This window comes from Equus quagga, chromosome 20, assembly GCF_021613505.1.
Source record: "Equus quagga isolate Etosha38 chromosome 20, UCLA_HA_Equagga_1.0, whole genome shotgun sequence".
NCBI classification, from domain to species: domain Eukaryota; kingdom Metazoa; phylum Chordata; class Mammalia; order Perissodactyla; family Equidae; genus Equus; species Equus quagga.
In genome coordinates, this window is record NC_060286.1 from 14343805 (window position 1) to 14559588 (window position 215784).

At 45.5% G+C, this 215784-nt stretch overlaps 2 protein-coding genes across 4 annotated transcripts; both read left to right on the plus strand.

Moving 5' to 3' along the window:
• Nucleotides 1-40040: 40040 nt before the first annotated feature.
• On the plus strand, nt 40041-87491 carry LOC124231052 (exonuclease 3'-5' domain-containing protein 2-like). Of its 2 annotated transcripts, XM_046647694.1 has the most exons (9): nt 40042-41342; nt 58752-59137; nt 69479-69735; nt 73373-73499; nt 80059-80390; nt 81609-81715; nt 82231-82366; nt 83480-83836; nt 86002-87491. In XM_046647694.1, exons 2-9 carry the CDS (start codon nt 58799-58801, stop codon nt 86216-86218), a joined length of 1872 nt encoding a protein of 623 aa, XP_046503650.1. In that variant the 5' UTR covers nt 40042-41342; nt 58752-58798; the 3' UTR covers nt 86219-87491. The 2 variants fall into 2 exon arrangements, with proteins under 2 accessions (XP_046503649.1, XP_046503650.1); XM_046647693.1 differs by lacking the exon at nt 73373-73499 and having other exon boundaries at nt 40041-41342; nt 80133-80390.
• A 17248-nt stretch (nt 87492-104739) lies between these two features.
• Nucleotides 104740-190764, plus strand: LOC124231065 (polypeptide N-acetylgalactosaminyltransferase 16). Of its 2 annotated transcripts, none has more exons than XM_046647705.1 (16): nt 104740-105029; nt 159554-159711; nt 163565-163663; nt 164613-164680; nt 165220-165285; nt 167340-167461; nt 169734-169821; nt 171283-171367; nt 171651-171754; nt 175942-176068; nt 177388-177480; nt 178931-179014; nt 183838-183979; nt 184947-185069; nt 188517-188656; nt 190169-190764. In XM_046647705.1, the coding sequence occupies exons 1-15, from the start codon at nt 104853-104855 to the stop codon at nt 188652-188654; spliced, it is 1674 nt and encodes a 557-aa protein (XP_046503661.1). In that variant the 5' UTR covers nt 104740-104852; the 3' UTR covers nt 188655-188656; nt 190169-190764. The 2 variants fall into 2 exon arrangements, with proteins under 2 accessions (XP_046503661.1, XP_046503662.1); XM_046647706.1 differs by having other exon boundaries at nt 190684-190764.
• The last annotated feature ends 25020 nt before the right edge of the window (nt 190765-215784 follow it).

A 215784-nucleotide genomic window follows, 5' to 3' on the forward strand; every position in this document is an offset into this window, starting at 1 on the left:
GGAATGGTAGCTTAGACAAGGCTAGTGAAAGTGGAGTTGGAGAGAAGTAGCTGGATTTGATATAAAAAGATAGAATTTGATGATGGATTAGAGAAAATAGGGGACAAGGAACAAGACATCAGGGAAATGCCTACATTTTTGACTTGCATAACTATTCACTGAAATAGAACCCCTGGAAAAGGCTAAATTTTGAGGGGGAAGACCCTATTCAGAAGGAAAAATTGGGAAAGATATATAGATGAAACCAGACTGTATATTCTACAGGGAGGAGTTTGGAGAAGGCAGAGCAGAGGGGATCCAAAGCACAGAAAAAGAATTTATTTGGCCCCAGTTAGGAGGAAGGACAGCTCCTCCGTTAAAACAGGAGGGAAGGAAGACCGGATGGGTGCAGGTGAAAGTAGAATTGTATGTTTGGTAGTAAGAAGATGGGAGTGCTCCTATAATAGTTTCTATTTTTTCTGTGGAAGAGGAGGACAGGGTCATCTACTGGGAGACTGGGGCAAGGAGAGGGGAACAAAGTTTGATGAGAGAGGGAAGGTTTGAGTAAACAGTGAAAAGTAGGAGAGTAAGATGACCCAGCTTGGATGATGTTGAGGGCCCATTTGGAGATTCTCTGGAACCAATTTGCCCTATTGTATGGCTTTATTGTATGGCCCTGTTTCTAGAACAGTACGCGAACTGCCCACAACCAGGGCCACAGAGAAAGCAGATAATTAAGTTCATTCAGGTTTGGGGATTTTCCAGGTGGATGAAGTAGGAAAAAAAAAAAAAGTACGGAGGAGGAACAACAAAGTTTAGGATCTCGGCAAAATAGAGAAATTATAGACCACGGACTCTAAGCCAGATCAGAAGGGAAAATAAGAAAGGAATTTAAAGAAAGCTGATTAGTTTGTGATCAAAGAAGATGCTTGAATTAAAGATTCTGAAACTGGTACAGTTACAGGTGATGACAGGGCCCAAGGGGTAATGGAAGGATGGGTCTCTTAGGTGGATTCAAGGAGAAGGGTGTTGAGGAGATCAAGGAATGAGCAGCCAGGACACTAGTGGCTGGATCACCTTTTTTTTTTTTTTCTGTAATTCTTTTTTGTTAATTAAAAAAATTTTTATTAAGGTTGTATTGGTTTATAATATTGTGGAATTTCTTGTGTACATTTTTATATATCAGTTTCTGTACAGACTCCATGGTGCCCACCACAAATAGTCTAGTTTTTATCTGTCACTATACATATGTGCCCCTTTACCCCTTTCGCCCACTGTCCCTTCCCCTCTGGTAACCACCAATCTGTTTTCTTTATCCACGTGTTTGCTTATCTTGCACATATGAGTGAAATCGTATGGTGTTTGTCTGTCTCTGTCTGGGTTATTTCACTTAACATAATACCCTCAAGGTCCATCCATGTTGTTGCGAATGAGACAATCTTGTCTTTTTTATGGCTGAGTAGTATTCCATTGTATATACATACCATATCTTCTTTATCCAATCATCAGTCAATGGGCACTTGGGTTGCTCCCATGTCTTGGCTATTGTGAATAATGCTGCAATGAACATAAGGGTGCATAAGTCTCTGGAATTTTTTATTTCAAGTTCTTTGGATAGATATCCAGTAGTAAAATAGCTGGGTCATATGGTATTTCTATTTTTAATTTTTGGGGAAATCTCCATACTGTTTTACATAGTGGCTACACCAGTTTGCATTCCCACCAGCAGTGTGTGAGGGTTCCTTTTTCTCCACATCCTCTCCAACACTTATTATTTCTTGTCTTATTAATTACAGCCATTCTGACAGGTGTGAGGTGATATCTGATTGTCATTTTGATTTGCATTTTCCTAATTATTGATGTTGAACATCTTTTCATGTGTCTGTTGGCAATTTGTATATCTTCTTTGAAAAAATGTCTGTTCATATCCTCTACCAATTTTTTTTGTGAGGAAGATTCGCCCTGAGCTAAGATTTGTTGCTAATCTTCCTCTTTTTGCTTGAGGAAGATTTTCGCTGAGCTAACATCTGTGCCAATCCTCCTCTACTTTATGTGGAATGCTGCCACAGCATGGCTTGACAAGCGGTGCTAGGTCTGTGCCCAGGATCGGAACCCGTGAACCCCTTGCCCCCAAAGCAGAGCATGTGAACTTAACTACTACACCACCTGGTGCCCTCCCCAGCCTATTTTTTGATGGAGTTGCTTGTCTTTTTGTTGTTGAGTTGTATAAGTTTTTTGTATATTTTGGAAATTAACCCCTTGTCAGAAATAGGATTTGTAATTATTTTCTCCCTGTTGGTGAGTTGTCTTTTCGTTTTGTTCCTGGTTTCCTTTGCCTTGCAGAAGCTCTTTAGTCTGATGAAATCCCATTTGTTTATTTTTTCTTTTGTTTCCCTTGCCTGAGTAGACATAGTATTTGAAAAGACACTGCTAAGATCAATGTCAAACAGGATACTGCCTATGTTTTCTTCTGGGAGTGTTATGGTTTCAGGTCTTACATTCAAGTCTTTAATCCATTTTGAGTTAATTTTTGTGTATGTTGTAAGATAATGGTCTCCTTTCATTCTTTTGCGCGTGGCTGTCCAGTTTTCCCAACGCCATTTATTGAAGAGACTTTCCTTTTTCCATTGTATGTTCTTGGCTTTGTTGAATGTTCTCCTTTGTTGAAGATTAGCTGTCCATAGATGTGTGGTTTTATTCCTGGGCTTTCAATTCTGTTCCATTGATCTATGTGTCTGTTTTTGTACTGGTACCATGCTGTTTTGATTACTATGGCTTTGTAGTATATTTTGAAGTCAGGGATTGTGACGCCTCCAGCTCTGTTCTTTTTCTCAGGATTGCTTTAGCTATTTGGGGTATTTTTTTGCCCCATATGAATTTTACGATTCTTTGTTCTATTTCTGTGAAGAATGTCATTGGAGTTCTGATTGGGATTGCATTGAATCTGTAGGTTGCTTTAGGTAGTATGGACGTTTTAACTATGTTTATTCTTCCAATCCATGTCCATGGACTATCTTTCCATTTCTTTATGTCCTCTTTGATTTCTTTCAATGTCTTATAGTTTTCATTGTATAGGCCTTTCACCTCCTTGGTTAAATTTATTCCTAGATACTTTATTCTTTTTATTGCGATTATAGATGGGATTGTATTCTTGAATTCTCTTTCGGCTAGTTCATTTTTAGTGTGTACAAATGCAATTGATTTTTGTAAGTTGATTTTGTACCCTGCAACTTTGCTGTAGTTGTTGATTGTTTCTAATAGTTTTCTGGTGCATTCTTTAGGGTTTTCTATATATAGAATCATGTCCTCCACAAACAGCAAGAGTTTCACTTCTTGCTTTTCAATTTGGATACATTTTATTTCATTTTCTTGCCTAGTTGCTCTGGCCAAAACCTCCAGTACTATGTTGAATAAGAGTGGTGAGAGTGGGCATCCTTGTCTTATTCCTGTTCTCAGAGGGATGATTTTCAGTTTTTGTCCATTGAGTATGATGTTGGCTGTGGGTCTGTCATATATGGCCTTTATTATGTTGAGGTACTTTCCTTCTATACCCATTTCATTGGGAGTTTTTATCATAAATGGATGTTTCTTTCCCTGCATCTATTGAGATGATCGTGTGATTTTTATTCCTCATTTTGTTAATGTGGTGTATTACTCTAATTGATTTGTGGATGTTGAGCCATCCCTGCATCCCTGGTATAAATCCCACTTTGATCATGGTGTATGATCCTTTTAATGTATTGCTGTATTCGGTTTGCCAATATTTTGTTGAGGATTTTTGTATCTATGTTCATCAGTGATATTGGCCTGTCATTTTCCTTCTTCATGTTGTCCTTGTCTGGTTTTGTTATCAGGATGATGTTGGCCTCATAGAATGAGTTAGGAAATGTTCCCTCTTCTTCAATTTTTTGGAATACTTTGAGAAGGATAGCTATTAAAAGCTTTGAATGTTTGGTGGAATTCTCCAGAGAAGCCATCTTGTCCTGGACTTTTGAGTTTTGGGGGGGAGGTTTTTTATTACTGCTTCAATCTCTTTACTTGTGATTGATCTATTCAGATTCTCTATTACTTCTTGATTCAGTTTTTGGAGGTTGTATGAGTGTATGAATTTATCCATTTCTTCTAGGTTGTCCAATCTGTTGGCATATAGTTTTTCACAGTATTCTTTTATGTTCTTTTGTATTTCTGTGGTATCCCTTGTAATACCTCCACTTTCATTTTAAATTTTATTTATTTGAGCCTTGTGTCTTTTTTTCTTAGTGAGTCTGGCTAAGGATTTCTCAATTTTGTTTATCTCCTCAAAGAATCAACTCTTAGTTTCATTGGTCCTTTCTATTGTTTTTTTAGTCTCTATTTCATTTATTTTTGCTCAATTTATATTATTTCCCTCCTTCTGGTGACTTTGGACATTGTTTGTTCTTCTTTTTCTAATTCTGTTAGGTGTAGTTTAAGATTTACTTATTGAAGATTTTTCTTCTTTACTGATGTAGGCCTATATTGCTATAAATTTCCCTCTTCACACCACTTTTGCTTCATCCCATAAGAGGGGCTCTTTTGTGTTTTCATTTTCATTTGTCTCCAGGTATTTTTTTTGATTTCTCCTTTGATTTATTCACAGATCTTATGATTGTTCAGTAGCATGTTTAGTCTCCACATTATTTGTGACTTTCCCAGGCTTTTTCTTGTAGTTAATTTAGTTTCATAGTATTGTGGTCAGAAAAGATGCTTGATATCATTTCAATCTTCTTAAATTTATTGAAGCTTGCCTTGTTCCCCAACATGTGGTCTATCTTTGAGAATGTTCCATGTGCACTTGAGAAGAATGTGTATTCTGCTGGTTTTGAATGGAATGTTATGTATATCTATTAAGTCCATCTGGTCTAGTATTTCATTTGAGGCCACTGTTTCCTTGTTGACATTCTGTCTGGATGATCTGTCCCTTGATGTAAGTTGGGAGTTGCTGTCCCCTACTATTATTGTGTTGCTGTCAATTTCTCCCTTTAGGTCTGTTAATAGTTGTTTTATATACTTTAGTGCTCCTGTGTTAAGTGCAGAGATATTCATAAGTGTTATGTTCTCTTGCTGGAATGTCCCTTTTATTATTATATCCTGCACCTCTTTGTCTCTCATTGTCTTTTTGTCCTTGAAGCCTGCTTTGTCTGATATACATATGGCAACACCTGCTTTCTTTTGCCTGCCATTTTCTTGGAGTATCGTCTTCCATCCCTTTACTCTGAGCCTATGTCTCTCTTTAGAGCTGAGATGTGTTTCCTGGAGGCAGCATATCACTGGGTCTTGTTTTTTAATCCATCCAGCCACTCTGGTTCTTCTTTGAATTTTGGAGAATTCAATCCATTTACATTTAGAGTGATTATTGATATATGAGGGCTTAGTACTGCCATTTTATCTCCTGTTTTCCAGTTATTCTATATTTACATTGTTTCTTTTCCCTTTTATTTCTGACTGCTGTTTCAGTTTGGTGGTTTTCTGTGATGTTTTTCTGTTTTCTATTTATTTATGATTTGTGGTTCTGCTCTGATTTTTTGTTTACTGCTTACCATGAGGTTTGTATGAAAAATCTCATAGATGAGATAGTCCATTTTCTGATAGCCTCTCATCTCCATTAGCCTAAGTAGGTTCCAGCTCTCTCTTCTTCCCCTTCTAAGTTATTGTTGTCACAAATTGTTCTTTTCTATATTGTGTTTGTGACTAAATTGAAGTGTTTACAGTTATTTTTTATCTTTTCCTTCCCTTTATCTTTTATGTTACAATTAAGTGTTTACTGACCTACTCTGATATAGAGCCACAATTTTCTGTTTCTACCTATTTATCTCCTTCCTCAAGGTTTTGTCATCCTTCCCTTTTTCTTACAGGTAGGAGGGCTTCCTTCATCTTTTCTTGGAAGGGAGGTCTAGTGGTCTTGAAGGGAACTCCCTCAGCTTTTGTTTATATGGGAAGGCTTTTATTTTTCCATTGCCTGTGAAGGATAGTTTTGCTGCATAGAGTATTCTTGGCTGAAAGTTTTTGTCTTTCAGTATTTTGAATATATCATTCCACTTTCTCCTAGCCTGTAAAGTTTCTGCCAAGAAATCTGCTGAAAGCCTGATAGGGGTTGCTTTGTAGGTTATTTTCTTCTGCCTTGCTGCCTTTAATATTTTTTCTTTGTCATTGACTTTTGCCAGTTTAATAGTATATGCCTTAGAGAAGGTCTTTTTGCACTGATGTAATTAGGAATTCTTTTGGTTTCATGAACTTGTAAGTCCAGTTCTTTCCCCAGATTTGCAAAGTTCTCAGCTATTATTTCTTTGAACAGGCTCTCTGCTCCTTTTCCCTCCCTTCCCCCTCTGGAATACCAATAATCCTTATATTGCTTTTCCTAATTGAGTCGGATATCTCTCGAAGAATTTCTTCATTTTTTCTACATCTTAGTTCTCTCTCCTTAACCCAAAGCATTTCTATATTTCTATCCTCTAAATCACTAATTTTGTCCTCCATAATGTGAGCTCTATTTTTAATGGATTCTAGATTATTTTTTATGTCATTGTGTTCTTCATATCCAGAATTTCTGTTTCTTTTTCTTTTTAGAGTTTCAATTTCTTTGGTGAAGTATTACTTCTGCTTGTTAATTTTATTCCTGAGCTCATTGAAGTGTTTTTCTGAGTTTTCTTGTAATTCGTTGAGTTTCTTTATAACTATTTTGATTTCTCTGTCATTTAGATTGTAAATTTCTGTGACTTTGGGATTGGTTTCTGGAAACTTGTCATTTTCCTTCTACTCTGCAAAGGTACTGTAGTTCTTCATGGTGTTTGATGAAGTGATCGTTTCCCAGTGTATTTGTGGTAGTATCAGGTCACAGATTCTACCTGCCACTGGGGGGATGGGCAGTAGCTGTGTTTTCTGATCCTGCCCCATCTGCTGCAAGTTGTGCAGGTAGGGCTATTCTGCCTTCACCACGGCTGGCTGCAGCTGCTCTGCAGTTGCACTCATGTGGGCAGGGCCTCTATGCTGGGAGGACAGGTAGGGCACTGTAGGCAAGGCCTCTGCACATGGCAGGGAACCACTTGAACTGCTGTGCACTAGGTGGGAGGAGAACCTACACAGGGGCTGAACCGCCACTTCATGGGTCCCATGGGCTGCTGTGCTCCGCAGATGGATGCCTTCTGAGCAAACAGGGCACCTTCTCACCCGTGCTGTGCTAAAGGTGAGAAACACCCTTGTGGGGGCTGAGCCATCACTCAGCAGAGCTGTCAGGCTGTTGTGCTCCACCTTTGGGGGTGCTTTCTGAGCAGGCAGGTCTCCTTCTTGCCTGAGCAGCACTAGGAGGGAGGGCGCCCATGTGGTGGCTTAGCTCCTGCCACTGGGTGTAGAGCATTCCTGTGGTCCAGGCTGCAAGTCTGAAAGCACTAGGCGGGACTGTCCCTGCCTCTTCTTTCAGTCATTCAGGGCTGCTGTTTGAGGACCCGTGAACTGGCTTGCTGCCACCAGGGAGGGGGAGGGGTGCACTTATTTAGTTCCACTGCCTCCTGGGGATCCAGTCCACCCACCTTCAGATGTGTCGCTGTGTGGATCTCTCGGAAGTCCTCTTATGCTGTGCAGGGTGTTCTCTGCTGGTTAATAAATGTCCATTTAGTTGTAACTTAAAAGCGAGAGGCTGAGGGAACAAGTCACCCCACATGATGCTGATATCACTCTGGATCATGTTTTCTTTTTTTTTTTTGAGGAAGATTAGCTCTGAGCTAACATCTGCTGCCAATCCTCCTCTTTTTGCTGAGGAAGACTGGCCCTGAGCTAACATCTGTGCCCAGCTTCCTCCACTTTATATGTGGGACGCCTACCATAGCATGGCTTGCCAAGTGGTGTCATGTCTGCACTCGGGATCTGAACTAGTGAGCCCTGGGCTGCCAAAGTGGAATGTGCTAACTTAACCGCTACACCACCAGGCCGGCCCCTGCATCATCTTTTTAATTGTTGAAGTCACCCAGGATAATAGCAGTGCTTATAGTGGACAGGAATAATGGGCCAAATTGTTTGCTTAACTGAAGGGTGAGTTACAGTGAGAGCAGTAAAAAAAAGCAGCAATGAACCAGCCCTGATGGCCTAGTGGTTAAAATTCGGCACTCTCACTGCTTTTGCAGCCTGGGTTTGGTTCCCAGTCACGCAAGCACACCACTCGTCTGTCAGTAGCCATGCTGTGGCAGTGGCTCTTATAGAAGAACTGGAAGGACCTACAACTAGAATATGAAACTACGCATTGGGGATTTGGAGAGGAACCAAAAAAACGCAGTGAGAAGAGGAAAAGAGTTGGGTTGTAAGTAGCATGGGCCTCAGAAGGTGGCTCTTCTTTTTCTTCTTAAGTACCAGTAAAAGAATAATAGCCAGGAAAGAGCAATGAGAAGCAAAAGAGTAACAACCCCGCCTCTGTTAAAAGAAAATTTAAAAAGCAAAAAAAGGTAAAATCGTAACTCTCATGGAGATATAAAATGAAATGTGTTAGAGAAATTAGTTAACCATTGTTAATGAGAGAACCAGTAAGATGTCCAAAGGTGAATCAACATTTATAGGTCAGGAAAATTGAAATGAACTTGCAAATTTAGGCAAAACTGGCTTCTTCCCACAGTGGGGAGGCAAGTCAATTGAACTTCCACTGGGCAGATTTGATTTGCGTGTCTATAGACAAGAATTATTTTGCATTGCTATCAGTTATCTACAGTTTACAAAGTTGTAAAATACCTCAAAAGCAATAAAAGGCTAGAATCAGATAACCTGGAGGGGTCTGCTCTAAAGAATGCATAGTTTTCCATCGGAAATACCAGTTATGTTTTTTGCTTATTGTAGATTTCCTTATACCTCTCATCCCTGACATATGTGGAACCTGAGAGTATAGACAGCACCATTTGGGTGGGCAACAGGAAAGTAGTGTCTTTAAGGGAGAGTCAGATTTAACAAAGGTAAGAAATTGGAGAGAAAGTTTGACAACACAGGGGCTTTTGCAAGTTATGGATAATTACTTCCAGAGGGCACAGTGAAAGAGTTTGGAAAGTTGAGTGAGGCTGGGAGAGAGGCAGGGAGGTAGAGAGTAATATATGCATAATAATACATTAGAACTGCGGGTCTCAGTGGTGGAAGGGGGTTGCCATCCTCCCTTATGGTTGTCAGATAAAACAGAGGAACCCAGTTACGTTTGAATTTCAGATAAATAAAGAATAGGCTTTTTAAAAATAAGTATGTCTTATTGTTTCATTTTGCCAAATCTAGCAACTCACCCCTAAGGTGACATTTGTCATGTCTGGAGACATTTTTTGATTGTCACAAGTAGAGGGGGACCCCTATTGGCATCCAGTGAGTTGAAGCCAGGGTGCTGCTAAATGTCTTACAATGCACAGGACAGCCCCCACAGAAACAATTTTCCATCCCAAAATGTCAGTAGTGCTCAGGTTGAGAAAGCATATTTGAACAATGATCTGCAATTTTTTTATCACAAACTCTCCTTTAAACATTTTCTAACATGCACCCGTGTTATTTATATGTCATATACATGTAATACTATCCTAACATGTATACTTTTAAATCACAAAAATGTTTAAAAATTTACAAATTAAAGACTGAGATGAAGCTGAGATAAACACAATATTTTAAAATATAAAATTTTGTTCATTATCTATACAAAAAGCCCTTTTTGTTCCCATGAACTTTTTCTTTTAAGTAAGAGCAATCTGATTGACTTTATTTTTGAAATAGTGGTTTAACACACTATGATGATTTCAAAAGTTTGTATGATCTGTTTACTTTATTACTTGGTTTTAATGGAAATTCACAAAAATTTAAAGGATCCAAATGGAAAAATACTTGGCTGGGCTTACTCAAACATGAAACTAATTTTTTAGTCCCATTCAATTTTATTGAAATTCAGCTAGTTAATTTTTATCTTCCATCATATTAATTAGTTGCATTTGCAAGTTAATCAGAAGATGTTATATTTTTAACAACTATATTTAAAATTCACAGAATCTCTTATATGGAAGATTCTTTTTTTTTTTTTTGAGGAAGATTAGCCCTGAGCTAACTACTGCCAGTCATCCTCTTTTTTTGCTGAGGAAGCCTGTCCCTGAGCTAACATCTGTGCCCATCTTCCTCTACTTTATATGTGGGACGCCTACCACAGCATGGCTTGCCAAGTGGTGCCATGTCTGTACCCAGGATCCGAACCAGCGAACCCCAGGCCGCCAAGAAGCAAAACGTGCGAACTTAACTGCTGTGCCACTGGGCCGGCCCCTGGAAGATTCTTAAACACAGTAGGAAACTATTTCCAAGGATTTATATGTACAAATATGAGCATTTTTATAAGTGACATACTTCTATATTTTTTGGCAAAAACAAAACCCAAAACACCAAAATGGAAACACTTCTAAATATCATTTTTCAAAATATTCATTTGCAATAGCTTTGAAAAAACAATTTTCTCTCTCATTACACTATCTACTTTATCTTGAAGGAACAGTTTTTTTGGTTTTTGATTCTGTTTTTTGCTGAGTGAGATTCGCCCTGAGCTAACATTTGTTGCCAATCTTCCTCTTTTTGTATGTGAACTGCCACAACAGCTTGGCCACCGATGGACGAGTGGTGTAGGTCTGCACCCAGGAACTAAAGCCAGGCCACTGAAGCAGAGTGTGCCGAAATTAACCACTAGGCCACTGAGTCTGGCCCCCAGGAACAATTTTAAAACATTGTTTTTTAGGGGCTGGCCCCGTGGCCGAGTGGTTAAGTTCGCGCGCTCCGCTGCAGGCGGCCCAGTGTTTCGTCGGTTCGAATCCTGGGCGCGGACATGGCACTGCTCGTCAGACCACGCTGAGGCAGCGTCCCACATGCCACAACTAGAGGAACCCACAACGAAGAATACACAACTATGTACCGGGGGGCTTTGGGGAGAAAAAGGAAAAAATAAAATCTTTAAAAAAAAAAAAAAAAAACATTGTTTTTTAGTATCTGTAAAGCAGCATACTACTGACAGCCACCTTATCATTGAAAAAGTCAGCAAAGTTAGAACACTTGCCTTTTTGTAGAAGAAAAGTGCAAGTTATTTATAGATTCTGACAACTATTTTAATACTCTGATAAAAGACACCTACCAAATCTCTGGGTGAAGTCAGATGTCTTTGTCATCAATCCCCATTTCATCATAGACCGCTGTATTATAAAGATTCTGCTATGTAAAATTCTTATTTCTACAAAAATGAACACATTGATGTCATCCCTTAAGCACAAAAAGTATAATATAGGCAAGCACCACTATCAATCCATCTGCACTGTGGAACTCCTGTGTCTCCCTCCGCATACCAGAATGACTCATAACCAGCTGGCGTCCAGACCAAATAAGGATGCCAGTGTCCATCTGTATATCAAATAGTAGCAAACCTGACTTTCAAAAATTTTTTTAGATTTAAAAATTATAAATGGAAATCTGACATTTTCTTTTAACATCCCAATGGACTATCCTGTACACTCTGGATGTACCCATGCTACTCCACTGTGGGGACCTTTACTTTAGAGGATGGAGTAGCTCGGAACCATTTCCATTTCATTGCTGAGGAATGTGAGGCCTAGACAGGTGCAGTCAACTGAAGTCAGAGAGGCCTGGATTAGAGCTTCCTAAAATGGCTCCACCATTCATCAGCTGTGCACTCTTGTGAAAATTATATAATCTCTGTGCTTCTGTTTCTACATTTGTAAAATGGAATAATATTGTAAAATAGAGGTAATAATACTTCGTGGGACTGATGTAAGGATTAAATAATTTTGCTAATATAACCATAATACCTTTGTTAAATCATAGCAAATGGAGCACACTCCCTAAGTCCTTGTCCTCAGCCTTGACTTCCCCATCTGCTTCACCAGGATCATGGAGACCATCAGTTGAGGACTCCCTCAATTCCAGGTCTCCCCATGGCGAAACTTCTCTTATCCAAGTGCAGTGCTTTCACCATGCTCTGGAACCATCTCATGTTATCGCCTCATGGACCTTGTTCCATCAGTCATCTCTTTCTCCTGTATATTAATCCACTCGAGTGCTACTGGAAGCCTTCTCCTCTAAGTTAGCTAGTATGTTCAAGTGTCTCCCAATACTGAAAAAAAAATTTTAACTTAGGTAATAAGTTAAAATCCATATTTATGATCTCCCCCAACTTCTGAGAGGAAACCATGAATAACTGTTTAGTATTTATAGATCTACCTAATTATTTTTTATTCCTGAATAACATTGTGTTCCATAGTCAACAAACATTTCTTGAGTGTCTACATTGTTCTCTGCACTGAGCATATAGCAGTGAACAAGCTGGATAATATTCCCTGCCCTCAAAGAGCTTACCTTCTAAAGGGAGCAGGGTACAGAAAGTCAATAGGTGAACAGTAAAATAAATAATGTTGGATGGTGATAAGTACTTTGAGCTTTAAATAGTGTGATTAGAGAAAGCATCACCAAGAAAAGTGACATTTTTCTTTTTTTTTTGGTGAGGAGGATTGACCCTGAACTAACATCTGTTGCCCATTTGCCTCTTTTTGCTTGAGGAAGATTGTCCCTAAGTTAACATCTATGCCATCTTCCTCTATCTTGTATGTGTGATGCCACCACATCATGGCTTGATGAGCAGTGTGTAAGTCCACGCCTGGGATCCAAACCTGCGACCCTGGGGCCACTAAAGTGGAGTGTGCAAACTTAACCACTATGCCACAGGACTGGCCCCTGAAACGGCACATTTTTTTTACAAACTTTTTTTTTTAAGATTTTATTTTTCCTTTTTCTCCCCAAAGCCCCCTGGTACATAGTTGTGTATATTTTTAGTTGTGGGTCCTTCTAAGTTGTGACATGTGGGACGCCACCTCAGCATGGCCCACTGAGTGGTGCCATGTCCGCACCCAGGATTCGAACTGGCGACACCTTGGGCCACCGAAGCAGAGTGCACGAACTTAACCACTTGGCCACGGGGCCGGCCCTGTGAAACAACACTTTTTATTGAAGAATATATTGAGTGTTTTAAGAAAATCCCAATCTTCAAGATGCTATCTCCCCACTGGCATCAGTGCTGAAACCAAGCCTTCAGTAGGCTATTCCAGCATTCCTTCAGGCCAGCTGCTTTAGAATAATGAGATATGTGGAAAGATTAATGAATTCCACAGACATGAGCCCACTGACACACTTCTGTTACAGTGAAATGTGTTTCTGAATTAGAAGCAACATGGGGAAGTGATGTCAGCATCATGTCAGAGTAAGTTGTTCCCTTTGTCTCTCCCCTGTAAGTTACAACTAACTGGAAACTCATTAACCAACAGAGGATTCCCTAGACAGCACAATAGGACATCTGAGAGATCCATGCAGCCACACATCTGAAGGTGGGGGGACTGGACCCCTGGGAAGCAGTGGAACTGGGTGATCAGACCCCTCATCCTCCCAGGTGGCAGCGATCTAGGTCATGGGTGCTCACACAGCAGCCCAACATGAATGTAAGAGGAGGTGGGGGCAGCCTGCCCCAAACAAAGGCTTTTGGAGTTGTAGCCTGGCCCATGGGAGTGCCCCCCATGCCACAACTAAGCCAAACCACAGCTCCCCACCAAGTGGTGCAGCTCAGCCCCTGCAAAGGAGCCCTCACAAAGCACAGCAGCTCAACCAAACCACCTGCAAGCACCAAGCTGGCCCATACATGAAAGAAAGTGCTGCTCCCCTCTCATCTAGTGCACCAGCTCAGCCAGTCCCCTGTGGAGCACAGTGGTCCTGCACCAGAGCAACGAGCCAGTGGAGATAAAGGCTCCACCTGTGCATGCATGCATGACCTCCCAAGTAGCTACAACTAGCACACAAATGCAGATCAGCCCTACTAGCACAACTTCCAGCAGATGGGGTGAGATCAGAAAACACAGCTACTTCCCCCCACACCAGCAGTGGCAGGTGGAATCTGTGGCCTGATACTGTCACAAATGTGCCAGTAAATGATCACTTCATCAAACACCATGAATAACTACAGTAACACTGCAGAGGGAAAATGACAAGTCTCCAGAAACCAGTCCCAACTCACAGAAATTTACAATCTCAATGACAGAATTCAAAATAGTTAACATAAAGACACTCAATGAGATAAAAGAAAACTCAGAAAGACGTTGTAATGAGCTCAGGAATAAAATTAATGAGCAGAAGGAATATTTCACTAAAGAGATTAAAACTCTAAATAACAAGAAACAGAAATTCTGGATGTGAAGAGCACAATTAATGAGACAAAAAAAATCTAAAATCCATAAAAAATAGAGCTCACATTATGGAGGACAGAATTAGTGATTCAGAGGATAGAAATATAGAAATGCTTCTGATGGAGGAGGAGAGAGAACAAAGATATTTTTAAAAATGAAGAAATTCTTCAAGAAATGTATGACTCAATTAGGAGAAGTAACATAAGTATTATAGTTACACCAGAGGGAGAAAGGAGCAGAGAGCTTGTTCAAAGAAATAATAGCTGAGAACTTCCCAAACCTGGGGAAGGAACTAGACTTGAAAGTTCATGAAACCAATCTAACTCCTAATTATATCAGTGCAAAAAAGACCTCCACGGCATGTACTATTAAAACTGGCAAAAGTCAATGACAAAGAAAAAATATTAAAGGCAGAAAGGCAGAAGAAAATAACCTACAAAGGAACCCCTATCAGGCTTTCAGTGACTTTCTCAGCAGAAACCTTACCAGCTAGGAGAGAATTAAATGGTATATTCAAAATACTGAAAGACAAAAACTTTCAGCCAAGAATACTCTATGCAGCCAAACTATCCTTCAGATACAATGGAGAAATAAAATCATTCCCAGATAAACAAAAGCTGAAGGAGTTCATCGCCACTAGGCCTGCCTTACAAGAAATGTTGAAAGGAGCCCTCCTACCTGTAATAAAAAAGCAAAGGTTTACAAAACCTTGAGCAAGGAGATAAGTAGATAGATAGAATCAGAAAATTGAAGCTCTATATCAGAATAGGTTAGTAAACAATTATAAAAGATGAAGGGACAGAAAGCATCAAAAATAGCTATAAACACTTCAATTTAGTCACAAACTCACAACACAAAAAAAGAATAATTTGTGAGAACAGTAACTCAAAGGGGGAAGAGGAAAGGGATGGAAACTGCTTAGGCTACTGGAGACAAGAGGCTATCAGAAAGTGGGCTATCTCATCTATGAGACCTTTTACACAAGCCTCATGATAATCACTAAACAAAAAATCAGAGCAGAACCACAAATCATAAACAAAGAGAAAACCATCACAGAAAATCAGCAAACTGAAATGGGATTAAGGTATGAGGGTGGGCACCAGCCCAGTGGCCAAGTCTTTAAAAAGAAAGAAAGAAAGAAATACAAGGGAAAAGAAACAGTGTAAATATAAAACAACTGGAAAACAAGTGAGAAAATGGCAGTACTAAGCCCTCATATATCAATAATCACTCTAAATGTAAATGGATTGAATTCTCCAATCAAAAGAAACAGAGTGGCTGAATGGATTAAAAAACAAGACCCAACAATATGCTGCCTCCAGGAATCACATCTCAGCTCTGAAGATAAACAGAGGCTCAGGGTGAAGGGATGGAAGACAATACTCCAAGCAAATGGCAAGCAAAAGAAAGCAGGTACTGCCATACTTATATCAGACAAAGCAGACTTCAAGGTAAAAAAAGACAATGAGAGACAAAGAGGTGCAGAATATAATGATAAAAGGGACACTCCACCAAGAGGACATAACACTTATGAATATATAAGCACTTAACACAGGAGCACCAAAGTATATAAAGCAAGTATTAACAGACCTAAAGGGAGAAATTGACAGCAGGAGACCTCAACACCCCACTTATATCAGTGGATAGATCATCCAGACAGAAAGTCAACAAGGAAACAGTGGCCTTAAGTGAAATGCCAGACCAGATGGACATTACAGATATAAGATTCCATTCAAAACCAGCAGAATACACATTCTTCTCAAGTGCACATGGAACATTCTCAAAGATAGACCATACGTTGGGGAACAAGGTAAGCCTCAATAAATTTAAGAAGATTTAAATCATATCAAGCATCTTTTCTGACCACAATACTATGAAACTAGAAATCAACTACAAGAAAAAGGCTGGGAAAGTCACAAATAATGTGGGGACTAAACATCATGCTACTGAACAACCAATGGATCAATTAAGAAATCAAAGGAGGGGTTGGCCCAGTGATGCAATGGTTAAGTTTGCATGTTCAGCTTTGGCGGCCCGGGGTTTGCCAGTTCAGATCCCAGGTGCGGACATGGCACCACTTATCAAGCCATGCTGTGGCAGGCATCCCACATATAAAGGAGAGGAAGATGGGCACGGATGTTCGCTCAGGGCCAGTCTTCCTCAACAAAAAGAGGAGGATTGGCAGCAGATGTTTGCTCAGGGCTAATCTTCCAAACAAAAAAAAAATCAGAGGAGAAATTTAAAAATACCTAGAGACAAATGAAAGTGAAAACACAACATACCAACTCTTATGGGATTCAGCAAAAGTGGTGCTAAGAAGGAAATTTATAGCAATACAGCTCCACCTCAACAAAGAAGGAAAATCTCAAATAGGTAATCTTAAACTACACCTAACAGAACTAGAAAAAGAACAAACATAGCCCAAAGTCAACAGAAGGAGGGAAATAATAAAAATTAGATCAGAAATGAATGACGTAGAGATTACAAAAACAATAGAAAGGATCAATGAAACTAAGAGCTGGTACTTTGAGAAGATAAGCAAAATTGACAAACTCTTAGCCAGACTCAATTAGCAGCAACACTATATGAAACATGATTACAGTAAATAAGGCATTTTGTTTAAGTTTGTGGATGGTGATGCTGGCAGAAGCAAAATGATCAGGGAACACAAATCCATACCCAGAACATATGTCCATTCTAGTAAAGACAAATTGCTGTTACCTCTGTAATACAAGGGGTCCAGTGTAATCAACTTGCTATCAATTGGCTGACTGTTTACCCCAGGGAATGTCATATTGAGGGACCAGTCTAAGTCTTTATTGTAGGTATGTTAGGCTGACTGAGAGGCATACTTAGCCAGGTCAGACTTACTGAGGGGAAGTTGATGTTATTCAGTCCGTGCATACTCTTCATCCCTGCAACATGGTCACATTGTACTTCAGCTCATTGAGCAAAACACTGTTGTATTTGGAGAAAGAGCTGGGGTGACATTTGTACTACATGTGATCTTGTCCACCTGGTTAATTGAGAGCCTCCTTTGCGGTGGATGCCCTTTTGTGAGCATTTTTATGGGACTCAAATATCATCACATTCTGCCCATTTGAGAAGTCCATCCCCACACCTTCTTTCTACTTATCTTCTAATGCTGCTTTTCTTTCCAAATCCCTAAGCATACAGTGAAACAGTGAGCAACTGCCCATTGTCAGTGTAAATCTGTTCTTCATGCCATTTCTCAGTCCAGATAAAGTGGACAACTAAATGTATTTCTTGAAGATGTGCCCACTGGCAGTATTTTGCTTAACTACATCTTTCAAGGGTACTCCTTTTGGGGACTGTAATGTTACAGCGGTGTCTTCTATTTGGTGCAGAATTATCTGTAAATCAGGCATGATGCCAGTGAATTATGTTGGTTGATTTTGAAATGTTAAACCAACTGTCAATTCCTGAGATAATTTTTGTCTTCGCTCTTTTTTTCCTCATCAATCTGGCTAGTGGCTTGTAGATTTTATTGATCAATTCAAAGAAACAGCTTTTGTTTTCATTCACTATTGCTATTTTTGCTCAGTTTCTGTTTTGTCGATTTCTGTTCTTATCTTGATCATTTCCTTCTATTTACCTTGGGGTTTAATTTGCTTTTGTTTTGCTAATTCCTCAAGGTGGAAACATAGATTGTTGATTTTAGATCTTTCTTCTTTTCTAATATAAATGTTTAAAGGTATAAATTTCCCTCTAATCACTGCTTTATTTGGATTCCACAAATATTGAAGTGTTTTATTTTCATTATCATTCATTTAAAAATATCTTCCAATTTCTCTTTATTTTTTGACTTGTAAATTGTTTACAAGTGTATAGATTGATTTCCAAATTTTTTAGATTTTTAGAATCTTATTGTTATTTATTTATCATTTACTCCCATTGTCAGAGAACTACTCTTTAAAATTTCAATGTTTAAAAATTTATCAGGGGGCTGGCCCCGTGGCCGAGTGGTTAAGTTCGCGCGCTCCGCTGCAGGCGGCCCAGTGTTTCCTTAGTTCGAATCCTGGGCACAGACACAGCACTGCTCATCAGACCACGCTGAGGCAGCGTCCCACATGCCACAACTAGAAGAACCCACAACGAAGAATACACAACTATGTACCGGGGGGCTTTGGGAGAAAAAGGAAAAAATGAAATCTTAAAAAAAAAAAAAAAATTTATCAGTACTTCTTTTATGGCTTAATATATGGTCTGTCCTGGTGATAATACCATTTGCACCTGAAAAGAAGGTGTATTTTGCAGCTGTTGAGTGTGGAGTTTTATAAATATCAATTAAGTAATTGATATCAAAGTAGTTGATAGTGTTGTTCAGTTCTTATATGTGTTTGATGATTTTCTACCTGGTTCGATTATCAATTGGCTAGAGAGGGATTTTAAAATCTCCATCTATGATTGTGGAATTGTCCATTTTCCTTTTAATTCTGTCAACTCTTGCTTCATATATTTGGAAGCTCTGTTATTAGGTATACACACATTTATGATTGTTATGTCTCCTGATATATTGACCATTTTATTATAAAATGCCCCCTTTCAGGGGGATTTCTGTGGCTGAGTGGATAAGTTCACGTGCTCTGCTTCGGTGGCCCAGGGTTTGACACTTTGGATCCTGGGAACAGACCTAAGCACTGCTCATCAAGCCATGCTGTGGCAGCATCCAACATAGAAGAACTAGAATGACTAACAACGAGGATATACAACTGTGTACTGGGGCTTTGGAGAGAAAAGAAAAGAGGAAGGTTGGCAACAGATGTTAGCTCAGGGACAATCTTCCTAACCAAAAGTATACCTTAAAAAAGATGCCCCATTTTTTAAACTGAAGTCATAATAGTGTATAGCATTGTGAAATTTCAGTGGTACATTATTATTTGTCCGTCACCATATAAATGTGCACCTACACCCCTTTTGCCCACCTCCCAACCCCTTTCCCTCTGGTAACCACTAATCTGTTCTCTTTGTCCATGTGTTAGTTTATCTTCCACATGTGAGTGAAATTATATGGTGTTTGTCTTTCTCTGTCTGGCTTACTTTGCTTAACGTAATACCCTCAAGGTCCATCCATGTTGTTGTGAATGGGACAATGTTGTGTTTTTTTATGGCTAAGTAGTATTCCATTATATATATATACCACATCTTCTTTATCCATTCATCAGTCAATGGGCACTTGGGTTACTTCCAAATCTTGGCTATTGTGAATAATGCTGCTATGAACATAGGGGTGCATAAGTCTCTTTGAATTGTTAATTTCAACTTCTTTGGATAAATACCCGGTAGTTGGATAGCTGCATCGTATGTTATTTCTACTTTTAATTTTTTGAGAAATCTCCATACTGTTTTTCATAGTGGCTGCACCAGTTTGCTTTCCCACCAGCAGTGGATGAGGGTTCCCTTTTCTCCACAACCTCTCCAACATTTGTTATTTTTGTCTTGATGATTATAGCCATTCTAATGGGTGTAAGGTGATATCTCAGTGTAGTTTTGATTTCCATTTCCCTGAGGATTAGTGATGTTGAACCTCTTTTAATGTGCCTGTTGGCTTTCTGTGTATCTTCTTTGGAACAATGTCTGTTCATATCCCCTGTCCATTTTTTGATTGGGTTGTTTGTTTGTTGTTGAGTTCTTTATATATTTTGGAGATTTATCCCTGTTGGATATATGATTTGTAAATATTTTCTCCCAGATAGTGGGTTGTCTTTTCATTTTGTTCCTGATTTCCTTTGCTTTACAGAAGCTCTTTAGTCTGATGAAATCCCATTTGTTTATTTTTTCTTTTGTTTCCCTTGCCAAAGTATACATGGTATTTGAAAAGATCCTCCTACGACTGATGTCAAAGAGTGCACTGCCTATATTTTCTTCTAGGAGTTTTAGGGTTTCACATCTTACCTTCAAGTCTTTGAACCATGTTGAGTTCATTTTTGTGTAGGGTGAAAGATAATGGTCCCCTTTCATTCTTTTGCATGTAGCTGTCCAGTTTTCCCAACATCACTTATTGAAGAGACTTTCCTTTCTCCATTGTATGTTCTTAGCTTCTTTGTTGAAGATTAGCTGTCCATAGATGTGTGGTTTTATTCCTGGGCTTTCAATTCTGTTCCATTGATCTGTGTGTGTTTTTTTGTGCTAGTACCATGCTGTTTTGATTACTATAGCTTTGTAGTATATTTTGAAGTCAGGGATTGTGATGCCTCCAGCTTTACTCTTTTTTCTCAGGATTCCTTTAGCTATTTGGGTCTTTTGTTGCCCCATATGAATTTTAGGATTCTTTGTTCTATTTCCATGAAGATTGTCATTGGGATTCTGTTGAACCTGTAGATTGCTTTAGGTAGTATGGACATTTTTATTATGTTTATTCTTCCAATCCATGTGCATGGAATATCTTTCCATTTCTTTATGTCATTATTGATTTCTTTCAATAATGTCTTATAATTTTCATAGTTTAGTTGTTTCACCTCCTTGGTTAAATTTATTTCTAGATATTTTATTCTTTTTGTTGCGATTGTAAATGAGATTGTATTCTTGAGTTCTCTTTCTGTTAGTTCATTATTAGAGTATAGAAATGCAACTGATTTTTGTAAGTTAATTTTCTATGCTGCAACTTTGCTGTAGTTGTTGATTATTTCTAATAGTTTTCCCATGGATTCTCTAGGATTTTCTGAATATAAAATCATGTCATCTGCAAACAGTGAGAGTTTCAGTTTATTGCCAATTTGCATCCCCTATATTTCTTTTTCTTGCCTAATTGCTCTGGCCAAAACCTCCAGTACTATGTTGAATAGGAGTAGCAAGAGTGGGAACACTTGTCTTTTTCCTGTTCTCTGAAGGATGGCTTTCAGTTTTCCTCCATTGACTATGATATTGGCTGTGGGTTTGTCATATGGGGACTTTATTATGTTGAGGTACTTTCCTTCTATACCCATTTTATTGAGAGTTTTTATCATAAACAGATGTTGGATCTTGTCAAATGCTTTCTCTGCATCTATTGTAATGATCATGTGATTTTTATTCCTCATTTTGTTAATGTGGTGTATCACACTGATTGATTTGCAGATGTTGAACCATGCCTGCATCCTTGATATAAATCCCACTTGATCATGGTGCATGATCCTTTTAATGTATTGCTGTATTCGGTTTGCCAATATTTCGTTGAGGATTTTTGCATCTATGTTCATCAGTGATACTGGCCTGTAATTTTTCTTCTTTGAGTTGTCCTTCTCTGGCTTTGGGATCACGTTGATGTTGGCCTCATAAAAACATGTTAGGAAGTGTTCCATCTTCTTCAAGTTTTTGGAAAAGTTTGATAAGGATTGGTATTAAATATTCTTTCAATATTTGGTGGACTTCTCCAGAGAAGCTGTCTGGCCCTGGGCTTTTATTTTGGGGGAGGTTTTTGATTACTGTTTCAATCACTTTACTTGTGATTGGTCTATTCAGATTCTCTGTTTCTTATTGATTTAGTTTTGGGAGGTTATATGAGTCTAAGAATTTATCCATTTCTTCTAGATTGTCCAGTTTGTTGGCATATAGTTTTTCATAGTATTCTCTTATAATGCTTTGTATTTCTGTGGTATCCATTGTAATTTCTCCTCTTTCATTTCTGATTTTATTTGAGCCTTCTCTTTCTTTTTCTTTCTTTTTCTTTCTTTTTTTTTTTTAAGATTTTATTTTTTCCTTTTTCTCCCCAAAGCCGCCCAGTACATAGTTGTATATTCTTTGTTGTGGGTCCTTCTACTTGTGGCATGTGGGACCCTGCCTCAGCGTGGTTTGATGAGCAGTGCCATGTCCGCGCCCAGGATTCAAACCAACGAAACACTGTGACGCCTGCAGCGGAGTGTGTGAACTTAACCACTCGGCTGCCAGAGTCCCACTCCGGCTGAGTCCAGGTTCCTGAGGGAGAGACCGAGTCGGCGAAGTGAAAGGAGGGGACATGAGACTTGAGTTGGTGCAATCAAGTCCGCTTTACTGAGTTTTCAGCATCGCTTATATATTTTTCAAAGAGAGTGAAAAGGCAGTTCTTACAGGTGTTCTCATGAGATAAAGAGGCACAGAACAGATGCACAACAATTTTTGCAAGTGTTATCTTTTTGAAGTACACAAGTTAATGACTAGTTTCTCTTAGAAAAATAACCTCAGCAATTATTTATTATTTATTGCTTTTTGGAGAAAACTTCTATAACATTTTAACAGAAAGCAGAAGGTCAAGAATAATATATAGATACTTCTTGATCATCCAATTAAGCAGCAAACATGAAAGGACGATGCATATATATTTAGACAAAGAACTGGAGGAAGAAGGAAACATTAACCAGATGGAGGCTACGAACCTAATTCGACATCTTATCTGGGCAGGATTCCTTTCTGCTTGTCTCAAAAGGGACTGTGTGCTCCTCCATCAATTAACTGCATCAAACGAAATTAGCTCTCAGAAAAATATCCTGAAAGTTACCTGCAGGTGGTCACATTCTCTTACTATATTTAATTCTCACGGGAAGTAGTGCCTCCAAAGCAGCCACCCAACGGAGTGAAAACTGAAGGTTAAGAAAGGAAAAGGAATGAAGGGCAATTAGAAGCAGCACAGGTTTCAGAAGTATGTGAGGGGCCAGCCGGTTATTCTTCACCAAGGAGCGCCCCTGCACCCCTCGGCGTTAATCGGCTGGACCCTGTCAAGCAGCCGATCAAATGATGTAGCCACGGCTCCCGGCACTCGGCCACAGGGCCAGCCCCTCTCTTTTTCTTAGTGCATCTGGCTAAGGGTTTGTTGAGTTGGTTTATCTTCTCAAAGAACCACTCTTAGTTTCATTGATCCTTTCTACTGTTGTTTTTGTTTCAATTTCATTTATTTGTACTCTAATATTTATTATTTCCCTCCTTTTGCTGACTTTGGGCTTTGTACGTTTTTCTTTTTCTAATTCTGTTAGGTGTAGTTTAAGATTGCTTATTTGAGATTTTTCTTGTTTGTTAATGTGGGCCTGTATTGCTGAGAATTTCCCTCTTAGGATCACTTTTGCTGCGTCCTATATGACTTGGTATTGTGTGTTTTCATTTTCATTCGTCTCCAGACATTTTTTTTCTCCTTTAATTTCTTCAGTGATCCATTGGCTGTTCAGTAGCATCTTGTTTAGTCTCCACATATTTGTCACTTTCCCAGGTTTTTCTTGTAGTCGATTTCTAGTTTCATAGCATTATGGTGAGGAAAGATGCTTGATATTTCAATCTTCTTAAATTTATTCATTTATTTTTAAAGATTGGCACCTGAGCTAACATCTGTTGTCAATCTTCTTTTTTTTTCTTTCTTTCTTTTTTTCCCAAAAGCCCCCTAGTACATCATTGTATATTCTGGTTGTGAGTGCTTCTGGTTGTGCTATGTGGGATGCTGCCTCAGCATGGCCTCTTGAGTGGTGCCACGTCCATGCCCAGGATCCAAAACAGTGAAACTCTGGGCCGCTGAAGTGGAGCATGTGAATTTAACCACTCAGCCACAAGGCTGGCCCAGAATCTTCTCAAATTTATTCAGGCTTGTCTTGTTTCCCCATATATGGTCTATCTTTGAGAGTGTTCCATGTGCACTTAAGAAGAATGTGTAACCTGCTGTTTTTGGATGGAGTGTTCTATATTTATCTATTAAGTCCATCTGGTCTGGTTTTTAATTTAATTCCACTATTTCCATGTTGACTTTCTGTCTAGGTGACCTATCAGTTGATGTAAATGGGGTGTTAGGGCCCCCTACTGTTATTGTGTTGTTGTTAATATCTCCTTTTAGGTTTGTTAATAGTTGCTTTATGTACTTTGGTGCTCCTGTTTTGGGTGCATATATGTTTATAAGTGTTGTGTCTTCTTGGTTGAGTGTACCTTTTATCATTATATATTGCCCCTGTTTGTCTCTCATTGCCTTTACCTCAAAGTCTACTTTGTTTGGTATAAGTATGGCAACACTTGCTTTCTTTTTTTTGTTTTTTCAGATTGGCACCTGAGCTAACAACTATTCTTCTTCCCAAAGCCCCCCAGTACATAGTTGTATATTGTAGGCATGAGTTCCTCTGGTTGTACTATGTGAGATGCCACCTCCACATGGCCTGAGGAGTGGTGCCATGTCCGTGCCCAGGATCCCAACTGGCAAAACCCTGGGCCACCGAAGCAGAGCACACGAACTTAACCACTCAGCCCCAGGGCTGGCCCAACACCTGCTTTCTTTCGTCTGCCATTAGCTTGGAGCATCATCTTCTATCACTTCACTCTGAGCCTGTATTTTCTTTAGAGCTGAGATCTATTTCCTGGAGGCAGCTTACTGTTGGATCTTATTTTTTAATCCATCCTGCCACTGTATGTCTTTTGATTGGATGATTCAATTCATTTACATTTAGAGTGATTATTGATATCTGATGGCTTATTGCTGACATTTTACCACTTATTTTCTAGTTTTTCTGTATTTCCCTTGTTTCTCATCCCATGCAATAAAATTCCCCCTCTTATCTCCTGTAGTACTTTTTATCTTAAAATCTCTTTTATCTGATATTAATACAGCCACTCCATTTTTTTATGCTTACTGTTTGCATGTCTTTTTCTATCTATTTACTTTCAAACTCTCTGTGTCTTTATATTTTATTTATTTAAATTCTGTATTTTATAGGTAGTAAAAAATTGGAGTTGTTTTTTAATGAAGCGATTCTGCCAATCTCTATCCATCAGTTGAAGTGTTTAATCCATCAACATTTAATGTAATTATCAGCATGGTTGGATTTAGGTCTTCTATTGTATTATTTGTTTTCTATTTGTCCCCTCTGATTATTGTTCCTCTATTTTTCCTTTCTTGGCTTCTTTTCAATTACTTAAACATTTTTTAAAATTTAATTTTAGGGGCCAGCCTGGTGGCACAGTAGTTAAGTGCGCACGTTCCACTTCAGCGGCCTGGGGTTAGCCAGTTCGAATCCCAGGTGTGAACATGGCACCACTTGGCAAGCCATGCTGTGGAAGGTGTCCCACATATAAAAAGTAGAGGAAGATGGGCACAGATATTAGCTCAGGGCCAGTCTTCCTCAGCAAAACGAGGAGGATTGGCAGCAGATGTTAGCTCAGGGCTAATCTTCCTGGAAAAAAAAATTTAATTTTAATTTACCTATTGACTTTTTAGCTATACCTATTTTCATTGCATTGTTAGTATTTGTTCTAGGTATTTCAATGTACCTCCTTAAGTTTTCACAGTGTACTTAGAGTTAATATTTTACTGCTTTACGTAGAATGTAGAGAACTTGCAAGTCTACAGATCAATATTTCACCCCCCATCCTTTATGCCAAAATTGTCTTATGTATTACAGCTACAAATGTTATAAACCCCACATGGCAATTTTTCCTTTAAACAGTCATATGTTTGTTTGTTTGAATTATGAGAGGAAAAATAACTCTTGTGTATGTACCCAGATATTTACTATTTCTGATGCTCCTCATTCCTTCCTGAAGATCTGATTTTCTGATAGGTATCAGTTCTTTTTTAGCCCAAGGAACTTCTTTTAGTATTTCTTATAGTACAGGCTGGTGATGAATTCTTATAGCTTTTTTTTTTTTTTTTTTAATCTCAGAGTTTCTATTTTGCCTGCATTCTTAATAAATGTTCTCACTGGGTATTTAATTATGGATTGTCAGTGTCTTCTTTTAGCTCTTTAAAAATGTTGGTCTTCTGTCTTCTGTCCTCCATTGTTTCTGATGAAAGTTGGTAGTTTTTTTATTCATTATTCACCTGCATGTAATGAGTCGTTTTTCTCTTGCTGCTTTCAAGATTTTCTCTTTGTCTGGTTTTCAGCAGTGTGAATATGCTATGCCTAGGCATGCTTTTCTTTGAATTTATACAGCTTGGAATTTGCTGAGACCTTTGAGTCTGTAAATGTGTATGTATCAACAAATTTGGAAAATTCTTGATCATTTGACCATTGCTCTCAGATATTTTTTGTCTCTTTTTTCCTCTCTCCTCTCCTTCTGGGACTCCAGTTTGATATACATTAGATATTTTGATATTTTCTGTGATCTCTGAGACTGTTCATTTTCTTTCCAATAATTTTTCATTTCTGTTTTTTCATATCAGATCATTTCTATCAACCTATCTTCAAGTTAAACTGACTCTTTCCTTTGTCATCTCTATTCTATTATTAATCTTATCCAGTAAATTTTTTTATTTCAGACATATATTTTTTAGTTCTAGAATTTCCATTTGGATCTTTTCTATCATTTCAACTTGTGTGCTGAGATTTCCTATCTTTTTGCACATTTATGAGAATTTTCCCTTTACCTCATTGAACATAATTATACTATCTGCCTTACAATCTTTGCTCATTGCAGCAACTGTGTCATATTGGTGTCCACCTCTGGTGATTGTCTTTTCTCTTGAGAAGATGTGATACATAGTCTCATTTCTTCATATGTCAAGTAATTTTGAATTCTTTGCTGTAGAGACTAGATTCTGTTATTTTCCTTAAAGAGTGTTGATTTTGTTGTTGTTGTTCTTGTTTTTAGCATGGCAGTAATTTAGATGGATTCAAACTGCAAACTTTGGCTCTGGGCTGCGACACAAATCTCAGTTCAGTTCTTTTATCTTTGATTGATTTGCTTGCAGTCTTTACTGAGCAAGTGGGTTTCAGGGTTTCATCAGAAGTTGAACAGTGTTTGAACGTATATTATGGGACTCCCTCTCTCTGGTTCTCTCCTTTCTTGGATTTCCTCTCCCTGTTCAGCAGCTATGGTTCCCCCAATCCCCCTCTCACTGTCCAGCAGCTATGGTTCCCCTCAACTCTCTCCTCAGGGTTTTCAGGTCAGAAAGAATGGATTTTCTATCAGTGTTTTAGTACTCCAGGCAGCACTGATTGAAGCCTGCCCTCAGGATAAAGACTATAAAAGATAGAAAATTCACCCTATGCTATTGCTGTCTTGTAGGTGGTGACTCCCTGTCAGAATCTGTCTGCTTTTGTTCACTCTCCAATGCCTTCGGAGAGTTGTTCTTCGGTGTATTTTCATCCAGAGTTTATATCCAGTCCAGCATAGTGGCTTACTAGGACACACCATGTAAGTGGGACTCCAGAAACTTTTTATTAAGTGGTCCATTTAACCCGGGACACCAGGATCAGTTAGCCACTACCAAAGATTCTTGCGTATCAAAACTTTCTAAATACTGCTTCATTCCTGCTGCTCATTATGGTAATTATGCCCACATTATCATTTTTATTTTTTACTTTTTAAATAAACGTTTAATTTTAGAATAGATTTATTTTTACAGAAAACTTGTGAAGACAGGATAAAGAGTTCCCATATACCCTTCCCCTAATTTTCCATATTATTAACATCTTACTTATGCTTTGGTGCATTTGTCATAATTAATGAACCAATGTCATTACATTATTATTAAGTAAATTCCATACTTTATTCAGATTACCTTAGCTTTTACCTAATGTCCTTTTTGTGTTCCAGGATCTCATCAGGGATATCACTTTACATTTAGTTGATATGTCTCTTTAGGTTCCTCTTGGCTATAACAGTTTCTCAGACTTTCCCTTGTTGTTGATGATCGTGACAGTTTTGAAGAGTTCTAGTCAAGTATTTTGTAGAATGTCATTTAATTTGGATTTTTCTGATGTTTATCTCATGATTAGATTGGGGTTATGTGTTTGGGGGAGGAAGACTACAGAGGTAAAGTGCCATTTTCATTGAATTATATCAAGGGTATTGCTATGGACTGAATTATGTCCCCATCCCATCCCCACAAATTCATATGTCCAAGCCCTAAGCCCTGATTTGGAGACAGGGCCTTTAGGAGGTAATTAAGGCTAAATGAAGTAATAAGGGTGGGGCCATGATCCAATAGGATTGGTGTCCTTACAAGAAGAGACACCAGAGAGCTTTCTCTCTTTCTCTCTCTCCATAATATGAGGATACAGTGAGTAGGTGGCTGTCTACAAGCCAGGAAAAGAGCTCTCAGTGGAAACAGAATTGGCTGGCATCTTGATCTTGGACTTCTTAGCCTCTAGAAATGTGAGAAAATAAATTTCTGTTCTTTAAGCCATCCAATCTATGGCATTTTCTTATGGCAGTCCTAGTTTACTTAGGCAGGTATATACTATCAATATGATGTGTAATCTTATAATCCTTGATAATCTGGCTGAAGTAGTGTTTGTCAGGTTTCTACATTGTAACGTCACTCTTTTTTCTCCCTCTTTCCATAGTATATTCTTTGGAAAGAAGTCCACACATTGTCTCTTGACTCATATTGTTGCTGACATCTCGCTACTCCAGGATCCCATCGTGTGCATTGAGATCAGGGAACCTATCTTAACAGTAACTTCTCTCTTCATCGAATCTGTCTACAACAGCCACCGCATAGTTTATGAGGATACTGGTGCCCATCCACTAATGTATTTCTCAATGCCTTAGTGAAAGGAGTGTCTTCTGGGATTTCTTAGGTGCCATAGTGAGGGGGTGGCAGTTCATACATGATAGATTCCCTCCAACATTTCTATCTCCTTAAGCCTTTAGATTCCTTCTTCTAAGTTATGCCAGAAAGTTCTTGCATCTAAACTTTATTGAATGTAGGCCATTACTGAAATTCAGTCAACCAAGTGTAGAGCCATTTCCAGCTGTGCAAGCTAACACGTTAAATCTAGAATTGTGGTGAGAGTGCCCATATCAACAATTCAACCAAATCTAGGGTTACATTCTGACTTCTCTATTTACTTCTTGAAAAGGAAGAATCCATTATTTCACATATTCTCCAAGTTTCTGAAAATATAAATTAGCAAAATGTTGCAATAATAAGCACAAGTCATTTCTTTCCAGTCAGACTGTGGAACATGTTGAGATCTGACCCTGCTTATGGATCTAGAGCAGTGGTCCTCAGTTGGGGATGATTTCCACCCCCAGGGTACATTTGGAAATGTCTGGAAACAATTTTGGTTGTCACAACTTGGACTAGGGGAGGTGCTACTAGCTCTAGTGGGCAGAGGTCAGAAATGCTGCTAAATATCTTACAATGCACAGGACATCTCCTCACAACAAAGAATTATCCACAGCCCAACATGTTGAAAACCCCTGATCTACAGGCAACAATGAGTGTTTGGAGTTAAGCTTGAGGAAAATAGACATCCCTCAGATGATTTTATTATAGAGCTTTTAAGCAAAGGATGGAGGGCTATTTCCACTGATATTGGAGGTTTAGAGAGATTTGGGCATTCTAGAATCTTAGCTTTGTTTGAGTCAACCCAAATGTCCCCATTCTACGTTTCAGTGTCATACCCTTCCCAGTCATGCCCTGTCTTTTACTAAAGAGTTCTAGCAAGGCTATGAACTCAACTAATGTTGTAATTCTGAAAACTGCACAATTAAATTTGATATTCAATTTTCAACAAGATTAGTCTGTAGGTACAAAAAATAAGAGATTCTTTTCATTCTCTGACTGTGACTTGAACTGAATGTTTAATGACTTGAACTTTTCATTTCTTTCTTTCTTTTTTTTGGGGGGGGGAAGATTAGCCCTGAGCTAACTACTGCCAATCCTCCTCTTTTTGCTGAGGAAGACTGGCCCTGAGCTAACATCCATGCCCATCTTCCTCTACTTCATACGTAGGATGCCTACCACAGCATGGCTTTTGCCAAGAGGTGCCATGTCTGCACCCGGGATCCGAACCAGCGAACCCCAGGCGGCCAAGAAGCGAAATGTGCAAACTTAACTGCTGCACCACCGGGCTGGCCCCCTCATTTCTTTATGTAAGTTCTTCAGTGCATACAAATGAAGCCACTCCTGACCTACAGTTGTTATAGTCACTATTACCGTCAAATAGTCAAACACGATACCAAAGCTCTTGCTTTCCTGGACACTGCAACACAAATGACTAAAGGTGGTAAGTTGATTATTTATGATGCCACTACATCCCATTTCCCATTGACAAGTTGCTCAACATTGAATTTGAGTTTAAGGGCATGACCAGATCACCCCAAAATCATATATCTGAAAGCCTGTTTCTCAGAACCCCTCTTGGGACCATTTTCTGTATTAGTCAGGATTCAATAAACAAACAGAAACCATAGCAGTTATCTTAGCTGAGAAAATTAATATAAAGAGTCATTGGAGATATCATAGGGATTGGAGAATTGAAAAGGGAAACTGGAACAAAAAAGTAGTAACTGCAAGAAGTAGATGGGGAAATAAAGGGTCAAGGTTGGGGTTATTAGGACCAAACACTTAAAGGACGGGCCCTAGAGAGTGGAACCCAGACCTTGAGGAGAACATGCTGCCCAACTTGTACCGGTAGCTCAGTAGCTCAGAGGAGGGCCCCTTCAGTGCTGGGACTCTGAACTCTGAGCAGGGTTGCTGGTACTGGTATATCTGAGGAATGTTCTGGGAATGTGGAAAGAAGTCCAAAGCTGGAACCAATTGCTGCTGCTGGCATGAAGAACTGTTGCCTGGGGGACACTGATAGAAACAGGAAGCGAACAGGAAGGAGCAAGTCACTTTTCCCTTCTTCTTGTCTCTGATCCCTCACTATTGGCAGACCCTAAGACAGCCAGGCTGGCAGAGGGAAAATATAAATTGCAGAGACCCAGCCTCAGCGCCACAAGACACACCATAGATGGGTAGGTTTGAAGCTGACGAATGACTTCTTTATAACCAGCACAGTTGGACAATCCTTGTTCAGATTACATATAAAAGGATGTGGGAGAGGCAGGAGTCTAGGGCATTTCACAGGTTTCTAGTATTAGTAACCAAATGAATGGTGGAGAAAGATGTAGAATATATGTGGAGTGGGGAGTAGAGAGGAGCCAGTTTGTAGCGAGTGAAGAGATCTGTTGGGGTTTATAAATTTACTTTGAGAAGCCTGGAGTCTAATATAGTACAATTCAAAGTCTAGTCTCTGGACTAGTCAGTCTGAATTTTAAAAAACTGTGGTAAAATATACATATATAACAAAATTTCCCATTTTAACCATTTTTAATTGTACAGTTCTTTGGCATTAAGTACAGTCACTATCTACCTCCAGAACTTTTCCATTATCCCAAACTGAAACTCTGTACCCATTAAACACCAACTCCCTACTCCTCCGTTCCCCAGCCTCTGGCCACCACTACCCTACTCCAGTCTCTATGAATTTGACTATTCTAGCTACCTCATATAAGTGGAATCATATATTATTTGTCCTTTTGTGTCTGGCTTATTCCACTTAGCATCATATCTTCAAGGCTCATCCATGTCATACCCTGCATTATAATTTCATTCCTTTTAAGGCTGAATAATATTTCATTTTAGGTACATAACCACATTTAGTGCAATTTGTTTTTATCAGTCCTCAGCAAGATAAAAGCTCGTGCCAGAATGTAAATGCCTATGTCAGCAAGCATCATGTTTAGTTCCCTCGACATCTTTTAGGAAGATTTTTTCAGTGAAGGAAGCAGAATGCTGATTTCCATTCTGGAGCAAGGTCCTTTCCTCATCTCAGCCCAGCACTGTGAGTAGCACTGGTATAATAGGTATTTAGAGACACAGCTTTGGACTGCAGATTTGGGAATCATCATCCTGTAAAAGAAAAAACAATCCAAACTAGGACTAGGATGCAATCTTTTTGCACGATGTCATTTACAGCCTCCTTCCAGGAAAAAATCAGAATTTCTGATAAAATGCCTACATAAAATTCTAATAAACTAATGGGATTAAAACTTCTGAGAAACCAGTTACCTACCCACTCACTTTTCAGTTGAGTGTAGTGACTTTTACCAAATATTCTTTTCTTTTTTGTATCTAATCTAAAATGATTTTCTAACCAATCCGTTTTCGTTCCAAATATCCCTACCAAAAGCAAAGCTTTGAATTGAACTTTTTAAAGGTAATAGTTTAAAAACAAAAAGGAAAATCATGACTCAGATGCAGATATGAAATGCATATGTGTCAAAGATTTAATTTACATCTGAAAGCTATAATCCAATGTTACTGCAACTAAAAAAATTAAAAAAATGTTTTTAAAGATTTAATTTAGCTCATTAATTAATGAGAGAACCAGAAAAGATGTTACAATCAGTTCAAATGAAAACCCAAAGACCAGAAAAATAGCTAAGCCCATCAGAAATGTTGAAATCAATTTTCTTTTTTTTTTTTAAAGATTTTATTTTTTCCTTTTTCTCCCCAAAGCCCCCCCGGCACATAGTTGTATATTCTTCGATGTGGGTTCTTCTAGTTGTGGCATGTGGGACGCTGCCTCAGCGCGGCCTGATGAGCAGTGCCATGTCTGCGCCCAGGATTCGAACCAACGAAACACTGGGCCGCCTCCAGCGGAGCGTGCAAACCCAACCACTCGGCCACGGGGCCAGCCCCGGAAATCAATTTTCTTAATAGATGCAAAGCTGGCTTCTTGGGCGATGTGGGGGCACAGGAATGTCAGCAGAAGCTTCACCTAACAGAATTTATTTGCATGTCTAAAGACAATAATTGTTGGCATTACTATCAGTTTTCCACAAATTAGCTTATCTCTCTTCAGAATTGTAAAACAGTTCAAAGACAGTAAGAGGCATAAACCCCATAGAATCTGATGAGTGGGAAGGTTCTGCTTAAAACGATGCATAGTTTTCCATTGCCCAATAATCTTTTGGTCCATTTAAAAGTATTTCACACTTTTTCCTGTGCTACTATAGGCCTTCTCTCTTGTTACAAGATAGTGTCATGCAAAATAACCAACAGCCATTCTATAGATAAGAGAGAGAAGGTGAGTTTTACTTGAGCTAAGCTGAGGATTATAACCTGGGAAAGCAGGTTCCACAAAGGAAGAAAGCGTTCTGGAGAAGCATGGTTTTCAGTATAGTCTTAGACCTTGTAGAACAAAGAACATAGATTAAACACGCCCAGGATACATATTCATCAATGTTACTGATACTGGTGGGCGAAGGAGGGGAAGGATGCATTCTTATCTTAAAAGAGGGCATTCTTTTTTTTAAAGATTTTATTGTTCTTTTTTCTCCCCAAAGCCCCCTGGTACATAGTTGTGTATTTTTAGTTGTGGGTCCTTCTAGTTGTAGCATGTGGGATGCTGCCTCAGCATGGCCTGATGAGTGGTGCCATGTCCAAACCCAGGATTCGAATTGGCAAAAACCTGGGCTGTGGAAGCAGAGTGCGCAAACTTTACCACTCTGCCACGGGGCCGGCCCCAAAGAGGGCATTCTTCTACTTTGAGATAATGTTTCATGCATTCTTTACTTTCATGGTTAAAGAGATGTACAATGTATGTTTGATAGGCCATAAGTCAGGCTTCTGTACTTCAAGCCGAAACAGTTTTGAACCAGAACAGCTACCCCATATACCTCAATATGTGAAAATCTCTTGTCAATAGTAACGAAATTTTTATCTATGCTCACAACAAAATTATCAGAAAAATTTTCTTTAACACTTACTTCTCACATTGGTTGCTAATATGCGAGAGTGAGGCAGGAGTCTCAAAAGTAAATAATTTTCACTGAATCCTCTTATTTTTAGAATGGCACCCCTATCCTTAATTAGACAAGCTACCCTCCACCTGCTCCGGGGAATCAATCCTAAGCCTTCTGCAGGGGACAGGACGGGCAGTCGCTGGGAGCGAGGGAGGAAATCTGGCGGTCTAAGTGCTTCTGATTCTGCTGTTAGTCCCGACTTTACCGCAGCTTTTTGAGGTTCCTGGTGCCGCCAATTCTTGAGCCTTTTGGTGGTTCTCTGGGGCAAATCAAGCTGCCTCTCAGCCTTCTTCTTTGACAGATGATGAGTCAGCTAAGTCACTTCCCACTCTCCTGCTTTCCAGCTTCCAAAATGTTAGTGATTTTATCTCCTCCTCTGTCCTCTGAGAGACTGACTATTACAAATGGACACTAGCCAGACCGTATATGACAAGAGAAATCTGACCCAGAGCTTCTACAGCAACCAGCCTGGGAAGCCAAACCACAACCTCTGGGACAGTCAGCCCAGAATGGTCAGAACTTGTTAATGAGTCAGCTTCCTTACATTTTGGCCCCACTTCCGGCACAGGACCAATCAGAGAAAGCCAAACCCATCACATAAGAAGCCTGGCTTCTGGTGAGCCCATCTCCAGCTTCCCCATGACACTGACCTCCAATCAGAGCATATCTGAAGCCTTCCCCTCTTTTCACTATAAAGCTTCCCCCTCCTCTGCCTGCCCTTGAGTCTTTGCCAGTCACAAGTGATGGTGGCTGACTCTCTGCTATAGCAAGTTCTGAATAAACAGTTTCATTTGGGTGATCTGCATCTTTTTCTATCTTTTTTACCGTAGAGTTTTGTGTTTTTCCCATTGTTTTAGAGAGATTCCAGCAGGAAGTGGAGTTACACGTGGCTCGATCCATCATCTTTAACTGGAGGTCTCTTCCTATGCTGTCTTCTCTGTGACTTAGATGTCAGCAGTCCATCCTTTACCCTCCAGCTCCAGAAAGCCCAGACATAACCTTCATTTTTACCTCTTGCAAACCTGGGTGCAAAATTCAACACCTATTCAAATTCCTCCAAAGAATCTACTGAAACCAAAGCACTAGAGAATGATATAGACTTTACTGAATCTTACCCTTGAGAGCTAGAAGATGAGGTTATACAACACACACACACCCCACTGCAAAGAACTTAAATTCAACTCCCCAAACACTTTAACCATTTCTTTCTCGCAGCAAGTTTGGAGTCTTGCTGACTCCTCCCTCTATCTCTGATTGATCCCCTGAATCTTCTAATTACTCACCCCTTTATCCTACAAAGCAGTTCCACTCAGCCCCAAGCACACCACTCACTGCAGAACAAAAGGAATGCTGGCTGATTCACCAGCCTTTCAACCTCTATGGTCAGGTGAACATGTCCCATTGTGAGTTTGGGGGGAGGTATCTCACCCTCATTCTAAGGGGCCTTCATTACTTTCTTCTAAATGAATACAGGCATCTTTCCCAAGAGGTAGTCTCATTCCAACTCCTTAGGGGGAGAAGAAAGTTCCCTATCTGTCTAAACCGCCAGGAAAGGATACCTTTTCCCACTTGCTAATGAATAGTGTTTCCAACTAGCCTGTAAGCTTCCTGAGTGCATAGCTACATATTCTCATAATCTGTATAGTACCTAATAATATTACAAAAGTTTATAGAAGGGATCAGTGGGCAGAAAGGATGGACAGAATTTTGACAGACGAAAGCAGGATTTCAAAAGAGCCTATTTATTGGTTCCTCCAAGTTTTTGGCCTTTATCTTCAATACACTAAACAAATCCAGTGGAAGTTTTCCCCCTTTCTCGTGTATCTTCAGTGCTGGGCACTGTCTCAATAGGTTTTAGTTGACCTGTATGGCATGCACTCATTATTAATATCAGCATCAGTTAGGGACTGGGTTCCACTGCTGGTAACAAAAGACTTGCAACTGACAGCAGTGGCTTAAAAAATTATGTAAAAGAAGGGCAGAGCTACGTAGCTCAGGGTAAGTACGAAAACTACAGAAAGCATCAAGGAGCCAGGCTTCTACCTCTCCACTCTACCTTCCTAAGCACATGGCTTCTGTCTTCAAGGTGCCACTGCAGTGGCGGAGAGCTGTCAGAGCTCCAGCCATCAGGTCCTAGTCTTAGCAAGAAAGAAGTGGAAGGGCAATGACAAAAAGGCAACAAAGGCTGGTGCCAGTTGTCTGACTCCTTTTTAGGAACTTTACCAAAAGTCCAATGTAAAAGCTTTTGTTTATACCTCATTGGCCAGAACTTAGTCATATGACCATACCTATTCCCAATGGACACAGAAAAATGTATTTTTTTAAATGCAATTTTTAAATGCCCCTGACTTCTGTTACTAAGCAGATGGGGAGAATGGATATTGGGTAGACCACTAGTACTTCCTGCCACAGGTCCTCTTGAATTTTCAGTACATGCCATCCCAGTGCTTGGCATTAAATTGTCCTTGGAATCAATGAATAAATGAATAAAGCATTTTTAGATAATCAAGTAGTGGACAGCATGATCTTTTTCTTAATTAATTGAGGTTATTTCTAGAACAGTTTTAAATTTACAGAAAATTTGAACAGAAAGTACAGAAGGTCCCTATAATACCTCCCACCAACTTCCCCACAGTTCCCCTATTATTAACATCTTGCACTGGTGTGGTACATTTGTTACAACTGATGGACCAATATTGATACATTATTACTAACTAAAGCCCATAGTTTGCTTTAGGGTTTTCTCTTTGTGTTGCACAGTTCTCTGGATTTTGACACATGCATAATATCAAGCACCCACCATTACAGTATTACACAGAATAGTTTCACTGCCCTGAAAATCCTCTGTGCCCCACCCACGCACCCCTCCCTTCCTCTCCAGGAACTCTTGGCAACCACCAATCTTTTCACTGTCCCCATGGTTTTGCCTTTCCCAGAATGTCATATAGTTGGAATATGTATCCTTCTCAGACTGGCTTCTTTCACTTAGCAATATGCATTTAACATTCCTCTGTCTTTTTGTGGCTTGATAGCTTATTTCTTTTTATTGCTGAATAATATTCCAATGTATGTATATACCACAGTTTGGTTATCCATTCAGCTATTGAAGAACATCTCGGTGGCTTTCAGTTTATGACTAAAGCTGCTATAAACGTTTGAGTGCAGGTTTTTGTGTGGACTTATAAAGTTTTCAACTTATTTGGATAAATATGTAGGAGCATGATTGCTGGGTCCTATGGTAAAACTATGTTTAGCTTAGTAAGAAACTAACAAAATATCTTCAGAAGTGGCTGTACCATTTTTCATTCCCACCAGCAATGAATGAGAGTGCATGTTGCTTCATATCCTTGTCAGCATTTGGCATTGTCAGTATTTGGATTTTAGCCATTCTAATAGGATTTAGCCATTCCACGAGATACTGGTATCTCATTGTTGGGTTTGGTGGGGTTTTGTGTTGTTTTTTTTTGAGGAAGATTAGCCCTGAGCTAACATCTGCTGCCAATCCACCTCTCCTTGCTGAGGAAGACTGGCCCTGAGCCAACATCTGTGCCCATCTTCCTCCATTCATACGTGGGATGCCTACCACAGCATGGCTTGTCTAGCGGTGCCATGTCCGCACCTGGGATCCGAACCAGTGAACCTCAGGCTGCCGAAGTGGAACGTATGCACTTAACTGCTGTGCCACCGGGCCAGCCCCTCACTGTTGTTTTAAATTGCAATTCCCTAATAACATATAATGTTGAACATCTTTTCACATGCTTATTTGGATATCATATATCTTCTTTGGTGAGGTGTCTATTCGATTTTTGCTCAGTTTTTAATTGGGTTGTTGAGTTTCAAAAGTTCTTTGTATATTTTGGATAGCAGGCCTTTATTAGATATGCGTTTTGCAGATATTTCCTCCCAGTTTGTGGCTTGTCCTTTCATTCTATTTTCTAATCAATTATTTTGGCATAAAATTATTCACCATATTTCCTAATTTCTTAAATCTCTGCTGTATTTTATGCCCCCCTTTTTAATCCTAATATTATTTGTTGCTATTTCTCTTTTATCTGGATCAGTCTCACAGAACTTTGTTTTCTTTATGAGTCTTTTTAAAGATCTAACCTTAATTTTGTTGGCCATCTGTGTTGCATTTTTCTATTTCATTAATTTATTCTTTGATCTTTGTTATCTTTTCTCTACTATTTTGTATTTATTCTTTTGTCTTTTTCCTAATGTATTAAGATTATTATTTATATAATTAATTTTTAGTCTTATTTTCTAATGTGAAAGCATATAAGGTTATTAATTTACCTGTATCCTATAAATTTTCATATATAATATTTTTGTTACCTCTTAAATCTAACATTATAAATTTCCATTGGGATTTCTTCTTTAATCTTTCAGTTATTAAGATTTTTTAAAATCTCCAAATATATGGAGTTTTAAAAATAATCATTTTAGCGGCCCGCCCAGTGGTGCAGCAGTTAAGTTCACATGTTCTGCTTTGGTGGCCTGGGGTTCACCAGTTCAGATCCCGGGTGCAGACACGGCACTGCTTGGCAAGCCATGCTGTGGCAGGCATCCCACATATAAAGTAGAGGAAGATGGGCACGGATGTTAGCTCAGGGACAATCTTTCTCAGCAAAAAGAGGAAGGAGGGCAGCAGATGTTAGCTCAGGGCTAATCTTCCTCAAAATAAAAATAATAATCATTTTATTATTGATTTCCAACTTTATTTTAATATGGTCAGAGAATGAGATCTGTATGATAGCAATTTCTTGTAATTTGTAGAAAGCTGCTCAATGGCCTAAATCAAAATTAATTTTCTTACATCCTCTTTATATGTTTTAAAAGTATATGTGGGGGCTGGCCCTGTGGCTGAGTGGTTAAGTCTGCACACTCCACTTTGGCGGTACAGGGTTTTGCCGATTCAGGTCCTGGGGGCAGACGTGGCACTGGTCATCAGGCCATGCTGAGGCGGCGTCCTACATAGCACAACCAGATGACCTACAACTAGAATATACAACTACATACCGGGGGGCTTTGGGGAGAAGACAAAGAAGAAAAAGAAAAAAAGTACATGTGTTCTCAAAATGCTGGGGTGCATTTTCTATACATGTTCATTAGAAAATGTTAATTATTGGTATTGGAGAGGTTCCTGCAATAACTGGTGATTCTTGGATGTCTTTTCACATTCAAGAGTGCCATAGACTGAATGTTTTGTGTCCCCTCAAAATTCATATGTTGAAAACTAACCCCAATATAATAGTATCAGGAGGTCGGGCCTTTGGGAGGTGATTAGATCATAAGAGTAGAGCCCTTACAAATGGGATTAGTGCCTTATAAAAGACGCCCAAGAGAGCTCCCTACCCATTCAGCCAAGGGAGGACAGAGTGAAAAGACTGCCGTCTATAAACCAGGAAGCAGCCACTCACCACACAAAAAACCTGTTGGTGCCTTGATGATGGACTTCCCAGTCTCCAGAACGGTGAGCAATAAATTTCTGTTGTTTATAAGCCTCCCAGTCAATGGTATTTTGTTATAATAGCCCAAACAGACTAAGACAAAGTGAGGAACTAAAAAGCTGATTGGAAATTCTTTATACACAGAGGGGGCTTGTTGACTGGGCCTTCAATGTAGGGTGATTGCCTATGGACCCAGACAGTTCGTTACGGGATCCCTCAAATGTCAATATTCTGCCATCCTAATCCAATTTCTATCTTCCGAAGTTATACTGATATTTATTTGTCTGCTATTATCTCCTCTCCTGTTCTTCTTCTTCTTTGGGTTTATTAACTTTTCACTCCTTTACATTCATTTAAAAAAAACAACTTTTTATACATGCATTCAGAAAAGTGCCCACCAATATGCAACCTGAACGCACATGGAAACCAACACTTGGATTAAGACATAAAACATTCTCAGCACTTCATGAGCCTCCCCATGTTCTCTTCCAGAGCCATTACTCCACCAAGAGTTATCACTGCACTGACTTCTAACAGCGTGGATATTTGGGTAGTTTCCAGTTTAGGGCTATTACAAGGTATGGGTATGAGCTTTTTTTGTACTTGTCCTTTCTTTTTTTCTAAGATTAGCCCTGAGCTAACATCCATGGCCAATCCTCCTCTTTTTGCTAAGGAAGACTGGCCCTGACATCTGTGCCCATCCTCCTCTATATGTGGGACACCTGCCACAGTGTGGCTTGACAAGCGGTGCATAGGTCTGCACCCAGGATCCGGGCTGGCAAACCCCAGGCCACTGAAGCGGAGCATGTGAACTTAACTGCTGCACCACCAGGCCACCCCCATGTACTTGTCCTTTTAGTGAACATATGTACACATTTCTATTGCGTATATACCCTAGGAGTGAAACTGTTGGGAGAAAGGCTATGCATAAATTCAGGTTTAGTTGACAATGGCCAAACTAGTTTAACAAAGCGATTGTACCAATTTATGGTCCCTTCAGCAGCATATGAGAGTTCTGGTTGCTCCACGATGTTGCCAGTGCTTAGTATTTTCTGTCCTTTTCATTTTGCCTTTCTGGTGGGTATGTAATGGTATCTCATTGTGGCTTTAATCTGCATTTCCTCTTTACATTTTTGTTTGTTTTTTAGATGTTTCAGGATAGAGCAGATTAAAATTCAAGAGGTTAATCCTCTACATCTGCCAGAAATTTCCCCCTTGGTACTTATCTCATGGAACTCAGAACTTTTTTTCTGTACTGGAGGCAATATATAGAGAGGATGAGGGAAACAAGCCGTGCAGTCAGACACTTTGAGGTTTAATTCCCAGATACAATGTTAACTTGCTGGGTTACCTTAAGAAATTTATTTAACCTTTCTCCATTTTATGCAAAATGGCACAAATAACAGTACTGCCTCACGAGGTTGTTATGAGGATTAAATGAGATAAAATATGTAAAACACTTTGCAAAGTTCCTAGCACACTGTGAGCAAGCACATAGTTAACAAGTGGCAGCTATTATTACACCTTATATTGCTTACGCACATCTCATTTCTCTTTCTGTTTTACACATTCTATGACAAAACAACAGCACAGAGCAGACATTAGCTGCCTCGCATATAATAGTTGCTGATAAAGACTGGTTGAACGATTTTAAATATAACTGGAAAATATTGTGGTGGTTGTTATAAAAGATGGCATAAATTATTATAATGGCTATAGTATGAAATGCACTGCTGATGAGGAATATATTATTTAAACAAATGTCTCTCCTCTTTACCTTCACCACTTAACAGTTAAGAAAATTAATAGAGAAACACTACTCGCGCTAATTAGTAATAGATGTCCCATATTGCACATGTGAGGGTTCCAAAGGCTTCTCCCTTTAAACCCCAAACCAAAAGAAACAAAAATACCACCCCAGAAACAAAACCAAAAACATCACTTTTCTGAAGAGAGGTTAAGCCTTTCCAATTTTAGCAGATCCTTTGTTCAGCAGCGGAGAAACTGGGGGGCCACAGCTGCAACAGCAGCTTCCGTACAAGATGGCGTCGCTCATTGTACACGCCGCAGCTGGAGGTAGGTCCTCTTCGCCCGTAGCTGGACCGGAAGTGGTTTCGGCCCTAGTAGATCCGGGTGGGTGCGCGCAGGTGGCCGCGGAGGTTCCAGTTCTTCACGGGAGGTGCCGCAGGTGTTCGGGTCGGGTCCTGGGCCGTAGGTAAGCGAGCATCAGAGGCTGGCGAGGCCTCTCGCTGGGCATGTGCGAGGAACGGAGGGGGTTTCCAGTGCCGATTGAGGAGCCGGGTCGTGGGGCCGGAGCCATGTGCGGGGGCGACTGATTGCGGGGACCCCGCGGTCCCCAGGCGACTTGGCCCTGCCCCTCTCCCCGCCCCCCGGTGCGGCCTCTTCTCCCCCCTGGGCCGCGGCGGGGCGGTTCTACACCCGGCTGCTCGACGAGGGCTCTCACGCGGGTCCGCGGCCCTCACTGCTCCCCGGGCCGCCCCTCGGACCCCCTTCTCTCCTTGGGAGCATCCAGCAAACCTGCGTGGCTTCCCGACCCGGTCAGCCGAGAGGGAGGCGCAGCCCGCGGCGCCCAGCAGCTCCTCGGGCGGTGCACGTCCCTGGGTACAGCCCTTCCCTCGGTTCCTGGGGACCTCCCCGCCCCCCGTTACCACCCCTTTCCTCGCAGACCGCGCCCGCGCCTCGGGGCCTCGCTGACGGCCGCCTCTGTCTCTTTTCGCATCCCTGGATAGATCAGAGCGAGAACCTTAATGACGACTTATTACAAAATTGACACCTCTTCGTTAGAGTGTAATCAAACTCAAACCTTTATAGGCTTTGGATACCGTGTTGGACGCAGACACACTCCCTTAGACGCCCACTCCTTGGAAACACTAAGTTATTTATATCGTGCTTTTTTAGTTGTGTGGCAAGCCCAGAAGGAACTGCACTGAAAGGTTTTTAGTTTTCAGAATTAGGAAGTGAGGAGAAGGGAGATTTAATAGGGAGAGGGAATGGTTCATCTTGGGCAAGTTGAGCTTGTTTTAAAAATGTATTTATTTTTTGTAATTTGTAGGGTTTTTTCACAATTATTTTATCGAGGTCATAATGGTTTATAACTGTAATTTGGGGTGTACATTATTATCAGTTTCTGTATAGACTGCATCATGCTCGCCAGCAATAAAATGTATTTATTTTTAAATATTTGTTTTAGTTGGAGTCCATGCCTACAATCTTGTAAAAAATTCATGTCAAAAATTTAACCTAAATAGATTCTCTTTGACCTGTCTCTTTGCTTCTCCATCTTTTGTTCTTTAATCTTTTGCCCCAACGTAAGAACTATTATCAGTTTGAGGTGTGTTTTTCTGTTTCTTTTTCTTTACATTTATTGACAAATGTTTGTGTGTATAAGATATATGTATGTAAGATTTCGTGTTAAATTTTTACAAATTTTTTTTTTACATATACAGCATGTTGTACCTATTCAGCAACTTGAGTTTTTATGCTGAAAAAGGGGTCTTGGAACTTTTTCTTTGTCAATATGTAGAGATCCACCTTATTCTTTATTCTTGCTCTGTAAATTCCATAGTATGTGAGATTCCATAGATTGCTTACAGTTTTTCACTGTTAGACATGGTGTGGCAGAGAACATCCTTCACATGCATCTTGTGCCCATGGGAGCATTTCTCGAGGACAGAAATCAGCAAGTGGAATTGCTGGGCTGGAGTGTGTGGACATTTAATGCCAAACTGCCCACCAACAGTGTGTAATAATGTCTATTTCCCCAGTTTTTTTTTTTTTAAGATTTTATTTTTCCTTTTTCTCCCCAAAGCCCTCTGGTACACAGTTGTACATTTTTAGTTGTGGGTCCTTCTAGTTGTGGCATGTAGGACGCCGCCTCAACATGGTCTGATGAGCGGTGCCATGTCTGCACCCAGGATCTGAACGGGCGAAACCCTGGGACACTGAAGTGGAGTGCGTGAACTTAACCACTCTGTCACGGGGCCAGCCCCTCCCCAACTCTTTTAAACATTTAATGGTATCAATCTTTCTTATATTTGCCAATCTGATGAGTGGGAAATGATTCTAATTGGTGTTTTAATTGGTATTTCCTGGTTACTCATGAGATTGAGCATCTTTTCATGATTGTTGGCTATTTGTATTTCCTCTTTTGAGAAATGTCTATTTCTATTGAGTTGTCTTTTTATATATAGTAGTGTTTTATGTATTTTGGATATTAATCCTTTGTCATGTATATATGTTTTAAATGTTTATTCCAAACTTGGTACTTTGTAAAGTTGTTGCTTGTCTTTTTTAACCATGTGGCCTCCTTGTTGAACCAAAGTTTTAAGTTTTATCTTTAAATGTGTCAATCTTTTACTGTGTATATCTTGTATTTTGTGGCTACCCCACTGATTCTCAAATGGGGGAGATATTTTGCCTTCTAGGATGGGCCATTTGGCAATGTCAGGAGACAGTTTTTGGTTGTCCAAAACACCAGTTTTTAGTGGTGGTGCTGCTGGCGTCCAACAGGTAGAAGCCAGGATGCCGCTAATGATCCTACAGTACACAAGAGAGCCCCCACTACAAAGAATTGTTCTGGCCTAAAATATCAGTGGTGCTGAAGCAGAGCAGGGTTTTGTCTTAGGACTATATTTTCTCCTGTAAGTTCTTATATGTTTGAGTTTTTAAAAAAATTTCTGTGTGTGTGTGAATGGTTTGTGCATAATTACTGTTTTCCAATGTCACTCTGAATATTTAGTCCATTCTTGACCCATTAATCTGAAACGCCACATTTATCGTGTTCTAATTTCTTACACACACACAGTCTGTTTTTGGACTTTCTTCTGTTCTGTGGCCTAATTTTCTATTTTGCTGAACCAATACCACAATATATATTAAATATGTAATATGTATATTAAATATGTATTATACTTTGATATCTGATAGGGAAAATACTCCCTCATGATAATTATAATTGTTATTTTGTTGGAAATCATATACTTTATCAGCTCCCATGCTCGTTATTTAAATAATAATATTTGGGGTCTAGTCTTACAGTTTTTGTCCAGATAATTTTAGAATCAGCTTGTCAAATAGTTTTTTCTTAAGGTGGCTTTATTGAGATGTAATTCACACAATTCATTATTTAAAGTGTACATTACTTTTAGTGTATTCACAGTTGTGCAGCCATCACCGCAGTCTAATTTTAGAACATTTTTATCACCCTCAAAAGAAACCCATACCTATTAGCAGTCACTCCCTATCCCATTCCCCGGTACCCTGGCCTTAGGCAACCACTATCTTACTGCCTTTATAGATCTGAATATTTTGTGTAAATGGAGTCATACAATTTGTGGTCTTTCGTGACTACCTTCTTTCACTTAGCATAATGTTTTCAAAGTTCATCTGTGTTGTGTCGTGTATCAGTACTCATTCGTTTTTATTGCTGAATAAAATTCCATCCTGTGGTGTATTTGTCTCCTAGGGCTACAGTAACAAAGTGACACACACACCTTGCAGTAGCTTTCAGTGACAGAAACGTGTTCTCTCACAGTTCTGGAGGCTGTGAAGTCCAAAGTCAAGGAGTCAGCAGGGCTGTGCTCTCTCTGAGGGCTGTGGGAGGATCTTTTCTTGCCTCTTCCCAGCTTCTACTGGTGGCTGGCAGTCCTCGTCTGCAGCTGGTTGACTCCAACCTCTGCCTCTGTCTTCACACGGCTTTCTTCCCCAAGTGTCTGTCTTCACATCCTAATTCTCTCTGTGCGAGTCTGTCTCTGCGTCTCTTCTCCCCTCATGTGAGAACACCAGGTATGTTGGATTAAAGGCCCACCCGACTCCAGTATGACCTGATTTTAACTTGATTATGTGTACGAAGACCTTATTTTGAAATAAGGTCACATTCACAGGTACCGGGGGCTAGGACTTCAACATATCTTTTTGGGGGACACAATTCCATCCATAATATTATGAATATGCTACATTTTATTTATCCATTTATCAGCTGATGGATATTTGGATTGTTTCCACTTTTTGGCTATTATGAATAGTGCTGCTGTGAACCTTTGTGTGGACATATATTTTCATTCCTCTTGGATATATACCTAGGAGTGGACTTTCTGGGTGATTAGCAACTCTCTGTTTAATTATTTGAGGAACTGCCAGACTGTTTTCCAAAACAGATGCACCATTTTACATTCCCACTAGGCGTGTATGCAAGCTCTAATATCTCCATATTATTGCCAGCTCTTATCTTTTTGATTAGAGCCATCCTAGTGGGTGTGAAGTGGTATCTCACTGTGACTTTGATTTGCATTTCCCTAATAGCTAATGATGTTGAGCATCTTTTCATGTGCTTATTGGCCATTTGTGTATCTTCTTTGAAGAAATGTCTATTCAACTCCTCGGTCATTTTTAATTAGTTTTTCTTTTTATTATTGAGTCGTAAGTTCTTTATATACTCTTGATACATGCCCTTACCAGATATATGACTTGCAAATATTTCCTCCCATTCTGTGCGTTGTCTTTTCACTTTCTTGATGGTCAATTCATTTTTAAAAAATTTTTTTGTTTTCCTTTCCCAAAGCCCCAGGACATGGTTGTATATTTAGGTGTAAATTGTTCTAGTTCTTCTATGTGAGCCACCAACACAGCATGGCAACTAGACCACTGGTGTGGTTCCGCGACTGGGAAGTGAACCCAGGCTGCCAAACTGGTGAGCACTGAACTTTAACCACTAGGCCATCAGGGCTGGCTCTAAAAAGTTTAAAAAAATTAAGTTTGTATTGAATTCATATATTGTTTTGAGTATTTCTGTAAAACAGTTATTCTTCCCTTCTTTTTTTTAAAAAAATAGGATGATTATAGTACCTTCTGCAGAGAGTTGTTGAAAGAATTAAATGAGTCATGTATACATGAGTACATATATGTGTAAAGTGCCTGGCACATGATATATGCTCTGTGTTAGCTGCTTTAATATGTCTCTGCTCTTCCAGTTGTCTTCTCTGTCATTAGTAAAGCTTTCTGTTTTTCTTCATATTGATCTTACACATTTCTTGTTGCGTTTATACCTAGGTTTGTGTGTGTGTATATGTGATTGTTTTGTGTAGTTTTAAAATAGTATATATTGCTGTTATGAATGGGATTTTCTTCATATTTTTATAATGAGCTTAGAAAGCTATTGATTTTATATTGATCAGACTTTCACAATTATCTTGTAAGTTGTGACAGTTATGACTTGTTTACGTATCCAGGTGATTGTGATGCAGCCATTCTGTTACGAGCTGTGGTTCTTTTCCATCCAGTCCTCTTCTGCCCTGATTTGAATCTTCCTCCCCTCTCAGCTCTACTGCTGTGACTCTTCTAACCTGTCTCCTGCTTCTAGCCTTGTCCTCCTCCGGTCTAGCACCCACACTGCCAACATGGCATTCTTTGAAATATGTCCCTCCCCTTAGAAGTTTGTTATTGGCTCTCCACTACTTGTAAGATTTTATCTTATAAGGTAATATAAGGCCCTTTATGACTTGACCTGCATCTACTCGTTCCAGCATCATCTCTATTTCCTTACTTACATATGCTCTAGCATAGCACTGTCCAGTAGAAATATAATGTGAGCCCTGTAAATAAAATTTTCAAGTAGTCACATTAAAATATAAAAGGAAACAAGGTTAACTTAATTTTAATAACATGTTTTATTTAACCCAGTGTATCCAAAATATTACTTCAACAGAGATCTAAAAAATGAATATGGAATTCATAGAAAGTATAGTAGAGGTTACCAGGGGTTGGGGGAGGGGAGAATGGGAGGTTATTGTTTAGTGGGTACAGAGTTTCTGTTTGGGATAATGAAGAAGTTCTGGAAATGGATGGTGGTGTTGATCGCACAACATTGTGAATGTGGTTAATACCACTGAATTGTATACTTAAAAATGGTGAAAATGATAAATTTTGTGTTATGTATATTTCACTACAATAAAAAAAGATCACCTTAAAAATCAATGTGGGGGCCCAGCCTGGTGGTGTAGTGGTTAAGTTCACTCCACTTCAGCAGCCTGGAGTTCTCAGGTTCAGATCCCAGGTGCAGACCTATACACCACTCATCAAGCCATGCTGTGGCAGCCACGCACATAGAAAATAGAGGAAGACTGGCACAGATGTTAGCTCAGGGCAAATCTTCCTCACACAGAAACATCAATATGGAAATTATCAGTGATATTTTCATTTTTTTTTGAAGTGAGTCTTCAAAATTCGGTAAGTATTTTACACTTACAGTGCATGTAAAGTTTGCTTGAACATTTCCCCCTGCACCGTGTTGCGTCTGTACCCATGCTGTGTCCTTGCACCTGCTGCTCCCTCTGCCTCAAGTGCCCTTCTCTCTGCCTTGTGCCCCTGGAGAACTTTTGCTCATTTTTTAATGCCAGTACCGATCTCAGATATCATCTCTCTCAGCAAGTGTTTCTCTTAATGATACCCCGCTCTTTCTCTTTCCCATCCGTGTACTGTGTGCTTCTGTTGTTGGTGTTGTCTCACTGTGCTGCAAATTGTTCGTTACATGTGTTTCTCCTTTCCTGAATCCTGAATTTATGAAAGCAGATCGTGCCTTTTAACCCTTTTTACTGAGAGTCCAGCACAATGTCTGACTTACTGAAGGTGCTGTATATGTGTTTGCTGAGTGAATCCTTTGGCTGGAAAAAACCCTGCACAAAACCTCTCTCAATAAAAATAAATTAATATGTTTCTTGAATGTTGCCAGGGTTCCCTCCTATGGAGGTACCCTATTTGCTCCTTCAGTTTCCCTCTGAGGCCTTTCTTTTACACAGGCCACACATGATGAAGAATAGGTCGGGAATCGATCTTTTTTTTTTTATTATTTTTTATCTTATGTTTTTTTTCCTTTTTCTCCCCAAAGCCCCCCGGTACATAGTTGTATATTCTTAGTTGTGGGTCCTTCTAGTTGTGGCATGTGGGACGCCGCCTCAGCGTGGTCTGATGAGCAGTGCCATGTCAGCGCCCAGGATTCGAACCAATGAAACACTGGGCCGCCTGCAGCGGAGCGCGCGAACTTAACCACTCGGCCACGGGGCCAGCCCCTAGGTTGGGAATCAGACTGTGCACCTGGGAGCTCCAAATCTGAGGGGATCCCTTCTCAGTGGAAGCAAGTCAATAATAATTTTTTTTTAAGCTTTTCTCCTTTAATGTAACCTCATTTTAATGTTATTAAATATAGACAGTATGATATGCAAAAATGACTTTTAGAAATGAATTAATAAAAACATGTTAGAAGATGTTATTTTCTTTGAAAACAAATTCACTTTTCTTTACAAAATCATGTTTTAATTGAGAGGGAAGGCACAATCAAAATGCAAATTGGTCTCAAAGGATGAAACATTTGGCTGAAACAAACAAGATATAATTGAGAAGAAAAATGTAAAGCTTTGGATTTAAGTGCAAAGTATAAATTATGAATATATAAAATGGGGAACTTGATTTGGTATCAATGAATTTTAATTTACCACAAGCTTTATATGACCCCTTAGTGTGATTCTGCTACTCACAAACATGTCATTTCATACAGCATTAATAAAATACAGGGTCCAGACTTTGGGAAGTAATAGTGTCAGTGTGGTCCACACCAATTAGACCATGATGAATACAGACCTGGGGGCCACATTTTAAGAGGTACATTGACAAACTTCGAGCTCTTCAGAAGAATCTGGCCACAACGGTCAGTGGCCTGTCAACTAGGTCACAGGAAGACTGGTTGGGTTAAGTAAGATGTTCTAAGGGAGGTCGTAAGAGCTGTCTTAACATATTTCGCAGCTCTCAGGAGGGAGTGAACACTTTTGTCATTTTGAAGCCAGACTGAGCATCAAAGAGAGCAATCTCTATGTAGGGAACTTTTAGAGAATACAAGGACTTTTCAATAAAAGCTGCCTCTTGAGGTAATGAACTCCGTTCTTAGAATATTCAGGTAGAAACCAGGTCGTGATCTGTCAGGATTAGCACGGAAAGGATTCTTGAATTGTATGGGAGCTGAATTTGGCTCCTAAATTTTAACTCTGTGATTCTTTTTTTCCTTTTGATGGGAGTTCTGTGGTTTGTAGAACCCCAGTGGTAGTAATTGGCAACATTTGTTGAACCCTAATGTGCTAGCCAATGTGCTGGGTGAAGTATATTGACATCTTACTGAAGCCTCGCAATGATCCTACATGGTAGATACTGTCTTTCCCATTTACCGATAAGGAAACTGGGGCTTAGAGAATTTCACTAAATTGTCCAAGTTTGTATAATAGCTAGCAAGTGGCAGAGGTGGGATTTGAACCCAGGGTATTAGACTCTAGGGTCCCTGTTGCTATCCTCTACCTTATGCTACTCTCTGACACATTGACATATTTGTTTAATTCATTAAAACAGGATTTATTTCAGGAATATAATCGTCTGTCTTAAGTGTTAAGTGGAATATTTACATTGTCTATCGCTAAAAAGCCCCATTAAAAAAAACTTGTTTTTCTCTAATTATGAATATATACGTACTCATACAGAATTTGAAAAATCAGAATTATTTATAATCCTACTACCTTATGTAACCACTGTTATCAGTTTGCTGTTTAATTATTTTATGCAATTAAAAAAAACAAGAATGGCAGATTAAGTCACAGGAGATGGCGAGGCATTGAAAGGTTTGGATTCCGGAGCGAGCCTTTAGCAAGGTGTCTTAGTCTGTTCGGGCTGCTATAATAGAATACCACAGACTGGGTGGCTTGTAAACAGAAATTTATTTCTCACAGTTCTGGAGGCTGCAAGTCGGAGATCAGGGTGCCAGCATGGCTTGGTCCTGATGAGAGCTCTTTTCCGGGTTGCGACTCCTGACCTCTCCTTGTGTCCTCACATGGCAGAGATCACAGAAAGGAAGCATGCTCTCTTCTGACTTTTATGTGGCCTCTGATCCCATTCTCAAGGGCTCCACCCTCACGACCTCGTCTAATCCTAATTGCCTTCCAAAGGCCCCACCTCCTAATACCATCACATTAGGGGATAGGGTTTCAACATATGTGTTTTGGAGGGACACATATTCAGTCTATAATACAAGATTTGATTTTTCTCACTCCTAGCCCGGTATTGAACCATACTGCTGTTTTATAGCATCAAGGCTCAACAAGGGAAAAAAAATTTTTCATTTGAATAGATTTTTGTAATTCGATGATTGAATTAGAGAAATCATAAAATGTTAACATATAATACCTTGAATTGAGTTTTGTTCATTCTATAAATACTTCTTGTTGTCAGCTCTGTGCTAGTTGCTAGGGATGTATGTGGTGGTAAAGAAGCCAGTTAGGATCCCTGTGTCATGGGGTTTACATTCTAGTGGGAAAGAGAGACAGTGAATAAACCAATAGTTATTCATTCATCAGTCAGGCCAACAGGAGAAAAATCAGAAAGATCTCTGAATTTTGGCAAATGCGTACACCTGCATAAGCCAAACCCCCATCAAGACAGGGAACTTTACCACAGTCCCGGAAAGTTCTCTCATGCCTGAAATGCCCTTCCGTAGAATTTGGCATGACTGGCTCCTTTTCACTTATTCAGTGCTCAGCTTAAATGTCTGTTCCCTGTACTCTCCTCCCCCAGAGGCAACTAGTGTTCAGATTTTTTTCTACCATAGATTAGTTTTAGCTGTTCTAGAACTTTATATAAAGAGAACCATACAGTACCTCTTTTGTGTCTGGCTTCTTTCACTCAGTCTAATGTTTTTTGAGATTCATCCATGTTGCGTGTATCAGTAATTCATTCCTTTTTATTGCTGAGTAGTATTCCATTGTATGGATGTACCCACCACTTGGGCTGTTTCCAGGTTTTGGCTGTTAGGAATAAAGCTGTTAAGAACATTCTTATACATCTTTTTGTGTGTGTGTGTGTACAGGAACAGCAACTTTGTTCATGCTAGTTACAAACTGGAATCAACCCAAATGTCCATCAACAGGAAAATGAATAAACACATTGTGGTAGATCCACACAATGGAATAGCCTCAACAAAGAAAGAAATAAGCTTCTATTCATCCAGTAACGTGGATGATGAGCAAAAGAAGTCAGACACCAAAGCATACATGATATGTTATTCCATATAGGAAATCCACTAACAAGCCAAGTTAATATATGGTGATAGAAAGGACAGCAATTGTTGCCTTTGGGAAGCTCCCTGCCTCCAGGTAGTCACTTGTGGATTAAGGGGTAGAAGATGCACTGTTCTGTTCTACATTTTTCAAATAACACATTAGTTTTCAGCATCATGGCTCCCTTATAATCTTCACTGCCTCTTCAGGATTCCATAGGGCATATTGGTTGACCACTTTTTTTTTTTTGGTGAGGAAAATTGGCACTGAGCTAACATCTGTTGCTAATCTTCCTCTTTTTGCTTGAGGAAGACTGTCACTGAGCTAACATCTGTGCCAATCTTCCTCTATTTTGTATGTGGGACCCTGCCACAGCATGGCTTGATGAGTGGTGTGTAGGTCTGCACCTGTGATCCGAACCCATGAACTCTGGGCTGCCGAAGTGGATCATGCAAACTTAACTACTACACCACCAGGCCACTCCCTAGCGCCTCTCTGACCACTTTTTGTCTTATAGATTTGGGTTAAAATCTCGCATCTGCTCATTGCCCAGTGCCATTCTCTTTGTCATTGTGAATCCACTTCCTTTATGAGCATTTTAGTGTCTTTTTTGTTTTTTTTTTCCTTAGATCTGGTCTTCTGCCTGTTTTGCACAGCCCATGAACTGAGAATGATTTTTATATATTTTTTATTAAGACCATAATAGTTTATAACATTGTGAAATTTCAGTTGTACATTATCATTTGTCAGTCTCAATATATATGTGCCCATTTACCCCTTATGCCCACCACCCAACACCCCTTTCCCTCTGGTAACCACTAATCTGTTCTCTTTGTCCACATGTTTATCTTCCTCATGTGAGTGAAATCATGGGGTGTTTGCCTTTCTCTATCTGGCTTATTTCACTTAACATAATACCCTCAAGGTCCATTCACGTTGTAAATGGGAAAATTTTGTCTTTTTTGAAGGCTGAGCACTATTCCATTGTATATATACCACATCTTTATCCAATCATCAGTTGATGGGCACTTGGGTTGCTTCCCGTCTTGGCTATTGTGACTAATGCTACAATGGACATAGGGTGCATAAGTCTCTTTGCATTGTTGATTTCAAGTTCTTTGGATAAATACCCAGTAGTGGGATAGCTGGGTCGTATGGTAATTCTATTTTTAGTTTTTCAAGGAATCTCCATACTGTTTTCCATAGGGGCTGCACCAGTTTGCATTCCCACCAGCAGTGTATGAGGGTTCCCTTTTCTCCACAACCTCTCCAACATTTGTTATTTTTTGTCTTGGTGATTATAGCCATTCTAATGAGTGTAGGGTGATATCTTAGTGTAGTTTTGATTTGCATTTCCCTTATGATTCGTGATTTTGAGCATCTTTTCATGTGCTTATTGGCTTTCTGTGTATCTTCTTTGGAAAATTGTCTGTTCATATCCTCTGTGCATTTTTTGATTGCATTGTCTGTTTTTTGTTGTTCATTTGTGTGCATTCTTTATATATTTTGGATGTTAACCCACTTTATATATTTTGGAGATAATATGTGACTTACGAAAGTTTTCTCTCAGTCAGTGGGTTGTCTTTTTGTTTTGTTCCTGGTGTCCTTTGCCTTGCAGAAGCTCTTTAGTCTGATGAAATCCCACTTGTTTATTTTTTCTTTTGTTTCCCTTGTCCATGTAGACATGGTATTCGAAAAGATCCGTCTAAGACTGATGTCAGAGAGTGTACTGCCTATATTTTCTTCTAGGAGTTGTATGGTTTCATGTCTTACCTTCAAGTCTTTGATCCATTTTGAGTTAATTTTTGTGTATGGTGAAAGATAATGGCATCTTCATTCTTTTGCATGTGGCTGTCCAGTTTTCCCAACACCATTTATTGAAGAGACTTTCCTTTCTCCATTGTATGTTCTTAGCTTCTTTGTCGAAGATTAGCTATCTGTAGATGTGTGGTTTTATTCCTGGGCTTTCAATTCTGTTCCACTGATCTGTGTGCCTGTTTTTGTACCAGCACCATGCTGTTTTGATTACTATAGCTTTGCAGTGTATTTTGAAATCAGGGATTGTGGTGCCTCCAGCTTTGTTCTTTTTTCTCATGATTTCTTTAGCTATTCAGGGTCTTTTCTTGCCCCATATGAATTTTAGGATTCTTTGTTCTATTTCTATGAAGAACGTCATTGGGATTTTGATTGGGATTGCATTGAATCTGTAGATTGCTTTTGTTAGTATGGACATTTTAACTATATTTACTCTTCCAATCCATGTGCATGGAATCTCTTTCCATTTCTTTATGTCATGTTGATTTCTTTCAATAGTGTCTTACAGTTTTCATTGTATAGGTCTTTCACCTCCTTGGTTAAATTTATTCCCAAATACTTTATTCTTTTTGTTGCAATTATAAATGGGATTGTATTCTTGAGTTCTCTTTCGGCTAGTTCATTTTTAGTGTATAGAAATGCAGCTGTTTTTTGTAAGTTGATTTTGTACCCTGTAACTTTGCTGTTGTTGAGTATTTCTAATACTTTTCCTATGGATTCTTTAGGGTTTTCTATGTATAAAATCATGTCATCTGCAAATAGCAAGAGTTTCACTTCTTCATTGCCTATTTTGATTCCTTTTATTTCTTTTTCTTGCCTAATTGCTCTGGCCAACACCTCCAGGACTATGTTGAATAAGAGTGGCAAGAATGGTCACCCTTGTCTTGTTTCTGTTCTCAGAGGGATGGCTTGTACTTTTTCCCTGTTGAGTGTGATATTGGCTGTGGGTTTGTCATATATGGCCTTTATTATGTTGAGGTACTTTCCTTCTATACTCATTTTGTTGAGAGTTTTTATCATAAGTGGATGTTGGATCCTGTCGAATGCTTTCTGTACATCTATTGAGATGATCTTGTGGTTTTTATTCATCCTTTTGTTAATGAGGTATATCACATTGATTTGCAGATGTTGAACCATCCCTACATCCCTGGTATAAATCACACTTGATCATGGTATATGATCTTTTTAATGTATTGCTGTATTCAGTTTGCCAGTATTTTGTTGTGGATTTTTACATCTGTGTTCATCAGCGATATTGGCCTGTAATTTTCCTTCTTTGTGTTGTCCATCTCTGGCTTTGGGATCAGGGTGATGTTGGCCTCATAGAATGTGTTAGGAAGTATTTTGTCGTCCTCAATTTTTTGGAATAGTTTGAGAAGGATAGGTATTAAATCTTCTTTGAATGTTTGGTAGAATTTTCCCAGGGAAGCCATCTGTTCCTGGACTTTTATTTTTGGGCAGGTTTTTGATTACTGTTTCAATCTCTTTATTGTGATTAGTCTATTCAGATTCTCTATTTCTTCTTGGTTCTGTTTTGGGAGGTTGTATGAGTCTAAGAATTTATCCATTTCTTCTAGATTGTCCAATTTGTTGGCATATAGTTTTTTCACAGTATTCTCTTATAATCCTCTGTATTTCTGTGGTATCTGTTATAAGTTCTCCTCTTTCATTTCTAATTTTATTTATTTGAGCCTTCTCTCTCTTTTTCTTAGTGAGTCTGGCTAAGAGTTTGTCAATTGTGTTTATCTTCTCAAAGAACCAGCTCTTTGTTTCATTGATCCTTTCTACTGTTTTTCTGGTTTCAATTTCATTTATTTCTGCTCTAATTTTTATTATTTCCCTCTTTCTGCTGACTTTGGGCTTTGTTTGTTGTTCTTTTTCTAATTCTGTTAAGTGTAGTTTAAGATTGTGTGTTTGAGATTTTTCTTGTTTTTTAAGATGGGCCTGTATTGCCAAGAATTTCCCTCTTAGGACCGCTCTAGCTGCATCCCATGTGAGTTGGTATGGTGTATTTTCATTCTCATTTGTCTCCAGATATTTTTTTTTCTCCTTTAATTTCTTCAGTGATCCATTGGTTGTTCAGTAGCATGTTGTTTGCTCTCCACGTTTGTCACTTTCCCAGCTTTTTTCTTGTAGTTGATTTCTAGTTTCATAGCATTATGATCAGAAAAGGTACTCGATAGGATTTCTTTTTTTTTTTTGTATGTGAGGAAGATTGGCCCTGAGCTAACATCTGTTGCCAATCTTTCTGTTTTTGCTTGAGAAAGATTGCCACTGAGCTAACATCTGTATCAGTCTTCCCCTATTTTTTTTGGATGCCGTCATGGCATGGCTTGATGAGCAATGCTGCTAAGTCTGCTCCCAGGATCCAAACCTGTGAACCCCGGGCCACTGAAGCAGAGCACATGAACTTAACCATTATGCCACCGGGCTGGCCCCATTGATATGATTTCAGTCTTGTTAAATTTATTGAGGCTTGCCTTGTTTCCCAACATATGGTCTGTCTTTGAAAATGTTCCATGTGTACTTGAAAAGAATGTGTATCTGTTATTTTTGGATGAAGTGTTCTGTATATATCTGTTAAGTCCATCTAGTCTAGTTTTTTGTTTAAATCTACTGTTTCCTTGTTGGCTGTCTGTCTGGATGATCTGTCCATTGATGTAAGTGGGGTGTTAAGGTCCCCTGCTATTATTGTGTTGTCATTAATATCTCCTTTTTGGTTTGTTAATAGTTGCTTTGTGTACTTTTGTGCTCCTGTGTTGGGTGTATATATGTGCTTATAAGTGTTATGTCTTCTTGGTGAACTTATACAAATCTTTTTGTGGGTGAATTTAACTTATCCAGCTTGGGACTCAGAGAACTCTACCAAATCTGACCTCCTTCGTCTTCCAAATCTTCATTATGTGGATATTGAGTTTCCCAATCCATCCTCCATGCTCCGCTGTTATGTTTTCTACCTCCTTGTCTCTGGGCTACGTTCTAAGTAACTTCCTCACGTTTCTCTTCAATTCCGTAACTCTCTCTCTCTCTATGTCTGATCTGCTGTTTCGCCTGTGTATTGAGTATTAAAAAATTTTAACTGATATTTTTCATATGTAGAATTTCTACTTTCTGTTGCCTCCTCTGCATGTTTTAGATTTTATTTTCCTTTATTTCCCTGAATGTTCTTACTTTCAAGGCCCTTTCGGATCTCAGATGTGGGTATTTTTGTTTGATGGCTCTGATCTGTCCTGCTTGGCTGGGGTTTCTCGCTTTTGTTTTGATCTGTTGGTGAGTGCTCATCTAGGGACTGGTCTCCTAGGGAGGTCTGGCATGTTTCCTGCATGGTAGAAACATGTGTATATGAAACAGTTTTATGATCGACTCTGCCTGGTCCCAACAGAATTCACCAATTCTGACCATTTTAGTTTTAGTTCCTTCCTTAGGGTTTCCTTTTAGGAGGATAATAATAACTTGGGCCCTGTACTGGTCCAGAGTGCAGGCTTGAGGGTGTGCTCTCTCCTGAGGGACTCTGGTCGTGCTCTCAGCCTTGAGCAGGTGGCTGGCCTGGGCCACGGTGGGTGCACACTTTCAGGTTCCTGTTCATGGACAAGGTGGCACTCTCTTGGGTCCCAGCTACGCCCTGGTTCTGTGGCCTAGACGTCTGTCCCTGGGCTGCTGATGGACCAGCTTTATCTCTGCCCAGCGTTACCTCCCACCCCTGGGGCTTCCACTCTTCCATTTCTGATGATTTCCCTTTCTTCTTTTTGAGTTCGATTGTGTATTAAACTTTTATCTTCTCAGTGTTGTCTCCAGCATTTGTATTGTTTAGCATGGGAAAGGGAAGAGTTTTTATATCTTCTCAGATTATTTTATTTTTTTAAAAAATTTATTATTTTTTTATATTTCTCCCTCCTTTCTCAGATTATTTTAATTAGGAAATCTCTCTGTGCAAGTTCTTTAATCTCATTAAGCCTCAGTTTCCTTTTCAGTAAAAGTTTAGGAGAAAGTATATATGAGTACTTAGCACAGTTTCCGCAGTAAAGCCAATAGTTTTTTTTGTTGTTTTTTTTCAAAGATTTTTTTTTAAATTTTTACCTTTTCTCCCAAAGCCCCCTGGTACATAGTCATGTATTTTTAATTGTGGGTCCTTCTAGTTGTGACATGTGGGACGCCACCTCAGCATGGCTTGATGAGCAGTGCCGTGTCTGCTCCCAGGATCCAAACCGGCGAAACCCTGGGCTGCCGAAGCAGAGCATGTGAACTTAACCACTTGGCCATGGGGCTGGCCCCCAATAGTTTTTAAAAAGGGTAGCCATTTTACTATTTTCGTTAGTAGTGTAATAATTGTTGTGATTCCATTTTTCCTCTCCAATGCCGAATATTTCTGTAGGCATGATTATAGCCCAGGGTTGTTGTAGATATTAAATTATTTTTAAAACTTTGCTGTTGAATCTTTTTAAAAGTGATAAAAACAGTACACATTCTATGAGAAACCCTCAGCCATAGAGAAGTGTAGGTGGAGTCTGGCAGATCGCTGAGTCTGTGGGCAATACAGATTTTAGAACAGAGCCCACAGATGGGTAGCCCAGAGCCCAGAGTGTTTTTGTTTGGTTGGCACAGTGTTTTAAAAACTGTGAATTTGCTGCTGACACTTGAAAATGGTGACATTTCACGTAAAATCCCAATATCTGACTTCCCTTGAATACTCAAGTTATCTGAAGGCACTGGGCCTTCTTCCCGAACAGGATCAGTCAGCTCGTGCTCGGTGGTTGCTGTTCCATGTTTCGTCTCCATCACTGAGGCCAAGGGCCGCTTCCCATTTATTGTTATGCTTTTACTGTGGTTTTTTAAATAGTACAGAATAGTACTATATACCTATTTCTCTGTCAAAAATAGGAAAAAAAAAGATGGAGAAAACCATGTTATAAGACAAATGATAAGGAGACTATTTCATGGTAGAAATGAAGATGGTTCCTACATATTTACTGGGGCGTCTGTGTCACTTTTCTTGTGCTTGGCTTGCTTTACTTGCTTATGTTACCCTGTCTTGACCCTATGGACATTTCAATTTGCAGGCTCCTCCTGAGCGTCTTGGATCTCTCTCTAAGCTCTGTCCTTTTCTTTTCTAGTCCCGCCTTCCTTTTTGTTCTGCCCTAGCTCACCCTCAATAACTGAGTCTGTTTCTATGGAGAACTGCGGAGACTTCTGGAGCAACAGAAAATCCACGCTTACTCAAGCCTGTGTGCTTTGTCCCCCACTGGCCACACCTTCCAGAAAAGCAAAGAAATCTTCCCCCCAACTTACAGATGATTCAGTTTTTTCATTGAAAAGCAGAAGTTTCCATTCAGCTGTTAGAGATTGAAGGTTTAAAGTGCAAACACGTTGAAGAAGACCCGTGAACTGAAATTTGCTCACTAATAGATCAGCAAGTGGAAGTGAGAGTCCAGCTTATTGTTTTGACTGACATGATCTTATGTGGTTAGGAGAGCTCCGGGCAACTGGTAGAGAGCAAGGGGGTTTCCCCAGGTGAGAATGGAGATGGAGATGGAGTACAGAAGGTAGGAAAGTGAGAAAATTAACATATCACTGTTTCATGTGGAAAGGTGTAGCAGTTTTTTAGTTTGCTGGCACATGGATTGGAATGGAATACTTTTTAGGGGAAAACTAGTTTCCATATTGGTTTAAATTCTGTGTGTAAACATATTGTTGCATTTGTTTTGCAGGTTGTGGGATTAGTGATATGCTTTCCTAGACAGCAGAAAAGTCAAAGATGTCGAGACACTTAGTGGCTTTGACAGTGACCACCCTTCTTGGTGTGGCTGTGGGGGGGTTTGTCCTCTGGAAAGGCATCCAGCGCCGGAGAAGTAAAATGAGTTGTGTGACCCTGCGGCGGCAGCAGCAGCAGCAGCAGCAAGCACGAGACAGGAGAGAGCCGCCCCCTCCGGAAGAAGAGCAGCTGCGCCCCAGTGCCCCCAGAGCCTCGTGGGAGGAGAAGATCCTCGAGGCAAAGGTGGTGACTGTGTCTCACGGGGCAGAGTGGGATCAGATCGAGCCCTTGCTGAGGAGTGAGCTAGAAGATTTCCCGGTACTTGGAATTGACTGTGAGTGGGTAAGTTAAAAAGCAAAATGAGGGGCCGGCCCCGTGGCCGAGTGGTTACATTCACGCTCCGCTGAGGTGGCCCAGGGTTTCGCCACTTCAAATCCTGGGCACAGACATGGCACCGCTCATCAAGCCTTGCTGAGGCGGCGTCCCATATGCCACAACTAGAAGGACCCACAACTAAAAATACACAACTATGTACCGGGGGGCTTTGGGAGAAAAAGGAAAAATAAAATCTTTAAAAAAAAGAAAGTGAAATGAAACAAATAAATCTTTTCTGCTTTTCCAACTAGGGACCTTGAATAGTCAAGTAGAGTATAAGATTAAAGGAGAATTGGCTTGTTCACAACTTGTTTGTAAGTAGATTTTAGCAGAAGGAGAAGCTGCTTCTCTTCTCTGGACAGGGGAGTGCTTATAATCATGGATCCTGGAGTCAGAGCTGTATGAGTTCCATTTTACCACTTACTGTCTGTAGACTTGGACAAGCTCCTTGCCCTCCCTGAGGTCAGTGTACTTGTTTGTAATAGGGCTGTAATGGCATCTGCCTCCCAGGGCTTTCCTAAGGCTTCAGATAGATCACCCCTATAAAGACTTCAGCACAATTTTAACACATAGTAAATGTTCAGTAATAGCTACTATTAATATTTTTGTTAGTATTTTCCTAAGGATGCTGTGGAGAATGTAGTTAAGGAAGTCTGTTTAAATGGGAATTATTACACAAATTAGGATTTAAAAAGATAACAGTTAAAATTTGAAACATTGTTTACTCCAAGCCAGACACTGTGCTGTTTTGTTTGCATCATCTCATTTAATTTTCACAATAATCGTATGTAGGAAGAAACTGTTATTATCTTCACTTTACAGATAGGAAACAGAGGCATAAAAAAGTTTAGTTACTTGTCCAAGGCCACAAAGCCAGTAACCAGCATTTGAGCCCAGGGCTTTCTAGCCATCTGGTTGATTTTTCTAATAGCTTTACTTTGGGGAGTTGTTTCATCATTGTGGTGAGGATAATGTGTTACCCCTGCTCTTCCATCCTTCTGATTCACAGAGTGAACTTTAATCTCCTTGACACAGAAGATATTACAAAAATGTAAATAAATCATAGTTATCATCTTTTGTTAATTCAGCATAATACCTTGCCAACATCCCTGACATATGTCTTCTGGATATCCAGAGTACAGCCAAGAGCCAGGAAATGTAATCAAAAGAGGCCCTAAGCAGAATAGCTGCCACAAGGTCAGAGGCGGTAGGAAGGGCTGCCAGATGCAATTCAGTGACGACCAAGAAGAGAGCAGTGTTTAGTAGTCACCCAGGCCCTTCACCTTAGCTACTGGGTATTTCTGTACATCAGCAATAGTAGTAGTCGTTTATACCATTGACCTTGGGCCATCAAGAAAGATTAGGTACTTTTAGTTGATTCTGTATAAGAAATTATATCGTTTTAGAAATATTTACTTATTTCTATATCATTTTAGAAATATTTACACCAACAACAATAGAAGAAAACATTAGTAGACAGTGAGCTTTAGTAGCTTAGGAAAATTCACATTTGTGAATATCGGGATTATTCCAACTAAATGAAGTGTAACTGTAGCAGCTACGGGGTAGTGTGAGGTGAATAGTTAGTAACAGCGCTTGACTTAATGGTAATACATTGAATCACTGTGCAGACTCGAGGATAAATTAAAGTGGCAAATAATCCAAAACTCACTTCATTTTGACTTTCAATAGATGTTGAACTCTTGCTGGATGCCACATCTCCTTCGGGTGTGACTGCATTTCCCTGATAGCTGCTACCCTGAAAAACTTCGTGAAAGTCATCCATGTTTGTTCTCTCCTTTCTTCCATTTCTGTTTCCCTTTCTCTTTCATTTGCTTTGTGTGTTTGTTTAGTTATTGTTTTTGTTCTTGTTTTAGACAGTCAGTATTTGTTTTGATTTGCCAAAGTGTTTACCCTTCTTTTTTTGCGTGTGTGAGGAAGATTCACCTTGAGCTAACATCTGTTTCAATCCTTTTTTGTTTTGTTTTGTTTTTACTTGAGGAAGATTAGCCCTGAGCTAACGTCTGTGCCAGTCCTCCTCTCTTTTGTATGTGGGACACCTCCACAGCATGGCTGATGAGTGGAGTGGTCCAAACCCAGGATCTGAAACCACAAACCCAGGCTGCCAAAGCAGAGCGCATGGAATTTTAACCATTTGGCCACGGGGCCAGCCACTACTTACCCTTTTCTTTGCTCGTCTCTCCTTTTCTCTCAGATCTTTTTAGAATCATTTTCTTTCTTTTTTTTTCTTTTCTTTCTTTCTCTCTCTTTTTTTTTTTTTTGGTGAGGAAGATTGGCCCTGAGCTAACATCTGTTGCCAATCTTCCTCTTTTTGCTTGAGGAAGATTGACCCTGAGCTAACACCTGTGCCAATCTTTCCTCTATTTTGTATGTGGGTCACCGCCACATCATGGCTTGATGAGTAGTGTAGGTCCTCACCTGGGATCCGAACCTGTGAACCTGGGCCACCAAAGCAGAGTGTGCTGAACTTAACCACTATGCCACCAGACTGGCCCCTGGAATCATTTTCTTTAAGGTCATCCTTCAGAAGTTCATTTCTTGAGGGCTCATTGATAATAAACTTATTATCATTGTTATTATTTTGAAAGTGTCTGTTTTATGCTCTTGATCTTGAAAGATATTTTCACTGGATATAAAATTCTAGCTTGGAAACTTATTATCATTTTCAAGCTAGTATTCCATTGTCTTCTGGCTTCCATTGTTGCTGTTGAAAATAACTGTCAGTCTGAATGTTGATTCCTTATAAGTAATCTAATTTTTTGTTATCTCCTTTTAAGATCTTCTCTTTGAGTTTGTGGTTCTGAAGATTTACTGGGATGAGACTAGGCACCGTCTTCTTTCTGTACTTCCATATTGAGATTCAGAGAGAGATCTGGATATAAGGATAGGTGTCTTTTATTAAAGTTAAAATTCTCTTTGAAGATTGTCTTTACCTTGTTTTTTCTTCTTTTTTTCCCTCCTCCTCCTTATTCTTTCTTGCTGGAATTTGATCAGTTGTATTCTCAACTTTTCATGCAATCCTACATGTCTGTAATCTCTTGTATAGTTCACGTATCTTAGTCTCTGGATTCATTCTGCACAATTTCTTCAGGTCTCTTTGACAGTTCCCTTTTTCTTTCTTTAGCTTTGTCTAATCTGGTGTTTAACTTGCCCGTTGAGTCTTTTTTTTTTTTTTTACCTTTTTATTGTGAAATAAAACACATCAAGAAAAGTGCCTGAAACAAAAATAAACAGCTAAATGATTTATCTAAAGAGAACAGCTGTGGAACTAGAAACTAGGTCAAGAAACAGAAGGTTGCCAGTACCCCAGAAGCTGCCCTTGCACCCCTTGTGATCGTTGTCTCTCCCCTCCCCTCTAAGGGTTACTGTTATCCTGATTTCATGATAGTTACTTTCTTATTTTTCTTTATACTTTTATTACTCAAGCATGCATCCCTAACTATTGTAATTTAGTTTTGTCTGCTTTTTAAATTTAATATAAATGAAACCATCAAATATATATTCTTTTGTATCTGGGTTCTGTTGCTTGACCTTATGTTTGTGAGATTTACCTCTGTTGTGTGTGACTGTGATTGATTGCCATGTAGTGATCCGTTGTATAAATACATGACAATTTATTCATCTATTGTAGTACTGATGGACATTTGAGTTGTTCATGGTTTGGGGCTCTTACAAAGAAATGCTGCAACGAACGTGTGCATTCATTATTATTGGCATAGGCGTCTATGAGTGGAGTCCTGGGTTGTAGAGTTTATATATGTATCTTTAACTTTTACAGATAGTCAAAACTGTTTTCCAAGGTAGTTTTAACTAATTTGCCCTCCTTACCTTACTTTATCGGTAGTGTAAGAGTGTACCCGTGGTTTCCAACTGTTTTCGGAAGTGGTTCTATTCAACGTTTTGCCTTCAGCATTGTCATATTGACATGATATCTGCAGTAGGTTTGTTTGTAGATCCTTTTACCAGATTAAATACATTCAGTTCTATTTTTGGTTTGATAAAATAATAATTTGTTTTGTTTTGTTTTTTACTAAAGGGTGTTCTTTTTAGATCTGTTTCTTGCAGGCCTGGACCTACCCAGATTTTTATTATAATTTTTTTAGGCCATATTGGTTTATAGCATTGGGTAATTTCAGGTGTACATTAAATATATCAGTTTCTGTATAGACTGCATCATGCTAACCACCAATAGTCTAGTTTTTATCCGTCACCCTGCCTATGTGCCCCTTTACCCATTTCGCCCTGCCCCCACCCCCTTCCCCTCTGGTAACCACTAATCTGTTCTCTTTGTGCATGAGTTTGTTTATCTTCCACATATGAGTGAAATCATACGGTGTTTGTCTTTCTCTGATTGGCTTATTTCGCTTAACATAATACCCTCAGGGTTCATCCATGTTGTTGCAAAGGGGACGATTTTAGGTAAGAGTTTTTTTAAAATCATGAATAGTTGTTGAATTTTATCAAGTGCTTTTTCTGTGTGTCTTGAGATGACTATGTAGTTTTTCTTATTTATTCTGTTGTGGTGAAATATGTTGATTTTCGAATTCCTAAGATAAATCCAAGTTGGTCACCATGTTGTATTCTTTGTATACATTGTCAAATTCATTTTGCTAATGTTTTTTAGAGGATTAAAAAAAATCTGTGTTCATGAGTGATATGGGCTTATAATTTTGCTTTCTGAAAATGACCTTGTCAGATTTTGATGCAGTTATGCTGGCCTCAGACAACAGGTTAGGGCTGTTCCTTATTTAAATGTTCCCTGGAAGAGTCTGTGTAAGACTCACTCATTAAATGTTTGATTAGGATCTGGTGAGGCCATCTGAAGTGTTCTTTTAAGGAAGTTTTTGAAATATGGCTTCAGTTTCTGTAATAGTTCTGGGGTGGTTCATATTTTCTGTTTCTTGAAGTCTGTTTTGATTAGTTTTTTCATCTGAATCTGTCCTGTTTCAAATCTTAAAATTATAAGTATAAACTTGTTTATAATATCCTCTGGCAATATTTTTTCCTGTCTGGTAGATTTGTAGGGATGGCTCCTTTTTCATTCTTGACATTGCTTATTTGTGCTTTTCCCTTTTTTTGTTGATTACTCATTCTATGGGTTTATCAATTTTATTAGTCTTTTCAAAGTACCAACTTCTGGCTTTGTTGATCTTTATTGTATGTTTGTGTTCTAGTTCATTGATTTTTGCTCTGTCTCTATTATTTCTTTTCTTCTACTCACTTGGGTATAATTTGCTGTTCTCCATTTATTCTTCAGCCTACTTTAATCTGACATCCTACCGTACTACTCCACTGACGCTGTTGAAGTTGATGGCTTTGTTGTTTTCTAATCCAATGGACACTTGTTTGGACTCATATTATTCTAGCTCTCAAGAGCATCTGCACAATTCCTACGCTAGACACTCTCTTCTTGGCTTTTATGCCCTCACATTCTCCTATCTCCTGTCTTACTGTTCTTTCCTCTTTTTCCTTTTCTGGTCCCCCTTCTACCTGACTTCTAAATACTGAGATGGCTCAGGCTTGGTCCTTCTCTGTCCACCCCAGAGACTGCAAACTCAGATTCCTATGAGGTCCAGACAGAAAATGTAAATGAAGGATGTAGAGTGATTGTTTGCATTTTGGGATACATAAGAATATTCTTAAATTTCATAAAGAAGTATGCTCCTTCACTTTTTCTTTAAACACAAGGCCTGTATGATCTATCTTCCATTTTCCTAGTTTTGATAGAGACAGAGATATTGAGAATTATTCCTTTGTATTGGGAAAACAGTGGTGTACAAATAAATGAGAAATGAAAAATGATAGTTGGCTTCAGTGTTTAGAAGACATTCTGGTGAATGAGAGAATTCATGCCTTATATAAAAGAGGAAGCTGCTGTACGTGTTGCCAGATTGTCCACTTCTTTTAAGAAAAACTTGGAATATAGATTTTAAGAAAATGTAAACTCTACTAATTTTTAAATTCTGGCACAAGTTTTTAAATATATGGAGACCAAAAAATAATATTTAACACATCTGTGGGTTAGCATATGGGTCCATGGACCACTAATTTATGTCCTCTAATCTACATTCTTTGCCTAAGTGATCTCATCTACTTTTATAGCTTTAAATATCATCCATATGCTCATGACTCGAAATTAGAACTCTAGCCTTTTTTATCCACCTGCCTCCTTGACGTCTCCCCTTGAAGGTCTAATAGTCATCTCAAACTGAACGTGTTCCTAACAGAACTCTTGATTTTTCTTCCCAAACCTGTATTATCCCTAGTCTTCTCTGCCTTTAAGATTAAAATCAGGGAGACATCCTCCCCACTAAGGGTTTTCTAACAGAAGTGATATCATTGAAAGTCAAACACACAGATAGGCAGGTATAGTATGTTGTTTCTTTAATGCCAAAATATATGGAAATTCAAAGAAGTGGTTATGGAATGCAGGAACTAACACTTGTTGCAAAATAGAGGCATGGTTTCCAGATCCCCTAGAGTTACCGTGGTGATGTACAACTATGGATAACTCACCTGCACAAAATGAGGATGCTGCCATGTTTTAGAAGCTGTTATTGCCTTTCTCCTGGGGAGGTGGGGGTGGGTATGTTAAATATCTTTTCTTTTTTTTTAAAGATTGGCACCTGAGCGAACATCTGTTGCCAATCTTTTTTTTTTCTTCTCCCCAAAGCCCCCCAGTATGTAGCTGTATATTCTAGTTGTAGGTCCTTCTGGTTGTGCTATGTGGCACGCCACCTCAGCGTGGCCTGATGAGCGGTGCCATGTCCGTGCCCAGGATCCAAACTAGTGAAACCCTGGGCTGCCAAAGTGGAGCGCACGAACCTAACTGCTCAGCCACGGGGCTGGCCCCAGATATGTTAAATATCTTCCTGGCCCCTGTCTCTTGCCTGATTTTTTCTGGAGTTTCTGACTACAGACGTCCTTGCTTAACAGGTACAAATAATTGATGCAGTAAAGAATGTATGAAGTGAAGATTACTTTCCCAAGAGCATCCTTCTGCAGGCCCAGGCTTCAGTCCTGCCTGAGGTCCACTCCCTTTTCCTTACTACTAACCCCTCTCTTCCCTTCCCATTTAGAGAGTATTACCAGAGCTATCTTCAGAATAGATTTTGCACCCGTCTGCTTCTCCACATCTCTACTTTCTCCCTAGTCCAGCCTCAAGTGTCTCTCGTCTGGACGTTTGCAGTAGCCTCCTGACTGGCCTCCTCTTGGACTCTTGTGCACCTAGAATCTCTTCTCCGTACAGTAACCAAAGTGGTCTTCTAAAATGCACATCAGATCATGTCAGTCTTCTGCTTAAAACCCTCCCATTGCTTTGATAAAACCAAGATGTTTTACTTACATGTTATTAAGGACTTACATGCTCTGGTCTCTCTCAACACCTCTGATTTTGTTTCCTGTTTTCTTCCCATCCTCTTATTACTTTCTAACCTCATTGGGTCTTCATTCTGTCACTTGAACAAGGCAAGCTCATTCCTGTCTCAAAGTCGTGGTATTAATTTAACTAATAGATAAACTCCACAGACTAGGGGTGCTCATTAGTTAACCTGTTCCAGCCTGGAATATGGCCCCAGATCATTCTTTACTCTCTGCTGCCATCCTGGGGTCATTTAAAGAATCACGGGCTTTTCCAGAAAGTTTTATCAGCTCTGGACTTTTAAGAATCCTGAAGCTAAAATGGATTATCCACTGGCCCTTAGGAAGGAGGATCTCTAAACCAGTGCTCTCTAAGTGAATCACTGAAATACAGAAAAAGTGTTAGAAATTTTGTCTATAAATGATTGATCGCATCATTCATTTAAAATTCTTACTTTTGTATATATTTAATAGTGTCTCTAACACATCAGTATATAATTTATAAGTCCATATGCATATATAGTGTATGTCCCAAATACTTTTTATATGAATTGACTAATCAAAAAAAAAATCAGAAACCACTGGATTAAATAATGCTAATGAAATTAAAATGTCATTTTTTTCCTATTAGATATAACATTGGTAAGCCAAGGGTTCCATTGTTTTCCATGAGTAGTAAGTGATGTCAAGGCTAAAAGACATTAGAAAGCAAAAGGGGATGGGGCTGGCCCCGTGGCTGAGTGGTTAAGTTCGCGCGCTCCGCTGCAGGCGGCCCAGTGTTTTGTTGGTTCGCATCCTGGGTGCCGACATGGCACTGCTCATCGAGCCACGCTGAAGCGGTGTCCCACATGCCACAACTAGAAGGACCCACAGAAGAATATACAACTATGCACTGGGGGGCTTTGGGGAGAAAAAGGAAAAAATAAAATCTTAAAAAAAAAAAAAGAAAGCAAAAGGGGGAAATATGAGAAATAAATATAGATTTTTTTTAAGCCAAACTGACTGTTAGAAGCATTATTCTTCCAATTACACGTTCAGTGTAAATTTGGTATCTAGTGGAATCATAAACATTTGGATTCCTAGTGGGAGAAATTTATGATACATTGGATCTTAAGCACAATCCAGAAACAGTGTTAAAAAGACAACTTACCTATCTCTGTGTCTCTATTTATTTAATGTATTTTAGAAAATGGAACCTGACTGAAAAGATGTACAAAGATCCGGCCTTAGGAATTCACAGTGAGGATTATGTCAAATGAGCAGTGCTAAATATTGGAAGTAGAGATTTACAGCTTTTTCTTGGAGAGAGCTGGTATCACAGAGGGAGGGAATTACTCATTTAAAATGGCAGTTTGGCCACATCTCGATGAATTGGTATATAATAGAAGCCAGTAGTCAAGTTTTTTGTAGGTCTTTTTCACCTTGGCCGAACCCCAAGAAACAGACACATTAGAGATCAAACTGGCACGCTTTCACGGGAGGATGCGGAAATGCCCTCACTGATAGAGCAGAGCCTGAGCGGGGGAATCTTGGGGAATTGCGGTTTTACTTGGCACTAAAGTAGAAGTTGAGGGTGAAGGCCCTCCTGAATTTTGTTTTTAGCAGCAACTCTTTGTGATCTTGACTGTTTCCCCTCTGTGATTTTGATCACCTCAACTGTGAAATACCTCTCTTCTGAGTACTTGTAAACTATGTGTGAACCACTCCTTCGGTATTTACCATGTCATCTCTACAGGTGTGAGCTTATGTGTATCATACTCCACCTATGAGGTTATAATCCTTTAGGCAGGTCCCACCTCTTCTGTAACTTTATATCCAAGTGGCGCCTGGTGCAGTGCCCGGCGCACTGATACATGGTGGTGAGAGAACTGGTTCTTTGAGGGGCTGTCCTGGACATTGTAGGATGTTTAGCAGCGTTCTAGCCTCTAACTACTAGATGCCATTGTACCCTCCTCCAAGTTGTGACAATCAAAAATTTCTCCAGACCTTGCTGGATGTCCCCGGGGGTGGGGGTAGGGGGAGCAAAATCACTCTTGGTTGAGAACTATTGTTCTAGAGACTGGGAAATTCAGTTTCTAGTGCTGAATTTGCCATTCTCTCTCTCTGTGTTTGGGCAAACTGCTACGGTTTTAGGCTTTAAATTTCCTCTCCTGAAAAATGAGGATTGGAATTTATTGGATGCTTAACCTGGGTTCGGTGGATCACTTTAGGGAACCTTTAATTAATGTGAATTTTGTATGTAAATTTTTCTGGAAATAACTTCCTTGGCTTTCACCATTTTCTCCAGTTTATTACCTCACAAAAATTAAATCTAGATCAGTTAATATATAAAGTTTTTTCATTTCTTAAGATAGAAGGATCCTAGCTTATACACAATGTACATTTTTTCTTTTATGAGCAACATTTGTGACCATAAAATGCTGAGAAAGCACTTTGTGCTCCTAGGATTTTATTATATTGGCAATACCACTTATTTATAGTACTGTATTTCCTACCTCTTTTTAAAAATTGGATCTTGAGGCAGTGATGATGAGGTAAATGAGATACTAGCGCCTATGTTAGGGAGTTTCGATAATGAAAAGAGTATGTTTCATTTGGCATTCTACTCCGTGGCCTTTTAAAACCAGTATGTTTCACATGACTCTGCCAGTGCGTACCCCAGCGCTCTTCCGTGCCAGCTGGTCCCTATTTATGCACTGCTCATATTTCAGGCTCCTGTTTGGGCCTTCAGTAACCTTTGCTTAGGCTGCTGCTTGACTGAGTCTGTTGCGTTTGTTAACATACGCTCATCCTTAGGTTTGAACCACAATCCGGTTAGCTGCTCACTTTGGGAAGTTAAGGAAGTACCTCGTAGACTTTTTTGCCAGTTTCGTGTTGTGCTTGGTGCTGTGTTACAGTGTGAACTCTGGCCGTTTTCCTCTGTTGCAGGTGAATTTGGAAGGCAAAGCCAGTCCTCTGTCACTCCTTCAAATGGCCTCCCCAAGTGGCTTCTGTGTCTTGGTTCGCTTGCCCAAGCTGGTCTGTGGAGGAAAAACACTACCAAAAACGTTACTGGACATTTTGGCCGATGACACTATTTTAAAAGTTGGAGTAGGATGTTCAGAAGATGCCAGCAAGCTTCTGCAGGACTATGGCCTCGTTGTTAAGGGGTGCCTGGACCTCCGATACCTAGCTATGAGGCAGAGGTATGGTTTGTCTGAATGCTGGAATTCCTGTCCTGTGGGGAAGATATTTTAGCAAGATTTGTAGATTACTGAGACTCAGTAATACAGCATCTAAAATTCTTTAGAAGCCTCGAACCTTCTGAGATGCATATTTGTGAGGAAATACTCTAACTTCTGAAAAAACTTTAGTTACCTAGAATTGGTCTTTTTAGATGAAACGTTAATAAGGTGTCTCTGTAAGCTACAGGTTATAAACTGATGGCCCCACTGGCTAAATTAGAGCTGCAGATGTTTTGTTGTTTTTGTTTTTTTCCCATATGATATTTTTTGGAAACTTTAGTTTAAATACAGAAGATTTAATGTAAAAATCTTTATTTCTAGCTTCCCTTGAAAAATTAGATGATTTGACTACATGAGGTCAACGGTTTTAGATGGCAACAACTGGCTGGGGAGCAGCTGTTCTCTTTAGATGAGCATGCTCCATTCAACTTGCCAGAGTCCCCACCTCTCCCATTGCAACCCTGGCTCACCCTGCTTTAGGCCAAAAATGATAGTAGACCTAACCCTTTACTGCCAGGAAGAGAGATTTCCCTTCCCCTTGGAATTCTGTTCCTGTGGAAATTCTGTTCTACCTTTTCTGTTAGGGAGTCACAATTACCTTCTCGTGTATGCATACAGGTCCTTGTTTTAAGAATGTGGACTGAAACAGCCTCTTTCCCTGCCTTAAATGACACGTTAAAAGGCTAGAGGATTTGATAAACTAAGAAGGCCTGATTAAAATCTGGGTTTACCATAATCTTTTAGTATGAAATGAAATTTTAGCTTAGTAGTTTGGCTAATGTAAAAATAACTCATAAATAAAGTATCAATTTTTTTCAGGTAACATTAAAATATTTACTGTATTTAAAATTATTAACCTTTCCAGTTTGGATACCTTTTCTTTCTTTTTCTTGCCTAAATTTGAAGTATTTGGAGTCTAACAGCAAAGGCCACCTGTCATCAGACCCTCCTCCCTCTGGCACCGCCTCCCCGGAGGCACGCACTATTACTCTCTGCTGTTTAGGCGGTGTGCGGAGTGGCTAGATTGACTCTGGAGCAGACTGTGTGGGAGGGAGTCCCATCTGCCACTTACAGGCTGGGTGACCTTTGGCAAGTTGCCAAACCTCACTCTTCTTCAGTTCCCTCATCTGTAAAGCAGACGTACTGATGTTCCCACTTCACAGGATTGGTGTGAGAATTGAATGAGATCAGCTATGTAAAGGACTTAGCAACAGTGTTTGACATACAGAGAGTACTGTGTAAATTTCAACTATTACGTCATCGTCCTCATCAGCATCACTACCACCTTCAGCACCATCATCCAATGGGTTTGTCCGTCCAGATCTTCCTATGTAATTACAATCCTCTCTATGAATATCTAGAAATTAGAGGTGCACTGAATTCTCTGTTTGGCTAAATGCAGAATGGCCAAGTGTCAAAATAAGAATTGGGCCAAAGCTAATATTACCATGAACTTCTTTAAAAATAAGAATGAAGCATTTATCAGCCCTTTCAATTTTTAATGAAATTTTATTAAAATTTAAAATATTCTTATTTTATTATTGAATACTTTAGTAGTAAAATTAAAGTTTTGTGACATCATAGTGTAAGAAATGTGATATTTTAGTGCAAAAGTTATACTTAGCCCTCTTAGCTATAGGTTGCTCCTGAGGTTTGCCGTAGGTGTTACCTTCAGCTGACTTTGGGAGGGGGCACAGTTGTTCTTTGGTAACACTGTTTTCTTTTCTTCATCCTATTTATATATTTTATTATATGTTAACTGAAGATGATTTATTATAGAGGTTATGGTATATGATTTTGGAATCTTTCCTAGTGAAACTTTGAAGTGGCAAAAGTGGTGTCTTGTTTTTAATTCACCCTCAAGAAATGTGAACCTTCCCAAATATGACATTTAAAAAAAGATGACCTAAATGGAATTAAATACACAAAAACTAAGTACTGTTCTTCAATGAGGGTATGATTTCAAAAGTTATGGAATATCCATGCCTGAAAAATTTCACAGCTATTTAAAAGAATGAAATAAGGACCTTTGTATTTACTGTCGTGGAAGGAGGTCTCTGATACATTAAGTGATAGAGAAAGTTGTAGGACAAAAAACAAAACAAATATCAAAAAACTCTATCTACTTCTCCATCTAACCATCTGTTTGTGCCTAGAAAAAGCCTGGAGGGGCCCCAGCATGCTGTTAGGAGTCATTATTCCTGAGGAGTGGGGAGTGGGACGCAGGGCTTTCACTTGTCACCCAGTATGCTGCTTTATTGTCTGAATTTTTAATAATAAGCATTCATTACTTTTGTAACTTCTAATAAAACAAAAGAAAGTTTTATGTCTTCCCCAAATCCGTAATTGCCATGAATTGAACCAAGACCTTGTGTATTTTACCTAAGTGTGTCTGGATCTTTTTTTTTACTTTTTGGTCAGTCAGTGCTTTTTAGGGGTGATGAAATCCATCAGTTTACTAGTTGTTTTTGTAAGGGAAGACTTCCTGTTCTTCACTGTTATAATGATTTCATTTCCTGCTGTACCTGAGGGAATCCTGCCTGTCGTAACGCTGACAGGGACCTCCACCCCCAACCTTCCTGCTCTGAAACTTCTTGTCTCTTGCTGGGTACCAGGAAGTCAGCTCCACTTTTGTAGACCTGCTTGTTCTTAACATGTTTATCTCTTGTTTGGAATCTCCAATCCTTGACAAATTGATTTTTTTCACCATCCTGCAGCTATTTTAATCAAAGTATTTGAAGAGCAGAAAGGTTATTATTTGTTTTTATTGTACCTTCACCCCCTCAGTGAAAATAGCCTTATTTTTCAAATTTGAAAAGTAATACATGATCACTAGCCAATTCAAATATATGAAAACATAATGGAGATATATAATCACCTCAAATCCCAAATGTTAGTGATGTTAGAGGTAATATCACTATTAGATATTAGAGATAATATCACTAACATTTGATGAATATCTTTCTAGTATGTCTTTGTGCTTCCTCTCTCTCACATACCTGGAATCGCAGACCCACATTTCTTATGTAGTATTGTAGTGTATGTATTAACAGAAAGCAAACACGTTTTCTTTCACAGTCTGTTTTTACCTGGTATGTCATGGACATCTTTTCACATCAATATAGATCCACTTCCTTAGTTTTAGTAGCTGTATGGAGTTTAATCAGTCTTCTGTTGATGGGCATTTAGGTTGTTTCCAGTTCTTTGCTGCTATAAATAGTGCTGCAGATAAGATTGTTTTATATACCTTTGTCCTTAGGATAAATTCCTAGAAGTGGAATTGTTGAATCAGAGAATTGTCATGTTCAAAATTTTGATAGCTATTTATTGTTAAACTGTTTTCATAAGGGTTGTATAAATGTAAAGTTCACAAATTTTAGATTAGACTGATTCTTCATGCTCCACCAATAGTGTAGATATTTTAAAAAATCTTTACAATCTGATAGATCAAAAAATTATATATAATTTTTATTTTATGAAGTGTCTAGTAAGATTGAATATCTATCATCTGTTTATTGGCCTTTTCTGTGTCTTTTTTGATTTGCCTGTAGTCATCCTTTGCCTATTTTTCACACTTGATTTTATGTATTTCTTGTAGAAACAATTTGCTCTGTAATGGGCTTAGCCTGAAATCACTCGCTGAGACTGTTTTGAACTTTCCCCTTGACAAGTCCCTTCTACTTCGTTGCAGCAACTGGGATGCTGAGAATCTTACTGAGGACCAGGTACTTCTTATCAGAGTAGTGGAAGAATGGAAGAGCCATTGCTTGTGAAGTATAATTGTTTTTAAAATTCTAATTCTAAAATATGATATAAGTATTGGGCATAGATGCCTCAAAGTAGACTCATTGTCTGATGATTTCCAAGATAACTGGTCTATAATAATGTAGGTTCCACTTAAATAAAAGGGTAAGAGTCTCTATTCTATTTTATTTTTTTGAGCATTTACTATATGCCAGGCATTTGAGAACATGTTATTTTTTTATCATGAATGCAAGTGCATAATTTAATAAGTCAAAGTGTTATAAGACTTATAAGAAACAGTAATTCTCGGCCTTCCTCCCACTGCTCCTGATTGCTCTTCCTTCTTTAGAGGCAACCAATTTCATTTGTTCCTGGTAATTACCATTATATTTTTAAATTACATGCATATATTACTCTTTGTGTTTTTTTTGAGGAAGATTAGCCCTGAGCTAACATGTGCTGGCAATCCTCCTCTTTTTGCTGAGGGAGACTGGCCCTGAGCTAACATCCGTGCCCATCTTCCTCTACTTTATATGTGGGACACCTACCACAGCATGGCATGCCAAGCAGTGCCATGTCCACACCTAGGATCTGAACTGGCGAACCCTGGGCCGCTGAAGTGGAATGTGCGCACTTAACTGCTGCACCACTGGGCTGGCCCCAACTCTTTCTTATTTTGTATATTATCTTCTGGCTTCTTACTGTGGAAGACAGGATTTAGTACTCTTGCAATTCCTCTGTCCCCAGACAGATACTTATTCCCTTCCTCATGCTCCCGATATGGGTAAATCATCATTTTTATCAGATTAATATCTACTACTTAAATTGGTGTTATTTATAGCTGAGCCACATAGTAAACTGCAGTTAAGTTTTTTTCTTATACAACTTCTTGTTTTCCTGGGAGTGATCACTGGTGTTTCTGGTTGCGTAGTTTTCTGTGTGCCTGTGAGCTCTTTCAGCCCCAGACTCTTGAACAGAACTGTGATCTCCTCTGGGCTGGTTCAGGCACGTCAGGTAACTTACTCATTTCCCTTCCCTTGGAGCCAGCCCTCCTTGAGCCCTCTGTCATCCTGCTCCTCTCAAGGCTGATGGCACTCCAGCCCTGCTGCCAGCTCTCATCTTGGAACTTGTGTTTACCGTCAGCCTGGGAATCCCCTTCCCTTCTACAGTAGATCGTCTGCTTTCTGAAGGCCACATCTTTTTACTTTTTTGTAAAAAGCTTCCTGAGAAAGGGAGCATGGGAAGTTAATCTGACACCCTGCATGTCTGAAAAGATATTGATTTCCCTCTCTATTAACTGAGAGTTTGGCTGAGTGTAGCATTTTAGGGTGGAAATTATTTTCCTTCAGAACTTTGAAGGCAATGCTCCTTGTCTTGTAGCTTCCAGTGTTAGTACTGAGTGTGTGACTTGTTTTTCTTTCTGGAAAATCTTCTCTTTATTCTTAGTTTTTAAAATTCATAATGATATACTTTAGTGTGGGCCATTTTTCCTTATTAGAATTCAGTGGACCCTTTCAATCTGGAAAGCTCACGTCTTTCATTTCAGGAAATTATTCTCGTAATAGTTCTTTGACGGTTTCCCTCCCTTTTGTTTCTAGAACTCATTTTATTTGGATAGTGGGCCCTCTGAAGTGATCTTCTGATTTTCTTAGAAAAATATTTTCTCTCTTATTTTCCATCTCTGTATTTTTTGTTTTACCTTCTGGGAAATTTTCTCAAGTTTATCTTCCAATATTTCTATTATTTTTAATTATTCCTATCATATTTTTAAGTTATGAGAGATCCTTCGTCTTCTCTGAGTATTCACTTTAAAAATAACTTCCCATTTTTGTTTAATGGGTATAATATTGTCTGTTATCTTCGAGTATTGAAGATTTCTGAAGTTTTCTTCTGCTTCCTGCATTGCCCTTTTTTCCTCTGAGTTTCTTATTTTAAATGTTTGGTTTGGTCTTTGTCTTTTGTGTTAAAGATTTTTCTCAAATGTTTAAATCCTCAGCTGTCCAATCATATTTAAGGAGAAGATGTTAAACAGCTGATTGGATCCATCAACTGATGAATGAATAAATAAAATATGGTGTAGCCATACAATGGAATATTATTCAGCAATAAAAAGTATGCGTGCTACAACATGGATGAGTCTTGAAAACATTATGCTAAGGGAAAGAAGCCGGTCACAAGACCTGACATGTTGAATGGTTCCATTGACATGAAATGTACAGAACAGGCAAATCTGTAAAAACAGAAAATAAATTAGTAGTTGCCTATGGCTGGGATAAGTGGGGAATGACTGCTAATGTGTATAAGGTTTCTTTGAGGGGGTGATGAAAATGTTTTAAAATTGATTGTGGTGATGATTGCACAATTCTGTAAATATACTAAAAACCCTGAATCCTGCAACATCTGTAAAAGACATTTTGGAGATAATTGGAGACGTTAGAATAGAACTGTATATATTGTATTTTGTCAGTGTTAACGTTCTTGGGAGTGATAATGGTGTGATGATGTGGAAGACTGTCTTTGCTCTTCAGAGATACACACTCAAGTATTTAGAGATTGTGTCATAATAGCTGCAACTTAATTTTGAAATGTGTTCAGCCAAAAAAACAAGTGTTTCTGTGGTATCTACGTTATAAAGAGATAAAGTAGATATTGACAATTATGAATGTCAGTTGTCATTCTTTTAACTTCTCTGTGGGTTTGAAAACTTTCAAAATAAAAAGTTAGGGAGAAAAAGTTGATTGCTACTAAATTTGTGATCCATGTTATTGTGAGAATTCAGAATTTCCAAACATGCTTATTCATTCTTTATTTTTAGAATATTTGTTGTGTTCATTCTAATTATAAACATGCTTAATGAGATTTTAGAAAATACAGAAAATATTAAATCTGACATTAAAAAAAAGTGGATTGAAAGCACAGCATATATGGCAAGGGCTTTTGGACGAGTGGGTTTAACTATCAGTAACTGTAGATCATAGTCAAGTGTCAGTAACTAAGTCTTTTCTCTCTGGTTACTCAGTTTCTCCAGAGATGAATCTTCTAGTCTTCTGCCCAAGAGGTATAAGCCTCACAGCCTATATTCTGGTAGCTGAATAGGGGAAAGGTCCTGGTAGTCTCACCATTCAGTGTATAGCCTTTCCCATAATCCTCCCTTTTTTAGGTGACACTTTGCCTCCAACCTCCACCGTGACTGGTATTACTAGGTCCAGATCCTCTGTGATTTAGCCATTATATGACTTAAACTTGTCAAAAACCAACCTCTGCACACTAAGTAAAACAAAGGAAAAAGATGAGTTTGTTGCAAGGGTTTTGACCTGCAAGCCAGGAAACTCGAGGCTGCAGGAGCGATGAGTTCCGAGTTACTCACAGACTAAAGGATTTCTATGGGGTAGATGCAGAAGTTATTTGGCTTTTTCAGCTAACTGGTTCCCTGGCGGTCTTCTTCCTTATTCGGATCAGGGTAGTTGAGACGGGGGAACAAAGAAGAAAAAGCGTGAACAGACTCAGTGTTTGGGGATTGGCTGCTGTCCTCCACTGATTTCTAAGGGAAGCTGTAAATTCCTGCAGCTCATGTTAAGTAAAGTTAAGTTTCATTTTCTTTAATATGCCTGCATTGGCCAACTCCATTTTGTCCCTGACATGAGTGACTCCATTTTAGTTTTGGTTCTACAAACTTTTACTCTTTTAGGTCAGAGAAGAAGTAATTGCCTGGCCTTGTGGGGTAAAAGAGGGGATCTGGGGTTGTAGGTGTTCTTTATGGAGACGTTCATCTTATCCTCCTGTTTCACCCCTGCTTGTATCCTGCTTTCACAGATGGTACCTGTGCTTCCCATTCCTTATGCTTTGCCGTTCTTTGTGGCTCTAATTAATTTGATTTTTGAATTTTTTGCTTACCACTCCCTATGGACCGAGGTGTCAGCCTTCTCTTGTTTGCTGAGTCAGTTACCACTTGTTCATCTTTCCAAAACATTGTTAATGGGAAAAGTTAGCAATAGTTATTATTTTAAGGGGAGTTCCGGGAATCACATCTGAATTTGTTTTCTATAGCTGTTTCTGGTTTGCTATGACCCAGAGAAAGTTACTTCTTTGTGTCTGGGTTCGTTCATTTGTTCCTTCTTTTCTTTTAATAGTTTTATTGAAATATAATTTACATACAATAAAATTCACCCATTTAAAGTGTGCAAATCAATGGATTTCAGTGTATTTACAAAGTTGTACAACCATCATCACAATCTAATTTTAGAGTGTTTTCACCACCCCAAAAAGAAACTCCATACCCATTAGTGGTCACTTCCCAACCCACCGTCTTAACACACAAGCCTTAGGCAACCACTAATCTACTCTCTGTCTCTATAGGTTTGCCTATTCTGGACATTTTATATAAATGGAATCATACAGTATGTGGCCTTTTGTGACTGGCTTCTTCACTTACCATGTTTTTGTGGATCGTTCATATCGTAGCATTTATTGGTACTTCATTTCTTTTTATTGCTAAATAATACTCCATTGTATGGATATACCACATTTTGTTTATCCATTCATCAATTGGCAGAGATTTGGGTTGCTTCCATTTTTTAGCTGCTATGAATAGTGTCACTGTGAATATCTGTGTCTAAGTTTTTATGTGGACATATGTTTTAAATTCTCTTGGGTATATACCCAGGAGTGGAATTGCTGGGTCATTTGGTAAATTTATGTTTAACTGTTTGAGGAACTGCCAAACTATTTTCCAAAGTAGTTGCACCATTTTATATTCCCACCAACAGTGTATGAGAGTTCCAATTTTCTCTATCCTCACCAATGCTTGTTATTGTCTATTTTTTGATTAGAGCCATCCTAGTAAACATAAAGTGGTATTTCATTGTGGCTTTGACTTACATTTTCCCTAGTGAGTAATAATGCTGAGCATCTTTTCATGTGCTTATTGGCTGTTTGTTTATCTTCTTTGGAGAAATATCTATTTAGATCCTTTGCTCATATTTTTGGTAGGTTTCTTGTCTTTATATTGTTGATATATATATTCATTCATTCTGGATACTCGTCCCTTATCAGATGTATCGTTTATAAATATTTTCTCCTATTCTGCAGGTTGTCTTTTCACTTACTTGATAGGGTCATTTGAGGCACAGACGTTTTTAATTTTGATGAAGTCTAGTTATTTCTTTCTTTTGTCACTCATGCTCTTGATGTCATAACTAAGAAATCATTGCTTAACCCAAGGTCATGAACATTTACTCCTGTGTTTTCTTCTGAGAGTCTTATGTTTTAGCTCTTGTACTTAGGTTTATGATCCATTTTGAGTTAATTTTTGTGTGTGTTGTGAGGCTGGGGTCCAACTTCATTCTTTTGCATGTGGATATCCAGTTGTTCCACCACCATTTGTTGAAAGTGCCTTGATTTTCTTACTGTTCGAAAATAATTTGTTGAAAAGCACTCTGAACTCTTCACACTCAACCACACTCTTTTCCTGTGGGTGACGACTGCTGATAGACATGTAGATTGTTGGGTCTAGATGGAAAATGTTACCCAAACTTGTTTCATTCTAAAAGCATAAAAAAATCTTCACTAGTAGTATGATTTACTAGGCTTGGTTATTAAAGGGGAATTAAAGGAATTTTAATTCCTTGCACCCTTTGTTGGGAAAAGCTTTTAATTATAGTTTTGACTACTTTTATTTATGACCAGCTTGCCTGTGACCAGTTGCTTGGGAGAATGACTCACCATTATTAAATAAAATTCCAGAAATGGACTCTTGTGACTTTGCTTTGAGGCTCATGTTTGAAGCTGTTTTCAACATTTTGGTAATAAGTATGGCAGGTTGTTTCTGGTTGACAGTCACACAGGCCTCTTAATGAATGTTGGTTTCAGCTGTTGTAGACGATGACCATCCCCAAAGGGAAATTCATGTGTTAGTTGTCAGACCTGTGGTAACTACCGTACCCCAAATTTGAGAAAAATCTGTCCAGCAGGTTTGGTAGCAGAGAGAAAGAAACTTCACTAATTTATATAGATTAAGAATTTTGAGCCTTTAGAGTAAGTCATTACATTGGCTATTTTAGTTAAAAACATAGACAGGGAAATGTGAGGATTCATTATTCTATTTGATTTACTTTTTTTTTTGGGTGAGGAAGATTGGCCCTGAGCTAACATCAATTGCCAATCTTCCTCTTTTTTCTTGAGGAAGACTGTAGCTGAGCTAACATCTGTGCCAGTGTTCCCCTGTTTTGTATGTGGGATGCCACAACAGCGTGGCTTGATTAGTGGTGTGTAGGTCCACACCCGGGACCCAAACCTGTGAACCCCGGGCTGCCAAAGTGGAGCATGTGAACTTAACCACTACGCCATCAGCTGGCCCCTTGATTTACTTTTGTATAGTTTGAAATTTTTCGTGATGAAACGTTTTTAAGAAGCACATGGTGCCTAGGTTATTGTACATCTTGAATTAGAATCCTCAGTTGTCTGTATCTCTGTGATTGACTTTGAAGTTACTCTCTCTAGTTTGCCTTCCAGATTCCACTGATCTCTGACTTTTCTCTTCAGGTAATTTATGCTGCCAGGGATGCCCAGATTTCAGTGGCTCTCTTTCTCCATCTTCTTGGATACCCTTTCTCTAGGAATTCAACTCCAGAAGAAAACAGTGACTGCACTGGCTGGAGAAAAGTCTTGGAGAAATGCCAGGATGTGGTAGACATGCCATTCCGGAGCAAAGGACTTAGCAGAGTGGGAGAAGAGGTTACTGGGGAGGCGACAGAGTCTCAGCAGAAGCCAAGAAATAAGAAGTCTAAGATCGATGGAGCGATGCCGGGCGGCCACCAGGGGAGGGACCCCAGAAAACATAAAAGAAAGCCCCTGGGGGTGGGCTATTCTGCCAGGTAACAGCCATTCCCTGTCCCTTAGCAAGGCGGGGGCCCAGCCTCCAGCGCAAGGCCTGCTGCCTCACCTTGGGTGTGGGGAGAAGGCTGTGTGCTAAAGGAGCAGAGGCCCTCCAGGGGTAACTTCATTTTCTTTTTCCTTCAAGGGCATTTGGAGCTGTCTTTTGATTTATTTTCCTCCCTTTCCCCTTCTTTTGCTTTTTTATTTTTGGATAGTTGGAATGGAAACGAAGAGGCCTTAATGTAGCTTTGTCACTGACCTCGATGTGACCTTAGACCTGTGCTTTCCTCAGTTATAAATGAGGATGTAATTATCAGTCCTTGCTTCAGGCTAGCCGTGAAAATGAATAACATGAAGTGCCTCATACTTTTCCAGAGAAATGCAGCGTCTGATTTCTCATTCGTTTGGTGTTTGATTATTTAGATGGCATCCAGCTCGAAGCCAGTGTTATTCTCCAGCCAATGAGAATTTCCCTGTACAGCTTATGCTTCTACTGCAGAAAGTGACTAATAAGTACTTTGGAGTGGAAATGTGGTCTCTAGTAAAGTGCCTTTAGGAATTGGCTGATTAAATTGAAACGAGTATTGCGTATAAGCCAGAAATACATCCACGTGGCCCTCATGACTTTGACTGAATTTCTTCAATTTTAATTTACTTTGTTTAATCCAATGATTACTCCATAGGGCCGTCTTCTCGGTGCTCTCTTCCTGTTTTCTTTCACAATAGAACTATGTAAACACTACCCCACTCACTCCCTAATGTCCCAATCTGTAAATATAAAAACTAGAAATATAAACTGATTCCTTTTACTTCTGTTTCCTAGCCCGTTAAAGATAGAGGAATAAACATGGTTTCTTCCTATATTTGGGTTTTCTCCATAAATGTACGGTCATGCGTTGCTTAACAACACTGATATGTTCTGAGAAATGCATCTTTAGGCAATTTCGTCATTGTGCAAACATCATGGAGTGCACTTATGCAAACCTAAGTGGTATAGCCTACCACACATCTAGACTATACAGTACTAATCTTAGGGGACCACCGTCGTATATGCAGTCCATTGTTGACCGAAACCTTCTTATGTGATGCATGACTGTAACGTTTGAACTGAGTATTGAGAATAGCTTGGGTCACTCAGAAGAGAACATGGGAAGGCAACTGATACCTTGACCAATAGTTAGCTTTCAGTTTTAGATTTATTTTTCTCTTCCCTATAGAAAATCACCCCTCTATGATAACTGCTTTCTTCATGCTCCTGATGGACAGCCCCTCTGTACTTGTGATCGAAGGAAAGCTCAGTGGTACCTGGACAAAGGCATTGGAGGTTTGAGACTCAGCTGTCATATTTTGTCTATGGTTAGATGCATATGGGCACTGGCAGGAGTGGGGAGTGAGATAAGGGAGAGGGATGGAAAGAAGAAAGCAGAGAGACCTTAAGACACGTGGGACGGGGCTATTCAAAACCCGGAAATAGGGCCCGCCCGGTGGTGCAGCAGTTGAGTGCACACGTTCCGCTTTGGCGGCCTGGGGTTCGCCGGTTCAGATCCCGGGTGCGGACATGGCACCATGTGGCAAGCCATGGTGTGGTAGGCATCCCACATATAAAGTAGAGGAAGATGGGCACAGATGTTAGCTCAGGGCCAGTCTTCCTTAGCAAAAAGAGGAGGATTGGCAGCAGATGTTAGCTCAGGGCTAGTCTTCCTCAGAAAAAATTAAAAATAAAAATAAAAAAACCCGGAAATAGTGAGCTCTGCCAGAACACAGCAAAGAACAGTTAAGGTGGTACTTCTTCCCTGGGGAGAGGTGGGCAGTCATATACTAACACTTCTTTTCTCTAAGAGCTGGTGAGCGAAGAGCCTTTTGTGGTCAAGCTACAGTTTGAACCTGCAGGAAGACCTGAATCCCCAGGAGACTACTACTTGATGGTTAAAGAGAACCTGTGTGTAGTATGTGGCAAGAAAGACTCCTATATTCGGTGAGTGTGAGATTGGGCTTCCCTGAGTGTCTGCCTCGGATGGAAATTGCTCTTGTGGCCACATGCAGAGCCTTCAGGGGCCTTGGTTAAGTCTGCCCACTGGGACTGAGAGACTTGTCCCTAGGGGGCATCCTCATTTCCCTGAGAGCTTCCACATTCTGCCTGGCCTTGCTCTAGTGGTCCCTACTCCTCCGAAGCCCAGTTCTTAGTTTCTGGAATGCAGCACTCTTCTCAGTAACGGTTCGCCATAAACAGAATGGTTCCCTTTTGCTCACGAAGGAACAAAGATCAGTTCCTTCAGAAGCCGCCTTTCTCTCTGTGTCCTATAACCCTCCCTGGAGTGGCTCACAAGCTTTCTGATCTTTGGTATCTGCGGTGAAGTATCCAGATGCCCTGAAGGCACACTCTGGAGTAGTCTGGGAAGACTATTCTGCCCCAGGGTCTCCTCGTGGTGAAGGTGAAGCAGCCTGCTGGGCCCGGGTGCCCAGACCCTTGGGCTTTCTCCCTGGCTTCTGTGGAGTGACTCACTGTCCTCCTTTCTCCCCTTGAAAAGTCAGACAAATTAGTTGTTGCTGCCAGAAGTTTTTCCTGAGAGCTTAGTTCTGCTTAGAAAATAATGGTGGACTTTGATGAACCAGGGAAATAATCTCAGAGGAAGGGATTCCTCAGATGAAGGAAATTGGCCTTTTCAGGTCACCAGGCTTCCAAAATTTCAGGAGTAGAGGTTACCTGCTACAGGCTTTGAGAGAGTTGTTTTCCAGATGTTAAAAGTTATTAGAATTTCTTGTCATTTCTTGGATGCTTTTCCTTCTGGGATCAGAGACTTCTCAAAGGTTGTTATGAACCTCTCCCTCCCCCAGCCCTCTACTGAAGCCTGATAGCAGGTGGTCTGTACCTACTTCAGGGAGAGAGAAACGTAAGGCCCTGGTACGTAGGTGGGCTGAGAGTAGACTAGGGAGGATTGCCTGTATGTGGTCTCTGTTGGGTTGTAGTGCCCGAGGCTTCTCAGTCACGTTCAGGCCAAGATCAGAATCCCAGTAGCCCACCTGCTAGTTCCATATATATTCTGTGTCATGTGCTAATGAGCACTGCCTTCTGGGTGGGCTTTTTTAGGAAGAACGTGATTCCACACGAGTACCGGAAGCACTTCCCCATTGAGATGAAGGACCACAACTCGCACGATGTGCTGCTGCTCTGTACCTCCTGCCACGCCATCTCCAACTACTATGACAACCATTTGAAGCAGCGGCTGGCCAAGGAGTTCCAGGCCCCCATTGGCTCCGAGGAGGGCTTGCGTCTGCTGGAAGATCCTGAGCGCCGGCAGGTGCGTTCTGGAGCCAGGGCCCTGCTCAACGCAGAGAGCTTGCCTGCTCATCGAAAGCAAGAGCTGCTGCAAGCTCTCAGAGAGTTTTATAACACAGACACCGTCACAGATGAGATGCTTCAAGAGGCTGCCAACCTGGAGACCAGGTACAATTTACTGTTCTGGTCAGAGAAGGGATTGAGGAATAACCCAGTGACATTAACCCTGACTGCTCAGTGAGAACACTTGCCAGAAAGGGGCATTAGCCATTTAGGTGCAGGGCATAGCCTCAGGCTTATCCCTTTTAGTCTCATGGCTTCAGATACCTTGGGGATGGGATAGGACAACCTGTTTGAGAATTTCCTTTCCATAGGAGACTTGCCTTCTATATTTGACCCTTTTAGATCATATACTTATGGCCAGTCATTTCCATGATTAGCAGGAGCGTTCAAATGCAGTGGAGTTGTGCCTTATACATTCTATGCAGAAATAAACCCTCAAGTCGGCACATAAAATGAAAATAATAGTCAAAAATACCCTCAAATCTTTGAAGTTGCCAATGAAATGCGATGTATGTGGTTTTGTTTCTTACCTTATCTAGGACCATGAGAACTGAGATGGCTGGATTCATGTTTCCCATCTGACCTGCACTCCAGGGTCTTGGCCCACCGAATGGAATGTTGGCCAGACTTGCTGTTACTATTTAAATGACTTTTCTCCTTTTTCCTTCCTTCCTTGCTTTGTCCCTCCTTCCCTATGAGTATGTATTTGAATTCATATGACTTAACTCTGTTCCTAAATGGAAGTTTATGCTCCTGAGAAATGAATAGGTACATGGCTCAGATGATGAAGCTCTGGGCTACCTACTGGAGTTTTGCCTCCCAAAAGTCACTTTTTCAATAGTATTAGGGGTTGAAATAATTGAACTAAGTTCACAAAACCCTGTTAGTGATGCTGGCTGCCTATAGTATTTTGTTATCAAAAAACCTTAATGTATAGCAGCAAATATTTATTAGACACATATTTACAGATATGCTAATCTGTCTAACCAAGCTAATAAATCTTGCATAAATTGCCTTAATTATGTCTTATAGTGACAGTATGAGGTAGGTTTTAGATTTCGTACTAGTAACTTCCAGCATTATATCCTGAATTTTAAAAATCTTTCAAAGTTAAAAAAATTATTATTGAATTTTATCCTTATAACTATTATATAAAGTTGTAGAATAGATGTTATTTGCCAAGTTTTATATTAGATATCCTGAGGTTAAAGTTAAGTAACTTGTGAAGGTCATATTAGAAATTAATGAGACTGGCTCCTTTAACCAATTCCCAAATGTATTTCCTCAAAGAGCTAAATTTCCCCTTTCAGCCACAGAGCTTTTTAACAAATTCATCCTGCTGGCTTGGATAGAAGGATGCTGGACTTCACTGTCTAGGACTGAGAAGAACAGCTGTTTGGGGAAAGATAGGCAAGTTAGTGGGATGCTCACAGGCTAAATAATAATATGTCTGCAGATCCCAGGGAATACTAACCCTGCTAGACTAGTCGGGGTCTTGGGAGGGAGGATTGAGAGTGGGGTGTGGATGCAGAGAGAGGAAGGGAGTCCGTGGGGCAGGGAGCTTCCTTGAGAAAGGTGATCTTTATCCAGGAGGTGGAAGCACTGTCTGCATGGTTTCAGAGCAGTTTTAAAGCCTCTCTGCTTAGCTAGGAAGGAGGCAAAGATTTGTCTTCCCGTTAAACAGCACTGGCTGCACAGCTGAGCAGCCATGGTAGCGTATCATCATGACTGAAACACTTCTCATGGATGTGGTTTGGCATTCTTTTTGTGAGAAAAGGCACTAAAGAAATGTACCACCTTGCGTTTTACATTGAGGTATTACACTGTTATGAAAAACTAGAACATGTGGGCCAATTTAACAGCCACATATAAATACTAAGTATGGCTCAGAATGAATAGCTTAAAAGAAGGGTGAGCTGGTAACTGGGTAACCCTGGAGTAAATAAAAGACCAACATTTTTCACCCATCATCAGTGAGACAGTAAGGCCTCTCTTGTTGGGGCTGAGCATTATTCAGTGGCCTTCCCATAAGTATAGCTCAGAATCCTGAAGTGCCTTCTGTTGCATTGTATGCAATTTGTCCAAACTATTTTTAGGAAAAGGCACATATGGGAAAGACAATGTTTTAAAAACATGAACCAACCTTTTAGGAGTCTAGCAGCCTCCCCAGATACCCTTGTGGAGGTGCCTTGAACCACAGCATGTGGAGCCGTGTGTGAGACTGTCCTGTGCTTGTTTCCCTGAGACGCTTTGTACTTGTGTCTTGGCAGGATTTCCAATGAAGGCTACGTTCCTCATGGGCTGAAGGTGGTGCAGTGCCATTCCCAGGGTGGGTTGCGCTCCCTCATGCAGCTGGAGAGCCGCTGGCGTCAGCATTTCCTGGACTCCATGCAGCCCAAGCACCTGCCCCAGCAGTGGTCAGTGGACCACAACCATCAGAAGCTGCTCCGGAAGTACGGGGAAGACCTTCCCATCAAGCTGTCGTGATAGGTGCTTTGCTCCCAGGTTAGGACCGCTGGGAAGCTGGAGCCAAGGTGGACAAGTCACCTCTTCCTCTTTTAATAGGTTTTTCCTTGTCAAAGCCTGGTGACGCAACTCAGAATACTAACCCATACTGATCCCACGGTGCTTCTGGTGGAGCAAGGCTATTCTTTTAAGGGGAGCTTACGGCTTTGAATTTTAGTTAGGCAGAGTGAGAATTGCTTTTTCCTCCTTTTTTTATTTTTGTGGATGAGGCAGGCCTTGGCCTTTATTTAACTTTCCCTCTTCTGCTGTCCATGTGCAGACGACAAATGGAAGATTCTTCCTGAAGTGACTTGTCAGGACTCTCAGCTCTTTAATATGTTTCTTCCCCGCCCAGTGTGTTGGTTTATCTCAAACAGGGGCTGTCAAAAGATTTCAGTCCCATTAGGTTAGGAGGGGAGAAAACGTGCTTCCAAAAGCTGGAGAGGTGAACAAGGGGTCAGATTCATTTTCCCGGTTCAACCTCATCATTGTAAATTCTTTGGCTTATTGCTGTCCTGCAGCTCACCGGGATCCATCCCTTCTAGGTCGCTTTCAGTTTGTTTCATGTGCTTGAAAATGCTCCCCTTTACATGTCCAGGACCAAAGCAGCGACTTCCTGCCATATGCTTCCACCCTAACACTGGGGGGAATCCTTTTCTGGAAATAGGCCTTCCACTTGGGTGGGGCAGAGAGAAGCATAAGCACCAACTCCTGATAGAACTTTGATGATTTGCTCAGCTTTTCCTTCTGTGCCGGTTGTGGTCTGCTTGTTGAATCCTCCTCCCAGAACTGCAAGGTTTGTAGCTTACTCCCTTTCTGAGAGGACGATTATCTTTTCTCAGAATCAATATCAGTTCCCTTCAGTGTTCCCTGTTCCATCAGATTTGCAACACTGGCCTCTTTTAAGCACTTACTTCTCTCCTGGAGTCATTTGGTCAGGTTGCAGTGTAAGGATTCCTCCATCTCCTCTCATGCCTAGGACGCCGAGATTAATTAGTACATTTAGATGTTCAAATAGGTGGTGTTTTATCTTTCAAAATGTGAGGCCACCAGTTTGATTATGAAATCAATTTATTAGTGATTAGTATTTTTTCTAAAGTAGTAGGAAAACTTTCTTACTTTACAAGATCTTAACAAGTTTAAAAAAGAATTTTTTAGCCAGAATCCATCAACAGCTCTGTTTTGGAATTGTGCCCAAGTTGGCGATGGTTGCTCTAACATTGATAAATAAAACTTCTTCTAAGCACAAAGCTCACTGATTGTAAATGTAAAACTTTTTTCTTCGTAACTTTATAAAATCGGTAAATATTCTTGGGGGAGGAGATATTTATCCTGCAGGTTCCTACACATGACGGTACCATGGTATGTGTGCATGGGTATACCTCACACACACTGCTCCTTCAGCCTGTCAGCAGCAGCAGCTCACAAACTCATATACACGTCCTGCATTTTGTTCTCTGCCCTTTCATCGCCACTTGTCCTCAAACAGGCATTTCTAAACTAGAAATCCTTGAAAATGAATAGTACCAGCCATTTTGGGGACCGTGTGTTCAACGCACTATGTTATTCTGGGGCGTGTGTCTCAGTGGCTGTACTGCGTGGAGCCCACGTGGAGAACCGTGGAGATGGACGGGTGGTTGTCATAATAGTCAGGCTTGCCACAAGGTGGCACTCCTAGATTTTGTTTTATATTCATTCTTGAGAAATTAGGGGCTTTTATACATGGTTCCTGAACATAACTCATGACTTAAGTTTCAAAACTTGCGTAGGTGGTTTTGAGTCATTTTGATAACTTTACAAGAAAAACTTCTTCCTCTGAAACAAGAGAGCAAGGCTCTTCCTTTCTCTTTCTCTGTGATCTTCATACTAAGAGGTGAGAAACTCATAAGAAGTTGTTTAAGGTGCTGTGGGAAGAAGGAATGGGTTTTCCAGTAGAACTTCCTGCAAAGCCAGTAACACAGAGCCAGCAGCCAAGGTAGAGGGAAACTAGACTGTGGCACGTGAGATTTCTCATCTTTTTCCGAAGAGTTACTGTGTGGATTTGAATCTTTTTGTTCTCTGAGTCAGCCTTGGGCTTGAGCAGCCTTTTCCTAAGACTGACAGTTGCTGTCTAAATGAGATATTTTAGGGTAGGCAGATTTTAAAATAAATATTTTTTCTTGATATAAAAGTAACACGTGCTTATTAGAGACAAGTCTAAAGAAAGAATAAAAATCCATCTTCCCTCCGTCTAGTGCAGAGCTAATCTTTGCAGGTATGTTTATGAATTTCCTTTCGGAATTTAAAAATGCATGTACAATATGTGTAATATTTAAACAGAATCTAGAGTCAGACATATATACACCATGATATCCTATTTTTCCCCCTCACTTACCATGGTATCACAAGTAATTTCCTGTGTCTTTGAATCTTTGAAAGCAGATTTCTAGTGGCTCTATCTTACTTTAGTTATCCATTCCACCTTATTGAAAATTTTGGTTGTTTCAGATCCTTTGTTAATATCAGTGATGTTGTGATGAACTTTCTTGCGTATAAAGCTTTGACTATATCTTTGAATTTCTTTAGGATAGAATCCTAGGAATTGAAGTGTGAGGAGGGGGACTCACATTGCTGGAATGAGTGCAAATTGCTGTCACCTTCTAGGGGTTTATATCAAGGGCATGCTTCTCTTTGACACTTTAGCGGTGTCTCAGTGTGTTCACTGAGCTTCCACATGAGTGGCAGTGGGAGGACAGTGTCTTAGCGGAGCCCCTCTGAATGTGCCCTGATCACTGTGTTTGTAGGCTCAGAGTCTTCTCTCTACTTCCCTTCTGTCCCCCATCCTTTATTGCCTCATTTTCCCCTTGTAGTCAGTGTTTTTTGGAAATCCTATTTATTTTTAAAGAAAAATGTAAAAATTTTTTAATTAAAAGTAAAATAGAAGTTATAGACTTTTTGTTTCTGATAGACAAGCAATTAGTGATCTGCCATCCTACAGTGAACAAGGCACAATATTCCAGGATTTGTTGCCTCATAAGAGTGCAGCTATAAGTTACTTATTCTTAGCCATGTCACAGATAGAAATCAGATGACAAAATGTGTTCGGTTGAAAGAAAGCCATTTTAATCCCTCATTTTAGATTCTTAGGAACCCAGCAGGCAGAAGGAGCTTTTGCTCAGCTTCCTATTCTGCCTGTTAGTTTGGGGCCCTAACATTTGACTATAATTTAAATTCTTAGTTTACTTTGGCTCTCTGAGTTTTTTATTCATTCATTTATCCTTTCTTCCTTTTTATTCATTATGTCTCATCCTCATGAGAGGTATCACTTTTCCCTTAAAGGAGATAGTTTCTCAGTTTGCTAGTTTACTAATTATTATGTATTTTAAAAGGATCCCTCTTTCCGGTCTTTTGTCTTTTCTGTTGTTTTGATGGTCATTTTTAGAGTACCTAATCCTCAGAAACACAGTGAAAATCATTTGTTCTTGGATGAGATAAGCTAAAAGAGGGTGTAAGATTGATTCTTGTTATGACTGACTCTTGATTGAATGATATAAAAATAATACATAATCCCCCAAATACTTTGGTTTTGGAATTCAGCTAGTTTTCAGGTATTCACCTGTTTGGCTCCTCATGCTGGGGCTGAATGCCTTCTGCCTGTCCCCAGTCCTGGAAGAGTTTCACATCAGGTGATGGAACAGGGGTGACATGCAGCCACATGGTGCACCTGTTGAAAAGCACCTATTCCACAGGCCTGCTGGAAGATGCGTCAGTCACTCCCTTCACCTGGGGCGCCACGGCCCTCGCTTAAATGCCAACTGCTTATTTGGGAAGGTGGGAGTACCTTAGACCGTCGTTTCCTTCTAACCAGCTTTACCTGTGGCCAACACTGGTTGGAGGTCCCTAGAGACTGTGGGTAACTGGACCAAATGCATAATCATTTGGGGATAATCAAGGACTGACTTCCTTTGCACAGAAATAGAAAATGTGAAAGGACCCAGTTTACACCAGCTGTGTTGTGCCCTATTCTTTGTGGCGCACACTGCCTTAAAAGGTCATTCCCTGCGCCGACTGAGTGGAGGTAATCTCAGACCCTCCAGACTGAACTCAAAGCATTTGCCCTCCTTCCAGCTTCCTTATTTGTCATTAATTCTTGAATTTTTCTCTCTTGCTGGATGGGTAGCCTGTTGCCTTTCTGCCAGCATAAGCTTCAAAAGCTGCTGAGTTTAGAGTTGGCATTATTAAAGCATGATGTGTTGTCTAGAATATTCCTGAGTTGGAGAGGCTGCTTATATATTCTACTCCTGCTTCCCAAAGATCTCCCTTCTCAGGCTGCAACATGCTAGGCAGAGTTGGGATTCTAACTACTCAGGCCACCAGGGTATCTATAAAGTCCTGGATAAGAATCAGAAATTTGAGCTTAGTAAGCTAATGGGGCTGAAAAGAAATGGGAGATTGAGACATGGATAGTTTTAAAAGTCCGTTTATTTGATTGGCAGTGGTGATGGGGCTGTAGTCCATGGACTTAACTTTATTATTTTTTTTTAAAGATTTTATTTTCTTCCTTTTTCTCCCAAAGCCCCCCAGTACATAGTTGTGTATTTTTAGTTGTGGGTCCTTCTAGTTGTGGCATGTGGGACCCCGCCTCAGCCTGGCTTGACGAATGGTGCCACGTCCATGCCCAGGATCCAAACTGGTGAAACCCTGGGCTCCCGAAGCGGAGCTTATGAAATTAACCACTTGGCCACAGGGCCAGCCCCTGGACTTAACTTTATATTTTGCTTTTTCCTATACTCAGTTCTGTTGTGTGTTGGAGGATCAGAGGAGTAGGCTGGTGACCTGGGTCCCGGCCACCAGCTGTATATCTTTGGACCAATTACTTAACTTTTCTGGGCTCCTTGCTGTACTTATAAAATTAGGAGTTTGAATTAGATGTGCTGTAAGGGCCCTCCTAGCTGTTGCATCCTGTAGTGCATCCCACTGTTTCTTTATGGCACTTTCCCTTGGGTGCTGTGTACCTTCTGCTTCATTGCACACTCTCATCCCTCCGATCCCTGGGAATGTAGGCTGTGCATGGAGAGAAGGGGAATGAGAAAGCAGGATGCCACACCAGGTCCCCTGGCCTCTGACTAGGGAGAAACCTGCTGCTTCCATCTGGTGCTCCACCTGGGGTCAGGATACTCTTCTCACCAGAGACATGCTGTGTGTGGCCTTAGGGAACTCACGCATCTTTTCAGTTCACTATTTAACAATGAAGAAAGAAGGAAAATCTTTATCTTCAGCCACATTGTCGGTGCTGTAAGGTTTAAGAAGAGATAAGCACAGAGTAGAAATGAGGCAAGTTTGCCAAGTGTTATGGGTGGGAAGTACTGAGGAAAAAGAAAGGGGCTGTTTCTCATTTTAAAGATAAGAGAAATTAAGGCTATCCCATAGAGAGAGAATTGAATAGAATTGGATACTTTAAAAGGATAACACTAAACCAGTAAGTTAAAAGAATTCTCTCTCTTTTTTGATGTTGTCATGACTGCCTAAGAAAATTTGAGGGATCCCCAGTGTTCGCACATTGTTATCCGTCTGTGAGTCCTAGACAGAATTAACTCACAGGGAGACTGGCAAGTCTTGGGGGCCTGTGTCTTGTATAACCCTGCCTTGCCTTGGACTTTGTCCTGCTCACCTTTGCCTGACCACCAGCAAGACAGACACGTGCAAAACGTAAAGTTTGTATTTTATAAGCTGCTTAAAGACTTTTCTCTCTCTATATATCCATTCTCTATGATCTAGCAGAAAATATATTTTCCAGTCCATCTTTGTGCTTAGTTTCAGTCCCAAAATGGGTGTGGTGTATTAGCTTTTCTTTATGTAGTGCAGATTTGTACCAAGTCTGCTAAACTTGAAGCTCTTTTTCACAATAATCACTTAAATGTAGGTAGGAGCCCCCATTTTCTACTAAATTGGCATCATTTTGTTGTTGTTGTTCTAGAGAAAGAAACCAGATAGCCAGAAAGGAAGGTTAAGTGTATTTCTCTGTCCTCTCCTAGATGGACCCTAGCTTTATCTAAAATTCTGACATCTTTTGTTACATCCCATAGAGCCAGCTTAGTTTCTTTTTAATCAAGATATGTACCAAACCCTGGAGGTTTGGTAGGCCTGAGCTGTAGCACGTATGGCTTCCTCTGAGTTCTTGGATACAATGAGCAGGACTAAAGTTGGCTCAGAAAAGGAACAGAAGATGACTTGGGGTTAGTTTTTCTTTTTTAAATGTTATACAAGTGCAGAGCAGTTGGCTGCCATCCCTCTCTCAAACCATCAGCAGAGCTTGACCTTGGCCAAGATTTTGCCTCATCCTCTCGGCATTTCAGCATAGAGTTGCGTTTCAGCCGTGGAATGCTTAACCAAAAGCACATGCTGTAGTGGTGGTTTCCAAGAGCAAGTTTTTGCAAAAAGTCCGCATTGTGGCATTTTCTCAAAACAACAGCTTTCTCTAAACCACCAACCCGATAAACCCACAAATAGTGATTCTTTGGCTTATTCATACACAAGGGCTGGGATTTGTCTTGTTCTTGTTGATAAGACCTTATTGAAGTGCAGTATAATGAGCATACAATAAAGTGTACAAATCTTAAGAGTACAGCTCTGTGAATTTTGACAAATGTATATACCCATGTAAACAATAAGGGGCTGGGGTTTTTATAATACATGGAATTTCTATCCTGATGATGTTCACCTTGGCATTGGAAGGTTGTATATTCGTCTAGCTGAGTGAATTACTGTAAGACACTGCATCCAGGTCAAATGTGATGAAGATTTGGTGGTCTGAATCCAGGCAGTTGCCCTTTTGTCACATCTAGTGGACTTGGTTACTGCAAAGCTTCGTGGTGTTTATTTTTAACAAATTACTTTTTAAAATAGGTAATATGTGCACATAGTACAATTTTTTTTTAATATATAACAAAAATGGAATCTCCTCGACAGTCCTTTCCCTCCTTGAAGGTAACCACTGTTAGTATTATTTGTGCCTTGTGTGGTCTTCAGAGAGAGAGAGAGTGTGTGTATGTGTACATGTGTGTGCTGGTGTGTGCACAGGGAGTGGGGGAGGTGGTTTCCTTTTTTAAGTCCCAAGATCCTTCTTTGATCGCTAACTAAGAGTATCCTTCTCTGCCCTTCTCTTCACCCTCTAGGCTCTAGTCTAGGGCGCTTATGCAGAAACTTGGATCCTGCGGCCTCAGTAGGACTAGTTCCTGTTTGTCCTGTACCGTAAAGTTCATTCTCTGTATCTGTCATCTGGCTCAAAAGTGCGTGTTTCTCACAGGATTGGCCATGAATTGATAATTGTTGCAGCTGGGTTTTTTATGTTAGGCTCTCTACTTTTGATATATATATTTTAAATTTTCCATAATAAAATATTTTTTAAAATTCATTTTTCTTTAGTTCCTACAACACACCTGTCTGCTTAAGTTTTTTTTTAAATAATGCTTAATTGCAACTGAAAAGCAAACTATAGGTGGCTCTTTAGACAGTCCCATCCCCACAGCCACCCAAATCAGACATTGAAAATTCCAGAGTGATCCACATGAACCAGGACAATTATTCACCTTCAGAAGCAATCTTTCTCTTTAAACGTAGGATTGACCTCAAATTTATTTTGAAAGGCTTCTCTGGTAGGCAAAATTTGATTGGATCTGTACACTAAGTTTTTTGGTTGGAGAGAAACCAAAGCTCTCATAGATGGCTTTCCTCGGCTGCTTCTCCTAGCTCTCTGCCTTATTTTGTACTCTTCTGTGGCAGGTGGATGAGGAGTTGGGTCTTCTCCAAATTAGAGCTCCGCAAAGATGCATAGTCCAGGGAAAGGAGTGAGGCTCCTGGTGTTTTCCATATGGTTTCCCTAGGGCCATTTTATCCTTGGTGTCCTTTCACGCTCTCTTCTTTGTCTTGCTGTAATGTAATCACCCAAGGCCTCTCCAGTCATCATTAAGCATATTCCCACTGGTCGGGGAGCTCCCTTTGAGCATCACTTTAGAGCAGCTGTCACATTTGAGCAGCATCTGCTTTCTGACAAGCTCAAAGACCGAATGAAGGAAGTCACTGAGTCTTTCCCAGTGAGAGTGGGTAACACAAGCAGCCTTTGGGACTGCGATCCAGAATATGCTGTGAGTTTGATGGCCTGGCAGCTTGTGTGTGGGGGGAGAGGGGGCGATTCCCAGATGGGGCAGGGGTCTTCGTGGTCACAGCCCTGTGGTCCGGCAGGGTTCTAAGGCTGGAATGGTTCCCTAAGCCTTTGGCTCCAGCCTTTTCTGGGCAGAGGAACAGAACGAAGCAAAATGCCTGGTGTGTTTTAAATAGATTCTGCTTGTTGCAGCCATAAGCCCAACAGCTTGGGAGGTGAGTGACCCTGCTAAGAGATTTCTGTTGGGCCGTTTCTCCGGCCCCCAGCCCCTCCTGCCCCTCCTCTCTGACCTGACTCTACTGGTGTGGGTCCTCCTCTCGCTGCTCTCCTGATGGTTTCTCTTCAGGCCTTTCTGATTTTAGTATTTGTTACACTTTTATTGGGTTTTGCTCTCTGCTTTTTCTTTCCCTGAAGCTGTTTTTCCTCATGCTCTGTATCTTTTCATCTCTTGCAGTCTGTGTCTACTCTACAAAGTGCACATCCCCATCTGCTGCTCCTTGTTTGACTGTATTGGCTTCTCAATTGTCCTCTTGCCCCCACCTTCCCACTGCCTGCGGGGGGACAACCCACCCCCACCTGGGCTTTGATGGCCCTGGAAAGAAGTTGGGTGCCGGGAATGTAAATGGAAGGTGGAGGAACCTACCTTGAGCAATTCCAGTTGTGGGGCAGGTGACAGCTCCAGTCTGGGGGATGGGCCTTAAAGATGGCAGCTGTTTCTGGGCAATGTGACAGTTGCAATAGGTAAGCCAGAGGAGGAGGACTGAGAGAAATCAGAGGAGGGTGGGGGAAAGTAGGGGATACAGAAGTGATGGGCCAGCAGCCAGTCCAACCAGTGATAATCAGAAAAGGAGGCAGAAGAGTAAGGCCAGTGGAAGCTCAATGTCAGGAGGAAAGCTGAGGAGGAGCTGGCCCTGGGGGAGAAAACCAGGGGCATGAGACCCTGCCAGAGAGGCTGTTGCCCAGCTCTGCGAAGTGTAGGCAGGCAGCGTGGGGGTAGAGCCAAGAGGAAAGGGAGCCTTAAAGACCCTTTTTCCCCACCCGTCTCCGGCCCTTTTGTTTTTTTTTCTTTCATGTTCCTGTTCTCATGTTATATTAGCAGCAGAAAACAAAACAAAACAAAAGGCAGTCTGTCTTGGAAAGGGAATGGCAAGATCTGGAGAATTTAAAGCTGGATGCACTTCCCTCTTTGCTGAACTCTTAGGCCCCTTTGGCCATTTGGCTGCTGGAGTCCTGAGAGCCAGCCCCTTCCTGGAAAACCTTGAATGGAGTCCCTCTACCAGCTTGACAGCCCAGCCCGAGTGCCAGTGGCAAGGGCAGCCAGCCGCGGTGTGCGCCCACAGAACCCCTCTGGGCGCATGGGGCAGCCAGGAGAGCAGGGCTGTTGGCCATCCCAGCTGGAGGGCTGGGGCTCGTCTTAGGCAGGGTCTGGGCTGAGAGGTGGCTTCCATCATGTGATGTCAACCCATCATGGGCTCCTCCCCTAGGAACTGAGCTGCAGAGGCCTGTGGTAGAAGAAAGAGAAAGGAAAACTCTTGCTTAAAAAAATTTTAATTGAAGAGGTAATAAATGCATGTGGCAAAAAATTAAAAGGTACAAAAGAATTTACAATCAAAAGTCTACCACTCCTCTTCTCCTCAAGTTACCCTCCTCACAGGTCCCTGGATGTTCCAATTTCTGGTACGTTCTTCCAATTTCTCCTTTTTAGGTCTGCCGTGATCCGGAAGTTTTCAGATTCTTGATCAAATGGAATATTTTAAATCGTTTATATGTGTATATATGTATGTAATATGTGTGGAGAGATCAAATAATGATAAAGAAAATTATATCTCAGTTTATTGCCCGTAATTCTTGCTGGGCAGAGAATGGTTTAAGATATTAAAATAAGTAAATAAATCCTAAAATGCTAGCACTAGAAAGGAGCTTCTAAGTCCTTTTGTAACGAAGTCCTCATTTTTATTTTTATTTTTTACTTTTTTTTTTTGATGAGGATTGGCCCTGAGCTAACATCTGTTGCCGATCTTCCTCTTTTTGCCTGAGAAAGGTTGTCACTGAGCTAACATCTGTGCCAATCTTCCTGTATTTTCTATGTGGGACACCGCCATGCCATGGCTTGATGAGCAGTGTGTAGGTCCATGCCTGGGATCCAAACCGCAAACCCCAGGCCTCCAAAGCAGAGTGTGCAAACTCAACCACTATGCCACTAGGCTGGCCCCCTACAGTCCTCATTTTAAACATGAGAAAGAGGCCCAGATAAGTGACACACACACACGCACTGGCAGAAGACGAAAATCGGTGTAGTCTGTCGATCCTACTGGGCCAGGCAGAGGCTATGAGAGGGCACAGTGTCACCCCTCTGCTGAAGACCCTGCACCGCTCAGACCTGCTGTCACCAGGGCAGAGGAGAGGCAGGCATTCTTTTGTTGGGCAGGAGGTAGAAATGCCTGCCTAGGCTAGAGTAAGAGGACAACATGTGCGTGGACACGGAGCAGGGCTGCCAAGTGAGAGCAAGGCCACGCCACCACGGAGCTGTGCCGCCACTGGCTCCATGAGCACTGACAGCCCCAACTGTTTACACCACCTACCAGGAAGAGACACCCCAAGATTTATATGCTGACAAGACAGCAGGATAATTTTTAAAAATTCTCTCTGCTTTGACATCCGTTCCAGACGCTGTGAACAATTTCAGTGTCCAAGCCAGATTGAAGCACCTTTTGATGGCTTCAGAAGGTGGCTTCAGTGAGATGGGACGTGTACAACTATAAACACTGGCTGGAAAACCCTCAATTGCTTTGAAATGGTAAATTTCCAGGCCGTGTGGATCTGATATTACACACCTCCTCCATTAACAGCTTTTTCAATTATTTTGGCTGGTGAGGGAGTGGAAATTAGACTTCGAAATATATCAATGGATATTTTCAGCCTTGCTGAGAGCTTCAAAATATATACCAATCCTGGGAACATTTCCTTAATTTCCACTTCCCAGTTACTCAAGGAAAATGGAGGTATCAATTATAGGTACCATTAGATGGAAGGAAAGGCAGGACCGGGACCATGGCTCTCTTTTCAATTTAAATTCTCTCTGGTCTTATTGTCTGACCTCTTTTTGGACCAAAAATTTTTTTTTTTTTTTTAAAGATTGGCACCTGGGCTAACAACTGTTGCCAATCTTCTTTTTTTTTTTAAGAATTGTCACCCCAAACCCACCCTGTACACAGTTGTATATCTTAGTTGCAGGTCCTTCTAGTTGTGGGATGTGGGACGCCGCCTCAACGAGGCCTGACGAGCAGTGCCATGTCCGCGCCCAGGATCGGAACCCTGGGCCGCAGCAGCAGAGCGCGCGAAGTTGACCACTCGGCCACGGAGCTGACCCCTTTTTGGACCAAATTTTATTCCATCCCCAGGTCTGGGAGTCCATCCTAACATGTACCAGATGATGAGGTCCTTGATAAAGAAATGAGTATTCCTAAGAGCTTGGGTCCTGGCACCATCCTGAATCGGGCATCTGATGGAGGCAGAAAAAGTGCCAGTTCTCTGTCTCTTGATCTTCGCCTGAGGGATCCAGAGGTCCTAATCTCTGATGCACACAGCCTCTCCCCCATGCCTAGGTGCTGGGTACTTGGGTGGCCACTTAGCAACGTCTTTGCCCCAATTCTATTTCTGGTTTTCTCATCTCCACCTGACTGGCCTCTTCCACTCCTCTTCCTGAGCACTGGACCTGGATTTACAGCTGCCTGCCTGGACAGACCACAGTGAACTCAAGTTCAGTTGAACATGCCCCCCAAATCTGCTCTTCCTCCTGTATTCTCCGTTTCAGTTAATGGTTACCTTACACCAAGGCGCTTGTCCCCTATGCAAGAAATTTACATGTTATTCTCAAATCCTTTCTGTCACCTCCACCTCCAACTGATCACCAGATCCTCTGAGTCTACCGTCTTTCTCTCCTGCTCCTGTATTACTGCCCTAATCCAGGCGCACCTCATTGCTTGCTTGGACTATTGGAATAAATACCATTGTGATCCCCTGCCACTAGTCTCCAGCCTCCTCACTCAAATTTATAACTGATCATGTCACTCTTTGTTTTAAAATCTTGAATGGTTCTCCGTGGCTTACCAAAATGTCAGACTTCTTACAAAGGCATAGAGGTGTCTGTAACTGGCCCATGCCTACCCCTCTGACCTCATTACCATCACCATCCCCTGGCCCATACGCATCAGACCACTCACCACTGCTGTGCTCCCGACACGTCCACATCTTAGGCCCTTCGTTTGCCTCGTCCTCTTCCACATCTTGCCCACCTTCTTATCCTTTAAGACTCAGCTCCCAGATGGCTTCTTACTTGTGAAAAAGCCTCCTTTGTGCCTCTGTGGAGCTCTATTATGTCATCTTGGGATGACTTAGGTGTATTTCCCCACTATCAGTTACTGGGCTTCTCAGAAGCTGGGATGGAGTTTTGTTTATTTTTGTGTCCCTGGAACCTAGCCTTGCATGGTAGGCATTCAAGAAGGAAAGGAAAGAAAGGGACTAGAAATAACCACCCCACTGGGCAAACAGGCTTTGGCTTCACTGTTCGTGCAGGCTCGTGGCATTTTCGTGGGACAGAACGAGGAGCAGCAGCAGCCTGCTGCCCTAGATACTTACTCATTTATTCATTGCACACATATTTACTAAGTGCCACCATAATGCTCAATACTGTGCTAGAAACTGGTGATACACAAAAGAAGGCTGCCAGGCCCTGCTCAGAGGAAATCCCACTCAAGGGCAAGAGGCATGTGACAGTCACTGGCCTGGCCTTTTGGGCTATCTGGTCTGCTCTGAGGACATTTGCCACCCAGCTCTACAGAGGCCGTGGAGGAGGGGAAAGGACGAAGGAGAAGGCAGTGGAGGCCTTGCAGAGGGCTCTGCCTCTGGCCAATTCTGCTGACCAGCTGGCTTTATTTATGCATTTCTCCTTTGTAGGAATTCCTTGCTGTTAAGAAAAGCCATTTGACACATTTCTAATTAGCCCTCAGACCCTGCAATCCTCTTATTCCCAAATGCAACAGCTGGGTCATTTCATGATCAGTAATAACATTTGTAGCTCCTGCAGTTATCCTTCAAAATCCAGGTCATTCCTCTTCTGACTTCTGATGGGACCACAGAGGACATTCTCACCCCCTCATCCTGGGGCAGAGGTTTGACCTCTGGCCCTGTGGTTGGGGGAGGAGCCAGCTGCTCCTGAGGAGGCCTGGTGAGGGGACCTGGGTTACTCACCACACTGGCCCACACTGACCCTAGATCCTCACTCCCTTTCTCTGGGTTCCAGTTCTGCACCCATCTCTCATCTATTAACTGTTCTAAGCACTGGGGAGACTGGTGAACGAAACATGCAAGGACCCTGCCCTCATGGCACTTACACTCCAGTGGCAGAAACTGATATAAAAAGCCACTGTTTGGGGGCCGGCCAGTGGCGCAGCGGTTAAGTGCGCACGTTCCACTTCGGCAGCCCGGGGTTCGCCCGTTCAGATCCCAGGTGCGGACATGGCACCGCTTGGCAAGCCATGCTCTGGCAGGCATCCCACATATAAAGTAGAGGAAGATGGGCGTGGATGTTAGCTCAGGGCCAGTCTTCCTCAGTAAAAAGAGGAGGATTGGCAACTGATGTTAGCTCAAGGCTAATCTTCCTCAAAAAAAAAAAAAAAAAGCCACCGTTATCAGACAAATAGGAAAATGATGACTGCTAAGAAGACTCTGAGGTTGTTTCAAAGAGCCAGGTCCTTGCCTCGATTTATAATGGTTTATAGAAACTTCACTTATAAATAACTTTTCCTTAGATCCACTGGCGCATTAAGTACGGTCAGCTGGCAGTGGGTAGCATATGTGCCACTTGATGTCTGGGTGACCTCTGTGGACCTCGTTCTCTTCATCTGTGAAATGGAGATGGTCCTGCCTTCCTCACAGGATCATTGTATTCTGAGATTGTGTATCGGCACAGTGCCTGTTGCATGGTAATTTAAGTTCTATTCACCATCCCTGCTTCCTTTCCTGCTTAGAGCAGACATGGGGGTCTAATCAGTTCCCTTCACCCACTTTCCGGATCCCTGCTGCAGCTGCAGACAGGGCAAGAGGCTTCCAAGCTGACCCAGAGTCTCAAGAGTAAAGGGTATGCCAGCAAGAATGGACACCCTGGAGCCCTGCACTCTGCCTGTCCCCGCTCCCCACCTCCAGTCCACTCAGCAGAGGTTCTAGAAGAGGCAGCCACTCATTTATGGGGCAAGACAATCATCCTTGTTAGCCCTTGAATGTGGCTGAAGAGGCCAGTCTGAGCTCTGTTCTCCTTGGCAGCTCTGAGGAACAATCCCCTGTGTATGCCCTGGGCAGTCCCCCTCCCCGCTGCACCAGCAGCGTGCCTGTGAGTGGGCCTCCAGGGGCCTGGGGCGGTTACCATGCACTGGATTTTACATGCTTTGTTTCATGCTACCCTTCTCAACAATGCTGCAAGTTAAGGGCTGTCAATGCCTCATTTTACAGTTGAGGAAAGTGAGGCTAAGAGAGGGTAAGAATTTGCCCAAGCCACTCTCCTAATGTGTGACAGAACCAGCATTTGAATTCAGGTTGTCCAAGTCCAGAGCTAAGATCTTACACCGAGCTGTACCCTTTCTCTCCAGTTAGCCACCCCATCCCCAGAGCCCCCACAGCAAATGCACGGGGCCAGAGAGTTTCCTCTGGCCTCTGGGAGCGCCTGGGGCACATGGCACTTTGGCCAGCTTACCTGAGTGCTGGCTTCGACAGCTTTAACAGAGAAGGGGACCATGTCTGAAACCTATGCCACACGAGAGAAAAGGCCCAGGGAACTGGAAGCCCACAATGGCACAGTTGGAGGGATCTCAGTGTTGTCTCTTTGCGTCCCTCCTTGTACAAAGGAGAACACAGAGGCCCAGAAGGTAAGTGAGGTCCCTGCATACAGAACTTCTGTCCACCCTGCAGACTGCCCCGTGGCCTCAAGCCCTGCACCAGTGCCCGGACACTGGCATGAAAAAGACACTTAGACGCAGCCCCCCACTTCCCTGCTGTCTGACTCTCAGCAAGCGAGGCTTCACTGGACCTCGGAGACCTCGTCTGCAGGCTGTGGGCGCTTTAGAGACAATGTGTGTGAGATGCCGGCACAGCAGCTGGCACCTGCGAGGGACTCAGTGAACTGTAGCTATTATCATCACTCTTGTTGTTTTCGAAGTTTGATGAATGTTAGGCAACACGAAGTCTCTTAGGTGTCGCTTTGATTCTATGGTTCTGCTGGAATCCATTCCTAGGACCAGAGAGGAAACAATGTTCACTGTCATCGCTGAATGCTGAAATCCATCTCCGGGAAGGCTGAGGCTCAGCTCTGCACCTATTTGGGATTAGAATCTGGAAGAAAAACCATGGGTTGTAGCCAAGGTAGCAGCTGCTGGTTCCTGGCTCTTCCCGTCTGCCTGAGGCTAGAGCCCTCCTCCTGGAGCCATCAGAAACCCTGGTTTCAGTTGGCATGGCCCAGCTTCACCACTCATGCTTAGGGGTGAATTTGGAGCCTCTCCCCAGGGGTTGATGTGATGTCTTTGGATCCCACATCCTCTCACCTGGTTCTCTCAAGACCAAAGGCAAGCAGGCCCGCATAGATCAGGCTGGGATAAGGGGAGCAGCCTATGGCAACAGAGGGCCATTCCCCAAGTCTTTCCACTGGCTGACCTGAGAGCCTGTGTGGCAGGGGGGACACCAGGAGGCCAGGCCCCTTACATTTCCTTGTTGTCTGGAGGTGCCTGTGGGGCCTGACTGCTGAGGAGCAAGGTCTTCCGGCCTCCCCCAGAGGACGTGACCCCAGGGTTCGCCTCATGTTTCCTGTGGAAACTAGGCAGTGGCTTGATGGTGGTTTTCTCCATCTATGCAAATGAACCCTGGCCCTGACTGAAGTCTAATTAAACTTCCCAGGCAAGAGAGACCTGGGACAGCAAGGCTGGCCCGCTGCTCAAGGGCCATGGCATCTCGTCACCCATCTCCTATTTTTCCTGACTGCCACACAGCTCATGCCTCAGATTCCCTGCTTTTACAGATGGCTTCGTGAGACCCTCTTTTATGCATTCCCTTCTTTCTAGGGCCACCTTCTTGGTAGGGCTATTTTTGCACTTGCCTAGGTGTCCTTGTGGTTAGTTTTCTGAGGGAGGAAGAGGGGACTGCACTTGCAAGGATGACCTTTCTGTAGCAAAAGTCTCATTAAGGTTTTCTTTCTTCATTTCACTTCCTTCCAACAGAAATATATTGAGCATCTATTAGATGTGTGGTTCAGCGAGTGCTGGAGAAACGGGGGTGGGGTGGGGAATGAATGGTGCTGTTGGGGGTGGTTGTGGGAGGGCATGAGCTGTGACCTCATGTCTCTCTGATTCCGGAGGCGGCTTCATTTAGAGGCAAGACCCTACGTAGGCCTTCAGATGAGCCAGCGTCCAGCAGCACTAGCAGGAAGCAAACTCCCTGCCAACTCTGGCCCTGGCATTCAAGGGCCTCCTGAGTCCAGAGTCCCCCAGCATGGCCAACTTCAACTCCCACCAAGTCCTTCCCAGCATCCTGGGCCCCAGCAATGCCAGGCAGCTCTCTTCCTGAACACAAGTACATACTTCCATCCTCTGGACCTTTTTTTAAAAAAAATTCTCGCCGGCCAGCCCGGTGGCACAGCGGTTAAGTGTGCACATTCCGCTTCCGTGCCCGGGGTTCTCCGGTTTGTCTGGTTCAGATCCCCGGTGTGGACATGGCACCGCTTGGCACACCATGTTGTTGTAGGCATCCCACATATAAAGTAGAGGAAGATGGGCATGGATGTTAGGTCAGGGCCAGGTTTCCTCAGCAGAAAGAGGAGGATTGGCAGCAGTTAGCTCAGGGCGAATCTTCCTCAAAAAAATAAATAAATAAAAAAATTTTTTTGCTGAGGAGGATTCGCCCTGAGCTAACATCTGAGACAATCTTCCTTATTTTATACGTGGGTCACTGCCACAGCATGGCTGACGAGTGGTGTAGATCCATGCCTGGAATCCCAACCCTCGAACCTCAGTCGCTGAAGCAGAATGGGACCAACTTAACCACTACATCTGCCACGGGGTGCCGGGGCCCCCCCTCTTCTGGACCCTGCTCTGGTTATTCATGCAGCTGATACCCTGCCCTGCCCGCCCCCTTCCCTGCCTTTTAAGAATCTACTCAAAAGATTTATCCACCTTCTGTGAGAAGCCTTCCCTAAGACTCCCTTGCAATGCATTCTTTCTTCCCCTGTGATCCCTGCTTCATTTATTTAGCATCTATGCACTGAGTGTCTGCTCTGTGCCTGACCTGTGGGGGCCTCCTAGAACTAATTTAGCCCACAAGCCTGCTGTCCCGAGTGAGAGTAGTTCACACCCATTCTCCGCGCCTCCAGGGCTGGGGCAGACACCCAATGGTTTCTCTGTCTTTGTCTCTCCCCACAGTGTTTTGCACTTAGTCGAAAGTGTCAGATGGAGAGACGGTTCTAGACTGGGCTCTGCCCATTAATTAGTCGTGTGGCCTCGGGCGACTCTTCCAGCCTCTCTGGCCTCCCTTCCTCCTGATGAAATGGTTATGATGATACCTCAGAGTTGTCCAGGGGACAATGAGGAGGGATACAGGGAAGCGTCATGAAAGCTGGGAGCTCCAGGCCAATGGAAGACGGAGGGGTGGTGTACCCCCATTCTCCTTGCACAGGCAGTGAAACGGCGTCGCCTCTCCTTCGCTCTCTTCGAATGTCAAGTGCACCGGCTTCCAATGTCTCCTCGGGCGGGCCCTCGGGCGTCTCGGAATCCTAGGCTGCGGAGGATTCCGGTGCAAACTCAAGACTCCTCCTGCCCTGCCATCCCTTCCCAAGGACTCGCCGAGCACACCTTAAACCCCGCTCCAGAGCGTAGGTCAGAGCGCAGCCCAGAACTGCAGCTCCGCGGCGCGGGCCCCGGTCGGGGTCGCGCATCTCCAGCCGGTGACTCAAGGCCACTCGGTCCGGGGGTGGGTGGAGGTAGGCGGGACCGATCAGGGCCGCGCGGGGGCAGCCGCCGGTCGCTCGGTTGCCGAGCGGTGGGAGCCGAGACTGGCTCTGGCCCGTCGCCATTCCGCCGCGGGCGCCTGCCTCGCCGGGCCTTCCTCCCGCGCCGCTCCGCACCCGCCGCGCTCCTCTCCGGCGCGCGGCGGCCCGGGCGCCCGGAGGGGCTGGAGCGCGGGGCGGGCTCTGCGCGCGAATGAATGGGCTCCCGAGGGACGCGCGCGCTTGGGGCTGAAGGGCATTAGGACCGCGAGGATCGCTGCACGCTCCTGTCTCTCTCTGTCACCCCCCCACCCCCACCTCTCTCCTTTTTCTGCTCTGCAGGACTGAGCAGCCAGGCGCGAGCGAAAACAAACAGCTGGGGCTGCGAGCGCCCCCGCCCCGGCCCGGAGAGCACGCCGGCCCGGGCCCCCACTCAGGGCGCCCACCCGCCCACCATGAGGAAGATCCGCGCCAATGCCATCGCCATCCTGACCGTAGCCTGGATCCTGGGCACTTTCTACTACTTATGGCAGGACAACCGAGCCCACGCAGCATCCTCCGGCGGCCGAGGCGCGCAGAGGGCCGGTGGGAGGCCGGAGCAGCTCCGCGAGGACCGCACCATCCCGCTCATTGTGAGTACGCCCCGCGCTCCGGGCGGCCGGCCCGGGAGCCGCGGCGCGCATCCTAGCCCCGCGCGGTTGCAGAGAGCGCGGGGCCCGGCCGGGGGCTGCGTGCCCGCCGCGCCCTGCTGGCTTTGTATATGTTGGAGCATTCCTGCCCGTTGTTATGGCAACCTCGGTCGGGCTAGCGGGCCGGGGCGCACGGATGGAGGGAGGGTGACAGCGGGTGGGGGCTGGGAGAAAGTGCTGCAAGTTTGGTGGGCCCGGCGTGCGCTCGCGACAGGGAACGTGGCGGCTCTCGGCACTGCGCCGCGGGGTCGGGGGCCGGGGGCTGCCCGCGCCTCGCCCGCCCGGGAAGGCGACTGGACCTTGCGCGCAGCGAGCGGGCGATGGGAACCGCGCGCGAGTGAGCGCGTAGGTGGCCGTGCGCACCCCCTCTCCAGCCTCCTCAGGGCAAAGGACGTGGGGTGGGGGCTCTGGGTAAGGCAGGGTCGCTAGAGGCTGCGCCCAGCTTTGCGTCCACTTCTCAGCCCGGGTCAACCTGAACCTGCTTCTTTGGCACGGAGAACTCCACACTAACACCTCACGAGGTTCTCTGGGTTCGGGAAAGGTCTCGTCCTATGCGCGCCCCTCACCGCAACAATAGGGTCCGTCATGACGAGTGGACAGCGTCTGTGCCCGGGCTCGGAGATCCCTCTCACGATGTCAGCCCCGCGACGTCAATGCGAGAGAGGAAACAAAACCCGCGAGCCCGGCGGGGGCCTCGGCGGGGCTGCGGGGGCCCAAGGCGCTCCTGGGACCCGGGCTGGGGCGTGCGGAGCCCCCGCCGCCCTGCAGAGGGCGTTCCTGTCGCAGCCTCCGCCCGGCCCCGAGTGACAGCTGTGTGTGGTAGGGGCACCTGTTGAGGCGGGAGGCTCTGGGACCCGCCGAGAGATGCGCTCCTGCGGGCCGCGTTCTTCCGACGGGGGCGGGTAATGGGCGAGAGCCTTGGGCGACCGTCGGGACGAACTGCTGAGCGTGGGCTGGACGATCGAGAGGAAGGAGAGCAAGGCGTGGGGCCGGGGATGGGGCGGGCAGCAGGGTGGCCATCCTGACGTGAAAAGATCCGGGCCTGGGGAGGTGCGGGGTCAGGAGGGCCACGGCTTGAGGGCTGGAGAACCTGAGATGGAATTTGCACAAAGGCAGCTGAGCCCCAGGACTATGGGGCGGGGGGAGGGAGGGTAGGGAGGGTAGGGAGGGTCGTGGAGGACGTGCTTTCTTATTCCCATCCTGCCCCGGATTCCGTGTCTTGTCACCCACCCAGGAAGAAGTGAAAATCCCCTGCAAAGGGACCACATTTCCTGGCTCTGCCTGAGGAGAGCTTGGAGTTTGTGGGTTTTCCTCCAGCCCCCTCCCCCAATTCCCAGATCCCTGTCTAGATGAAGTCTCTGGGGAGGAACCTGATTAGGTAGGGTGTTCCCTCCTGGGCTGAGGGTCCCTGTCACTAGGATGCTCTTTCCAAAGCACTTGCGGACGGCTGGACAGAGAGGCTGCTGAGGAAAAAGCCTCTTGTGTAGAGACCCCAGAGTGGTGGGGTCTGGGTGGACTGACAGACTGGAGTCCGGAACCAGCCAAACCAGTAGTGGCCCCAGACCCCCAGGGAGCTTCCACACCCTGGACTCCTTCAAGCTGCCCTGTTCTTACACCCTGAGAGGGCCAGCCCTGGTCTCAGGGTGGGTGGGCCTGGGGAAGCAGGGGAAAGGCAGGCTGGCCAGATGTTCTGTCCTTCCCTGTGGTGACTGATGGGAGGAGGGTCTGAGCTGGAAGAGGAGGAGGAGGGGAAAGAGGAGGGGATGGGAGGGAAGAGAGCACAGGGATCCTGCTGCTTAGCGCCGAGGCTGGGTCTCATCATGTTTGCCTCTGCTTCAGAATCCTGACCTTGCTCTGGGACCTCTCCAGTGTCCTCTGAGACCAGCCAAGAAGGCCGCTCAGACGGAGAGCCCCAGCATGGTGTGGGGTCATGTGGGATGCGTGTGACAGTCGTTTTTCAACATCCTCTGGCCCTCTCCTTGTTCCCATGGGGTCTGACTTGCTGCTCATTAGAAGAGGTCTGTGCACTGGAAGCCCAGTTTAAAGTGGGAAGGAGTATCAGGGAGATCCCTGGGAGCTGGGGAGTGGAGGTGCAGGAAGAGGGGGAGAACGGAAGTTTCTGGGGCGTGAGCCACAGAGCCTTCTCTAGCCACTCAGGGGCATAGCCAGTTCCCTCTCTGTTCTTAAGCTTTAGTCCTGGGTGTCTGTTCTGTGGGTGCTGGACCCAGGCACACACCACCTTTGCCACTGCCTTGCATTGTATTCCTATCTTCCGAGCTCTTTCACTTCAGTGGATTCTCAGTCATCTACCCTGTCTCCTTGTTGAATGTAAGCTGTCACCCAGGGACTGTGCAGGAAGCTTCTTGCCAGCAAGACTTAGTAAGTACTTGTTAGATGAGTGAAGTAGGATTTCTGCTCATCTCTGGGGGCAGTCCAAGCTTCATATCCTCCTAATATTTTATTCCCAGCTCCAACCTGACTATAACTAAGGAGACAGAGGAATGCATGTATAGCTTCTCCAGGAGTTAAACTCTTTGTTCAACTTAAAAGGGGCAGGTGCAACTGAGGATTTGCTTTCTCCCTAAAATCCGTGGTTCTCCTCTCACTGGTCTTCCTGCCGTTCCAAAACATGTCTCTGTCTAGTTGGGCCAGGACGCTGCATGTGGATTTTCAGATTCTTAGGGAATGATGTGGCCAGCCCTGCTGACAGAGGCTGAGAAAATTCAGACAAGCGTCATCACTCCCCTGGGGAATCAGAGAGCTGAGCTGGAAAAGGGAGGGTCTGTACAACGGCCTGGGCCAGGAGGCAGCCCGGCCTTCACAACGTCTGGGCCATTTGAAGCCAGCCAAGTTGCTCCTGGACCTTGGAGGTGCTTATTTGGCATTGTGGGGTGTCGGCATGACAACCGTATGGCCCAGATTTCTCAGGGAGGTCCTGATTTTTAATATTCTGTCCTGCTGTCAGCCCATGTGTCACAAATTGTGATGTGAAAAATTGGTAATGGAATCTGTAGCACTAAAGGGAGATGCTGCCTCCATCCCTAAATGGCTGCGTACGATGTGGCAGCTTTTGTGATTTTTCCATGCTGTACTTTACGGGCAAGCAGTGGATTTGGGACATCCGCTCGAATCTCCATCGATGCACGCTGCCACTGGACGCAGCTACAGCAGGAAGTGGAGCAGACGCGGCTGGCCTTCCGTCTCCAGGCCTCACAGTTGGGAAGAACATTGGTGAATGGTCTGGTCCCCAGGTTTTCCACATGCTAATTCTGCTAATTCTCTAACAGGCATAGGTGGGATGCTAGAGTGTTACACGGAATTTCACGTTATAGACATATTTGTAAAAGACTATCCATATGGGTATTTTCAGGTCAGATGTAGTTGTTTGCAACATCATCTATTTGGAACCATGGAAGTTTTAGGCAAGAGTTTTCCTAAACTGGAGTTTCTTATCCTATAATCGAGATACTGCTGAGTGACCGTGGGCAAAATACTTACACCTCTGGACCTTGGTTATTTTATGTGTTAAATTTGGGTTAAATGATTTGTAAGGTTCGTTAATCCTTAGATAAGCTGATGATAGCTTCATTTCTGGAAGAGAATACATGGCTTTCTGGGAGCTCTCCTGGAGGGTGCCCTGAGGTGCGTTGCTTAGGGAGGGCACGGCCCTGTTAGGAGAAGGTCCCGCAGGACTCTCGCGGCCTCGCAGGCGTCCCCGTTGTCTAGCAGAAGGAAACACAGAGAATGGCTTTTTGGTGCTGTGCTCTGAGGGCAGAGGCTTCACTCAGATCTGGATGAGTTTATATTTTATTTATAATGTGTGCATTTTGGAACTCTGGGAATATGATTTGCCTAAATGACAGGAATGATTTTGTGTTTAATTTGTCTAGGTGCCGCGCACAGGAAAGAGGGTGGGGAGGGAGAGGCACAAACACCCACAGGTCCCTTCCCAAAATGTTCTGATTGAAAGGGGCTGATTTCTCATCACTGGGGTCCCATCCTGGGTCATATTGAGACCTGTCCGTAGGACTTGGGGACAGCGCAGAAGCACCAAGACTAGTGAGGGCCCTGACAGCCCAAGAGTCACCTCCCCGGGAGGCCTGACACCCAAGGGCACAGGACTAGTTGCAGTGCTGCTCATTGTCCGGATGGGTCCTTCCTCTCCCCCTGAGGGCGCTGGGCCTGGCTTTCCTCTCTGGTGGCAGCGTCTGTCGGCTCTGAGGGCAGGGGAAGCCCTTGGGTCTGGAAGCGCCATTTAGGTGGATGTGGCGGGGTGCTGATAGGCAAGTGGGCCGATTGCCCGGGGACGGGAAGGTCTGGCTGTAATGGGGGAACCGCCCTGGGTTCAGAGGCGAGCCTGAAGCAGAGCAGTTCGGTACAGTTAGAAGATTGAAGGTTCATGCCCTGTCTGCTTCCTGAGGAGACTGAAACACCTTCCCCGTGAACAGGGGAGCAAAGACACAAGGTAGAGACCCAAGGTTTCCGGAAAGGAGCAGGAGCGCAGCTTTCAGACGTGAGTCAATGAGGATTACTCCTGGGCGGCGGTTGATTCCCTAAATCAGATGCGTGATGCGGTCACAGACGTGTGCAGCCCGCTCTGGAAACGGTTTCGAGTGGCTTAGTCTCTCTGCTCTGAACGCTTGTGGTCTCTGATCTGCGCTCGTCTGGCCTCCGGGATCGCAGTCACCTCTGTTATAGCTCCAGTGGCTGTGTTCACTGATGCTGCGATGGGTGTTAGGTGTTTTACAAGCTTTAGCTCTGAATCCCCTTTGAATTCCCTCAACAGCCTAGTGAGGTGGGTGCCATTATCAGGTTCAGTTAACTTGGGTAAGCTGAGGCTTAGAGAGAGTCAGTGACCTACCCATGATCTGGCAACTAGGAAGTGCCTTTGAAACCAGGTACCCCTGCCTCTGGAGCGGGTGCTCCTGTCTTCTTTTCCTGAAGCGTCCTTCAAGGCAAGATGCAGTCGGACACAGCAGCTTGTTTCCTGGAGCGTGTAGATTGGCACCGTGCTTTATATTCACTCCGTAAACATCTGTTGGGGAAAAAAATGCGAAAACCATACAGAACAAAATGTTAGCAGTAGGGAAGTAGGATTATGGGTAATCCCCCTTCCAATCTTTTGGCTCTTTCCGACGTTTTCTATAATAAACATTTATTAATGATATAATGATAAAGCCAACCAAGATAATTTTAAAAAATCTTCGATGACTGAACAAAATCACTCGACTCATCAATGAAAGTGTAAAGTTCTTAACCATGTCTCACACTTCTGAATCCACCGTCAAGGCTTAGCATCTTGCCCACAGAAAAGGAGACTTATTTGAATTATTCTGGAGGGTTCCGAGGAATAGAACCAGGACCAGTGGGTCAGAGTTGCAGCAAGAGAGATTTCTTTCAAGAGAAGGAAAACTTTCTCACTGAACTGTCCATCACTGGATTTGCCCAAAGGCCACCCCGCTGCCTGTCAGCAGGTCAGCTTCCTTCCGACAGCAGTGGGGAGGGGAGAAAAAGGCTTGTGGTGCCGCCTGTCTCCTACAGAGTCAGGCAGCTCTGTAGCAGAGTTTGAAATAGGGTCCAGTTGTTGCACCACAAGAGACCTGGCACTCTGGGGAGGAGGGCTGGCTGAACACACCAAGGCCAGGGAGGAGGTGACTGAAGGAAACCCGTTACTGCTGCTATGCTGTCCCCTCCCTGTTCCTTCGGAGCTGCCAAGCAGGGAAGGAGAGGGGCCAAGGCTGGTCAGAGGCAAAGTCACAGAGTTTGAAGCGCTGCTCCTGAGGATCTTTCCTGCTCCTCAGAGGGAGGTCCACAAAGGTTCTTCTCCCCGACTGAGGCCCCTTGAGTCTCACTTTCCCATCTGCCACTTCGATTTCCCTGATCCAACCTGAGGAGCGTTTACAGGTGGCTGTCCTGTCTCCCAGGGCCCTGCCCATTGCTTCCCAGGGCGGCACCGGCTGGCAGTGCACCTAAGCGGTGTGTTTATGAGGAGGCCGAAGCCCAGGCCTGCCTGTCCCCCACACCCTGAATTTCAACCACACCCTTCAACAATGTCTGGCTAGAGACAGAATGGCTACCCGGAGGACTTTTGTGAACCTTTCAGAACGGGCAGGAATGGCAGGCCAGGAGTATTTTGGGAAAGATGGGGCAAATGGAAGAACCTCTTCAATTATACTCTGTAGGCCAGATAAGGCTCAGGCCACATTTGGGGAGTCGCTGAGTTGAGTCTGCCCCATGTGTGGCCCTTCCACTTTTCTGGACCCATTAGAAAGGGCTTTGAGTTTAGCTTAAGAACACAACTCCCTCTTTCCTGCCATTCCATGAAGTGAGTGTGGCTCAGTGTAGACCAGGGACAGCATTGTCTCAGAGCTCGGGGAGGGGGGCGGGTGACATCTCTTAACACACTCAGAGTTGTGAGACTTGTCATTATGGGATTCCCCTGGGCCCTAGCTAGGCCAGGACCAAGCAGAACAGAGGGGTCCAGGATGGAAACAGATGTCAGCTGCCAGGGATAAGGGTGTGAGGGGATAGAGAGAGAAGGTGGAATGAAGGCCAAGTGACCCCATGTCTAGGCTCAGCCCTGCCCCTAAGGGGCTGTGCTTCCTTACGTGAGTCGCTTCCACTCTCTGTGCTTTAGTTTCCTTATCTGTCAGATGAGGGTTGAACTACAGGATCTCTGAGATCCCTCTCAGCTCAAACCATCTTTGACTTTGTTGACCTGCTCCTGCAAAAGTGAGGTGACCCCAAGCCAATGCTCAAGGTCTAACAGTGCTTGGATTAAGGAGAATAAGGCCAGAGCGCGAGGTGTATGACGACCCAGACCCCTTGTGTTCAGAAGAGTGTGAAACCTTAGAATTCTCATAAGAAGTAAACTGGACCCACCGCTCCCCATTCTCTTCTCGTGAGACACTGTCCGATGGAGCTACGCAGAGCCCCTTCTGCTGATCTGGAAGCTTAAGGTATTTGTGAGTGTGTCTGGGGATGCACACAGACACATTGTAGGAGTGTCTATGGGGGGTACTTCAGACTTCTCAACAGTCTGGGAAGACCAGAAGGACACTACAAAGACCCCTGAGCAGAGAATTAATGGTCACACACCCTTGGATTTACGCAGAAGACAGGCAAGGACTTGCCCTTAGGCCACAGCCTGAATTAACATTGTAAAAATCAGGTGAAGGAGTTCAGGAGCTTAGCCATCTGCTGGCGACCTTCAGCCTTTCCTAGGTTACAACAGAGCAGATTAGGAGAAGCGAGATGAGGGACCTGTTAGGAGCTGCTGATACACTGAGAAGTGACAATTGACAGCTAAGGACCAACCAGAAAGGGCCGGGTGAGGTTGGAGCAGTCCCCTCCCACACGCACACAATGGTCAGAAGTGCCAAAGGCATCATTTATTCATTGCTTACAATTAGTTACTGAACACCTACTATGTACCAGGACTGTAACAAAATAGGAAAAATCCTTGCTCTCAAGGAGCTCACATCCTGGTGGGGGAGACAGATCATAAACAGATAAATATACAATGTATTAGGTGGTGGCAAATACTATGAAAATAAAATAAAGCAGCAAAAGGGGAGAGAAAGAGGAAAGAAGGATGGCCATGCAAGGCCTCTCAGATAGGATTGAGCTGTGGCATGAATGGAAAGAGTGAGCCATGCAGGCATCCAGGGAGAGAGTGTTCCATGCAGCCAAGGCCCAGGGCAGCATCTCTACAGGGTGTGTGCTCAGTGCACTTGGCTGAGGCAGCCTAAGCAAGAGTCTAAGTGGCCAAAAGTGCAAGTCCAGATCATTAGCCCTTGGAGGCTGTGGTAAATCACGCTCAGAAACACGTCCTGAGTCATCAGGAAGTGATAAATTACATTCAGCGTCCGGGCTTGGTACGTCAGGGAACTATGTCATTCAGTTCAGAAAAATTTTCCAGTAATATGGTCAACTATGTTAGTAAGTGTTGGTTCTTAAAGAGGTAAACCTAAGTTCTTTGAAAAATATTCTATGGCTGGAACACTTCATTTCCTTATGATGTGAGATCAATGAGGTACTTTGTGTGTGTGTGTGTGTGTGTGTGTGTGTGTGGTGTGTGAGGCTGGTGAGGGGGAGTGGAAGGTTCTGGTGCCTGAAGAGATTTAAAAGACAAAAGATAATGGGGCCCTTGTGAAAATTCTAGAAGGGGGTCTGGCGGGGGAGGGTCTGTGTCCTGAGGGAGAGTTTTGTGTGAGAAGGACAATTCCTGTCTGTGGTGCCTGATCAAGTCCCCTGGGTTTCCTCGCCTGGTTCCCTGTGCATTTGGGATTCTGGAAAGGATGTTTCCTGGTAATGCGGGAACTTGGGCCCTTCCCTGCCCCCATCGCAGGTTCCCCTTGGGTACAAGCAGACTCCTGCAGGCTGAAGTATCTGCGTCCTCCCTCAGACACTGAGGAGGGCACCTGTGCCTGGGTGGGCACCTGAGGCCTGGCAGGATCAAGGATCCCACACAGCTATTTTTCGGGCAGGTCGATGAAAGGGGCTGCTTTCAGGAGACAGGGCGCTCTGCCAGGGCCCATCTGAGGCTGTGTCCACTGCCGTTCAAGTGGCTTCCCCAGGGCCCGGGTGACCGGTCCGATAGGGCTTCCTGTGTCTCCGGCAAGCTGCAGGCACTCTGTTTTTGTGGTTCAGGTCACACACACTCAATTCCAGACCCCTGTCAGTCATGCCCTTTTAGACACTGCTTCTCAGAGTTCAGATTTTCATCCCTTTATCTTCTCACAGCAGCTCTGGCTTTTAGCTTCTTTAAACAAACTGTTGGGGAGGGCTTCTGACATTTCAAGGTCTTTCATTTCACAGGGGTCTGACCTTGGGATGCCACAGTCGGAGGGACCCATGTGGCCTTCCAAAGCGGCGCCTCACAAGGCTGTGATCAGATTTTTCTGCTTGGAAACCATCTTTTTACTCCCTGTGAAATCCCTCACTCGGGGCTCATGGGGAGTATGGGAGGCTGGGGGCATTATCCAGTGTTTGGGGTAGAGCCCAGGCTGAAGCTGGGGGAGAAAGAACATGTGATCGATTAGTGATGTCTGCTGTGGTGCTGGAGTCTCAAAGGAGTGAAGTGGCAGGACTGAGCCACACCCCCAAGTAGTTCACCCACCTGAGGCCAGAGGAAGAAAGAGAAGCAAGGGACGGAGCACACACACTGCAGGAGCTATCGAAACCAAGGTGGGTTCCCTCCTAGCGAGTTCAGTCCGACTCTCCACCAGAAGTAGTTGTCTCACAAAGTGAGGTGTATTTGCAGCAAATAGGAGACCATGCAGAATCATTTCCAGTCATGGTGTTCCCAAACGAAGGGAAGCAAGGACACTTATTTCAGGTGGGGAATGAATATTCAAAAGAGAGAGGTGGGTATTCGCTTGCGCAGGCTCAGTTGGAAAACATGCTTCCACAGACACTGCAGGTTATGGTTATGAGGCCTAAGCTCCTCCTGGAGAGATCTTAGCATTAAAAAGGAGGCCAGCGTCTTAGGCACAGCTCTGTGGTGAGGCTTTGTCTGGTTCAGGGTGGGTCGTGATTGCATCTCCTTACCATAACAAAAGGGGTAAAAAACCAGTTGGAAAAACAGTTAAATGCTTCCAAACCCACCTTTGAGTTCCTGGGGCAATTAGACTGTGACACAGGGACCAGGGAAGGCAATGGAGGGCCTTTTGGAGCTGCAGGCCAAAAGGGATTGGCCAGGTAGAGAGCATAAGCTGCCCACGGTAATGTTCTAGTACAGTCTTGGTGCCACCTTGTGGAGGCAGGAAAATGGCAAGGGCCTTCTCCCAAAACACTGAAAGGAAGTGGGTCGTCTCTGGACGCACCCCAAGATTGCCAACCCCTGGTTTTCTGCATGGCAGAGAACACAGCATCACCTAGACAGCCATCCAGTCAAGTGGGGTCCCTGAACCACCCCTGGGTGGGGGCTGGGAGCCAGGCGGGGGTGGGCCTGCTTGGGAACTGCAGAGCATGGAGCCTGGGAGATCTGAAAGCCTGAGTTGGGGCAAAGCTGAGGGCAAGCCAAACAGAGAGAGTAAGAAAGGGCCTGGTCAGAATGGAACCGGTTATAAGGTGACAGGCCTGAGCAGGAGTGTTCAGAAGAGCAAGCTGTGGGTGCCCTGAGCACAGTCACAGGGGCCCTGATGGGAGGCTGGCATCTGCCCACTGGAAGGCGGAGCCCTTTGTGGTCCAGACCTGCACTGACCAGTGCAGTAGCCACCAGCCACATGTGGCCCTTGAGTGCTTGAAATGTGGCTAGTGCAACAGGAGGGACTGAATTTTTTATTTTAATTTTCATTGATTTAAATTTTAAAAGCAGATATTCATTTCAGTTATTAGAAAACTTTTGGGAGTATTTAGAAGAACTTCAGTATGTGGAATCTACATCTTCAATTCTAAATTTTATGAAATCTCCATACAGATCAAGTATTTCTGGTGAAAATTTAGTATCTAGCTTGAAATGTGCCATAAGTCTGAAATACACACTGGATTTCAAAGACTTAGTTCAAAAAAAAAGAATTAAAATCCTAATTTTTTGTATATTGATTATGTGTTGAAATGATAATGTTTGGATATATTGGGCTAAATAAAATATATTATTAAAGTTAACTTTACCTGTTTCTTTGTACTTTTTTAATGTGACTACCAGAAAATTTTAAATTATATTTGCGACTTGCATTCTATTTCTTTGGATGGCGCTACGTGTGTTTGTGGCCTGTCTCTAAAGCGCTAGGAGGTCGACAGCAGAAGGTTGTGTGAAAGGAGAAGAATGTGCCCGTGATCCTAGTTTACCTTGACTTCCGGATGAGTCCTTTCTGGTCCAGCTGCTGCTGAGTCGTTGGTTCCTAATTCACCATCATCTATGGGCACAGGACACCTCCCAGCATGGGCCCTGTGCTCATACCATCATTAAAACCAAGGTCAATGTTTTCCTGCAGCGTCTTCTCTTTTCAAAATCCCTTCTGAGCGCTCGCTGTGATGGAAATGAGCTTTGGAGGCGGGGTGGCAGCCGGGAGCCTTGATTCCCTTGGAAAGTGGAGGGATTAGTTCCAGTCTGTTGCTTTTGGTGTTTCGTCTTTGTCCTGTTAGAGCCAGAAAGACAAATAGGTCTCAGCTCTACTGGCAACTCAGAACCCGTGCAAGTGGCAGCCTGGAACCCTGTGGCGAGGAGGATTCTGAAGCTGCCAACAGAGCGAGTGGGAAGAGGCAGGGTTGCCTGGTCTGAAAGGCGTGGAAGGGGACCGTAGAACACGCACTTCGTGCCTACCGATCCCGTGGTGATGAAGTTGTCTTTGAGCGAGTTTTCTCCACTTTAAAGACCTGATAGATGTTAAGACGCTGAAGACGTTGGCCACTTAGAATAAGTGTGGATGAGGCTTGCATTGAGCCAGAGGACGTGCAGAGGAGAAGTGGGTCATCTCCACGGATCAAAACCCTCACTAAGGAGATGCGACAAGAGCTTTAAACACCACACAAACTTTTAGTAATATTTTTCACTTACTCAGTGGAGGTGAGTTAGCTCTGGTCCGGGGCCAGCCTACTGGCAGCATAGGAGACGATTGGAGCTGAAACCCAAGGAGCAGGATAGGAACCTGGAGGGTCTCGGGGAGAGAAGAGAGTTGGCTCTGTTCCCCTTCCCCTCCTTTAAAAGTGGGTTCTGAATGTGAGAACATAGCCTGCTTCCTGGTGCCACATTTCCGGGTATGACTTTGTTCAGGAGGCAGCATGACATGGTGGTGAGGGGCGCAGCCACTGTAGCAAGAGTGTCAAGTTCGTGTTCCAGCTCTGCTGCTTAACTAGCAAGTTATTTAGGCATTCTGTGCCTCAGCTTTCTTATCTGTCAAATGGGGGTACTAGTAGTCCCCATTTCAGACGGTTGCTACTAGGATTAAATGAATTAATTCATGTAAAGTGTTTAGAATAGTGCCTAGCACATAGGAAGAACTCTACAAGCATTGATATGTATGTTGTTAGTAATAATAATACAAGTTGTCAGTTGTTTCTTAGCTTGTGTATTACATATCTAATTCTGCATAACAAATCACCCTAACCCTTAATGGCTTAAACTGCATGATCGTTTGCTCTCTCTCAGGACTTCTGTGCCTCAGCCCTCTGGGAGTGGCCTGGCTGGGTGGTTCTGGCTGAGTCATTTCTGGCTTGGTTCAGTCAGATGTCATGTGGGGCTGCCATCATCTGAAGGGTTGAACGTGGCTGTTTCACATGGCTGGCTGTTGGTGGGAGGCCTCATTTCTTCTCCGCATGGGCCTCTCTGCAGGCCTGCTCGAGTGTCTTCATGGTGTGGCAGCTGGCTTCCCCCGGAGCAGGCAACCAAGACAAGGCGAATGTTGCAAAGCCTTCTTGACGTAGCCGAGGAAGGCACATTAGCCAAGGAGTGATGTGGTCCGACTGATAGTGTGGAAGATTGCTGAGGCTGCTGGTTGTAGTGTGGAAGATTGCTGAGGCTGCTGGTTGGAGAAGAGACCGAAGAGCAAGGGCAGAGGCACTTTTGACTGCCTGGCCTGTGCCAGGAGCCTGCCAATTGTGTTTCCTGTCTTCTTCCCCTTAACCATCACAGCAGGCCTCTGAGCTGAGTAAACTACCCCCATTTTGCAGATAAGGAAGCTGACTCAGAGAGGGCAGGTTACCTGCCAACGGAGCCAGGATTCCACCAGGGTTGCCTGCCACCAACTTCTCAGGATCCCACCACCTGATGGCACAACTTACGAGGGGAAAACAGACTTTATGAATGATCTTAATCCCCTTATTTCTTGAATGCAGGATGGGGAACCTTAGAAGCCTGAGAGATATTCACAGGTCAGACAAAGGGGTGGGGTGGCGACCAGACCTCAGTACCTGCCGGAGCTGGGGAAGAATCAAAGGGCTGGGGTGGGGTTTGGCAGGTTTTACACACTAGACGGACGTGGACTGGGGAGAGTCTCTGCAATTGGCTTAGGCCCTCCAGATTCCAGAACCTCTGAGGTCAGGGAAAGCCTTGGTGTTACCTGCGCCCCAGAGAGTACCATGCAAAGGGATCAGGCCCACCCACCTGGATGGAATAGCTTGCAATAGTAAAATGAATCAACTAGATCAATATATATCAGCACAAATGGAGCTTAGAAACATGATGCTATGGGGAAAAAACGGATTGCATATGGTTTAGTATGATACATTTATGCAAATTAGAACAATGTGAATCTGTTGCGTCTGTTGCTCCTGGATGTGTGTGTGTATGTACCCATATATATCTCAAAGAGTAACAATGGACCAAAGAGGGTACACAGCACATATGGGACAGTGAGTGTTCCTGGAGGAACACAGGGGAGGCGACCCACAAGAAGTTTGACTTTATTTGTAACATTTTATTTCAGTTGTTTCTTTAAAGGAGGGAGGCTTGATGCCACTCTGACAAAATGTTAGCAGTTTGTTAATTCTGGTGGCAGTGCAGGTGATTCTTAGTCTTTGTACTTTTTGGAATTAAAAAAAATCTTAGGAGCCAGCCCCATGGCCCAGCGGTTAAGTTCCTATGCTCCGCTTCAGCAGCCCAGGATTTCTCCAGTTCGGATCCTGGGCACGGACATGGCACCGCTCATCAGGCCATGCTGAGACGGTGTCCCATATAGCACAACTAGAAGGATCTACACCTAGAATATACAACTATGTACTGGGGGGCTTTGGGGAGAAGAGGAAGAAGGAAAAAAAAAGAAGGAAGAAGATTGGCAACAGATGTTAGCTCAGGTGCCAATTAAAAAAAATCTTAAATCTGAAAACATCTTTAAAGAAAAGGAAAGGAAAAGCTGGTGCCTGATGGTTGCTGGGTCTCAAGTGCACGAAGATGGGGAAAGAGGTGATGGAGGACAGAAGGCAAGATTCCTGCTCCCCCAGCGCACGCTGCCCCCCCCCCCCCCCCCAACCACCAGTAAAGCCTGTCCCACAAACAGCACTGTTTTCACTTGCCTAGAGGACAGCAATGATGCTTGGTGCTGGGTGCTCTGGTGTGCTTTCTGTACCTGAAGATCAGCCGGGGAGGGGCTGGCACTGCAGGGGTGGGGGCAGAGAAAGCACTTTCTCCAGCGAGGCCCAAGAGCCGGGGAAGCGGGAGGCCAGGGTAAAAGAAGAGTCAGGAAGGGGATGCCGGCAGCTCAGTGGAGGAGTACGGAGAGGCAGAGACTGAGAGTCCATCTGTGAAAGGGCAGGGACAGTAAAGAGGGGCGTCTCTCCGCCCCGCTCAGAGGGGAGGGCACGACTGAGTCTTTTGGTTGAAAGGTATGAGATCAAAGACAAGGAGGTTTCTCTTTATTGTTCTTTTTTCTCCCTTTAGACATAGTACACGTTTAATATACAAAAGACAGGAAATCAAAATGAAGGACATAACAATTGCTCCAAATCCCACCATTGGGGCTTACCACTATTAACATTTTGCTGAGTAATCAATTCAGATCTTTTTGGTGGATTTTTTTAATCATACATTTTATGTTGTTTTGTAACTGGTTCTTTTCATTTAATGCTATCTCATGAACACCTTTCTATGTCACAGTCTTCTTCCAAATATTTTTTATTGGCTGCCCAGAATTTTACTAGGCTAATGTTCCATAGATTATATAATCATAGTTTGTAAATGCTGGATATTTAGATTAGATTGAACAATATGAAATTGTTGTTTTAGGTCACAAATTGTCAAATATTGGCAGTTTCATATTGTTCAACCAAGTATGTTTTCCAGTTTTTCGTTTTTATAAACAACACAACAATGAACATCCTTGTTGGTAAATCTGTACACGTAGTCTTGATTAATTTCCTTAGACAAACAGCTCAAAATGGAGTTGTTGAACAAAATATCAAAAAATTAAAGGACATAGTGGCATGTGGTAAAGTTGGGCTGGCTCTGCTTTGGCAGCCCAGGTTCATGGATTTGGATCCCTGGTGCAAACCTATACCACTTGTCAGCAGTGCTGAAGTGGCAACCCAAGTACAAAACAGAGGAAGACTGGCACAGATGTTAGTTCAGGGCTAATCTTCCTCACCAAAAAAAACCCAAAAACCATACAGATTCTCTAGGGCTGGGATTAGGGTGGGGTGAGTGTTGTAAGTGCAGGGCTGGGTCCTGTCTTTATCTAAAATTTTAATATTCTGTTCATTCTGAATTTTTGCATTAATTTTAATTTTTAAAAATATTTCATTAAAATGTGATTTATCTTGATTTCTGAGTTTTGTGGCGCCTCCTTACATTTTGCACCTGAGGTGAGTGCCTCACCTGCCTCCCCGAGTCCCAGCCCTGGAGAACACTAGAATTGACCTTTGAGAGTCGTGATGAGGGAATGCTTGTAAACCTCTCAGAACAGAGTCCATAGAAAGTGTGCTCTGTACATGTTATGTACGTTTCCACTCAGAAAACATTTGTCTTCTACTGGGTGACAAGCACTAAGCTGGAAGCTGGGGTGCCAGGGTGAATAGACTCAGTTCCTGCCCTCAAGTTGCTTGGGCTTGTAGGGCGCTGTGAGGGTAGGGGAGGATGGGGAGCCATCGGAGGGCATATGCTGAGTGTAGCCAGGGCTTTGCCGCCTTCACTGAGGGCATGGAACATGGCCTGAGTCTTTAAAGATGAACACATGCTGGTTGGACATGGAGAGAGAGGAGCGTCTGGCAGGGGATGAGGTGCCACACGGTGAACCCGATTCCAAGTCATTTCGTGAGGTCCCAGCCTGGGATGGGAGGAGGACTCGGCCAAGGGTGAGACCGGTGGGTGGGGGGAAGACATTAGGATCCCGCCCTGAGTCCATATGTGTTCTGTTCCCAAGCCACACTGACCATAGGAGAGCCCAGCCTCGAACGGTCCACTCACTCCCAGCGGTGCCACCTTCCCTGTGCAAAAGATAAGGGAGATACTGATGCCTCAAATTGATTGATTCTTCTTTTCTTATTTTTAGTTGTGGTAAAATGCACATAACATAAATTTTACCATATTAACTATTTTAAGTGTACACAGTGGCATTAAGAACATTCACACTGTTGTGCCACTGTCACCACCATCCATCTCCAGAGCTCTTTCATCCTCCAAAACTCAGAATCTGTATCCATTAAATGCTAACTGCCCGTCCCCCACTTCGAAGCTCCGTGGATGTGCCTCTTCTAGGTGCCTCCTGTAAGTGAAGTCACATAGTATTTGTCTTTTCATGACTCGCTTATTTCACTCAGCATAACGTCCTCGAGGTTCATCCATGTTGTAGTGTGTGTCAGAATCTCCTTCCTTCTTGAGGCTGAATAATATTCCATTGAACACATCTGTCACATTTTTCTTATCTGTTCATTCATCGATGGACACTTGGGTTGCTTCCAACTTTTGGCTACTGTGAATAATGCCATTGTGAACATGGGTGTCCAAATATCTGTTTGAGACCCTTCTTTCAATTCTTTTGGGTAATACACAGAAGTTCAATTACTGGATCATTTGGTAATTCTATTTTTAACATTTTGAAGAACCGCTATACTGGTTTCCTATTCTTAGTGGTTTTAACAGATGAGGGAGCTGAGACGCCCAGCACAGGCCCTAGTAAGTGTGCAGTGAACACTGGTTGACTGCATGAGGCTCCCGGAGGTCGACTAACTTGCCCAAGGCCCCAGGGCTGGAGGTGAGGGAGGGGGACAGAACAAATTTGAACCCAGGAACCAACCCCTGGGGCCAAAGGCTCTTTATTTCCAGGCTGTACCCCCTCCCTGAGAGGGCCTGGCTCTCATCAGTCCTGGGGAGGTCTCGCTCTCTCTTCTACCCCCGCTTCCCTCCCCTTGGGGCAGAAGCTGAGGATACAGCTCTCAGGGAGCCCCAACCCTTCACAGCAATCAGTTGCAAAAGTTGCCAGTGATGGTTGTGGCTCTTGGGAAGAAAAAGGGGCAAGCAGATCCAGCATCGGTCTCCCAAGTTCAGGAGAAAGAAAGCTTGGGCCGCTCACGAGTAATAAAAACTCAGATTCTCTGCCACAGGCCCACGCCATTCCCCAAGGCCCAGGACGCCTGGGGATGTGTCGGCAGCCCAGCCGTGCTATAGATTGCTTTTCCTTAGCTGTTCCTGCACACCCAGTGGACATGGTCCGCGTTTGTACGTGGCCTCCCCAGTACCTCGTATGTGGTGCGCACTCGGTGACTCTGGGACGATTGAACCTACAGGGCCTACTGTGTGCCAGGCCTGGGGCGAAGAGCTCGACGCGTGCTCTCTGACTTAACTCTATGAGCTAGGGACTGTCAGTGTCTCCATTTGACAGATGAAGAAACCGAGGCTCAGAAAAAGGGACTTGCTTGATGTTGCAGCCAGTCGGTCGCAGTGGTGGGACAGCAAGCAAGCCTCAGGGCTCCTCACCACACACTCATATACGGACAGGGAAATCCGTCTCATCTCCAGGCCTTGTGAGGTTTGTGAGGTCTCCCTCGAAGCTCCCACTTGACTCCCAGGAGCAGGAGGAGGAAAAGAACCAGAGGAAAAGATGGGCGATTCCCAAGCCGGTGGACCCCAGCCATCTGCTTGTCCGCCCTTCCCACTTTTCAACGTTCTATGAGCACTGGCGGTGGAAATTTCTCTCCTTTGTTGCCAGCGGGGCTGTGTGGTCATGACAGCAGCCCAGCCCTCCAGCCTTCTGGGCTCCACATGCTCACGTGACCCGGGGAGACGTGGCTCACTCAAGAACACTGACATCACTCTCTCTTCTCCCAGGACACTGGCCCATGGCATTTCTGAGACCTGACACTTCACAGGCCTGGGGAGCCCAATACAGTCCCCCCTCACTCCAGACACAGTCCTCTCCGGAGCGTGGGTTGCTGGGTAGGAGCTGAGCCTGTCCCCAGGGCCTGTCTAAACCCCAAGCCACCATGATGGTCATTAGAGAAATGATATTCATTCTAAAATGACTTCCTGCTGGTGAGTACTTGCATACACAGAGCACCTCAAAGACCAAGTGTTAGGACTATTAATTTTCATAAGTTGCATGGTGGGGTTTGCCCCAAAGGACCTCCGAGAGATGTCAGAATTGACAAAGATTGTGTCTGCACCAGCTGACTTTTTTTTTCTCCACATGCAGACAACTCAAGCTGCATGGTGAGATTCCCTACCCTTCGGAGGGGCTGGAACCTGGGACCACCCTGGTCCTGTAGAGATGACTCCTTGTAGCTTGGACTCCACTGTAGTCCAAGCACACTGCCTGCTTCGACACAGTGTTGTGTGTTAGAGCACACAGGCCTGGAGTCAGCCCGTCCTGGGTTCGATTCCCCCATTTTATTGATCTCTTATTGTTCACTGTGCCCCGGCCACATTGCCTGCCTGTCTGTCCATCAGTACATCAAGTTGTCCTGCCTCAGGCCCTTTGTACAAGCTGCCCCTTACCCCTGTCCCCAGAGCTGAGCTGACCATGACTGGCTCCTCTCTCCAGGCCTTTACCTTGCTTTATTGCCTTCTGCACACTTTGCACTCCTGGACACAATCTTGCTTATGTGTTCTTTAGCTCTCCACCTCACTCCCTCCATAGAATGCACAGCCCAGGAGACGAAAGACTGTGTGTGGGGTTCACTTCTGTACCCCCAGAGCAGGCCTGCCATGTAGACACCTGTAAATATGTGTAGTTCTCATGAGGCAAGTGACCTGACCTCTCTAAGCTCTCTGAGCCTCTGTTTCTCTGTCTTTGCAGGGGCCATAATTAGCCACAAGGGTCACATTAAATGAGATGTACCATACGCATGAGGTGTGGCACGGAGCAGGTACATCACGAATGATGGATTGCCACTGCCCTTCGCTCGGGTTCCTGGAGAGCAAAGAACATGTCTGTCTTGTGCCAGACATGCCTGGCTCCTAAGGGGCTTGCGGTAGAAGCTGGCGGAATTGGAGGGGGGCTGACCATTATTGCTATGGCCACTGTTTCTCTGCTTACAACTTGGCCCGTCGTGGGCCGCATCACCATGTCTGCATTCAGGATGCTGCCGTTTTTGCGGGGTTCAGCCTTGGGCTCTTAGAGGTTGTGGGCTCAGGCAGGTGAGGCTTGGTGGAATACGCCAGGAAGCTTTTCCAGGGCAGGAAAGACAAGGTGATGGTCATCACAGGAATTAAGACCAGGGACTCTGGAGTCTAGCTGCCTGGGTTCACATCTAGCTCCACCACTTACTAGCTGTGTGATCTTGGGCAAATTATTTAACCTATCTCTGCCTCAGTACCTACATCACCGGGTGGTTATGAGAATTTGTTTATTTACTGTAAGTGGTGCTCTTCCAATGATGCCTGGCACTTAGTAAGTTCTATGTTAATTTTGTTATCGTTATTATCCCTCTGCTTTCTCAGCTTCCCTGTGTTGGGTCTTCATTCGGTTAAGATATATTTATTAAGCGCCTACTATGTGTCAAGAACTGTGCAGCGTGCCAGGGAATCAAAGGTGAACAAGACTTCCTGGCCTTGCCCTAAACGGGCTTACAGTCAGCAGGCGCGAAGGTGAGGACAGAGGGGTGGATAAATACCGAGGTGGGGGGTGGAGGCAACTACCTAACAAGTATGATCCAGTTCTGCCGCCCCCTCCTGATTCGGAAAAATGGGTTCCTGCCTCAGGGTGCTCACACCTGCCCTGCTGGCCGATCTCTTTGACCCTCTCCTGGGACCAGAATCATTCTCACTTCTCAGAGCCAGCAGGGGCCATGGAACCCCTGCGCCTCCTCCTTGTCTCTCACTCAAACACCTGCTGCAGATCCTCGGAAAGGGGTGCCTGCTCGCCAGCCACAGGGAGCAGGGAGCAGAGCCGCCCCCTTGACTAGCAGCGAGGCTGTGCTGCTGCCATCCAGCCCCAAGGGGCCCAGGGGCCGTTGCCATCAGCAAGAACAGACGAATACAGCTGTCCCAGGAGCGGGGCTGGGGCGACAGTGTGGTTCCGGTAGATGCCATGGTGTTCAGATGGGTCTAACTGAGGAAGCCCCTGCTCACAGGACCCCCAGCCCGGGGTCGGCCCCTGGGCTGCCACTTCAGGCAATTCACGCCACCCGGCCTTTTCTGAGGATTATGATGCTTGGGAGCCAGAGCAAGGAGACTCTTTATTTTTTTTTAAATTTTTATTGAGTTAATGATAGGTTACAATCTTGTGAAATTTCAGTTGTACATTATTGTCTGTCAGTCGTGTTGTAGGTGCACCCCTTCACCCTTTGTGCCCACCCCATCTTTCCCCTGGTAGCCACTAATCTGTTCTCTTTGTCTACATTTTTAAATTCCTCATATGAGTGGAGTCATACAGAGATTGTCCTTCTCTGTCTGGCTTATTTCACTTAACATAATTGAGCAAGGAGACTCTTTACATGTGGCTGTTCATTTGTGACAAATGCCCTCGGGCAGAAAACTTGCCACCCCACCCTGCATGTGACGCTGGGGCCTCCAGTGAGCACCTACTCAGGAGCAGGGTCACTCGTCTAGCAAAGCGCCGGGACTCCAGGTTCCCTGGTACGGTCAGCTCTGTTCCACTGCGGACCGTCAGCCTGGGCAAAGCGTGTGTCTGTTTTATGTCTGTTTCCTCAACTACAAAAGAAGGACAATGAAAGTAAAGTGCCTGCTATTTGGAGAAGATTGTTGTGAGGATCAGATGAGATTGTGCGTTAAAACATGCAGTATTGGGCTTGGCTTTATTATCATTTATTATGCTGTTGTCATTTATGATTATTATTTTCCAGGGACATTTAGGTCATGGCTACAGCCCGTCCCACACGGAAGTAGGATGGCTCTCATGTAAGAAAGGTCCTTTCATTTCTATAACAGACTGTGCTACGCCCCATCGTCCGTGTTTCCATTTTAGCGGGGCTGTCGGAGTTGCAGGGAGGAGAGGCCCATCCCAGTTACCTCGACGCTGCGGACCTGGAACTGCAACTGCAGAGCCAAGACTCCTTTCCCGTCCCTCGCTCAGGGACCATGTCGTCCCGCACACAGAGGCTCTGTCTCCTGGGGACACGCCCCGTGTTCCTCACTACCCTGGTTTCTCCGTACTTCTGCTGGCATGTGGCCCGTGATCGTGGGGACCCCAGATCTGCCTCGTGGTCTTCAGCTCAGTGTCTTCCCAACCCATGCAGTCTCTCAGGTTCCCAGCTCCCGTGAGAGCCTCTGATTGGCCCAGCTCATCCTGCTGAGCCTGGCCACAGAGGTTAAAGGTCACCAGCCAACACCTAGGTGGGCTGCCTTTGGCTCAGGTGCCCACTCTGGTCAAACAGCTGTGGCAAAGTGCTCCAGAGTCTCAGGGCACAGAATACACAGATTAGGGCAGCAGGGGACATGGGGATGGGGTGGGGGCAGGGGCAGAGTCCCTTAGAAAGGGGGTGGACAAAGGAAATCTCTGGAGTGATATTAATGTTCTATTTCTTGCTAGGGATTTGGATTACACAGGTGCATGCATTTATCAAAATCCCTCTAAAGTACTCTTAAGATTTGTGCATTTTACACACACACATGCACAAACCTTAAATTCTGAACTCTAGTTAATGATGTGCATGCTGATGTGTTTAGGGGTGAAGTATACTGCAGTATACAGCTTCCTTTCAAAGACACCAAAAAATTAAGATGGATTGATTGACAGATGAAAGCATGGATAGAGGGGTAGATATATGATAAAGCAATTACAGCAAAATGCTAATGGTAGAAGCTAGGTGGTGGGTACATGGATGTTCACTATATAATTCTTTCAACTTTTCAGTCCACGTGAAAATTTTTATAATAAAATGTAAAAGTTCTAATAGAAAAAGAGAGAGCGTGTGAGCAGGCAGGCACTGACTGGCATCTCAAGACGATTTGCTCTTTCTCTCGTCAAACACGCAGGACGCTGGCGCCCCAGGCCTGCTACAGAATGCTCAGCATCTCTTGACCAGCGTCTAACTCCTGTCAAAAGCTAAGATGAGCTGATGAATAATTGAGAGAGTCTCCAGGATATGTGAGTCACTCACCACTCCTGGTTTTCCCAGATCAAGTCCCCACATCAAGCCAGGTCCCCGAAAGTACATCCCTGGGGGTGATCCGTGACTTTGCTTGCTGTTGCAAAGTCTCTGTAGAATTACAATTCTGCATCACACCCTCTCTTTTATAGAGCCCCTTTCAGCATCTTTAGTGCAATCACCATTGGCATCATTGCTGTTTTTCCATTGTGGGGGAATCCCCAAGATAAAGTCCTTGATGTGGGGGCCTCAGGTCTGGGTGCTGTTGCAGACCAGCACGGTGGGCCTCCCCCAGATGCTCGGTAAGTGTTTACTGGCTAAATAAAAGGCTGCGTGAACTGCAGACTTCAGTGCAGGACAGAAGCCTCTCTCTGCTGGCTGATAGTTAAGCTTTCTTTTAGCAAATAGTGAGAACTAAGTAGTGCAAGTGCTTCCCTTTTGGTGTAGCCAGAAGTTCGATATAGCAGTCACACCTGCTCTGGTAGCCTGGGGTCCCTCACTGGGCCTGGGAGGGCTACCCACTCCCTTCCTTCCACTACTCTGAATTTTTTGTCTTCCTGTGTCTAGTCCTATGGGGAATACATAATAAATAAATGAATAAAGTCAAGTCCAATTCTTTCATTTTGCTGTTGAGGAAAAACTCAGAGAGGTTAAGTGACTTTCTGACGGTGAACAGCAATCTGCTGGGCAGCAGAGCCAACATCCGCCTTTCCTGCCTCCATGGTTCTTTCTGCTGGACCACACTGCCTCTAGTGTTCAGATCTGAGGCGAAGCCACAGCTTGGAAATGATGCACCCGCCTCTAAGTGAGATCCGCCAACCGAAAAACCTAACAATAGGGCCCAAATCCAGTAGAAAAGTCTCCACTTGATCCTCAGCTGGGTACTGAGTAACCAATTCTGAGGACTCAGAGAAAGCCCCCCATCGTGCCTGGAGCTCTGAATTGTCCCTGAAGGTTCCTGAGTCCTGAAAGACTGTGGTGGTAAGAAACCAAAATGTTTCTTGGAATCAGTGACCCTACGGTCCAGAGCAAACTGGTAAGGGTATCCGCCACTGCCTCACTCAAGTACCCGCACCCCACTTTCCAGTAGGGACTGGATGAAGGGCGAGGTGAATCTGAGGAAATGACCTGGAAGGCCACCCAGTGGCCTGATTTGCTGGGGAGGAAATGCAGGACGGAGAGAGGTCACTTGTTTGCAGTCACGCAGCTTGTTTCGGCAGATGAGGGCCGGGATCCAAGCCTCCAGGCCTCCAGGCCTCCTGGCCTCCTGACCACAGCTCTTCCCACAATGCCATGCTGCCTGTGTAGCAAGCCACAGGACAGTTGTTCTGCATTAAGGCAAACCAGAAGGCAGTTGGAACAGCTCCACAGCCAGCTGCGAGGAAGCCTCTGATGCAATTGGTGGTGAATGAATTTAGTGGAGATGCTACCAAACCCGACCCACACGCCCAAGTCAGGCCCACCAGACCATGGTGCTCCCGCCAGTAACCCCAGCCCCAGCAGGTCCTCAAGGCCCAGCGAGGCAGGTGGCACTGCCTTCATTCGTTCTGCGATGAGTGAGCACCTAGCCTGGCCCAGTGAGCTGTGGCCCCAGACCTCACTAGTTTATATCCTGGAATCACTCGGAGATAACGAGATTCATGGGTCTTTCACAGTGTACATCCTCATGGACCAGAAGGTTCCAGTAGGTTTTCATCAACCCAGAACTCTAGGGATTGGAAAATAGTTGGTCTCCACAACATCAGAAACTTGAAAACTCAGACCAGGGTCTTCAGAAGTCAGCACCCAGATGATGAGAGCGTGTGGGCGTGGCCCAGATTCACGTTTGCATCTACTGTTGACATGGGCTCTTTTCCTGGCCAGGGGATAGAGACCTTTAATTGTTTTCCCTTTGGGGCCTCTGAGGGATGCTGAGGTGCTGGAGGCCTTGGAGAGGCTGAGTGACTGAGCCCCTGTGGAAGGCATCGCTTTGGTGGGACCGCCATTTTGGAGTCTCTGGTTGTAAGTTAGCAGGAGCAACTTAAGTCATAGGAGAATGTTTTGTTAGGATACCGGAGAGGCTGGGAACCAGCCGATTCAGTGGTCAAAACCTCTAAAGGCTCCACCTTGCTAGAAGGCTCAGACTCTACAAGTCTCTGATCTGGTCTCAAGCCGAAGGCCGGGGGCGTGGAAGACTGGTGCTAAGTCCTGTGGTTGCCCTTTGGTGGGAAGAAGTAGGATGTCTCCAAAGGGGCCTGAAGGGAGCCCTCTGGCTTCTGTGGTGGTGTTGGTGGGGGGTGGGAAGGAAGACCCTTGGATTTACCCTCCCAGTGAGGTTGCCCTCAGAGACAAGAGGCAGTTCCCTAAAAGGAAACCAGGCTGCTCTTTGGAAGGGGAAACGGATGCTGGGCTTCCCAAAATAAAGGCTGTCTTTCATGCCCAGTCTAGAAATTGTCCTGAGCTATTTTTTGTTAATTAATTTAATCCGAACATATGCTTTGTAGGTCAATGTCAGTGATCTAATGGGGAAGATTCTTAAAAGCGAAAGACAGTGTCACAATGCTGGTTATTGTGGCATACCCATATGTGCGTCTTTATCATCAGAACTCAAATTTGTAGATGCTCTCAAGTTTGCACTTTGACCCACACTGTCTCACCCCATCTTGGCGAGGTTCCTGGGAAGGGGTTGTTTTACTGGATTTCGTGCTCCCTGGAGAAGAGCCCTTTGCCTCAGGAAACCAACATCTTGGATGGCCTTGCAGGCAAACAGGAAGGTGGGGGAAGAGAAAACTGACCCCAGACATCAGAACCGAACCCAGGCTGCCTGCGCTGGGCGGAGCTCTGCAGGGGGTACTCCCAGAATCCTCTGTCTTGGGTGCCTCACCGGAGGAGCGGAGACAAGACATCGGCGTGGGCTTTGCCCCTTGGTTTCGCTGTTGATGATTTTAAATTGACAGAAGCAAATGAAAAGGTTATAAAAATAGTAAGGCTCACATTGACCCCGAGATGCTGTGGTGGAGCGTGATTGAAAGATGCACATTAAGAACGTGGCTGAGGGCACCTTCCAACACCCAGACCTGCTGAGGGATGTTCCCTGTACACTTTACCTCCGGCCGGGAACAAAATCTCAGCCCAAATGGTAACGGTCTCGGAAAACTACCAGCCCTTGAAAATGAGGAAGGAGATTGAAAATGCTATTTCAGCCCTCTCTGAAAAGAATTAAATGCCAAAACCCGCCATCTCGCTTCCATTATTGATGACAGTTAAATTGTGTCAGAGGAAGCACACGTCACCTGGAAGGCTCCCGCAGTTCCAGGACCCACGGAGCTCCCTGGACACCGTGATTCTCCGAGGAGGAGGGTCCTGTACCCACGGGGCAGGAGAGAAGGCTTAGAGGCTTCCAGACCCCCTGGGGCTCAATGACCCTCTTTTCATCTTTAAATTCTCAACTTCACTGGTCTTCACTTTAAGGTTAAAGAATAAAGGAGATTCTTTTTGGAAGGGCTGGTCTTTGTTTTTCTTTGTAAGACTTAATATTTTAAAATTTTACTTAAAAATGTTTGAGGTTTGTCCCCAAAGTCTCCTGGGGGTACTCGACTCTGACTCCCCCCATCTCCACACTGGGTGACCCCAGGTGGACCAGCTGTGCAGACAGCTGGGTTGGTGAGGATGCAACCCAGTGAGACCAGGGCCTGTCTCTACCTCTCTTGCTCTTGGCCAGGGCAGTGGGCGGGGGGGCGCTCCTTCCACAGATATACACCAAGCCTGACCTTGACCCTGGCCTGCCAGGCCTGCGCTCGCTGACCACTGGGCACAGAAGCTCAGGCAGGAGAGCAAGTGTGATGGGGCGGGACAGACCCTCACCTCTGCCAGGAAGGCGCAGAATGATAGGGAACAGGAGTCCGACGCCCTGGGTTTCAGTCCCTCTTCCCTAGCTGTGGACTCCCCTCGAATCTCCATTTTTAAGTCTATAAAACAGCTATTATAAAACACACACAGGCTTATCAAATGCAGTAGTGTGTGTGAAACTGCTTTACAAACTGTCTAGTGCGATGAAAGCATAAGGAACACAGTCATTACTGTAGCGGGTGGCCCAAGTCCTGTAACGGGGGTGGCCCACAGGTACTGCTAACTTGGGAGGGGTCAGATGCCCCTCCCGGGCACAGACCAGGTGGCCTCCTGATGGGTTCCTCTTTAAGACAGGAACCTGGGCTGGGAAACGGGACCTGTGGATGGCCTTGTCCCCGCCTTGACACTAGCTTGATAATAGTTGCTATTTATAGAGTGTCAACTCTGTGCCCAGCCTCATGCTGAGCATTTGACACACATGATCTCATTTTCTTCTTCTTACAACCCTGTGAGGTAAGCACTGGAGCACAGAGAGGTTAAGTTTCTTGCCCAAGGCTACACAGCCAGTAAGTTGCAGAGCTGGGTCTCCTACCCAGGTTTTCTCATTCTTAAGTTAAGAGTTCTTAGCCAGTATGCCAGACTACCTCTGTGTTTCCCATTATGATCTCTGCCCTTGGACGCAGGGAAAGAGGGGGGTCAGCTGCTTAATGGTGTTGCCTGTGCTGGGCCCTGCTCCTCCTGGGAGAAGAGACCAGGGCCCAGGCAGGCAGGGCAGGGAGCCAGGCACCACCACAGAGCCTGGGGGAGCATATCCGACTGCTCCTCAGCTCATCCTCCATCTCTTGAAGACACCAAGGCGGGGCTCCCTCCACGTCCTGCACTGTCTTGTGCCCCACAGGAAGTCCTTCTTTATGCCTGACCTGGCCAGCCTCCTGCCCCAGCCTAGACCCAGCGGCTCTTTCTCTGCTCTCTGGGGACATTGCCCATAACAACGTTCCTTCTGTGTAAAGCCCCTCATTCTTTGCTCTTCAGTCTAGCGAGGTTGGCTCCCCTTCAAGCAAGCGGTTTGCAGGCGCCCTGTGGAGATGCTGGCGGATGCCTCCTGGGGACAGTGGCTTCAGTTCCCATTGTCCCACTGGGCAGCCTTGTCCCCATGTGGAGACTTGGATCACAGTGCTGAGAGCACAGACGTTTGGCTAATCTTTCTCTACAAAGCGCAATGCTTCCTTAATGACCTGCAATGAGAAATGTCTCTGCAGGTGATGAGAAAATCAGAAGGAAGAGTCCATTTATTAAGCCCTAAGTTTGTGCCGTGCGCCTGTGCTGATCACTGTCCACGTTTTACAGTGTGTAATCCTCATGACCCCCACGCTGCTCCTTTTTTTTCCAACCCAGTTTACAGATGAGGAAGCTGAGACTTAAAGAGTTCAGTATGTTGTCACTGATCGCATGGACAAGTCGGTAGAAGAGCCGGGATCAGTCCCTGTCTGTCTTGCCCCAAGGCCTGGGCTCTGAACTCCTCCGTATGCTGTTGCCCCGGCCGGCAAAGAAGGCCTGGCAGGCCCTTCAGTACACAGCAGGAACTGCATCGCCTTCTCACTACTCTCCACCTCTTAATGCCTAAACCAGATAGAAAAGGGATTTCTTTGTGGCTGCTCCACAGGGTTTAGCACTTTCCTTTCAGACAGACTATTTCTTAAACAGGCTTGGCATTTTACTCCCTGCGTATTTCAAAGTACAATTGGACAAACCCAAGCCATTGGAGTCAATTAGATAGTGGTTTCTTCCCGGGCTAGCATTTATTGAGTACTTAATGTACGTCAAGCACTTGGCATTAATTTTTTTTACTTAGTTCCTGTAGTAACGTGAGTTAGGTGGTGTCATTGTGCGGTAGGGCAGTATGCTGGTTAAGCACTTGGCCCTTAAAATCAGGCTACCTGCTCTACTGCATGCTAGGTGTGTGCTCTGTATGACCATGGGCAAGTCACTTAACCTCTCTGTGCCCAGTTTTCTCACTTGTAAAATGATGTAAAATCGTCACCATAGGAGAGCTGTGAGGATTAAATAGGTTACACAATTTAATAAGTTATACAACTGCTAATGTAATTTAATTGCCTCCAGCATATCAAGTAATTAAAAACCTTTTAAAAGTCTAAATAAATATGCACTGCAGGCTGGCCTAGTGGCATAGTGGTTAAGTTGGCGCACTCTGCTTTGGCGGCTCAGGTTTGCAGGTTCGGATCCTGGGTGCAGACCTACACCACTCATCAAGCCATGCTGTGGCAGCGACCCACATACAAAATAGAGGAAAGATTGGCAGCAGATGTTAGCTCAGGGCCAAGCTCTGCCACCAAAAATAAAAATAAAAAATAAGTATGCACTGGCCTCTCACTGTATTGATTCAACAAAGTCGAGAATATTATTTAGATATAAAATGTATTTTTTTGTTCCTTGCTTACAGCATCCCTACAGCTGTTTCCTTAATATTGAATACTGCTTTAATTATTCTAATCTCACTCACTGCAAATACTTCCACCTCACCTCGGTGAAAATAAGTCTTTCCCTGTGGCTTCCCTTCAGAACGGTGGTTCTCAGCCTTGGTTGTACACTGGAATCACCTGGGAAGCTTTAAGACCACAACCCAAAGACTGAGTTAATCAGCCTGAGGTACAACCTGGATGATGGGAGTTTTAAAAGCTCTCCAGCTGATTCTAATGTGCAGCTAAGGATAAGAATCACAGGGGTTTTTAGAGAAAGGAAATCATATCAAAATCATTAGGTAACACAGTGGCCATAAAATGAAATATGTAAAGTAACTTGGAGCAACGCCTGGCGCTATAGTAAGCTTCGGTTGTTTCAGACCCACTTTCCAGACGAGCGCAGTGGAAGGTAAGGTAGCTTGCCCAGCTGAGCTGGGAGAGCTGACATTTGAACCCAGTGAGTCTAAGGCCAGGACCCATGCTGTTAACTACTACCTCCTCTTATACCCCCAATTCTGTTACATTTTTTTTTAAAGACCACTTTATTGGGGTATAATTTACACACCATAAAATTCACTGATTTTAAGTGTACAATTCAATGACTTTTACTAAATTTATAGAGTTGTGCAGCCATCACCATAAACAAGTTTAGAACATTGCTATTATCCCAGAAAGACCCCTCGCACCCATTTAGTCACTTCCCCTTCCCACCCACAGCCCTAGGCAACCACTAATCTGCTCTCCGTCTCTAAGGATTTGCCCTTTTTGGATATTTCATATAAATAGAATCGTACGCTATCTGGTCAGTGTCTGGCTTCTTTCACTTCGCATGGTGTTTTCAAGGTTCATCCATGTTAGAGTTTGTATCAATAGTGTGTAGCTTTTTATTGACGAATGGTATTTCCTGGCATGTACAGAACACATTTTGTTTATTCTTTTACCAGTTGACAGACATTTAGAGTGTTTCCACCTTTTGACTATACCTTTTACAGTTTTAATAATTCATTATGAAAAATTTCAAACGTGCAATGAACCCCCACCGACCCACCAACCAGCTTCAATGCTGACCGTTAACCTCCATCGTTGTTGTTTATCTACACCCTCCCTGACATCATGTCGTTTCGCTCTTCGACTTCTTCCTTTAAGCATATGAAGCTCTATTTAATTTTGAATAGGTAATATATTCATAAGATTCTAAGAGCAAAGAGTATAAAAAGATATACAGGGAGAAGTTTCACCCTGGAAACTTCTATCCCCCATCTGCTCAGTTTTCACTCAGTGCCCTCCAACTACTGTTATTTTCGTGTATTCTTCCAGAATGCATATGAAAGAAAATATGAATTATAGTCTGCCCACTTTCTACACAAAAGGTAGCATATTTGTTGTATATACTGTTTTGTACTTTGATTTTTTTTCACTTCGTATTATAGCTCAGAACTCTTGTCGCATCAGAAGATAGTTTCCTTATTCTTTCATTTTTATTTTTACAGCCTCATATTATTCCATTATATGGATGTCCCATAACTTATGTAACCAGCCACCTGCTGGTGGACATTCGGGCTGTTTCCAGTCTTTTTCTATGACAAGCAATGCCACGGTTCATAAATTTGTACATACATCATTTCTCACTTACACCAGAATATCTATAGCATAAATTTTCTGAAAAGGAATTTCTGGTTCAGAGAGTATATGCTTTAGTAGCATTTATAATTTTCATTGATCTGCCCTCTTTGGCAGTTGTACCAATTTCCACCCCCACCAGCAATACATATGATATGGTACGATTCCCCATTGCCTCACCAAGAGAGTGGCTTTTTAACTTTTACATAATAGTTCTGTTTTTCAGCTCTTGCCCCATTTTCTTTCTTTCTTTTACTTATTTTCCTTTAGTTTATACATTTTTATGTTAGGAATTTTAGAATGGGTTATTACCTGCACACCTTAAGTCATTTTTTTTTTTTTTTTTAAGATTTTATTTTTTCCTTTTTCTCCCCAAAGCCCCCCGGTACATAGTTGTGTATTCTTCGCTGTGGGTTCTTCTAGTTGTGGCATATGGGACGCTGCCTCAGCATGGTCTGATGAGCAGTGCCATGTCCGCGCCCAGGATTCGAACCAACGAAACACTGGGCCGCCTGCAGCGGAGCGCGTGAACTTAACCACTCGGCCACGGGGCCAGCCCCCTTAAGTCATTTTTTAAGGCTTTTTTTTTGTTAATAGCTCTTTTGAGATAGAATTCACATACCATACAGTTCACCCATTTAAAGTATGCCCTTCAATGGTTTTTAGTCTGTAGCTCATTTTTAATGCTCATCTCTAACCTTTTAAAAAAATGTTTTTTCTAATTATAGAAGTAATACCTGTTCACTTCAGGAAACTTAGAAAAACAAAAAGCACCAAGAAAAATAATGTAGTGCCATCACTTAAAGATATCCACTGTTAGTGTTTTTTTAAACAAAAATGATACTTAATGTCGATACTATGCTGAGGTTTGCTTTTGTCATTCTCAGTTCTTTTCAGTCTCTCACTATGTCTTCAACCTCTAGGTCAGCTAATCAACATGATCATCTTTGACGATGATAACAGCGGCAATAGTAGTGGTCATACTCCCTACTTCCTGTGAGCTTGCTGTGTGCCAGGCACTGTGTTGCATACTTTATGTACTCAGTCTCAGTTAATCCTTGAAATAATTTGGTGACATTGGTACGAAGTTTATCCCGTTTTACAGCTATAGAAACTGAGGCTCAGAGAGGTTAAGTAACTTGCCTAATGTTAAACAGGAAGCAAGTGAAGGAGCCAAGACTTGGATTCTTATCTGTGTGACTTCAAAACTCCTGGTCACTAACTCTACTTCAGATGAAAGACGTTCAGGACTGGTTCAAAGAAATAACCCCTCTCTGAGAAGAGTCAGGAGGTCACAGGGGTTACAGACCCTAAAAGCAAGCTTGGGGCGCACCAACGCCGGCTCCGGAGGGCCCACTCTGTCTCGGGGTGGGGCTGTCTCAGGCCCAGGGCCCTTCACGTGCATTTGCAGGATTTTCTCCTGGCTGTGTGGCCCGCTCTCGGCCTCTGGAGGACCCCTCCCTCCTTCAGCTTGCAGAAAGGGAGTGGAGGGGCTGGGGGATGTGTTGCTGGAGAAGTGGCTGACGTCACAAGAAGACGTGGGAACCCCTCTGGGACAAGTCATTTCACAGCTCTCCCAGCCCCAACCTGTTGGTAGAGAATAGTGGAACAATTGCAAGAGCCCCGGGCTCTGCACTTCACGAACACCCTCCTGTCCTCTCTCTCACTTCCCACGTCCCCCCACCACGTTCCAGGCTCTCAGACACTTTGGGGGTATCTTGCCCTCGGTTCGCCAAGCCAGATAACCAGCAGAAGGCTCCTGGCTGTTAGCTAGAACAGCAGGCTGGCTGCTTGGTTGCCATGGCAACAGCGGTTGTGAGTAAGTGGTCCTTGCGGCAGAAGACAATTTAATAAACCAAATTTTGGGGCCCAGTGGGGAGACCTGGTAGAGGCTTTATTGGGTACCTTCTGGGGCTGGGGCTGCGGGCAGGGGGCGTGGCTGAGGAGGGCTGGAGGCTTCTGTTCTGCAGAGGTCTGCCTGGTGATGGGAGAGCTGCATCTTGTGTCCTCAGAGATCCTGAGACGCAGCTCCAGACATCACCCATGCCTGGGCCCTTGCACTTCTGCTTCCAGCTATGATGTGTCAGAGCAGCCCTTGTGCTGAGAACAACTGGAAAATCAGGACGAAGCATGAAAAATGTCTGTGTGAGGTCAAGACTGAGGTGGACAGGGCCATTGTCCACTCCTAGGGACCCATTTCAGTGTGTGTGGTGGCCCAGGGGAAGCAGCATGCTGTGTCTGTGTCTCCGTGTCACTCTTGGCTTCTGAGAGACCACACTTAGCCGGCCATTCCCTTCCTTTCTCTGTGCTGGGGCTTCCTTCTCCCTGACCCTTAAAATTTGCAGGGCCCAGGGCTGAGGGCTTGGACCTCTTGTTTGTTCTGTCTTCGCTTGCTTCCTAAGGGATCTCACCTGGACTCTTAGGTTCCCAGGAAACAGGCTCTGAGCCAGAGACTTGCACGCAGCAGGTTCACTGGGAGTGCCTTGGGATGAAGACCTATAATGGGGCGAGGCATGCCGAGGGCAGGAGGGAGAAATTGAACTGTGATCTGTGGCAGCAAAGGCTTCAGCCTGCAGGGCTGGGATCTGGGGAGTGCCAGTGCTTTGCAGGAATTCTCTCATTGAATTCTCATCAAGCTCTCGTGGAGGAGGTGCTGTCATTTTGCACCCATTTTTCAGGTGCAGAGGTTGAGGCTGGAGGAAGTTATCCAACTAGCCCCAAAAGAGGAGCTGGGACTCAGACCCAGTCTGGTTGCCTCCCAGAACCCTAGCCTCGCTTCTGCTTTGTAGAACCTTTAAAAGGCATGTTGAATAAACTCTTGGGCTGGGTCCCTTGGAGGCCGTGCCAGGGTCTGCAGCCCGGCCACTTGCTTCCCTCCCCACTGGCACCCTAGAATGCACACCTGCAGGGCTGCTCGAGGCTGTCTCCAGAGCCCCTCACCCTGCTGAGTAGACGGAACACATCCCTCCAGGGGTCTAGGGCAGCGCCTGAGGCTCCACAAAGCTGTGAGAGTCTCTCGTTTCCTTTAAAGATGCATGAGAAGTTGTACCTACTTCTTGTTTAATGGAAAAATAACGTCCTGTCTTCCAAATCTTTGAACAAAAGGAAGAGGCACTGTGATTATCTCCTGTCCTTGCGTATCCCTGGATGGGTCACCTCATATCCTTGAGGTTCACAGGCCCTCCTTTGAGAAGCATGGAGCTAACCCTTTATCTAATAGATGTGAGACTGAGAATGAGGGCAGGAGAGCAGATTCTCCCTGCCCACCACCTAGGCGTGGAGCAACTGCCCGCTCCCCATCCTTCTTTCCCATCCTCCCTTATCACCCGGAGGCGCTGTGACTCACACTGCCCTGGGCTGGCTGCTGACGACCTCAGCTTCACTGTCCTACTGTCAGACGTGGGGTGGGGGCGTGGGTGGAAGGTGGAGCCAGAGGGCCCTCCCCCGATTCCCTCCCTATCTCCTCCTAAGACACTAAGGCTGTGTGTTTCGTGTTTCGTGTCTGATGAGCTGTTCTCAGATAATGAAAGAATTCAAGCAGCTCCAGAGGCAAGATGAAGGGATGAGGACCCAGAGAGCCAGAACTTTCTTTTCACCGTCCCCTAATGGCTGCTTTCAGCACATAAGTGTGCAAACTTCAGGAAAAGACGTTTCCCATGGTGCTGCCATATGCCACAAATAGTTCAGAATTTTTTTTCTTTTGGTTAGGAAGATTGGCTCTGAGCTAACATCTGTTGCCAATCTGCCTCTTTTTTTGCTTGAGGAAGATTGACCCTGAGCTAACATCTGTGCCAGCCTTTCTCTTCTTTTTGCATATGGGTTGCCTCCACAGCATGGCTTGACGAGTGGTGTGTAGGTCCACACCCAGGATCCAAATTGGTGAACCCCAGGCTGCCGAAGCAGAGCACGCAAACTTGACAACTATGCCACCAGGCCAGCCCCTGGTTCAGAAATTTGCACAAGCAGAAAAGTCAATATCAAAATAAGCAAATCTCTAACCTTTGGGGGGAACTCCTCTGCCTTTCTAAAGAGGTTTTGTATTTTAAGTATATGTGCCTGTGTCACACACACAAGCACACCAGCACACACACATGCGCTCCGATGCACACAAACATGCCCATGTCCACACAAAAGCTTGTGCCCATGTATGTACAGAAGCACACCCATGCCACCAATACACGCCCATGCACACACACAAGTGCATCCATGTACTCATACAAGCATGCAGACCCTGAACTGGAAACCCTGACCTGAGTCAGGACAGGAGTGAAGCCATTCTTGCCCTTGCTGTCTCTGGGACAGCGGCTGTTGGTGCTGCTGCTGCTGCCCAGGCCACCTCCAAGAGCTGCTGTTCCCCAGGGAGCAAGGTGACATTCTCTGGTCTCTCAGAAAGCGATTCTTGCCTTTACCTACTCAGAGCCCAGAGTGATGTCTGAAGCCTGCAGGAGAGTCTTGAATGTAAATTTGGGGGAGGGCCAGTGAAGCATCTGCAGCATTTCCACAGCATCCTCCGTGGGGCTAGAGGGAGAGACGGGTAGGCTGGCTTTAAACACAACCTCCTGGGTTTCACTGAGTTTTGAAGTGCTGGGCATCAGTTTGGGACCCACAGGAGGAGGGCTGAGGATGGGTCTTTGTGGGTGGTGGGGGTTGGAGATGAAGGAGGGGCACTGGTCCAGTGTGGAGTCCCTGGGGTGGGGTCTTGCCCAGACAGTGGGGGGAAGGAGTGACTGCACAGGGGCAGCAGCAAGGGCATTTGTTGGCTCATCTCTGAGAGGACCAGCTGGCACTGCTTGGTGTTAGGGCTGTGGGCCGTGCCCCTAACCTTGGTTCAGCCAGAGGACCCAGGAAGGACTGGAGCTTAGCCGATCCCTCCAATGGAACAAGAGCCACACGGGACTGCGGAAAGGGCACCCATCTGAGAGTTGGGGGACTCTGACAGTCCTGGTTCCACTCCCTCGTTCACACCTCTGATGAAGCACTTCCATCCACTGGGCCTCATTCTCCTCTGCTGGCCTCTGGGGCAGCTCTTCTCACACAAGTCACTTCCTTTACTTGTCCCGGGAGGCCAAGGTAATGGCAGGCATGGTCTCCATTTTACAATCACAAAAGCAACACAGGCCTGTTTTACCAAATGCAGTAACACAGAGCTATCTAAAGAAAAAGTTAGAACTCTGTCTTCCTGCCCCTCCTCCCCACCCTTCTCCAATCCCATCTCCCTGAGCTAAACATTAACAGGCTGCCATGTCCTTTTCTATTCTTTTCTCCATGATCGTAGAAACGCAGACACACATACATAGCTAGTCTCTCTCCCTTGCTCTCTCCTTACACAGAAAATGGAATCTTACTTTAGAAATGATTCTTCAACTTGCTGTTCCCCTTAAGATATTGGCGACATCTCTCCAGGACAGCGTGCTTAGATGCACCTCATTCTGTAGAATGCCCTACCAACCACTTGTTGAACGTTCGCCACTAATGGACATTCAAGGTATTTCAAGTCTTTGCCAATACACACAGTGCTGTAACAGACACTCTCCTGCACAGGACTTCACATACTCATGCTTTTATTTCTGTTGCCTAAAGCTCCCAAGCTTGGATTACTGGTCAAAGCTCTGTGTATTTTCAATTTAAACACACCTTGCCAAAATATTTTCCCCAAGGTGGTGAAAATGAGTACCTCTGCTCCCCGAGTTTCCTGCAGCCTCACCAGCAGGAGATGTTTTTTATTCTTTTTTTCATTTTTGCGCAACTGACAGGTGAAAACAGCATCTTATTTTGATTTTCAGTAGCGAATCAGTTGTTTCACGTTTATTGACAGTTTGCATCTCCCCTTTAATGAGTCGTCCATATCCTTTGCCCATTCGTTGTTTGGGTTGTCTGTCTTTTTCAGATCAGTTTGCAGGAGCTCTGAGCATATTTTAGGGATTAACCTTTTATCTGTCAAACGCGGTCTAAATATTGAGTCATTAAATTATAGGATGTTATTTGTCTTTAGAATGTGTTAATAGTATTTCTGCCATAGGAAGATTTTTAATTTTTGTATAGCCTAGTCTATCTACTTTTCCTTAATGGCTTATGGGATTCCCACCCCCCTTAAGGATCTCCCTCACTATTTGGTTATTCTACTTACTTTTATTATAATACTTTTATTGTTTTTTTTAAAGATTTTATTTTTCCTTTTTCTCCCCAAAGTCACCCAGTACATAGTTGTGTGTTTTTAGTTGCGGGTCCTTCAAGTTGTGGCATGTGGGACGCCGCCTCAGCATGGCTTGATGAGTGGTGCCCTGTCCGCGCCCAGGATTCGAACCGGCAAAACCCTGGGCCACCAAAGCGGAGCATGCGAACTTACCCACTCGGCCACGGGGCCAGCCCCAACTTTTATTGTTCTTATATAATTGCATTTTCAATTCATCTGGAATTTATTTTAGTATCTATTATGAAGTGAGGGCCTATTTTTTTTTTATTTGAATAGCCGGTGATGCCAACAATTTTTATACCAAACTATGTTTTCCTCATTGGATTAGAATGTCGATTTGTCATATACTGAGTTCTTGTATATGTTATTTCTAGATTAAATTCTGTCCCACTTATCTGTTTGTCTTTTTCTCAGCCAGTTGCCAGTTCCATATTGTTTTGATTATAGTGGCTTTGGAATTTGTTTAATAACTGGCAAGGCAAGTCTCCTCCATTGTTTGTGGCCTTCTTTTTGGGGTCAGGGGGTGGCGGGAATAAAGAGGTTAGGGTTCTTTCCAGATGTTTCTTCTTCCAAATGAGCTTGAAACTCTTTTTGTCAGGATGAAAGCGGAGAGAGAGGTGAACAAGACTTGTGTTCCCACTGGGAGGGCATCCATTTGGTCTCCCATGAGTTTGGAAGCCCATGGCCCTCCCACTGTACAGGGCTGTCGTGGGCGTGCACTTGCTGGTGATCCTGCAAGCCTATAGGAGTGAGGTGAAAAAGATACAAGCAGCTTTAACCTGAGCTTGGAACTTCCCTTATGCAGAATATTGTTGTGTTTTCTCCTTGGGAAAGAAATTCAAATTCATATTATGTTCATAGGGTTTGGTGATTATGTTTAAATTTAAAATATATAATGGGGGCCTGTCCCGTGGCCAAGTGGTTAAGTTCCTGTGCTCCGCTTCAGCTGCCCAGGGTTTCCCTGGTTTGAATCCTGAGTGTGGACGTGGCACTGTTCATTAAGCCATGCTGGGGCGGGGTCCCACATAGCACAACTAGAAGTACCCACAACTAAAAGTATACAACTATGTACCAGGGGGCTTTGAGGAAAAAAAGGAAAAATAAAATCCAAAAAATAAATAAGTAAATAAATAAAATATATAATGAATCAGAGGTAACTTTGTGTTGGTTGATATGCTGCAAAAAATACCCTGTACACACCTCTTTGGTTATGTAGGTAAGTTTTGTTTTGTTTTGTTTTGTTTTAAGAGATGCCAAGAGGTAGAGTTGCTAGGAGGGTGTGCACATTTAACACTCACATAGCTACTGCCGAATCGCCCAGCTCTCTGTGGGGCTGTCCTCCCAGGCTCCCGCAGCCTTCCTCACCCTGTCAGTTGGCCCCTGCTTGGTTTTCAGAGGCATAAACGAGGTTGGTTCACTGTACAGCTGCTGAAGAGAGTTATTAAAGGGAGTGGGCAGCCAACTTGGAGTTGGCACAGTAGTCCTGTGTCCCATCCCCACACTCCCTCCCTGCCCCATTCAGCCACCCCAAAGTCACAGATCATACAAAGGAAGAGGTGCCAAATTCGGGTCTCCCTTCTGGTTCTTCTTCCTGTCCATGGAACCCTCCCGACTCTAATGCTCTCAGCAGTACTCAGTGTGCAGGCAATTCTCCATATTCTCACACACACACACGCTCCTTTAGAAGGTTTGCTGTGTGGCGGTGCCCTGGGAGTGCTGAGCTAGATTCTATCCCTGGCTTTGGCCCTTTTTTTCAAAATCTATATTTAACTGGTTTGGCCCTAAAGGGAATGAGCCAAGTCAGGGCCCCAGTGAGTGCCAAAGACTTGGAATTGCGCCAGGGGTTCCAAATGTGGAGTCCAAGAATGGACCTCGGGGAGTTCAGGATCTCCCACAACCTGCAGCCGCATGTGGGTTGATGAGTGCTTCTCTTCTGAGGAGCTCATAGCTTTTAACAGGGTTTCAGAGCAGGTGTGTGACCACCCCCCTCCCCCAAAAAAGGTCAAGAACTAATGCCACAGAGACAGAATAAGTAGTTTTATCAGCAAGCAGAGGGAAGAAATAGCATTCTAGAATCTAGGGAGGGCTCCTTAACAAGAAGGGATGGGAGGCGGAATGCAGGCAAAATTTTGTGTGAACATACCCTCTGAGACTAAGACACAGAGATTTCATTAGATCCCCAAAGAGTTCAGAAGTCCCAGATGTCAGAACCACAGATGCACAGGCTGAATGATGTTCAAGTATTAACGTCATCTGAGAGGATGGATAGTTCTAATAGTAATTTTTTTCAAAACGTAAATGCATTTAGTTCATTGTAGAAAATCTGAAAAAAACCTTCTGAAAATCACCTATAATCCCAACAGCCACAGATAATAGCTGTTTTTGGTTTTTTTCAAAGATTCTTCCAGAGTGTCTGGTATCCGTCTGTCTGTCTCACCCTCCATGTATGTGCGTGTGTGTATATACAAACCTAGAATCATACTGGTTTTTAACATGGTTTTTTCTACTTATTATTTTATGAGCACTGTCTCCTGTCGTTAAATAGTTTTCTAAAACAGGGTTTTTCAAACTTCTTTTAGTAATAGAACCCTTATTTTCAAACCTAATCTTAGGCGGAAGCCTAAATTATAAAATAGATAAAAATTGAGAAGATTTAGCTAAAGCACAGGGAGAGAAGAAACACAATTTGAAAGCCACTGGTCTAAAAATAAGAATTTTAATGGCTACATAGTATTCTATTATATGGATATGTAGGGTGGCCAGATTTAGCAAATAAAAATACAAGACATCCAGGGTAAATCAGAATTTCAGATAAACATGAATACCTTTTTAGAATAAGTATATTTTATGCATTATTTGGGATATATTTACTAAAAAGATTATTCACTGTTTATCTGAAATTCTAGTTTAACTGGGCATCCTGTGTTTTACGTGGCCCCCTTATCATGTGCCATAGTTTATCTAACCAAGCTTCCACTGTTGGACATTTAGATTATTTCCAATATTTTATTAGTATAAAAGATATTGAGTGGTATATCTTTGTACCCACATCGTCATATACCTATTATTTTATAACCGCCTGGAATCAGAGGTTGGACCAGAGGTTGTAAACATTTTAAAGGCTTTTTCGATACATTTGCCAAGTTGTTTTCCACAAAGGAATGTTCTCTCAAGAGCTGTGTGTGCCAGTGCCTGCTTCGGGAGGGGTTTAATATGCGTTGATCCACTATTAGTGGTTTGTGTTAGCTTGTCGTCCTGCCCCGGCAAGACCTTGAGACGTTAAGCTTCAAGGCTGGCAAGTGTGATCCGTGGGGTCTAGGATAGCCAAAAGGGGCTGGTTAGCCCCACAGCATCTGGGTCCTTGGGGTCAGGGGTCAGGGCTGGTAAGAACGAGGGCAGAGATGTGCCGGCACAAAGGAGAAAGGGTCACCGTGACAGGCTTTGCCCAGGAGAAGTACAGTAAGCTGTGAAGAGCAAGGCCCAGTGTAAGGCATTATTTTTAGTAAGCAGCCTTGAGTTCCATAGAGACAACCATTCCAAAGAGGGGAGAGGCCACGAGGAAAAAGTCTCAAAGGGTTTTTTTCCCACTTAAAAAATAAAAATTGCATAAACATAGTAATACCCGAAAGGATGGAAAATCACCCATAATCTGCCCCTCCTAACAAATCACTGTTTTGATTTTTCACCATGCCTTTCTTGTTGAACTCCGTAATTTTGCATAGCTCCAATCACAGAGTATACACAATTTCTACTGTGCCCTTTCCTCCCATTATTGCGCAAGCTTTGTGCTGTGCTGCTGCAGGGCTTGCACAGCTAATATCGTTAACGTTATTTTTGCCTGATTTCACAGGTACTAATTATTCGTTAAGACAAATTAGAACGTTCAGATAAATGAATATGGAATCACAATGCACATATTAATTTGTAGCCTGCTTTTTTTCACTTAACTCTTTATGGTAGACATCTTTCCATGTTAAAAAAAATACATTTCTACATCTTTTTAGATTGTTGCAATGTATTCTATTGAAGGAGTGTACCATAACTTATTGAACCAGTTCCCTTTTACTAGAAATCTAGGTGGTTTTTTCTCCACAATCTTTTGCTGTTATAAATGGAACCCATTTTCAATCATTTCCTTAGAACAGATTCCTAAAATTGAATCATATGTACACATCTTTTTCAGACTCTTGATACATACCGGTAAATTTACTTCTAGAGATTTCTACCGTTTATACTCCCTCTAATAACATATAAGAGTGTACTTATTTCCCCACAGCCTATAACAGTTATTGTAAATAGTTGTCAAAATTTTTTTTCAGTTGATGGAACATAATTTACTTACTCTTTTTCTTGCTGTTGACATATGTATTGTTTTCACGTTTTCACTCTTATAAATAAGACTGTCATGAACATTCTTGTGTCTAATATTTGTCTATAATTAATTATATGATTAGATGGGAATCCTAGATGAGAGGGCACATTTACATGTCGCTCTCTCCTTTTAAAGGTTAAATTTAAATCTTCTATATGGGATATGGGCTATATGGGAGATTTGGGGCCCAATTGGCAACCTTCCATGGCTAGGGGAAGGTAATGGACAGAATAAAACGAAAAAGGCTGTGTTGCCAAAGGATAAAGCACTAGAAATATACTGCCAGACTGTTTTCCAAAAGGGTACTAATTTAATAACCGTTCTGGTGGCTTAAAAACAATTTAATGTAATATTCAAAGATATTAGTCAAGGAAGAAAAGCGCTATCCACCATTAACCCGTAATAATGTCATTCCCCACAGAGGACTCTTCAGCCACAATAAAACACACTTTCTTCCCTCCCGGACCCAAAGCTAGCGTGCCCATCTGCCCGGCTCATGTACTTGGCAGGACCACCAGTGGGGCTCCCAGGTTGCCCCGCTTCCTGCAGCTCCCCGCTTCTAGAAATCCTTTGTATTTTTTCCTCCTATCCAAAGCTCGAGGCCCTGGCGACAGCAAGGATCATTTCGGTGACACTTAACCAGAGCTGCTGATCACTCCTCCAGCTCCTGTGGAACCGGGGTCTCTGGGGCACAATGTACATACCTTTCTGATGTGACAAACACCCCATGAGCACCTACTGTGTGTCTGGAACAGTGACAGGTCGCATCCAAAGAAGCTCTTGGCTCTTCAGAGGTCCCCCACGATCTGCAGCAAGTATGTACGGAAGAATGGTGGGTTGAGTGGGTGCAGCGATGGACCGCTTAATGTTCGAGATGGAAGAGGCCTCAGAGACCATCTTGCTCAACCCGCCTCCTTTTCCACAGTCATTCAGTGAGGGCCCGCATGGGCCGGAGGCAATGACTTTCTTTAAGCGCCCGCTCGGCTCCCCTGGGTGGGAAGCCTCCTTACCTCCTTTCTGCAGCTGTGGAAGCTGCTGCGCTCAGAGGTCAACTCCGGCGCTGCAGAGTGGCCTGTGCGCTAGCCTGAGGGATTGACTGACAGCCCTTTTCAGCTCTCCTGGGCCTGCCCACCTCTTTCAACCAAGTTGCTAAGCTAAGCACGCAACACCAGGCACTTTAGAAAAGATAAAAAAAAAAAACCCAAAACCTTAAAATGGACAAAATGGAAAAGGGAATGGCACCAATCGCCCTTGTGCCTGAGTACCAACTTCATAGTGTACTGTGTGGCTGGTGCCTGCAGTACAGGTAAAGTTAACGGCCCTCGACTTCTTAGCCACTCCCCAGCACACCCCATTTTCAATTGTTAGCTTGCGCTTTGCGGACAAATCAGGAGAAATCAAGCTGGGTCTCCAAGCATCACCTGAACATTGAATTCACTTGTGATAGCATCCCACACAGACACTGGGGCTCAGCCCCCAAATACTACTCCCTTCCCTCCTCCACTTCAAGGCATAGCAGAACGTGCCACTCAAAATGTGCCACTTTGGCATATTGATTATTTCGAGCTGTAGACTCTTGAAAACCAGCAAATGCAAGGAGAGGTTTCCATGAACTCCCCTCATCTGCCTGAAGAGACATCCTCCAAAAGGAGCCCACTCGTCATGAATCCCCTCCCGGGAGTTTCATCACCAGGGAGGACTGACTCTGCTCACAGCACAGGAGACTAGAAGTCAACACCTCGCCCAGACACACTTTGTCACAAACTATCATACTTCCCATCTATTCTTCTAAGAGCCAGGTCGTCTTTCCTAAAAACCACTCACTCTCCCCCAAGAGGCCCAACTCCCTCTCCCTTTCCCCGTTAAGACAGTGCTTAATCCTGAGTTCTAAGCCACCTCAGGGAATTACTCAGTTTTCCATGGGTATCTCCCATGTATACATGTTAATAAACTTCTGTTTACTTTTCTCTTGTTAATCTGTTGCAATTTATAAAAAAATATATATTTGGTCATTCAGATGACCAAAAATATATTTCTCAGAGATTTGGTCTTCAGCCGCGGTTGCTAACTCCCGGCTCCCCAAACCATTGGAATTTCCTGAGCATAAGAGCAACGGGAGCATCTTTTGTTATACTATTGGGTCTTTTGTCCTCAGTTATGTTAATGAGGTGATCTTTGGATGGGGGCTGGTTCCTAACCTGATTTCCAGAGAGGGGTGAGGGGCTGGAGGTTGAATGAATCACTAATGGTCAATGATTTAATCAATCATGCGTATGTAATGAAGCCTCCATAAAAACCTAAAACGGAGGGGGTCCAGAGAGCTTCCAGGTTGGGGAACCAGAATGCTTCCATGTGCCCCCGTGACTGAAGCTCCTTTGTTCGGGACCTTGCCCTTTGTGTCTCTTCATCTAGCTGTTGATTCATATCCTTTAATATCCTTTGTAATAAACCAGTGATCTAGTGAGTTCTGTGAGCTACTCTCTCAAATTAATAGAACCTAAGGAGTTGTGGGAACCTCTGATAGCCAGTCGCATCCGAAGTGGAGGGCAGTCCTGTGGAACTGAGCCCTTAACCTGTGGAATCTGATACTATTTTTGGGTGGAGAGTGTCAGAACTGAGTTGAACGTAGGACACCCAGCTAGAGCTCAAGAACTGCTTGTTGGTGGTGTGGGGAAACCCCACCGCATATCGGTATTGGGTCCCAGAACCCTTTCTGTCTTTTATTGCAGCAGTCTCAGCTAAGAAATCAGAAGAGTAGAGGGAAAATTATTTTTCCTCCCCCAGAACTTCCCTTCCCCTCCTCTCCATCAGGAATAATCTGTTCCTGGCTGGTACTTCGGCCCCAAATGTTACAGCTGAGGAAGGGCTTTGTTGTTGTTACATGCTGTCAAGCGGCCTCCTGATGACCTATGAATGAGAGATGTCCACAACGTCTTGTCCTCAACAGCCCTGCTCAGCTCCTGTAGACTCATGCTTATGCTTCCTTTATGGAGTCAGTCCATCTCACATTTGGTCTTCCTCTTTTCCTGCTGCCTTCCACTTTTCCCGGCATTATTGTCTTTTCCAGAGTCCCGCCTTCTCATGATGTGCCCAAAGGAGGACAGCCTCAGTTTTATCATGTTTGCCTCCAACGAGAGTTCAAGCTTAATTTGCTCTAGTACCCACTTGTTCATCTTTCTGACAGTCCAGAGTATCCACAGAGCTCTCCGCCAACGCCATATTTTAAATGAATCCATTTTTTCCCTGTCAGCCTTCTTCACCGTCCAGCTTTCACATCCTGCATAGTTGCTGGACATACGAGGGTGTGGACCATCTTGGCCTTGGTCTCTAATGACACTTCCTTATTAGTTGAAGAAGGGCTTACTTTTCATCAATTTATTTATACCTGAGATCCACTCTGAAGATGATGATGTTGATGATGACAATAACCAGCTCAATTCTTTTATCTTAGGTAGAGAATTAAGGTTCATCTGTTTTTTCCCCCAAAGAATTTTACTGTAAAAGAATAAATGCTTATTTACAAAAAAACAGACTTATATAAAGGAAAAGGTAAAATTCTTCAGTCTTCCAGCCCACTCCTATGCCACTCCCTGGAGGTGACCACTGTTGAGCAGTTTGCCATGTACTTTTCCAGCTATATCTATGCATTTACATGTACATGTATTTATGAACTGTTTATGCAAAATGAATCACACTATATGTACACAACTTAGTCCTTCTAACATTTATTTGTAATTCCACTGTAAGGATAAACTATCATTGACTTAACCAGTCCTCTACTGATGGGCATTTATTTCGAGCATTTTTATAAATGCTACTATAATTAAGACACTTCTACATTTCACATAGTCATGTGAGTGTAATTGTAGAGTTAATGCCTAGAAATGTAAGGTGATATTGTAATCTATCACCTAAACTAAGACAAATTCTAATTCAGAGGGGCTCCTGAGAGCACAGGTGTGTACTGGGACTGTCTCAGGAAAACCAGGTGTATATTCGCCTAAAAATGGAACTTCTACTGAGTCAAAAAGTAGTATTTAAAATGCTGGTGTTGTCAAACAGCCTTGGTCATACCAATTTATAATCCACCAACATATAAGGCCTCCTGTTTCTTCAAACTGTCAAAATACTGAGCATTATATTAATACTTGTTTTTAAATTTGCCAAATTAGCAAGAAATTGTATCTTGTTTTAATTTGCATTTATTTAAAAATCAACGAGGTTGAACATCTTTCATCTATTATTGGTCATCTGTTTTTTATATTTCTATGAACTCTTTGTTCATATCCTTTATGTCTACATTTCTTTTGAATTATTGGTCCTTTTCTTATTGATTTGTAAAAGCTCTTTGTATATTAAAGAAATCCTTTGTTGGGCATATATTTGGCTAATATTTTTTTCCCAAGGTGACGTTTGTATCTTGACTTGGTGGTGTTTTCAGTCTTACAGAAATTTTAAGTCTTTATGTAGCTTCTTTGATGACATTTGGATTTTATGTTCAAAACGTCAAAAAACAAGAACAAAAAGTAACCAATTTTTTCTTCATACTTTTTTTCCCTTCATACTTTTTTAGTTTATTTTTTTAAATCTTTGAGCCACCTAGAGTTTATTTTGGTTTAAGAAAGAAATTTGGCTTTATTTGTTTCCACATTGTCTAGTCGCTTTTCCTAACATCATTCACTGAATAGCACGTCTCTCCCTTCCCCCTGCCATTTGAGATGCGATTGTATCTTAGGCCAACCCTCCATATGCACTTGGGTCTATTTCTGACCTTTCTATTTTCTTCTATTGATCTATTTGGCTTTATCCCAGCAGTATCTCGCTATATAAAGTCTGCAGTCTCATATGTCTTAATATCTGGTAGGTCTATTTCCCCATCTTTAATTTTTTTCAGATTTTCCCTGATTGTTCTCTCTGTTTAAACTCTTTCGGCGGAATCCTCCTTCTCTCCCTGCCCTCTCCCCACCCCCAACACAGTTGTTCTTTAATCAGGATTGAATTGAGTTTGTAGATTACGTCAGGGAGGATTTCTATCTTTACATCGCTGAGTCTTTTTCAAGAATGATCCACATCTTCCCTTTAAGGTTTTGTTTAACTACAGGGTGGCCATCAAGGAAAACCTGGATGAATATGTATAATAATTGGTTTATTTCAATTATATTACAATGCATGACATAGTCATTGCGCTGTTGCTCATTAACAACGTATGGTTCAGTGCACTGTGCAAAACTGCAGTGAATGTGGTGCCACATTTCCATGGATCCAGCACGTGCATCTGTCACACTCTGTGATCAGATGACTCGTGTCTCTGATTTTTCACTGAATAAAAGTGCGTCTTTAGTGTATCCCGGAAGAAGTAATCGAAAGGGCTCTATTCATGAAAAATTATTAGTATTACCCCTGTTTCCAGATTTTGCAGCCACTTTGCGTACTCTACATAGATAACTGCTAGGCTGCAGGGGGAGATGCCAGTCCAGGGCCATGGTCCTCTAGACGGGACGAGTCTTACCTGCCCCAGCAGTGGCTCTCGAAGAAAACGCACATGAGGCAGGCTGCTTTTTCCCATTTCCCCTGCCCCTCCTCCTTTTTCTCTTTGCTTAATCTGATTTTAAAAGTCTGCTTCTGTCATGCTGTCTCCTATTAAGACTATAACCCAACTGTTTCATTATTGGTCACACACCATAGGAAATGTTTTTCTAAACTTGACCGACAGTGCCAACAGTGGACTGTGTCAGCCACTAGTCTAATTTGGCTCTTGGTTCTGAAAGTGTTATAAACCGAGGTGCCCAGCCCACAATCAGGGCCTTGCTGAGTTCTAATGGGTTGAATCTGATCCTGGCCCAGCTGGTCCTGACCTCGGTGGGTGAGGCAGGAGGCTGTTGCCACCCTTGAAATTGTCATGCTGTGTGTGTTTTACATGTTACATGGCCAATTAGTGCTTTTCTTTGTCCAATTAAGCTCTGAATATGAAACACCTGAAGTGCAATGATACCTTACAAATATTGATATATTACACTTGCGTGACCAGGGCAGAACAGGGTGGTGACCTGCACCATATGTTGGCCGAGGGTGTTTGTTGAGGTCTGGGGAGCCCTGAGCTTGCCTTGTCTCAGCAGTTCTTCTGCTCGCTTCCTTTCTCTCGGCCTCAGTGTTGTTTGGGGGATTGGTACCATCAGGCAAACAATAGCCTGAGAAGGTATTGGCTTTGTCCTCCCTTTGTTGTGCCTGCAGCTGAAGGTCATCAGGACCCTGACGACCTTGTTGGGAAGACTGAGGAGGGCCCAGGCTGACCCAAGAAATTTGGTTATGTGCTGTTTTGGTCTGAGTAATACAAACTCTTGCACTTTTCATTTTTTCCATCTTCTTTCTAGCCATAAGCAGAGAAGTGTTTCCACGCCCATGTCAGGCCAAGACATGACAACACTGGGCAAGTCCCCATCCCAGCCACGAAACTGATGCTCTGAACCCTGAGCCCAGGACGGAGGCGGCCTCCTGCCTGCACTTGTTGGGGCTTGGTTGTGTTCCGGGCACCAGAGGCCAGCTTGCTTTGCAGCCGAGGGACTCAGAATTGGAAGGGGCGTGCCAAGCACGTCCAGGCCCAGGAGTAGTCTGAAGGCACACAGAGAAAGCTTTGTGCTTAGGCTCTGTGGCCAGACAGCCTCAATTCCAGTCCCAGCCCAGCCACTCAGCAGCTGTGTGACCCTGAGCATGTTATTTTACCTCTCTGAGCATCAGCTTCCACCTCTGTAAAATGAGGATAAGAAGAGCACCTATTTGGCAGGACTACTTGGAGACAGAAATAAGCACCTAGCATAGCACCCAGCCCATATTATGTCCCAATGAGCCGTCAGTATCAGCTCATTACTCTCATACTCTGTAGCAGTTGTGGCTGGGAGAGTAAGGCAGGGTTCTGGTGCCCTTCACAGACTCCGGAATGCTCAAGCTGGGTAAACTGATAAGCAGGTGGAGACGGAGCTGTCACATCACATATCCCTAGCATGGACCCTCAGAATCCCTCCATCCCGAGATGGCCTCTGGGCTGGGCAGAGAGTGGGAAATCAGACCTGGGCAGCTTGATTGGCCCTGGAATCCCCCTGGATCTGAGCAGAAACCATCTGGAACAGTGGGCCTGATGCTTCATCCCAGTCTTAAGTAGAGGATCCTAATTGGCTCAGATCCCTAAGGGAATGGGGAATGTGCCCCCTCGTTCTTGATGAGACCATTGGTATCATAAAGCTGTGCAGTCATCAGCACCCCTGGAAAAGTCAGATCATGGTGGGAAATCTAACTGGAAGCCCAAGGTGGGCTTCCCAGGCAGCCCCTACCCTGTGCTCCTGGGTATGTAATTGAACTGGAGCCTCCTGGACCTGTGGGCATAAGTGTTGCCAGGTGGTTGTTTCCATAGTAACCATGGAGGCTCTAGCTGAATTGCCATTAGCTCTGCTGATGGTGAAGCTCCAGGTCAGGACAAATAGAGGCCAAAAAACCCAACTCACGATGAGGCTCCTGGGGCAGGGGGGCAGGGGAGATGGCCTCCAAGGTCCCTCCTAGTTCTTGGTCCTGTGATTTTGCCAGCAGTCGCTCAGCATCCTGCATCTGTATAAAGCAGCAGCTCAACCTTGATGGCACACTGGAACACCTGGAGAGCTTTAAGAACTTGATGCTTGTGTCCCATCTCCTGAGATTCTGATTTAATTGGTCTTTGGGTAGGGCCTAGACATCAGGATTTTTAAAATCTTCTCAGATGATTCTGATGTGTGATCAAGGTTGAGAATCAGTGGTAAAAAGGCAAGTGAGCTAATAATAATTAATAATGACAATTTATGTGCCGGATATTGTGCTAAGCATGTTCTCTACATTATCTCCTTTAATCCTCAGAATAATCCCCATTTTCCAGATGAAGAAGCATCTCAGGAAGCGTGACCTTTCAGGGCCAGAGAGCAGAAAGAGTTGGCGTTGTATCCCAGGGCTTTTGGCTTTCAAAGTCCAGGCTGGTAACCCCCATAATAACTGCATTCAAAGCAATGTGAAGAGGATGGGTACATGTCTAGGGCAGGACCCTCAGGGACCCTTGATACCCTAGGCGAGGTCCCCCTGTGCCCGAGCTCAGCTTCCTGGCCCTGTGTCGCCCCTAGCATCCTGTCTGGTTGGGTAGGAACAAGGGCAGGCCAGGTGGGGCTGGCTACTTCCCCAGAACCCAGCGGCTCTCTGGGAGACCGGCCCTGTGGAACCCACCTTTTCATTTTAGAGAGGTGGAACCTGAGACCTTGCACTCAGAGGTGGTGATAGTTTCCCGGCTCGTGTAATGAATGGCAGTCTTTCAACCTGGGCCACGGCATCGGATGAGATTTTGTTCCCAAGGGAGTGGGGAGTAGTTGGGAAGCACATTTTGTTCGCCAGGTGTTTTGGGTTTAAAGCAGACTTAGAAACAAGTTGGAGTCATCCATAAAATAGGACTGGAGCCTTTTTACTTGCAGTTTCATTGAAATTTAGCAAAAGGCAAACCCAGCAGGTACCTGTTTTACTGGCAGTAGAAGGAAATTGGGCACAGTTATTTAGAAGGAGTTGGAGTTGTTTAAATCTAAAATTTAGGGGTGCAGTGTAAATGTTTTGAAAGAAAGTTTACAAGGCTTAGGGATTTGGGTTGAGCTATTTTTGATGAAAATGACAGGGAAAATATTTTCCTTTCTTATTTTAAACCCTCCCCTTTGCTGTTTGTTTCCTAAATTTAGCAGTCATGAAGAAATAGGCAAATCTAGCTGGAAAAAACCCTGAAGCAAGTCAGGCAAGTTTCAAAGGTTAGTCGAAGTGATGGACTGAAAATAAAACTCTCCAGACAAGAAATAATTCTTCCCATTTTATAGAGCAGAGTCGTGATTTTGGCTTAAATAATTTCAGATCTGATTGACCTTATTGGTCATGGAAGTAGTGGATTTGTCACTTCCCCAAAGGACAAAGACTGGGGAGGTGGCAGTTGCCTGAATGTCAGACAAGAACCGAGAACCCTGGGCAGAAGGCTGGAGGGCTGAGGGAGACTCAGCATCTCCCCAGCTCTCCTTCCTCACCATGGCAACTCAAGAGGTTCTTGAGCTGTGGTCCAGACGGAACCCCTACCCCGAAGCCTGACCACAGCCCTGCCTGCTGGGGAAAACTGGGAATGTCTCACTCAGCCCTGGGCTCAAGTCACTGGTGGCTCATTTGTTGTTTATTGTTTTTTTACTTTTGGAGGATAGTTTTTTATTCGTTGAAAGGACAGGCAACCCAAAATAATTTAAGCAAAAAAAAACCAAACAAACAAAAAAACAGGTAAGTAGGTAGTGGATAAGTAGAGAGAAAGAGAAACCCAAGGTGAATTTGGAACAGATACGACTGGCTCCAGGGACCCAGACAATATCATTAGAGCTCTCTCGTTCCATCTCTTGGCTCTGACAGTTTCTTTCCAGATGATGATGGTTTTGTTCTCCAGACCAGATTTCTCCGTGTGATGGGCAAGAAGACTTGTGCCTCTCATGCTGTGCAGTGCTGATGAAAAGAGCTCATCGTGTAGAAAAGTCTCAGGGCGGATTCTGATTGGCCCAGATTGAGTCAAATGACTATTCCTGAGCCAATTCCTGTGTCTGAGAGGGTATGGTAAGATGGGCCTGGCCCGGGTCTTGTGCCCATCTCTCTGGTGATGATTGAGGTGTTGGTGGGTCAGGGGGACAGTGATTAACAGCCCTGCTAGGAGTGTGTGAGTGGGAAGGGGATGCCTAAGGCAGGCAAAAACTACCCTGCCACCCCTTGGTCCACTGCAATTCCAAGTGTTATGTTAGCCAAGTGTGTGTGTGTTGGGGGGTGGATGGGGATACTTGAGGTCATGACAGCTCATCACTCATGTACTCTTTAGCGATTGTGTTTGAGTCCTATGATCACGCAGGCTCTCCTGGGCTTTGGGATCCAGTATTAAACAAAATAGACAATCCCTGCCCTGGAGAAACTTATATTCTTGTGGGGAGAAGCAGTCAAAAAGAAAATAAATTAACACAATCCACATAGAACATCAGATGGTGCTAAGTGCTCTAAGGAAATATAAAGCAGGACAGGGGAGCAGGGAGTGTGCGGTGGGGCTGGGGTCACAGTTTTACAGACACCAGTCTGGGAAGGCTCACAGAGAAAGCAAGGTTTGAGCAGAGCCCTGCAGGGGGTGAAGGAGGGAGCCATGCAGACATCTGGGAGAGGTGCCTTCCAGAGAGAAGGCACAAGGAACCAAAGGGCTAAGAGAAGGGTGCCGGCAGGCTCAAGGAACAGAAGGAGGCCAGTGTGTCTGGACTGAGAAGGGAGGGGGCCACCGTAGAGGCCGAGCCCAGTGAGGCAAGGGGTCCCCACTCATAGAGTCTCTCGGGCCACTGTGAGCTCCAGGGCTTGTAGCCTGGGAGAGAGCAAAGCCACCGAAGGTCATGAAACATGGGAGAGCACCCCATTTGTTTGCTGCGGTTTGCTTCCCATCTGCTTTTAAGTAAGTTGAGAGCAGGGGCAATATTTAGGTATTCATCCATTCATTCATTCATTCACCCTTTCATTCCTTTATTCAGCAAACATCCACTCAGTACCTACTATGTGCCAGGTGCTGGGAGCTCAAAGACGAGGAGCCCACCATCTAGTGGAAAAAAGAGCAAAGTAAAGCACAGACGTCAGTGCCACGTGAAATAAGAACTCCACAAATAGTCCCAAGTGCCCTCACCCCCTCCAGAAAGGGCAGCAGCACAAGTCCCATCCAGTGGCTCCAACTGGCTCCAAGCCCAGAATCTTGGGTCTCTCAGGCTGATCCAGATATAGCTCCTCACGGTCTCACAGCCTAGAGCCAAAGGATGTATTTACCCCCCAGCGCAATGCTTAGTAAGCAGTGTGGAGGGGAAAGCAGGAGAGCAGCAACATACTCCCCTGCTGAGGAGGGCAGAAGGGAAACAGCATGCACTGGTCACCATCCGCCACGCAGGCGTCGTCTCGGGACTCCTGCCTCAGCTGGGGTTGGGGTGGGGTGAGATTGCATGGCCAATTCTCCTGCTACCCCTGCTCTTAGGCTGAGGGTGGGGGTTTCTTCATGATCCCCCATGGCCATGCCTGGAGTGGGATAGGGGAGGAAAGGGCCAAATTCCTAGATCCTTCTTCTGGGGGCCATATTGCTTTTGGTTTATTTCTGTCTTTACAGCCTGTTGCACAGTGTCTGCACCCACTGGACCTTTTGTAAATATTGGTGATTTAATACTGGTGGTATGCCCAGGACGCTGCCTGTGGATACCCAGGGCAGGGGTCTGACCAGGCTGTGGAGCATGAGGGAGGCATCAGTGATGACCCCTGGATTTGTGGCCTGGAGGCCCCAGAGAACGGGACTGCTCGTCTCTGCGACAGGGAACGCAGGAGAAGGAGCTGCTTTGGGGATCAGTGAGGAATTCGTTTTGCGATGTTGAGTTGGAGGTACCATGGCATATTCAAAGGCCTGGAAGTCTCAAGATCAAAGAACAAGGCTAAGGGGAAAGGAGAGCTGGAGAGCTGGAAGGAAATGAGCTGTGGGACGGGTGTGGGAACTGGGGTTGGACATCAGAGGTAGCAGGGCTCCAGGCGGTGACTGGGGTGAGGCCAGGGAGGGTCTGGATGGAGTAGAAGCCAAAGCCATGCAGAGGTCACAACCTGCCCTTCCTCAGGGTCCCCTCCACTTGGCTGACTCTGCCTACTGACTCCAAACCCCGGGGATGCTGGGTCTCTAGGAGGGAGCAGGGCTTGGTGTTCCCATGGCATCCTTCTTCACGAGCTGTCTCTCAGGTGCAGATTCTAACCTTGGGGGAGGGTGGGACCAACAGAAGCTGTGGGTCTGTGGGAGGGAGGAGCAGACGTTTCCTGACAGCATCTTTGAGGATGTCTAGCTCCGTTCTGAGTCCCTGAGAGGAACTTCTCTAGAGAGCCTTGGCCTGAGCAGACTCTCTACCACAACATTCTCTGTGGCTCCAAGGAAGCTGTGAATGAAGTGCAGGAAGGCAGCAGCCTGGGGATGGGGGAACAGTCTCAGAAGCGTTCTTTCCACTTCCTGGCACAAGGGAGCTGCTCAGCAGAGCTTTGTTGAATGAATGGATAGTTGAATGAATGAGTGAGTGAGTTCAAGCATTTGTAAACAAATGAATGAATGATCAGGTGATCCTTGGAACTTGCAGAAGGGTGTCTCAGTGCCTGGTAGATGGGTGGCTCTCAATCATGTTTATTGGGTGATGGGTGAGTGTAGGATGAGGGCTCAGAGGTTTCCTGAACCCACAGAGTGGCTATAAGTCCTAAGTAAATAAACATGGTTATTTCCCACAGTTGCCTTGCAGGATAATGAAGTGGCATACTCTCCCTTTGGGAGCTTCTGCAGTTTTTCTTTTATTTTAGCTCCTCAACCATCAGTTGGAGGCTGCTTTCCATCTCCTGACCCCAGGCAGGGAGGAAGAGGCAGGCAGAGTTACCATTCATTCTTTTTCCAGGGCGGGAATGACACAAAGGAGCTTTCATTCTCGACTCTCAAAGTGGGACAGCTTGGGTCCTTCTAGCAATCTGGGGTTCAAGTCAAAACATTCTCCCTCTCCCTCCCTCCTTCCTTCCTTCCTCTGTCTCCTGAAGTGCATTTTGAGTCCACTCAGGAGTGGCTCTGCCACATCTGTTCAGTCCCTGGCATGGCACCAACTCACATTATCACAGTGCGGCAGCCTCAGCCTTTGTCACCATCCTGAGCATAGACTCCCTGAGCATCTATGTGTAGCATGGGGCTGGGCTCATGGACACTGGGAAATCTCTCTCACTGGCTCTGACCTCAGGGAGCTCAGGGACCGGCTCCTAGGAGGGGATATAACCGGAGGCAGGAACACTACGGAGTAGCCTTCTGCATTTCTGTCCCGTGAGGTTGGGAGCTAGGCTCTCAGGGAACATATTCCCCAGCAACACCCAACACAGGGCCCTCTCCCATAGGGCCAGCTGCCTTCCTGGGACCATCCCTCTCAGGACCAGGTCTGTGACAGAGTCCTCGTGTGGCAGTTCCTGCCTTCCTGCTGTCTCTGGGGGCCTGCAGCTCCAGCCCGGTGGCTGGTCAGGTGGAAGGGTTGGGATCGCAGTGCTTTCACAGTTGATGGTATTTCAAGGCACTCTGGAGAACCTCCGGCCAGTAGTTTGGTTCAAATAATGAGATGTTGGGATCCATCTATGCATCCATTCATCTCACATGTGTCCTTCCCGAGTGTCTCTCATGGGGGGAATCTGGGAGCACAGAGTAGGGTGTGGCTAAGAGGAGGGAGGCTGGGCTACAGCATCAGTCATCCATCACTCCCCAGCACTTAGCACCAGTGGGCCCAAGGTCTGACGTGGGGCTATTGCAGCAGCAAGCACGAGTCCCAGAGAAGATGCATCATTGTCCGTGCATTTGAGTTCTGGCAGCTCTGGCATCAGCCTGCAAGGGCCTGCTTGTCCTCATGGGTATCCTCTGTGCAGTGGCTTGTCTAAGCCCTGGGTGTTTACTGATCAGGCACCTCCCACATGCCTAGCCTAGCGTCAGGCTCAAGTTCATCCCTAGGAGACTGTCGATCTGCGGGTTGCTTGGTGACCTCCAGCCTGGTTGGCGGTCCCCTCAGGACCTTGGGTCTCCAGGAGCCATCCTTTCCATATCCAGCAAAGAATATGGGCTTCAGGGTCAGAACAACCAGTTTGAATCCAGAAGCTGGATTCTTACTAGCTGGAACTTACTAGCTCTGACCTTGAGCTGTTTTTTTTTAAATAGACTTTATTTTTTTAGAACACTTTTAAGGACACAGCATTGAGCAGAAAATACAGAGAGTTCCCATGTACGGTGTGCCCCCACACATCTGGGTACTGTTTTTAACTTCTTGAGCCTCAGTTTCCTCATCTGTGCAGTGGGGGAATGACGATCTCTGCTCACAGAGCTGGGGAAGGTACAAACGAGGTGCACAGTTGGCTCCCGCCTGGCAGTAAGTGCTTACACATGGTGGCTACTTTATCCTCCTGCCCGTGGCCCCTCTGATGCTGACCTTTGTCTCAGGTGACAGGAACACCCTCGAAAGGCTTTGATGAGAAGGCCTACCTGGCGGCCAAGCAGCTGAAGGCTGGAGAGGACCCCTATCGGCAGCACGCCTTCAACCAGCTGGAGAGTGACAAGCTGAGCCCAGACCGGCCCATCCGGGACACCCGCCATTACAGGTGTGGCCTCCATTGTGCCCAGGGAGAGAGAAAGGGGGAGGGAAGGGCCAGCACCAGTTAGCTTGTTTCTCTCAGTCATGTGGATTTAAGAAATGAGGAAGATTTCTTCAGACTCAGTTCAAACCTTCACCTTCAGTGGTTGTCCTGACTCCCTTTATGTCATTGACCTTCGGAGGGCCCTGACAAGGCCAAGGAGACCTCCCAGCTGCGGCGAGGGAGGCCCCTCAGCACCTCAGTCTGGAATCCCAGTGAGAGTGACCTGCCAGGGGACCACAGGGAGTCTGAGGGGTGGGCGAGCCGGGCGTTCTTGGTGCCCCACTGGTGGTGCCTGAGGTGAAGGGGGGCCACCAGCCCTGCCTGTACTGTGCGTCGGTGGACTGCTGTGCACTGTGCACTGCCCCACTGGATCCCCCCCCCCTTTTTTTTTAAGATTGGCACCTGAGCTAACAACTGTTGCCAATCTTCCTCTTCTTTTTTTTTCTTCTTCTCCCCAAAGCCCCCAGTACATAGTTGTGTATTCCAGTTTGAGTGCCTCTGGTTGTGCTATGTGGGACGCCACCTCAGCGTGGCCTGATGAGTGGTGTCATGTCCGTGCCCGGGATCCAAACCAGCGAAACCCTGGGCTGCTGAAACCCTGGGCCACCGAAGCAGAGTGTGCAAACTTAACCACTTGGCTCCGAGGCCGGCCCCTGACATCCCTTTCCTTCCTCTCTTCCCACTCTACTGCCCCTGCTTTTTCAGCAACTCCCAGAAATGCTTCCCAGTCTTGCTCTTAGTCCTCCCAGTGTGGTAGGCAGGAGAGGCCCTAGACCCGGGTCAAGGACGCCTTCCACACTATTCCCAGCTCTGACTGTGCTCAGTGTGACCTTGGGCACGTCATCAACCCCCCTCCTGGGTTCAGGCCCTTGTTGTCTCCCGTCTAAGTTATACGGGTCGCCACGTCCAGTCTCTCCTCTGCCTGCCCCTCCTACTGGAACAGTCTCAGCTCCTCCCCCTGAAGTGCAAGCGGCCCCTTCCCCTCTGAGCCCCTGCTCCTCTTCCCCTAGCACGTCATGCTCCTGCAGTCCTATACTGCTCCTGCCTCCCTCCTTGTTTTTACCCCGCTGTTTCCTCTGCCTGAACCCCCCTCCCCAACACACACACCTTCACCACTCCTCTCAGTGTCCTCTCCTCGGGGGAAGGCTCCTTGCCAGCCTAAGCTGGTTTGGGGGCCTCCTCTGCGCTCCATGCAGACATCTAACAGGGCAACGAGGGGCTGTGGGAGCTGACCCGCCCATGTACCTGCAGCTTTGAATGGTCAACATGAGTGGTGTTGGCTCCAGCTATGGACCCAGCGCTGGGCTGGTCCTGGTTTGAGGGTAGATGAGAATGACTGGGGTCAAGATTGCTTTTCCTTCTGACGCAGCTACTCCGCAGCACAAAAGATGTATGTGAGATAAAGGTCTGCTTCTAGCACTTTCCCTGTCACTCATGGAGTTGTGCCTGAACTCCAGTGGGCTTGACAGCCTGTGCAAGGCGAGATGGACGTGCTGTTGGGGGAGTCCTAGACTGTCCTCACTGTCCTGGAAGCCCAGCACCGTCAGCCTCCAGAGACCATGCATGCTGCTAAATAGGGCGATAATCCTGCTACTCAGGAAGGTCCCACCCAGGTCTAATGGCCAGTTCCGGCCTTGGAAATTCTTTCTCAGTCAGTCCCGGGGGCAGTCTCCCCTCGTGTCTGCCTGCACTGCGGGGCCTAGGAGGTTATGTCCATACAGCACCACTAGGAGACTGCTCATGGGCAGCCCTACGTGGCTACCTAGACCCCGGGGCCTGGAGGTTCCAAATCTGTGAGTCGAGAGGTTGGCCTGGGTCACCTCTGTTCTCACTCCCACCCACCCCAGCTCTGAACCTTCTCAGGTGTTCACCGAAGAACTTGAAGGAAGAGTTCCTCCTGGGGCTCCAGGCATTTTAAAATGAGACTCTTTGGATCCAAGGCAGTGTGGGGTGGTGAGGTAGGCCTCCCCTCCTGCCCCGGAGCTGCTGCCTGGCCCTTTCAGAAGCCCGAGGGGGATCAGGATGTGTGTGTGTGTGTGTGGGGGCGCATGTGTAGGGGGAGCAAAGGAGGTCCTGGCTTTGGTGGGTAGGGGCTCCCATGGTGGAGCTGTGTGTGCTGGGGTGAGGCACACTCTTGCCCTGGGCCCTCCAAACTGCAGCTGCTGCTGGGTTCCAAACTGTCGGGCTAGTTCCTAGTTCAGCCCTCAATCTAGGGAACCCCCATCAAGGGGAGCAAAGAGACCTAAGCTGTGTAAGACAGGCCTACCAGCATCAGAGAGAAAACCCCGCCAGGCCCAGACTTAAAACACAGGCATGGGACACACCTCTTCAGAGGCTCTTGGCTCTTGGGAGCTGGATAAAACCCCGTCATCGTAGATATAAACCCCAGAGAAATGCAGAGTGGAAAGGGTTGCAGGGCCGGTGGGGAGGAGGTCAAGTCTGCCCCCCAGATGGGGTGTGGGTAGGTTGGCCACCTTCAGGTGGAGGTTGGGATTGCTATCCAGATTCCCTCCTTCCTGGGCATAAGATGGTTAGAGTTCAAGGACAGAGGCCTGGGGTCTAGAGGTCAGTGCTGGGGTCTGGGCGCACAGGAGATGGCTGCTTCTGCCAGCGTTCCCTGTCTCAGGAGGTCAAGCCCACCCTCACCTCCAATCCACGCAGGAAGATGGTTCACACGGCAAGTGGGGCTTCAGGGCAGGGGAGTGGTGCAATGCTGGGGGGGGGGTCAGAGGTGAATTTTTCTTCTCCCCTACATCCTCCCTCAAGGAGAGTTATTTTAAAGCCTCTTAGGATTTCCCCTTGGTGGGGGGAGGTCCCAGGCTGGTGGAACTCTTGCCTGTCTGACCGGGTCTGCTCTGCAGGGCAGGAAATGGGCCTGGGAATTGGGCTGTAAGCTGCTGTCAGTGGAATGAATGCTGAAATGAAAAAATAGTCACTGCTGGAATAGTCAGAGAGCAATTGTAATAAAGAAGATTGCCATGAAAAGCAGCTCCGCAGCTGCCTTCGCGCTGGCCCCAGGAGCACGAATAAACGCATTTGCAGAGACGGCAGGGATGAAGGCTGGCGAGAATGGATTGCTTTCATTCCCTTTCCTGAGGAGTGGGGAGCCAGTGGGCCAAAAATGTGTCTGGAGCCGGGAGCACAGAGCTGCGGGGGGAGGAGGGAGGCGGCGGGAGCTGCCTTTGGAGTCTTCTCAGAGGCTTTGTCTCCTCCAGGGGTCCCGGGGCCGGGGAGGAGTGAGCCCGCTCCTCTGCCTGGTGTCACAGCCGGGCTGTCAGTGTTGGGCAGTGAGAGAGAGGAACTCCCAGGAAGGCAGGACGGGACACTTCTTCTCCAGATCCGACCAAATGTCATGAGCCAGGAGAAGAGAAGGAAGAAGCGACAGAGTATCAGAGACGAAAGAGAGGCTGTTTTCGCTCTCCTCCCTCCCGCATTTTGCTTCTCATGGCTGCTCCATAGGCAGGGAGTTCTGTCTGTTGGTCCAGGGCTGGATCATGGGGCCTGGTGCTGTGCCTGCACACAGTCGGAGGCCTGCAAATGCTTCAGTGACTGGGGATGCTCTAGGTCTTTGGCAAAGAGTGCCTAGGCCCGGGCAGGTGCCCCCACCTGTGGCTTCCCTCGGAGGACTCCAGGCTGGGTGGCCTGAGTGGGCTGGAGTGTGGGCGTGGAGGGGCAGGGCCCACATCCTGTTTCAGGCTTGGCTTCTCTGTCCCACAGAGGTATTCCAGAGGGACAGCAGGCTGGACAAAAAGAAGCCTCAAGCCTGCCCTCAGGATGCTCCCACAGCTGCCCTCTGACCTCTCTGCTCCCTTCTCAGTTGCCCATCTGTGTCCTACTCTGTGGACCTGCCGGCCACCAGTGTCATCATCACCTTCCACAATGAGGCCCGCTCCACCCTCCTGCGCACGGTGAAGAGGTCAGCCCCGCCTTGGGACCCTCAGCTCAGTGGTGCTACTCCCCCAGCCTCGGAGTGATCTGCTGCACCCCTGCAGCGGAGGGCATTGAGATAGGGTGCTGCTGTCAGACGCATGAAGACCAGTGGCCCTGGGCAGGGGTGTCCTGCCCTTCTGAGAAGCTGGGGCTGATGAATCAGGGTCAGAGAGACCCCAGAAGGCCAGTTGTTAGCAAGATGCTGAGTCAAAAACAAGTTTGGTTCCCCAAGACAAGGGCAGAAATGCCAAGGGAGGCAGGGATAGGCGTGAGGCCTCAGGTGGATGGATGCCAGCCCAGGAGGCCCCGGCTCCTGTGAGTGATTCAGAGAGAGGTGCCCCTTCATCTCCTAAGCTTGGCCCTGTGGTCAAGTTTAATTCCTCCTCACCCCATTTCTTTAATGAACTTAGGTAGGAATAGGATTCAGAAAGGAGTGCCGGTGGTATTCTAGGATTGAAGAAGCTTGGGTTTCCTTTCCCAGAGAGTGGAGGAAGAGGAGGGATGGTGGGAGGGAAAGAGTGGGGGGCTTCCTGAGAACACCACTCCTGAGCCATCAGGCCAGAAGGAGCCTCATTAGCCTTCCAGGCAGAGGGTTCCGGGTCCAGCTTGGGGCTGGCCCGGCAGGGCTGGTTAAGCCTAGGCAGCCAGAGCAGCTGCAGGTCCTGCCCAACAATCAAACTAGAGCAGCCCCCACCCCTGTCTGGAGCGGGTCCCAAGTGCCCGAGGCTCCAGGCAGCAGGGTCAGCGGGTCCTTGGAAGAGCCCGAGGAACACACGGCTCCTCAGCCACAGATCAAGGCCTGGAAGGTTTGCAAGCAGCTGCCTGTGGCCAGTGTGCTGGCCCCCAAGCTGGGTGGTGGGGGAGCCCCATGGCAGGGAGAGGTAATTGGAAGGTGGCCCTAAACCTGGCTTCTTCTGTCCCCACCGCTGCTCCAGTGTCCTGAACCGCACTCCCGCCAGCCTGATCCAGGAAATCATCTTAGTGGACGACTTCAGTTCAGACCGTAAGTATCCACCTTCTGCGTTTGCACCCCTCCAAACCCCCATTTTCTCAGAATGCTGAGGCCAGCACTCTTGACCTCTGCCCCCGCCAGGATCTTCAGTCTTTTCTAGGTGCCCTCTCTGGCTCTGCTCGCTGGTGTCAAAGGAGGGGAAAGAGGAGTGTTGCTTTGATGGGACACAAGTGAGATGACATTTAAAAAGATGGAAACAACATCAGCATTGTTCTTAGTTATACAACTGCCATATGCAGCTCATCCCTTCAGTCCAGCTCCATGGGTGTTAGACGTTGACTGTGCTGGTGCCCTCTGGTGCCCCCTGGGGGTAATGCCATAAGTACAGGCATTCCTCAGAATGGCCTGGCCATGGGGAACCGGGCAATCCTTTGGCTAGTGGAGATGACTATGCTCCTCCATGCCTCCCCAGCCCCGGCCCTTTTCCTGGGCCTGGTATGTGACAGCTCCTGGGCAGTTCCAGTGGCAGCCAAGCCACTTGTGGTCGGATGCCCACATCTGAATGAGCTTGCTTCCTTCTCTCCACTCAGCTGAAGACTGTCTGCTCCTGACCAGGATCCCCAAGGTCAAGTGCCTGCGCAACGACCGGCGGGAAGGTAAGTTCTTGGACCTCGGGTGCTGCTGCAGACCCATTTGGCTCCAGACCTCTGCACCTCCCCACTCCCTTTTGGCGCCACATCATACGAAGCCAGCATGGGGCTGCTGCATCCCTGGTGGCCAGGACCAAGGTCTGTGGAAGGACCCTCCTGCCATCCCAGGTCAGCCCCTGTCGTAACATGACTGTGGGCAGGTGGCTCTGCTTCTGGAGGCCTGGGTTGTCTCTTCCGGGAATGGGGATAACAATGGTCCCCTTTCTGCCTTGCGTGGTGGTTGTATGGATTACATGGGGTGGACTGAGAGGGCACGCTTTGAGAAAGTCAGTGCTGTCACCTCACTGCCATCAGGAGGTGTTTTGGAGCGTCACCCATGGCACAGGGTTGTGCACAGCACTCTAGGGGACACAAAGGAAGCATGAAACGTGGCCCCTGCCCTCGGAGAGCTTATCACGTCCCCAAAGAGTCAGAATCATGGCAGCACGGGCTGGTTATGATCGTGTGGGAGTAGAAAGGAGCGGGGGGAGAGGGAGCGCAGGAGAGGAGCCATATCAGGGAGGGGGCCTTGCTTGGGTGAGGGGTTGTGGGACAGTGAAGGGGGTCCAGGGAGGGCATCCAGGCTCAGGGACTCTGCAGGCAAAGACCTGGGTCAGGAGGGCACACAGGTAGGGCTGACGGCCCTCTTCCCGAGCGCCCATCCTGAGAGGCGTTCACTTGCCTGCATTCCCACATTCAGGCCTCAGAACAGCAGATAGGGAAACGGGGTTTAAGGAGGTTCAGTAATTTGCCTGGGGTGATGAGTAGAGGAGCCAGGATTCTAACCCAGGGGAGGGGGACCCACCCCAAAGCCCAGCCTCTTAACCCCCCTCTACTTATTCTCCTTTCCTAGGACAATCGGGGCCTGGTCAGCAGAGGGAAGGGTGGGTGAGGATAGATGACAGACCACCTTGGAAACCAGAGAAAGGCATTTCGACTTGATAAGGCAGGTAGTAGGGAGCCACTGAAGGTTTGAGACAGACAGAGAGAGAGGTGATGGACACATTTAGGAAAGACCAATCAGGCCAAGGGGACCTTCAGACTGGAGTGGAAGAGGCCAGAGAGAAATTTCTCCCAAGCACAGGGTTGAAGATGCCTTTAGGCCTGGGGATATAGCGGGAGTGGAAGGAAGGGACAGATGGACTGCTGCACAGATGGGTGGATCAGCAGCAGGATAGCGGCAGGGCACCGGGCAGAGGTGTGGCCAGGGAATTCGCTCCATGAGCCACTTGTATTTCGAGCTCTTAGAGTGAGGCCCTTCCGTCCCCACAGCTCACAGGGCACCGGGGGCTGCTCTGTCGGGAACAGGACCAGCTGGGCCTCCTCACTCCTGACAAGCAAGTCCCAACCCTGACCAGGGGGCTGCCCAAAGCGAGGCCATTCTCTGACGGTCAGTGAGCCGTTGGTGAGCCTGTCAGGGAATGGGGTGGAGGCAGAGCAGAGTGCAGGTGGAGGCCTCCTGGGCGCCAGGCTCCCTCCCCGACAGGCAGGGACTATTCTCTCTCTGAATCTTCAGATAAGAAACTGAGGCTTAGAGACGTTAAATAACATGCTTACGGTGAATGAAGGGGCTGACATACTAACTCCTGCCTGTCTTGGTCTAGAAGATTCTCTCCATGTCACACGTGATGGTGCAGCTGGAGGGGGGGACTGCCCTGAGGTTCCCGAGGGGTGGGGGGAAAGAGTTTTAGCTCCTGGTTCTCCTTTGGTACCAAGCCACACTTTATTGCAATTTTCATTCATTAACTCTGACAGTTACTCAGTGTGTCCCCCGAGCCCAGAACAGGGTCTGGCACATGGAGGGCCCTCAGAGAATGACCTTGGAGTAATGATGGTTGATGGGTGGATGAGAGAAAGAAATCGAAGGAGGGAGGAAATAAACAAATACGAAGCAAAGATCAATCACCATAACTCAGAGGAAACCTCGGCCGCTGAAGGGGCGGAGAGCCCTGAGACTCTGCGGGGCGGCAGGGAGCAAATTGGCTCCATCTGGCACCAGCCTCTGTCCACTCCACTTGTAGGGCTGATCCGGTCCCGAGTTCGGGGGGCAGATGTGGCCGCAGCTGCCGTCCTCACCTTTCTGGACAGCCACTGCGAAGTGAACACCGAGTGGCTGCAGCCCATGCTGCAGCGGGTGAAGGAGGTGAGTCTGTCCGTCCCGGGGGAGCTCTGGCCCTCGGGATGTGCCCGCCATGATCTTGGCATGAGGGAGTATGAACAGTCTTTGAAGCTGGGCAGGCAGAGTAGGGAGCCTCAATGGTCTGCTTCCTCCTGAGTGACTTCCCCTCATTGAGCTTTCTCTTCCCAAAATGGGGATGATTGTAATGTTTGTCCCAGCAGGATATTATGAGAATTAAATTGGATGAAAGCCTGGGGGAGATATAAGCTCCTACTGTGAAAAAGGTGTTGTTGTACTCCTCCTGGGGGAGGCAGGGTCCTGTGCTGGGCGGTGGGGGGTGGGGGTGGGGCTCTGGGTCAGGCTAGGCAGCCCGAGAAGGAGGGTGGAGAGGATGGTGTTCTCAAGGAGACATGAGGGAGGCCCTGTGCCTGCTGTTCTCTAGAATGGGGAGGACTGGACAGATGGAGGAAAGGATGAGGCGATTACAACTCAACCATAAAAAGACAAATAACCCAATTTAAAACTGGGCAAAGGATTTGAATGGACATTTCTGCGAGGAATATGCACAAATGGCCAACAAGCACATGAAAAGATGCTCAACATTATTAAGTCATTAGGGAAATGCAAGTCAAAAGCACAATGAGATACCACTTGACACCTACGAGGATGGCGGTAATCAAAAAGATGGACAGTAACAGGTGCTGATGAGGATGTGGAGAAATAGGAGCCTTTGAACACTGCTGGTGGGAATGTCAAATGGTGCAGCCACTTTGGAAAACAGTCTGGCAGGTCCTCAAAAGGTTAAACATAGAGTTAGCATGTGACCAGGCAATTCCACTGCTAGGTATCTACCCAAGAGAGCTGAAAATGTCTGTCCACACAAAAACTTGCACACGAGTGTTCAGAGCAGTATTATCATAAAAGCCAAAATGTGGAAACAACCCAAATGTCTATCAACTGATGAATGGGTAAACACAATGTGATAGACCCATACAATGGAATATTATTCAGCCATAAAAAGGAACGAACTCCTGATACATGCTACAATGTGGATGAACTTTGAAAATCTTATGCTTAGTGAAAAGCCAGTCACAAAAGGCCACATATTACATGATTTCGTTTATACAAAACGTCCAGAAAAAACAAATCCATAGAAATAGGAAGGAGATTAGTGGTTGTCAGGGGCTGGAAGGATGACGGGAATGGGGAGTGACTGCTAGTGGGTCCAGGTTTTCTTGTTGGGGTGATGAAAGCATTCTAGAACTAGATAGTGGTGATGGTTGCACAACCTTGTGAATATACTAAAAATCCCTGAATTGTACCCTTTAAAATTGTGAATTTTATGGTATGTCAATTATATCTAATAAAATTGTGATAAAAATGTGAATTACATCTCAGTACAAAAAAGTCTATAAAAAGGATGAGATGAGGCCCCACCGGGCACTGTGAGGAACCGTGGGTGGTCTCCCCTCATCCGCCACGTCCCAGGCTCTTGCGTCGTCCTGAGACGGGGTGTGAACTGAGGGCCAGAGCTGGATTCCAAGTGCAGACCAGAGGATTCCGAGGGTCAGTGCAGAGTGCGGGGAGAGAAGAGAGAAAGATGAGGCTGTGCTCCGTGTCCTCCCTGGAGAGGGATGGAGGGCACGTGGTATATGATATAATCCACCACCACTCCCTCCCCGCTCAAAAAATCTTGAGTAAAATCGACATTCGCCACCAACGATTTGGAGGTGGATTTGTGTCTGGGAGGCGATGAAGGGAGTAGTGAGTGGGTGTAGCATGAGAAAAGTGACACTCAGGTTACACAGGGACTGCAGGGTCCCTGCCCTCAAGCTGCTAGTGATCCACTTGGGAAGACTCAACCCAAACATATACAAAGGTGGATGACAATTAATAAGACAACAGTTCAAACCAGCAACAGAAGAGCCACTTCAGGCAGCATATGATTCACTGTCCCAGGAATGGTCTGAACTGTAATTGTGAGAGTAGCTTAAAAGAGGAAGAAATCCTCAGTCTGCAGCAATCAGGGAGGGCTTCCCTGAGGAGCTGAGATCCCAGCAGGGCTCAACGTGATGTGAGAGGAGGAGGCCGGGAGAGCATTGTGCCCAGGGGACCCAGGTGGGACCTTGCAGGAGCCTGGATGTGGTGATGCAGGACAGCTCCCGGGAGCCTGCCATGTCCTGCGGGCAGTGCTGAGTGCCCCATGCCTTGGAGAGAACGGCTTCCCAGAGCTGGCAGCTGGGCCTTTTCTCACAGAGTCCCTGGCCTCGCCCCATTCTCGTGTTTCCTCTCCTAGGACCACACCCGCGTGGTGAGCCCCATCATCGATGTCATCAGTCTGGACAATTTTGCCTATCTTGCCGCGTCCGCGGATCTTCGCGGAGGTGGGTCCGGCTCCCAGGGGAGGGGCTCTAGACCTGAAAGGAGGCAGGGGAGGGCAGGCAAAAGCCCCCGCGTAGTGCTCTTCTTCCCGGCCTTGCCAGAGCGTCTCATGCCTCTTCACCTCCAGGAAATGAAAAGGGATTGTGTAGAGCCCTGGGGTTGGGGACAAAGGGCCAGTGCTGGCAATTGCAGGCTCCTGGCACAATCAGTGGCAGAACCAAGCTAGTCTCTCGTCTTTCCCTCCCCTCAAACCTTGACACACCCTTTCCTAATGCTGCCAGCCCAGGGACCTGGCCACAAGTCCTGGGAGGAGGACAGGATGTGACAGCCATCTTGGGGTGGGGAGGGGCCCCCAGCCTTGCGTGAATTCCTCGCAGGTACCCTGGAGGGTCTAGACCCACTCTCTCGCACGTGGCTATTGAGCTCATGAAACATGGCAGTCTGGACTGAGATGTGCTGTAGGCATAAAACACACAACAGCTTTCCAAGACTTAGTAGGGAAGAATGGAACATATCTCATTAGTAATTTTTTATATTGATTACATATCAAAATGACAATATTTTGGTATATTGTGTTAAAATATAGTATTCAAATTAAATTCATATGTTCTTCCCACTTTTTGATGTAGCTTGCACTCCATTTCCTTTGGTCACCTCTGGTCTAGACTTTAGAACCGTGCTGTCCAATAAAGTAGACAATAGCCACATTTGGCTATTTAAATTTAAATGAATTAAAATTAAATAAAATTGAAAATGCAGTTACTTGCACTAGCCACATTTCAAGAGCACAGTAGCCACACGTGGCTAGCACCTACCATCTTGGACAATGCAGATACAGAGCATTTCTATCACTGCAGACAGTCCCGTTGGGACAGGCTGCTCCAGAGAATCTGTTGCTGGGAGCTGGCAGGCAGGGTGGATTTCCTATTCAGGGCTCAGACTTCCAATAAATGGACACAGCCATTAGTTAGCTCTTGGGGTTGAGTGGGATTCTGAAGGGAACCAGGCATTTCCCCTTTGGGAAATCACCTCAGGGCCTTTGCACTTGCTGTGACCCCCCACACACCCCAAATTCCTTTTTCTCAGATATCTGCATGGATCAGTCCTTCATTCAGGTCTCTACTCAAATGTCACCCCATCGGAGAGCCTTCCCTGACTACCCTTACTAGAGTAGCAAGAGCACTCTTCATTTCTTTTCTTTTCTTTAAGCACTTTTCACCCCAATGGACATATGCTCTGTTTATTGATTTATCTTTGTAGCCGCTGTCTTACCCAGTAGATTGAAACAATGAGGGCAGGGACCCACCTCTCTCTGAATGAAGGCGTGACCGCGTGACTTGCCCAGGGCCGTGTTCGAGCTGGCCTCTGACCAGGGGAGACTCTGAGGGGTGTCAGAATGAGGGGGCAGCAGTTCCCTGTGGGCTCTGCTCTGAGTCCCGTCCTCACCCTGCTCTGTCCCTTAGGATTCGACTGGAGCCTGCATTTCAAGTGGGAGCAGATCCCTCTTGAGCAGAAGATTGCCCGGACAGACCCCACCAAGCCCATAAGGTCAGGGCCGCTGTGGGCTCTGGGGAGACCCCTTCCTTCCCTGGGTCCGGGGCCTGGGAGGCTGCTGGGGGGCTGTTTCAGTCGCCAGGGCTCCTGAGGGTGCACCATCTACGTACTGACTCTGTTCTGGGCCCCAGGGCAGAGAGGACAGAGGCAGGGAGCTGGCCAGACAGCCTGCCCCAGTGACTCTGAGCAGAGGATTCTGGAAGGAGGCACTGGGGCCGTCTGGAGCCGCTCCCAGCCTTTAAGCACATGTATTGCTCTTTCTTCTCCTTGCTCCCAGGACGCCCGTCATAGCCGGAGGAATCTTCGTGATTGACAAGTCCTGGTTTAACCACTTGGGAAAGTATGATGCCCAGATGGACATCTGGGGGGGAGAGAATTTTGGTAAGTTGGGAAATAATAATAACAGCAACAACAGTAGTAATAATAATTCATAACCCTGATTGAGCCCTTTCTCTGTGTAAGGCCCTGTTCTAAGGACTTCATACATATTAACTCATTTTATCCTCACAAAGACTCGCTGAGGAAAGTACTATATATCTCTACATTTTGCTGATAAAGAAAGTGAGGCACAGAGAGGTTAAGTAGTTTGTCTAGAGCCACACAGCTAGTAAACAAAGAGATTTAGGTGGCCAGGGGGAGCCTGTGGCCCCACAGCTAGACGGGTATGTGGAAGAACATAGACTGTATCATGGACCTCGGCTTAAACATGTGGCTGCTTCCCTACCAGAAAGGCTGGGGGGTTGGTGTGGGAGAGGGTCGTAGTTAAATGTAAGCCATGGGGTCAGAGGGCCTGGGGACAAATCCTGGCCCTTCCACCTACAAGCTGTTTGGCCCTGGGCAGGTAAAAGCCGCCCTAAGCCTCAGTTTCCCCAAGAGGCTGTTACGAGTACTGAGTGAGATGATGGTTAGAACGCAAGGCGCAGAGCTGGTGGCCTTTGTTGTGACTGTGAGGCCGGAGGAAGGAAAGGGAGGAGGCCAGTGGGGCCCCAGGGTCGCTGGCGCGGTTCAGGCCAGATAAAGGCCGGATACAGATGAAGCACCCAACATGGGTAATTTAAGGAGGTTTGTTTTAACACGGTGTGGCCTCTAACAAGGGGGCCTATTCACATGGTGCGGGCAGGACATCAGGAGCCATAAGGGATGGTTTAGTCCTGGGCTGGTGACTGCTGGGAGGCGCACCCACTGGTAGGGAGCGTCCCCGGACAGGAGCTGTGGTCTTGGGGCACCTGCAGCCAGCCCTCAGCACCCAGGTGGAGGGTGTTAAACACCCACCCTCACTCTCCCACTCTATCTCCTGCTGCTGCCTGTGCTGCCGGACCTGTCAGCCCGCAGGAAGGGAGTGGGAGGCCCAGCCATGCAGGCAGCCTCGCGGACAAGGAGCAGGACGGGCAGGGTGGGGAAGGGCAGCGAGCAGCTGGGGGGTCTCTAGGAGCGCCGGCAGCTGCTCTGAGGCCTGTTCCTGCCCTTTGCGGTGGGCCCAGTCCTTTGCAGAGCCCCTTCCCACTGTTTCTTTTTTCATCCTGACCAGGTTCCCCGTGAACTAAATAGGGCCGGTGGTATCTCACCCATTTGACGGGTAGGGAAACTGAGGTGGACGCTGCCTTCCAGATTTCGGCAGGAGACTCCATGCTGACGGGAGTGTGTGGTGCCTTTCCCAGAGCCACTGACGTATTGTGAGGGGCGACCAGTCAGCTTCTGTGGGTCCGAGGTGTGAGGAGCTGGGCTTTCTCTCCCCATCAGGACACAGATGAGCTGTGGGGCTTAAAATAGGCCTGATTCCAACTCAAAGCCAACCGGTGTGGAACAGGCATGAGATTTCCTCCCCTTTGTAACTCACTCTTGGAAACCGGTTCCAGCAGGCATTCGGAGGAGTGAATTCTGGGAACAGAGCGGGGGGAGGGGGGGGGGGTGGCGGGGAGTGCTCCCTCCATTCCGACCTTCTTTCAGGCGTTCTGGGCCTACGGGACCTCCTGTGTGCTTGCTCTTGGCCTGAAGGGGGCTTGGGCAAAGCCGGTTTCCTGTAGACTCCGGACTGGGAAACCCACGGTCTCTCCTGCATCCAGAGGCGTTTCTTTTTTCTTTTGTTTTAGGCTGGGGACTGACAGAGAAACAAGTGAATGATCAAATAGCTAACTTCAAACTTTGCCTGAGGCAAGGGCCCAGGGGTTGGGCAACTTGAAAGGCAAACTGGAGAGAGGTTCTGGGGAGGGTTTTGTTTCTTGGAAGAAATTCAAAGAAATTTCTAGGCTAGCCACGGTGCTCACGTTCAGCTTTGAGCCCGGAGACTCCTGCGGCTGGTGGATGTGGGCCTTCCATTTCATCCCTTTGTTGAAGGAAGAGAGATGCCCATGCTGAACTCTTGCCTGTGTCCCCGCCAGAGAACCACACTCGGGAGCCCAGAGCCCACCTTGAGTGGGGTTGCAAACGTGAAAGCCTTGGGATTCATGTTAGGCAGTCAGATGCTGTCACTCCTCTGCTCAAGACCCCACAGGGGCTCTCAGTCACTCAGCAAAACCCAAAGTCCTTCCACCACCTGCCCTTCCCCCACGAGCACATGCCACCAGCTCTGCCCTCGGCTCCGGCCTCCCTCCGCCTCCCTCACTCTGCCTCCTTGCTGCACCTTGACCTTGTCGGCCTCACTCCTATTTCTAGTCTTTCCCCCTGCTGATCCCTCTGCCGGAACGCTCCTCCTCAACAGCCACATGACTTGCTTCCTCGCCTCCCTCAGGTCTTAGCTCAAATGTCCCTTTTGAGTGAGGACTTCCCTAATCAGCCTAATTAAAATTCTACCCTCCCCAACTCCCCTTGCCCTCATCACTCAGTTCCCTGCTTCCTTTCTCTCCACTGCACTTACTGCCATCTGATAGACGACATATTCCACTCATTTTCTTGTCCACTTGTATTTTGTTTATTTTACTGAGTTTCTGTCTCCTCCCTCTAGAGTGGAAGGGGTTCTAGGACAGTGTGTGACACATAACAAATAGGTGCTCAATAAAAATTTGCTGAATGAACTAAAGAAAACAGTGCGGCTTGCTGGACATGGCGTGACCTTTACGTTGCAGTTCTGCAGCTGAGGGTTTGGGTGGCCTTGGGGAGGTTAGTTAACGTCTTTGAGCTTCACAGTCCTTACTACAGACGTCGGGGTAACGATCCCAACTTCATGTGGTCGCCGTGAGGATTAGGCATCAGCTGCAAAGGGCATGGCCCATAGCAAGTGCTCAGTAAGTGGATGATGGTTCCTGCTACTGTTATTGCCGTTGGTGATAATAGCGGCAATGATTAATAATAGCATGACAGTTTGGGCGGAGTGGGATGAAGAGACTTACTAGCATGACAAAGTTAGTCGGGCAGAAATGGAACCAGAATGCAGACCTTCTGGCCAAGCTGCAGAGCTCTGACCCGGAGAAGGGGCCAAGGCCTGGCCATTTGCAGGCAGACCTGGGGAAGCCAGGAACAGAGCCACGCTGGGTGTGGGTCCAGATGCCCAATGTCCAGTCCTGGCCCCAGCCCACATCTGGAAGTCACCTGGTGCACACAGCCTGGCCAGAAGGTGGGCATGAGTCCTGCTGCCTCCACTCCCTGCTTTGCTAGTCCCTGGGAGGGCCCCGAGCAGCTGTGCCCCCAGGCCTGGCCAGGGACCACGAGTGTCCTTATGGCCAGCTGGGGAGTGGGAAGAAGGACCGAGGCAGAACTCATGAGAAAACGGTCTTTTGTTTTTTGATTGAAAACAAAAAGAACAAGGGTTATGGATTTTCTGGCGCTGGAAGGAGATGTTTTAATATCACATGGTGTCCAACTGTAGGGTTAATTTGGGAGAAAGTAGGAAACCAGAAGAGGTTGAGGGTCAGCCAGCTGCAGGTGGGTCCTTGCCAGAAGTGATGATGGTGAGTGGAGACCAGAGTGGGCGACCTGCGAGGGCCCCCCGGAAGCAGAACGGCCACTTCTTGCATCTCGCAACACTACTAGGGACCACGGTCACTTGCAAATGCTCATTCAGCATCACCACCGCCATCCGAAGGAAGCATGTCTCAGGAAGGCCAGTGGTAGCCTGTAAATGGAGACTACCTGGGCCAAAAGGGGGGTCTGGGACCAGCTAGAAAGATGCCAGCTGGAGCGGCCTGTGGCTTGGTGGGTGGGTGGTTTTCCAGCCTCTCGGATGCCTGGAGCTGACTGACGAGCAGATGTTTCTTCCTGAGCTTATGTCTGGTTAGGGCTTTCTGGACAGAGGCTGGAAGTGCTGCCGCCATTTGATTCAGTTTTCCTTCTTGTGATCTTGGGGTTCCTTCAAAACTTTCCTCACTGCTCTCCCAGGGCTCAGATGTGAGGAGTGTGTGTGTGGGGTGTGTGTGGTGTGTGTGGAGGGTGTGTGTGCGCACATGCATGGAGTGAGCAGTTAGGAACATGGGCAAGGAGCGGGTGCACCCTGTGTGAACAGGCCCAGGATCTCCAGCCCCAGCATGCGCCTCCAAGGAGACACCAAAGGCAGGGGAAGCCAGCTCCTCCCCAGCTTCGCTCAGTGGGCACTTGCCTAGGGGCTCGTCCCCTCCTGACGCTGCCATCTCCTGCAGAGCTCTCCTTCAGGGTGTGGATGTGCGGTGGGAGCTTGGAGATCGTGCCCTGCAGCCGGGTGGGCCACGTCTTCAGGAAGCGGCACCCCTACAACTTCCCTGAGGGCAATGCTCTCACCTACATCAGGTAGGTCACAGTGCAGAGAGCACCGGGCTAGGAGCTAGGACACCCCGGTTCCAGACCCAGGCCCATCAGCTCATATGACCTCTCTGGGCCTGTTCTCCATTTCCCCCCACCCCATTCTGGGATTCCAGGTACTGTCAGGGATGGAAGGATGAAGTTGGGAGTGTTGCCACCAGGCCTCTCTTGTCTTGACTCTCTTTGTCCATGAGGGTCTTGGAAAACTGGCCAAATGACCCGCTAGGGGCTGTCCTTCCCTCACGGCCCCAAGGACTGGTCCTGGATGCCAGGTCCCAACCCTGACTTGGTCTGTGTCTGCATATCCATGTCCCAAGCCACTGGGCGGGCATGCTCGGTCTCGAGGGGCCGTGGGCCAGGTCCTAGAAGACCCCACCAACCCTGTGACCCGTTCTCCTGACAGAGGCATCAGGGGGTGGGGGACGGAGGAGTGTCGTGAGCGCCCCCAACAAGGACGATCTTCTCACCAGGCCCTTGCTCCCTTGTGCAGCAGCACCCCCAGTCTAGCTCCCTGAACGGCCTGTCGTTTTGTTTTGCTTCCCCCACCCCATTTTTATTGTCTTTATAATTATAAAAATAATACATGTTCACTGTAAAACTTCAAGCTGTATCAATATATATAATATATACATATCTGTACGTATATTATATTTTTTACTCTTTATATCATATATAGAGAAAAAAGTGAAAGTCCCTTTTACCCAGTCTTACTCCTATCCCACTTGTTTCTCGAAAAGTAACTACTGTTAATAGATTTCTGATCCCTCATGTCAGGCCTTTTAATTCATTTTCTTGTATACAGTTTATGTACAAAGACATACACACACCATGTGTTTGAGTTTGTGATTTTATATAAATGGGGTCATGCTGCGTGATTTTCTGCCACTCAACACCAAATTATAGACATCCTTCCATGTCAGTAACCATGGTGTTCTTTTTCAAGGCTGCCTAGTACTCCCTTGTGTGGAAGGAGTTCATTATTCTCCTCTTGATGGGCATTTAGGTCATCGCCAATGTTTTATTAAATAAATATTCTTGTACACGTCCTTTTTGCCCACATGCTGGTATTTTGGTAAAATAGATTCCTTGAAGTAGAGTGTCAGAGAGTATACATACCTACAGAGTTGATGGATATTGACAGATTGCCCTCCAAAAAGACTGTCCTTGTTTATCCCACCCCAATCAGTATTGCTTTGCATACACTCCCGGGATTCTCATCGCCCTGTACTGCCCAGAGCTGGTCTGACCCTGGTCCTAACTCTGTCACCACCCTGGTGACCTTATTTTGCTCCGTCCTCTCCTTTCAGGAATACCAAGCGCACTGCAGAGGTGTGGATGGATGAATACAAGCAATATTACTACGAGGCCCGGCCCTCGGCCATCGGGAAGGCCTTCGGCAGGTGGGCCCCACCATCAGCCCTGGTTCCTCCCTCCCCCGTGTTAGCACAACCTTAGCAAACATCATCTTGATGTGTGCGCCAGGGAAGCGCTCCCAGTCTCCTTAGTAACTGCGCCTCCTGCCACCCCCGGCTCTTCCAGCCTGCCTGGTGGGGTGTGCAATGCGGAGACAAGACCCTGGGCCTTGAAGGATGTGCAGCCTCATGGGGAGAAATAGCCGAGGGGGTGCACTTATGAAAAAGGGTCCACAAGCTGCCTGCAGGAAAAGGGACATCTGTGGGAGTGCTGAGCGCGGGCTGTCTGCAGGAAACACTTGGGGCTTTGTGTGCCCCATGCTGATCAACATCTGACTGTGCTCTGTTAGCCTGTTTTCCCCTCCTGGGCTGGTCTGACTGCAGTCTAGGTAAGCATTTTCAAAATGCAGATTGGTTGTGAAATCAATTTAGTGTGTCGTGACCAGCATTTTACAAAAATGCTGGAGAGAACTAGAACACTCGAGATTAGTACAGAACAGAATAGAAAACAATAGTTGATTGCAATTAAGGATAAGTACTGTTTTGTGAAACTCTCATTTCGGTCATATGTGTACGTGTGTGTAGCTATGTATACACGCGGGTGTCCTTGATCACAATGTAAGACGTATTTATTTCTTAGGGTTGTGGTCAGAAAAGTTTGAAAACATTGTTAGTGATCATCAGTGAATCCTTCTCTATTTACTTATATCTATCCTTTCAAAAAAAAAGTATGTCACTATTTCTTTTAGTGGGGAACTCACATTTCCTGAGGGAGTACTTTCTGCTAGGCACTTACGCCCCTTAATTCATTTCATTCTCACAAAAACCTCCTCAGGTAGGTGGTCATGTCCCTAGTTTACTGGAGAAGAAACGGAGGCCCATGCAGGCGGTGAAGGTCATCTGTCAGTGGTCCTTCGGGTCAGTGCAGCTGAGGAAGGTGGGGAGATCTGACTGGGGTGGCCAGCAGATGCATCAGATGGTTCTTCTTTGCCAGAATTCCTGAAAGCTGTTTAAAACGTACTTTTCTTGTTAAACCCTTCCTGCTAAACTGGACGGCAGGGAAGGAAAACTTCTAGTTCACGAAGGCTCTGCTCTCCAGGAAAATAGGAACCAGTTCGTGCTATACTAACCGAGGTCTCAGGGAGGGAGGAGCCAGAGGAAAGTGTGGCCCCCTGTGGGCTGGGGGGACCTGACAGGTGAGCAGGAATTTGAGGAGAGAATGAGGAGGAGACCCGGCCTGGAGACCCGGGCTGAACTTGCAGGTCAGAGAATGACTTAAGACAGGGGGGCCAAGGCAAGGGGCAGGTTTGGGTGGCTCCTGGTCCTGGCCCGCCAGGGATAGGCAGAAAGAGGGGCTGGCCTCCTGGAGCCCTGGGAGGGGCCTCTGCTCTCCTCCCTGGGGCTTCCTCCGACACCTGAGCCTTGCCTCCCCCTTCAGTGTAGCCACGCGGATCGAGCAGAGGAAGAAGATGAACTGCAAGTCCTTTCGCTGGTACCTGGATAACGTCTACCCAGAGCTCACGTGAGTGCCGCCCTCACCTGTGTGCTGGCCAGTGGGGGCCGGCAACCTGGGGGAGCCCCGCCCTGAGACCTCCCCAGCCCAGCCAGTCTGGCTCTATCTAGCTGTCAGTGTGGATCTCCATGTGAAGGCTCTGGGGGAACCGAGAGGACATTACCAGGAGTTAATAGTGAGGTGTGGGAGGAACCAAATTTTTAACAAACTGGGTCTTCGAGCTAGAAATGGGCGTTGCTCCCTTAGAGAAACGACACTGCCTTATGTGGCAGAGGCCACAGAAATAGTCATCCCCTTTGACTCTGCTCTCTCCCCTCTGGAGTTTGTCCCAAGGAAAAGAAAGCAACCAAAGCAGAAAACTGTTGACAAGTGGATGTTCACCGTAGGCTTCTCTCTGCTGTGAAAAATCGAGAAACGACTAACAGCAGGGACTGGTGCCGAGAATCACGATACATCGATCTGAGCAAATGTTATGCGTCCAATAATATAATCATAAGGCTGTGAAAAAACGTGGAGAGATGCTGGCTCTGGCAAATGAGGACACACCTGCCCTTGGTGTATGTACTAGAGAGGCAGTGACATGTGAGTGTATCGCACTCCGGGCCTGGAGTCACAGCCACAACGGCTGGCATGGGGCACAGAGGATTCTTACTTCAAAATCCTTCCCAGAGTCTTGGCTACATCCACAGCTTGTTTCCTCACCTCCTTCAGGTCTGGCTCGTGTCCCCTTCTGGGGCATTTGCAGACACCCCATTCCACGTCCCTCTGTGGCCTCCTCATCATCTAGCATATTTGTGGCCAGTTAATTTTGTTGTAGTCTCCCCGCCGGGACAGTAGCTCTGCGAGGGGAGAGGCGTGTGTCTGGTTGGTCGCTGCTGCACCTCTAGCCCCTAGAAGGCGCCTGTCCCAAACGGGTGCTCTGGGCGTGTTTTTGACTGAGTGAACTGCACAGTCAACAAGCCTCGGGAGTAATGTGTAAATTGGCACCCTCCCTTCTCTAGCTGTCCCCCCGGTGAACAGGTGACCCACTGCTGCCAGCTTTCTCCCAAGGATGCCCCCATGGCTTCCAGAACACGGCGCCCCTCAGAGCCTTCATGTCCTCGAAGGAGGCAAATCTTGGTCCTCTGAGGGCAGATTTGATTTTTGGAAAACAGCCAAAGTTAGGTTGTAGCCAAGAAGTTAGATGATTAACCCAGAGAGCACAATCCTGGGTCCCAAATGCCGTGTGACAAGGCTGACATAAGTGACAAGAATAAACTGACTCTGGGAGCAATTTTCAAGGAATTCCTAAACAGTTTGAGCAACGGCATCATCCTTGAAGAAAGGTGGCCGTCTGGATAACCAGCTCCCCAGACAAGAGCCATGAAGAGAAGAGCGTTAGTGTATAAAAGTGTGATAAATGGACAGTTTCCTCAAGTGGCCACTTTGAAGGGGACAGTTTCATCCAGACGTGACAGTTCTGGGGAAAGCAGTCATTTCTTTACACTCTGTCAGAGTTCATACAACATTCTGATGGAGCCAGGGACTCTAGGCCTCGGGCGGGAGCTGGGAAGCCGTGGGAGGTGCTGGGGAGGATGGGGAAGGTGGCTTCCTCTCCCCTCCTCAGTCCCCACGCACAGTGTCCCATGTCACCCCCCGAGGACAAGAGGAAGGAGTGTTTGATAACTGTCAGAAACCCGGATCGACCACAAGACAGGAGACTAGATGAAACCAGCTATGCTGAATGAGGAGCATAAGTCATCGTCTGCATCTTCCGTGGAAGTTAGAAAGAAGGCCTTTTAAGATAGAAACTGCATGCCCCCTGCCTATCCAGATTACTCATCCCCAGGGCACCCGTCCATGTTCCGCCTCAGTCCTCAGGGTGAAGGGCCAGGGGTGGATAGGTTGTTGGTTAGAAAGGAGATCTATAGCCCAAATGATACCAACTTTCCTCGAGACAGGGGGTCCTAATAGCTGGCCCACACTTGCAGATGGTCAATGGAGAGACTGAGGAGGCCGAGGGGAGAGGCCTTTGCTTTCCTAAGCCTGTCTGCAATCCTGCCACAGCTCTGCCCCTTATCCAGGTCAGGGTTCTGCAGCTGGCCTCATAAATAAATAAAAGCTAATTTATTGCTTTTATTATGATGGTCAGGAACAGTTGTGGAGGCTTGCATTGCACAAGCCCACCACATTTGCAAGGTGCTAGTCACATAGTAGATATTACACATTTATTACAACCATTCCTGGCAGATGGCAGTAAAAGTAGTCCTCTAACAAAACCAGTATATGATGACAATTTTCTAACAGATGGAAGTAAATTATCTTGAGGAAGAAGTACCTATTGCTATTTCTATGAAGGTATCTAAAGGGCGAGTGGTGGCCCAGCTTGGAGGAGATCCGCAGAGAAAGACGCAGATGCAGACTTAAGAGAGCTGAGGACAAGCAGGACAGCTTAGCCCGGCTCTGCGGGGAGCTGAGAAAGGCTGGCGATGACGGCCATCCCAGCCGCTCCAGGGCTGCTGCCACACACACCCCTCAGGAACTGCATCTGGTCTTGGGATTGCTGCCCGAGCCCAGGGCTTCGCCCCTAGGCATCATGGGCCGGCCTTCAGTGCCAACGGCCATTGCCACACGTGGACAGTGCCCAGCTCACCTCTGAAAGCTGGTCACCTTGCACATCTCCCTGAGCAACAGCGGGTAGGAAGAGAATAGAAGGGTCTGGAACAACCCTTGGACTGCACTCCCCAGAGCACAGCTCTCAGCAGGCCCCTGGGTGGAGCAGAGCGGGTGGAGCTGTTGCCTCCCGACACCCTTGCACCCAGCTGGAATTGCAAACTCAGATCCGACAGGGCTCAGACAGGTGATGTAAACAAGCCAAGGTGGGGGGGTGAGCAAATATAGGGAGTGGAGGGGACTGTGGCAAACTGGGACGCAAAGCCCCATCCGGGGGCAGCTGCTGCTCACGACAGTGTATCAGTGCCGTGCTGGCAGGCAAGCTCAGTGTGACCTGATCTTCCTATTTTTTCAAGAGAAGCTGGATTCAGATTTTTCTGTGTAAACTTGAAATTTCTAAATACTGCCGACTGATTAAAAGCACCAACAACCACACGGGGCAGGTCAGACATAACATGCAGGGGCCAGACTCAGCGCGGGGGCCGACAGTCTGCGACCTCTGCTCTGGAACCACATGACCTCTCAAGGGGGCTCTGGGGGGCTGCTCTGCTGCCAGGCGGTGGGGGAGAAAGCGAAGGCGTGTCCCCGAGGCTCTGTGGGAGTGGCCGGTCCTAGGGTCCTGGGGGATTCCAACCAGCCTCGAGGAAGGAAGACCTGGTTTGGTCAAGATCCTGCAGGATGTCCCATCAAGGAACGCCAGGACTGCCCTGCTGCCCCCAGCCCTGCCAAGTTCTCTTCCCGACACAGGTAACAGGAGGCAGGTCAGATTCGGCAAGTGGTCAGACTCTAAGCCCTCAGGGTTCCCCATCACCCTCTGTGGGTCCACAATCCCAGACTGTGTACAACCTTCTAAGCCCAGGGATACAAGCCTGCGGCAGCTGGTTGTTACCCACAGGGTAAGACCATGTGTCTTATGTCATTGTGTGTGTGTGTTTAAGCATATTTTCCTGTACATATAAAGTGTCTTAATAATATGGTATTTTGAAACACGCCTATTTTACTTAAGCATGTTGTGAACAGTTTCCCAAATTACCAGATATTCTTTCACAGAGTTGTTTTTAAAGGCTAAAGGGTTTTCCATGCTACAGATGAGTCAGAATTTACTTAGCCCATCCCCTGTTGTTGGATATCTAGAAATTTCCAATGATTTCAGTATAATCAACCACTCTGAGTTGAATAGTTGTTTGTTTTAGTGAGGAAGATTGGCCCCAGGCTAACATCTGTTGCCAATCTTCCCCTTTTTGCTTGAGGAAGATGGTCTCCGAGCTAACATCTGTGCCAATCTTCCTGTTTGATGTGGGACGCTGCCACAGTGTGGCCTGACGAGTGGTGCTAGGTCTGCACCTGGGATCTGAACCTACGAACCCCAGGCCACCAAAGCAGAACACGTGAACTTAACCACTACGTCACCAGGCCAGACCCTGAGATGAATAACTTGTAAACTAAATCTCTGCACACACCTATAATTATTGAGTTCCCAGAAGTGGGATGGTTAGGTCAAAGGCATGCACATTTTTAAGGCCTTTGATACATAATACCACGTGGCCCTCAGGAGATCTGGGCCAATTCATGCTCTCACAGGCACGGTTTGAGAAGACCCAATCCCCCAGCTATTGCCAAGACTATTGATAATAAAAACAATAATAATATATGCACACACACAAATATGTATTATTTTATACATGAATAAACATATATAAACACACATATATATATACATATATGGTAAACACTGGTAACTCTCTCCTAGGTGTTTCTTTAATCATTAGTGAGATTGAACACATTTTCATATTTGTGTATTTTAAATTTGCCTCTTTAAAGCAACCCCTTCCTGTCACTTTGAGATTGCTTACTGAACCCACCTTTAGGCCCCCGCCCCTTCCCAGGCTTTCCTCTCCCTGGACTGGGGAGCCCCAGGTTTCTGGCCCGAGCTTTCTCCCCACAGGGTCCCCAGGGCAGTCCATGGGCTCCCGGAGCTGCTCAGCACCCAGTGGGGCGAGGCCCAGTCTTCCCAGAGCAATGCTGCCCCCTCACCGTCCCCTGCCTACCTCCCCCTGCTGGCTGGGCCTGCCCCCCAGGGCCCCTCCCACAGAGACTGGCACCCTGGAAGCTGACTGGGCGCTGCCCTCTGGGTGAGCCCAGGGGCCGAGGCCCCATGTGACAGCTGCCTTTTCTCTCAGTGTGCCAGTGAAGGAAGTGCTTCCCGGCATCATCAAGCAGGGCGTGAACTGCTTAGAGTCCCAGGGCCAGGACACGGCTGGTAACTTCCTGCTTGGAATGGGGATCTGCAGAGGGTCTGTCAAGAACCCCCCAGCGCCCCAGGTAAGCTGCTTAGGACCTCCAAGTCAGGACCGGGAGTGGGGCGAGGGGCTTCCCTCTGCTCATCCTCATCCTCTCTCTGTCTACATCCTCCACAAACACCCTTTCCCAGGGACCCTGCAAGCTTTCCTCTCTCACTCTGTTCCTTGGGTCTGCTCCTGCCACGTTCCCATCCCCTTTCCAGCCTGTCACACAGTTGCCCCCTGAGTACAGCCGCTTTCTCCTTGCAGAAGGAGAAATGCTGCCCAAACAGCACCCAGTTCTCTCCTGGGACACAGCTGTGGGAAGCTCGTGTGATGCGCAGCAGGGCCTCCAGGACTCCTGTCTCTACACATGTGTGCAACATACGAGTGTCGATGCAGCCATGTCAAAACTAGAGCAGGTCACGGAGACCCCGGCATGGCCCAGCGCCCTGGCCGCCCTGGGCCCCTGTCCTGTCTTTCTCCTCTCCCCCAGTGTCCCTTGGTACATCCTTGATTGCCCTCTGGCCAGCTCCAGCTAAGCTCCCTCATCCTAATATTTTATTATGAAAATTTTCAAAAATATAGAAAAGTTGAAAGAATTGTGCAGTGAATACTCATACACCCACCACTATTATTTGTAGGAAATTCTACCAAAATACACAGTATATTTGCTTTATCACCTGTGTTCCCATATACCCATCCATTGCTGTGTTGTTGTTTTTTTTTGAGGAAGATTAGCCCTGAGCTCACATCTGCTGCCAATCCTCCTCTTTTTGCTGAGGAAGACTGGTCCTGAGCTAACATCTGTGCCCATCTTCCTCTACTTTTTTATACGTGGGATGCCTACCACAGCATGGCTTGCCAAGAAGTGTCATGTCCACACCCGAGATCCGAACTGGTGGAGCCCGGGCCGCCAAAGTGGAACATGCACACTTAACCGCTGTGCCACCGGGCCGGCCCCCATCGCTGTGCTTTTTGACTCGGCCTTTCTGCTCCCTGTCTTGCAGGCATGGCTGTTCAGTGACCACCTCATCCAGCAGCAGGGGAAGTGCCTGACTGCCACCTCCACCTCCGTCTCCCCCGGGTCCCTGGTCACACTGCAGGTGTGCAACCCGAGAGAAGGCAGGCAGGTAAGCCCCTTGCCCCTGGGCACAGGATGGCCAGCAGCCCCAGGGGGACACGCAGCGGGGGTGGCAGCCCCTGCCAGGGGAGCCCAGGTTGAGACATAATAGACCCAAATAAACCCTCCAGAGTACGACCTGTGGGGGCCTGAGTCAGTGTCTAGGTCAAGTCTGTTACCTTACTCATGAAGAAATGCTTCTGCAGGTAAGCGTTTGTTAAATGTCCCGCCTGCCAGCCGGAGAGCTCTGTGAGGGCAGGGACTATTTGTCTTGTCAATACATTTCCTAGCCTCTGATAGTCACCACAGCCAAAATAAGTGCGAGCTTTTACTAAGAGCTTGTGCTCAGAGTTTTACGAATCTCATCTAACCCTCCCAGCAGCCGAGCGACTCACTTTACAGATGAGGAAACCGAGGCTCGCTGAATTTAAGAAGCGTGTGTCAGGCCACACAGCCTGGAAGGGGTAGGGCTGGGCTTCAAGCCCAGGTCTGTGTGACCTCTAAGCCCACGGTCTTAACGCAGCACATAGCAGATGTTCAGTAGGTCTTTCTTGCCTGCTGGCTGACTGGGGAAACTGAGATGCAGATACAAGGATTTCCAAGCTGTCATGCCAGACTCACATGAGCACAGCCTTTTCCATGTGTCAAACACTCATCCACCCTGTCCCCATTAGTTTTGGGAGACCGGTCAGACCCACTGGTTGAGGAAGAAATGGATGCTCAGAGAGATGAAGACATTTGCTCAGGGCACACAGCAGCCAGTAAGAGAGTCAGCCCAGCTCCCACCTGTGCTGCTCTCTTCCTGGCTGGGAGGGCTGCCCCTCTGCCCAGGGAACAGGGTGCAAAGGCCAGAGGTCAGGTCCAGCTCTCCCTCTGCCCGCCCCTTCTCAGTAGCCCTCCCTGGGCCTGGCCCTGGCCAGCGGTGGGGCAGTACACAGGGCGAGGAGGGTGCCTGGCCCTCTGATTTGGTCTGCCGGGTTTTCCTCCCACCTGCTTATGTTTGTCTCGGTCAGCTTTTTCTTTAGGGGCGATTGGAGGTTTGCTTTCCATTCTGGAAAAGAAGCCAGACCCTCTCTCTGCAGCCTGTGCATGTGTGTGTGTGTGTGTGTGTGTGTGTGTATGCACGTGTGCATGTCTGAGAGATCTGTGGGCCACAGCCTGCTTGCTGGGCCTGCTGGATGCTCCTAAAGCACTTTCTGGTTGGAGGGATGCAGCTTGTCCCGCCAGCCCCCAGGCTGCCTGCCCTCTGCCCCTGCCTTGCAGTGAGGGGGAACCTCAGGTTCCCCTTCACCTAGAGCACAGACCTTTCTGAGGGTCAGGCCTGGAGCCCACTCCCAGCACCTCCTTGCTGAGGCAGAGCTCCCAGGGCACCCACCACTCGAATACTTCTCCTCTGGGCCTGATGCATCCATTTCCCCTTGGCGCTGACCCAGCCTGAGGGGCTCATGGGAATCTCCCTTGACCCCGGTCATTCTGCTCCTGCAAGTCCTGCCAGGCCCCACAGCATCCTGGGCACCCGTGTCCCTCTCCTCCAGGAGGACATGATGAGCAGCTCTCCCACGGCCAGTCCCTTCTAGAATCTGGGCCTCCCTTCTTGTCCCTCGTTGGCCTCTTGGCCACTTGGGTGTCGGGTATCCATGAGGTCCCTATGCACTAGAGCGGGTGATGGAGTCAGCAGGTCCCAGCTCTGTCACCCCTCTCACCTCTCTGAGCCTCAGTCTCCTCATTTATAAAATGCCTCTGCCTCTGCTGACCTTGCAAGGACTCTGCAAGAACCGAGACTGTGGAAATGGGAGAATGCTGTGAGGGGATATTGTTACTCTGGCCAGGCCAGAACTAAGTGGCCAGGAGAGTTGGGGCAGCCCCAAGACTGTGCCTGATGGCAGCAGTAGGAAGCGAGAATCCTGTGATTTGGGGAGATGTCCTAATGACTGGGCGGTTCATTCATTCATCTATGCATCATCCTTCATAAAACTGCAACAAGTGCCTACCTTGTGCCAGGGAATGTGCAGATCATGTTGGCCACAAGGAGAAAAGAAGGACATGGTCCAGCAATGCCCAGCTAGGGAGAGTGTGGTCAGCTCCTCCCAGTAGGTCAGAGACTAGGAGAGCACAAGGCAATAGGATGCTGTGAGTTCCGGGGGACTAAAGGCCCTGTCCTACCCACGACTCCTGACCTTTAGGCCAGGGACTCCTCTCTCCTGCAGCCACGTGGGCCAGAGAGGCTGGATCTCAGCCCCACACGTCAGCCCTGCAATCCTAAGGGTAACCCGGGCTCCACACCCCCCCTGCCACCTTCTACTCCAGATGCACAACCCAAGTTGGTTTCCTTCTCTGCCCACCCCACGGCCCCCTGCGGTTCTAGCCCTGGCCCTGCAGCTGGTGCAGCCCATCTCCCTGCTCCCAGCTGCCCCAGCAAGAACACGGCCCCTCCCGCTCAGAGCCTTATGGGCTCCATCCATGTGCTCCCGAACACTTCCCACTTCTTAGGGAGGACAAAGTCGATATGGGAAGAGAGGAGAAGGATGCAGGGGAGGGAAATAGGAGAGAAACCAAAATATAGAACTATCTCGCTTTTTATTCTTCCCTGAGCCTTGAAACCCGGGTCTCAGCCTCTCGTCCCTCCTCCTAAGTGTCCCAAACAACACTCCAGCCTCCATTCATAGGAACAACTCTTCTCCCGCTTGCCAAGCCCAGGGAAGGGGAGGCAGGAGGTGGAAGCACTGACCCAGGAGCCCCTTCATGACTCTGATAGGGGACCCAAGTGCCCCCACCATCCCGCCAACCTCACTCATCATCGCTGCAGAGACAGTGGCCAGTTCCCACTGAAGAGAGTGTAGGCACCTGGCTGCACAGTTACAGGCCAGGGCAGAAGCTTAGGTGACAGGAAGAAGAAATCTTGCTTGAAGAAGTAAAAGATTCACCCAGCCCAGGCCGCAGACTCAAGTGCCTGCAGGGGGCAGGTGGGGAGGCCCTGGAGGAGAAAAGCAGGGACTAGATAGGACTCATGAACTGAGACCAGAGCCCCACCTGCAGTGGCGAGCAGGGCTCAGCCTCAACCAACTGATGCCACAGCAGGAACTGGGCCCAGGTCTAAAGAGAAGCTGGAAATGCAGATTTTTATGTGACAACTAAGCCAAATTTAAAATAAACTGTGCAGGCCACACAGAATACATCTCTGGGTTAGATTCATTCAGCCCACAAGCCTCTGATCGAGACAGTAACTTCCTGCCAAACTCCAGAAGCAAGAGCATATCAGAAGGGATGGGGTTTAAAGCTGGTGTGGGGGGTGGGGGAGCCTTGTGTATAGGGGACACAGTCTGTTTTGAATGAGAGGTGTGTGTCCAGGTATATACAGGGCCATTGACACACATGTGAAATGAAGGTACGGATATTATTATTATTTTTGATCACTGTTTTCTTGTTCCCCTCCTTCCCCCTCTACCTCTCCCCCCAGAGATGGAGGAGAAAAGCCTCTTTCATCCAGCATTCGGTCAGTGGCCTCTGCCTGGAGACCAAGCCCTCCCAGCTGGTGACCAGCAAGTGCCAGGCTGACGCCCCGGCCCAGCAATGGCAGCTGTTGCCGCACACATGACGGTAGCCCTGGGGCCTCCTGTACCTTTTGCATGAGACTTTGGGACTGGAAGGGGGTTAGGGTGGGGGGGTGTAAAGCGGGCCGTTTCCATCTTACATTTCTGCCGGAACCATCAGCAAACACCCCTGCCACGACATACGTTTCTCCAAAGCTTGTATGGGGAGGCACAGGGGGACATGCCCCTATGCCCTGGCCACCATTGTGGCCTTGCCTGGGGAGAGGAGAAGGTCAGGATGCTGGACTGCTGCTGGGGAGAGACTGGGAAGGTCCCCTGGCCCTTTCTCCCCTCCCTTTGCCCTCCAGGGGGCCTGGACAGTGGTTTGAGGGCCCTCCTCTTGTTGGCTGGAGTGAGCAAGGACAGAAGCCCACGCAGGGCCCTGGCGGGGTCCTGGGGCCATCCCATGGGATTGGGCAGGAGAGGAGAATGTGGGCAGCATGAATGGGGATGCTGAAGCTGAGGAGAGAGGGGCAGCCTGTGGGCAGGGCAGGTGGAGAACAGGAAGGAGAGGAGAAGCTCAGTGGCCTGTCCCAGGCAGTTGCTGGGTTGGGTGCGGGAGGGATGGGATCCAGGGCAAAGGATGGGTAATTTGCAGAAGGATATGGGTGGCAGAGCAGCCGAGCCCCAGAACATGGGTCTCCTCCTGAGGACCCCATCCCCCGCTTGCTGTACCAGCCGCAGGGTGTGTGCCCCCCGTCCTGTACTCTGGACCCCACATTCTTAGTAAGAGGTTGCAGGGGGATCTTCAGGGATAGCCTTGGAACACAGTTTATTGAACAGATCCCATTTCTGTTTGGCCATGTGTCAGGCCAAGACCTCTCCCTTGGGCCTTAATGACCAGCTGGTGCCCTGTCCCCCTGTCTGGGCCCACTGTGACGACTCTGTAAGGACAGGCAGCCACCAGGCACGACTGAGCAGCCCCATCCTCATTCATAGTTTTTGACTCCTGCCTTCTCAAAAGTCTTTGCCTCTGCAAGTAGAGCATTATGGGGTCGGGTGGCCAGTAAGAACAGGACCTTCTTTCTGGGGCGTAAACATTCTCCGAGTCTTCAGGGAGCAAGTCACGCAGGCTCAGCTTCATCCTCACCCTCGCCCCCCAACTGCTGGAGGGAGGCCCTCAAGGCTCAGCCGCTGCAGTGGGCCAGGAGGCCGGCTGGTGGCTCCTGCTTGTGTAGAGAGCTCCCAGTTCCTTCTCACAGCCCCTGGGCCTCTTTTCCCTACCCCATGGCCTGGTCTTGGAGCCACTTCTGCTGTTCTCCACGTTCCTCTTCCCCCACCCCACTGGCTCAGGCACTGTGATCTTGGCCAAAAGACTGGTGGTACCAGGACCCCTCAGGGGTCCCTCTCCCAAAGCAAACCAACCTGGGGCCCTCTAGGGAGTCCACAGATTCCAGAGGGCCTAGGAATCTCCTGAAATTGTCCTCCAAATAGCACATGTGTGTGCACATATGCATTTCCCTGGGGAGAGGGTCCATGGATTTCCCCAGCTTCTTACAGAGGTCCCTGCGCCCCAAAGGGTCTGAACCTCAGCTCTGGACTGGAGCTACCATCCACGTGAGCTGCCGTGCCCCTCTCCCTCCCTGGTGTGCCTAAACTGCCATCGTCCTGCTCTCTCCATGTGGCCCTTGGGGCCAGGAGCCAAGTGTCCACGGTCCGCAGCGCCCGCCATGGAGGGCTCTCAGTGGCTTCCCCTCATCTCCTGGCTCTCAGCAGCATCCTCTCAGCAGTGCTCCTGTGCCCCAGTGTGCACCCCCTGGGTTCACCAGCGTGGGGCCCTTGGCCAGCCTTCTCCCGTCCTCCGTTGTGATGTTTCATCTGCCACCATCTCCGTGGTGTGTGTCCACTCCAGTGGGCAGCGTGGACCTTTGGGGATGGGGAGCGTGGGCTTCTCTCACTGAATGTAAGAGGACTACTTCTCAGAGAGCCTTCGAGAGGCCCCCCTCCCTGTGGTCAGACCAGGCTCGGCATGTGTCAGTGTCCTTTGTGGGACTCAGCCCTATTCCGTTTTGCTTTTCCTCTTCTTGACCAAAGCATGTGCCACTAGCTGTCCCTGAGGACCTTTTCTTTATGGAACACACACCTGGAATAAAACCACTTCTCATGTGTACACATGCACCAGCGCCTTCCTTTCTGACTCCAGGGCCACGCCCTTCAGCGCCACCCTCCCCTGCCTCGTGGGTAAGTTGGGGCCTCTGTTCTGTAAAAGTGAAACTGAACACGCTCAGGTCTAAGCCCCTCCTGCACCTGATAGCTTGCTCCTCAGCCTGCGTGCGCTGTGGTACCCCAGGAACTCCTGGACGACAGGCTGGCTGCTTGGGGGGAGCCAGCAGGTGGCCCTGCTGCTGGGGAAGGCTGGGACCAGAGCCTAGGCTCCTGTGGCCTCATTGTGGGGCCCTAGTTGGGGCTTCAAAATGGAAACCAAGGGTTTTCTCCAAATGATTGCCTTTTGCCAGCCCTCTCTCCCTCCCCAGGCCCCAGCCCTGGCCCCTCTGACCTTCCCCCCAACTCCTCTCCCACACAGGAAGGTAGTGGTAACAGTGCAAGTGTGACAATCTCCCTGGGTAGAAACAGCAAAATAATTCCAGAAAGAGTCCTACCAGCCTAGCCTTGTTTGATGGGGTAGCAGCTGCTCTGCCTAATGTTTCCATAGAAACAAATGCAAAACCCCCAGCATTTCTGTGATCAAAAGCTGAACCTACCCAGGTAAAAATAAACGCGGCTTCCAAGCACATGTGAACGGCAGCAGGCAGGCCGGTGCGCGACTAACCCTCTCCTGAACGGATGCAGCCATTTCCGCCCCAACCCCCACCCTGTCTCAGAGCTGCTCAGTGGTGATTCCCCAGAATTTCTAGCCACCAGGCCTCAGGGGCCTGGAGCAAAGACCTGGGGCTGGTGACAGTTCCAGGCACACAGTGTGGCTGCAGAGTCCAGCTTGGCCTAAGCTGGGCAAAGGCAGTGACTTATTGCAGAAGACTCTGGCCGCAGTCTCTGTCAGTCCGTCTGTCCTCTCAAGGAGCACAGCCCACTGCCCACTGCCTTCTCGGGCCTCCCTCCTGGCCAGACTCTGCCAGCTTTCCACTTTCTGTTTATTTTTACTCCCAGCCTTAAAGGCTCTCAGGCTGCTTCTTTTGCCCTCCTCCAAGCCTACCTCTCCGGAGGCCCATTTTCTCTCCCACTCCCTTTCTTTTCTGGAAACAAAGGTTGTTAGCCTTTAGCAGTTCCTGGAGGACTCGGCAAAAGCCCTTGGGCTGACCCCTTGCAACAGGCCTTACATGACCCAGAAGAGAGAGTATCCCAGAGCACAGGCGTAGGGGGCGGGAGCAACATCTGCACGGGGCCAACCTCTCGTTTGTCCAGCAGGGAGGGGTTCCTCCATCCCCGGGCCTCTGTGGCTTGGCTTCTGTGTTCACAAAGGCTGTTCCCTGGGCCCCTCAGTAGAGGTCTCCCCATTTGCAGTTGGGAGAAGTAACCTAGACATCTCTGTCCTCCAGGGGGTCTGGACCCCCATGCCTTCAAAGAGTCTTCCAGCACTGCATGGGGTGTGGTCCTTTCCCGCTTGTGGAACAGGAAAGGAAGCCTGGAAAGGAGAGGCTGGAGTTCATAATGTGCACAACTTCATTCCCGACAGTGTTCTCACTGTCTTTGGTATTTGTGTGTCCCCTGTGATGGTCTGAGTCAGTTTCCTCCAGAAGGAGGGAGGGGGACCCAGGCGGCTTCTCTCATCCTAAGAGATCTTCACTGCCAGGCCCTCAGCAAAGACCTCGGGAAGGAGCGGGGAGGGGCCGCTCCCTCCTGGTCTGGCAGGTGTCCTGTGTGCGTGGCGGACTGAACGGAGGCCCCGGCGCCCTCTGAGGATGGCCCTCTGCTGTGGAATTCAGCCCCGTGAAGTGGAGGAAGAGTGCAGAAGGAGTACGGGCTCCGAGGCCCGATCAGCTGGGGCCGCCCCGCTCCACCGCTTCCTAGCTGTGGGCCTGAGCAAGTCAGCTCGTCTCGCAGCCTTGGTTTCCTCGCCTGTAAAATGGGGGTACTCGTAGCCCTAGAGGGCTTTTGTGAGGACTGATTTGTTCAACAACTGCAAAGCATCTTGCCCTTTCTAAATGCTTAATAAACATGTGTTATTGCTGTTAATAATCAACATTTTCTGAGTGCCTGCTACATACTAGGCGTGATGACACAAAAGTAAACAAGATAGAAATGGGCCCTGCCCTTAAGAACAGGTATTCTAGCAGGGAGAGGGCCAAATCAACAGACAGCCCTAACAGCACACGATAGAAGCCACAGGGAAGGTGGCAGCTATGGGAGCGAGGGGGCCTCTCACTGTGGCCTGGGGGCACATTCTGGGCAACACCTGCCTCAGGCTGGGTAAAGGGTGGGCTGGTGAGGCCTGGTGAGCTCAGTTGTCCACAGTAGCCGGGCTGGCAGCTCGGTGGGTAACTGCTGAGTGGCCTGGACTTTTCACCCAGTGCGCGAAGCATCGTGGCAATGTAGACCAATCTGTATTTATAGGGGAATTCTAGAAGGAAGCTATGGGAGCCATTTAAACCCAAAAAAACATGCCTTCTGTTTCTTGAGCCAGTGACCATTCCTCTGGCGCATGTTTCTTCCTTGGGGAGGTCAAAAGAAAGAGTGGGACCAGGTGGCCTGGAAAATTCAGGGATTCTTATCTGGAGAGAATGAACACAAAATGACCAGGAGGTTTTCTCTTTCCTCCCTGGCTCAGGTTATCTCTGATGCCCTCAAGCCATCTGAAAACAGACCTGTCTTTCAACAATTCTTCTTTCAAATAAGTGTCTCTCAAGGTGCGTCCAGATAACCTGCTGGGATCACTTGAGATGCTTGTAATCATGTATGTTCCTGGGCTCCGGCCCAGACCTGCTGACTCATGTGTGACGAGTGGCCCGGGTGGTACAGATGTACGTTGAGTCTGCAATTCTGAAGCAGGAGGGAGAGGGAGCCTTGAAGGGGAGTCAGGATGGGCCCAGACTCCACAGTGAGTACGCTGCACTCGACCTCTCTGCAAGAAGGGGAAGCCAATGAGAAGGCAGGCCAGCCCTGTGCTCCTTACTGTACTTCCCCTGGGAGCAAGATGAGTGGCAGGACCAGATCTAGGAGCCAGAGGTCTGAGCCAGAACCGGCGCCCCCTTATGGAGAGCAGCAGTGGACAAATGCCCGCAGCCAGGAAACCTCCAGTTGGACAGGAAACCAGGGCTGGCAGGAGGGTCTGGGGTTCTGGGTCTAGAACCAGGAGGAGGTTGCTTGGGGCCTCCGTCGGGGCCTCTTCCCAACATCAGGTTAGAGGCAGCTCCCAGCGTTGCAGGAGGCTTGCCGATATGTGCTGGCCTGCAGGCCACACAGCCCTCTCGGGAGGCTGCAGAGCTCCAGGTTCCTCTGCTCGCGATGTCAAGGGCTGCCCTTGCCCCGGGATGACTGCCCTCCAGAGCCTTGCTCTCCATGAGGGTGGCAGTGTGGGGGCTGTCAAGGTTCAGTCAGGTCACAGTAAGTGGTGGGGGCAGCAGGTGGAGCAGCAGAGTGGCACTGGGAGCTCCCTCCTGGATGTGTGCGTGACCTCGGCCCGGTGCTCCCATCCTGCAGCTGTCGGGTGGAGGGCGGGGGACTGACGTCTTTCTTTCTCATGGATGCAGGGGAGGTGAGCAGACGCTGGGCAGCAGTTTGAGCTTAGGGAGCCCCCTCAGGGGTCATGCAGACTCTCACACTGTGGCAGCTTCACCATGAACATCATCAAGCCCACAATGATGTGCTGAGCATCTCCCCACAGAGGACTTGCAGTGGGCTCAGAAGAGCCCCGTAACCACTGATGGTCAAGGCTATCCATCACCAGACACCAGCCAGCCAGGCCAACCTCAGCTCCCACCTCTGTTCACCCTGCAATCCAGGCAAACTGACTTGTGTCCTGTTTCTGAAGTTGCTTTCTGCCTTCTCTTGTCTGTGCGTTTGCTGTTCTTCCCACTGTCTACCTTGTCATCTTCATGGGCCGAATGCCAATCACTTTCCAGACAAACGCTGCCTCCCACCTGTCTGAACAAAGCCTCTCTCCAGCTTGTTTCTTCCGCGTCTTGAATGTTCCTTTCCAGCCGCGGTGAGCGCCTTCCTCCTTACGCTGTGATGTGGTCTTGTCTTCTCTAGTCCTTACTTGTGTTCTCTTTCCTATTAGACTGCAGCTCCTTAATAACAGGGCCTATGTCTGCTCCAGCTTTGTACTTCCCACAGCCAAGCACAGAGCCTGGCGCTCACGCTCCCAGGAAATGTTGGCTTGCCCAATGAAGGAAATAAAAATTTTAGCTGGGTTGGCTTTTGTTTGTTTGTTTTAGTGATAAGGCATTTTTGCATTTAGGGATTATTACATTGCACTGAGAAAGCACTTAGTCTATATATGTTCATTTTTCTCTCACTTCTTAAAAGCTTGATATCTTCACAACTCCACCCTTGCTACTTATTGTCTCTAAGCCCTCAACAACCAGATGTTGGTGATGCTGAGGGCTGACATGGATTGAGCATTTCCTGGGTGCCCAGAACTTGCTATGGCTACCATGGATATTCCCACATTTGGTCCCCAACACTCCCCATGGGGTAGGTTCTGGTATGCCCACTTTACAGATGAGGAAGTAGGGGCTCAGTGAGGAGAAGAAACTCGCCCAAGGACAAATAGCGAGGTTTAAACTCAGTCCCACAGAAGTGTAGGTCGGTGGTTCTCGAAGTCCCAGACCAGCAGCATCAGCATCACCTGGAAACTTAGCAGAAATGCAACCTCTTGGACCCCACCCAGACCTACTGAATCAGAAAGTCTGGAGGTGGGGCTCAGCCCCCTGTTTGACAGGCCCCAGGGGATTCTGATGCACAGTCAGGTTTGAGAGCCACTGGTTTGGTGACGGAGATGGGTCCTTGTCCCCTGACTGGAGGGCATGGGTCACCACCTGGCACAGAAGGCTCAGAGAGCTGATGCCATGTGCCGCAGGCCTTGCCTCTGCTAAGCAGGCTGCCTCCCACACAGCTCTGGGCTTGACGGATCTCTCGGGGCCCGGGGTGGGTGGGTGTGAGGCTGGGCCAAGGTTTGCCGCTCAGCCAGATGCCACATGCCAACCCTACTTTGTGTGATTTATGAGTTTCTTCCCCGGCACCAGCCACAGATGGCTGACTTGGTTATAGAAGCGCTTGCTTCGCAGAAGATTCATTAATCAAGGCATCAGCACTGCACCTCCCGGCCCGCAGGACGGGCATATGTTTTACCGCGAGTTACAGGGCAAAGTCCTTTCTATGGCGCATCTGACTGATGACATTCACAGCCAATACTGTCACTTATCACCAGTCACTGAGATTCACACATTTTAGCTTCTTTAATCCTGACAACTCTCTCAGGTAGGTATTTTCATTATCACTATTTACAAACTAGGAAATTGAAGCCCAGAGAGATTAACACACTTGCCCCAGATTTACCCGGCTAGTAGGAGGTGGAGCCAGGATATAAAATGACGAGGTCTGACCCAGCGTCTACACTCTTTACTGCCCTTTATTGCCTTTCACACATTAGTTCGTATCCTCATACCAACCCTGACACTTTTGTATTGTTATTTCCCCATCTTGCAGTTAAGGAAATTGAGGGCCCATGCAAAGCTCTCAGTCTCACCTCTAAGCCCGAGCCTTGTCCCCCCAACCCTACATCCTTTCAGAATGGCCGATACTCAGAAGCCTGAGAGGAAGGGTGCGCCAGGGTTGGCTCTACTACCGTCATCTACAAACACAGGAACAGGCTGAGAGGCCAATATGTCCAAAGACACAGAGTAGGAAATGGCGAGCGCCAGGACTCGGCAGACCCCTGAACACAACGTTCCATGACACAGTGACAGAGGCAACTGCTGATGGCTCTGCCTGGTGCCAGGGGTCTTCTCCGGAGCCTGGAGGGTGAGACCCCCTGAGTGACCTGGCCCCACAGGCCAGGGCTGCTTTGCCGCAGCGTCTGCTTTCTCCCTGCATCCCAGCCAGGGTTGCTGTTCCCCAGATGTCTTCCTGGCATTAAGGTTCTCTGATCTGCACTATCTCTCCCAGACACTAGCTTTGTGCTTGTTCAGGTGGATCTCCTTTTGCAGGCCTGAGCCTGTGGCTTCATTCCCCTGGCGTGGGGACTTGAGGGTGCTTCGTGGAACCCAGTGGGTTCACCTAGTTTTCACCAGGCACCTGGGTCCTCTTTGCATGCTCATCAAGCAGCTGGGCTTACTGCAGATGTATTATAACCAAATGCGTCCATCTGAGTTCTTTCTTGGCTCCTTTACGCTGTGACAGCAGGGGTGGAGAGGAGAGTTCCTGCCTTGCTGTGAGAGAACAACTGCTCCAGCTCTGCCCAGCCATTTATGAGCCAGGTGACCTCCAGTAAGCCACTCAAGCTTCCTGAGCCTCAGTGTCCTCAGCTGCAAAGTGGGGGTGATGTGGGGGAAGCTCAGATGAAAACATTGTGATCGGGCCTTGGAAGCTGGAAAGCACATGCAGTGGCCGGAACACTACGGAGTGTTCCTCTGACCCTGGGGCAGGCCAGAGCTGCTAGAGCCCAAGGCTGGGGACTTTCCAGCTGCTGAGGACATTCTTGAGCCATCAGGCCTTGCAGCTCAGACACGGCGGCCCAAGGCAGTGGGAAGCCAACCAGGAAGGAAGAGGTGGGGAGTGCAGGCGTCCACTTGGTTCCTAAGCTGGAAATCGCTGACCTGGCTGTGGAAGCTTTTTGGTGGCACCTGCTTTTCCCTTTGAGAAACAACGAAAGTACATTCAGCAGTAGATTCAGTTCGATGTTCCAACTGGCTTTGAAAATCTTCAGACTAGTGGGGACGGCCAGGATGGGAGCCGGGAGGGAGGGTCACGAGGCAGGAAGTGGCTCTGACTGTCTGGGGTCTTCGGAGCAGAGCTGCCCCTCTTGCAGCTGCATCCCAGCCTGCTGTGAATTAGGGATCACTGGGCCTGCCCCATGGGGCAGAGGAGATGGGGGCTGTGATGACTGTCCTCGGCCAGTGGCCTCTGTCTGTGGAGGCCACCCAGGACATAGCCTTGCCACTCTCAGAAGGCCTGAGGGAGGATGACAGAACCACGTGGTTGAGAAGGCCCCACAGATATTTATCAACGACATAGAGAAAGCTGTGGTGGGGAGGCTCCTTCCCAGCCCAGGGTCCATCTTGCCTGGCAGGGCAGAAAGAGCAGAGGCTGTGGAGCCAAATAGGCCAAAGCCTGGCTGCTTCTCTCACTTGCTGGGCAGCCTGCCGGCAAGTTACCTTGCCTCTCTGAACCTCGGTCCCCTCACTAGTGAAACAGGGATAATACTTCTTAGGGATGTTGTGAGATTTGAACAAGGCCACATCTGTGAATGGGCTGGAATAAATAAAGAAAAAGGAATACAGTCCCCAAAGGAGAGCCCAAACTCTTTGATGGGAGAAGTATTTGTCTTGTTCGCGGCAGGACCACCAGAGCTTGACACAGAGGACATGGTCAATGTATTTGTTAATGAATGAGTGAATAAGTGTGGCTCTGTGTGAGGCAAAGGAGCCTCTGTGGGAAGGCCTTGACTCCAACCCCAGCCCCAGTCCCGGCCCAGGGTCCCCAGGACTCCAAAAGGGGGCATGTGTTCAAGACAGGCACATGTCAGGCTTGTCGGCTTTGCAGACAGAGGAGTCCTGTCAGGCGTGGCTCTGAGAGAGGGACAAGCAGATGGAATTCATGGGCAAGAATGCCTGGGGTTTCCCTGAGATTCTCCACCTCGGTCCCTAGCCACTGGGTCGGGAGCCTTCCTGGGGGATCCCCGGTGTGCACACTTCCCCCTTTACCTCACATCAGGGTTGTACTGGAATCGCCTGTACTTCTCTGTGCGCCCACTACATTGCAAACTGCATGAAGAAAAGGACTTGTCCACAGCACCTAGTGCCCCGCCCAGCATATGGCAGGTGCTCAACAACTGGGCGCTGGATGACCAAGTAAGTGCAGTGGAACCGCGGTCCTCCCTCAGCCTGCAGACGCAGGGCTCGGGAGGCATGTCGGTTTGTCCTCAGCTTTCTCTTCTAATCCGGTTGTTGATGTGGGGTTTCAGGAATCTAGTGAGGTTTGACCAGTGAAAATTCCTTTCCCTCAGGCCCAGGAGACCCAGTATTTGCAAAGTAATGCCCAATCAGTGCCTGATTAAACAGACAATGAGTGTGAGAACAAGGACTGGACGGCGGAGACGATGCCGCAAATACAGATGGGGATGCGCCTACCTTGTGGGAAACTGCCTTACATAGCAATGAAGCTGTTAATGCTACAGCAAGGAGAACTGCAGCTTTGGGATTATCTAAGGTTTTAGTTTAAATGTGCAGCAAAGAGAAACTGATGAAGGCTTCTCTGTGGTCCAAGCCATGGTCTTCTTGAAGTTTCTGCCCAGGGCCATGTCTCAGCTCAGGCTGTAGGAGTCTTCAGTTTATTTGCATACAAATTGCAAACATCTACAAAGTCTATGCTCAACCAATTTTTAAGTAAGATGTTACTGCTTCCCTGAAGGCTATAATTCCTTGGTTTTTCTCCTCAATATTCTTCTCACTTAGCAGCCACTCACTTTGACCCAGATTTTCCACCCCAGGAGTGTACAGGGAGTGGAAGGAGCCAAAGGAAGGGAGAGCAAAGAAGGGAGTGGGTGGCTGGGCCATGGAACCCACTTTCAGGACACCTAGAGCCTGACCTAAGTGTTTTAAGTATTATTTTGTTTAATTCTCAAGCCAGCTCTGTGGGGTAGACACTATTATTATTTCCATTTGTAATGAGGAAATTAAGGTTCAGAGATATTGTGTGACTCACTCAAAGTCACACAGCTAGGAAATGGCAGGGCCTGGACTCCAAGGATGTCTGACTCCCAGAATTATATTCTTAAACTGTTCTATCTCTGTAAACCACTTACTCTACGTAGCTTTCAACATAGAAGGTAGTCCTGTTAAAGTTATTAACAATAGTCTGCAGGGTCTGCTGACTTGTCCCTAAGTTATTTCCAAATCTGAATGTGCTGAGGAGCTTTCTGGAATTATCATCAGGATAGGGCTGACTACAGAATTTGTGGGGTTTAGTGCAAAATGAAAATATGGGTTTCAATAGGGGAATTTCAAAACGATGACAGCAGAGTATTAAACCAGGTGTGGGGGCCTTCTAAGCACAGGGCCCCATCCCACTGCACAGTTTACACACCCATGAAGCCAGCCTTGAGTCGAGGTTCTGGGTGGAAACATGTCTGTTTTGTCCTGGAACCTGGCATTGGGTCTGGTAATGATAGATATTAAAAACCTGTTGGCTAATTGAATGAATCAGTGCTTTAAATATTCATCTACTACTCCATACCAAGCAGTGGTCCAGGCACAGGGGATACAGCAGGAGGCAATGCATACAAGGGCCCTCACCTCATAGAGCATGTCTTCTAGAGGGACAGAAAAACAAGTAAACTAAAAGATGCACAAGATTATTCCAAGACACTAATAGGTGTTATGCAGAAAATGAATAGGACAATGCAACTGAGTTACTAGGAAGGCAGGGGCTAACTGTAGCTGGGGCAGGAGTTGGTGCTTGATGCAAGCCCTGAGTGACAGCAGCCAGCCCGAGGATTACCTGGGGAGGAGCCTTCCGGGCAGAGGGAGGAGGGAGTGCACGGCCTTGCAAGGATGCAGGTGGCCCGCACGAATGAACAGCATAGGTGGAGTGGATGTGTCCCCACTAGGGTTTCCTGGGTGGTGAGCAGAGTCCTGAGCTGTGCCCTGACCCATGAGGCCTCCTGCCTACGGGTCCAGCCTCATTTTGTGCCACTCTCCCTCTCAGCCCCTGTGCCAGTCTTCTTCAAACTCCTCAAACGCACCAACCTCTTCCCTGCTTAGGGCCTTTGCACAGCAGATTCTCTGCCTGTAGCACACTCCCCCGCTCCGGCTGGCTGGCTCCTTGTCATCTTTCAGATCTCAGCCTAAATGTCAAGCCTGGAGGGGCCTCTGCCCACACAAGCTCAAATAACTCAAAACATTGCTGTCTCTCATGGAACCCTAATGCTAGCCTTCATAATGGTAAGACGTTAGGTTTCAGTTTTGACCGTAAGCACCATCAGGGTATCATGGATCAGGGTCGTGTCTATTTCATTCACTTATAAACCTTAGTTGAGGTAATAAAAGTGAGAGTTGACCCCCCAGCCCCACACTCCCTTACAGCCATGCATCACTTAACGACAGGGCTATGTTCTGAGAGACGTGTCGTGAGGCGATTTCGTCGTTATCCAGACATCATGGAGTGTACTCACACAAATCTAGGTGGTCGAGCCTACTACACACCTAGGCTCTATGGTACTAATCTGATGGGACCACAGGCGTACATGTGGTCCACTGTTGACCGGAATGTCGTTACGCGGCACACGACTGTATAACAGAACCAGTATTCACAGGCAAGTGCAGGTAAGAGTAACTCCTTGATCCCATAACTCAATTAATTAGCTATTTGATTAACTAATTAATCTACAAGCACATATTGAGAACCTATCATTTGTAAGGCACTAGGAGTTCCATATGAAAGGTTTAGTTCTCTTTCAAATTGCAGAGGTTAAAGGAGGTGGACAACCACCCTAACGTTTCCACACAGTGTGATAGGACCATGACAGAGGATGCTACTAGAGCTCAGAAGGTAGCAGAGTAGAGGGGTCAGGTGATCAGGGAAGGCTTCCTGGAGGTAGTGATGCCTGAGTTAAGCCTTAACCTATGACTAGGGGTTAGAGTGTGTGGGTTTCAGGAAACAGACATGCCCATAAAAGGAAGGGTATGCAAAGGCATGGAAGAGATTGTGTGGTATACACTCGAACTCTAAGAAATGTGGGGGGAGGCACAGAGGGGGACTGGGGGCAGTGAAGTTTGATAGGTGGGCAGGTGCTAATCATGAAGGGCCTTGTGTATCAAGCTGCAAATTTGAATTTTAAGAGTGACAGCAAGTTTTAAGAAATTGAAGCAGGAAAGTGACATAACCAGATTTTTCATTATAGAAAAACCTCCCTTCCACAGTAAGAAAGAGGAGAGACTAGGAGAGATGAGTGGCGAACATCTATTCTTTTACCAGCAAAACTGCCCTCTCTTTTTCCTGGGAAATGCTCCTTCTCTTGTAGTTTGAATAGAAGCTTTCATTTTGTTACAGACTGCATTAGTTATTCATTGCTCTGTAACAAATTACCCCACAATTCAGTGGCTGAAAACAACTAACATTTATCATCTCACAGTTTCTCTGGGTCAGGGGTCCAGGAACAGCTTAGCTTGATGGTTCTGGCTCGGGGATGCAAATGAGGTTGCAGTCAGGGTGTCAGCCTGGGCTGCAATCATCTCAAGGCTCAACCAGGGCTAAAGAATCTGCTTGCAAGCACACTCACAAGGGCCTCTCCACAGGCAGGTCTTACAGCACGGCAGCTGGCTGCCACCAAAGTGAACAAGCTGAGAGAGAGAGACAGAGACAGAGACAGAGCGGGGAGGGGGGGACTAAGATGGAAGCTACGATCTTTTTATAACTTAATATTGGAAGTGAGAGTCCATCATTTCATCTGTATTCCATTCTTTAGAAGAGAGTCATTAATAAGTCCAGCCCTCACTTAAGAGTAGGGGTTTACACAAGACATGACTACCACGAGGTAGGGATCATTGGGGGCCATCTTAGAGGCTGCCTACCACACAGGTCCCACCTGTTCCTTAGGTCAGGTCCCCAAGCTGGCCCAACCAGAACATTTCCTTGGGATAGGTGAACTCAACTAGAAAGAAGGAATCTTTGTAAAGCGGTGAAGCTTGAAAGCTCTGTGGACAGCCATGTTCCCCACCAAGTGGAAGAGGCTGGTCCGTGGAAAGAACAAAGCTGACACTTACAGGAAAGCAGAGACCCGAAATGGTAGGCAGTCCTGACTGTCGATGTTTCTGGTTCCATTTGACCCTGAGATTCACCTGTGCTCTGGCCATTCCTGCAGTTTGGTTACATGAGTCAATTAACTACACCCCCTCTATTGTGCCTAAGCTAATTCAAGGTGGGTTTCTGTCATTGGTCATAAGAGAATGACAACCGACAAACTGACTCGGTTACTCTGAGTCACACTGAGGCAGACAACTCAGTTAGGAAACTATCGCAGTGATTCAGTTGAGAACTGATGAGAGCCTGAACAAAGGCACTGGGCACGGTGATTTGGGCCCAGACAGGAGAACACAGAGGAACTGAAGGCAGGGATCAGGTCGGACTGTCTCATTCACCGTGGTATCCCCAGAGGGTACCACTGTGTCTGGCAAACAGCAAGCGCTCAGTAAATATTTGTGGAAATGAATGATTAAATGAGTGAATGAAGGCAGGGAAACAGAGGTAAAAGCAAGACTCACTGACCAATAGCATATGGAAAATGAGAAAGATGGAGAAATAAAACCGACTCAGGTCTTGGGCTTGAATGGCTGGCCTTGATTCAAGATGGGAAGGGCTGCAGTGGGCAGGGCCAGCGGGGCGGGGGCATAAGCGCACTTTTGAAGTACTGGCCTGTGTCTTCAAGAGGAGTGGCTGGTCTTAGGGAACCGAGACATTAATCCGTCTTCATGAGGAACATCTCTGTTGTTGGCCTCCTTAGCTCTGACCTCATAACCAACCGAGAGACGCAACTACATGCACTCAAAGCCAATTGACGCGCTAGAGAAAGACCTCATTTCACCAACAGGCAATGATCACAACCATCTTGGGGGCTGGTGGTCCTTGATGAGGAAGAGTCTAAAGTGAGCACGACAAAATCAGCTGTCAAGTGTCAGCCTAATGATCCTGACTCCCAGCACAGTTCTCTAGGGTCCCCTGTATGACGGCTTACTTGCCAACTAGACTGGGGAAGATTACGGAGGCGAGGCGAGAAGCTTGAAATTGGGTATTCAGAAAACACATTTGCTTTTCTCTAACAGGAACAATGTGTCAAATGCAAATGCCCACACCGAGGCTGGGCATAGTGGGCAGCTTTTTAAAAACTGGCATTGTAAAGCTGTCAGAGGTAGGAAATGCCCCCTTTACACTGGCACTCTGCGTCCAGGCAGAAGCAGCTTAGGGAGATGATTAAGCAAATGTTCAATTTCATCAGAATTTAGTTTGAAGTGCTGACTCTGTCTACATCCTTGAGTGATGCTCATTAGCATGTGTCAGAAATGCAGCTTCAGGGGCTCCACATATCCCCTTCAGCTCCTGGGCTTGCAGAATGCCAGCCCGACACAGCACAACTAGCTCGGCTTCCTTGCAAGTTCCTCCTGCCCTAGTGGCCAAATTGTATGGAGCAAAGGCTTCTTTTGTGACCCAAATATGTCCTGCTTTGAGAATGTGCCATTCTCTCTTCAGAGCTCAGGGAGGCAGCTGGGTAGAGTATCAGTTGGGTGGAGGAGTGAACACGAGGAGCTGTACTGGCAAATCACCATAGAAAGGTGACAGACAGTGCTCATCACCAGCCTCAGAAGCATCCTATTGGCTTCAGCACTATAGCTATGCAGTAGCAGAGACAGGATTGTAACTGCGTTCTCAATTTTTAAAAAACTTTTCATTATGGAAAATTTCAAGCAAATAAAAAAGCACAGCGATTAATACTCACTACCCAGTTTCAATAATTATCAATTTATGGCTAATTTTGTTTTATTTACATTCTTCCACTGGATTATCTTGAAACAAATCACAGATAATGTCATTTTATCAGTATTTCAGTACATACTCTAAAAGATAACAACTTAAAAAAAATAACCACAATACCATTATCAAAGCTAAAAAACTTTCCAATACTTCCTGAATACTGACAGAATTTACATTGGTGAGCGAAGAAGGCTCCTGCACTCCCTACTCCCGCCTTGATCTCTACCAGGAACACTGTGTCCAATGCAAAGCCACGAAAAAGCCAAAGGACCAAGGCCAGGCAAGATTATGCCCACACTAAGATCATCACTGATGTGCTTAGTAACTTTAGTAATTTTAAAACCTTTCTTGAAATAGCTTAATAGAGAAGTTAAAGAAAACAGCAACCTTCATGTTTTTATCAGACTTTTTGGCATTTCCCACTGCTACAAGGACTGGTCATTAGACAACCAAGAAGTATTGGAAGGTGAACAAGATTGTCTAATCAGCTGGTGGCTGGACTGCCATAGGGCCCCAGGCCTCCACAAAGGTTCAGCATAATTTCACGGTCACATGAATTTTTTAGACTTTTTTCTGGTAGTATTGTTTTCATAACTGTATTAAATATTTCTGGGGAATAAATTTTATAGATGTATAACATACATATAGACAAGTACACAAAACTCTAAAAGTTTGTTTTGTAGTAATAATTATCACTTACTGAGCTCTACACTTGTCCTGAGGATTAAGTTAAACACTGAAAATGAGATATAAACAGCACAACTGCTATTAGGGCAGCTGGTCATACAAATGTTTACCGTGTGAAATCATCTTCATGGATGAGCAGGATGAGAAGGGCAAACCCCTGAGGAATGGCCTGGGGCAGGAGTCAGAGGCTGAGTAGGGAGAGACGTCTATGTGGGGGTCGTCAGAGCCCAGGCGTGGGGAGGGGGCTGTCCGCGTAGGGAAGCCTGAGTGAGCCTCCTATTCACAGGCTCTCAGGAGAGCATGCTCCATGATGAGCACCAGCACTGACTCACTGGTGGGTGGTCTGCTGAAGTGGTGATACAGAATATTTTATACCAACTGTACCATCCCAATATCTAGGCTGGTCAGTTGCAGAAATTACTGGGTGATATTACAGAGATGGCCACTGTTCACATAACAGGTCACATAGGCCTCAAATACTCTATTGTCTAATAATGATTATTAGCCATTTACATGAAGGAAGGTGCAATTTCTCAATAAAAATACTTTAATAGACCTAGAGGGCCTGGCTCAGAGAAGCCAAGAAATATTGGGGTTTCAAGGCTTTCCATTTCTGGATCCCTTAGAGCTGCATCAGGACTTCATGCTGATGAGCATTTGCCCTGAAAGCCTTTTAGTACCTGTACCTTCGAATCTTTTCACGACATTCCTCTGAAGGGAGTCTGAGGCTAACAACTCCCCTGCCCTCACTACAAATGCAACCTCCTATTGGGATTTGCGTAATAACTGGGAACCTGGAATTTTTTTTTTTTATTGAGTTATTGATAGGTTACAATCTTGTGAAATTTCAATTGTACATTAATGTTTGTCAGTCATGTTGTAGGTGCACCACTTCACCCTTTGTGCCCACCCCCCACCCCACCTTTCCCCTGGTATCCACTAAACTGTTCTTAGTCCATAATTTTAAATTCCTCATATGAGTGGAGTCATACACAGATTATCTTTCTCTCACTGGCTTATTTCACTTAACATAATTCTCTCAAGGTCCATCCATGTTATTGCAAATGGAATGATTTTGTTCTGTTTTGCAGCTGAGTAGTATTCCATTGTATATATGTACCACATCTTGTTTATCCATTTGTCTGTTGATGGGCGCTTAGGTTGCTTCCATGTCTTGGCTATTGTAAATAATGCTGCAATGAACATTGGGGTGCATAGGACTTTTGGGATTGCTGACTTCAAGCTCTTTGGATAAATACCCAGTAGTGGGATGGCTGGATCGTATGGTAGTTCTATTTTTAATTTTTTGAGGAATCTCCATACTGTTTTCCATAGTGGCTGCACCAGTTTGCATTCCCACCAGCAGTGTATGAGGGTTCCTTTTTCTCTGCAACCTCTCCAACATTTGTTGCTATTAGTTTTAGATATTTTTGTCATTCTAATGGGTGTAAGGTGATATCTTAGTGTAGTTTTGATTTGCATTTCCCTGATGATCAGCGATGATGAGCATCTTTTCATGTGCCTATTGGCCATCCGTATATCTTCTTTGGAGAAATGTCTGTTCATGTCTCCAGCCCATTTTTTGATTGGGTTGTTTGATGTTTTGTTGTTGAGTTGCGAGAGTTCTTTATATATTATGGATATTAAGCCTTTGTCATATATACGACTTGCAAATATTTTTTCCCAGTTAGTGGGTTGTTTTTTTGTTTCAATCCTGCTTTCATTTGCCTTGAAGAAGCTCTTTAATCTGATGAAGTCCCATTTGTTTATTCTTTCTATTGTTTCCCTTCTCTGAGAAGGCATGGTGTCCGAAAAGATCCTTTTAATTCTGATGTCAAAGAGTGTACTGCCTACGTTTTCTTCCAGAAGCCTTATGGTTTCAGGTCTCACCTTTAGGTCTTTGATCCATTTTGAGTTTATTTTGGTGAATGGTGAAAAAGAATGGTCAATTTTCATTCTTTCACATGTGGCTTTCCAGTTTTCCCAGCACCATTTGTTGAAAAGACTTTCTTTTCTCCATTGTATGCCCTCAGCTCCTTTGTCAAAGATAAGCTGTCCATAGATGTGTGGTTTTATTTCTGGGCTTTCAATTCTGTTCCATTGATCTGTGCACCTGTTTTTGTACCAGTACCATGCTGTTTTGATTACTGTAGCTTTGTAGTATGTTTTGAAGTCAGGGATTGTGATGCCTCCCATTTTGTTCTTTTTTCTCAGGATTGCTTTAGAAATTCGGGGTCTTTTGTTGCCCCATATGAATTTTAGGATTCTTTGTTCTAATTCTGTAAAGAATGTCATTGGGATTCTGATTGGGATGGCGTTGAATCTGTAGATTGCTTTAGGTAGAACGGACATTTTAACTATGTTTATTCTTCCAATCCATGTACATGGAATGTCTTTCCATCTCCTTATTCGTCATCCAATTCTCTCAGAAAGGCCTTGTAATTTTCATTATATAGGTCCTTCACTTCCTTAGTTAAATTTACCCCAAGGTATTTTATTCTTTTTGTTGCAATTGTGAATGGTATTGCATTCTTGAGTTCTTTTTCTGTTGGTTCATTACTGGAGTATAGAAATGCTACTGATTTATGCAAATTGATTTTATACCCTGCAACTTTGCTGTAGTTGTTGATTACTTCTAACAGTTTTCCAATGGATTCTTTGGGGTTTTCTATATATAAGATCATGTCGTCTGCAAACAGCGAGAGTTTCACTTCTTCCCTCTCTATTTGGATTCCTTTTATTCCTTTTTCTTACCTGATTGCTCTGGCCAGGACCTCCAGTACTATGTTAAATAAGAGTGGTGATAGAGGGCATCCTTGTCTCGTTCCTGTTTTCAGGGGGATGGGGTTCAGTTTTTGCCCATTGAGTATCATGTTGGCTATGGGTTTGTCGTATATGGCCTTTATTATGTTGAGGTACTTTCCTTCTATGTCCATTTTGTTCAGAGTTTTTATCATAAATGGCTGTTGGATCTTGTCAAATGCCTTCTCTGCATCTATTGAGATGATCATGTGGTTTTTATTCCTCAGTTTCTTGATGTGGTGTATCACGTTGATTGATTTGCGGATGTTGAACCATCCCTGTGTCCCTGGTATGAATCCCACCTGATCCTGATGTATGAGTCTTTTGATGAATTGCTGAATTCTGGTTGCCAAAATTTTGTTTAGAATTTTTGCATCTGTGTTCATCAGTGATATTGGCCTGTAGTTCTCTTTTTTCGTGGTGTCCTTGTCAGGTTTTGGTATCAGCGTGATGTTGGCCTCATAGAATGTGTTAGGAAGTGTTCCATCTTCCCTAATTTTTTGGAATAGCTTGAAAAGGATAGGTATTAAATCCTCTCTGAAAGTTTGGTAGAATTCCCCGGGAAAGCCATCTGGTCCTGGGGTTTTATTCTTTGGGATGTTTTTGATTGCTGTTTCAATCTCTTTCCTTGTGATTGGTCTGTTCAAATTGTCTGCCTCTTCTTGAGTGAGCTTTGGGAGATTGTAGGAGTCCAAGAATTTATCCATTTCCTCTAGGTTATCCATTCTGTTGGCATATAGTTTTTTGTAGTATTCTCTTATAATCTGTTGTATTTCTGCAGAGTCTGTTGTTATTTCTCTTCGCTCATTTCTGATTTTGTTTATTTGAGCTTTCTCCCTTTTTCTCTTTGTAAGTCTGGCTAGTGGTTTGTCAATTTTATTTATCTTCTCAAAAAACCAGCTCTTTGTCTCATTGATCCTTTCTACTGCCTTTTTCGTTTCAATAGTATTTATTTCTGCTCTGATTTTTATTATTTCTCTCCTTCTGCTGACTTTGGGCTTCATTTGTTCTTTTTTCTCTAGTTCAGTTAGGTGTGCTTTAAGATTGCTTATTTGGGATTTTTCTTGTTTGTTAAGATGTGCCTGTATTGCGATGAATTTTCCTCTTAATACAGCTTTTGCTGTATCCCATATGAGTTGGTATGGCATGCTATCATTTTCATTTGTTTCCAGGTATTTTTTGATTTCTTCTTTAATTTCTTCAATGATCCATTGCTTGTTCAGTAGTGTGTTGTTTAGTCTCCACATCTTTGTGCCTTTCTCAGCTTTTTTCTTGTAATTAATTTCTAGCCTTATAGCACTATGATCTGAGAAGATGCTTGTTATTATTTCAATTTTTTTAAATTTGTAGAGGCTTGCCTTGTTTCCCAACATATGGTCTATCCTAGAGAATGTTCCATGTGCACTTGAGAAGAATGTGTATTCAGCTCTTTCAGGGTGGAGTGATCTATATATGTCTATTAAGTCCAATTGTTTTAGTTTTTCATTTAGCTCCACTATTTCCTTGTTGATTTTCTGTCTGGATGATCTGTCCATTGATGTGAGTGGGGTGTTGAGGTCCCCTACTATTATTGTGTTGTTTTTAACATCTTCCTTAAGGTCTGTTAATAGTTGCTTAATGAATCTTGGTGCTCCTGTGTTGGGTGCATAGATATTTATAAGCATTATTTCTTCTTGATGAAGTGTCCCTTTGATCATTATATATTGTCCCTCTGTGTCTCTCTTTACCTGTCTTATTTTGAAATCCACTTGGTCTGATATGAGAATTGCAACACCTGCCTTTTTTTCCTTGCTATTTGCTTGAAGTATTGTCCTCCACCCCTTCACCCTGAGTCTGTGTTTGTCCTTGGGGCTAAGGTGTGTTTCCTGGAGGCAACCAATTGTTGGATCTTGTTCTTTAATCCATTTTGCCACTCTGTGTCTTTTTATTGGTGAGTTCAATCCATTCACATTGAGAGTGATTATTGATGCATGTGGACTTAATGCTGTTAATCTGTTGCTCATTATCTTGTTTTCCTGTGTTTCTTTTCCTGTGTGCTTTATCCTACCCATTTAATACTGCAATTTCTTATGCTGGGTTTCTTAGATTTTTCCTTATTTATGATTTGTGACTCTGTTCTGTACCTTATTTTAGTGTCTACCTTGAAGTTTGTATTTAGAATCTCGTGTATAATATAGTCTATTCTCTGGTGGTCTCTTACCTACTTGACCAATACTGATTTAGACCCTTTGCTCTTCCCCTCCTAAATAATTATTTTCATTTTTTATTCCAACTCGTCTTATTCATTTGTAGTTAGAGTGCTAAGATCGTCCTTGTTTTGGTAGTTTCCTTACCTTTACCCTAATGCTATAATTGAATATTTGCTATCCTGTTCTGGTTTTATCCATCGGTCTCCCTAGTCTGTGGATTGTGTCCCCTTTCTCCCTTTTTTCTTTTTTCAAGTATGAGAGCCTTCTTGAGGATTTCTTGTAATGGAGGGCTTTTAGTTACAAATTCCCTTAACTTTTGTTTGTCTGGAAAAGATTTAATTTCTCCCTCATACCTGAAGGAAATTCTTGCTGGATAGAGTATTCTTGGCTGAAGGTTTTTATCCTTTAAAGCTTTGAATATATCACTTCATTCTCTCCTAGCTTGTAGGGTTTCTGTAGAGAAATCCGCTGACAGTCTGATAGGGGCTCCTTTATAGGTTATTCTCTTTTTTTTCCTTACTTCCCTGAGTATTCTCTCCTTATCATTCCTATTTGCCAACTTTACTACTACGTGCCTTGCAGTAGGTCTTTTTACATTGACAAATCTAGGAGATCTAAAACCCTCCTCTACATACATTTCTCCGTTGATCCCTAGATTTGGGAAGTTCTCTTCAATAATTTCGTTAAGCACACTTTCTGCTCCATTTTCCTTTTCCATATTCTCGGGAATTCCTATGATCCTTATGTTCTTACTCCTCACTGAATCCATTATCTCTCGGAGATTTTCCTCATTTTTTTTAATTCTTAGTTCTCTTTCTTCCTCTGTCTGGCGCCATTCAGCCTGTCTGTCCTCGATTATGCTAATTTTCTCCTCTATGTTGTCTACACGGGCATTCAGGGAATCCGTATTCTGTTTTATCTGGTCCATTGTGTTTTTCATCTCAAGTAATTCTGTTTTATTCTTCTTTATGATTTCAATCTCTTTTGTGAAGTAACTCCAGAACTCGGCTTGTTTCTCTATCTTTCTCTCTACCTCATTGAGTTTTTTGATTATAGCTGCTCTGAATTCATTATCACATAGTTTACCTACTTCCAAGTCCTCAGGACTTAATTCTATGTTTTTATTGTTTTCCTTCTGGTCTGGGGCTTTTATAAATTGGTGGATGGTAGAGGAGCGGATTTTCTCATGGTGGTAGAATTCAGTTGCAGTTACAGCCTGTCGCCACTAGATGGGGGTCGAGAGCCGCGTGTTATGAGCTCTCCGCCTTGGGGCAAGATGGCTGCGCCCACTGGCTTTGCTGGGGGGGAGGGGCTGTTACTCACACGCGCCGGTCTGGGTTCAGATCGGTTCTGTTCTCTGGTCTCCCAAGGCCCTTGATTTATGGGGTCCCCGCAGACGGAAGCTTTCCCCCCGTCAGCGGGTCTCCACTGAATCAGCGGCAGGAGTCCTGGATGATCCCCCGGTCGTGCGGCCCCTCCCCCGCTCCTTCCCGACCCACGCCGCAGCGATCGCAGACTCTAAGGGAGGGAGCGATGTTCTCTCCTACCGTTCCAGCGCCTCCGAAGGTGTAAGCAAAGTTTATGATCTCTGCCTTCTTGGTATTGTAGGTCTCTAACAAGCTGGCATTATTTTTGTTCTCTGAAATTCAGTTCTTCCAATCTTTTGTTTTATTTTGGAGGGGAGAGAATCCCGGGTCAGCTCACCCTGCCATTTTGCTCCGCCCCCCCAGAACCTGGAATTTTATCGTAGGTGGAAGGAAGTGGGTGACCATGCGTCTAACAGGCATCTAGGCTCAATGACAGTGTCAAGGACAAAGCAATCTCTGGAATGGCTAGGGCCACTGGGAAAAGTGGCCAAGCATCGTTGGGGTACTCTTCAAACTGTTCACCCTAGAGCAGGTACTAAAAGACTCAAATATACTATTTTTCTTAAAGACTAGAGGGGCGATACAGTTGGCCAAACCTGGGGGGGCTCTGGTACAGAGTAGGTACTCCACAACCAATACCAGCAAGTGAAGGTAGGAGTCAGCATTACCATGGAAACCCCTCCAGCTTCAGGCTTCCAAGGAAGAAACCATATCTATCCCATTTCTCTTGGATTACAGTCCAGAGACCTTAAATTCAAACACCTGTTGACAAGAACCTAGGGCCTGTCTCAGTTAAGTGATGTAATATGTCATTAGCCTTCTCCCTACTCTCCTGAAAGGCATAAAGAAAAGTACCTTTGGCATGAGGCTTTTAAACCGAGTTCTTCACAATACTCTTCAAATTGAACATTCAGTTGAAGGATACAATTACAAAAAAGAAAGGAGTGTGCTAGGTAAGTTGACACACGATCTCTGTATGTAGCTGAAGGGATTACTATCGTCTTCAAAGGTAAAATATCTTTCTTAGAACAGACTTACAAGTTGAACTACGTACTGGAGGACACGGGAAAGTTAATCACTAAGAAATTCCCTGCCTCTAAGGTTTCTATCACTAATTCCCCTTAGACAATCATCTAGCTTCTTACAACGTCATCTCCCAAATGTCCTGATTTCAGTCTCTCAGCCCCTCCTTGTCTCTTAGGCCACAACTCACTTGCCTTTGTGTCTAGCCTAGAGCTTGGTTAGCCTTTCAATATTATGCTTATTACCTATGATTCCTTGCCACCTTAACACTCCCCCCACCCCAGCATTCCCTCCCATAACAATTTTATATTGCTCCTTGTACTAAAGTTATGCTTTTCTCTCCCTCTACTAGATGGTGAGATCCATACTGCCTAAGATCATTTTTTGTTCATTTGTGTAGTCAATTATGTACCTTACAGTGTTTCGTCAGATTCAATTGCTATTTACTGCACATCTAATACATACCAGGCACTTTTCTGTTATTTCACGGAAAGCAGTGTGGTGTAGGATATCTTGTTACTCAAAATGTGGGCACCTGGAAGTTTGTTAAAAATGCAGAATGTCAGAGTTCGTTTCAGACCCAAATCTGCATTTTAACAAGAACCTAGGTACGCAACATTCAGAATGACAAGGAATGGTATAACGCACATCAGGATCTCCCAAAAAGTTTTTTATTTCACGTATTTTTAAGTTCTGTTATTGGGTGCATATACATTTAAGATTCTCTCTTGGTAAATTTACCCTTTCATGATTATAAAATTTCCCTCTTTATCCATAGTAACATTCCTCATTATCAAGTCTCCTTTGCCTGATATTAAACATAGCCACCTCAGCTTCTTATGCATAGTGTTCGCACAGCATGAGCTTTTTTCCCCATCATTTTACTTTTTTTTTTTATCTATATCTATTTCATTTTTTTGAGGAAGATTAGCCCTGAGCTAACTACTGCCAATCCTCCTCTTTTTGCTGAGGAAGCTGGCCCTGAGCTAACATCTGTGCCCATCTTCCTCTACTTGATATGTGGGACGCCTACCACAGCATGGTCTGCCAAGCGGTGCCATGTCTGCACAGGGGATCCGAACCAGCGAAACCTGGGCCGCCGAGGCGGAAGGTGCGCACTTAACCACCGCACCACCGGACCGGCCCCCGCCCCATCATTTTACTTTTAACCTATCTATGTAGGTCTTTATACTTAAAGTGGGTTTAGCATATAGCTGTGTCTGGTTTTATCAATCCAGTCTGACAATCTGGTCTTTTAATTGGAGTGTTTAGACCATTCCATTTAATATAATTAGTAATATGATGGGGTCTAAATCTACCATTTTGCTATTTATCTATTTGCCCACCTCTTCTTTGTTCTGGGAGTCCTGGAACAGAGTAGATACTCCACAACAAACGCCTGTTGTGGGTGAAGGTGGGAATTAGCATTACCATGGCAACCCCTCCAACCCCAGGCTTCTCTATTATCCTGCCTTCATTTGGATTGAGATTTTTTTTGTTGTTTTTTAAAGTGATTGCTCTCAGGTTTACAAATAGGTGTTTTTAACTTTTCACAGTTCACCTTCAAATGCTATACCACTTCAAGTCATTGATAAAAACATTTCAAGCATATATTTCCATTTCCCCCTACTGTTCTTTGCAAGATTGCTGTCATACATTTAATTCTAGATGTTATAAACCACACAGTACATTTTTAAACAGTAAATTATCTATTAAAGAAATTTAAAAATGAGAAAGAAGTCTTTTGTATTTGCCTTCATATTTATCATTTTTGGTGCTTCTCATATATTTGTGTAGATGCAAGTTTCCATCTGTTTTTTTTTTTTTTTAAAGATTTTATTCTTCCTTTTTCTCCCCAAAGTCCCCTGGTACATAGTTGTGCATTTTTAGCTGTGGGTCCTTCTAGGTGTGACACGCGGGACGCTGCCTCAGCATGGCTTGATGAACAGCACCATGTCCACACCCAGGATCCAAACTGGTGAAACCCTGGGCCGCTGAAGCAGGTCAGGTGAACTCAAACACTTGGCCACGGGGCTGGCCCCATCCGTTTTTATTTTCCTTTTGCCTGAGGAACTTCTTTTAACATTTCTTGTTGTGCAAGTACACTAGCAACCAATTATCTCAGATTGCGTTTGTCTGAAGAATCTTTTATTTTGCCTTTATGTTTTAATGATACGTTCAATGGATATGGAATTTTAGGCTGACACCTTTCTCCTTCAGCATTTAAATGTCATTCCATTCTTTTGGCTTGTATAGTTTCAGATGAAGTTTGCTGTCCTTCTTATGTTTCTTCATCTGTAATGTGTGTTCTTCCTCTGGCTACTAAGATTTTCTCCTACCACGGTTTTTACCAATTTAATTATGATATATGTGTGTTTTATTTATCATACTTAGGGTTAGTTTGGCTTTGTAGATCTGAGTGTATAGTTTCCATCAAATTTGAAAATTTTTGGCATTATTTCTTCAAAATTCTTTTTTCCTCTCCACATCCTCCTTTTTCTTGAGACTCTCAATTATACTTGCTATTATCCTACAGGTCACTGAAGCTCTCCATTTTTTTCAACTTTCTTTCTATGCTTCAGTTTTTGATAGTTTCTACTACTCTATCTTCCAGTTCACTGCACTTTTCTTCTGCAATGTCTAATCTGATGTTAATCCCATCCAGTGAATTTTTCATTTCAGTATTGTATTTTTCATCTCTAGAAATTCCATTTATTTTTTAAATCTCTTCTACTTCTCTCCTAATATATTCGTCTCCTTTTTATCTCTACATATTTATTATAATAGCTGTTTTAATGTCCTTGTCTGGTGGGTTTATCATCTCCGTCATTTCTGAGTTAGTTTCTATTGATTGATTTTAGTCTCTGGTTATTAGTCATATTTTCCTTCTTCTTCTCATGTCTAATGATTTTTTGTTGCTGTTGCAGGGAAAGATTCACCCTGAGCTCACACCTGTTGCCAATCTTCCTCTTTTTTTTGTTTCCCTCCCCAGAGCCCCAGTGCATGGTTGTATGTCCTAGTTGTAAGTCCTTCTACTCCTTCTACGTGAGCAGCTTCCACAGCATGGCAACTGACAGATGGGTAAGTGTGGTTCTGTGACTGGGAAACGAACCCAGACCCGATGCAGTGAGTGCCCAACTTTAACCACTAGGCCATCAGGACTGGATCTCTCACATCTAATTTATTTGAATGCAGGACAACTGTGAATGTTACTTTGTTTAGTTTTTGGTTATTGTTACCTTCCTTTAATGAGTGTTGGGCTTTATTTTGGCACACAATTGTGTGTTTATCAGTTTACCTCTTCAAGACCTGTTTTTAAAGTTTGCCAGGGTAGATCTAGAGTAGGCTTCACTTGAAAGACAGTGTATCTCATTACTAAAGTGTAACACGTCTGGGGTCTTCCGTGAATGCCCTGTGTGATGACC

Coding starts and splice junctions, on each gene's coding strand:
- LOC124231065 (XM_046647705.1), top strand. CDS start 104,853: ATGAGGAAGATCCGCGCCAATGCCATCGCCATCCTGACCGTAGCCTGG. Junction 165,286..167,339: donor GCGCAACGACCGGCGGGAAG/GTAAGTTCTTGG, acceptor CTCCACTTGTAG/GGCTGATCCGGTCCCGAGTT. Junction 169,822..171,282: donor GTCCGCGGATCTTCGCGGAG/GTGGGTCCGGCT, acceptor TCTGTCCCTTAG/GATTCGACTGGAGCCTGCAT.
- LOC124231052 (XM_046647694.1), top strand. CDS start 58,799: ATGTCGAGACACTTAGTGGCTTTGACAGTGACCACCCTTCTTGGTGTG. Junction 80,391..81,608: donor GGGGTGGGCTATTCTGCCAG/GTAACAGCCATT, acceptor TCTTCCCTATAG/AAAATCACCCCTCTATGATA. Junction 83,837..86,001: donor GCTGCCAACCTGGAGACCAG/GTACAATTTACT, acceptor GTGTCTTGGCAG/GATTTCCAATGAAGGCTACG.